Source organism: Caretta caretta, chromosome 2, assembly GCF_965140235.1.
Source record: "Caretta caretta isolate rCarCar2 chromosome 2, rCarCar1.hap1, whole genome shotgun sequence".
In the NCBI taxonomy this organism is placed as follows: Eukaryota; Metazoa; Chordata; order Testudines; family Cheloniidae; genus Caretta; species Caretta caretta.
In genome coordinates, this window is record NC_134207.1 from 28,949,129 (window position 1) to 29,237,486 (window position 288,358).

Below are 288,358 nucleotides of genomic sequence, written 5' to 3' on the forward strand. Positions count from 1 at the left end.
TGGCTCAGCATTGGCCCAGCAAACTGCTTTTCCAGATCACCCTATGCAGAAGCCTCCCTGTTGGCCCTAGTAGTAGTCTCTAGTCTGTTGTGTCCCCACCCCTGACACCAAGCATGCTGGGAAATGGTGTCAGAGGGCTCTGGTAGCCACTATTGTTGTGATCGATAGGGTAGGACCTCGTAAAGGCTCAGTCCAGAGATCCAGGAGCTGGCAATCTCCATATGGAGGCTGCATGTCTATACAAACCAGTGAGAATGAATCTCTCTTTGGAAAATAACTAAAAAGTACAAATGGAAAAAAAAATAAAACTGTGATTTTAATTAATCTACTACAGAAAAAGATGGACAAAAATGACTGAACTCTGTTTGTGGGATCTGTAGTCTAATGCATGATTGCTTCCATGCAGAATTCCTAACCACATTTCAGCAGAGCCTGATGTTAAAAATTGATATAGCTCAAAAGTTCATCCTCAAGCACTGATGAGTCTCAAAAGAAAGTGCAGAATGAGATTTACTGGAGCAGAGGGAAGAGGGGAGAAATGTATTAGGTAAAGAGAAAAAAAGGCTAGCATTTTCAGATGTTTTGACAATAAAGGCTGTAGACCCTTGGCTCCTTTAAAAATCAGGGTGAAATCCTAATTCCATTAAATTCAGCAGCCAAACTCCCACTGACTTTAGTAAGGCAGGGTTTTCACTCTGGGTGTCTCAAGTACAGCACAAAAATTTAGGTACACAAATTAAGGAACACATCTAAAAATTTTGCTGCATGTAAACAGAAAATGAAATATAACCAAGTGATGACATTTAAAAAAAATAAGAGGGAGAAGATACTAGAGCAAAAGAGAAAAACTCCAGAGGCAACAACCTCAGGAGAAGTACAATCTATAATAGCAAATTGATCAAAAGGATGAGGGAAGAGGAATTTAAGAGAAATATAACTTTAGAAAAAAATGAAGGACAATATAGAAGGACAGGGAAAGGAGAGAACCAATAAACAAGAGACAAGGTAAAATATTTTATAAATTATATAGTTAATTCAGTTACTTATTCACTTTAAATCAAGTCTGTGAAATTTGTCTTCAGTTTACATGAAGTGGAAAAGGGCATTACAATCTATTGTTTCCACCCCGTGTCCTGGGTTGGCCATTTAGGGTGTTTAGAGATATGTTCAGGCCTATAAACACTTTCATGCTGGAAAGCACGGTGTGGTATTTTGAGGCAGAGCACCTTCTCATTATATCCTCTTAGAACAGTCCACCTTTCCTCTGCTCCCAGTCAGGGACAGTGCACATAAAGGATTCTTCTGGCCAGCAATTTTTCGTCCGTCACATCTTTCAGACAGTTATTACTTTGAAGCACAAAATGGTGTTGGTTTATTTGCATTATAAAGTGAACATATTATAGCAGAGCAATTGAGAAGACTCAAGAAGCCTAGTTCTAAGCTCACACCTCTTAGGGCTTGTCTACACGGTGCCTAGTCTACACTACCTGGGATGTAAACTCTAAAGCATGCCAGTATGGCGCGCACTAACTGGCCCATGTTGATGTAGCTGGTGTGCAGTAAAAGTTCACCAGTGTGTGTTAACGTAGTTCCTTTCAAACAAACAGTACTATATTCAAAAGTGGCATTGCATGCTCTTCAGCGATGTCGCCAGAATAGACAAAAACACCCTAGCACACCATGCTGTCAAACTCCCCATCAAAGCATGAAGGGACCCTGACCCTACTTGTGGCTGCCTGTAGGGCCACCCCAGAGAATAGTAGATTCACAGGATTGAGCCAGATCTTGGAACCTCACTAAACAAGGCCTGGTGCGACGCCATCGACCATGGTCACTCTGGCTAGCAAAATGGTCCTTAGTAGACTGTGCATGTTTGATGATCATGATACATTAACCTTTCTTAGGGAACTTTTAGTGCATACCAGCAGGGTCTATGTGAGCCAGTTACTGTGCAAAACACAGCAGTGCATTAGACTTTACACCACAGGTAGTGAGGACTAAGACACAATGTAGACAGGCACTCGCTATAACTAGATGGCACAACAGAGTAGGTTATATTTTGCTTTAATGAAAGTATACTCTTTGGTAACAATTTAAGGTTCTTACATTTATGGTAACAATTTTATGTTATGACAGGTTTCAGATTAGCAGCTGTGTTAGTCTGTATTCGCAAAAAGAAAAGGAGTACTTGTGGCACCTTAGAGACTAACAAATTTATTTGAGCATAAGCATTTGTGAGCTACAGCTCACTTCATCGGATGCATTCAGTGGAAAATACAGTGAGGAGATTTATATACACAGAGAATATGAAACAATGGGTGTTCCCATACACACTGTAACTAGAGTGATCAGGTAAGGTGAGCTATTATCAGCAGGAGAACGGGGGGAAGAACCTTTTGTAGTGATAATCAAGGTGGGCCATTTCCAGCAGTTGACAAGAACGTCTGAGGAACACTTGGGGGGAGGGGGGGGGAAGGAGGAGAATAAACGTGGGGAAATAGTTTTAACTTTGCGTAATGACCCATCCACTCCAAGTGTTTATTCAAGCCTAAGTTAATTGTATCCAGTTTGCAAATTAATTCCAATTCAGCAGTCTCTCGTTGGAGTCTGTTTTTGAAGTTTTTTGTTGAAGAATTGCCACTTTTAGGTCTGTAATCGAGTGACCAAAGAGATTGAAGTGTTCTCCGACTGGTTTTTGAATGTTATAATTCTTGAAGTCTGATTTGTGTCCATTTAGTCTTTTACGTAGAGACTGTCCAGTTTGGCCAGTGTACATGGCAGAGGGGCATTGCTGGCACATGATGGCATATATCACATTGGTAGATGTGCAGATGAACAAGCCTCTGATAGTGTGGCTGACGTGATTAGGCCCTATGATGGTGTCCCCTCTCAAATTTATTGCTCTCAAATAAATTTGTTAATTTTATGTTATGACACTCTAAAATGGCTTGTATATGAGCTCTTTATCTGTGTCTTTAAAAGAATTTGTATGATTAGAATTAGAGAGTGTTTTCTGTATAATTTTAGGGTGGCAGAAACACCTTGCAGGATGCTGCAAGAGGGCAAGGGAGAAAATTATTGGGAATATTAAACAGTCCAATTTGGAAACTAGGATCTTTTCATTGACATCTACAGGTTATAAAAGACAGATTGCCTCTGATTTTAATTATTATTTTTGTTTATTTGAAGGGAATAAAACCACATTATTTTTTCCATTGGTGAGTCATTGCCTAACCATTTAAATGATGACAAATTGGTGGAGTTAGTTTTACCTCTCCAAGTAAAGTTTCAGAGCATCTAAAAATAATTTTTGCATTGACCTTTTCAGTGATTTTGAACCAGAGGCCACAAAAAAGGCTAGGATGTTCGAAACATAATAAACTTTGCATATTCCCAAGAGGAAGCAGTAACATTTAGAATATTTAATATTCTATAACATGAGCATATGTGGGATCTTTGGGGGCTCCAGCATCCAGGCAGGATGAGTCTAGAGAAATGTACTTTATCCTCCCACCACCACACTATGAAAGTTAAGATGGCTCAAGGCTGTATTAATTGGCATATGCCTCCCCTCCACACAATGATATTTTCCTTAAAGGGCACATTATAGGGGCAGATGCAGACTCTGGAATCTCTGTGTGATGCTGTGTGATTGAATATGATCATTTATATTATATTATATGGTCGTTGATATTACCACTGTTACACAATTACAACAAATCTTGTGCAAAGTATGTCATAGAATCATAGAATATCAGGGTTGGAAGGGACCTCAGGAGGTCATCTAGTCCAACCCCCTGCTCAAAGCAGGACCAATCCCCAACTAAATCATCCCAGCCAGGGATTTGTCAAGCCTGACCTTAAAAATATCTAAGGAAGGAGATTCCACCACCTCCCTAGGTAACGCATTCCAGTGTTTCACCACCCTCCTAGTGAAAAAGTTTTGCCTAATATCCAACCTAAACCTCCCCAACCGCAACGTGAGACCATTACTCCTTGTTCTGTCATCAGCTACCACCGAGAACAGTCTAGATCCATGCTCTTTGGAACCCCCTTTCAGGTAGTTGAAAGCAGCTATCAAATCCCCCCTCATTCTTCTCTTCCGCAGACTAAACAATCCAAGTTCCCTCAGCCTTTCCTCATAAGTCATGTGTTCCAGTCCCCTAACCATTTTTGTTGCGCTCCGCTGGACTCATTCCAATTTTTCCACATCCTTCTTATAGTGTGGGGTCCAAAACTGGACACAGTACTCCAGATGAGGCCTCACCAATGTTAAATAGAGGGGAACGATCACGTCCCTCAATCTTCTGGCAATGCCCCTACCTATACATCCCAAAATGTACATCCCATTCTTGGCAACAAGTTCACACTGTTGACTCATATCCAGCTTCTCGTCCACTGTAACCCCTAGGTCCTTTTCTGCCGAACTGCTGCTGAGCCATTCGGTCCCTAGTCTGTAGCGGCACATAGGATTCTTCCGTCCTAAGTGCAGGTCTCTGCACCTGTCCTTGTTGAACCTCATAAGATTTCTTTTGGCCCAATCCTCTAATTTGTCTAGGTCCCTCTATATCCTAACCCTACCCTCCAGCGTATCTACCTCTCCTCCCAGTTTAGTGTCATCTGAAAACTTGATGAGGGTGCAATCCACACCATCCTCCAGATCATTAATGAAGATATTGAACAAAACCGGCCCCAGGACCGACCCTTGGGGAACCCCACTTGATACCGGCTGCCAACTAGACATGAAGCCATTGATCACTACCTGTTGAGCCTGACAATCTAGCCAACTTTCTATCCACCTTATAGTCCATTCATCCAGCCCATACTTCTTTAACTTGCTGGCAAGAATACTGTGGGAGACGGTGTCAAAAGCTTTGCTAAAGTCAAGGAACAACACGTCCACCGCTTTCCCCTCATCCACAGAGCCAGTTATCTCGTGATAGAAGGCAATTAGATTAGTCAGGCATGACTTGCCCTTGGTGAATACATGCTGACTATTCCTGATCACTTTCCTCTCCTCTAAGTGCTTCAGAATTGATTCCTTGAGGACCTGCTCCATGATTTTTCCAGGGACTGACGTGAGGTTGACTGGCCTGTAGGTCATGGGAGGTGTCAATGGAAAAGTTATGATTTGCTATTACGATTATCCTGTTTATATGTGTAAGCAGGGTCTGAATGAATGCTTCCCTGACAGCTAGCTAGGAGCGGGGAAGAGACCCTGGGTGTGTTTATGTAAATACAGTTTGCTCCTGTTTTCCTTAGCTTTGCTGGATATTCAGCTGATGGAGCAGTGTTTTACTCATTGTAATCAACTTGGCTGGTGTTGGGTCACAAATTATGTTAGTACTAATCCAGGGGTACTGAAATATGGTCACCAATGTTTGTAATTATTGTGGGAATACAGAAAAGAAAGACTGTGCTTAATCTGTCCCAAAGGAGGGAGCCATTCTCAGCTTAAAGAACCTTGGATAAACAAGGGCTCCAATGTCAGAGCCCTGTGAAAGTAACAGGGGGAGCACAGGGCTTCTAACTAGCAGGCTGTATGCTTTAAGACTGGTTCAAACTGTTTCTCCCCACTGTTCAAAGACTAGAGCTAAATAGGCTTTATTAGGAGCCTCCTTTGTTCCTTTTAAATTGTTCAATCACAGCTAGACTCATCTGTGGCGGGCTTGTGTTTCTGCCCAAGAGCTGAAATCACTGATTGCTAAAATCACTCGTGGCAGGATGGTGTTTCTGCACAGAACTAAAATCACTAAAAGACTGCCTGGCAGGAGCAGCGAGCAGGTGTATGGTGGGGGCGGCTGGCAAGAGCAGCAAGCATAGTGGTGTTCTTCCTCATAACAAGAGGAGAATTCATGCAGATGTACCTATAAACTCTGGGTCTGACCAGACACAACTGTGAGTGGGGTGTTAAGGGGGAGGGGGCACACTACAAGAACTGGGGTGTTGGACTCAAACCTGAAGCAAAGGACACTGCCCAGCATACTCTGGGGAGGGCATCTTGTTCATGCTTTTATGTTTATGGATACTGCATGTGCTGTTTTTCTTAGATTAATGTGAGGTTATTTTTTCTACCTCAGGCTCTGTCCTTGAGAGAGGGGAAGAATTGCCTTTTAGAGGCACCCAGAGGGTAAATTGAAAATTTCCCAGTTTACTGCGTGGGGGCTAGAGCTGGTTTTGGTTATATTGTTGAAAAGAACCCCCTAGATATCGAACCCAGCCCTTCTTGTGATCCACAGCTACTGGCAGAAGGATTACATATCAATCTTTGTATCTGAACTTATGAATATTGGCTATGCACTGGTATTTTACATGTGTTGTATTCCTGGGTAACAGCTGCCAGATAAGATTTACATCAAGGTTAGACAGCTAAGTGCTGACAGCCTATTAAGGGCCACATAATAAACATCCTGCCCATAAACCTTCCTGAGTCATCAAGCCATTTAAGGACATGTGATATGCTCATGTGACCCTGGACTCCATCTTGTGCAAGTAACTTTCCACTAACTGGTCTGTGAACTTTGTTTGAGACAGTACATTTCCAGGCACATGGCAGAGGATATAAAATATCCTGAAATATCTAAATGTTGCTTGTTTCCTGCCCTGATTCTCTGAACTGTGGATTTACAACAAAAAGGAGCATTTTGAGCTATGGACTGAGGACTTTCCAATCTTTTGCAAGTTACCAGAGAGACTTTATAAGCTAGCATCTATTCCATCACTGATACAAACATAATATAAGAATTTTGCATTATTTGTATGTATATGGTCTATTAACCATTATTATCTCTCTTATTCATTCTTTTATTATTAAACTTTTAATTTTTAGTTACTAAAAGATTGGCATCAGCATGATTACTGGGTAAGATCTGAATTATATATTGATCTGGCTAAGTGGCTGATCTCGTGAAATTAGAAAGCCCCTATATTTGATTAAATTGGTTTTCAGTAGCCACTCATCATAGAGTCCAGTGTCTGAGTAGTGAGACATGGGCTGGAATGCCTACGGAGACTGCATTTTTGACTTCTTGTTAAACAATGTGGTGAGACAGAAGTTCACTTCTTTTACTGGGTTGGTATAATCACCAGTTTGGGATGCGTTTGCCTATTTCTCAACAGTTTGTTCTGAATTTGATATTCTCAGCTATGACCCGCTGAGGCACGGTGACACCCTAGCAGTGTAGCTCCAAGGGAGCTGCACTGACATTGAGCCTGAGGTGGGCAAGAGGCTGCAGAGCTGATGGTAAGGCTCAAGGACTCCATCTGGATGAGCTGGTGCCTACATAAGGCACTGCTGAGCCATACAAATTTTGAGCAGCCAATGGGGCTTATTTTTCAGCTGAGCAAACCTTGTCCCCCTGCAAGGCAAACCGGAGAGCTTTCTTCCTTTCTGAACTGTTAGGGATGCTCTAGTTCTTAGATAGCGAGTTCCTTGGAACAGTGACATTTCACTATGCAATTATGACTTTGCATAGATATTCTAATACCTGGACATGAGCCTCTACATGTCAGGGAAATCCAATCTTGAACTGCAAATGATTGTTTATGATTATTCTGATTTTCAACTATTAAAGTTCAAAGATCTGGTGCAGAATTCTTTGTGTAGTTGTTTACTTTTAATAAACCAGAGTAACTGTGCCTTACCAGAACCCTAGAGCTAAGAAAAACATGTTTCAGTACTATATATTTTGCCAAAATGATGTATTTCACACACTTATTCCCTTGATTTTTACAGCATGTTTTGCCTCATTACCTTGCCAGTTACAAATTCAGTCATGGTCTTGGTCTCACAAGGAAATGTGGCTTGACAGATATAGCCTGTGTTACACTTTTTATTTAGATTTGATTAAAGTCAGTTTACCATAAATAATTTCGAAGGGAAAGTGACAGGCACTCACTGAGGTCTCAATACTCTTACATATATTATTGGCTTTGGGTCTATTGATCCATCACATCAGAGTTGATAGACTGTATAAAACGATCATTTAAATCTTATATTTCAATGGAAGTCATATAAAAATAATGATGAATGGTCCACAGAAATGTAAATAGTTATTTTATGGGTATATGTAGCTGTGCATGCCTGGTAAATACATAAAATAATAAACAGAAACATTACTCTGTTAACATAGAAAAATGCACCACCCCTGCTATTTTGGGGGCTTACAGGCAGTAGTTTCCCAGATAGTCTGTTGCTTAGGGAACTATCTTAGGCCTTGGAAGAACAGGCTTCCTGTGTGATGCTCAGTAAGTCACTTAGATAACTGAGGCACAGAGAGACTATCTGTACAATGGATATAATAGCATTTACCTACCACAAGGGGCATTGTAAGGATGACTATATATATATATATATATATATATATATATATATATATATATATATATATATATTATGAAGCACTCAGATACTATGGTAAAGGGGGGCATATAAGTATCTTAGACATAAAATGGCAGAGAATGGGAGACTGACACTGCTTTCATAGCCTGTTCTTGAGACTCAGACCAACAGAGGGCTGGGACAGAGAAGAAGAGGAGGAGTTATAAGACCAGGAGCTTGACTGACATGTCAACAGCCCATCAAAATGAGAACAGCCAGCACAAGTGCCTAAACATGTGATCCCTACCCAACCCAACACATTGGTTTTGAGGGAACAAGAGTTTTGGCTTCAACAGACAAAGATGCAGCCTATGAGTTGCTCTCTGGAGAGAAAAAGAAAAGCTCCATTTTGCTGCTTATCTGCTCTGATTCCAAGAAGATCAGAAGCACCTAGCTTCATGAAGGTGTTCCTCCACATCCAGCTTGTCATAAAAGAGCATGACTACTGAAGGCATCGGGAATGACAGGAGTCAGTCACCCAACTCAATACCATCCAGCAGCCAGAACCAGCAGGGAGAAAGGAGAGCCGGCTTGCCCAGGACTAGGCAGAAGGAGAGGAGAGGAGAGGAGAGGAGCCACAAAAATCCCTAGGTGGAGGGAACCCTCTACCATGCTCACAATTAGGCTGCCCTTACACTGGAAGCCAAAGGAGAGCTGAGTCTGAGCATTCACTATAACAGAGCAAGTCCCTCATGTGATCTGCTTGCCTTAAAGTGGGAAATTAGTACAGTGAGCACTGTCTGCACTTCACACTTGGCTAGTTAGAAAAACAATTCAAAGATGAGTTAAGATATTGTCTGTGTACACAGCTAGGTGAAGGGTGGGCCAGCAACACCCCATGCTCTAACAAGTCTGCAACTTCTATTTAAATACTAACTTGAAATTTACCTTCCTTTGGCCATTTCTAAAACTCTCCTATGCACAGAATAGTGTATCTGTCATAGTCCAGGGTTAGCTGTACCTTTGAACCCTCTCTAGTCTCTCCATGGGCACCTCATCCAAATGAGAGGCCCAGGACCTGCATGTCTCTCAGAGTGGAATCCTGACATTCACCCCACTTTTACATTGGGTCTCCAGGTTACAGCAGGCCTGTTCACCAACTGTTTTTCCTCAGCAAAGTTGAGGCCACTGAAGAAGAACTTCCCTTTGCAAGTTATGATTAGTGGGAAAATGCAGTGATACCAGACACGTTTTTCAAAATAAAGTATCTATCCATAGGACCATAGCAATCAGAGAAAAAGTTTAAAACAACAAAATGCCTCTATGCATATTGTCTTACCTAAAGCTCAGCAGTATCTTCAAGACTTAGGCCCAATTTAGCTCTCAGACCCTTGCTTTTCTGGGGGCTGAGTTACAGTAAGTTTCTCCGCAAACTGTGCCTCAGATTCTCAGCTTCAGGGCTGAGACTGTTAACAGTTTCCCACTTCTATGTTTAAAATTTCCCTCAAGAAGGTCCCTGGTTCTGTCCTCAGCTGGGGTTGGTGGTGTCCCCCTGGGAAAGAGACAAAACAACAAAAAAATCTTGACACCTATATTGTCAGTTGAACTCTGGTAATGTGGGTTCTCTAAAACCATTGACACTGGTTTCCTGCAGATATGGGGAGGAAAAAATTCCTACCCAGGTCCAAGTTACCCATGTAGCAGTCAGTATGATAAAAGTCAAGTAGAGAACAAGATTGTAAAGGGTTTTATTCACCACAGGAGCACCTTCTCATGGCCAGGCATGGCAGCTGTATTTCACTCTGGCACCCTTCCTGACTGGGGCTCCTTCCCTGTGGTAGTCTCGCTTCCATAACTTGGTGTTCCAGCCAGGTCACAATATTAACATCTGCCCCTTTTGGGGTAACAAAGTTCAACCCATACCCTCCCTCTGCAGTGGGTTCCAGCCCAGGGACCCTATAACTAGAAGCCAAGGTTTACACAGGTCTACCCTTGCCGCTGTTTCCCTGGACTTCTTCCTACCCAGCCTCTCTTAGGCTTTCTTCTGCACAACTTCTCTGGGTTGGCCCTTCTTTCAGATGATCCCAGGGCTTATTCTCCCCCCTGAGTTTCCTCCTCACCCCTGCCCCTTTTCCCAGAGAGAATGACTATATACACAGTAGTGTAGCTTGGGGCGGGGGAGGGGAGTGAGGCAGCGGCCGTTCTCCCACCGAGCAGAAGTGGCGCCTTTTTAATTTTTTGGTGCCTTTTTAACTTTTACTCACCCAGCGGTGCTCTGGGTCTTCGGCGGCGGGTCAGGCAGTGCTCCAGGTCTTCAGCAGCACCCGCTTGTACTCACCTGGTGGTGCTCCGGGTAGACACCTTGCAGCCCTTTTCTACTACAAAGTTCCTCTCTTTATAATAACCAGCTTGTTCCTGCCCCGTTGGGCTTCATGATCAATTAAGCCTGGCTTTCCCTCTAGTTGCAGCCAGGTAACATGACTGCCTCTCAGGTCCACATTAACCCTTTCAGGGCCTGTGTGGAGTACATACCTCATCACAGGAGCACATAATAGTAATAAAAAATAGTACAGATCTCTGCGACGTTCTTCATCCCATCCACCTGAGGCCTGCAGGCAGACTGGGGTTACTCCCCATTTACCATTTAATTCTGTTGCAGGATTCTAATTATGTTTATTCATTTAAAGGAATATGATGATTTCCATTTCCCCTCCTCCCCCCATCATTACCTTTTTTACCAACTCCTATTAACCCTATGCTTTTTCTTAATAAAGTGATTGTTTCTTCTTAAAACAAATAAGTCAAGAAAAAGTAAATTGGCCCATTTGGGATATCATATTGGGCAGTAACTACCTTACTTTTTACTACCTAACTTATGGTTGGAAGCAGATATTGTGATAATGTAGGCACCCTCTGCTAGAGGGGCCTCTGAACTTTTTTGGGAGTTCTGACATCCAGCCTTGGAGACTATAACTCCCGTGGTGCCTTGTGGAAATGAGATAGAGATTTCCACTTCCAGGGGATGTAGGGAGGGTATACACTGGGTTCCATTTTGTGTGTGAGGAACTGAGATTGCTTTGTGGAGTTCTGTCCAAGCCAGGAGCTGCTGTTAAGCTAATGACAGAAATGTGGAAGCTGCTGCTGACAGTCTGGAGGTAGCCTCAGAGGCTGTTGATAGACTTCATTGGTGCCAGGGAAAAGAGACTGTTTCTGTGCCCAGAACTGACTGAGGTTGGTCAGCAGTGAAGGCAGTGTGACCACTGTTTTGTCTGGAAAAAGTGTTTGCAAGGGAAGGGGGTAGCAAAGAAACTGTAAGGGATTGCCTGAGTGTGAGAAGAGACAAGTGGTCTTATGGTCTAACCGGGATCCAGGTTACTGACCTATGGTTAAAACAGCTCCTGTTTTCAGAGGGGTTGTGCAGCTTGGAATGATCCCAAGTTAGAATTGCTCTCCCCCTTGTTGTTGGGGTTAGACCATTATCCTGGACCAAAAGAGTGCTGTCCCCAGGTTCAAGATCTGCAGGCATGCCCACACAAGTGTTTAGAACGTGGACATTCAGAGGAGTGCACTCTCAAGGGTGGGGTGGCTGGTACTGGTGTAAATGAAAGTTGCTTTCGTTTCATTTACTGCTGTAAATTGCATTTATTAATTGATTTATTGAAGTGCCCCCTGGTGATTTAATTTGGTTATGACATTTAAATTCATCTCAATCTGTTATTTTTTAAAATTTAAGTAAAGGTGTGTTAACTCTAATCTAGGTGTATGCTGGATGTACATTGTTTTTAATTGGTACTTTAGAGCCAGACTCATTGCATAGATTACCTCAGGCTTCTTCCTTGAGTGTGTATGGGGCCAAGCCAGGTGTAGGCATTGCCAAGATTAATTTCCTTTGCACATAAAAGGACTGCAGCAGAGGATGGTTAGAGGATTCACACATATTCAACATCACCGCTGGGACACTCAGAATCTCCTTTCTTTTCAACACCATCATGCGCTTGGGTACACAGGTGAATGTTGCCTGCTCCTGCGTAACCCAGAGAGGAAAGAGCAGAAGTTACAACAATATATGAAGTCACATTGATTTCAGTGAGGCGTTTTGTTTGTTTTCATAATGGCTTAGTGATACCCATAATTTCTTATACACACCAACAATATTTCAAACGTTGTCTCAGACAATGATAGCTGTAAATTTCAAACAGGAATTATATTCAAAAGCTTTGTGAAACCCACAATGAATGGCGCACACCACATTTATATTTCCAATTCTTATTGATTGGGTGAGGATAATTCCATTTATTTTGTCAGAAATATGCTTAAAGTTCCCCTCTCATGTGCTACAGCACTTTAAACTGAACTCTTGCTCATTTTAGCTCATATAAAGATGAATGGAATTTATCATACAAGCCATAAACGTCCAGGCGTTTTTGCAGCTGTATCCATCACCAAGGATTAATTCACGAAGGCAGTGGCTAAATTTGCAGAATGAAAATAGAAACCAGTACATAATTATCAAACATTTTCGGATGGAGCTTAGATGCGTTCTTAGCGCCTTCAAAAAAAACAACAACTTGATAGCATTAGATCAGGCAGACATCAGCATCTCCTGAAATGCCATTTGTAATCTTGGCCAATTACCTCTGCTACAAACAGCATGAAAAACCCAGCACACTGCACAAAATTGAAATAAAAAATGACCTAAAATGTCATCTGAAAACCAAGGAATTTGAGTTAGTAATATTGATATAATAATGATCCTCTTGACTTCACCTCAGGCTTATTAAAAATATGTGTCAGCAAGATAGCACATAAACAGATAGCATTGTTTGAGAGAGGCAATCTCCAGGTCAGATTTGGAATGGTTCATTTCATCCTGAAGAAGGCCATGGGGTAGTTTCTGAAAGACACTAAATTCTCTCCTGTTCCTCCTAAAAATCTATGCAACGTACAAGGAAATTAGGTAATGTTTTAAGAGTGCTTGGGGTGGAGAAAGTGTAGTTTCCATGCAGTATACATGAACTTCTGTGGTGCAGCCTGTAATTACCTCAGCTTTAGTACAGAAGCATGGCCCTTGGAGACTATAAATTCTAGCATGCAGTCCTTCATCTGCACCACCTTTACAGTTCCTAGAGTTAAATATCTTTGCTGGTCTGTGGAATGAATGATCACCTGAAGACAGTCTATCCTTTATTGCCTAATTCCTTCAATCCAACAGGTCAGACACATTTTGCGAATAACTTCCTACTTTACATGACATTGGGAGAGTTCAGCTCAAAGATGACATTATCTCTCTGCTCAATTAATTTAGGCTGAATCAACTGTTTCTGCATTCCAGACATGTGCTCATTAAATGTTATGAGATAATGGGAGAGTTAAGGCCAGAGAAAGAGCTTTAGCTGGGAATTTTGATACTTTTCCAGTTTTGTGTCACAACAGTAGTAATATTATGATATTGCAGGGGGATTTAAATATTAACATACCATACATGTTCTGTCACATACAGGTTTATGTATCAAATAAATCCTGTTGTGCACAAATGTTCAAACCATTACACTGGAGAAAAGCATGTAAAACCCATCAAGCAAATAATCTTGCATCTCTAATGTAATGTTTTGAAATTTCACCCTCAAGGTCTTTTAGGGAATTTAACAGTTTTGTGATTTGAGGCTTCAGAAGGAAAGCTCTACAAATAAACCCAAATCATATTTCTCAGCCAGAGAAAAAATATTTTAAAACTATTCAAGATGAAGATCTGATCTGAAGTGTTTAAGACTATAATATGTAAGATATGTTTTATTACTATTTGCAATTTAGGCAAGAAAATACATATAAGATGTACAAAAAATAAGATGCATTATAGAAATAAATTTGTAATCCCATGAAGTTTGCGTTAGTCATCAAAACTGGCCGTGGGACAAATGGATCAAATAGCTAAAAATATAGGACCAGATCTTTAGCTGGTGTAAATTAACTTAATTCTATTGACTTCAGTGGGCTAATCCTGCAAAGATTTATTACTGAGCATGTATTACTAAGAAAAAATCACATTAATTCCAGTGGGACCACTCACAGTAGTAAATTCTATACTCAGAAGAAATATATCCAGGATTTCCCTAATAGGTATTTCTTATTGACCCAAATCTTTCAATTTCACCATGAAATAATAAAGCATGAACTGAATAACAGGCACAACTTGAACACACTCCTGGGCAAAAAGTAGAAGAAAAATAGCTATTAGCATAACAATACCTACCTCTTATAGTGCCTTTCCTCAGTACATCTCAAAGCAGTGTAGAAATAGGACCCTATCAGTTATCACAACTTCACAGATGGGAAAACTGAGGCACAGAGAAGGGAAAGGACTCTCTAAACCATCATCAGTGGCAAAGCCAGGAATTGAACCAGGTTTCCTAAATCCTAGCCCTTTGTGCTATCTACTAGGCACAGACTGATGACATATGTAGAATGGCTGGTATTTGTGTTACCAGGTCTATGTGAAACAAGAACATTTCTTTTAAAAATCAAATAATTCATATTTGTATACAATATTTCTTATTAAATATATCTACAAGTTAACAGCCTTTTCAAGAATAATCTGGGAAGGCTGGATTGAAGTCTAAGTGCCCTTTTGAGTTTTCCAAGAAGGACATAGGCAATGGGTATTTTACTATTTCATTATTTTTAGCTCTCTTTTTTTCAGTTCATTATTATTTGACTTCTGTATTCCTCTCTTATGCCTTATTTCTGCCCCCTTGGTGGCCTTATAAGAATAAAGGTATGAACAATGCCTTGCAGTTGGGTCACTTCTGCACTGCTTGTGGCGCACCTTTGAGGCTTCCCAATGGTACCAGAACTTCTGCTTTGAGAGGGAACCTCAAAAGCAGTTGCTAGGGAAAGTGTCTAATACAAAGGCAAGTTCTCTTTGAATCTTTTGCTACTGAGGAAAGCACCATTGCTCTCAGTGGTCCTGTTGGCAGAGTTCATCTTTTTTTTTTTCTGCTCTTTGTCTTGATCTTTCTAATTTATTAAAGAATTCATATTGCAGTTACACTTTTGTATTAGCTGGGCAGGTGGGTCAGTGAAGAACAGGAAAGATAAGCAACCATCAGAGTTGTGTTTAAAGAGATATGTTCCACTTTTTTTTCTCAGTAATAGATTCCTTAGACATTTCTCATTAATAAAGAAAAAAACAAAAAGGAAAGGTAATGTCTTTATATGTCAGACCTGGAAAATGCTTCTTCTCTATACTTTTGTACCCCAATGAAAAATCCACTATGCTCTCAAACACTGAGTCCTTTTTTCCTTTCTCTTTACATTTAATTGCTTCATTGACTGCAACAACTCAAGAAGATATAGTGCATATTTAGTTGCAATCTGTAGCAACTAGAACTGAGAGAATAATGCACATGAAAAAAATTAAACAAGAAATTTAACCCTTTTTTGCTTCTGGAATGAGTGCAAGCACAGCCTGATTCTCTCGTGTTTTAGTTATTCAAATCTACTCAATGCCATTATTTTGATAAGATTTTTTATTTGTTCTTTTTTATTTATTTTTTACTCTGTGATTTGATCGCAAACTGTTCTCTGTAAGTATTTAAAAGATGGGATTCAAAATTTAAGCAATGTTGATACATTGTAATTGGCCACATAAGTCACATGGGGAGATGTTCATATATATTGCTAGTAAGATGGATAAGTCCTGTATTAAAATGTTGACAGTGCAGTACACAAATGTGGTAATCACATGTTAGTGTAAATGTAGCTTTTGTGTTTAGAGTAAAATGTTTGTTTTACACAGAACTGGTTGGAATGCCAGAACTATATTTTCATTCCTCTGTCTCTAATAATCAGCAGCACACAGCTACGATTGTGGTTGTGGCTAGAACTGGTCAGAACACTTTCAACTAAATAAAATTTCATCAAAGTCGAAACTTTGTGTGGATACATGTCACTTTCAATGCTTTTTTGTTGGGAAGGTTTTCAGAAAGAGATCCTCATTCACCCTATGGCTTGGTGATTAGGGAAGTGGTGTGGGATATCTGAGAGATGAGTGCAAGTCCCTGCTCTGCTTAATTCAGAGTGATCTGTGGTAAAACCTCTGCTCAGAGCAGGGACTTGAATCTTGATCTCTTCAGGTTTCAATCTGAAAAGGGACATTTTGACACAATTCTGTTTTGGCAAAAATGTTCAAAAGGTTTGTTTTCATTCCAACGTGCAACAAAAATAAATTAAAAAAACCCAAAGTTGCCCCAAAATTGAACCGTCATCCTCTAGCCTGTTCCTTGCCAGCAGTGGGCTTTGCGAGTTGTGGTATTTGATTTTTACAACTACAGCATTGCCAACTGCAAGTGTTCAAAATCAAGAATCAATGCTTTCTCAAACTCATGAGATTGTATTTAAAAATCATCATATACTACTAACAATGAAGGTATTCTTATTTATTTGCCTTCTGTTTTTTGAGCTTTTATGGTGTTGTCTGGTCATGTGTTCAAGCTTTTCTCCACAACCAGGGCTAAAAATTTATTTAAAAAAAAAAAAGGTGGAAGCTGAGATCTTGTTCTATGAATCACTTGTCTCCAGGAGCAGGGACTTTACAAACACCAAATATTGCAAGATTCATGATAAAATCATGAGAGTTGGCAACATTGCAAGATGTTCCTGTTTCAACATCATGCTCATCTGTGAGTCAGATCCAAGCAGAGCAGGAGGAAGGAGATGTACCTTATCACCCCTACCTAGACTTTTGAATCAGGCAGTATTAGGGTATGTTTACACTAGGAAATTAGGTCGAATTTATAGAAGTCGATTTTTTAGGAAGTGATTTTATACAGTCAATTGTGTGTGTCCCCAATAAGCGCATTAAGTCAGTGGAGTGCATCCACAGTACTGTGGCTAACGTCGACTTTCGGAGCATTGCACTGTGGGTAGCTATCCCACAGTTCCCACAGTCTCCGCTGCCCATTGGAATTCTGGGTTAAGCTCGCAATGCCTGATGGGACAAAAACATTGTCATGGATGGATTTAGGTACATGTTGTCAGTCGCCCCTCCCTCCGTGAAAGCAATGGCATACAATTGTTTTTCGCCTTTTTTCCATGTGGATGCCATACTGCTTTCAGCAGATGGTGCAGTAGGACTTCTAACTGTCGTCATCGAACCACCGCTTCCACTGCAACTCTGCTCTCCTGCTCTTGTCTCGATAGCAAATTTCTCCATTTTGACTGTCATGGGCTCCCGCTTCCGCTGCAATTCTGCTCTCTTGCTCTCCTGAATCTACCTTGCAGGCCACCTCGTCAACCACCGCTTCCACTTCAACTCTGCTTTCCTGATCTCCTACAGATGCCATACCATGGCAAGCATGGAGCCCGCTCAGATCACCATGGCAGTTATGAGCATTGTAAATACCTCATGCATTATCCTGCAGTATGTGCAGAACCAGAACCTACAAAAGCAGGTGAGGAGGTGATGGCAGCGGTGATGCGAGTGATGAGGACATGGACACAGACTTCTCTCAAAGTACGGGCCCCGGCAATTTGAACATCCTGTTGGCAATGGGGCAGGCTCATGCCGTGGAACGCCGATTCTGGGCCCAGGAAACAAGCACAGACTGGGGGGACCGCATAGTATTGCAGGTCTGGGATGATTCCCAGTGGCTGCGAAACTTGCGCATGCATAAGGGCACTTTCATGGAACTTTGTGACTTGCTTTTCCCTGCCCTGAAGCACGAGAATACCAAGATGAGAGCAGCCCTCACAGTTCACAACTGAGTGGCAATAGCCCTCTGGAAGCTTGCAAACACCAGACAACTACCGGTCAGTCGGGAATCAATTTTGGGTGGGCAAATCTACTGTGGGGGCTGCTGTGATCCAAGTAGCCAACTAAGCTGCTGCTATCAAGGGTAGTGACTCTGGGAAATGTGCAAGTCATAGTGGATGGCTTTGCTGCAATGGGGTTCCCTAACTGTGGTGGGGTGATAGACGGAACTATATCCCTATCTTGGGACCGGACCACCTTGGCAGCCAATACATAAACCAAAAGGGGTACTTTTCAGTGGTGCTGCAAGCACTGGTGGATCACAAGGGACGTTTCATCAACATCAACGTGGGATGGCCGGGAAATGACCGTACATGACACTCGCATCTTCAGGAACTCTGGTCTGTTTGAAGAACTGCAGGAAGGGACTTACTTTCCAGACCAGAAAATAACCGTTGGGGTTGTTGAAATGCCTATAAGCCTACACCTTAATGCCATGGCTCATGAAGCCATACACAGGCACCCTGGACAGTAGTCAGGAGCTGTTCAGCTATAGGCTGAGCAAGTGCAGAATGGTGGTAGAATGTGCATTTGGACGTTTAAATGCGTGCTGGTACAGTTTACTGACTCTGTTAGACCTCAGCGAAACCAATATTCCCATTGTTATTACTTCTTGCTGTGTGCTCCACAATATCTGTGAGAGTAAGGGGGAGACGTTTATGGCGGGGTGGGAGGTTGAGGCAAATCACCTGACTGCTGATTACGCTCAGCCAGACACCAGGGTGGTTAGAAGAGCACAGCAGGGTGTGCTGTGCATCAGAGAAGCTTTGGAAGCCAGTTTCATGACTGGCAGGCTATGGTGTGACAGTTCTGTTTGTTTCTCCTTGATGAAAACCCGCCCCCTTGGTTCACTCTACTTCCCTGTAAGCCAACCACCCTCCCCCCTTCGATCACCACTTGCAGAGACAATAAAGTCATTGTTGTTTCAAATTCATGCATTCTTTATTAATTAATCACACAAATAGGGGGATAACTGCCAAGGTAGCCCAGGGAGAGGAGGGAAGCACCAGGTGGAGTGTGGGAAGACGGGAGGAGGGAAGGACAAGGCCACACTGCACTTCAAAACTTATTGAATGCCAGCCTTCTGTTGCTTGGGCAGTCCCCTGGGGGTGGAGTGGTTGGGTGCCTGGAGGGGCCCCCCCCACATTCTTGGGCGTCTCGGTGAAGAGATTTCAGAGTAGCAGCCGTGTTAGTCTGTATCTGCAAAAAGAAAAGGAGTACTTGTGGCACCTTGTTAGTCTCTAAGGTGCCACAAGTACTCCTTTTTTCTTTTGGGGTGAAGAGGCTATGGAACTTGGGGAGGAGGGCAGGAGGTTACACAACGGCTGCAGTGGCGGTCTGTGCTTATGCTGCCTTTCCTGCAGTTCAACCATACACTGGAGCATATCAGTTTGATCCTCCAGTAGCCTCAGCATTGCCTCCTGCCTCCTCTCATCACACTGCTGCCACCTATCATCTTGCTCCCGCCACCTCTCCTCACATTCATTTTCTGCTTTCCTGGACTCTGCAATTGTCTGCCTCCATGCATTCTGCTGAACCCTTTCAGTGCGGGAGGACTGCATGAGCTCAGAGAACATTTCATCACAAGTGCGTTTTTTTTCTCCTTCTTATCTGCGCTGGCCTCTGGGACAGAGATGATAGGGGGAGTGTTGAAACATTTGCAGCTGCAGGAGGAAAAAAAGGGAGAGTAGTATTTAAAAAGACACATTTTAGAGAACAATGGGTAAACTCTTTCATAGTGAATGGTTTCAAACAGCAGCGCCCTCCTTTCCCATACCAAGCACCTGTTGGGTTAGCCATTTAAAAGGAGGGGCTGCAGTTTTCGGGTTAAAGTGCAGCACAAACCCAACTAATTTCCCCCCACCCCCATTCTCTGGGGTGATTGCTTCACCCCTCCTCCCACCGTGTGAGTACTATCAGGAAAGATCCCTGCCAGCCAAATGTGAACAGCTCAGTGTGAACTCCCTCTCCCACCCCGCCCCGCGTTGCTAAACGTGGGGATTTCTTTTTAGTCACAGGCAAACAGCCCAGCAGGAACAGCCACCTCTGAATGTCCCCTTAATAAAATTCCCCTATTTCAAGTAGGTGACCATGAATATCATCACTCTCCTGAGGATAACACCGAGAGATAAAGAATGGATGTTGCTTGAATGTCAGCAAACACCGGGACCATACACTTCCATGCTTTGTTATGCAATGATTCCAGACTACATACTACTGGCCTGGCATGGTAAAGTGTCCTACCATGGAGGACGGAATAAGGCTGCCCTCTCCAGAAACCTTTTGCAAAGGCTTTGGGAGTACATCCAGGAGAGCTTCATTGAGATATCCCTGGAGGATTTCCGTTCCATCCCTATACACGTTAACAGACTTTTCCAGTAGCTGTACTGGCCACGAATGCATCCCAAATCTTCAGGAAAATTAATCATTAAGCGTATTTTATAATAGTTAAGTTAGTTAGGAACCACATTTCTCTAGGAAAAAATGACAGTTTGAGTTATTAGGCAATTTATGTTTTATTATTAAACATACAATGATGCACGGTTTACGTTAGTTTTCCTATTTTGCTATTCTTTTAAATTTATCAAGACAGAATCAATTTTACATATTAGATTTTGAAGAGCTGTTCAACTTAAATCACTTGCTGTAACTAAATAACTGGGGTAATAATTCTTTAAAAGTTTTCTCCTTTTGCTGCCACATGGCTTTGAACTAGCAATGATGCCACTGAAAATGGCTATAGTCATAAACACCCCGAAAGAGATTTCACAGTTATAGCATGGTGTGACGGGGCATACCAGGACTTTTGAGACCCCTCCTCCTCCCCCACACCCCGGGAGGCCTCATGGTCTTGCCACACCACACCCCCAGGGAAGTGGCCAATCAGGGTGAAGCAGGCTCAGATAAAAGGCGCTTAAGAGGCTGAGCAGGTCTGTTCCTGGTAGGGACTTAGAGGAGAAAGGAAGGTGCTCCTTGGTGGAGCTCAAGGGAGAACCAGAAGATGGGTTCTGGTGACATTGGCATTCTGTGAGGAAGAACTTCAGCACTGAAGTAAGGGTGAAGATGCAGGGGCTATGTGGGAAGTGGCCCAGGGAATAGTAGCAGCAACTATTGCAGGCAGCAGCATGTGGCTGCTATTTATAGGGTCTCTGGGTCAGGACCCAGAGTACTGGGTGGGTCCGGATCCCACCACTGGGGAAGTAGCCTAAGCCCCAGGAAGGGGATAAGACTTGTTTAGAGGCCCAAGTGATGGGCAGAACTTAGAGACTCCAGGGAAAAAGCCCTGGGCGCACTGCTTATACCAGGGCAGACATGGACTTAAAGCTAGCCCAGAAGGGGCTGCGAACTGAGCCTAGAGACAGGGCTGCAGACACCAAGAAGGGCACAGGAACTGGCTGGTGGACCTTTTACCCCAGAAGGGGTTTCTTCGTTCATGAGTTAGACTAAGCGTAACTTAGTTCGTGGGCTGAACCACTGAAGACCCGCCTGATGAGGCTAACCGTTTACAGGGGGTGCTGGGAGCAGAGAGAGAAAGTACAAGTTCACACCCTGACAGGAGTTGCTCATGAGAGTTGAGCAGGCACCATCACAACAGGCCACTGAATGTCACACAAATAAGCAGCTTTCTTTGTGAGTAATTGCTCAGTTGCTTCACAGGCTGCAATTTTCATATATCCAGGGTCCTATTGATAACTTAGCTCCCCCCATCCCCCAGTCTCCTCCACATGGTTTGGCTGCAGGCTCCCTTCTGCCATACTTCAACCACTGAGTGGTGTTGCCTCACTGTCATGCTCACCATTCCTCCTGTTGTCATGAAAGCTTATTATGGGGACACCAAAGGGGCAAGGTCCATGGCTGGGAGTGTGAGAAGGGTGCATGAGACCAGCCAAGCACTTTTGGTTGTAATTCCACTACATATGTAGAGAAGGACTAAACGTGAATTAGTGCATTAACTCATGCTGTTTCATGTGTCATAAATATAAAGGGAAGGCTAACCACCTTTAAATCCCTCCTGGACAGAGGAAAAACCCTTTCACCTGTAAATGGTTAAGAAGCTAAGATAACCTCACTGGCACCTGACCAAAATGACCAATGAGGAGACAATATACTTTCAAAGCTGGGGGGGGGGGAAACAAAGGGTCTGCTCTGTCTGGGTGATGCTTTTGCCGGGACCAGAGCAGGAATGCAGGTCAGAACTCCTGTAAAGAGTTAGTAAGCAATCTAGTTAGATATGCGTTAGATTCTGTTTTGTTTAAATGGCTGATAAAGAAGTTGTGCTGAATGAAATGTATATTCCTGTTTTTGTGTCTTTTTGTAACTTAAGGTTTTGCCTAGAGGGATTCCCTATGTTTTGAATCTGATTACCCTGTAAGGTATTTACCATCCTGATTTACAGAGGTGATTATTTTACTTCTTCTTTAATTAAAATTCTCTTTTAAGAACCGGATTTTTTTTATTGTTCTTAAGATCCAAGGGTTTAGGTCTGTGTTCACCTATGCAAGTTGGTGAGGATTTTTATCAAGCCTTCCCCAGGAAAGGGGGCGTAGTGCTCGGGGGGATATTTTGGGGGGAGACATTACCAAGTGGGCACTTCCCCTGTTCTTTGTACACCACTTCGGTGGAGGCAGCGTTTAACCTAAGCTGGTAAGAATAAGCTTAGGGGGTCTTTCATGCAGTAGTACCCTCAGTATGCTAAGTGCTTTCCAAACACAGAGGAAGACTGAAGAATGTACAGTCTAAAACAAAAAGATGAATGGTGGGGGAAAGGGATACAACATACAAAGTAAGGGATAAGTGTAATGACAGGCACACAGCTTATTGAGGTTACCTGTTGGTTTGCTGTTTTAAGTATTTTTGTAATTAATGTAATTCAGCACACTGAATTCCTCTCCCCTCAATAGTCCTCAGAGAAAACTTTGGAGATGGATTGTCCCACTCTGTTTTTTGTAGACAAGGAACTTTTGGATCTGGATAAGGGAAGAGCCACCTCTCATTCTAACCTTACCCCAGAAAAGTTCTTCCGTGGGGAATTAGCTCTGCGTGGGAGGCAGGCTAAAGTGGGCAATGGGGTCAGTGGGAAAGGGAGTCAACTGGTCTCAACATTATTGTTCACTCAGCAACCTAGTGACAACCTGCTGAGTATATTAATCATGACTCTATACAGATCTTGAGGGTACACTATCATTTGGTCTAAATCCCCTACCTGGTCCACAGGGACAGTGGGATGAGCCCTGCACTCCCACCCCTCATGGAACAATGAGGAAGAATTGTGCAAGTAAATTTGTGGAGTTTCCTGCCCCAACGTGAGAATAGGCTACACTGGAGACAATTTGACCCATAATATAAATACTTTTCACTAGTCTAATGAAGACAGAAATAGAAGAAAACATTCACTTAGCTAGTGTTCTGTTGATCAAAATCATAACTTTTTAAACAGTCCTGGAGAGGACAAGCAAACCACTTGAAATACTGAGCTCCAAATAACTTCTTTAAATCTCCTGACTGTTTTGTTTTCCTTATCTTTTATTTCCATCCAGTAGACAATGCGATGTTCCTGCTATGAGAGATGAGATAATACAGGTGCAATATGTTGGCATGAGGAAGCCATTGGTATGTGAGAGCACTCCAGGGTATTCTCCCATGGAAAAAAAACTTGAAAGAAAAAAATTACATAGTGAATATTGAAGCATCTCTAAAATAATGCATATTTGGGGTTTTGTCTGAATCTACTCTTTAATAACAAACGATCTCTAAGGTGCATTGCAACCTGTGAAGATAAAATCAGAAAATATGCATTCTGCTAACCCTGTGTTTTTGTGAGATATAGTAAAACGGAGTCCCTGCCCTGTGACACTTATAATTCAATGTAAAGACAAAACACAAGAAGCTGTTTTAATGAGAACTGGTTGGGAATTTTCAAATGACTTTTTTTAAAAAAATGCAGATTTGTCTAAAAAAGTGTTTGCAGGAAAGGATCAGTTTCAACAAATTTCTGGATTCTAACTTTTTTTATTTTTTAAATTGTCAAAATGGAAACAAATAAGGGAAAAGGGGGAAGGAGGATGAGGATACAATAATGATATTATCCAGTAACAGAGGTTAGCTAGTGCACAACCTAATGATGTCAATCCAATTACTAGTTGTTGTTGTTTTTTTCCATAATCCTTAGCCTATTAAGTTATTTTGATTATTGTTTTTATAAAAACCTGTACCTATTTCCACTGTGGTGGTGTTTTTTATTTATTTTATTTTATAACTGAACTCTTACTTCGTATATTTCCTTAAACCTTTCCCAAATGTTGGGATGAATTTGTACTATATTATTGATGAAGAAATGAGGAACAGCGTATATTTAGTGATTTGCTCAGATCAAACATGGACTTTGTGGTAGATCTCCAGTCCAGCATTCTAGCCACTAAACCGTTGATCCTAACATATATCAGGTGCTGTGATCAAGTGAAACATGGGGCATAGATACCTTGAGACTCTTGGCTTAAGTTTCTGGCACTTTTCTTCACAGAATATCTTCAGAAATGGAAGCCAACTCATGGAGAGGGGGTTCAGTTGGCAGTCTGGCAAATTGTTTTGCATTAACAATAAAAAAGGAAAAGGCCACAATTCTGAGTGCATGTTGTCTGGTCACTCCCCTACAACACAGAGCTACGACTTAAAGGTACAGTCCAGTACTAAGTGTGATTTTTTATTAATTTATTTATTTTGGAAATCAACGTATGATTGAAAGAGAAAAGAAAGAGCTGCAACACATATTCCTGGGGATGACTTCTAGTGCTGTGATAGTGTAATGAACTATATCCCCCCCACACACAGAGACATCAGATCAGCAGCAGTGATCAAATTTGAAACCTTTAACACCAGAAACACAGATCACAACCACATGAGCTAAAGTAGGAGTTTTTGCTGGTCAGCCACTAGAGGGTATCATGATCACATCCCCTAGGCTAGCAGATTACATACTCCTCCTCCAACAGGAGTTTGAGAACCACAGGAGCTGAAATCCCATCTGGGGTGCCATTCTGCAATTTGGCTGTATTCATATATGCATATCCTGGATGTCCACTCCCACTGGAGTTAACTCCCTTAGTTCTGAAAAAGCTGGAAGCCGTCACTGGTGCCAGCCACAACAAGCTGCCAGAATCACACTGTAGGCTAATGTACTGCAAGAACAGTCACCTTTAATGAACAAGGGGAAATTCTCATTTAGTTAAGGTATTCAAAACTGTAAGCCCATAAATACAAATGTAGATATGTTTTTTCAAGTGCTGGTTTCCCCAGTTCCCATTGTAATTTATATGGATTTGGGAGCCTAATTTCAGGCACTCAATTTTGAAAGTTTTGGTCCTCTAGCTTTTGCTCCTTTGTGCGGACACACGTACATATAAAAAGCCCCCAGTGTTAAACAATATTAATAAGTTGCACAGACAGATCCCTCAAACCATCACAATTATAGATTTCTACAATAATCTTCCTGAGACTTCATTATGTGTGATCTGCTATACATATCCAGCATTAACTTTAGTTGTATTCAGATACAGTTAGAACAAACAACATATTTTTTGTCAGGTTGGCTCACAAAAAAAATCAAAAACATCATTTGTCTCCCACATTGCAGCAAGTGCCCTAACTTCTGGGCCATATGGAAGGCTTGGATGGGGATTTCTCAGTGTCTCCTGTGGAAGCTGTTCCACTTTATATTGATAATTAAATAGTCATTGAGACAATAAAAAGAGAGCACATAAGACAGACTAATTCTATAGCCTTTCATCAGGGTCCTGATGTAGGAGATCCAAGTGCATGTCCCTGCTTAAATAACTATGCATACACAGTAGAACAGCTTCAGCACAAGACAGATTGAGATATCCACTGGGATATGCTGCTGGAGAGCTATGGCATTCTCCAGCAGTGTCAAATACCCAAGTTCAAATCCCTGTTCCACCACAGGCAGAAAGGGAAAATTGAGCCTGGGTTTTCCACACCCCCAGGGGAGTCCCATAGCTACCAGGCCAAAGCTTGAGTAACATCTACCGCTCTGGCTTTATGAATGGCACCCCAGAACATTTTTTTAGCCAAACAAAACTATTCGGCAAATTTGTGTCAAATTTGCAGATAGTTTCTGTTTGCCCCCAAATGCATTTTTTTTTCACAAATTTTAATGTTCATTGAAAAAAACTGCCTAGCTCTAGGAGAGACGCCGACAGACTGGAGAGTGAGTCAGTCTGTAACATTCTGCACCAGAAATAGATCTGCCTAACTCCCAGGTTTAGCCAGAGGCACCAGCCTTCTGGCCCAGCCTGTGGGGCTGCCATGTGTCATGGATGTGTCATCCCTTTTGTGCATCTGACTGGTTTGCTGGAATGGGCTGCTATTGCTGCTGACAGACACCACAGGCTACAGTATCACCTGTTCTACCAGTAGCCATACATGCGCTCTGTCTCCCCTCTCACTGCTCCCCTGCTGGATCACAGCACTGAAGGAGCAGCCAATAGGAGAAAGAACAGATTGCTGTGGGGGAGGTAGAGTCTGGAGGTCTGAATAGGTTTAAGAATCCCATACCTTCCCCAGACACCATTTTACCTTGCAGCCAGTCAGACCCCTCGCATAGTGACAGGTTTCAGAGTCGCAGCCATGTTAGTCTGTATCCGCAAAAAGAAAAGGAGGACTTGTGGCAGCTTAGAGACGAACCAATTTATTTGAGCATAAACTTTTTGTGAGCTACAGCTCACTTCATCGATGCATTCAGTGGAAAATACAGTGAGGAGATTTACATACACATGGAACATGAAAAAATGGGTGTTATACACACTATAAGGAGAGTGATCACTTAAGATGAGCTATTACCAACAGGAGAACGGGGGGTGGGGTGGGGGGAGAAAACCTTTTGTAGTGATAATCAAGGTGGGCCATTTCCAGCAGTTAACAAGAACGTGTGAGGAACAGTGGGGAGTGTTGGGGGGGGAAATAAACATGGGGAAATAGTTTTACTTTGTGTAATGACCCATGCACTCCAAGTTTCTATTCAAGCCTAAGTTAATTGTATCCAGTTTGCAAATTAATTCCAATTCAGCAGTCTGTCTTTGGAGTCTGTTTTTGACATTACAATCCATTACAATCTACATACCATACAGACTATGCTGACAGTATGTGCCACACACTGTCAAAGAAACTGCGGAACCACCTGATCAACATCCTCTACAGCAAACAGGGAAGATTAAGAATGAGCTCTCAAAACTGGATACTCTCATAAAAAAACAACCTTCCACACAAACTTCCTCGTGGCTGGACTTTACAAAAACTAGACAAGCCATTTACAACACACACTTAGTTTCTCTACAAAAGAAAAAGGACACTAAACTATCTAAACTACTACATGCAACAAGAGGCCACAGCAATGGTTCCCTTAACCCACCCAGCAAATTGTTAATCTATCCAACTATACTCTTAGCCCAGCAGAAGAATCTGTTCTATCTCGGGGCCTCTCCTTCTTTCCCTCCACCCCCACGAACATGATACAGTTCTGTGGTGACCTAGAATCCTATTTTCAACGTCTCCGACTCAAGGAATATTTCCAACACACCTCTGAACAACATACTAATCCACACAGACCTTCCTACCAACACTACAAAAAGAAGGATTCTAGATGGACTCCTTCTGAAGGTTGAAACAACAGACTGGACTTCTACACAGAGTGCTTCTGCCGACATGCACTGGCTGAAATTGTGGAAAAGCAACATCACTTGCCCCATAACCTCAGTCGTGCAGAACACAATGCCATCCACAGCCTCAGAAACAACTTTGACATCATAATCAAAAAGGCTGACAAAGGAGGTGCTGTCGTCATCATGAATAGGTCAGAATATGAACAAGAGGCTGCTAGGCAGCTTTCCAACACCACTTTCAACAAGCCATTGCCCTCTGATCCCACTGAGGGTTACCAAAAGAAACTACAGCATTTGCTCAAGAAACTCCCTGAAAAAGCACAAGAACAAATCCGCACAGACACACCCCTGGAACCCCGACCTGAGATATTCTATCTGCTACCCAAGATCCATAAACCTGGAGATCCTGGACGCCCCATCATCTCAGGCATTGGCATCCTGACAGAAGGATTGTCTGGCTATGTAGACTCCCTCCTCAGGCCCTATGCTACCAGCACTCCCAGCTATCTTCGAGACACCACTGACTTCCTGAGGAAACTACAATCCATCGGTGATCTTCCTGATAACACCATCCTGGCCACTATGGATGTAGAAGCACTCTACACCAACATTCCACACAAAGATGGACTACAAGCCATCAGGAACAGTATCCCCAATAATGTCACGGCAAACCTGGTGGCTGAACTTTGTGACTTTGTCCTCACCCATAACTATTTCGCATTTGGGGACAATGTATACCTTCAAATCGGCGGCACTGCTATGGGTACCCGCATGGCCCCACAGTATGCCAACATTTTTATGGCTGACTTAGAACAACGCTTCCTCAGCTCTCGTCCCCTAACGCCCCTACTCTCCTTGCGCTATATTGATGACATCTTCATCATCTGGACCCATGGAAAAGAATCCCTTGAGGAATTCCACCATGATTTCAACAATTTCCATCCCACCATTAAACCTCAGCCTGGCCCAGTCCGCACAAGAGATCCACTTCCTGGACACTACGATGCTAATAAGCGATGGTCACATAAACACCACCCTATACCGGAAACCTACTGCCCTCTATTCCTACCTACATGCCTCCAGCTTTCACCCTGACCACACCACACGATCCATTGTCTACAGCCAAGCTCTACGATACAACCGCATTTGCTCCAACCCCTCAGACAGGGACAAACACCTACAAGATCTCTATCAAGCATTCCTACAACTACAGTACCCACCTGCTGAAGTGAAGAAACAAATTGACAGAGCCAGAAGAGTACCCAGAAGTCACCTACCCCAAGACAGGCCCAACAAAGAAAATAACAGAACGCCACTAGCCATCATCTTCAGCCCCCAACTAAAACCTCTCCAACGCATCATCAAGGATCTACAACCTATCCTGAAGGACGACCCATCAATCTCAAAAATCTTGGGAGACAGGCCAGTCCTTGCTTACAGACAGCCCCCCAACCTGAAGCAAATACTTACCAGCAACCACACACCACACAACAGAACCACTAACCCAGGAACCTATCCTTGCAACAAAGCCCGTTGCCAACTGTGTCCACATATCTATTCGGGGACACCATCGTAGGGCCTAATCACATCAGCCACACTATCAGAGGCTCATTTACCTGCGCATCTACCAATGTGATATATGCCATCATGTGCCAGCAATGCCCCTCTGCCATGTACATTGGTCAAACTGGACAGTCTCTACATAAAAGAATAAATGGACACAAATCAGATGTCAAGAATTATAACATTCATAAACCAATCGGAGAACACTTCAATCTCTCTGGTCACTCGATAACAGACCTAAAAGTCACAATATTACAACAAAAAGACTTCAAAAACAGACTCCATCGAGAGACTGCTGAATTGGAATTAATTTGCAAACTGGATACAATTAACTTAGGCTTGAATAGAGATTGGGAGTGCATGGGTCATTACACAAAGTAAAACTATTTCCCCATGTTTATTTCCCCCCCACTGTCCCTCACACATTCTTGTCAACTGCTGGAAATGGCCCACCTTGACTATCACTACAAAAGGTTTTCTCCCCCCCCGCCCCCCCGCTCTCCCGCTAGTAATAGCTCATCTTAAGTGATCACTCTCCTTACAGTGTGTATGATAACACCCATTTTTTCATGTTCTGTGTGTATATAAATCTCCTCACTGTATTTTCCACTCAATGCATCCAATGAAGTGAGCTGTAGCTCACAAAAGCTTATGCTTAAATAAATTGGTTAGTCTCTAAGATGCCCCAAGTACTCTTTTTCCTTCAGACCCCTCAGCAACACTCCTAAGTTTACCCAGACAGCATGCCTTCAGTTTAGGTTAGCCAACCCTAGACACCTCAAAGAGATGGTCCAGAGGTGCCAACTTATCCAACAGACACCCAGTCTCTTAAGAAAGTCCCATTTGAAACTCCTACATGCAGTCCTCAGTTTCCACCTGTACGTTTGCCACCCACTGAATTCAGCTTTCCCAGTCTGCCACCCTTTCCAGACACCCACCTATTCACCTACCCTAGCGGCTCCACAGACCTGTTAGAGGTATTTCCTTTCACCCTCTCCCCTGGTTCTTGTCATGTAGACAGAAAGCAGAAGACCAGAAGTCTGAAGTGCAAAAAATGTGATGTTTATTGGGGATAGTTTCCAAGCAAGCATATTCCGAAGCCCTTCACACTAGTCGGGCTTTTCTCTATATGCCATTAGAGTCTGTTCCCCAGTGTTCTGTTCCCAGCTCCGATGCCACAGAGCGTTTACCCCATGTCCCCCCTTCCCTGCTCTGACACCGCAGAGCCTTTCCTTTGTCCCTGTTCCCCATTCCCTATTCCTTGTTCCCATTCCCCTCCTCCCCTTAGCAAACTTGATTCCAATTTCCCTTCCCCCCACTTCCTGTTTGACCCCAGTTTATATAGTAATATTCTCAGCTATATCTTAACCAATCATTTTACTGAAATTTAACTAACCAATCCTAACATATTGTAACATAATTCTTTAACCAATTATATCCCACTACCCTAATTAACTTGCATCTAGCAAAATTAATTATATAGCAGATGGAAACAATTAGAGAACCAGACAAATTAGCAATAGAAAAGTGGGGGCCATAACGATAAAACAATACAGAAATGAGGGTGTCACAACCACGGATAAGTGATTTCTTGCCAGACAGGAAGCTATCAGACTAAGTTTTCTTTAACCGTCTTAAGATTGGTTTCTTTATCTGATGGTGATGGGCACTATCAGGACAGGATTGTCTTCCTAACAGCCCAATACCACCTTATTTCGATGTGACTGGTTTGGAATGTGAGGATGTGACCATACGCTTCCCAGCTTGTGACTGCCTCTGCTGCTTAGCCAAAGGCCTTAGCCTAAGAACAAGGCCTCAGATTATCCTAGTGAGAGGAGGCCTATACACAGGTAGACTCTGATTTTGATTCTTTGTTTTTATATCCCTTTAACTAGCTAAGTGATAAAAATACACCTATGTTCTTAAAGTATAGGCCTTTACACACAGGCCTGAATATCTATATTCTAACACTCCACCCCTTTCTTTTTCTTTTGGGATCCTCCTGCCCAGGTATCCCTGGAAAAGCATAGGACATATGGGAACACATTTCCTGATAGGGCCAGGCATCAAGGTGAAAGGTGTCGATGCTTCACCTGTCCCACTGCCCCTTGTGTAGTACAATTCCCTGCATCTTCTCTCATATGGGCATACTACACCCATTCCAATTAGTGTTCCAGACTTCCCATTATAGTGGGCCCGAGAAGGTTGGGTATGGGTTGTCTAGTACACTAGAGAGGAGGGCCTATTACATTACTTATGTTATAATTAGAGGCCGTTCTTTAGATAGTTGTGCCCATTTTGACTGTTTCCATATACAGCATAACACAAGTATATTTAACAATACAGTAGCCGCTCTGATAATCCACAGCAACACCAAGAGTCCTGACCACTGTAGTACAGTCCAACATCCTGGCCACCACCAAAAACACTGCTTCTCCTCCATTGACAAAGTTAAAACCCTTTTAATGCCATCCTGAAGTGTATATTTTAAATGTGTCCAGTTTTGGCAGTTGCAGTGAGCTGCCCTTGCAGGTTTCGCTTGCTTTTGTCCATAGCATGAGTCCACTGAATATTCACAGAAAAATGGGGTATTATCCAAACCAGCTTGGCCACTTGGTATGGAATTGGGTAGTAGGCACTGGTTTGATTGTGCACAGCAATGAGTTCCACGGATCCATTTGTGCATCAAAGTCCCAATGGCAGCGTGTAGATGTGTTTAACTGTGCCAGATGCTGGTGCAATTGTGTCCCCAAGTCCCACACAGGCCTGAATATCTATATTCTAACAACCCCTCTCTCACTTATCCCTGCAGCTCCACATCCTTCTCCCACGCCTGTTTGCGTTGTGGTTGGATATGTTGACTATAAGTTTATGGTCATATGAAAATTACTGACAAATATTTACGTAAGTATATTTACTCTAGCCTTATACTCTTTTCAGTATCTCTCTCAATTATCTCTATCAAACACACATGCATGTATGGAGCAGTTGCAGAAGCAGACCCAGGAATCTACTCAGAATATAGTATTATTTTGATGCCTACTGGATCACCACCATGGTCCATTTAGTCCAGTAGCCTGTCACTAACAATGGCCATACCAGATCAATAGAAGAAGGTGTAGCCTCCCTACCACAAGTAGACAATTATGGAGTACTTGCCCAAAGGGGAAGTTTCTTCCTAATCCCATTGAGAAAGTGTTTGGTTTATGCCAAGAAGCATGACACTTTGTAGTACATATATCATTTTTATACTATCTAATTTAATTGCACGTATTCTGTTTCATAAATAGCTATTAGAGTAACAGCCGTGTTAGTCTGTATTCGCAAAAAGAAAAGGAGTACTTGTGGCATCTTAGAGACTAACCAGTTTATTTGAGCATAAGCTTTCGTGAGCTACAGCTCAGTTCATCGGATGCATCTGATGAAGTGAGCTGTAGCTCACGAAAGCTTATGCTCAAATAAATAAATAGCTATATCTTTCTACATTTTCCACACTCACTCCTCTTTTGTTATCCAGCAGAGCCTTAGCTAAAATCCTGGATTCACCATTTACTGCATTTCCACTGTTTTTTAATTTATTTTTATTTACAGTAAAATACATGTAAAAAAAGAGCAAGGGGGGAATGTTAAGGATTGATTTAAACTGCCTTAATATTTCACATGTAAATAATTGTAAACTAACCACAACTCCATTAGGAAGCCAATAATGGGCAATTATTTTAAATGGAAATGTTCCCACTACTTTACAACTTTGTCATGTGGTCTGGTCCAGGCAGCATCTTAAATCACCAAGTTATTCCAAAAAGCTATTTGAAATCTGTGGCAGTCTGATTTGATTGATGCAGTGTACCAGAGAGCATAAGTATAGCAGAAATGCTATTTCAAAGTTCAAAGCAGTGGAAAAATTGCTGTTTAATAATTCAGCAGTGAAATGAAAATAATGTAAAGAAGATTAGCCAGGCTCTTTTATTGGATGGTATTCATAGCAATGTTCTCATTTTTGGACCTGGTTTTTCAAGTGATATTTTTAATCAAATACTTTGAATGGAAGCTTTGTTCTTATTTTTGTGGAGAGAGAGAAAGGGAAAAGAATGGGGACCTCTTCTGAAAAAGCAACCTATCTTTTATTTAACATTGTGGCAGAACTAAAAATTAATCTGGGCATCATTCTTCCCTTTTGTTTCTGTTACAATGACATGCAAACAGTTGGGCAGAAATCTGGATCTCTCTGAAAACTATTATGTCCATGGTAGAAAGTATTCATATATATTTGTAGGCTCTCCTCAGCTGCATCGCAGCTTCATTCAGAGCACTTGAGGAGCAGGATGTGGTGGGATGGGGACAAATATGGCTTTCATCCAGAGCTATGTTCCCCGCTCTCCAGGGATGCATGAGGCCAGTTTAACCCCTAGGCCATTATGCTGGCCAGGAATCACTAGAGTGCAATGTACTCCAGTTACACCCCTTTCTGATCCTGTCATACCTCCTATGATAGCAGTCATGGAGGACCCATTTATTCCAGATCTATGTTAGCCATGGATTCCCCAATGCCTGGGGAATCCTCAACTTACTATTTAGCACACTGCCAGAACAGGGGCCTGTTGTATTGAACTGAAGGGCCAGAAGAGTAAAAGGTCTTATGAATTCTGTCACAGAGACAGGACAGAACAGGAGTAGGGAATACAGGTTATTTTTAAAATTTATAATTTTTCATTTATTTTTCCAAATACACCAAAATACCAGATTGATCATAATACTCAAAGTAAATAAACAGGGTTAGGATAAAGGGAGATGAAAGGAAGTGACATTTCTATCTTCAGGGTCTACGTTAATCATAGACCTCTAAAATGTCCACCCACATTGCTTTGAAAATTTTGGGCATTCCCTTTCTGCAGAATGTCATTCATTAGCTGTGAGGTCTGCCAAACCACTGAGCCAGGAATCAATATCTGGTGGGGAGTGACTTTTCCATTTTTTGCAGGATGAATATTTTAGTGCCCACAACTGCACATTGGAACCATGTTCCTTATTATCAGGTAATCTCCAGGTATCACAAATATATCCAACAATGAAACTTAAGGAGAAGAGCTCCAACTTAGTATCCAATATCAAATTGGTCCTTTGACTTACTTCATACCAGAAATTCTTGATGCAGGGACACTCCCAAGCTAATGTAACATCAAAGGAGTTAAACTTCCAACAGTGGTCAGCACTTATGAGGCCCATTACTATTAGCCTACATGGGGATCAGTATATTTAAAAAAGTGTCTTCTGGTGAATAAGCCATAGTTTTAAGTCTGGGGGTGCTGCAGGTGCTGGGGGAGGTGCTGGGGGTGCTATGTGGGGGGATGTGGCCGGGGGGTGCCGGGGGTGCTTGTAGGGAGGGGTTGGCAGGGCTGGTGCAGGTTCCCTACCCGGCTCCTGGGAAGCAACGACCCCAATCCCCAGCTCCACGTGTTACCTCTGCTCTGACCCAAGCCCCATTTCTGCAGGTCCCATTGGCTGGGAACCATGGCCAATGGGAGCTGTGGGGTGGGTGCCTGCAAGTGGAGGCAGCACGTGGAGCTAGGAGCTGAGGGAGGGGAGTTCCTGTCACCCTTCCAGGGACCCTCCCAGGTAAGCACTGCCCTGCACCCCAAGCCCCAGCCCTGAGCCCCCCCACACACCCAAACTCCTGTTGCTGTGGTGCGGGGGGGGTGTGGGGGAAGAGAGGGGGCAAGACTGCCCCAGCAGCAGCCAGTGCAGCTGGCCCAGGGGCTCTCAGAGCAGTACAGGTGACTCCCATGCCAGAATCCATGACTTCCGTGACTTCCATGACAAACACGAAGCCTTACCTATATCAATAGAGCCTTTATATATTAGTCTATCAGGAATTACCCTGTAATAAAACAATGATAAGATATATACACTGACCGATCCAACAACTTAGTTAGCAGTTCAGGGGCAAATTCAGAGGGTTTACCTTTCTCTACTTTCTCAGGGACACCTACAGTGCTGATATTACCATTGTCTTGAGTGGCTTTCTAGATCAATTAGCTTAGTCTTCATCGTCTTACAGGTTATGAAGAACTGTAATCATTGCAACTTTGTCTCTCTGAAATCATCTTCCTCTTCAGAAATTCTGTGTTCTGTTCCCCGCATTGGCCTGGATAGAGCTCGTAGTGCACTCAGAATCTCAGTCATGGGGGTCTGTAGGATGGAAATAGTTGATTTAATTTCAACAGTGTCTGCGGCAGCCTGTTGCATTACTGCCATCAGCTGCAGTCCATCAGGTTCAGGCAGCATTTTTTGGTAGCAGGGAGGAGGAGGCAGATCTCCTCTGTTTTTTTGTTTTTTCAGATGGTGTTGGAGCGGCTGATGCAAAGCTAGTAGTCAGGTGCAATATTTCTTGTGGTTGGATGGTGTGGTTTAGATGTTGTGTGGAGACTCCCTGTGGGCTGCTTCTGAGCTCAAGAAACCTACATCCACTTCAGTCGCAGCACTCTCTGGTGTCAAAATATGGCTTTTGTTGATATGCTTGGAACTGTTGACTGCTGGTCAGTCATGAGTGGATGCTTTAGTTAAGCCATGGCACCTGCTGCTTGGACCCAGGATCATATTTCAGTCAGAGATATCTGGTTAGGTCTTTTATCCTTAAACCGGGCAGGGCTGAATGGGCCATTTCATCTCACTGTGGAAATGTGAGTAGTGGAGTTGAGTTTGGGATCTTGTGAAAAAGGTGAGAGATAGGACAGGAGGGAAAAAATAGTGAATCAGAAACAACACAAAAAGGAAGGGAGACAGAACAGGATCTTACGTGCCTCTGCAATGCAAACAGTTTTCCCTCTGGTGGCCTGAGGACTGGATATCATGATCATATGTTGACTTTCAGGTCTCACAGGTGAAAACAAAGTTCCTTAAACAAGAGCAAGCCCTGCTTGCCTTCCTCTTGGGAAGAAAACCATAGAATCCTTTGGTCTGGTCTGCGCCTTCTGTCTCAGGGTCAAAGGAGATGAGCTGGGGTGAGATGAGAGGAGTTGAGCTACACTCCCACCCACTTAAGCCCAGCTCCTGTTCTCCGGGGCTTGCTAGGCCACCTTCCCCCAGTCGCAACAACGCGTCCACGTTGGCGTGCTTCTTACCCGCCTGATGTTGCACAGTGAAGGCGAATGGCTGTAAGGTAGATACCAGCGCATCAGTTGGGCACTGGTATTCTTCATTTGTTGGAGCCATCTGAGGGGTGTGTGGTCTGTTACCACCATAAAGAGGCCACCTAGATGGTAGTACCAAAGGGCTTCTATTACCTATTTAATGGTCAGTGCCCTTGATCACCGAGTAGCAGACAGAACAAAGTGAATTACCAAGTAAAATAAAATACAACCCTCAAGTGTATGCCTAATATAGTAAGAAAACTGAATACAGATAAAACCTTACCCTCAGAGAAGTTCCAGTAAGCTTCCTTTTACAGACTAGTCTCCTTGTAGTCTGGGTCCAGCAATCACCCACACCCCCTGTAGTTACTGTCCTTTGTTCCAGTTTCTTTCATTTATCCTTGGAGGTGGAGAGGCTCTCTCTTGAGCCAGCTGAAGACAAAATGGAGGGGTCTCCCAGGGGTTTAAACAAACTTTCTCTTGTGGGTGGATACCCCTCCCTCCCCCTGTGTAGAATTCCAGCTACAAGGTGGAGTTTTGGAGTCACATGGGCAAGTCACATGTCCATGCATGACTCAGAACTTACAGGTAGCAGCCATGGTTCACATGCTACCTTGAACGTCCTCATGCAGGCTTCTTATGTGAATTGAAGCCTTCCAAGATCCATTGTCCATTAAGAGCTTCTTGATCGGGCACTTAATTTGCACATTCCTTGCTCAAGAAGCTGACCAAATGCTTTACTAAGGCTACTTAAAATTCAAGCAAGTACACAGCCAATATTTATAACTTCAAATACAAAAATGATACATGCATAGAAATAGGATGAATAGATTCAGATGATCATGACCTTTACAGATATATGTTACATGGGATATTTAGCATGAAAAAAATCCAGTTATGTCATATATGCATTCATAAGCATATCCCATAAAGCATTATGGGGTGCAACGTCATACCCTCCTCCTGAACTTACTGCCAGAGACTTGGACACTGTTCACGGCAGAGGCTGTACGTGTAAAATCCCTGTTTGTCTTTGGTCACACTACCTCTCAGTACCTTTAAACCATATGATATCATTCATAAGTGTTCTAGCAAGTTTTGGGGTTCCTGGTCCCCGGGTTCCTGAAAACAGGTTGGGGTGTAGTATTGATAACAGAATGCAGACAGCAATATCTGTTAAAGTGTAGGTGTCTTGGCTTTTAGCCACCAATGCCATAAGGTGGTGTGCCTCAGTTTCCCCTTCTACACACCAGAATGGGCATGTTATGCTTTTGCTGCTGTGCCAAGCTTCCAGCGTGTTTACAGGTATAAGCTGAAAAGTAACATGCTTGTGGGACTGTCTTGTCACCATCCCTAGCATGTACAACAATTTCTTCCATAAATCAGGTATGTGCCACATCTTTAAAGGGTTAACCACTAGTATTAACTCCTTTGTTTTAACCCATGAATGAATTAGCAAAAGACACAAGATTAACAGCAAATATATGGTGGACAAGCTTTGTTCACACAATTTAGCTTGTTTAACATCTACTTAACATTTCCCATTTTCCTTCTGCGCCCTGGTAGGCACTCTGATGCAGATTTTTCTGCCTCTTTGGGAAAGGCTTTTCATTCAAGCCTGTGTTTGGGGCTTTGGCAAGGAAAAGGTGTACTGCACCCATGCCTGCCCAAGGCCCCTCCCTTTGGAATTTCTCTGGGCTGGACCCCACTCCCCTGTGAAGCATCAACCATGCAGAGATTTTCCCCCTCCTGCCTTGAAGAGGCAGTTTTATCTCTGACAAGCTTAGCAAGAACAACATCTTTCAATGGGGTGCTTTGGATGGGTGGGCAGACTCTCCGGCCCCCCCTCACCTTCCATCCGGGCTTCCCTTTCTGGGCTCCCCTCTGGGTCAGGCACTCCTGTGTCCCCCAAAAAGAAAGGTAAGCCTGGTCCAGCTGTGGGCTTACAACTACCAGCTCTGACAGACCTTTCACTGTCCAGCAAAAATTGCCCCCCCTCACTCAGGTTGGGCTTGCTACCCGCTACAGAGTCCTTAGGGTCTCTTCTCACTGCAGAGGTCACCAAGACCCCAACGGACAGGTCCTGCCCCCTGCTGACCTGCAACTGCCTGGCAATCAGCAGCTGGGGTGGCCCCCCTGCTACAAGGTGGAACATTCCCCTCCCCTGGGGAGATGATTATGCGATAGGAGCTGGCTTCGTCCTGCCCCTCCCTCTGGGACTTGCCTGGAGACCAAGGGCTACAGGAACTGGTTACAACCCTCCCTGCCACCAAAGCTGCATTTTTCACTGCTTCCCCCCAGCAGTCCATGTGACTTCACCCCCCACCATCCCACCCCGGGGCTTTTAGCACAAGATACCTTCTCGCTGCTAACCAACCCTGGGACAGATTCTGCCACATCAAAGAAATCATTTTCTAGTAGAAACGGTGCAAAATTGTGTGCCACTGTTGCAACAATCAGCTCAGCCTGCAAATGACCAGTTTCCACGTGTACCTTAGCTAAAGGTGCAAGGACTTTGTAACCTCCTACCAGTTATAATTCTGCCATTTTCCCTGGCAACAAATCATTCTCCTCAATCAGGTCCCTCCTGACTTGTGTCCCTCAATCCAAGAAGCACTTTACCATTGATTTTAACAGCATGCATATGTTTAGTGCTTCGTTGTATGGAAGCAACTTTTACAAATCCTTGCATAATGACAGGTTTTAGAGTAGCAGCCCTGTTAGTCTGTGTCTGCAAAAAGAAAAGGAGTACTTGTGGCACCTTAGAGACTAATAAATTTATTTGAGCAAAGCTTTCGTGAGCTACAGCTCACTTCATCCGATGAAGTGAGCTGTAGTTCACAGAAGCTTATGCTCAAATAAATTTGTTAGTCTCTAAGGTGCCACAAATACTCCTTTTCTTTTTACAAATCCTATGTGGAAAGAGGTAGCATCCAGGCTCTGAGAAGCAGCAACTTCATGTGTTACTTGCTGCCTGTTTCCTCTCAGCAAGGGACAATTATTCCTCAGGTGCTGAGTGGCCTTATAGTGATAGCCCCTCTTTGGCTCCTCTGCATGTACAGGAGACTTGGGACGAGTAGCAGAGGAATGGGGAGGTGAACGCCCACCCTCCTTTTTCCCCAGAGGTAAAACGGTGATTTTGCTTTCCCCCAAACCTGTCCTGCTCTGCCAGTGGTTTATGCTTAACTGCAGCTTGTGCTTGCTCATAAGAGTCTGCAAACCCAGCTAATTCACCCACTGCATCCACCGTTTTGTCCCACAAATATTGTTTTACATCATCACTGCACATATTCAGGAATTGTTCCTGAGTAACCAAATCACAGATTTTTTCCGAGCTTGTAATGCTTTTCCCCCTCACCCACTTATCTACCAAATCTCTCATGTCATTTACATAAACCACATTACTCAATCCAGATCCCCTCTTAAGACTCCTGAATTTAACCCTGTAGGTTTCAGGTGTAACCTGAAACTGTTTCAAAATCAGCTTCTTAAATTTACCATAGTTTGAAGCATCATCAATAGGCATCTTATTGAATATGTCCAGAGCTCTACCAGTCAATTTTGCTATCAATGTGGTCATCTTTTGATCTTCAGGGATTGCATGGAGGGTGCACAGACTCTCAAAGGTGATGAAAAATTCAGCAATATCGCTGGATTCATCATACTGTGGACATAGTCGCTCCCATTTGTGGATTTTTGGGGAAGTAGAGCCAGCAGATGGAGGGTTTTGTCTCTTCAACTCCATAACAGCCAGTTCATGCTTCTGGGCCTCCATCTGGGCCTGTATTTCTCTGTCTCTTAATTCCAGGGCTCTTTTATGGGCAGCCTCCTCTCTGGCTGTTTCTGCATTAATTTCCATTTGTTTTAATTGCATCAGTCTTTTACGTTCATTTTCTTTCTCAGCCATTTGCAACCTCTGCAGTTCTAGCTTTTTCTGAGCCTCACTCTCACTCATGTTGCTGATTTCCCTTCCCTGAAATAAGCAAACAGAAAATAACAAACCAGTAACCACTTTGTCTGTTCTCCAGTCACCACAACCAAAACTCACTTAAAATCACTACCAGTATCACAAAGCAATCAGCTATGCACAGATCCTGCTCGACTACACTACTGTGACAGGTTGGATCACAAAACCCCCCTGGGGGGCTGCCAACTGATGTGCCAAGACTACTTCTGCCTCTGCTTTTCTTGCCTTGGCAGCTTGGGATTTCAGTGCCCTCCTGTTTTGAGCCAGACACTAAACTGGGAGGAGAGGTAGATACACTGGAGGGTAGGGGTAGGTTACAGAGGGACCTAGACAAATTGGAGGATTGGGCCAAAAGAAATCTGATGAGGTTCAACAAGGACAAGTACAGAGTCCTGCACTTAGGACAGAAGAATCCCATGCACCGCTACAGACTAGGGACCGAATGGCTAGGCAGCAGTTCTGCAGAAAAGGACCTAGGGGTTACAGTGGACGAGAAGCTGGATATGAGTCAACAGTGTGCCCTTTTTGCCAAGAAGGCCAATGGCATTTTGGGATGTATAAGTAGGGGCATTGCCAGCAGATCGAGGGACGTGATCATTCCCTTCTGTTCAACACTGGTGAGGCCTCATCTGGAGTACTGTGTCCAGTTTTGGACCCCACACTACAAGAAGGATGTGGAAAAATTGGAAAGAGTCCAGCGGAGGGCAACAAAAATGATTAGGGGACTGGAACACATGAGTTATGAGGAGAGGCTGAGGGAACTGGGGATGTTTAGTCTACGGAGGAGAAGAATGAGGGGGGATTTGATATCTGCTTTCAACTACCTGAAAGGGAGTTGCAAAGAGGATGGCTCTAGACTGTTCTCAGTGGTAGTAGATGACAGAACAAGGAGTAATGGTCTTAAGTTGCAGTGGGGGAGATTTAGGTTGGATATTATGAAAAACTTTTTCACTAGGAGGGTGGTGAAACACTGGAATGCGTTACCTAGGGAGGTGGTGGAATCTCCTTCCTTTGAAGTTTTTAAGGTCAGGCTTGACAAAGCCCTGGCTGGGATGATTTAGTTGGGGATTGGTCCTGCTTTGAGCAGGGGGTTGGACTAGATGACCTCCTGAGGTTCCTTCCAACCCTGATATTCTATGATTCTATGATTCAGACCCGCTATCCTGCTGCAAACCTAGACCCAGGTCTGAACCACGCACCCTCACATCTGTAGGCTTAAACTGAAAGCAGCTTAAGAAGTGTTCCTGTCTTTAACACTCAGATGCCCAACTCCCAATGGCGTCAAAACCCCAAATAAATCTGTTTTACCCTGTATAAAGTTTGTCTAAAGTGCTTGGGAAACCTCAGCTCAGGTTACAAAGGCTGATGTATGCCCACTTTTCTGTGAAGATGTGGCAAACTAAGTAATGAATTTACCATGGTCAGGTTTCTGCCCAGTACAAGATGTTACAGTTCTGGGGTGAGGGCCTGGAGCTGAGGGGAATTGGCAGAGTCTCTCTGTTTTTGGTTCTTGAGTGGCTAGGAGACCATTCATGTAATTCAGGTGGGTGTGCCTCTGCCTGTGGATGGCTGTGTAAGTGCAGTACCTGCCAGAGGTTTGTAGCTTGACATCAGCATCACAGAGTGAGAGGCAGCCCAGGTTGGTGGGTTCGGAGGGCTCAAAGGTCCCACAGTCCAGGTTGCAACCCGGGGACCCTGTGCTAATAAGCTGAAGTAGAGAGTAGCAGCCATCAATATGATTTGTTGTGCTGATGAGGGAACGTTATCTGTGCCTTTGATTGACCTAATTACAGAGAGCAAGGAAGAGACTCCATTGGAAAACATTGAGTGTGTGGGAGGTTTAAATCTGACCCCCAAAGCAGGAGATGTTAGCCCTGTTAAAATACCACAGGCAAATATTCTCTGACCGGCCAAGTTTAACAAGATTGTGCACTCCATTCAAACCACAGGGCCCTGCCCAGCACCTAGCAGAGCATATCAGGTCTAGGGGAAAATGCAAAAAGAGATCCTGGAGTAGGTTGAGAGCATGTTGGAAAAGGGAATAATTACTAAATCAAACAGTCTCTGGGCTTCTCCAATTGTAATGGTGCCCAAGACAGATAAAACCATGAGGTTTTGTGTGGATTACAGGAAACTAAATGCAATCATACAGCCTGATCCACACCCACAGCCTGAATAGAGAATTGCCCAATTGGTGGGTGCAGAATTCGTAAGCACACTGGATTTGACTAAAGGATACTGGAAGATTCTATTAGGTGCTGATGCCCTGGAAAAATCTGCTTTCATAGTGGATTTTGATCTGTATGAATTCAAGGTTCTACTGTTTGGATTAAAGAATTCTGGCTCTATCTTTATGAGACTCATTAATGAGGTTTTCTATGGGTTACAGATCTTTGACAGAACCTATATAGATGACTTAGCTATTTTCAGCAGTTCCGGGAAAGAAAATTTGTACCACATGGAAGTGGTGTTACACAGGCGAAAAGATACCAACCTCACTGTGCAAGGTCTCTGAGTGCATGTTAGGAGCTGCAGAGATATCATACCTGGGAGACAGGGTGTACAGTGGGTTGGTGCACCCTGATCCTTTGAAAGTAGAGGCCATAAAAGGCTGACCTACCCCTAAAAGAAAGAAGCAGGTCCAATCCTTTATTGGGACTGGCCAGTTATTACTGCAGATTTTTAAAGGGGTTTAGTGAAATTGTGGCCCCCATAACAGACCTTTACAAAGAAGGGGAAACCAGACAAAGTGAAGTGGACTGAAGCCTGTGAAGAAGGCTTCCAAAATATAAAAGAAGTGTTATCTAAACAGCCTGTATTGGTCAGCCCGGATTTTGAGAAAACATTCTTGCTGTGCACGGACACTTCTAATATTGGGTTGGGAGTTATGTTGATGCAGGATGGAGAAGAGGGAAAAAGACACCCCATTGCATATTTAAGCAAAAAACTAACACACACTGAACTACACTATGCTACTTTTGAGAAAGAATGCTATGCAATTGTCTGCGCTGTAAAGCAACTTAAACCCTATTTCTTTAACAAGAAGTTTACCATGTTCAGTGATCATGGTCCATTGGTATGGTTACACAATGCAAAGGGAACCAATGCTAGATTATGGGCCTACAGGAGGTGTACACAGGAGGTGTATCCTTGAAATATATACAAGAGCTCTGAAATACTCCCTTCCACACCAATTTCGTGTTGGAGGTGTGACACTGAGCCAGTGAGAGTTAAGCAACCAGCAGGCTAAGTGACCCAAAATTAACCATTAAAAAAACATATATGAAAAGTATTGAAATGGTAATCAGGTCCATTCCTTGTAGATAGTTATCAAACCCATGTTACATAGACGAGAGTTTGACATGGTTAGAGAATTAGAGGTAGATTCTAATTGTATGTGTCTGTGTTTGCCTATATCTGTTTAACAATGTGATCTGATTATCTTGTAGATGCTAAACTTCTGTTCCCGTCTATGATATTTCATCACTATATTCTATTGATTTAGAGATCAAAAGGGGATATTAACATTTAGATAAAACTTGTGGTGTAATAATATCATTGTCGTTATTTCTCTTGGAAGTTCGTAGTAGCCTACCTACGAGCCATTTGAATGGCTAACTGCCTTATGCTAATCAATGTATGCCTAGGAAATAGAGATTTACGTCAAAGCAACCATGTATATTATCTATTCTTCCTCAGGAGGAGTTCCTGCTGTGACAAGAGGCTTCTCAGTCTGCTTGGGAACTATAAGAAAAGGTCTCAAGCCTGGTCCTTTTTTAACAGATCTGCTTAACCTTTGACAGGGGAAGTTCAAGCCTCAAGACTGAGGTCTCCAGATATGTCCTGGGTTTTCGTTGCTATTTCTCATGGAAGAATTAACTCTGCACATGGACTGCCTATTGGACAATAACCTATGGAACCAATTCTTGAAGGACTTTTATAAATTAGAAGCTCACCATCTGGTATGAAACTGACCCAAGAAATGTATTCATATCTGTATGTATAACGATATTTTAACCATAGTAACTGTTTTTTCCTTTTAAAAATAAATCTTAGATTAGTTAATAAGAATTGGCTGTAGGCATGCATTTGGGTAAGATCTGAAATATTCATTGACCTGTTGGGTAATGTGTCTGATCTCTTGGGATTGGTAGAACTTTATCTATAGTGAATAAGATTTTAAGTAATCCTCCCTCTACAGACTTGGCTGTCTGGGTCGGAGCCAAAGGCTGGATTGCTTAAGGAGAACTGTATTTTATCTTCTTGGTAACCAGTAAAGTATTACAGAAGCTGTTTTGTTACTGGCTTGGTGAATCAAAATATTAGAATAAACCACTAGTTTTGGGGATAATCTGCCCTAATCTTTGCAGTTTGCCCTTATTGAGCATTCTCAAAATAGCCCCTCCAGTGACCCCGGTCTCATTGGCTTAGTGACTGCTTTTGTTGCCTTGCAAACTCCTTGCTAGAATGTTTGACAGGTTGACTTCCAGGCAACATATTGATGCAGAAGCAAAATTAAGAACACAGCTTGGTTGGAAATGCTTGCATGCTAGATTGGGTGCCCTTAAAAAGTTTCCTAATAAGCTTGCCCATTAGGTAAAGTATGATCGGTACCAGCATTATTTTCCACTTTAAGTACAAGGCACCCAATGTACAATTCCCAGAAGTTCATAATACTAATTTAGCCCCAAATCCTGCAAATAGCAATGCATGAGGGTAAAGGTAACCACAGGCACAGATATCTGCAAATTTGGACTCATAGGGTACACAATATTTTAATTCAACGTGGAAAGCACAGCAGATAAGAAAGGGGAACTGCACTAAGCTTATCACAGATACTGCACTCATTGTACAATTGTTAACAAACTGCTTACAAATCAGTCTATAACATTTATCCATGAAGTACAGATACTTCTCCTTTTCCAAATACAATAAATTCAGACTTCAATGGGACTTCTCGCATATATCAAGTTAGCCATGTGCTTAACTGGCTGGGCTGGAACTGCACCAGACTCTCAGCAGCACCTTGCAGAATCAAGCCAATAATACATACAGCTTAGAACATAAGAACGGCCATACTGGGCCAGAGCAAAGGTCCATCTAGCCCAGTATCCTGTCTTCCAACAGTGGACAATGTCAGATGCCCCAGAGGGAATGAACAGAACAGGTAATCACCAAGTGATCAGTCCCGTCACACATTCCCAGATTCTAGCAAACAGAGGTTAGGGACACCATCCCTGCCCATCCTTGCTAATAGCCATTGATGGACCTGTCCTCCATGAACTTATCTAGTTCCTTTTTTTAACCGTGTTATAGTCTTGACCTTCACAACATTCTCTGGCAAAGTGTTCCACAGGTTGACTGTGTGCTGTGTGCAGAAATACTTCCTTTTGTTTGTTTTAACCTGCTGCCTGTTAATTTCATTTGGTGACACCCAGTTCTTGTGTTATGAGGAGTAAATAACACTTACTTATTTACTTTCTCCACACCAGTCATGAATGTATAGACCTCTATCATATCCCCCCTTAGCTGTCTCTTTTCCAAGCTGAAAAGTCCCTGTCTTATTAATCTCTCCTCATATGGAAGTTGTTCCATACCCCCTAATCATTTGTGTTGACCTTTTCTGAATCTTTTCCAATTCCAATATATCTATTTTGAGATGGGGTGACCAAAGTATTCAAAATGTGGGTATACCATGGATTTGTATAGAGTCAATATGATATTTTCTGCGTTATTATCTATCCCTTTCTTAATGATTCCCAACATTCTGTTTGCTTTTTTGACTGCCGCTGCACATTGAGCGGATATTTTCAGAGAACTATCCACAATGACTCCAAGATCTGTTCCTTGAGTGGTAACAGCTAATTTAGGCCCCACTAGTTTATATGTGTAGTTGGGATCATATTTTCCAATGTGCATTACTCGGCATTTATCAACACTGAATTTCATCTGCCATTTTGTTGCCAAGTCACTCAGTTTTGTGAGATCCTTTTGTAGCTCTTTGCAGTCTGCTTGGTACTTAACTGCCTTGAGTAGTTTCGTATCATCTGCAAATTTTGCCACCTCACTGTTTACCCCTTTTTCCAGATCATTTATGAATATGTTGAATAGGACTGGTCCCAGTACATACTCCTGGGGGACACCACTATTTATCTCTCTCCATTCTGAAAACTGATGATTTATTCCTATCCTTTGTTTCCTATCTTTTGACCAGTTACCATGAGAAGCCTTCCCTCTTATCCCATGACAGCTTACTTTGCTTAAGAGCCTTTGGTGAGGGACCTCACAAAGGCTTTCTGAAAATCTAAGTACACTATATCCACTGGATCCCCTTGGTCCACATGCTTCTAGTGATTTCTAGAAGAATTCTAGTAGATTGGTGAGGCATGATTTCCCTTTACAAAAACCATGTTGATTCTTCCCCAACAAACTATGTTCATCTATTTGTCTGCAATTTTATTCATTACTATAGTTTCAACCAGTTTGCCCGGTATTGAAGTCAGGCTTACCAGCCTGTAATTGCTGGGATCACCTCTGGAGCCCTTTTTAAAAGTTGGCATCACAATATCTATCCTCCTGTCATTTGCTACAGAAGCTGATTTAAATGATAGGTTACAAACTACAGTTAGTAGTTCTGCAATTTACACTTGAGTTCCTTCCAAACTCTTGGGAGAATTCCATCTGGTCCTGGTGACTTATTACCATTTAGTTTATCAATTTGTTCCAAAACCTCCTCTAATGGCACCTCAATCTGGGACAGTTCCTCAGATTTGTCACCTCAAAAGAATGGCTCAGGTTTCGGAATCTCCTTCACATCCTTAGCCATGAAGACAGATGCAAAGAATTCATTTAGTTTCTCTGTAGTGGCCTTATCATTCTTGAATGCTCCTTTAGCATCTCGATCATCCAGTGGCTCCTGCGACGTTTCACCCCATAATGCTTTATAGAAATATGCTTATGAGTGTAAATATGACATAACTGGAATATGTTTTATGTTAGATATGCCATGTAACATTTCTTTGCAAAGGTTTGTTCTACTGCATGTATTCATCCTATTTGTATGCATGTATCATTTTTATATCTGAAGTTATGAGCGTTGGCTCTATGCTTGTATTTAAAATGTTTGCTGTAGAAAGCACCTATGGCAGATTTGGTCAACATAGTGTGAAGGGGTTATTCAAGTAAATGGAAGTATTTGGCTAACAATGGACCTTGATGGACGCCAATCCACATCTGAGCTTTCCTGGGAATGTTTGGGTTAACATGTGGGCAATGTCTCAGCCTGTAGAGAACTGAGTCATGCATGGACATGTGACTTGCCCTTGTGACTCCAAAACTCCATCTTGTAGCTGTGATTCTACACAGGGGGAGAGAGGGGTTTCCACCTACCAGAGAGAGACTATTTAAGCCCCTGGAAATCCCTCCATTTTGTCTTCAGCTGGCTGAAGACATAGCTTCTCCACCCCAAAGAGGTGCCTGAAAGAAACTGGAACAAAGGACAGTAACTACAGGGGTGTGAGTGATTGCTGGACCCAGACTAGGAGAAAGTCCAGTCTGTAAAAGAAGCTTATTGGATCATCTCTGAGGGTGAGATTTACCTGCATTTAGTTTCTTACTGTATTAGGCGTTGCCTTTCGTGTTTTATTTTATTTTGCTTGGTAATTCACTTTGGTCGGTCTGTTATTTCTTGGAACCACTTACATCCTACTTTTTATATTTAATAAAATCACTTTTTACTTATTAATTAACCCAGAGCAAGTATTAATTTCTGGGGGAGTAAACAGCTGTGCATATCTCTCTATCAGTGTTATAGAGGGCGAACAATTTATGAGTTTAGCCTGTATAAACTTTATACAGAGTAAAATGGATTTATTTGGGGGTTTGATCCCACTGTTATCTGGGTGTTAGAGACAGGAGAACTTCTTAAGCTGTTTTCAGTTAAGCCTGCAGCTTTTGGGGGACATGGTTCAGACCTAGGTCTGTGTTTATAGCAGGCTAGCATGTCTTGCACAACCAAGCAGGGCACTGAAGTCCCAAGCTGCCAGGGAAAACAGTCTCAGAGGTAGTCCCAGCACATCAGGTGGCAGTTCCTAAGGGGGTTTTGTGACCCAACCCATCACAGCCCCAGTGGCTGTTTAGCAGACTTCCTGCTTCTGATGTACTTAAAAAAATGTTGCTATTACTTTTTGAGTCTTTGGCTAATTATTGTTCACATTCTTTTCTGGCCTTCTTAATGATATATTTACACTTCATTTGCCTGAGTTTATGCTCCTTTCTATTTTCCTCACTGGGATTTAACTTCCACTTTTTAAAGGATGCCTTTTTGCCTCTCACTGCTTCTTTTACTTTGTTGTTTAGCCACAGTGGCACTTTTTTGGTTCTGTTGCTATGTTTTCTAATTTGGGGTATGTGACGGGGTGTACCAACCTCACACTGGCCCGGCGGGGGCGGACCAATCGTTGTGGGGCCAGGTGGCCATGCCCTCTTTCCCCGGCTGAGCATGCTTCAGGTGGAGAAGCCAGATAAAAGGAGGCAGCCCAGCTCAGTCAGGATGAGTGATGGAGAAGGAAGGACTTACACTGCCAGCTCCTGCAGAGGTGACTGTGATGCTCCTGGAGGTACAGCCTGAAGGCCTGGATGGTGCTCCAGGCAACTCACTGACTGTGGAGCCCGCCGGGGAAGCCAAGCTGCCACCCCCTGTGGAAGCTGCTGCCTGCTCTATGTCCTAGCCCAGAGGGAAGTAAGGCCTATAGACTGTTTGTTTGTTTTGCCCTGCCCAGGGGCCGCAGCCCACATGCTACTTTGCCCTGAGCAGCGAACTAATTCCCCAAGTGCCACTGCTGCCCCAGCCAGTGGGCTGCAGGGCTCTAGACTGTTTGCTTACCTTGCCCTGTCCAGGGGCTGCAGCCTGCCTGCTACTGGCCCTGCCCAAGGGGCTAATTCTCCAAGTGCCACCGCTGCCCCAGCAAGGAGGCTGCAAGACTCTAGACTCTTTGCTTTTTTTTTTTTGCCCCGCCCAGGGGCTGCAGCCTGATTGCTGCTAAGTACTATTACTTGCCACACCCAGGAGGCTGCAGGGCTCCAGATTGCTGTTTTGTTTTAAGTGACCCTGTCAGGGGGTCGGGTCCCACCTGCCTGAAATCACCCGCTTAACAGGGAATCCCGATGACTGGGTGATGGTATGAACCAACCACACACTGGGCCAACAGGGGCATCCCAGCTCAATATGCCAGCCCCCGTGACAGGGTATACATTTAAGCTGAGCCTCTATTATGGTGTCTTTAAATAGTTTCTATGCAGCTTGCAAGGATTTCACTTTTGGCACTGTATCTTTTAATTTCTGTTTAATTAACTTCCTCATTTTTATGTAGTCCCCCTTTCTGAAATTAAATGCTACAGTGTTGGACTTCTGTGGTGTTTTCCCAGCCACAAGGATGTTAAATTTAATTATATTATGGTCACTATTACCAAGTGGTCCAGCTATATGCACCTCTTGGACCAGATCCTTTGCTTCACTTAAGCAAAATCAAAAAATCAAAATAAAAAAAAACTTCACTTAAATCAAGAATTGCCTCCCCTCTTGTGGGTTCCAGGACTAGCTGCTCCAAGAAGCAGACATTTAAGGTTTCAAGACATTTAAGGTGTCTCTGCATCCCGTCCTTAATTGACACGTACCCAGTCAATATGGGGATAGTTAAAATCCCTCATTATTATTGAGTTTTCTATTTTTATAGCCTTTCTAATCTCCCTGAGTATTTCACAGTCATTATCCCTACTGCTATATTCTTATTATTATAGCATGGAATTACTATCCATAGAGATTCTATGGTACAGTTTGGTTCATTTAAGATTTTTACTTCATTTGATTTTACGCTTTCTTTCACTGAGTGTCACTCCCCCACCAGCACCACAGGTGCCAACTTCCCCTCTGCCCTGTGGGTGCTTGATTCCCCCCCCCGCCTTCTCTCCACCCCCATTCCACCCCTGCCCCAAAGTCCCTGCCCCTGCCCTGCCTCTTCTGCACCTCCTCCCCTCAGCATGCCGTGTCTCCGCTCCTCCTCCTCCTTCCCAGAGGCTCCCCCTTTCACAAAAGTTTCCCCAGTTTCTAATATATCTAAATCCCACCACCCTACACCAATGTCTCATTCAGGCATTGAGACCCTGCAGTTCTGCCTGTCTAACTGGCCCTGCACTTAGAACCGGAAGCATTTCAGAGAATGCTACCATGGAGGTTCTGGACTTCAATCTCTTACTTAGAAGCCTAAATTTGGCCTCCAGGACCTCTCTCCTGTCCTTCCCTATGTCATTGGTACCTACATGGACCACGACCACCGTCTCCTCCCCAGCACTACACATAAGTCTATCTAGATGTTGTGAGAGATCCGCAACCTTCACGCCAGGCAAGCAAGTCACCATGCGGTTCTCCCAGTCATGACAAACCCAGCTCTCTATGTTTCTAATGATTGAATCCCCCATAACTATTACCTGTCTCTTCCCAATAACTGGAGGTCCCTCCCCTGGAGAGGTAGCCTCAGTGCAAGAGGATATCACAACATCATCTGGAAGGAAGTTCCCAACAATCGGATCCTTTCCATCTGCTCCAGTTTGATGTTCTCCTTCCCTGAGATGTTCATCCTCCTCAATAGCACAGAGGCTGTCAGACCTGGGGTGGGACTGTTCAACGGTGTCCTGGAAAGTCTCATCTATGTACCTCTCAGTCTCCCTTAGCTCCTCCAGTTCAGCCATTCTGGTCTCCAAAGCAAGTACACAGACTCTGAGGGCCAGGAGCTCCTTGCACCAAATGCACATGTATGCCACCTGCCCATAGAGCAGGTAATTATACATGCTGCATTGGGTGCAATAAACTGGATAGCTCCAACTTTGTTGATGGACTTCTGCTTGGATTCTCTTTTTACTCCTGCAGTCTAGCCTTTAAGAAGTTTTGTACTGAAATACAAATAATTGCACCATGCATGAAGTACTTTTAACAATTTAATTTTTCTTAAAGTGGTACACAAATAGGTAAAGAAACATTGCCTTCCTAACAAAGAAGTATTAAAGCCAAGGTTGGGTAGTCTCATGGTTAAAGCAAGAGACTGTGAATCAGGTAGTCTGGGTTTTATTCTCAGCTCTGATACAGACATCCTGCATAATCTTGGGCCAGTCATTTAAATATGCTGTGCCTCATTTCCCCCATGTGTACAATAGGGATAATAATAGTTCCCTCTTTTAGAGGGTGTCATGGGATGTATGTACCCCATGCTGGCCCAGTAACCAAAGGGTTAATATGGGCACTGCCCTCCACTGAAGACTGGCAGCCTCAGAGCAGCTGGGATGATAAAAGGACTCTGAAGCAGAGGGGTGGGGCAGCTATCAGAGGATTTAGCAGGCCAGAGAAAGGAGCTCCTCTCAGCAAACTGCTAAAGGACCACCCAGGCACAACATCCCGGGAAGGGATGAATGGACCAGCAGACTGACCAGCCTGCAGAGGTCTGGGGGTAGATAGGAAGGAGCTCAGGGAACTGTCAGAGTTGGCAAACCATGATTCTGCATGTCTAGCTTGAGGGCCCTGATCTGGAATTCAATGGAGTGGGTGGGCCTGGATTCCCTTACCCATCCCTGATGGACCTGAGGTCAGAGAGGGTACCAGGAATAGATTTATGGCCTGAGTGAGGTGGGGCCACACCCTGTTTAGCTAGGAGGGGCACTGTTGCACTGACGCACTGACTCACAGAGGAGTTGTGATGTTAAATTAATTAATATTTGTAAAGTGCTTTGAGATCCTTGGACAGAAAGTGCTGTAGAGGGGCAAAATATTCTAGAAGTGTAAAAGTAACCTCACCTCTAAGACCTTTAGTGAGTACGATTATGTTTGTTTATCATGTCTAATAACTCCCCCTCCCATTTGCCTTCTGGAGAAATCCATTGTCAATATTTAACAGTAATTTCTAGTCTGGGTAAAAAGAAGTCCATCAATATGTGCATTACAAAACAAGCACTACCATTTTACAAAGCAAACAAGAAACAGCTGGAATACGAAAGTGTCTAACCCTTCATCTTCTGATCTGGCACACTGCAAAAACCCTTGCTTATTTCACAGGGTTTTATTGACCTCTCTCAAGATGATGCCATTTCATCCCTACCCTTCTTGTCACTAGAACTTGCAAACTGTCAAATTTTGATTCTCTCTTTTCCCTGGTGCTATTTTGTAAATTTTGCCACGAGGAGAAACTATATTTCACTAACAGAACTGGTTTGCCCTGAGAATAAATGAAAGCGTGCATCACAGCAGAGCAAGGAAGGAAAAAGAAAGTTCAAAAGGAAAATTCTATGAGCAGAGCCTTGCAGTAACATCTTTTGCTGTAACATATCACCTTATTCAGGGAACCTAAAAGATGTACAAGCTCTGGGAAACATGCATGCATCTTACACTGGGAACTGTTCCCATGTATCTAATAGCAGATTTTGGCCCAAGAGTAGCAAAGTTGATATGGGTCAGTGCTTGACTGCAAAATCTACAGTGGAATGTAGTTGGTGACCAAATAGTTCACACTGCTCTGAATCAGTACAGAATCAATGCTAGGTTGTGGGAACCGTTGCTAAGTTGTGTAGCAGAATTGCCACAGATGTGACTAGAACCTGGTGAATATTACAAAACATTTTCAGCTTATTGACTGGAACTTCAAAACAAATTCACCTCCGCTATTTCCCTGCATCTGTTATGTTTGCATTTTGCTAATGTGTACTGAATGAGCTTACTGTGAGAAATGTTAATGGGAAGAGTTAATTTTAAGTTGACTTTGAGGAATATTCACAGATTGTGAATTTGGTATTTGTAAATGTGAACATTTTGCACCAGAAGCCTGATTGTAACACTTATGATTTTCCTTCATGTGTCGCTGCACTTTCTTTCATGCAGCCCCCAACACACAAAGTGCCCTTTCTGAACTAAGCTCCTAACTTCATACATACCCCAACATAGGTGCCTCCCTGCAGCTGACAGTTAGGATGTTAACTCCATGCGATGAGTGGCACATAGGACACACTCTTCTGGTTGGCAAGTTTCATTGGTTAGATTAGGTGGGGAGCCACTTAGCATGCTGGCTTTTGCAGATCACATTCTTAGGTGTGGACAAATTGGAGAAAGTCCAGAGGAGAGCAACAAAAATGATTAAAGGTTTAGAACACATGACCTATGAGGAAACATTGAAAAAAAAAAGGTTTGTTTGGTCTTGGAAAGAAGGGGGGGGGGGCATAGGTTTTCAAGTACAGAAAAGGTTGTTACAAGGAGGAGGAAGAAAAACAGTTTTTTTCTTATCCTCTGAGGATAGGACAAGAAGCAATGGGCTTAAATTGCAGAAAGAGAGGTTAGGTTGGACATTAGGAAAAAAATTCCTAACTGTCAGAGTAGTTAAGCACTGGAATAAATTTCCTAGGGTTTGTCTTACTAAAGAAATCACCAGCAAGCAAAGATCAATCATGGCTAATTTTAGCCAAAAAGGATATTTCCCCCCCTAAAATTATGATACAGGGTATTATCATGGAAGCAGTTTTGCAACTTTCATGGTGTTATAGAATCTACTGCCAAGTGTTTCAAACAGTGCTGGGGACAATGATAGAACTAACTAACAGTTGCAGCGAGTAGAAAGCGGTCCACATGACAAATGCCACAATTAGCATTTATTAGCTCCCTTGATGGAAATCTCAACAGAATGGGCCTGGCACCTGAACTACCTTCTCATCATAGAGTTGGTCTCTACAGGTCAGGGCAGGAACACATGTGCATGTGTGGGAAGACTACCTGGATGCTGCTGCATTTTCCCCCCTTAACAATGGCTAGCCTCTGTCTGTTGTGTAACAAATGATATTGATCCTATTCAGCTGGATCCATATTGAAGACAGACTTTCACACAGGAGAAAATATTGTTTATTTCACAAACCTTACCATGGGCCTGTCATGTTCAGCATTCCTTACACTGTGATTTCCAATCATTTTGCTTGAGTAAGAACTTTCCTGTCACATACTGTCTCTCCATTTTTGCTTATTTCTGCAATATAGCCACAATCCAGTATTAGTAACATAGCAGATTATTGTCCTCTGTTTTCGGCTATTAAGAATCACATGGCATTTTTACAAGAGTAGAGGCTTTACTTCAGTCTTCCAGTGACAATATTCCGTTCCCAACACTGTTACGATGCGCTTTTAGCTCTGTCATAGGCATTAAAGCAAGTGAGTCAGCTTCCTAAAGAAAACAAGTGCTCCAGTTCACATTGGTCTTTCAAACCATCTTGGGGAAAGAGACTATAACATCTCTCACCCCGCAAAACAACAACAAAGATTACTATTATAAGTTATAGTATAATCAAGATAAATCTCCTAGGCTCAGATACTCAAAGGTATTTAGTCTCCTAACTTTCATGGAAGTTAGGAACCTAAATGTCTTTGAGGATCTGGGCCTGAACTACACTCACATGAGGATTATTAGCCACCTGTGAAACAGAAAGATCCATTTGCCTGATGCTTCTGTTTTTTATACTGACACACATGCCCTGGGTTTTCATTTGATAACCTGTTGCACTTGTGCCTGGAGCAGGGCTTGATTAATCTGGCTCTTATACTCACTAGTACTCTGACAACGCTCTAATTAGCTTTTTAATGAGGAGTAAGCTCTCTCTCTCTCTCTCTCTCTCTCTCTCTGGCCTGGTGACTATTCAAGTATTTTATACGAAGTGGAACAGCTTCAGCAGGAGTGATTGAAAAAGACCCACCTGAGAATATCCCATAGTCTGATGGACATTCAAATAGAAAAAGAAAGACCAAAGTTCAAATTCCTACTCCAGATCAGGGATTTGAACCTGTGTCTCCCACCTCCACATAGGAAAGCTATAGCCACTGGGCCAAAAGCTATAAAGTGGGCATTACTAGTGCTCTCTCCTCCTCTGTCCACTTTTTGAATCTAGTGCTTTTTGTTTTTTAAGATGGCCAAAACTCTTTGATTAATTCATTTCAAATTTGAGAATAGGGGTTGATCAAAGTGCGTTTTTTGACAAATAAATTATTCATCCAAAAAAATCCACCCAGCACAAGAGTGTTTCACTTTCCTATCTTTGCCCTCTTCTGTATGACAGAATCAGAGTAAACTGTTTAATTGCAACCACGTGCCCTCCTAGTTCACTAGGGGGGAAAAAGCCCCACAAACCAAACAAACAAGATGCCCAGGAGAAAATAAATTGTTGTTAAGTACTTAAACTTTACAAGAGATGCTGATAAAATTGGATGATATTGAAGGCAAATGTGCAAAATAACAGTAAAATGGTGGTAAATTTACAAAACTGAGTTCACGTTCTTTTTTTCTCTGAGTCATCAATGAAGGAAAGTCATATCTTTCATGCCACAGTCACATATAACAAGCAAGCAGTTCTCTCTGGAATGACTCTAACCCAAAGAAACCCTTGAGCTAGTGAGATTTTAAGGTATCAGCCAGCTCCGTGATACTGAGTTCCTATATAAAAAAATTGAAATATCACAGGGAGTCCTGCTGGAAACAGAATAAGTCTTAGGTCAGGAAGGGGGGGTAATGTAAGAAAAAAATGAGGTAACAGAGAATGAGAATCATAAGTGCCATAGCAAAAGGCTCAGCCAGACATCTCATTATATTCTGAGGAAAGGTGGATGAAATTGGCACACTGATGTAATTGAGCAGTGATTTTTAATGTCCATGAAAGGTGGAAGACCAGGAAATTCCTCCCAGCTAAATTATCTGTTTCCAGGCCAGGCAATATCTTTTCTCTTCCGCTCTATATTTCTCAGTGATTTTCATTGTCGGTTGCTATATATCACAACATCCACTCTTCTGTGAAACTCTGAGATCTTTCAGTCTCTTTTTTCTAGGAATTTCATAACTAAATCATTGACAAGAAGCAGGATCAGGGATCAGGATAGGTCATACAGTTAGCTAAAGAGAAAGATGTTATCATAGGAAACAAAGATCAGTCTGGGATGAATGGAGAGAGTAGGAAAGAAAAAAGAAAATGTGGGTAGTAGGGAGGGAGAAGATCACAAAAGGTTCATGTAATCTTTGGATTAGCATTAAAAAAATCTATGGATAGGTTACTAAAATTTATCTGAACCAAACCAATGAACCTTCTGAGGAGTCACCTTATTGTGATTAAAATTAAAACAGTTAAGACCAAGATTTTCAAAAGGGACAATTTTCGAAAAAGACACTTTAATGGGATCTGATTTTCTGAGGTTGGTTGTAAAAAACTTGCTGAAAACCAGGCCCTTTTAAGGTGTCTCAGATTGCGCACCCAAAAGCTGAGGCACGCAAAATGACTAGTCATTTTTGAAAATCTTGGTCATAGTTTCCTTTTGGCTAAGCCTCCTAATTTGCTCTGAATTAAAAGCAAAACAGTGTTGAGTACCAGTTGTTACTTTGGTTAATTTACAACAACCAAGACAGTAGCATACTTAGCCTAATGCTTATCGCAAAATTAGACAGCAAAGATTTTGGTGTAGATGTTAGGAGCTCAAATAATATTCCTATATAGCATTTTGGGACTAAATCCTGCCCTCCCATCTAAAGTTTCATGGGAGAGCTCAAGTTCAGAAGAAATTTCTGGGGATTCTAAGCCACATTGCTTTCATTTCAGAGTAACAGCCGTGTTAGTCTGTATTCGCAAAAAGAAAAGGAGTACTTGTGGCACCTTAGAGACTAACCAATTTATTTGAGCATGAAGTGAGCTGTAGCTCACGAAAGCTCATGCTCAAATAAATTGGTTAGTCTCTAAGGTGCCACAAGTACTCCTTTTCTTATTGCTTTCATTGAATCTTCGATCCAGATAACAGTATACCTCTCCATTTAGTGAGCAGGGATATGGCCCTCCAATCCCACAGATTTTTTGAGATTCACTGTAAATCTCCATAGTATTCCCCAAGCGTCCTTGCTGCTTTCTAAAACACTCACCTGTTATGACAGTACAGCTCCTGATGCACCATGTGCATTATAATATATGGGTTAATATTGTTTTACATGGTAAAATGTAGAGGGGATGATGTAGTGGAGTACTTTGTGAAGGGATAATTCTGCCCTGAGACATTCTGGGACCAGAGAGAGCAAATGAAATCCTGAAGAAGAAGCAGCCCATCAGTAGCAATTGTGTAGCTCCAAACTCTCCTCTCTGAGAGAAGTCTATGGATGATGTCAGTGTATGGGATATTGAACCATTATTGAAGTAACTATAAGGAAAAAATATTATGCTACATATAGATGGGGAAAGGACAACTGAACAGAATACTTACTAATTTGCAGGTTCAAGATATGAAGCAGATCCTGTTAGTTAAGTGTCCTTAATGTTATTTGTAGGAAAGGTCAAATTTTGCCATCTAATCTATTTTGGAGCGACAATTGGGTTTTCAATAAAACAAAATGTTTTGTGAAAAGTGTTTGCTTTCTGCAGAAAATCTCAAGTTCTTACTGAAAAACAGAACATCCAAAAATGAAAAATTTCAACCTCTAATCAAAAATATTCAATTTGAAAACATAGCTGCAGTATTTTATGGGAGTTGTTATTCATGTCTTATGCCCCATTCTTTTCTATGGGCCAGCTTCCCTAGCCAAATTACATCTGTCATGATGCACCACAGTCAGAGACTCCCATAGTGCACCACAGTGATTCAACATGAGTGGAGACTTTTGTACATCAAGGGAGATATTATCTGGTCAAGCCACCTAGTCCATAGAGGTTAAGCATGGGCATGAGGTACTTTAACTACACTTCTCATGAGGAACCGTGACAGCACTTCTGAATCAAAATTTTTGGGTTTCATCTGAACATTTTCAGACAAAAAAGTTTTGGTTTTCAATTTTTTGCCAAAAGTTTAAACTTTCCATGAAGTGGGTGGGGGGAAATCTAGTTATTTATATTCAAGTTTGTAAACAGGTTATTTTTATTTATTCTTCCTTGTAATGTGTGTTTGGGAAGGATTTCTTGTTACCCATCCAGTGCACTCACCATAATTTATAATGGACTTTAGATTGTGTATACTCTGCATAACTTCCACTAGCACTAGCTTTTCTTATCTTAGAAGATAGCAGGGTAGATGCTGCAGTGGAGAATGGAGTTAGTAGCTAGAGCTATCTGGAGTAGAGCTAGAACTGTTTGGGATTTCCCAAAAAAAGGCCTTAGAAATCTCACCAAAGCTTGAGTTTCAGCAGCTCTGCATTAGCATGTTATTGACTCAAGTAACAGCTACCACAGTGAGTGGTCTACTGTTTATATTTAAATTCTATTCCTACACTGGTTATTTTCCTTATAGAGTGATTATTGACACGCTTAGAGTGAATTCAGGAATTCCTTCTGTATATAGGAAGGGCACTGGGGTAAAATCTCTCCTAATATCAAGCAGACTGTATTCATGATCAGGGCCTCCCAACTCCTACAGATGTGGGAGTTGAGATCCTGCAGTAGCTCATCTATATAGGAACTTTAAGGCGGTATATAGCCTGAAAAATGCTTATGGCCATCATCTGTGAATGGGAGCTACTAGTTTTGACATATATGGATCCTGTTATTGGGAAGGTAGAGTTTGAAGGATATATTTTCCACACAATCTCCTGCTTTTTTTAAGAGTGGGGACATATTTGTGTTCCCATCACCTTCTCTTCCCTCCCGCATGTCTGTTTTACAGGGGAGAGCTGCTGTTCGAGAGTTGTATAAGCCTATTCGTGTCCTCTGTCGGATAACACAGGGACTTGTGCGGGTGCAAGGGAGCTCAGGAACATCTCTAGAACCCTGCAAATCCATGTATATCGGCAGACCATTTTTGCAGATTGTGGATTGGATGCGGATACAAATTTTCTACCCACACAAGGCTCTAAACATCTCTACAAGTCCTGCTATAGAGAGGGTGTGGAGCCCCCTTGCCGGCTCACCGTATGTCCTCAGAATCAGAGTGGTGCAGAGCTGGCATATACAGGAGTATAAAGTTTTACTCATACTTAACTAAGTCTGGAATTTGGCTCCAAATTTGTACCTAGTTGGCATCTGTGACCATCATGATTTCCAGCTTACTACATAGCAAACTGATCCATGCTATCTTTTAAATGATGAAATCTGTCTTTCTCTATGTAGCTTCCAACCTTTCAGTAGGAAATTCTGAAGCCAGCTGTTCCTCTAATGTGGGAAGCATGCAATAAGCTACTGTTTGCAGTGCCCTTTCAAAATGACTTGGAGGGATTACTCGTCTTAAGTAAGGATTGTATTGATCAGGGTTGTGTAAAGCAAGATGCTCCTTGATTTCCATTTCAAGCCTTTGTGCAAGAGTTTCCTATATGCAGCGAGGCATTCAGCCATCTTCTTTTATCACACTTATCCATACATGGAGTGGCTAGGAATGGAAACTGGGTGGTGGGAATCAGAAGTAATTATCTGGAGAATAGCTCCCTTTCTGGCTGACGGTGATAAGGGGAGACATGACTGAAAGGACATCTAAGTCTATTTTAGTGTACAGACAAATATACAAACTAAAACAGGTCAAAAAGTTTCCAATGAAACATTTCTCTAGCAGAAAAGTCACTCAGCTGAAATCAATACGGTCCATGGGAATATATTGATTTAGAAAAAAAATGCATTACAAAAATAGAAATGAAACATCTATATATAAGGCATTCCACCTTATTGGAATGGAAAATTTTGATTTTTCATTTTAAAATAACTTTTTGTTTTGACATTTATTTTTATATTATAGATAGATACAATTATGTAAATATAATAAAAATAAACAACTTGAAATTAAAACAAAATATTTCAACGGAGCGAAAACAAAATTTCTTTAAAAGTTGTGTTTCACAGAAAATTTCAAAATTTGATATTTTTTTCTAATTCAGAACAAAAACAAATTTCACAATCAAAGAATTTCCAATGAAATTGAAATTCCAGCTTCTGACAAACTCTGAACCCTGGTATACGTAGGACAGAATCTAGGCTAGCACATTCACCTAATGTTGTATATGCCACAGCAAAAGCAAACTTGAATTGCTAATTCATGCCAGACTGTTGATTTCTGACCAAAGATTTTCTTATGTCACTTTTATAGTATGTTATGCTGATACCACTATGTCTAGTGCATATTCAGTAGGGGTTTCTCCCCTCTTTTTTCTTTGTATTTCCTTAATCTACTAATGTTGAGGTGCCCTTCTTGTATATGTTAGTATGTTAATGATTTCAACTCATTATCATATACATCAGTTCATTGCCATGGCACTCTTGTGGTTGGATGTGCTTTATAAATCTTTCCAAAAGCTGGTGTTAGGTCATTTTACTGTGATTGGCTTATGTTATTATGGACAAAATTCCCCCTTACACTCTACCTCCAGTTCCCCCAAACTTAGGGGTTAACTAAGATTATCTATGCCAAAGTTCATCTCCAGCCTCATGCTAACTGCTGAAACTGATATAAGCCTGTATGTTCCTTGCATTATTGCTGAATATAATAAAGGCAGAATAATAAAGGCAAGGCAGTGAATATAGTAAAGGCAAGCTAGCCCTATGGGCTACCTCCTTCACATACAATCCCAGCTACTGGATGGTAATACAATTTGCCAATGTATGCAACATGATATCACATTTAATAGTGGCTTCTCTTCTGGTTGCATCATATTTCAAATATTCTTATCCCAATTTAGCTGAGGGCTAGCTTTCTCAGCTTTATGTAGATCTCAGAATGGCTCAGGGCCAAAGTGATGTAAAAAGAACAAAAGGCACAGAAGTATACTAAAAAATAACAAAGTGAAATGATGGTTACAGATAACTCAACCCATATTCAGATTTACTTCTTCCTCAAAGGGGAAGTATTCCCTTTAGTGGGCATCATGATAAAACCAGTAGCAGCAAATTCAGTATTACTACCACAGCCATTTGACCTTAGCTAATAAGCCTCATAAGCCTTCAATTCACAAGCTCCTGAAAAGGCTAAACATTTTTGAACTAGTGAATTGGAGCTCTAACAGCATAATGTCCTTGCAGGAACTGGGAAATGAAATGTGAATGCCTTCTTGTGAGTTATTACCAACTATTTTGGATATTCTCAAAGGGTAATAGAAATAAGAAAAATACACTTGCATGTTTTCCAAGATTCCAAGCTGTTGTTATTTACAAAATATGTATTACTCTTGGGGGGGGGTATTCTCAACTAAATTACGTCTCAAACAAACATTGCAAACTACCTTGATCTGTCATACATGGGATTTAGAAAAGGAAGCACAAAGAAATGAAAATAGCTATTAACTTGAAATACCCCTTGTCTGTCTTAGGTTGGACTGCCAAAGAAAGGCATGAATAATTAGAGAACAGTTTTGAAAATGTAGATCCAAACATCTTCTCAAGTGTCAAATTGCATAGCTGTGTCCCATGCTGATTTGGAAATAAAGCTCAGGGTCCTTGACTCCAGTATCTCTTCTCTAACAGTTAAGATTTGTCTACGTGGTGCGTTAGTGTGTGCCAGCAGAAATGTAAATTTCAGTGCACACTAACATGTCATGCACTAATTGGAAGTGTGGACCCTGCTGACAAGCATCAATAGTTCCCAATTCCCAGCAGAATCCACATGGCCATTTAGCGTATGACATGCTAGTATGCACTGGAACTTACACCCCAGCTGCTGTGTGCTAACACACCCTGTAGACAAAACCTTAGACCACACCGTCTCTCTTTTGACAAAGGGATTTTGTATGAGGGATATGCATTATTATTGTGATTTATTGATTTGTATTGGGGTAACACCTACAGGACTTAGGACCCAGCTGTGTGAGGTGCTGTACAGCATAAAGATGAAGAGCTTGCAATCTAACCAGTCAAGACAAAGATGGGGGAGGAAAGGATACAGAATACAAGTGGCATACAGAATGATGGCTTGCCAGCATCATGCTTATCCTTTTACAAGTGCCACAATTTTTGGTTGGTTGATATTTTGTTGCATTTTTTAAAAAAATGGGGGGTTATTTGGTTAACTGTTTATATTACATGGGGGAGGGTGAATGAGGGAAGGAACAAATTGGGTAAGGAGGAAGGAAATGATGGAGAAAAAAATGTGTGGAAGTTGAAGTGATAGTGAAGTGAAGAGTCTGTGGAGGAAGGAGCTGGAGTCAGCAGCCAATCGGCAGAGGAGAAAGAATATTCACTGCAAAATCCTTAGAAAGCAATCTGATGACATCATCTACAGGCGCCAACTTCCCCTGCTCTGCCCCCAGCTTCACTCCCACCTGACCCCTTCTCTCAAACCCCCACCCCGCTTCTTCCTACTCCCTACTCTGTCCCAGGCCCTGCCCCCACCCCACCCTTTCCCTCAAGCCCCACCCCTGCCCTGCCTCTTCCCTGCCTCTTCCTACCGCCTCCTCTGAGCGTGCCCCATCTCTGATCCTCTCCCTCCCTCCCCCTCCCAACACCTCCTGAAAGCTGCAGAACAGCTGATCGCAGCACGCACTGGGAGGGAGGGGAAGGAGTTGATCGGTGGGACTGCCAGAGGACAGGAGGTTCTGGGCGGGAGGGGATGAGCTGGCTGCCAGTGGGTGCTAAGCACATGCTAAATTTTGTCCAGGGCACTCCGATCCTGGAGCACACATGGAATCAGCACCTATGACATCATCAGTGTCCATCAGTCCCTGTTTAGGCTGTTTCTTCTGTTTCCTTCCATTGGCTTGAGTTCTCCTGTCCCTCAGACTGGCTCTGCTCTGTAGTTTTTTTCTTACCCTACTACATATGGCAAGGTTCAGCCGATTAGTGAATAGATGTTTATGGAACATTCACTGCCATTGTATCGAAGATAAGTAGACAGTAGGTCCCTGTGCTCAGGGCTGGCTCCAGCATTTTTGCCACCGCAAGCAGCAAAAAAACCCCAACTTGCCGCCGAATGGGGAGGCGGAATCCTGCCCGCCGAACACGGAGGAGGAGTGATGGTGCAGCCACTGAATTGCTGCTGGCGACCGAAGAAGAGTCATGTCCCCGCCGCAAAATTGCCGCCCCAGAGCCCAATGTCCTGCTGCCCCTTTACATTTGCCGACCCAGGCACCTGCTTGGTTCGCTGGTGCCTGGAGCCGGCCATGCCTATGCTGTAATAAGCTCTGTTGGGGTAGACCCATGCTGATCCGCTTTGAAGTCAATATAAGTTGATTCAGGTATAGGGCTCCTTCCACCAGAGATGATTTCAGGATCAGAACCTAAGTCTTTCAGAAAAAATAAAAAGAAGACAGAATTTCTGTTTGTGGTGACAACAGTTGATTCTGTACCTCTGGAGTCACAGCTGTTCGCATTGGCTCCAGTTTATTGCAGTATGCCCCTTTCTCTGCCACCCCACTTTCTTGGAATAGTTTTCCCCCAAATTGTACACCTATTTCCATTACTGTCTATTGTCAAAAAATTAGCTCATCATCCCACTGTTTTCCAACTGCCTCCTTACAGTACATACTTCTTCATATCTTAGGTTACTTCCTGAGCCCCACAGTCCCTTGTGACTTTCCAACTGTCTCAGCACCTGTTGGTTAGTTAGTTTTTAGACACATTTATTTGTTTCATTTCTTGCTGCTAGTACATTGCTAAAGTATCTCCTACAGCAGTTTTCAAAATATGCTAAGGGTTACTGCTTGGTAAAATTCCACTCTCTAGTCTTAGCTTCATTTTAACTCTAAAGCAAAATCAGAGTCTTGCTCCCAGGAAAGCCTTAAAATCTTTATTGACCTATCTTTAAGTGCTATCACCCTTAATACTCAAAAAGAAAAGGAGGACTTGTGGCACCTTAGAGACTAACAAGAGACTGACAAATTTATTTGAGCATAAGCTTTTCGTGAGCTACAGCTCACTTCATCGGATGCAAGCTTATGCTCAAATAAATTTGTTAGTCTCTAAGGTGCCACAAGTACTCCTTTTCTTTTTGCGAATACAGACTAACATGGCTGCTACTCTGAAACCTTAATACTCAGTTACCAGGTTTATTTGATAGTGTTTTTTTCTGAGCTGTCAAATTGGACAAAAAATTCTGTGCAGTTTGACCACATAGAGTAGACTAAACTAGGGCTTTTGTGGCCAAAATAACTTGTTTTACAGAAACTTGAAAAGGCCTGGTTGGGCTAGATTCCAATTGCAGGAAGAGTAAACCAGTATGGAACTTAAACCCCTGCATGTTGTTTTTGGTGTCATTTTCTGCACATCATCAGTTCTTCTATAACTAAAATTGCCCTAATATGGAGACAAAAGATAGATTTAAACTAAACATGGTCTCTTTGTAAATAATTTGTATTATAAGAATTATTATATATACCAAAGTGAATGTACCCATTTATCAGGGAAGAGATAAAATTACTCAGATATGGTATATATTTGATAAAACTAAATTGTGTAACACATTATGAGCCATCGATGTGTAGGCAGAGGGATAAACAAGAATTCTTCCCTCTTACATGACTTCCCAGACTCTCTACGATGTGAGGGAAATATATAAAATATGGATAATATTATTATTAAAATATGGATTCTATTAATATAGGGATTCATAAATTAGAGCTAATTTAGGTATGTCAAGACATAACTTTCTGCCTAGACCTGAGAAATTATACAGAATCTCTCATGTAGCTAAAACAGATTGTTTGTAGCAAGGGCTAGTTGTAGCAAGACCTACAAAGCCAAAGTGACGTCTTTTAAGCTAAGAAGTGTATTAGTGACCAGTACATGACCAGAAGATCTAATGGTCGATTGAGTGGCCATAGATATATTCATTGCTGGAAAAGCAAAAATCCAGCTCAGTGTCAGGGTCCAACGTATGGGCTATCTGACCCATTGGTTGAAGCCAGTGGTAGAGTCAGGGCCCTGGTCACGCAAAGGATCAAAGCCAAAATCAGCAACTGAGATAAGGACAAGGAAGCAGGAACAAGGCAGGGTAACAGGGGCCAGGCAAGGGAGCAGGGAGTTGATCTCAGAGGTCTGGGCATCAACAGGCCTAGCAACTAGTTGCTCAGACAAGGGATATGACAGGAAAAGGAAGCTTTATATGCAGTGATGTACAATCTGCTAAGTCATTGGTCATAGCCAGAGCTGGATTTAGGGGCAGGCAACCCAGGTGACCACATGGGGTGCTGGGCTTAGGGGGCCACTGGGCTCGGGGTGTTATTTTTGTTCTCAGTGAGAAAAGGGAAAATAGAATGTTTGAAGGAAAATGTTTCAGGTATTCTGTATGTGGATTCATTTCTCACTAACCTCCTAGAATGTTCTGGATCTTTGTAGAATCTCATGGAACCTTCCAGATTTTCTGAGAACTACATTTTCCTTGAACCTCCTAGAATGTTGTCAACCATGCCCTTGTGGGTATATAAGGGGTGGGCGTCGCCAGTAAGTCAGTGATATATAAGAACAAAGTGAAGGGAAGTGAGAGCTCAGCTGCGATGTTGTGAACCTTGTTTCTGCAAGTGTGAACGTGTGCTTGTGTTTTAAAAATGGAAGAGTGTAAGTAGCAACTAATAAAGGACATACTTAATGAGATTCCAGAGATATCTATCAAACCCCTATCTTTGCAACAATATAAAAGAAATACTGTTACTCCTTTTGCCGTGCTTAACACATAATGTTTGCTGACTTTCTAAAACTGAGGCTATGTCTACACTGCCGCAGTAAGTCGACCTACGCTATGCAACTCCAGCTACGTGAATAAAAGCTGAAGTTGACATACCTTAGGTCGAGTTACCATGGGGTCTACACTGTGGGAGGTCGATGGGAGAAAATCCCCCATCGACTTACCTTACTCTTCTCATTGGAGGTAGAGTACAGGGGTTGACTGGAGAGCGATCTGCAGTCGATTTGGCAGTCTTTACTAGACCTACTAAATCGACTGCTGGTGGATCAATCTCAGAGTGTCGATCCCCACTGTAGTGTAGACCTACCCTGCGGAACATAGACTTTTGCTCTCCCTAATACTGTCTGTTTTCCCCCGTAGAAAATAAAAGATGCCCCCGAAGAAGCCTACAGGAGCTCAGTATAGGAAGTGAAAATTTCAGTTGCAATCTAGTTTGCAGCAAGGGGCAAATTTGATGGAAAATATCTGAAACAGAACAACATAAATGGGGCTTTGGGCAGTAGTGATTGTCACATTGCAGAAGAAATTGAGGCGTGAAGAGTAAATGATGAAAGTCCTATTACTAAGGAATTAGCAGATCTACCTGAAGATAAGGAATGGAAATGTGAGGAAAGTGTTGGAGAATCGTCCAATTTTCCTGGAAGCCTAAAGTAGAGTGATGATAAAGAAGAATGTGGCTCATAGGTAAAGGAGAGTAATGACAAACTTAAATCTTTTTTACATGAAAAGGAGAGAAACGATAAAGGATAATCAGACTTGCATGATGACAGAAAGAGCAATGAAAAAAATTGCACATCAAAAATTGATATATCAGATCCTGCTTTATGGTCAGCGATCCTAAATTCTGCCAATATTGATCAAACAATTTTGAACGGACCAGGCAAAATTTAGTATATGATGTTTCCAGTAAATGAGCATAAGCGACACTTCTCAAAGTCACACTGAAAAAGAGTACTCAAGAATGGTGAAAAACTGAATTGGCAATGGCTAGTTTTCTCAAAATCAACTTACAAAGTGTTCAGTTTTTGTTGCAAAATATTTTACAAGAATGCCAAATTGTTGCTTGTGCTTTCTGTGTACAATTACTGGCATAACTTAGCTGATGCTCTGAAGCAACATAAAAAGTCACTCAGCCATTTTACATTCTACTCCAAATGAACGGAGGTTGAGTCTGGGCTCAAGCTATATAAATGCATAGATGCAGAAAAACAGTGTATTATTAATGCAGAAACCCAGCATTGGAGGAACATGCCTGGAGCATCTGATCTCAATTACCCCCTTCCTTGCCAAGAATAATTTGGCTTTCCGGGGCTCGTCAGATAAGTTGTTCATTGAACATAATGGTAATTTCCTTGGTTTGGTAGGGCTCCTTGGGAAATACGACAATGTCATGCATGAGCACCTATATCGAGTAGTTCGTAAAGAAGCTATAGACCATTACTGCAGCAAAACAATTCAAAACGAATTGACTGACCTTATGGCAAGGAAGGTGCTTGATAACTTATTGATGCATCTCAGCAAAGTGAAGTACTACGCTGTAATAATGGACTGCGCTGCTGACATTAGTCACAGTGAAAAGATGTCATTTACAATAAGATTTGTTGACAATGAGGATGGCGGTATCCAAGTAAAGGAAAACTTTTTCTGTTTCTGGTCTGTGGGTGACTCTACAGGAAAAGGCCTATCTTTTTGAAAGTATTGAATAAGAATAAAATAAAGCTTCAGGCCTGCCGCAGACAAGTCTATGACACCGGCATGAACATAAAGAGAAGAAACAGTGGCCTCCAGGCAAGGATCCTTGTGCTAAATCCAAGAACTTTCTATGTGCTTTGTGGCTCACATTCCCTCAACCTGGTTGTGTCAGTTGCAGTGTCATCTTCTTTAGATTCAGTATCTCCCTTCAAAGTACTGCAAAGGATATACATCCTTCTTTTCAGCATCAGCTATCATGGGGAAGATCCTCACAGATAATGTTCAAAATCTGTCTGTGAAGCCACTCAGTGGGAGAGCCGCACTGACAGCATAAAACTAGTGAGATACCAAATGACTGAGATTTACGATGCCCTGATGGACCTGGTGCAGTAAAGTAAAGCTGAGACCAGAATCTGACACAAGGCACAAAGTCTGGCAAACCAGATCACTGACTTTAAATTTCTGGTCTCAGGTATGGTTTGTGATAATATCCTGTTTCAAGTAAATGTTGTAAACAAGGCATTACAAAATCAGTCAATGGACATTGCGACCATTACTACTTGGATGAGAAGCTGCCTTGATTTCATTGTGGCCTACAGAGCCAATGGATTTTAAGATACCATCACATCTGTCAAAGAAATGGCAAAAAACTTAGGAGTTGAGCCTGTCTTCAAGGAAATTCGTATTTGTCAGAAGAAGAGACAGTTTGGTTACAAGGGCTGATGTGAGGTGATGGGAAGCTCAGAAGAAAAAATCAAGAGGGAGTTTTTTTTCTCATTTGTTGACACTGCTGGAGTATCCATCGAAGAAAGGTTTGAACAAATGAAGCACCACGAAAAGACCTGGGGTTTTTGTATGACCTTAGTAAGCTGCCAGTGGGCAGGAAAATATTCTTGAACAATTGTACAGACCTTCACCGGATGCTAACCCATAGGGAATGTTTTGATATCGATATAGACCTCTATGTTGAATTAGAAAACATCTGTCACATTTTGCAACACAGAAAGCACTCTCCACTTCAAGTTTTCCAACTCATTCATGACTCAAAGCTGAAGGACACTTTTCCTAATGTGTGGATACTTTGAGGATTCTGCTCAGACTGTCAGTCATGAGTGGTGAGTGCAGCTTTTTGAAGATCAGGCTCATTAATCTTTGATCGATGATGGCCAGTGAGAGACTGACATTGCTTGCTGTTTTATCTCTTGAAATGACATTGGGCAGTCATTGGATCTTTCTAATGTTGTGCTTTAGTTCACGAAGGCAAAGACGAGAAAAGCAACCTTTTGCACAAAAGGACTAGGTTAACGTTCTAAGACTGTCACCTTCTGTAACCCTATTTAATACTGATCCACCCAATGATGTCAGTTCAATTTCTTGATCTTATACTTAAAAGTAAAAAGTTTCTATAAGCTTAGAGGAAACAATTTTGTTATTTGCTTATATATAGAATGAATAAATACAGATTTACAAATCCTAGCATGCAAATTTATCGTCTTATATGACAGGGATAAACCACACATGCAAAGTGTGCATCAAAGTAGTGAAATGGGCAACAAATGCAATAAAAATAAGGTATTCAAAAGTTTAACAAATAGAGTGGGGGCACCATTTGGTCTAGGGCAGGGGTTCCCAAACTTGGTTCATGGCTTGTTCAGGGTGAGCCCCTGGCAGGCCACAAGATGCTTTGTTTACCTGAGCATCCGTAGGTACGGCTGCTCGCAGCTTCCAATGGCCGCGGTTCACCATTCCAGGCCAATGAGAGCTGTGGAAAGCAGCGTGGTCTGCGAACCAAGTTTGGGAACCCCTAGTCTAGGGTCAGCCCTGGGTGTAGCTTCAGCTGGTAGGGTATTAGCAGCAGTTCCCTTGTCAGCCCTTGGGATAAGGCTTTTGCTCAACAGGCCTGGGTTTGAAGAGTTAGCTCCCAAGAGTAGGGTTACCACCTTTGAAATGCAAAAAAAAAAAAAATGGCACTCCCTCACAAAGCAAGCCTATGGCTCCAACCCCAGGCAACTCCCCCACACACACATACACTGCCGCTTCAACAGCCAATCATAGTATCTAGAGAAATAACACATATAGATAAGATTGCTAACATCACACATCTCCTCACTCTTGCGTAACTCAAACCCTCTCTCACCACACACACACATGCTGTGCTTGCATGTTGTACTCCTGATGGAATTCTGTGCCAAAAATTTAAAATTATGCACAAAATATTATTAAATACTACAACATTTTGCCAATTTTATTTGTCAGTAAATAAATGTGGCTCCAACATGGCAGTGGGGAGCAGAGATGACTGGCTGCACTGTGCGGAGAGATTACCCTGAAGCCCTCACCTTGCCCTGTACAGAGACTCTGCAGTGAGGCTGCATCCGACCCTGACACAGTGCGAGGGCTGGGCCTGCCCCAGAAACAGCCCGGGGTAGTGCCCCTCTACACCAGGTGCACCAGGTGTGGGTGAACAGGCTCAAGCCAGCAGGATACAAGTGTAAAGGGGCTTAGTGTGGGGGGATCCATGTGTGGGGTTCTGTGTGGGGCAATCTGGGTGCGGATGGCTCAGTGGGAGATCTGGATGCACAGGGGCTTGTTGGGGGTTTCCAGGTGCAGGGGCAATGGGACTCTACAGGGTATCCACGTGAAGGTGGTTAGGGCTCACCAGGGGGATTCTGGGTGTGGGGAGATGGGGCTTAGTGGGTGGTTCTGGGTTTGGGGGGCTCAGTGAGGGTCTGGGTGGGGGAGTGGGGCTTGATGGGGTGGGGTCCAGGTGCAGCTGGGTGGGGCTCAGTGGGGTGGGGGTCTGGATGGTGGGAGGCTCATCGGGAGTGTCCAGGTATAGGGGGGTACAGCTTGTCAGGGTGAGGGTTCGATGGACCTGCTGAACAGGGGAGACCCAGCTGCTGCCGAGTGGATGCCGCATGCCCTCCCACTTCCCCCGCTATTCCCCAACCACCTTTTCTTCTCCATCCCCCTCTCCTCACTCCCACATTCCCCTCCCCCTGCCCTATTTCACTCCCCTTCCTTCCCCACTGCCTCTTCCCCCCACCCCCTCACCCTCCCTTCCCTCATTTCCACCACACCCCCTTAGCCAGCCCCACCACAGGAACTCACTGTTCCACAGAAAATAGGAAGGCTCCCAAAACACAGAAGGGGAGCTTGACTGGCACTAGGACCCAGGAGGTGGCATTCAGCTGCAGAGTCAGGGAAACCAAGACTCAGCCTCCTTCAGCTGGGCAGCTCTGCACTTGCAGAAATGAGGGGTGGCAGTGACACATAACCCTGTGTGCCCCCCATACCTTGCCTCTCTGTGGGGGGGGACAATATCCCCCAAAACTGTGCCCATGGTCATCTCCACTCCCTCCCCCCCCCCCCCCCCCACAGCTTCCCTTTGCTTCCCTGGCATTTTCTGCAGGGAAGCAAAGAAATTCTGTTCAGGGCTGGGGGTGGGGGTTCTGCATGCACACAGTCCCGCAGAATTCCCCCAGGAGTAATACTAGTGTGCAGACAGATGCTGTATTTTCAACAGTTTTGCTCTATCGCTCAGATTGGGGAAGTGGGAACACTGGACACAGAAACTTTTGACATTAGATATCCTAGTGTACTGTGATAATAATACAAATCTTTAGACTCACATAAGAAAAAACCCAGCAGATTAAATTATTTTTCTGGCCAGATTGACTAGAGGCATGTTTTGTGTTGTTCTATGTCAATTTAGCAAGCAGGAGTAATGTGACCCAGATGTTTTAAAAATGGTTCAGGAAGCAACACCGGTATTGTCCAACTACCTGGTTGATCTCTTCCAACTGGCCAGCTGTGTGAGGGTGATGCACAGTGGATGCACAGGGCTGGAAATTAGGAGGTAAAACATCTCCTTCCAGAACCTGGGTATGAACTGGGAGCCATGGTCTGTGGTAAGATGGTCAGGGAGGCCATGGAGGTGGAAGATATGCGTAACTAGAAGTCATGCAATTGGGAGATGTATGCATAGTAAAAAAGGGGCCATTTTGGTGAGTTGGTCCACAATAGTCAGTATGGTGTTGCGGCCTTCAGATTTGTGTAGTTCCACTACAAAATCAAGAGTTATGCATGACTGGGGCCACAAAAGGGTCTCAGATGGCATCAGGAGGTCAAAAGCATGTTTTTGTTCAAGCATAAATGTCACAGGACATGACATAGGACCATACATCATCTTACTTTGTGACCACCAGAATGAGTGGCTACAATGCACAAAGTCTTGGATTGCCCAAAATGACTTGCCAGGGGATATCATGATGTATGCACAGCACTTCCAGTCTTGAGGAACTGTCAGGGACATATAGGCAGCATTGTCATAGAGGAAGTTGTTGACTCAAGAATAGTGGCTAAGGTGGTACAGGGGAGACCCACCTTGGATGAAGTTCAGAGTTTAGAAAAAAAAAGGATTGTTAGGGAGAGCTACTTGAAGCATGGCAAGGAGGTCTGAGGATACAGACCCACAAATGGAATGGTGTGGTTTTAATATGCCAGGTGATATTTTTTTGGCATTAGTGGGTTCTGTATAGCGTTTCCCTTCTGTGAGAGGGCTTCAACTTTGCCATTCTTGTTGCTTGGACAATATGTGGTTGTGAAATTGAATCTCAAGAAGAATAGGGCACAATGCAACTGCTGCTAATTCAGCTCCTTGGAAGATTGTAGATATTCTAGATTCTTATGGTCAGTTAAGACTAGGATGGAATGTTTGGCCCCCTCAAGGTAGTGTCTTGAAGTTTCCAGTCCAGCCTTAATGGCGAGTAATTACTTGTCTGCTATTTCATAATTGTGTTCAACTCGGGTGAGTTTTCATGAAAAATATGAACCTTGGATGCATCTCGTGCTGTGACCCCATTTCTTGGGATAGTACAACCCCGATAGCTACATCAGAGATGCCAGTCTCAAAGACAAAGTGTTGGTCAAGATCAGGGTGAACCAGCATCAGGACAGATGTGAAAGCTATCTTCAGGCATTCGCAGGCCTGGTGGGCCTTCATCAGCCAATGAAACCTTGCAGGTTTGCAGAGGATGGCAGTTTCAGGGGCTCTGACCTTTGAGAAAACTCTATGACCATCTGAAAGTCTTGGATGCTTCAAGGTTCAGCCCAATCCCAAACTGCAGATACCCTAGGAGGATCCATCAATAGTCCATCTGCTAACAGACTGAACCCCCAAAATTCAGTGAATGATTGGTCGAATATGCACTTTTTGTTCAGGTGCTGGAAAGTGGTGGACCCCATGCCCAGGGAGCTCATTGCAGGACTGAGGGTCATAATCAATAGGGATGGGCAAAGTGCTACATATCAAATACGAAGTCACTCAAATGTCAGTAAAAATTGGAGCTCATCTCACTCTTTTATGGGTGGATGGATGAATCGATTTTTTTCCCCTTTCTTGCCCCTGATTTTAGCTTGACCCAGAAGCTGAAATTCTGGAATGAGGAATGGCAAAAAGTCTGTTCTTGCACTATTTCTGGCCTGAAATGGATATAGGTAAATCTAGAACTTCATGAGGATCCAGTTATACTGAACTTCCTAGATCTATTTCAAGGTCAAAGAAGATGAAATAAGCTTTGAATAATCATCCAAATTTCTGCAGCAAAAGTTCCATCCCTTCTTAGATAGAAGCAATCCAAGATGGTGGTCACAATCTGATGCATGTTGTTTTCCCATGACATTTACTTGAGTCAGAAAATTAATATGGAATCAGTACAATTTTTCTGTGGGTAACTGATTATCTAAGGGCTGATAGACTGACAAAGATTTTTTTCTTCTCTGGACTTACAAATAAGCTAGTTTAGGATGGGTCAATTGTGACTTTCTTTAAATTTTTATGAAGTAACTTTCCAGCAAGATGACTAGCTGTCAAAACTTCCATTGTTTTGTATGTACAACGCTATTTATTCTATTACATAAGATATAGTATAAATATGGATAAATGGAGGCCAAATTTGTTCTTGGTATCACCAGTGTAAATCAAGGGTAATTCTACAACAATCAATGTATCCTGTAGAATTTGTCCTATTGTACAAGTGCATTATGTTATGGTTTCACAGATATAGATTGTAAGGAAGGGTTAGAAAATTTGGCCTGGATATCATATGAAGAAAGAAGACTAGGTGAGTTTTCATAGAGCTGTATAGGATCTTAAAAGGAAAATGTGCTATTAATGTTTTTGAGTTAGAGACTAATTTAAACCAAGAGGTCATAGACTGAAGTCAAGAATTAAAATGACATGTAATCATTTATGTACAGGAGATTTCCAACTTGTAGTTATAGTAAAGAACTGACCAAGCAAGAGAAGCAAATATCATGAATTAGTTCACAGGTTATCTAGGCCAATATTTAAAGAAAAAGCCACCCCTAAGTTATGATGACAATTAGCTTTATACAGTTTAATAGATGAGATGTAGTTTGACTGGTATTTACTAGCTTTACATAGACAGGTTTGGATAAATTAAATCTCCCATTATATGTTTCTGAAATGAATTTCTGACCCTTCAGATTACAACCTGGAGAGGTACAATAGTAACACAATCAATATCTCTAAACTGCTCTTCCCACATCGCTTTTTGCATTCCCAAAATAGATGTGATTGTAAAGATCAGTGTACAAGGTTATTGTTCAGTCTGATCTGACAAAACTCGTAAATTCTGGTGGGATCCTACTATCTTTATTTTCCAGCCACTCAAGCTGAAAACAAATCAAAACAAACAAACAAACAAAAAACAACCTGGAACTCAGGGCTAGAAATTTCAGGTTGCAGTGAAAAACTTAGTATTATCATATTCATAACACTTTTTAGCTTCTTTTCTGTGACTAAACCAGTAATCCTGTGAGTTGATTGAACAACTGTACCATATTTTCAATGCTTCCTTATTCAGAACTGACCTGGTTCATTGATTTTTTTTGTATGTTTCCAGTTTAATAAAAAAACAGAGCGTCTTTTAGTTCATTATTTTTATGTTCATGCTTTGATGAGAACATATAAAAAGTGGGCTTTATGAATCACTCAATCCCAAATGCAATGTAAAACTAATGAGTACATTAAGAGTAAGTTGGCATTTAATCTGTCAAAAGCCTAATAGCTGGTATAAAATTGAGAAGGCTTAGAAAACACACCTGGCAAACAAGCACTCTTTAAAAAATAAAAACATCAAAAGCTAGCCAGATCACAAGCCAAAGGAGAGCTTACCAACGTTACAGGCTGTTGTTTTCAAATGGCTGGTCCAGTGTATTGAAAGGCTCCCACTCTTATTCACTGTCAGTCTTGTTTCCTTGTAGTCTTCCAGATGATATGAATGACACCCACTTACACTGCTTGCAAGAAAGTTATATTTTTGTTGAGACTTATTTCTTGGCTGTAAAATTCAAAAGATACATTTCATAATCATGATGCCAAAATGCCATATAACAAATTCTCTAGTATGCAACTATATGTAAGGGGACTATTGGTCCCTTACTAAAACTCAGTGGGGGATTTTTGGTTGACTAACTCCCAGTACCAAAAGAAAGGGGAAGGGTTGATGGGAAATCAGGACCCTGAGACTGACAGTCCCCAGGAAGCAGGTCAGTGCTGGGAGCAGAGCAACAGAAGCAGCCCAGAGAGCAGACCTGCACTGGGAGGAATGCAACCAGAGCCAGAGAGGCCAGAAAAGCAGTCCAGGAGACTGGAGGCAGAGCAACAGCAGTGCTAGGGCTGGAGCTGCGGCTGGAGTTGGAGCAGTCTGGAACAAGGTGCAGTGAGCGGCTGAGGACAGCAAGGGACCCTGGGTAGCAGGCCCACTGCAGGGAGATGCCCCCAGCCAAAGGCCTTGCAGGCCAGACTTGGAGGGGGATCATAACCTTGGCAGGGTGGGGCTTACACTGTGAAGAAGGGTCCTGCCTCCTAGAGCCTGAAGGCGTGTGGCCACTGCCATAGCAAGTGTCTGACCCGCAGCATCCCTGCAGCCAGGGCCTGAGAAGGAAGCCTGGGACATGTGATGAACAGACTATGAACCTCCCTTACATTCCAGAGACCACTGGTTGTGATGTCCCTGTGCCACAGAGCGGGGTGATGTGTTTTCCTTTAACCTTTCCCATTTTTTTCCTTATTTCTTTAAAAAAAATTGATTGCTGCTTGATAAATTGTATTCGCGTTGAACTGTATGTAATGATCTGTGGGTCAGCAAAGTGTCCAGTGCACCCTGGAGTGTGGACACTCTAGCTCCTATCCTAAGTAAGCGCAACAAGTTGGGGTCTGAGGAATCCTGGGCCCAGCCTTGTTGGTGTTATGAGGACTCTGCCACACATGAGAATGGAAGGGGAGCCATTGAGGTCAGGCAGGCCTCTGGGTAAAGGAAATGGGAATAAGACCTCAGATCCTTTCACTAGCCCATTTCACCAGGGTAGTGCATAAGCCTGGAAAGTTCCCCACAATAGCGGGAAGTTCCCCTACTTACATATGAATCCACTACTCTGTCTGAAGTGCATGGATTCTGAGGGGTTACCGAACCTTTAAGGTCTATAACATTTTCAGCTGGCATAGTTCAAAGGGACCGGTCAGCTGGAAGGAGCTGAAAATGGACACAACTCAAGAAAGACGTGTGGCTTTATGTAGCTATTGAATAAGAACCCTCTCATTGTGGTATATGGTGGGTTTTTGTAGAGATTTTTTGCTTATCACTCAGCATCAGTTAGGTGAGGAGAGTGTTTTGAGCAGACATTTGTGAGAGAACTTCGAAGAATCAAAACTGAGTGGAAAATTGAGAGCAGGAGGCTCTGTGACATTGTATTGCAAACTTTATTTTAGTATCAAGGGCTACATCACACACTGTCAAAAAGAAACCTCTGCTTGTTTATTTCTTAAACGTCAGTTAAGAATTAGCTTCAGTTTGACCAATTTTAACCAAAGACCTCAGTGAAAAATAGCAGAGAGTCCGAAACCCACAACACAAGCCTGAAAGATTTTTATGCCGAGAGCAATAGCTATAGGTTCAAAATTATAGGGGAGGGTGGGGGTTAGGAGTTGTAAGACCAGAAATCAGCCACATACCTGACTGAGGTAAATGGAGAAATAATGAAGAAGCATACTGATGAGCTGACACCAGATAAAAGTGAAGGAGGAGAAGAAATTACATGATGACCATGTAATTTCTAAGGAAGAAAAATATTTATCCTCTTCACTGGCCTGAGGGCTTATGACACTAATGACAAAGTGAATGTAGAAACTCAATCTAAAGCTTAAAATGTGACTGTAGAAATGGAATCTATAAAAGGTGAACGAGGACTGGAGGTGCAAGTGACAATTTTTCTTCTTAAAACAACCACAGCAAAATCATAAGCCTATAAAAACACTAAAAAGTTGTTACAGGTTGAGCTGCTGCCTGACATATTGATTCTATTACTGATTTATTTTCCCTAATTAAACCTCTGATATTTGGTAGGTCCTTGTCCCAAGATCAGGCCCAGTATTATCAGAATTATGGTTTAGTTGGAGGCCCCAATGTGCCCCATTGCAACACTCACACTTAGGAAACCACACAATATTTATAATACTTTATTAATACCGTTAGTAAATTCACAAACGTTTTAACTTGGCCTGTCACGTAGAGATAATACAGAATGAGCTGAGCATCCACATACTTACACCACCTTTGCAAAACAACCTGAAGTGTTAGTTCATATAATCATAGAATAACAGAGTTGGAAGGGACCTCTGGAGGCCATCTAGTCCAACCCCCTGCCCAGAGCAGGACCAATCCCAAATAAATCATCCCAGCCAGGGCTTTGTCATGCCTGACCTTAAAAACTTCTAAGGAAGGGGATTCCACCACCTCCCTAGGTAACACATTCCAGTGTTTCACAACCCTCCTAGTGAAAAAGTTTTTCATAATATCCAACCTAAATCTCCCACACTGCAACTTGAGACCATTACTCCTTGTCCTGTCATCCGCTATCACTGAGAATCATCTATATCCATCCTCTTTGGATCCACCTTTCAGGTAGTTAAAAGCAGCTATCAAATCCCCCCTCATTCTTCTCTTCCGTAAACTAAACAATCCCAGTTCCCTCAGTCTCTCCTCATAAGTCATGTGTTCCAGACCCCTAATCATTTTTGTTGCCCTTTGCTGGACTCTCTCCAATTTCTCCACATCCTTCTTGTAGTGTGGGGCCCAAAACTGGACACAGTACTCCAGATGAGGCCTCACCAGTGTCAAATAGAGGGGAACGATCACGTCCCCCGATCTGCTGGCAATGCCCCTACTTATACAGCCCAAAATACCATTGGCCTTCTTGGCAACAAGGGCACACTGTTGACTCATATCCAGCTTCTCGTCCACTGCCACCCCTAGGTCCTTCTCTGCAGAACTGCTGCCTAGCCATTCGGTCCCTAGTCTGTAGCGGTGCATTGGATTCTTCCGTCCTAAGTGCAGGACTCTGCACTTGTCCTTGTTGAACCTCATCAGATTTCTTTTGGCCCAATCCTCCAATTTGTCTAGGTCCCTCTGTATCCTATCCCTACCCTCCAGCGTATCTACCACTCCTCCCAGTTTAGTGTTATCCGCAAACTTGCTGAGGGTGCAATCCACACCATCCTCCAGATCATTAATGAAGATATTGAACAAAACCGGCCCCAGGACCAACCCTTGGGGCACTCCGCTAGATACCGGCTGCCAACTAGACATGGATCCATTGATCACTACCCATTGAGCCCGACAATCTAGCCAACTTTCTACCCACCTTGTAGTGCATCCATCCAGCCCATACTTCTTTAACTTGCTGACAAGAATACTGTGGGAGACCGTGTCAAAAGCTTTGCTAAAGTTGAGGAATAACACGTCCACTGCTTTCCCTTCAGCCACAGAACCAGTTAACTCATCATAGAAGGCAATTAGGTTAGTCAGGCATGACTTTCCCTTGGTGAATCCATGCTGACTGTTCCTGATCACTTTCCTCTCCTCTAAGTGCTTCAGAATTGATTCCTTGAGGTCATGGTCCATGATTTTTCCGGGGACTGAGGTGAGGCTGACCGGCCTGTAGTTCCCAGGATCCTCCTTCTTCCCTTTTTTAAAGATTGGCACTACATTAGCCTTTTTCATAAAATCATAGAACCATAGAATCATAGAATATCAGGGTTGGAAGGGACCCCTGAAGGTCATCTAGTACAACCCCCTGCTCGAAGCAGGACCAATTCCCAGTTAAATCATCCCAGCCAGGGTTTTGTCAAGCCTGACCTTAAAAACCTCTAAGGAAGGAGATTCTACCACCTCCCTAGGTAACGCATTCCAGTGTTTCACCACCCTCTTAGTGAAAAAGTTTTTCCTAATATCCAATCTAAACCTCCCCCACTGCAACTTGAGACCATTACTCCTCGTTCTGTCATCTGCTACCATTGAGAACAGTCTAGAGCCATCCTCTTTGGAACCCCCTTTCAGGTAGTTGAAAGCAGCTATCAAATCCCCGCTCATTCTTCTCTTCTGCAGGCTAAACAATCCCAGCTCCCTCAGCCTCTCCTCATAAGTCATGTGTTCTAGACCCCTAATCATTTTTGTTGCCCTGTTTTTCCAGTCTTCCGGGACTTCCCCCGATCACCATGAGTTTTCAAAGATAATGGCCAATGGCTCTGTAATCACATCCACCAATTCCTTTAGCACTCTCGGATGCAACGCAACCGGCCCCATGGACTTGTGCATGTCCAGTTTTTCTAAATAGTCTCGAACCACTTCTTCCTTCACAGAGGGCTGGCCACCTCCTCCCCATGCTGTGCTGCCCAGTGCAGTAGTCTGGGAGCTGACCTTGTTCGTGATGACAGAGGCAAAAAAAGCATTGAGTACATTAGCTTTTTCCACATCCTCTGTCACTAGGTTGCCTCCCTCATTCAGTAAGGGGCCCACACTTCCCTTGGCTTTCTTCTTGTTGCCAACATACCTGAAGAAACCCTTCTTGTTACTCTTAACATCCCTCGCTAGCTGCAACTCCAGGTGTGATTTAGCTTTCCTGATTTCATTCCTACATGCCCGAGCAATATTTATATACTCATCCCTGGTCATTTGTCCAATCTTCCACTTCTTGTAAGCCTCTTTTTTGTGTTGAAGATCAGCAAGGATTTCACTGTTAAGCCAATCTGGTCGCCTGCCATATTTACTATTCTTTCAACACATCGGGATGGTTTGTCCCTGTAACCTCAATAAGGATTCTTTAAAATACAGCCGGCTTTCCTGGACTCCTTTCCCCTTCATGTTATTCCCCCAGGGGATCTTGCCCATCAGTTCCCTGAGGGAGTCAAAGTCTGCTTTTCTGAAATCCAGGGTCCGTATTCTGCTGCTTTCCTTTCTTCCTGGTGTCTGGATCCGGAACTCGACCATCTCATGGTCACTGCCTCCCAGGTTCCCGTCCACTTTTGCTTCCCCAACTAATTCTTCTCGGTTTGTGAGCAGCAGGTCAAGAAGAGCTCTGCCCCTAGTTGGTTCCTCCAGGACTTGCACCAAGAAATTGTCCCCTACAGTTTCCAAAAACTTCCTGGATTGTCTGTGCACCGCTGTATTGCTCTCCCAGCAGATATCAGGATGATTGAAGTCGCCCATGAGAACTAGGGTGTGTGATCTAGTAGCTTCTGCGAGTTGCCGGAAGAAAGCCTCATCCACCTCATCCCCCTGGTCTGGTGGTCTATAGCGGACTCCCACCACAACATCACCCTTGTTGCTCATGCTTCTAAACTTAATCCAGAGACTCTCAGGTTTTTCTGCAGTTTCATACTTGAGCTCTGAGCTGTCATACTGCTCCCTTACATACAGTGCAACTCCCCCACCTTTTCTGGCCTCACTGTCCTTCCTGAACAGTTTATACTCATCCATGACAGTACTCCAGTCATGTGAGTTATCCCACCAAGTCTCTGTTATTCCAATCACATCATAATTCCCTGACTTTGCCAGGACCTCTGGTTCTCCCTGCTTGTTTCCCAGGTTTTGTGCATTTGTATATAGGCACTTGAGATAACTCTCTGATCGCCCCTCGTTCTCAGTATGAGGCAGGAGCCCTCCCCTCTCACATGCTCCTACTCATGCTTCCTCCCAGTATCCCGCTTCCCCACTTACCTCAGGGCTTTGGTCTCCTTCCCCTGGTGAACCTAGTTTAAAGCCCTCCTCACTAGGTTAGCCAGCCTGCTTACGAAGATGCTCTTCCCTCTCTTCGTTAAGTGGAGCCGTTAAGTTATCATCTTCCTTTCGTCCCCCTCACCATCATCACCAGTGATCACGATCCTGACATGTCATAGAATCATAGGGCTAGAAGGGACCACAGGGGTCATCCTATTTAACCCCCTGCCAAGATTTACACATCTCCCAAGCTCCCAAAAGCTACATCTCTCAAGGCACACAGGCTGGGGTATAACTTTTATAATGTGCTATACTGACTACACCAGGAATCAGCAACCTTTGGCACGCAGCCCATCAGGGAAACCCGCTAGCAGGCTGGGATGGTTTGTTTATCTGCACCGTCTGCAGATTTGGCCGATCGCAGCTCCCACTGGCTGTGGTTCACCATTCCAGGCCAATGGGGACTGCGGGAAGTGGTGGCCAGCACATCCCTCGACGCACACTGCTTCCTTTAGCTCCCGTTGGCCTGGAATGGCAAACAGCTGCCAGTAGGAGCTGCAATCGGCCAAACCTGTGGACACTGCAGGTAAACAAACCGGCCCGGCCCGCCAGCAGATTTCCCTGATGGGCCGCGTGCCAAAAATTGCCAGTCCCTGGACTACACTATGCCTAATGCTTATTCAGTAGGGGTTTCAGGCCCTTTTCCTTATTTGTAGTTCCTCACCCTACTAATGTTGGGGTGCCCTTCTCCCATAGGTTATTAATTCTTTTACCTTGAGCTAATTAACAAATATGTTAATTTAGTGACCATGAGAGAAGGAGGGTGATGTAATTCTTTTATTGGACCAATTTCTGTTGGTGAGAGAAACAAGTTTTTGAGGCACACAGAGCTCCTGAAGAAGAACTTTGTTTGGCTTGACAGCTGGTGTCTCTCACCAACAGAAGTTGGTCCAATGAAAGATATTACCTCATCCACCTTGTGTCTCTAATATCCTGGGACCAACAAGGCTACACTACAAAACATAATTAGTTACCATAGTATTCTTGTGGTCAGACATCTGCTGATATCCCTAACTTAAAATATCCAAGCTGATATAAACTAGCATTTCATGGTTATTTGTCAACAGTTTAGTCATTATAGCATTTAAATTTCAAAAGCATCCAATTTATGTTACATTTACATGAAAAGAAAATTCTAAAAGGTAAAAATCTTGAAATAAGCTGTTTTTTTCCTTCCCCTTCAGAGAAAGATATATTTGTTCTCTGCTGATTGTGGTCCCTCTCTTATCCATGAGCAGGGGCCACAGAGGGTGTTGCTAACCAGAAACATTAATATCCTCCAAAGTAAAAAAATGCAGGTAGAGAGAGAAAAAAATTTGGCAATGGCAAGCTCATGCCAAGCTCACACAGGGTTTATGTAGGGTTTAGACAAAGAACTCATGTACGCCTGTGACTGACTACTGTCCCTGACTGCTTACAGTGAAGGAGTGTCTTCGGGTGAAGGCTCTATTCATAGAATCATAGGACTGGAAGCAACTTGAGAAGTCATTTAATCCAGTCCTCAGCACTCAAGGCAGAACTAAGTATTATCTAGACCACCCCTGACAAGTGTTTGCCTAACCTACTCTTAAAAATCTCCAATGATGGAGATTCCACAACCTACCTAGGCAATTTATTCCAGTGTTTAACCACATTGACAAGTTTTCCTAATGTCCAACCTAAACCGTCCTTGCTGCAATTTAAGTCCATTGCTTCTTGCCCTATTCTCAGAGGTTAGGGAGGACATTTTTTCTCCGTACTCATTGTAACAATCCTTTATGTACTTGACACCTGTTATCATGTCCCCTTCTCAGTCTTCTCTTCTCCAGACTAAAGAAACCCAATTTTTTCAATCTTCCCTCATAGGTCATGTTTTCTAGACATTTTATCATTTTTCATGTTTTTCTCTGGAATTTCTCCAATCTGTCCACATCTTTCCTGAAATGTGACACCCAGAACTGGACATAATACTTCAGTTGAGACCTAATTAGTGCAGAGTAGGCCATAAGAATTACTTTCTATGTCTTGTTTACAACATTCCTGCTAATATATCCCAGAATGATGGGCTGGGGGGAGGTTTGCAACAATATTACATTGTTAACTGATATTTAACTTGCACTATGACCCCCAGACTCTTCTGCAGTACTCCTTCCTAGGCAATCATTTCCCATTTTGTATATGTGCAACTGATTGTTCCTTCATTAAGTGGAGTACTTTGCATTTCTCCTTATTGAATTTCATCTTATTTACTTCAGACCATTTCTCCAGTTTGTCCAGATCATTTTGAATTTTAATCCTATCCTCCAAAGCACTTGCAACCCCTTCCAGCTTGGTATTGGTATTGTCTGCAAACTTTATAAGTGTACTTTCTATGCCATTTTCTAAATCATCGTTGAAGATATTGAACAGAATCCCTGCGGGACCACACTCATTTTGCCCTTCCAGCATGACTGTGAACCACTGATAACTACTCTCTGGGATTATTTTTCCAATCAGTTATGTACCCACCTTCTAACTCCATCTAGGTTGTGTTTCCCTAGTTTGTTTATGAGAAGGTCATGTGAGACAGTATCAAAAGCCTTACTAAAGTCAAGATATACCACATTTACCATTTCTACTCTATGCACACAGCTTGTTACTCTGTCAAAGAAAGCTTTTAGATGGTTTGACATGATTTGTTCTTGACAAATCCACGCTGACTATTATTTATCACCTTATTATCTTCTAGGTGTTTGCAATTTGAGTTTCAGATCATTGAAGATCTTTTGGTTAAGCCAGGGTGGTCTCACGCCATTCTTCCTATCTTTCTAATGCAGTGGGATAGTTTGTTCTTGTGCCCTTAATAATGTGTCTGAAAAACTGCCAACTCTCTTGAACTGCTTTTCCCTTTAGACTTGCTTCCCACCAACTCCCTGAGTTTGCTAAAATCTGCCTTCTTGAAAACTATTATCTTTATCGCGCTGTTTGCCCTACTACCATTCCTTAGAATCATGAAATCTACCATTTCATAATCACTTTCACCTAACCTGCCTTCCACTTTAAGGAGTTCCTCCCTATTTGTCAAAATCAGCTTTAGAACAGCCTCTCACCTTGTAGCTTTCTCCACCTTCTGAAATAAAATTATTGCCCCAATATGTTTCAAAAACTTGTTGGATAATCTGTGCCCTGCTGTATTAGTTTCCCAACAGATATCTGGTAGTTGAAGTTCTCCATCATCACCAAGTCCTGTGCTTTGACATTCACTTCTTCCTGGTTAGGTGATCTGTAGTAGACCCCTACTAGGACATTACCTTGTCTTTTACTCCTTTTCTCCTTGCCAGACTTTCAACAAGTCTGTCTCCCATTTCCATCTCAGCCTCAGTTCAAGTGCGTACATTTTTAATATATAAGGTAACACCTCCTACTTTTCCCCCCACCTGTCCTTCCTGAGCAAGCTGTACCCTTCTATACCAATATTCTAGTCACGTGTATCATCCCACCAAGTCTCTGTAATGCCATCTCTGTCATACTTGGGTTTATTAAGTAGCATTTCAAGTTCTTCCTGCTTATTCCCCATACTTCTTGCATTAGGGCACAGACATCTAAGATACTGATTTGATTTCCCCCTATGTTCTCTCTTGTCTCTCCCTTATCCCTGCTATAACAGCCCATGCGCCCCACAAATTCTAACCCTTCTCTCAGGTTTCCATGTTTTTGACTTAGTGTGGGCATTTTCACCTGCACCTGTCAAACCTAGTTTAAAAGGTTAGCAAGTCTGTATCCAAATATACTCTTCCCCTTCCTTGATTGGTGGACCCCATGTCTGCTTAGAAATCCTTCTTCCTGGAACATCATCCCGTGGTCAAGGAACCTGAAGCTTTTCTGGTGACACCATCCTCATCTACAGGATGCATCTGTCTCTGCCTGTGCCCCTATCTGTGAACTGAAGGATTTCAGAGAACACTATCTGTGCCCTCAGCCCCTTCACCCTTACTCCCAGAGCCCTGTAGTCACTTCTGATCTGTTCATGGTCATACCTCACAGTATCATTAGTGCCCACATGGATGAGTAGCATGGGGTAGTAGTCAGAGGGCCAGATGATCCTTGACACTCCCTCTGTAACATCTTGGAAAGGGGCCCCTGACAGGCAGCATACTTACAGGGACGCCATGTCTGGCTGACAGATAGGTGCCTCCATCCCCCTCAGAAGAGAGTCACCAACCACCACTATCCTACATTTCCTCCTGGGAGTGGTGGCTGTGATCCTCCCAGCCTTGGGGGTTCACGGCTTCTCCTTCTCCACCTTTGGGTGTGATTCCTCATTGCTTGTTTCCAGGGCAGCATAATTGTTCCTCATCACTGTGGTGGGTGGATTGGGAGTAGGCGTGGAGCACTCCCTGCTGCCAGAATTAACCAGCAGCCAGTGTCCTCCCTGTGACAGAGCCATATCCTCCTCCCCTGGTGGCATGACAGCAGTCCTCTCTAGCTGGATAGCGTCCTCAGCCTTGGATGTTTCCACATGAATACTCTCAATAAATCCCTCATGGGCACGGATGGTCCTCAGCCTAGCCACCTCCTTCTGTAGCTATCCCACCTGCTTCCTGAGAGATTCTACTAGCAGACACCTTTCACACTGGTTGGTCCCCCCAATCTGGATTTCTAAGAATGAGAATTGCAGGCCACAGTCTCCACAAATCCAAACCAGAACACTTCTATGACCTCATTGCCTTCAATGAGTAGATGTAACTGAATGGAATTTAGTTAACCCCTATGTTGATTCACAAGATGGAATAGAACCCAGCTCATTCTATCAGGCTGTTTTGGCTCAGCAGTGCCAATGGGAAGCCATAAAAAAATTCAACTTATTTTAATCTTGTTTTAATCACTAAAATGACTCTAAATACACCAAAGGAACAGATCTGTGGAGTAAGATGGTGCCATTTTTACATAGTCATTTTTAGAGTTAGAACTACACTTCAAGATGTCTAATATTATAGGACTAATCCTGTTAGTAAGGACTACCAGTAAGTAAGAACAACACAATATCGTTCATAGATTGTTTATATTTGTAATGTCATCCTTTTAATCAATTTATGGCTTTTTCCCATTCTTTAATACAGCTTTACTTCAACATTTCATTAACTATAGTCTCTTTTTTATGGCAAGATACCTTAGACTAGAGTCATGTGTATTATCCCTCAACTAGTCCAATGAGGTCAGATTAAGTTCCCAGTTATATCTACATAAATCAATTAAACACATTGACTTCAGTGAGTTGCCACTGAAGTCAATGTAGTTGCTGTTTTTACACCAGTGTAACTGAATGCAAAATTTTGCTTTATATCATTATCACAATGATGTTTCCATAAAAGACTTTCCTATGACAACAATAACATGCATTAGCACTCATGGTATATAGATGTATTTCTCCACTACGAACTTCACACATGTTATCAAATTCAGCCTTGTAAAATAGTCATAAAAATTACTAGCGCAGATACAAAATCTCCTCACCCACGCTTTACATGAAGATAATAATGAAAAATCACTGTGTTTATTCACTCATCAGAAAAACCGCTCCCCCCTGGTTGCAAGAATAGTGAGTAGAAGTTTCCAAGGCTGAACTAATTAATCTAAGTTAATTATAGCTTGAGGAATGTTACAATAATAATATATGTGTTAGATTTCACTTGATTCTATTTGCACTTTTTAAAATGATACTTTTGGAAATAGTGTTTCTCTTTCATTTGGATCTTTCCTTTGCTGTTTTGGTCTGCACAGTAAAAATATATAGGACTAAGTCCTGATGCTCCTTTCCCACAGATGCAGAGTCTAGTCAGAGCTCCCCAGACTTTGCAGCTGCAGAACAGTAGTTGGATCCCGAGGGGAGAAGGTTCACTGAGTAGAAAGTATGTCATGCTAGTCAGTAGGGTTGCCAGACATTCAGTTTTCAACCGGAACACCCAGTCAAAAAGGGACCTTGGCAGCTCTGGTCAGCACCGCCGACCAGACCATTACAAGTCCAATCCACAACTCAGCAGGGGACCTGGGGCTAAGGCAGGCTCCATGCCTGCCCTAGCTCCACACGGCTCCTGGAAGTGGCCACCAGATCCTTGTGGCCCCTGGGTGCATGGGCAGCTAGGGAGGCTCCATGTGTTGCCCTCACCCCCACTTCCTGCCCCAGCCCAGTGACAGTGAGCATGAAGGAGAGAGAGCGATGGAGGGAGGGGGAATGGAGCGAGTGAGGGCGGGCCTCGGGGAAGGGGCAGGGCAAGGGTGTTCTTTTTTGTGCCATTGGAAAGTTGGCAACCTTCAGTCATCCAGCTCCATCCTCTTTGCAGAGACTCCACATTTTGATGCAATGGAAGCCTCATCACTTGAGACATTCAATAATAGATTGGACAACACACTTGAAACTGCAGTTACTCACAGAAATAGACTAATAGGACTTTTCCCTCTCTGAGCTCTATGATTTTTGTTTGTAATGGACTTATTAGTAGAAATCTATATATTTTGTATCTATTTAAGTACACAATAGACCACCTTTAAATCTAAAAGAGAAGAATCCTGCATAATCGTGAGTTGGTATAATTAAGAAACAATAGACAGGCAGGGGTGGTCCTAGACTAGCTGCCAGCAACTGGTCCCCTATGCGCCCCCCATGCAATCGGTGCCCCCCACCCGCAAACCCCAAGGGCAGATCTAGACTGAGGTTTTTGGTAAACTGGGAAACATTTTGCCCCTTTTTTTCCCTTTTAATGTTTTTTAAGCATTTTTTTTTTAAAACAGAGACTTAATTATTCGGTTTGTTTGTCCGTCTGTCCAACCAATGTTTCTGAGATCAGATAAAATAGAGACAAAATATTTTCAGAATAGATTTGTACACAACAGATAGATGATATTTCAGTCCGATTTCAAATAAAAATGCATTAAAATGTTAATTATAATTTTTATTATTACAAATCCAAAATCATCCATTATGCAATCTGCTTTAAATGCCATTACCACCACATCCAATATAGAAAGAAATAAGAAAACTCTTCAATGAACTTTAACCTGTATTTACAAAACACTGAATAAAAAATTATCTGTGCTCTTAAAACATGAGTTTTCTTGCTTTAAGTTTTGAAAATTCAGTCACTAGTTCTTTTAGATCCAGTTTTCCAGCTATTTCACACTCTGTTGACATTCTGGTAAGTCCAACAAGTCTCTCTTGCACCATTGTTGAACGCAGATATGTTTTTATCAATTTTAACTTTGAGAAGCTACGTTCCCCACTAGATATGAAAACTGGCAAAGTTAAGAGAATGCATAGAGCTATAAGAATATTTGGAAAACTGTCTGTGAGTTTATTTTCACAAACAAACTTCAGTACTTATTCAGGAGTGGAATGTTTCTTAAGTCGTCTTGAAAAAGCCTAAAGCTCACTACTCAAATCTGTAGCATCAATGACTTTTGAATTTTCATGCTTCAATGCCAACTCCAGTTTTATACAAAATTCTCTTATCTGTTTTGCTGTTTTATTTTGCAAGCTATGGATATCATGCAGAACGCCAAATACTGACTCTAGCTGCTGCATCTGTTGAAATCTTTTGTCAACTGAGTGAATAGCAGTATCAAGGACTGCAAAACAGACATTCACTTTGAACCTTTGTTTTGTGTTCTGAATGGGCGTCTCATCCTTCATATGAAAACTGCTGTTTCTTTTGCCAAATGCGAACTGGCTCTGGTTCAAATTCTGTCACAAAGTCTATTTCTTCAGCTAGCTCAAGGGAATCTACCAGTGTTCTTTCAAACCCTTCATCACTTCTGAATTCCTCCAGAATATTTTTAGTTTGCTCCAGTTTTTGAATAGTAGAATGTATGTTCAAGTTCTTTTCCTGAAGCTGCTTACTAGTGAGGTTAATCTTGAAAAGGATATTATACCACAAAATGAGTGAAGTCACAAATTTGAACTTGGAAAGGCCATTTGCAAGAGCTTCTGCATCTGAACATGCCGCATTGCCAGATGATCCAGTGAAGATAGTATCATCAGAAATTTCAATTAGGGCATCATAAATGTTTCCAAGTTCATAGAGAAGAGGCTTCAAAGCATCAATGCGACTCTCCCATCTTGTCTGACTAACTGGTTTCACAGTTAGAGAATTCACAGGGCGAGTCAGAATCTCCCAATGGCATGTTGATCTTGAGAAAAACACATAAACCCATTGCACCAGGTCAAAGAAACTGCTTGCCTCCAAACAGCATCTAGCAGCATCATTGACAACCAAATTCAGAAAATGCACACTGCAAGGAACAAAAAAGGCCCTAGTATTGATTTCCATCATTCTCCGTTGCACACCATTGTCTTTACCCTTCATATTACTCCCATTATCATAGCCTTGGCCACATAAGTTTTCAACAGATAATGACATCGTTTCAAGCTCTTGCAGAATAGTTTCAGTCATAAATGCTCCAGTCGTCTCCTTCAGTGGTACGAAACCCAAAAAATGTTCCTTTATGAGCACTTCAACATTATCTTCATCTGCAGACTTTTCCATATCCACAAAATGAATGATCATCGTCATTTGTTCAACATGACTCACATTTGGTGTACAGCCCAGTATTATTGAAAAGTGTTTGCAGAATGGGCAGCTTCTACAACGCTCTTTTTAATGGCATTTGCTAGGATTTGAATCAGTTCATTCCACATATTTTTTCCTATATAATGAACCTGTGTTTCATGATCAGTTATTTTATGTAGATGCTCCTTCACGAGTGGATCAAACAAAGCTAGGTATTCAACAAATTTTAAAAAGTTTCCACTACCTGGAGTGTATAATTTTTTCAATTTAGCACACCGAGAACTCTCACTAAAGCAATCAGATGCTCCAATATTTGTTGCCAATATTCTTCTTTTTCCTTGATCATACATAAATTTTCTTCATCGATAGTTGGTGATTTAAACCACATTGCAGCCACCCCAACAAGTCTTTTCACTGCTTAAAGGTTCAGTAATTAATAATATTCACTCACTTACCAATTAAAACAGTTAGTTACAGTGTTTACATGGGAAAAAATGACTTTTTTGACATTATAACCTGACACCGGTTGTTTGGAAAGTAATCCCTTCCTCATGGTTACCTGCTTGGAGTGTGACATCATCACTTTTGTAGTCTATTAAGCGTTAACGCTGTTACTTTTCTTTTATGGACCTTATTTATTACATGTAAAGCAGATATAACAAAGAAAAGTTCATAACTATACAGCCCGATAATAACACTAAGATTTAATAATGCTTAAAGATACTCACATTTTGGATTTATAATGCTGAAAAATGTTATTCTTTATTGTTTGGCATCAAGAAACACAATTTTCCACAGTATTCGCTTGATTCTTAACCATCTGCCTGCGACATTTGTTAAAATGACCATTTGACATGTATCAACTCATGATATCTCCACTCTACATGAATTTCCAGCTATGTGACCCTGATGTATATTCGAGTTAGGTGCCACTAGCATTGCAGCTCTTGCCGCTGGTGGATGTGTATAATTGTGGCTGAGTTATTGCTTATCAAAATTGTGGAGTGGGTCCTCTTGACATTATGTCACAAACTGAAAAAAAAATGGCTAAAATAGTATTTATTTTTGCAGTAAATAAAAGATTTGGCATATTAATAAATTCTCAGAAATGTAGAGAAATGAATTATAATTCATATTCCTTCCGTACGTGCACGGGAATTGAAATAATGACATCTTCATTATTTTATTTGTATATTTTTCATCTTTTTCATTTTTTTTCATTTGATTTTTTTCCTCAAATTTGGCACCCCATTAAACTTAGCACCCTAGGCAACTGCCTAGTTCGCCTATATGGATGGGCTGCCCCTGTAGACAGGGGATATACAGAAGAGGGTGATATCATTAATTTTGAAATGGGGGTTTGGTTAATGTGTGTATGGGGGGGGGAGGGTTAACCAGATTCCTATTATATTTAAAGATCAGACTATGCAGCACAAAATTGAATTCTACTTAACTGTGACAAAATGTTTGTATACTACCAACCAGAGAATGAACAAACTGATTAAATTCGTTCACTGGGGCAAGAGAAGAGTCTGGTCTTACCATAAAGATTTCTATAGTTGCCATGCTTAAAGCAAAGGGTCTTCAGCTTTAGGGGCTACAGTGCAGCCCAGGGTCTTGGACTAAGGGGGGCCCGCAGGCCGGATGCAGCCCACTGCTTCTTTTCATCCGGCCCTCGGCAAGTCTCCGCACTGCGGGCCAGACACTGGTAGCCGAGCCTCATCAACCCTTCCCCCGGGGGCTGGAGCTGCAAGCACCGGCTCGCTGATGTGCCCCAGCAGCCTATAGGCAAGGGGCATTCAGGGAACCTCTGCATGCTGCTCCCGCCCCCAGCGCTGAGTACCATGGCCAATGGGAGCTGTGGGGCAGCACCTGCGGGCATGGGCAGTGGGCACCGTGCAGAGCGGCCTGGCCCCTCTGCATAGTGGCCGGACATATGGCCACCTCGGGGAGCAGAGCAGCCTGGAGCCAGGGCAGGCCGGGATCCTGCCTTAGCCCTGCTGCGCCGCCAACCAGAAGCTGCCCCAAGCAATCGCCTCCTGGCCAGAGCCTCCACTCCACACACCCTCCTGCACCCCAACTCCGTACCCCAGTCCAGAACCCCCTCCAGCACCCAAACTCCCTCCCAGAGCCTGCACCCCGAACCTTGTGCTACACCCTAACCCCGTGGCCCACCCTTGTCCCCACCCCAGAGCCCACCCCCCCAGCTGGAGCTGCACCCCTTCCCACACCCCAATCCCCAGCACCAGCTCTGTGTCTACTCCCCCACTCTAAACCACCAGGAGCCCAACAAATCTAATAGCCCCTGGTCACAGGAGAGTTAATCCAGCCCTGGGGAGCTGGGTTCAATCTGAGCCTCTGCTAGGAAATTCCTCTGTGACTTTGGGCAAGTCACTTGAAGTCTCTGTGCCTCAATTTCTGATTTTTAAAATTGGGAAAATAATCTTTCATTTCTCCCTCCTTCTGTTTGTCTTGTGTCTATAGATGATAGGCAGGGACCATCCTATCATGTGTTTGTACCTACTTTGCATAACAGGGACTGCTAGAAATCTAATAATAATAAAATTCAATGCTCTCCAGATTTTTTAAAAGGTTTAAAATTCCTTCAGTACCATTAGAGCTGAATAGAAAAGGCTGATGACTAAGAAGAAAACAAAGCTGCTCAGTTTGCCATTTAATATACTGTTTGAGGAGAAGCATTGATTTAATTCAAATTCACTTAAATGCATTACCTATGAGTCCCTTGACATTATGTACATGCATGGCAAACCTCCCAGTACTGATAAATTGAAAAGAAATGTTTCTTTCATCTAGTTGGTAGTCTGAGGTGTCAAGATTTCTGCTTCAGTGCCATGCTGAGGATAGTTTCAATGCACTAGCAAAACAATGTAATGCTTTACAACTCAGCCAGGCATTGACACAACACTATGGAATAAGTCTTGAGACTACTGAAGGAAGGATTAAATAAACATTCTGAATATCTATAGAACTATTAGCAAAATGCCTACATATAATTTGGTTCCACATGTGCATTGTTCCTTATCTGGCTGTATTCTCTTGCTTCTTCTATAAAAGATGTAGCACATTTGTTAAAAAATGTCAAATTATAGATTTCACAGATGGCGATGAAATATTTTATGATATAGCAGAACATAAAACTCATTTAAAAGAGGGTCATTCATTAAATAAAATCTCAAAAATAAGCAAGGATGTATTTTAGATCTAAAAGCCACAAAGCAACAAATGCTATTAGGTAAATACATTTAAAAATACTGATACGAAAATGGAAACAAATTGTTCAATTATGCCACAGAAGTCCAAGAGGATAAGAAGATGCAATACATGGGGTATTTTAGCCAAGACATTAGAAGCTGTATCCTTGTAAAAAAAGGCATTGTAATGCCCGACCTTTAACTTCTAGACACCTTACTTCCACAAGGATGTATAGAGAAGTATAACTGAAGTTATGAAGCCTTTTGGTTGTGAAAATAGGTTGAAGAACTATAGTGTGGAAAAGAAAAGTGTTCAGAAGATCATTTTGGTCATATAGAGCCTGATCTGAATTCCACTGAAATAATCATAGAATCATAGAAGATTAGGGTTGGAAGAGACCTCAAGACGTCATCTGGTCCATCTCCCTGCTCAAAGCAGTACCAACACCAACTAAATCATCCCAGCCAGGACTTTGTCAAGCCAGGCCATAACATTTATGTCAAGCCCATAAACACCCAAAGACTCCAAACATTTAGGCAAGGCAATAGTTGACTTATGCAGCAAGAGAAGAACTCCTGGACACTGTTAGAAATGAAGAAAAACAACCCAAAGGGTAAATTAAATATGTGTCTTTTTTCCCTTGGAGTGCAATAAAAGTTTGGAATTCTCTGCATCTACAGGTCATAGAAAAATCCATTTAGCTAAGATTCAAGAGTAAAAACTGGCAATTGCATCAGCAGCACTTTTGGAATTATATTTCTTTGTCACAAGCGGGGCCAGCCCCACTCCATTTATTAAACTTTTGAATACCTTACAGTGCCCCCCAAACCCAGCACCCAAGGTGATCACCTAAGTCACCTGCCCCTAAATCCAGCCCTGGTCACAAGAATGGAATGATCAGGTTAACCCTTCTACACCAGTGTTTCTCAAACTAGGGCCGCTGCTTGTTCAGGGAAAGCCCCTGGCGGGCCGGGCTGGTTTGTTTATCTGCCGCATCCGCACATTTGGCCAATCGCAGCTCCCACTGGCCGCGGTTCTCCACTCCAGGCCAATGGGGGCTGCAGGAAGGGTGGCCAGCACATCCCTCGGCCCGCGCTGCTTCCCGTAGCCCCCATTGGCCTAGAGCGGCGAACCGCGGCCAGTGGGAGCCGTGATCAGCCGAACCTGCGGACGCAACAGGTAAACAAACTGGCCTGGCCCACCAGGGGCTTTCCCTGAGCAAGCAGCAGCCCTAGTTTGAGAACCACTGTTCTACAGTACACCCCCATGCCCGAGAAAAGCTAGGGGGAGCAAATTTCAGGGTTGGCCCCACCTCTTAGTTTTGGGCTATCATTCCATACAGTGGTATAGGAATGTTTGAACAATAAGTATTCCTTGTCTGCTTATGCCATAAATTGGTGCAGCCTGACATTTGGAAACCACATAGTAAGAAGATTTGTCATCTGTATTACCCAGTGCTGTAGTGTTTTATTCCAGAGAGTGCATTTTACTTCAATGATTGGTGATTGTATCCACCATTTTGAATGCAGATTTGTAGGCAAACCATTCGGCCTCACAGTAGGCCCCTGAGCCAGGTGGGGAGTGCATATTTGCTTAAAACTGAATTCAAATATCTGCATACTTGATCACCTGTGCAATAGCAGACTCCACATCCTACATAGCAAAAATAACTTGCTGAGACAAATTGGTGTCATGGTGGCATTGGCAAAACATCATTCTCTGTCTGTGGCACACAACAACGTAGTTTCCTGAGGGCTGAAATGCTTTAGACTAACTAGTGCACTGGGCTCAATGTAAGGTGAAATTTAATGGCCTGTAATATACAGGAGGTCAGGTTAGATCTAATGATCCCTCTGGTGTCATAAAGAGAGAGAGAGCAACAGCCTAGCTCAAATCATTTGTACTATTTGGCAGTTGCTCATTGTATTTGAAATGTCAGCAAAGGGCAGGGCTATTCTTTTTAGAAAACCACAATGGCAAATCCACTATCTTTAAACTAAAAGAGAAGGAGTACTTGTGGCACCTTAGAGACTAACCAATTTATTTGAGCATAAGCTTTCGTGAGCTACAGCTCACTTCATCAGATGCATAAAGTGAAAAGTACAGTGAGGAGATTTTATATATACACACAGACCATGACAAAATATACATTGTAAGGAGAGTGATCACTTAAGATGAGCTATTACCAGCAGGAGAGTGGGGTGGGGGGAGAGAAAACCTTTTGAAGTGATAATCAAGGTGGGCCATTTCCAGCACATTTCCAGGAGTTAACAAGAACGTCTGAGGAACAGTGGGGCGGGGGGGGGGAGGAATAAACAAGGGGAAATAGTTTCACTTAGTATAATGACTCAACCACTCCCAGTCTCTATTCAAGCCTAAATTAGTTGTATCCAATTTGCAAATTAATTCCAATTCAGCAGTCTCTCATTGGAGTCTGTTTTCGAAGTATTTTGTTGAAGGATAGTCACTTTGAGATCAGAAATTGAGTGACCAGAGAGATTGAAGTGTTCTCCGACTGGTTTATGAATGTTATAATTCTTGACATCTGATTTGTGTCCATTTATTCTTTTACGTAGAGACTGTCCAGTTTGGCCAATGTACATGGCAGAGGGGCATTGCTGGCACATGATGGCATATATCACATTGGTAGATGTGCAGGTGAACGAGCCTCTGATAGTGTGGCTGATGTGATTAGGCCCTATGATGGTGTCCCCTGAATAGATATGTGGGCACAGTTGGTAACGGGGTTTGTTGCAAGGATAGGTTCCTGGGTTAGTGGTTCTGTTGTGTGGTGTGTGGTTGCTGGTGAGTATTTGTATATATTTGTATATATAAAATCTCCTCACTGTACTTTCCACTTTATGCATCCGATGAAGTGCGCTGTAGCTCACGAAAGCTTATGCTTAAATAAATTGGTTAGTCTCTAAGGTGCCAGAAGTACTCCTTTTCTTTTTGCTAATACAGACTAACAAGGCTGCTACTCTGAAACCTATCTTTAAACTGCTGGTCAGGGCAAGTGCATAGTATTTAAACTATATGCTGCCCACTCTGTGGGTCATCTAATCAACAAGGGCGCTGGCTCTGACTTAAAACCAGCTCCCGTAGAGCTAAGCTCTGCAGGAGTTGAAATGTAATGTGCTCTGTAACTGCATTCCAATGTATGTTCTAGTTCCCATGTTCATTTTCATGACAGTTTATAAAATTGAAAGACAAAATGAATAATCCAGAAGATTAGCCCATAACAAATTAATCATTTTAGGTGTTCATTTTATGTTAGTAAAACATACTCATTAAAACATGAGACCATAGGCTGTTCTGGTCTATGTTACCCATCACAAAAATGTAAATTGTCATATTTTAGATATTCATGAAACATTTTATAAAAGACATGTAGACTCTGAACCGATTGATCCCTGCACCTGCTGGCATTCTGCCTACCTATACCTGCTTATTACCCTGATATAATATTGATCTGGTATGATGTGGGACACACAAATGGGAGCCATCAATTAAGGTCCAAATTAAGCCTTGGGATGCATTAATATGGCATAAAAGATGTCATGCATGTGTGAGGGCAGAATTTGTCTCTAATCATTTTTATAATAAAGAACTAGCAGCCAATCCTCTTATTGTAAAAGCGGGGCTAGATGTAACATATGAACCCAGATTTAGCTCTGGATTCCAAACTAGCTCAAAGTTTCAGTTTGTTTGGATCTAGACTTTGGTTTTGGCTCAAATTCAGGGGTTTTGGTTTCTAACCATGACACACTATGATAAGATTGTGGCATAATTATGATGCATTTTGTACAAGAAAGCTCCTGTAAGGTGTCATTGGAAAAGTTATGACTTGCTGAATATGATTATCCTATATGTATGCATGTATCACTTTTCTATCTGAAGTTATGAATATTAACTACGTATCTGTAGTTCACATATAGTCGCACCTGGGTGACACCCGCTAGACAAGATGCTTCCAGTCTGAATAGCTGGTTGTGAAGGGCCCATTCAGGGTAATGGATCATTAGGGAAAACAATAGGCCTTAAGAGAAGCTTATCCCCCACCTGGTAAGCCAGCCTGAGAATGCTCCAGACAGTCTCTGGGTAATGGCCGCTATGGCTCTGCGGGTGCACATGACTCTGGACTCCATTTTGGGTGCCTGTATTTTTCCACAAACTGGGGTGGGAACTGTTTTTTAAACAAAGGGATCCCGCTACATGCTAAAGCTATATAAGGCAGAGAGTGACATCATAGGTTATTCTTCACTCTTCCACAACTCCACACCCAAGAGAAGCTCCGAAAGAAAAAGACTTGAAACAGGGGAGGGGATCCCAAGCTGCAAAGCAGATGCAGCTTGTCCCTTAAGGATCTGCAATCCTGCTTGTATCATCAGACAGGGTGAGAATTTGCTAATTCATATCCTATCTTTCTAGTATTTTAGGCTAAGTTTGCGGTTTTGTTTATTGACTAGTTAATCTGCTTTGATCTGTCTGCTATCACTTATAATAACGTAAAATCTATCTTTTTGTAGTTAATAAACTTGTTTTATATTTTAACCTAAATCAGTGTGCCTTTAAGTGAAATGTCTGGGGAAAATTCTCAGCTTGGTTACCACAAGTGTGCATATTCCTTTCCACATTGAGGGAGGGGCAGATATATTAATGAGCTTACACTGTACAGATGCCTGTGTAGTGCAAGATGGTATAATTTTGAGCTTATACTCTGGGGGGGGTGCATGCCTGGGGAGCTGGAAAACTGGCTGGGGTCTGCTGTTTGCACTCAGGTAGCCCAGTTTGGGTGAGCAGAACCACCTGCTGTTGTGTTGGGTGATAACAGGGCCCCGGTGAGGCTCGATGTGTGCCGAAACCCAGCTGTGTGTTGGAGATTGGCTCCTCAGTTCTGAAAGCTCCCAGAATTCACCCCAGGGGTCACAACCTGTCACAAAGGGATTTATCTGAATGTGCTTTGTGTGTAACCCACATGCTTCCTCTGCAGCATTTAGTGGTGTAAATAAGAGAAGAAGTGGGGAGGATACATAGTTTCTTGTTGAGGGAACTCTTATTTGTTTAGGGGACTCTGTGCTTGCAGACTAGCTGGAGGCAGATTGGGTGATTCCGATTGATGGATCAGAATCAGACAGAAAGTAGGTGTGGTGGGCAGTAGGCATGCTAATTGGCTGCTTGAAGCCATTTGGGTGACTTACAGTGTGGGCAAGCAGCCTGGCAGCACACACCCAGAGTATTTCTGGAACAATGGGAGCTTAACCTCACTGGAGAAAAAGAAGAGGACCTGAATTGCTGAAGGTTGTGCAAATTGTAGTTTCTCCTTGCAGAGGCTCAAAGGGACTTTGAAGGAGACTGTGGGACAGATTTAAGGAACTGGTATGCCTTACACAGGGTTTAAACACCATTCCATAGAGCAGTGGTGGGCAACCTACAGCCTGCGGGCCGCACGCAGCCCATCAGCGTAATCTGCTGGCATGTCGCAAGACAGTGTTGACATTGACCGTCTGCAGGCACGGCTGCCCGCAGCTCCCAGTGGCCGTGGTTCGCCGTTCCCAGCCAATGGGAGCTGTGGAAAGCAGTGCGGGCCGCAGGGACATGCTGGCCGCTGCTTCCCACAGCTCCCACTGGCCGGGAACAGTGAACCGTGGCCCCTGGGAGCTTCAGGCAGCCGCGCCTGTGGACAGTCAATGTAAACACCGCCTTGCAGCCCGCCAGCAGATTACCCTGACGGGCCACATGAAGCTCGCGGGCTGTGAGGGGACACAGGTTGCCCACCACTGCCATAGGGACTGAGAAGGATAAATCCTCCCAGAGAACAGGAAGTGTATGTAAGTGCACACGTAATAGGATTTTTGCATTTGAACTTGTGATAGTTACAAATACTAATATTTAGGGAACCTCCTACCCCCAAAAAGTGTTCTCTATAAACAAGATTTGTTACTGAAATTATTCATAATTATTTCAAGGTTTATAAGTAAACTGTTCTATGTGCATACAGATTTACTAATTATGTTTTCCTTTAGAGATTTTGTGTCATTCTTATCACACATTTAATTCTGTATTTTATATATTGTTCTGAAAATACTAAACTCTGCTCTGTGCCACCGCGGAGAAATAAACTGAGGTACAGGAAAGGGGAAAGAAACATTATAACGTACATTAGCATAATGCTTTACCCAAACTCCTTTTATTAGTGCAGTGGTTCTCAACCTCGGGGCGCCGCTTGTTCAGGGAAAGCCCCTGGCGGGCTGGGCCGGTTTGTTTACCTGCTGCATCCGCAGATTTGGCTGATCGCAGCTCCCACTGGCTACAGTTTGATGCTCCAGGCCAATGGGGGCTGCGGGAAGGGCAGCCAGCACATCCCTCAGCCCACACCACTTTCTGCAGCCCCCATTGGTCTGGAACGGCAAACCGCGGCCAGTGGTTTGATTGGCCAAATCTGCAGATGCGGCAGGTAAACAAACCAGCCCGGCCCGCCAGGGGCTTTCTTTGAACAAGTGGCACCCCTAATTTGAGAACCATCGTATTAGTGCTTTCCCCAAAATCTGTCAGGTGTAATGTTTCTTTCCCCTTTCTTATATCTCAGCTTGTCTCTCTCTTATATATATAATGGGCCAGATTCATCAGTGAACTCTGGCTCCTATGAGTTGAATCATTGATACAAAGCAGACATAAATCCAGCTTTGCATTACTAGCGCAGTGAAAGCAGCCAAAGTGTACCATTGAATCTGGTCCTATATATATAATCTCTTAAAAGGGCAAACTATTTCAGGTATAAAGAATTTTAAAACTTTGCAACAGTAACCCACATACGTTGACAGAAAGAACGGAACTCAGGGGTGACCTTGCTCTATATCATTTAGCCATATTGCTGAATGTGACAGGTTTCAGAGTAACAGCCGTGTTAGTCTGTATTCGCAAAAAGAAAAGGAGTACTTGTGGCACCTTAGAGACTAACCAATTTATTTGAGCATGAGCTTTCGTGAGCATCCGATGAAGTGCGCTGTAGCTCACGAAAGCTCATGCTCAAATAAATTGGTTAGTCTCTAAGGTGCCACAAGTACTCTTTTTCTTATTGCTGAATGTGTGAAAGATTCACTTAGCTCTCTCCTGAGCTACTAAATAAGGAATGTGGTAAATAAGACAGGATGATGTCACGGGATAATGATTTCTTAGTGCTATATAAATGCCTAACCAGAGCAGTGGTATTTTAAAGTACAGTAAACATATTCAGTGTTAAAGTGTTGTTGCATTGACTTTCTTTCTGTTATACCAAATAATTATTGATGTAGTAACTGTCAAGAGCTGGATAGATATTGCTGAATGTAACAATTTCTTACAGTTATTGTATGCTTTGGCACCCATACATACCAGTGATGGGCGCCCTACATTGCTTTCATAGAGAGATTGCACGCTGAATTACACTGAGTTCTCATTGCCTTAGAGAAAGGAGCTTATTCTGCATTTCAGCTAAACAGAAACTAACCCAGGGTCAGACATAAATTCTCAGATACCATTTCCTGTACACATATGGCAAGCATATCCACAGGGGAGGGCTATGATCTTATATTGATAACTGATGTTTTCACAATGGTTGAATTCTTTGGACAACCCCTCACTGTGTTCCTCAGTGGTTGGGGTTTCTAGACTCTCTTTGTTCTTGTTGGCTGGGGTTGTTGTGATAGTTTGAGCCCTGTGTTTCATACAGACCCCAGGAGTCTCTCTATACTCTGCATTACAGGTGTGTGCTGATAAGTGTATGTATTAGAGTTCTAAAATATGCATTGCCTAAATCCAAAATGCTTCTAAGTACTTGGAATATGAGGTCACAGAAAATAAGTTGCATTAGTTCTTTTACTCTGTCCTAGGCCAGTCCTTGGACACTATGGACTGTGAAAGGAGTGAAAAAGCTTAAATCATGCGGATGAGTCTATGAGGCTATAGTATCAAACTGATCAGCCATATTAAACTGTATTTGAGACATTTTAATTTGAGCTCTGTTCCATACAGACCCCTGAGTCTTTCTCTGCTCTGTACTACATGTATTTGTACTATCTGGAGTCATAAAGAATTTTGTGCCTTCAATGAACATATTTATGTGCTGTTATATGTTATATGGTCTGTTATAAGGTTCAGTTGTGCCTCACGTGTCTCATACCCCTCTATTATAGAAAAGGAGACTCGACCACCATTTTGGCAGCACTTTCTCCTTCCAAAGACCCCATTCAGGGCATTCCTTTGATCCAGGAATCCGTGAGAGGGGAAGGGGACACAGAGTGATGTGGATGAAAAGTGAATAGTGAATAGATGAAAAGTGAATAGAGTTGGGGCACAACAAGGTGTGAGGACTGTTGCTATGTAAAACAAATTGACCACATATTTTATTGCCCAAAAATGCAGTTTTGGTCAACCTGAAATTATTTGCATAATTGACATGAATTTGCTGAATAATTTTGGCCCCAAAATGTTTTTTCAGGACTTAAGTGCCCTTCACAAAAGAGGGGCTAGCTGCTACCACCAGCTCCCTTATAATCTTTAGCTCAGGGCGCTCACCTGGGAGGTGGGAGAGACTGGTTTTATTCCCCCCTCTGTCTTCTGTGGAGCAGGGAATGGAACTTGGGCCTCCTACATTACTGGCGAGTGGCTTAACTACTGCACTGTCAGTATGGTTCTCTTAATCCCTGCTGCTGGTGCTGTTCCATTTTATATAAAACACTTGAATAATCATTGTTCCAGAGAGACCATGACTCTCTGTCCTCCCTCTAAGTCCCCTCCCACAAGTTATCCAAAAAGGCACATAAATAGACTTGCTGCTGATCAGGTGAAAGTTTGTTTAATTGTGCTTTGTCATTCAGTAGGAGTAAATTCAGCAAGATGTTACAGGGTGATGCTGACTCCATTTAATATAATGTTGTGATAGTTTTGAATTTGTCCCCCTCTTTGTTTCTATTAGGAAACAGATTTTAAGCACACTCATACTTTCAATGATTGCCAATAATTTATTCATTTAAGAAGAGCAGTGAAGCTACGGCTTATGTTTCAAGGTATGATGAAGGAAAAATAAGATATCAGGCCAGAAGAACAGTTGCATTCTGCCACTCTTCTATCTGCCTGCAGGAGGTTAGCATGTTCCCCCCACAACACGGCTAGAGAATTATTTTAAAGTTGATTCCAGCAATTCTATTTTTTTCTCTTGCATAGGTTGAAAACAGTCTCCAGAATTACTGAACTACACTGAGCAAGATGCTGGTGCCTAAACCTACATGTCCAGAAACAAGCTATCATCTTCTAATACCTAACACTCTGTGTTACAACACATATGTTATGCTCTTAATTTGTATAGCATGAAGTGTTACTGCCTCACATGTGAATTGACAGCATGAAGATTGTTAATATCGCCATCTGATCAGCTTCTCTTCCTTACAACACTATTTTGGAATAGTGAAAAGGTGGTGAGGAGAAGCATACAGTGCAGGAAAATGAAGATTTCTTGAAAGCCTTGATGGATTATAAAAAAAAAAATCTGCTATTCTTGTTAACAAGTTTAAAGTAAAGTGGATATATGAACCTAAATGCACTCAAAACAGGTACTTCCTATTTGTTAAACTCTGTATTAGAACATAAGAACATAAGAATGGCCATATTGGGTCAGACCAAAGTCCATCCAGCCCAGTATCCTGTCTACTGACAATGACCAATGTCAGGTGCCCCAGAGGGAGTGAACCTAGCAGGTAATGATCAAGTGATCTCTCTCCTGCCTTCCATCTCCACCCTCTGACAAACAGAGGCTAGTGACACCATTCCTTACCCATCCTGGCTAATAGCCATTAATGGATTTAACCTCCACAAATTTATCCAGTTCTCTTTTAAACCCTGTTATGATCCTAGCCTTCACAACCTCCTCAGGGAAGGAGTTCCACAGGTTGACTGTGCGCTGTGTGAAGAAGAACTTCCTTTTATTTGTTTTAAACCTTCTACCCATTAATTTTATTTGGTGGCCCCTAGTTCTTATATTATGGGAACAAGTACATAACATTTCCTTATTCACTTTCTCCACACCACTCATGATTTTATATACCTCTATCATATCTCCCCTTAGTCTCCTCTTTTCCAAGCTGAAAAGTCCTAGCCTCTTTAATCTCTCCTCATATGGGACCCGTTCCAAACCCCTAACCATTTTAGTTGCCCTTTTCTGAACCTTTTCTAATACCAATATATCTTTTCTGAGATGAGGGGACCACATCTGTACGCAGCATTCAAGATGTGGGTGTACATGGATTTATATAAGGGCAATGAGATAGTCTCTGTCTTATTCTCTATCCCTTTTTTAATGATTCCTAACATCCTGTTTGCTTTTTTGACTGCTGCTGCACACTGCGTGGATGCCTTCAGAGAATTATCCACGATGACTCAAAGATCTTTTTCCTGATTAGTTGTAGCTAAATTAGCCCCCATCATATTGTATGTATAGTTGGTTATTTTTTTCCAATGTGCATTACTTTACATTTATCACATTAAATTTCATTTGCCATTTTGTTGCTCAATCACTTAGTTTTGTGAGAGCTTTTTGAAGTTCTTCACAGTCAGCTTTGGTCTTGACTATCTTGAGCAGTTTAGTATCGTCTGCAAACGTTGCCACCTCACTGTTTACCCCTTTCTCCAGATCATTTATGAATAAGTTGAATAAGATTGGTCCTAGGACTGACCCTTGGGGAACACTAGTTACCCCTCTCCATTCTGAAAATTTGCCATTTATTCCTACCCTTTGTTCCCTGTCTTTTAGGCAGTTCTTAGTCCATGAAAGGATCTTCCCTCTTAGCCAATGACAACTTAATTTACATAAGAGCCTTTGGTGAGGGACCTTATCAAAGGCTTTATGGAAATCTAAGTACACTATGTCCACTGGATTCCCCTTGTCCACATGTTTGTTGGCTCCTTCAAAGAACTCTAATAGATTAATAAGATATGATTTCCCTTTGCAGAAACCATGTTGACTTTTGCCCAACAATTTATGTTCTTTTATGTGTCTGACAATTTTATTCTTTACTATTGATTTCAACTAATTTGCCAAGTACTGACGTTAGACTTACCAGTCTGTAATTGCCAGGATCACCTCTAAAGCCCTTTTTTCAATATTGGTGTTACATAAGCTATCTTCCAGTCACTGGGTACAGAAGCTGATTTAAAGGACAGGTTACAAACCATAGTTAATAGTTCCACAATTTCACATTTGAGTTCTTTCAGAACTCTTGGGTGAATGCCATCTGGTCCCAGTGACTTGTTACTGTTAAGTTTCTCAATTAATTCCAAAACCTCCTCTAGTGACACTTCAATCTGTGACAATTCCTCAGATTTGTCACCTACAAAAGATAGCTCACGTTTGGGAATCTCCCTAACATCCTCGGCCATGAAGACTGAAGCAAAGAATTAATTTAGTTTCTTTGCAATGACTTTATCATCTTTAAGTGCTCCTTTTTTATCTCAATCGTCAAGGGCCCCCACTGGTTGTTTAGCAGGCTTCCTGCTTCTGATATACTTAAAAACATTTTGTTATTACCTTTTGAGTTTTTGGTTAGCTGTTCTTCAAACTCCTTTTTGGCTTTTCTTATTACATTTTTACACTTAATTTGGCAGTGTTTATGCTCCTTTCTATTTACCTCATCAGGATTTGACTTCCACTTTTTAAAAGATGCCTTTTTATCTCTCACTGCTTCTTTTACATGGTTGTTAAGCCATGGTGGCTCTTTTTAAGTTCTTTTACTGTGTTTTTTTAATTTGGGGTATACATTTAAGTTGAGCCTCTATTATGGTGTCTTTGAAAAGTGTCCATGCAGCTTGCAGGGATTTCACTCTAGTCACTGCACCTTTTAATTTCTGTTTAACTAACCTCCTCATTTTTGCATAGTTCCCCTTTCTGAAATTAAATGCCACAGTGTTGTCCTGTTGAGGTGTTCTTCCCACCACAGGAATGTTAAATGTTATTATATTATGGTCACTATTTCCAAGCGGTCCTCTTGGACCAGATCCTGCACTGTCCATGTTGTCCCCTTTGTCTATGAAATTCAAAAAAATCGAAGTAAGGGAAAATAAGAGCAGTTCGGCCATATAACAACATATATAATGTGGACCCTCATATAGAAGAGAACTAGATTAAAGAGTTGGGAAAAATTCACCGTCAGATACATATCACACTTTCATGATTCCCACAAATTTTCAATGGAAGTTTTATGTTCAACTTGTATGCATACAAGGTCAAAAAAAGAAGAAGGAAGAGCAGGGCCTAGGCAAAGGTGTGCATGCACATCTTTCTAATGATATATAGGCTTCTTTGAGAGAGAATCATAAGATATTTATTTCAAACACTCCAGGACAGAAATTGCTTATTTAAATATGAAATGAAGTCTGCAGCATTTTGTGGTATGCATATTGGTGAAGTACAAGGCATGTCACACACATGCCTTCAGGCTATGGTAAAACAAGAGACATTCGTGGAAACCATTCCGGCTCAGAACAGCTTTGTTTCCCTTAATGTCTCATTATGCGTCTGTTCACTGCAGTTAGTGCAATTTGCAATTGTATGCTATGTACTCCTTTGAGTCAATAGGAAGGAAGCCCTTCATTTTCCTTGCTGAATAGCACTTGTTGAGGAACAGAATATTGGCATCACAGGTGATATCACCATTCCCTCTCCCAGTGTGGAATGGCAGCATTGTGATAGACAAATCAATCCTTGATACATGATCATGAAAATTGTAATTTCTCATTCAGCCTTATATTCATTGAGCTACAGTACAAACAAGGCCTTATTTTTCAGCCTGCCCTTAAACAGACAAGCACAATTAACTCCATTGAAATTACTACACACGGGTACATATATGTCTAAATGAATTAAGTAGCAACTTCAAAAAATTCTGGCTGCAAACCAGAATCTGCAAGTTGTGAGCCTAAAAAGGGAGACCATATATTTTAAAAAAAAATTCTATCCATAATGTCTCCAGAATTGGCTTGATTTTTGTCTGAATGAGATCTATAAATAAAAATAAAAAATAGGAACTACTGGAACTAAATAGTACCGTCAGGTGGTCAATCATGCATCATAAGTGTCTAGTGCAAAATTTCATGATTCAAATAATTAAATGTATGTCAATGGGTAAAATATTTATTATTATTATTTTATTTATTTATATTATCATAACACCTCAGAGCCCCAGTTAGGAACTAGGACCCCATTGATCTAGACACTGTACAAACTCAGAACAAAACTACAATCCCTGCTCCAAAGAGCTAACAGGTGGATACATACAGACGGAAGGGAAAGTATAAGGAAAGAATGAGACAATATTAGTGAGCATAATAGGCTAGGGTCTCAGCACACCAGCAGCCTAGCCATTAAGATTTCTGTCAACTTCATGGCAAAGGAGAGTTTTAAGAAGGCTTTTGAAGGATGATAATGAGTTAGTTTTGCAGATGTTTATAGGGAGCACCTTTCACATGTGAGGAGGGCAGCCAGGGAAGAAGCACACAAGTGTTTGCTTGAAAATTTAACAAGTTGGTGATGGAGGTTGACATCATGAGCCAATCAGGGGCAGGAGTTGACTTTTCAGTATTGAATGAAAGATGATACGTAGGGTGGAGATAGGTTGTGAAGGGTCTTGAAAGTGATGACAAGTAGTTTATGTTTGATATGATTGAGGGGAGAGAGAGAGGGAAGGTGTGGTGCTGGCAGACTAGGTGCCAGCTCTTGTCAAGGCCCCGGGCCTCACTGAACAGTAACAAATGCATAGTGGGGAAATCAGTCTTGTTTACCTGTGTGTTAGCTTTATCAAAATAGATATTAGCTGATAATTTTATAAGAATGTGTTTAGTCTGTATACTTTATAACATGCTTGTAGGATGCTGCATGTATTGATCTCACTTACAATCTCTATAGCCCATGGTATGAAGTTAGAGAGTGTTTGCATTATAAACCTCTGTAATTGTGTAATTTGCCAAACAGGAAAAGAAGCACTGATTAAGATAAAGTGCTCATCCATGACCCATTTAAGGCCAATGAAGTATTGTATTGCATCAAAGCACAAAGACTTTGTTGATCACATTCCTAACTCCCTCCAGAAAGGGGACATCTATGGATGAACTCATCCTATCAATCTGGGCTCTGGTGTGGAGGGAATAAAAATCCCTGACAAGGTGAAACTGAATCTCTTTTATGCTGTTTGGATTTTGAGGGGCAAGGACTCCTAATCATAAGCACAGGAGTCTCCAAGATGCATGGCATGGATTACCCCTGAACAGACATTCCATGCTGATAGACTACTACATCTCTGTCACCTTTTGAAACCACAGACTGAACTGTCTTGTGTGTATGGGTTGCCTGTTTTAACCTGTAAATAACTCTCTTATGTCTTTTTTTCCCAGTTAATAAATTTTAGTTAGTTAAAAAGGACTGGCTGCCAGTGTTGTCCTTAGTGTGACAACTTGATCTGGGGAAGTGATAGGTCTCTTGGGACTGGAAGCAATCTGAATACTTTGTGATTGTTGGTGTAAGTGACCATTTAGCACATAGTTCAGCTTGCCTAGGTGGCAAGATAGACTGGAGTGTCTAAGGCAGTGGTGGGCAACCTGCGGCCCATCAAGGTAATCTGATTGTGGGCCGCCAGACATTTTGCTGACATTGACCATTCGCAGGCACATTCCCCCTTTCCCCCTCCACCCCCCTGCAGTTCCTGCAGCCCGCTGCTTCCCGCAGCTCCCATTAACTGGGAATGGTGAACCGCAGCCACTGGGAGCTGAGGGGAGCCATGCCTCTGGATGGTCAATGTCAGCAAAATGTCTCATGGCCCGCAATCAGATTACCCTGATGGGCCGTATGCGGTCCACGGGAAGCAGGTTGCCCACCACTGGTCTAAGGGAATTGTGTGTGACTTCATTACAAGACTATTGTAATACTATGGGAGTTCACATTTGTTGCTGAGTTGGTAGAATCTAATTATAGAACCTACCACCATTTTGGGGTCTCTGCCCTACTTTTTGACAGTCTGCCCTGAGGTTGGCTCTCTGTTGTGAGCCACTCCAAAGAGTGTGACAGAAAGGATGCAAAAAGAAGGGTGACATGGCCAAAGTGACTGGCTAGGAGAATGATCTTTGCTGTAGTATTCTGAATGGATTCATAATTTATATTGCCCCAAAGAGTTCCTATGAGCTTTATAGGACAGGGAAGAAGACATGATCCATGAACTGAACAGCTTGCAGTCTAATTTTAAATGTGACATAATAAGAGTAACAAAACTGGGATGGGATGAGTGAAAGGTGTTCCAGGCATAGGACTAGCATAGAGCAATGCACAGAGATGAAGTAGAATAAGGAACCCAATAGGGCACTGAGGCTGAGTTAACTGGCAGAGTAGACTGGAGGGTGCGGGAGGGGGGAAGAAATTAGACAGAGATATAGGCTAGTCAGGACAGAACAATGAAATTCTCCTTGCAATACAAAAGATATGCTTATTAGTGCTGGACAGGAATAGAGAATTAATGTATTACCTGATTTCAGCACTGAAGCCAATCAGTTGACTCTCTGCATCTGAATAGTATCCATAAAAATAGAATTAGCAGGCTATTCATTGTATCACTGTGTCTTGGTTCATTTGCACATTTAATAATGAAAAATAACAGTTTTATTATACCAGAGAACACACATTGAGTCCAAGACCTCATTTCAACAAATCCATCTGAGAAAGCATAAAACTCATATTGTATTGGCTCTCACTAAGCACATATATAATACCAGGTTTTTCATATTTCATGTTAAATAGTTTTGGCTTCTTTTTCTAGCAAGTATTATTAGTGAAAAGATTGTTTTAAAAAACAGTTGGCAGACTGAGTGTGAAAAAGTAAAACAAATCATAATTCTGTGTTATGGGAAATTATTGCAATGCTGACAGAATTAAAATTGTTTCATTAATGAGGAATCATTTTAAAGGGCAAAACATACAAAAACATTGATTTAAATTAATCAAATTACTAACTAGATATGGCAACAACTTTCAGTAAATTTTTGCATTTTATAAGTATTCTATATAAAAGGATATGAAATGCTTTAAACTAATATGAAAATGACAAGATCACTGCTTCATGTCCCAACATCTCAGTTAGATCCATATAGGCATATCAATCCACTGTGCTTAGGCCATTGATTTCAGTGGGGTTGTATGCAAGCATAAATGCCTGCACAGATTACAAGCCCACTTTCTGCAATAAGATTATAATTCTGCAAAAATTTACGCACCTGCTTAACTTTATGTATTAAGAGCAGTCCCATTGACTGTGATGGAAGCAGTCTTAGTGTGTAAAGCTTTTGCAAGATCAGAGCCTAAGTCTGTAATAAATAAATAAAGCAATACAACCTAGGAAAAATACTATCATACAATGATAGAATCACATCTGTGAGAGATAGGAAAGACCTATTTGGCCACCCAGTCCATCACTCTGGCAGTGCAAAATTGTCCCTTCGTACATTTTCTGGTGCTGTCCCCAATCTGGCTTTTCTAGGCCTACATAGTAAGTTTTCCACTATTTCTTTTGGAAGGCTATTCCCCAACTAATTAAATCTCATTGTCCAAGAATTTCTCCTTGTTATTCAGCCTAAATTTCCCCCTATTTTAATGTCATCATATTATTCCATATTATATAATCTTTTGGGGGCAAATTCTTTTCACCATTGCTAAACTGAGTACACTGGCTTGTACATGGCTTTGTAACCACTGTTGCAGGCTCAGACAGAACTGTCTGCTTGTGTAGGAGGATATGTTACAATGGAAGGTCATGTGCCTGTCTTCTTGGTGGAACATGAAGTTGGGCATGCGGGTGAATGCTTGAGTATCACTTACTCTTGTCCATTTTGTCATAGTCGCTATATGGGGCCCACAACCACTGATATTCCCTTTCCCATATTTGATGAGTGAAACATAAAGGAGCGATAAGGTACTTGTGATGTAGAAGTACATTTTTAAAAGGGCTAAAAGGGCAGATCTGAGTATTTTTACCTCCACTTACCTGTTTTACACCTGCAGTCAGATAGTTAGAAGGCCATATGTTGGTATTTGCTCCTGCAATTTAGTTCCTGGACTAGATTTTGAAAGTTCACAATATAATTTGTAAGATCTCCTGTGCCCTTTTGTGATATCTTGGCTACAGTTCAAATATACAAGTACCATGAATCACAAGGTTTACTTGACTTATTGTCTTATCCTTGTAAGCTTGGTATCATTCTGTTTTTCTGAATTTTGTCTAATTTTCTTGCTTACATTCATTTCCTTTTAGTCTAGTACTTTTTAAAAACCAAAAATGTATGAGTTATTTAGCAATGTGACAATCTAATTTTATATTTATAATTATCCTATATGGGCTATTACAGTATTGAATATATCATTGTCATCAATAGATCCAGACAATCAGATGAAACGTGTAATTCTTTCCCATATTGCAAAGTTGGTAATGTCCACAGCCTAGCATAGTTTGTGTCTATACAATGCATGGATCATTGGCACCTCTTGTGAACATCCCGCGGTTATTGGGTTGGTTGGTAGCATTCAATTTTTCATTTTCTATTACCGCCTGTCAGAGACCAGGACATGGGCTGTCATGCCTAGTGGTTGGAACCATAGTTAGCAACCACTGGTTAGAACAGCAGTCAACAGCCAGGAATTGGAGCCAAGGGTCAGAGACTGAGTCAAAGGCCAGATGCCAAGACCAAAGGCAGGAATTGGAGCTGAGAGTAAGAGATGGGTTAACTGGAGTGAGCTCAGTTCAAGGCAGGAGCAGGGCTGGGTCCAAGGCTGGAACAAGGCAGAAGCAGGATTAAAACTAAATGGGAGCAAGGCTGTGAACAAGCAGGAACTATCACAGCAATGGGCTATTGCAAACTGCTGCTGCTGGGCTTAAGAGCTGGTCTGCTGACTCTTCCCACCAGTTAGTTTATGTAGTCAATCAGGCAGCCTACTACAGGCCAACTGCACTCATTAGGTTGCCTGGAGACTGGCTCATGAATTGTGAAGCCACAAGTAAGTTATGTAGGTTATTGCAAACAAGCCTCAGTAAAGCTTTACTGTGATCATCTATTCTGTATATAGTATGCTATATATTTCATAGGAAAGGTATTTTATAAATATTTTAGGGAATTTTGGAAATGTTTATTGGTACTGTTTTATATATCTCTGTCTAGCTATAAAATCAAACTTCCTTAGTACCATAAGTCCAGCTTTAGAGCCCTAGGACAGAGAGAGAAAATCTAACTAATAATCTGCTAAAGTATACCTAAAGTCAGGAGCTGTGGAGCACCATTTAAAGAAAGGAAAGCATAGATCTGCCTCCCCTCACCTGGCCCTTCTATTCCCCGCTCAGGTGCCCCCACTTACCAACAGCCTGTCCCCTGTGGCCCATAAACCCCTGTGCCTAAACCAACCCTTTCCAAATCTGATTGAATGGCACTGTGACCTGGTACGTGGGGTCACACTGCCACTCGGGTTTGGTCCAGATGAAAAGTGGTTGGGCGATGGCCTGGGTGGCCCCTCCCGTCTCTGCCCATCCACAAATTATGCCTGTCCACAATTTTGTGGCCAGACTGTGGGTGAAGTGCTTATAGAAAAGAAAGATAATTAATATTATCTCTCAGATAATTAATATTGAAAAAGTTAACACTAAAACAGTACAAGTTACTTATATACAGAAGAGAGAACATTTCTCCAATATTTTCATATAGATATACATATAATTGTCTTTAATAATGGACCGTCTATCCATTAGTCAGTCTGCAAATCAGATCTTCTTCAAAGTACTTTCCCATAATTACTGTGGAACCCACAGCAGGATTTATACATAGGTCTCCAATTCTCATTCTTTAGGGCCCATTCCTATTCTGTGAGATGCTGAACATGTTCAAATCCCATTGCTCTTGATGGGAGTGAAGGGTGTTTAGCACCCTGAAGATGGACCTCAACTCCTGTTAGGATTGGTTGTAGAGAGATGAAGTCCAAATCCAACCTTAATGTCGAGTAGAAGTTTAAAAAGGTCATCCAGCCTAGCTACAGTTGTAAAACTACCCAAAATAATCCAGAATAAAACTGGGATAGATCATGGGAATTCTTATTGTAGCTGTAGAGAAGAGCCCTACACCCCCATCATAGTGTAGTATTTAAATTATGCAGTCATGGGGATCATAAGAGCTCTTTTATATAGCTATTAAGGGATTAACATCTACAGGACAGTGAGACGTGCACATATGCATACAAGGAGCCATAGCCTGACATTATGTGGATGTATATTATGTGGCTATTGACAACAATATGTGTGCTAAAATGCTCTGAAATATCAGGGCCAGATTTCCTCCTGCACCAAGGGCTTATCTACACACAATTTTTGTACTGCTATAATGGTTTTGGTTTAGAAACTGACATCGTTTTAAAAAAAGTATAAATCCTTAGTGATGATACAATATATCAGTATAAAGGTGCTTATATCAGACTATCTTATATCTGTAATGGGAACATGTATATGTCCTCCTTTAGAATCTGATACATTCGGTTCTGGCTCCTAAATTATTTTTTACAATCACTTTATAAACCTCTGAAAGGCAATGGTTGACAATGGAAATGCTGACAATCATACTAGACCTAGAAGGTATGGGCATAATAACTTAAATATACGTCCCTCTAAATTGCTTTGTGGTTTATAAAGAGTTGTGAACAACTTTAGTTTTCTCATTATTCCATTGTATTGTGAAGAAAAACTAAAATGAACATTAAATATTACCAGCTTTTATTATAGGTTGAAAGCAATGTAACAGATGCTTCCCTTCTCTCTCACACAGACTTTAGTAATACTGTTGTTAATACCATCAATTCATTAATATTTCTTTAGATTTATGATATCATGCAAAAACCATGTATTCTAAAGAAACAGATTAAGATAAGGAAAATCATAATCTAGTCTGTTTTGCATTGCATACTGAAAGTAAGCATATGCAATAGTGAATGTAAGCTGCACATTTTCTCACTCCTAAAATATGTTCAAGGAAGAGGGGTGATGTCCAAAAAAGGGTTATGCTGGGACTTGTCATACAGTATGCTTTGTTGCCATTATCCTTCTTTTATAGGGGTTGCCAGTTTGGCTGCTTCCACAGATCATACTTGTAGTGTATCACACAGAGAGAGGCAGGCTCTCAAATAACCAAGTTCTAACCATTTAGACCTAATAGGCAAAAGCCAAGCACCCTGAATTCCATTCACAAGCCATTAGATAGTCAGCGCAGGTCATGGACACCACTGTTATATTCTGACTTAACTAACCTCATCTTCTGAATGTTTTCACTATAGCACATTACAGTAGCATAGTCTTGAGATGAAAAGGGAAAAATTAGCTATGGTTTTCTGAAAGAAAATGTGACAAACTTTTGTCAGGGACAGATTTAAAAAGCGTGTCAGCTGCTAGGAGCAAGTCCAACATGCAGATATAGTCTCGCACAATCCTTCTGGTTTCTTCCCTCTTCCTGCCAGTTCTACCTTAGTACTGGCTGAAATGAAGCTCAGCTAGATAATTCCTATCCAGGTTTAACCTCTGGATCTGAAAACATGAGCCTCTATTGCTTAAGCTACAGAATCAGGTTCCTCAGCTCAAATACTGAGGTAACTCAAATCTCTATGTACGCTAGCAGAGACAAGAGGACAAAGGGTCTCATAATGTTGGCAAAGGTTACACAAGCCCCAGCGTCATGCAGGCAGTTTGTCATATATCCCACTGCCCCAGATGTGGTATTCTAGTGGTTAATTATCTTCAGTGTTACAAATGTGCACCTTATTACCAATACACATTTTTCTAGCTTCAATTTCCAACCATTGAATTTGTTACAGTAGATGAAACAACATTCTAGTGTGGGATATCTTCTCCATGTGTAGATATTTATAGACTGAACAAGTCACTTCTTAACAGCCTCGTGAATACGTTATATTGATAGATTTCCTTCTGTCTCTCATTGTAAGTTCTGTTTTCCAGATCTCAAGTCTTGATCTCAAGATCAAGTCCAGATCATAGCGTCTAGGAGCTCCAATCATGGCCCAGGACACCATTGTGCTAGACACTGGGCATGTAGCTATTTTTTATATCCTCTCTAGTTTTCTGAAATTCTTTTTCGAGTGTAGACATCGGACCTGGAAAGATTATGCAAGTAATGGTTGTTCCTTCTGGTTCCCTGTTTATACATCCAAGAATCACATTACGTCTTTTAGTTACAATCCTGCACTGAGAACTCAGGTTCACTTGGTTATCTATCATGGCCTCTGAGGTCTTTTCAGAGTCACTCTTTTCTGGGGTACTCATGCCCCTCAGCCTATAAATAACTTGAAGAGAGAATATCCAATGAGTTTAGATGGTAGTTGAGAAACAGGTAGGTTCAAAGGTACATCTTTTAAGGAAAGATGGAAAACCATGGCATCAAGTGGAAGAAGCTAGAGGTGATGGAAAAGCTCAGGTTATGTAGGGAAGAAAGTTAACAGTCAGGGTTTATAGGAACACATTGAGTGGTGGTAAGAGGAGGATAGGATGAAAATCAAAGTCAGTGATGACACGGAGGAGGGGAATAGGTTGTGATGGAGTTAGGGAATCAAGTTCATCCTTGGTATAACTCTTTTAAAATGCAGAAAGTGACTTGAATGAGGATACCTTTCAAACTTCCATATGCAAGTCAATTTGACGTTATTTTCAAACATGATGTTATGTTACTATGGATATGCTGTTACTAAAATAACACGAAGAAAGACTACAGTTGTCTTTGCTTCCTCATTTCATTAGCTAATTTAATTCACTTTGCCTCACTCAACCTATCCTTGCAACAAAGCCCATTGCCAACTGTGCCCACATATCTATTCAGGGGACACCATCACAGGGCCTAATAACATCAGCCACACTATCAGAGGCTCGTTCACCTGCACATCTACCAATGTGATATATGCCATCATGTGCGAGCAATGCCCCTCTGCCATGTACATTGGTCAAACTGGACAGTCTCTACGTAAAAGAATAAATGGACACAAATCAGATGTCAAGAATTATAACATTCATAAACCAGTCGGAGAACACTTCAATCTCTCTGGTCACGCAATTACAGACATGAAGGTTGCTATCTTAAAACAAAAAAACTTCCAATCCAGACTCCAGCGAGAAACTGCTGAATTGGAATTCATTTGCAAATTGGATACTATTAATTTAGGCTTAAATAGAGACTGGGAGTGGCTAAGTCATTATGCAAGGTAGCCTATTTCCCCTTGTTTTTTCCTACCGCCCCCACCCCCCACAGACGTTCTGGTTAAACTTGGATTTATGCTGGAAATGGCCCACCTTGATTATCATACACATTGTAAGGAGAGCGGTCAGTTTGGATGAGCTATTACCAGCAGGAGAGTGAGTTTGTGTGTTTGGGTGGGGGGGTGAGAAAACCTGGATTTGTGCTGGAAATGGCCCACCCTGAATATCATACACATTGTAGAGAGAGTGGTCACTTTGGATGGGCTATTACCAGCAGGAGAGTGAGTTTGTGTGGGGGGGGGGGGGGCGGCGGAGGGTGAGGAAACCTGGATTTGTGCTGGAAATGTCCCAAATTGATTATCATACACATTGTAAGGAGAGTGATCACTTTAGATAAGCTATTACCAGCAGGAGAGTGGGGTGGGAGGAGGTATTTTTTCATGCTTTGTGTGTATATAAAAAGATCTTCTACACTTTCCACAGTATGCATCCGATGAAGTGAGCTGTAGCTCACGAAAGCTTATGCTCAAATAAATTGGTTAGTCTCTAAGGTGCCACAAGTACTCCTTTTCTTTAGACATGAACTGTATACCTGCTATGCAACCAAATAGACCTGTTTGAATTCTTCAGAGCATAATGATTTAACTGCTAATAGACTAATGCATCTAAATAATTCAATTTGAGTTATGAAAAGATTCCAGTCTCCAGATCTGAAGTGTCTGGTCCAAAAGATGTGTGAAATAGTCAGAAGAAAATGGGGAGGAATCAGCAAGACAGAGAGATCTAAAGGCAAAAGGCTGTAATGATCAGAATCAAGAGGTATCTTGGAGAAGATACTTCAACAACATATGGGCATTCTACTGAGTATTTCTTAGTGGTGGAAAAAAATCAAAGTTTGGGAAGGGTCTGAGGATATTCTTTCCTTCTCTCCGCATGGAAGCCTCTTTCTCCTTTTCTTCCTGCTTCTCCCGTGCCCAAACCCACCTCCATCCAATTTGTCTCTTTCTTCCAGCTGACATGTAGATTGGGATTACTTGCCTCAGAGTACAGTAGAACCTCAGAGTTACAAACACCCCAGAAAGGGAGGTTATCCGTAACTCTGAAATGTTTGTAACTCTAAACAAAAAGTTATGGGTCTTCTTTCAAAAGCTTACCACTGAACATTGACTTAATACAGCTTTGAAACTTTACTATGCAGGAGAAAAATTCTGCTTTTAACCATCTTAATTTACATGAAACAAGCACAGAAACAGTTTCCTTACCTTGTCAAATCTTTTTTTAAACTTTCCCTTTATTTTTGTAGTAGTTTATGTTTAACACAGTACTCTTGTATATTTTTTTGTTTGTTTTAATCTCTGCTGCTGCCTGATTGCTTACTTCTGTTTCCAAATGATGTATGTGGTTGACCGATCAGTTCGTAACTCTGTTGTTCATAACTCTGAGGTTCTACTGTACTATCTTTATTACATATATTTACTATTCTTAGCACAATGGGACTCTGATTCTGGATTGGGGTCCTAAACCCTTTTGTATTGCAAATGAAAAATTATAATAGTCCTTAACTAAAAAAGGGGAGAGTGACAGAGGTTTGGGGAAATACCCTTAACTCTCTGATAACACTAATTATTTTCAAATAGTAAACTTGAATCTTTTAATTTCAGCCACTTTATGATTACAATCATTGAAGATTATTCCATCTGGTGCCTAATTAATATGTCAAATATTGCTGCTTTCACCACATGCCCTTGAGAGACATTGTAGACGATGACGTTGTGTTGCATATGATAAAACTCAATAAATATTTTCACTCAAAAAAAATCACTGATTATCTTTATAAGAAGGAAAAATGTCTAGCAACCCTGGGGGAAATGATTTTGTTTACAATAGAGGGATTTGGTTATTTACCTGAAATTTTGGGTTATTTTTCTGTTAAGCCTGGATAAAATTTCTGAAATGATCTTTTTTTAATAAACAATAAAAATGAAAATGGCTACAAACCTCCTTTTTGCTATAGTGCATTTTAGTTATGTAAAGGAGATATGGAAAATGATTTTCATACAGCCTACATTTCTTGAACTGGACAAAAGTATCATAGTTGGTAAATTACACAGTTCACTTACAGGGCAGCAGGTAGCTTTTGTCTGCTGCTATTTGAATTATTTTAAGGTGGTTTGTCACATGTCTATTTTGGGGACAAAAATAAGATTTGTACTTGTAAGGTCATCTGATAGAAAGAACAGCTTAGTCCCTGATATTACATTTGTAACTGGGAAACTGGTTCAGGAAAATATATATTTCAGCCCAAACTTTGATAGTTAAAGGATATTGGTTATTTTGATATCATATTCAATATAATTTCTTTGCCAAAATGCTTGCTATTGTTGTATAATCCCACATTCAATGGTGTGTTATTTCTCTTTTTTTCTCTTTAATATGTGTTCTAAAGGCCATTGATCCATATGTAAGTTGGAGTGCAAGCTGATAAATTACTGTAGCCTGATCTATAGATAATGAATAAAAATTCCCTGTTATCTCTTTGAGGGTTGACAGGTTCCCATCCCAAGATCAGGCCCAGTATTATAAAAATTATTATATAGTTGGGAACTCCAATGTGCACAGGTGCAACACTCACACTATAGGAACTCTTTTATATTTACAAATAAATAATTTATTGATACATTTAGCAAAGTCACATACACTAACTCGGTAAGGTATATAGAGATAATACAGAAAGTACATCTGAACATCCATACTCACACCATCCCTTGCAGAACAACCTGAAATGTTAGCCATTATCTTCCTCATCTTCACCCATGGCCATCATTCTTGCCCCTCCCAAGGGCTACGTCTCTCCCCTACTGCCCTGGGATGCCACTTTTATAATATGTTATGCTGATGTTACCATGTCTAATGCATATTCAATATATTCAATAGAGGTTTCTCCCCTCTTCCTTATATGTATTTCTTTCCCTTACCAATGTTAAGTTGCCTTCTATAGGCTGGTGTATTTATGATTTCACCCCATTATCATATATGTCAATTCATTGCCATGGCACTCTTGAGATTGGATGTTCCATCCAAAACCTTCCAGAAGCTAGTGTCAGTTCATGTTCTTTGGTTGGCTGATGTCATTATGGACAAAATTCCCCCCTACACTCTACTTCCAGTTCCCCCAAACTTGAGTTACCTAAGTTTATCTATACTAAAGTTCATAGGACTCAATCCTCATGCTAACTGCTGAAGCCAGTGACTTAAAGGATACAAGCCTGTAGATTCCTTGCATTACTGCTGTATATAATAAAGCAAAAAGAAAAGGAGTACTTGTGGCACCTTAGAGACTTTAGTCTCTAAGGTGCCACAAGTACTCCTTTTCTTTTTGCGAATACAGACTAACACGGCTGTTACTCTGAAACCTATAATAAAGCAGAATATAATGACAGGTTTCAGAGGAACAGCCGTGTTAGTCTGTATTCGCAAAAAGAAAAGGAGTACTTGTGGCACCTTAGAGACTAACCAATTTATTTGAGTCTCACGAAAGCTCATGCTCAAATAAATTGGTTAGTCTCTAAGGTGTCAGAATATAATGCAAAGCAGTTAATATGATAGAGGTAAGCTGGCCCACTGGGCTACACAGCCTACATTTCTTGAAAAGTATCATAGTTGGTAAATTACACAGTTCACTTACAGGGCAGCAGGTAGCTTTTGTCTGCTGCTATTTGAATTATTTTGAAGTGGTTTGTCACTTGGATATTTTGGGGTCAAAATAAGATTTGTACTTGTAAGGTCATCTGACAGAAAGAGCAGCTTAGTTCCTGATATTACACTTGTTACTGAAAAGCCAGTTCAGGAAAATATATATTTCAATCCAAACTTTTATAGTGAAAGGATATTGATTATTTTGATATCATATTCAATATACTTTCTTTGCCAATATGCTTGCTATTGTTGTATAATCTCACATTGAATAGTGAGTTATTTCTCTCTTATTTTCTTTTTTCTTTAATCTGTGTTTTAAAGGCCATTGATCCATATGTAAGTTGCAGTGCGAGCTTATAAATAACTTTCACATTGTCAAAGTATAATATGGCTGCTGGAAAAGAGATGGAATCTATCCATCAAGGATTAACACTCAAAAACAGTTTATAAAAAATAAAAGACAGATGTTATGATCTTTTAAACTATCTAAAAGTAGAACTTGGTAAAGATAAATACATACATATGGATGTACACTCTTTAAAGGAGAAATAAAAGGGATATGTTATTATGCTTTCACTTTGTGAATTAGTTCACAAAATATATAAATTCTTGTAGATAATATAGTTTAACTATTAAAATATGGGGATTATTTTCTGTTTCCACATAAAATATATATTTTATATTGAAGTAAAAGAAGAATGTTGCCACATATAACTAAGCCCAGTTCTCAGAAAAATAAATCAACATTATTATAATAGAAGTAAACATGTGGAATAGTGAATACAGCTTTGGCCTATCTCATCTGTTATGCTCATTGGGAGACACTCAAAAAGTGCGTGGTATTGCAGCCACATGATTCCCATTAAAGTCAGTGGAAATTGTGCAGTTAAATTAGTGCTCAGTATTCTGATTATAGCACATTGCACCAGATCTTGACCCCCATTCCACCTCCTTTACATTTCTATGGCATCACAAAGTTAGCCTAACTAGTCATTTGGGAATCCCCCTATAATGAAGAATAATCCCCAAGTAGAATGAAACCAGCATAGCCATTTTATGCCACCATCCCCTTCTAACCCCAGCATGTTATAATTAATCATTACTGTTATTCATTATTAATGATGTTTATTATTGTAGTGCCGAAGGACCAACCAAGAACAGGATCCCATTGTGCTAGGCACTGAGCAAACACAGTAGTTGAAGGTCCCTGCCCTGAAGAGTTTACAATCTAAAGAACAAAACTGATAAAGGGAAAGGTATGTAAGATACAAGCAGAGTGATCAACTTGGCTCCACCAAATGTCAGATTAGTTCTATGACTTCTCTTTTGGGGAGAGTGGGATTGGATCAGCAGGAATAAGCAAAATGGGAAGCAAAAGGAAGGAGAGGGTACATTGAAGGGAAGGCCAGGAAGGGCATAGGGAAGGGAGAGAAGGAAAGAGGATTGGCAGGTGTGGAGTGAAGCTGAGGTGAAGACACTGAGAAATGGGGTTGGAAGCAGTTGGAGCAATTAGCCAATCAGCACAGGAGAGAGAATGCCTAGTCAAAACTATAGGAAGTAAGAGGTGTGTAAGTGCGGAAGAAGGTGTTACCAGCCAGCACAACTCTGCTATAAGGATGCTCTAAGTTGAGGCTGGTGCCAAAATGGCTCCTAATCACCCTTAGGGTATGTCTACACTACGGAATAAGGTCGAATTTATAGAAGTCGGTTTTTTAGAAATCGGTTTTATAAATTCGAGTGTGTGTGTCCCCACAGAAAATGCTCTAAGTGCATTAAGTGCATTAACTCGGCGGAGCGCTTCCACAGTACCGAGGCAAGCGTCGACTTCCGGAGCGTTGCACTGTGGGTAGCTATCCCACAGTTCCCGCAGTCTCCGCTGCCCATTGGAATTCTGGGTTGAGATCCCAATGCCTGATGGGGCTAAAACATTGTCGCGGGTGGTTCTGGGTACATATCGTCAGCCTCCCGTTCCCTCCCTCCCCCCGTGAAAGCAAGGGCAGACAATCATTTCGCGCCTTTTTTCCTGAGTTACCTGTGCAGACGCCATACCACAGCAAGCATGGAGCCCGCTCAGGTAACCGTCACCCTATGTCTCCTGGGTGCTGGCAGACGCGGTACGGCTTTGCTGCACAGTAGCAGTAACCCCTTGCCTTCTGGCAGCAGACGGTGCAATACGACTGGTAGTCGTCCTCATCGTGTCCGAGGTGCTCCTGGCCGCGTCGGCTGGGAGCGCCTGGGCAGACATGGGCGCAGGGACTACATTTGGAGTGACTTGACCAGGTCATTCTCTTTAGTCCTGCAGTCAGTCCTATTGAACCGTCTTATGGTGAGCAGGCAGGCGATACGGACTGCTAGCAGTCGTACTGTACCATCTTCTGCCAGGCAGGCAAGAGATGAGGATTGCTAGCAGTCGTATTGCACCATCTTCTGCCAGGCAGGCAAGAGATGGGGATGGCTAGCAGGCGTACTGTACCATCTTCTGCCGAGCAGCCATGAGATGTGGATGGCATGCAGTCCTTCTGCACCGTCTGCTGCCAGCCAAAGATGTAAAAGATAGATGGAGTGGGTCAAAACAAGAAATAGACCAGATTTGTTTTGTACTCATTTGCCTCCTCCCCTGTCTAGGGGACTCATTCCTCTAGGTCACACTGCAGTCACTCACAGAGAAGGTGCAGCGAGGTAAATCTAGCCATGTATCAATCAGAGGCCAGGCTAACCTCCTTGTTCCAATAACAACGATAACTTAGGTGCACCATTTCTTATTGGAACCCTCCGTGCAGTCCTGCCTGAAATACTCCTTGATGTACAGGCACCCCCTTTGTTGATTTTAGCTCCCTGAAGCCAACCCTGTAAGCCGTGTCGTCAGTCGCCCCTCCCTCCGTCAGAGCAACGGCAGACAATCGTTCCGCGCCTTTTTTCTGTGCGGACGCCATACCACGGCAAGCATGGAGCCCGCTCAGCTCACTTTGGCAATTAGGAGCACATTAACCACCACACGCATTATTCAGCAGTATATGCAGCACCAGAACATGGCAACGCGATACCGGGCGAGGAGGCGACGTCAGCGCGGTCCCGTGAGTGATCAGGACATGGACACAGATTTCTCTGAAAGCATGGGCCCTGACAATGCATGCATCATGGTGCTAATGGGGCAGGTTCATGCTGTGGAACGCCGATTCTGGGCTCGGGAAACAAGCACAGACTGGTGGGACCGCATAGTGTTGCAGGTCTGGGACGATTCCCAGTGGCTACGAAACTTTCGCATGCGTAAGGGCACTTTCATGGAACTTTGTGACTTGCTTTCCCCTGTCCTGAAGCGCATGAATACCAAGATGAGAGCAGCCCTCACAGTTGAGAAGCGAGTGGCGATAGCCCTGTGGAAGCTTGCAACGCCAGACAGCTACCGGTCAGTTGGGAATCAATTTGGAGTGGGCAAATCTACTGTGGGGGCTGCTGTGATGCAAGTAGCCCACGCAATCAAAGATCTGCTGATATCAAGGGTAGTGACCCTGGGAAATGTGCAGGTCATAGTGGATGGCTTTGCTGCAATGGGATTCCCTAACTGTGGTGGGGCTATAGATGGAACCCATATCCCTATCTTGGCACCGGAGCACCAAGCCGCCGAGTACATAAACCGCAAGGGGTACTTTTCGATAGTGCTGCAAGCTCTGGTGGATCACAAGGGACGTTTCACCAACATCAACGTGGGATGGCTGGGAAAGGTGCATGATGCTCGCATCTTCAGGAACTCTGGTCTGTTTCAAAAGCTGCAGGAAGGGACTTTATTCCCAGACCAGAAAATAACTGTTGGGGATGTTGAAATGCCTATATGTATCCTTGGGGACCCAGCCTACCCCTTAATGCCATGGCTCATGAAGCCGTACACAGGCAGCCTGGACAGTGGTCAGGAGCTGTTCAACTACAGGCTGAGCAAGTGCAGAATGGTGGTAGAATGTGCATTTGGACGTTTAAAGGCGCGCTGGCGCAGTTTATTGACTCGCTTAGACCTCAGCGAAACCAATATTCCCACTGTTATTACTGCTTGCTGTGTGCTCCACAATATCTGTGAGAGTAAGGGGGAGACGTTTATGGCGGGGTGGGAGGTTGAGGCAAATCGCCTGGCTGCTGGTTACGCGCAGCCAGACACCAGGGCGGTTAGAAGAGCACAGGAGGGCGCGGTACGCATCAGAGAAGCTTTGAAAAACAGTTTCATGACTGGCCAGGCTACAGTGTGAAAGTTCTGTTTGTTTCTCCTTGATGAACCCCCCCGCCCCTTGGTTCACTCTACTTCCCTGTAAGCTAACCACCCTCCCCTCCTCCCTTTAATCATTGCTTGCAGAGCCAATAAAGTCATTGCTGCTTCACAGTCATGCATTCGTTATTCATTCATCACACAAATAGGGGGATGACTACCAAGGTATCCCAGGAGGGGTGGTGGAGGAGGGAAGGAAAATGCCACACAGCACTTTAAGCACAGCACTTTAAAAGTTTACAACTTTAAAATTTATTGAATGACAGCCTTCTTTTTTTTGGGCAATCCTCTGTGGGGGAATGGCTGGTTGGCCGGAGGCCTCCCCACCGTGTTCTTGGGCGTCTGGGTGTGGAGGCTATGGAACTTGGGGAGGAGGGCGGTTGGTTACAGAGGGGCTGCAGTGGCAGTCTGTGCTCCAGCTGCCTTTGCTGCAGCTCAACCATACACTGGAGCATACTGGTTTGGTCCTGCAGCAGCCTCAGCATTGAATCCTGCCTCCTCTCATCACGCTGCCGCCACCTTTGAGCTTCAGCCCTGTCTTCAGCCCGCCACTTACTCTCTTCAGCCCGCCACTTACTCTCTTCAGCCCTCCACCTCTCCTCCCGGTCATTTTGTGCTTTCCTGCACTCTGACATTATTTGCCTCCACGCATTCGTCTGTGCTCTGTCAGTGTGGGAGGACAGCATGAGCTCGGAGAACATTTCATCGCGAGTGCGTTTTTTTTTCTTTCTAAGCTTCACTAGCCTCTGGGAAGGAGAAGATCCTGTGATCATTGAAACACATGCAGCTGGTGGAGAAAAAAAAAGGGACAGCGGTATTTAAAAAGACACATTTTATAAAACAGTGGCTACACTCTTTCAGGGTAAACCTTGAAAGTTAACATTACATACATAGCACATGTGCTTTCGTTACAAGGTCGCATTTTGCCTCCTCCCACCGCGTGAACGGATTTTGGTTGAATGCCAGCAAACATACACTGCAATGCTTTGTTCTACAGTGATTCCCCAGTACGTGTTGCTGGCCTGGAGTGGTAAAGTGTCCTACCATGAAGGACGAAATAAGGCTGCCCTCCCCAGAAACCTTTTGCAAAGGCAGAACCGCAAATGCCAGGGCAAAGTAATCCTTTCACATGCTTGCTTTTAAACCATGTATAGCATTTTAAAAGGTACACTCACCAGAGGTCCCTTCTCCGCCTGCTGAGTCCAGGAGGCAGCCTTGGGTGGGTTCGGGGGGTACTGGCTCCAGGTCTAGGGTGAGAAACAGTTCCTGGCTGTCGGGAAAACCGGTTTCTCCGCTTGCTTGCTGTGAGCTATCTACAACCTCCTCATCATCATCTTCTTCGTCCCCAAAACCTACTTCTGTATTGCCTCCATCTCCATTGAAGGAGTCAAACAACACGGCTGGGGTAGTGGTGGCTGAACCCCCTAAAATGGCATGCAGCTCATCATAGAAGCGGCATGTTTGGGGCTCTGACCCAGAGCGGCCGTTCGCCTCTCTGGTTTTCTGGTAGGCTTGCCTCAGCTCCTTCAGTTTCACGCGGCACTGCTTCGGGTCCCTGTTATGGCCTCTGTCCTTCATGCCCTGGGAGATTTTCAGAAAGGTTTTGGCATTTCGAAAACTGGAACGGAGTTCTGATAGCACGGATTCCTCTTCCCAAACAGCGATCAGATCCCGTACCTCCCGTTCAGTCCATGCTGGAGCTCTTTTGCGATTCTGGGACTCCATCATGGTCACCTCTGCTGATGAGCTCTGCATGGTCACCTGCAGCTTGCCACGCTGGCCAAACAGGAAATGAGATTCAAAAGTTCGCGGTTCTTTTCCTGTCTACCTGGCCAGTGCATCTGAGTTGAGAGCGCTGTCCAGAGCGGTCAGAATGGAGCACTCTGGGATAGCTCCCGGAGGCCAATACCATCGAATTGTGTCCACAGTACCCCAAATTCGAGCCGGCAACGTCGATTTAAGCGCTAATCCACTTGTCAGGGGTGGAGTAAGGAAATCGATTTTAAGAGCCCTTTAAGTCGAAATAAAGGGCTTCATTGTGTGGACGGGTGCAGGTTTAAATCGATTTAACGCTGCTAAATTCGATCTAAAGTCCTAGTGTAGACCAGGGCTTAGGGTCTTAGGTGAGGAAGGGTTGACAGCAGGGAAGGATGCTATGAAATGTCATGAAAAAGTGCATACTGGAGAATCTGGCCCAAAATATCAAAGGTTTATTTTTAATGCTGAAGTAGTGATACTACTCATGAAATATACTTACCTAATTGAGTTTTGGACTCTAAATGGTAAGAGGAGGAATTGTTCAGTCTCCAAAACTGAAAACTGAGAGACTATAAAGGGGTGAGCAATTTTAGTGCTGGTAAGTAACTGAAATTATTTGCTTTTGCATTAATAGGTTTGTAGTTTCAATAGAGATTCATATAAATGTATGGACTACAGGCTGTTTTACTATTTTGAAATATAACATTGATTATAAATAATAGAAAATCTCATAACAATAGTGTGTGCTGTTCAACAAAAAATGGAGTTAAAAAGGTATCGGATGCCATTGCACCTTGCTAATAAGCCATTCAGACTCCTAGTGTTACTGTAAGTATTGAACCCAAGTTCTTTGCCTGAATATTAAACACTTGTTGAACAGACATTTACGGACAAAGGAAATTCACTATGTGCTTCAGAATTATCAAGCATGATATTAATATTCAATTGGTGAGCTGCTGTATAAAAAGAGAGATCTGCTAGAGGCTTAAAATGCTAAATGTATGTATCCATTTACTGTAACTGCATACTAAAAGCATTGCTCTGTCATACATTAGAAAGAAAAGTTCAAGAGTCATTATAATTAGGAGAAGTCCAAATGGAAGGTACGCAGGTTGAGTTCCTAGAATTAGAAACTTCACAGTATTAAAAGTGGGGGGGGGAGAAACCTGTCTCTGCCTACATACATTTATACTACTTTGCTTCATAAAATTAATGCACTCTTTCTCTGTCTTTCAGACTAATCAGAGTTTGAAAGGTTTTCTGTTAGAGATGGGTGCACTAGTCTAGTTAAATTAAGAGCTGATTTAAACCTTCTGCCATCCCTCACACTGACTGAACTAATTTTATTCATGTTCAAAAATGTTCCGTTAAGGATCCCCACACTCCATCCATGAAAATAGAAGAAAATGGAAGACAATCTTGTTCTATTCCACTAGTCTAATTGTGACCAGAGTCTGTTGGTCTGTCTAATCTGTATTATCCATCTAATCTACTATGTTTGTCTGTCACTGTAACTACCATACATATCTAACTGGCATTTACACCACACTCAGCAGTGCAGTAGCAAAATTGATTCAAATGTTACAACAGAAAGGCTTAATTACTGATTCTGTACTTATTGCCTCACACGGCAGAAGAATGTTGTTGTTGTTTTCTGTTTTTGTTGAGCTACATTGTTCCTTTATATGTAGCCTTGTTTAAGGGGAGGCACGTAGCTGCACTGCCCCAGGAAGGAAATATTTGTATCAAAGATGCTTAATTTCCTCCCCATTGTTTTTGTTTTGTTTATGTTTGTTTGTGGGATTTTTTTGCTGGATTGAAAATGCTATTTGTTGAAAATAAAACATTTTGGTAGAATGTTCCAGTTTTCGCAAAACTTCCACTGGGTCCAGCATGGAATTTTTGATCAAGAAAGAGAGACTCCAAAAAGCCAATGATCGTCTGACACATAGAGCATTCACCTGCAGTGTGTGAGAATCAGGTTCAAGTCCCTGCTTTGCTGGTCTCTCACGTCACAGATGAGTGCCCTAGCCAACAGGCTGTTGGACATTCTGGGATGGGTATCTCTCAATCTCTGCTGTTGGAGCTCTTTCACGTTACATAAAAATTAAATATTCCTTGGAGCAGTGACTTGAATTTGAGGCTCTGAGGTGCCAAGTCAATCCCTTAGCCCATAGGCTATTGGCTAGTTGGGTGAGCATTCTCTCTAGTTTTCACAAAGAAACATCAAAAGGTCTCAGTTTCATCCCAGTGTGGGATGGGAACATCTTTCTGATATTCAAAATGCTTGGTGAGTCAGAAAACAGTTTCCTACACAGCTCTATAATGAAATATAATTTACACACTAGTACTTTTTAGTGTATAACACTTTTCTGTGGTTATTCAGATTATAGCAAAGGTTGATAGATCTTTCATTAACCAGTGCCCATTTTCTATCTTATGTTTTAGTATGTGTACTAATGGTTTCAGGTGTTACTTTTATTACAGGGGACGTTGGATGAAAGTAAGGAGTTGCTGCACTGATTAGTTTGCCCATTATACCTAAATGATATTAAACTTAGTGTGGGCTGCTTTGAAAAGTGACTAAAAACTGACATTGTGAGTTTCAGTATTTATTGTCTCATAATGATTTCCAGACCATGTCTGCTCAATTTAAAATAAACATAGGCCCAGATTCTGAGCTCTGCCAAGCTGTACTCAGTGTCATTGCAATGCAGAAAGGGTGGATGAAAAGGTGGTTTTAAGTCTCCTTTGCACCTCCCCAGGTCTGGATCTAGGCAGCCATTAGGCCTATCTGAGGCATAAAACCTGAAGGCTGATCTATATTTAGGATGCCTTTTGCCAGCTATGGAGAGCATGTGCACTAGTAGCCACAAGAATTGCTCTACATGGGGAATCCCTACAGGGGGGAATCCTCCACTGATCAGATCCAATGTCTTTAGGCTGCTTTGTATCAGCCAGACTACACCAGTGGATCTATCCTAGGGTGACCAGATATCTTGATTTTATAGGGACAGTCCTGATATTTGGGGCTTTATCTTATACAGGCACCTATTTACCCCACCCCCCACTCCACCCCCTGTTCTGATTTTTCACACTTGCTAGCCGGTCACCCTAATCTATTCCATGTTTTATTTTATTTTTTCTAACTGTTAGGCTTATAAATTTAATTTGAGGTTTGCAAGTCAAGATAGGTTCTGTCTGGCTCATTCACTACCAACAATAAAGATGCCCCAATCAGAACTTAACAATTCTGTTGCTGATTAATGGCCACTATGTACTGCTGCTCACTCTCCCAGGTGTATTGGCTCTGCAGTACCAACAGGAAAAATTGTATAGTGGTACCTATTTGTCACTAAGAGAAGCAGATACAGCACCAAATAACCAGTTATTTGAGTAAGACATTGCTATTTTTAATTTTGAGCGCAAACCTACATAGTTCAGTTTTTAAAGTATATTTAATATGAAGTTTGGAAACTAATACAATTATTTTAAAAGGCTCTGTTGTATTAAATAGTAAAGAAAAATGTACAGTTATTAAGTATAATATGTCATTTTGGGGCTAAAGCTTTATCAAAAAAATGTAAAATAGTTTGAGAAAGTTGTATGGGTGGAGGGGAGTGCTTTATAGCTCAAAAACATTTGAATGACTGAAAACTGACAATTTATAACTCAGATTTAGCACCATGGAATTTTATGTCTAAACCATGACACTAATCCTAAGCTAGCATTTCATGGAAACATCCAACTCTATATGGTTAATACAGTGAAGTGCACCCAGTAAGGAGCCTAATACAGTTGCTTGCCCTCATAAAGCTATTATTATTGTAACACACTCAAGAGTATAGGCTGTGACTGTACAGTGACCTTGAGTTAGAGAAGTCATCCCACTGGAAGTAAGATACATTTATTAGAGAGGGGGCTTTTATACAAACAGAATGGATGCAGTATGCAGTATGGTTGGTGGGTGGGTGGGGGGAAGATTTTCCCCTGAGCCATTCTAAATAAAGTTCTGATCACTGCAATATGACACGCAGAGCTTCTGTGGGCCAGCAGCTGTAGATGCAAATTTCAAATGAATCCAGATTATTTGTTTGCACTGCAGGTGTGAGGCATGTAAAATAATTTATCATCTTTCAACTTTGAAAATGCTACAAAATGGTGTGAAATTGGTGCAAAGACAATAATTAAGGGAAATCTGGCTATTCTTTTCTAGTCTAATTGAGGTTCTGTGGCTGCACCTGTCACTAGGGTATCTAAGCTACTCATAAAACTTAGTTTTCAAAACAGATTTAATGCTGAAAATAGACGATTGTCCACTAGGTGTTTATAAAAAACACCTTCTGCTGTGAATCAGAATGCCTCAACCTACTGCTCTCATTAGTTCTTAAGTTTCAGAGGAACAGCCGTGTTAGTCTGTATTCGCAAAAGTCTCTAAGGTGCCACAAGTACTCCTTTTCTATTAGTTCTTAAATGCACACTAAGGGTTAAAGTCTTCCCCATCCAGAAGGCCAGGACAAGGTCTGGGAACCAAGTAAATTCTTACTTAAGCACTTTAAATTATAGCTTAATTGGGAATTTCATGGTGAATAGGCATTGTGTTGGTCTTCTGTCCAATGTCTTCTGAATTCCACCCTGAGCTACCAGTGTCTAATATTATAGTAGAACACCATTTAATGATCTAATTTGGACTGGGGCCAGATCGGATAACCAAAAGTTCAGATAATCAGGAGAATGGGCAAAGAGCTTATCTTAAGATGTGAAGTTGCTTTTAAACTAGCTGATCCCCCCTGGAAAAGCATTAAAATATGCACACACACACACACTTCTTATCCTTGGCCATTTTTGCCAGTGGCTCTCCTTTTTAAAATTTTATTAATAATCTCTATTTTAGCATCGAATGACAGTACTACACGTTTTCACTTAATAGTCACGGTCATTTTCCAAGGCTGAAAAGATGTAACGGTGACATAGTGTTGCCATGGAGGTGATGTCAATTTCCCATACTCCTGTGTGTGCACTGGTTGTTTGGCTAATATGGAGAGCTGGATAATGGAGGTTCAGATAAACATGGTTCTGTCGTAATTTTTTGTTAGGCTTAGGAAAAAAACACCACCTTAGTTTATCTTAGGTACTTAGACAGCCTCTATTACTGTCATATTTGAAAGCATCCCAGTCTTTAATGCACTTATCATCACAACACCCCTATCTGGTAGGGAAGTGCTATAACCCTCATTTTACAATTGGGCAGCTGAGGCACAGAACAGCCACGGACCAGATTTTTAAAGGCATTTGGGATGCAGATAGGCACCTAGAGGGATTTTCAAATCACCTGAACAAGCTGGTACCTAATTCCAATTGATTTCAATGGGACTTAAGTGTATAACTTGTTTAGGCTTAGGAAAGACCTCTAAGTGCTTATTGGTATCTTTAGGCATCTAAATACTTCTGAAAATCTCACCCTACATGACTGGTCCAAAGTCATACAGGATGTCTGCGGCAAAGCAGGGAATTGAACCTGGGGTTTACCTGAAACAGGGTTTACCTGAACCCAGTTTACCTGAAACATTGGACCACACTTATTATGCCAGTTTAAAACATTCTTGTAATTTAATAGACTTGTCACTAATGAAAATAATGTCATTGGACAATAATATTTTGTCTAATGTATTTATTTACAGCTGCTTGGAATTCAGAGTACTGTACAAAAATATTTCCCAGGGTTTACTCCTTATTTCCTCTAATTGGTTACCTTTGCACTGATATTTACTGGAGGAAGAGACTAATAACTACAGGCTAAGTAAAACTTTACTATCAATGTCTGGAATCTTGAAAAGGGTGGATAACCATGACCATCAATAACGTGTAGTTATGCAAGCTAAGATTGTATCCTAAAGTATTTTCCAGTATCCAAGATGGTTGCCCCAGAAAGGTAGAAACTATTTCTTTGTATGCAGAATTACACAATTGGGTAAGTAAGAGGATTGCAATCCTCAAATATTGGTACAGCTGTTAAAAAGAAGTTCAATAAATATGTTTTAATCAATTTCCAGTTTTTCAGTGGGGAAAAAAAAAGGAAAGATAAATATTTTTCAGGTTTTTTTCATCAAAGAAAAGTAGAATCATCTGATATGTCCACAACACATACTTACCATTTTTTAAAACCAGCTCTAGGCATTGGCCACTGCTACAGGAAGGATAATGAGCTTATCGGATATCCTTTCACTTAGACCACTAATTTCATTGACTTGTATCACATCTGATTTACACCAATGTGAGCACAGAATCAGTTCCTTTCACTTTATGATTGCCTGTAAAACACTATGTATACCTCTGCTGCAATACAGCATTGCCCTATGAGAGGGGAAAAGAAAAAGTGTCAATGCATCTTTAAAAATTAGTAGAATCTAATCTGGGACCACAAACACTGAAGGGCCTTCAACATAATGTGATTATTGCATGGTACCCATACAGGCCAGAATTAAGGTTATTTGCGTGCCCGAACTGTGTATTTTTAGTCTTAATATGGTTGCATTTCTTTTAAATTTGACTTTAAATCTCAATTTTCTGGTTTTATAATGGTTGATTTTGGTTTATGACAGCTCTATAATGTATTTTACCTTAAATTCCTGATTTACATTCAGCCGTAACACAATCTTACCTCTTTTTCCAGTTGGAAAAAATGTTATCTGAAACATTATCTTAACAGTTTAGAAAATACCATCACTAAGGTAATTGAAATGTTTTCCTTATTTGGGACAAACTCCTCCTGTCTCTTGTTTTTCTTTATGCATATTGATATTTTTTTAAAAACATATGAGAAACCTCACTGTGAGCCAGGAAAAACAATTCTGAAATAATTTTATTTCCTGAATATCCCTTGTAGGCTTCAGATCTAATTATGTACATTTGGTGAACTAGAGGCCTTAGGCCAAATTCAGCTCTCACAAATGTAAAAACAAAGTGATTCCAGCAACTTAATGGGACCCCTACAAAGCCTACATGTACTAATGATCAGATTTTGATCATAGTTACACTAGTGTATATTCCGAATAAATACAGAAATTTATATTTGTGCAAATGAGATTAAAAACTGACTCCAAGCTTAATTAGGAACAACTATTGCCACATACCCATTACCAAAATATTGACAATTTCAGAAGAATTGTCTTCTGCATCTCCCAGAGCATTCTATGTTCTCTGTTTAAATAGCCTCCAATCCTGCAAATTCTTATGCATTTTGTACCAAAGTGTCTGCAGAATCAGGTCTTAGACTGTAGGCTGTAAGGGGCAGGTTCCTCAACCAAATTCATTGGTGCACAGGTGCCATATACCAACAAAGGGTCTGGGATGAGGGAGGGAGGTAGCTGGTGCCTCCCCAATCCTGATGATATTGGAGGCTGAACTGTCCCCCAGCACTAGTTAAGACAGCCTAAAGTGCTGTCCTACTTTAGCCCAGGAAACTGACCAAAATGTAGAAACTTACACATTTCTCCAGGGCTGGAATTAATTATACAGGTTCTGATTTTTTTCCCACCCCACCCTGTCTGGCACCTTCTGCAGTCATTCACACTGTGAGAGGGTACTCAGTCCTACTCAGTCAGAGATCTCTGTGCAGTTACCCCTTCATAATCATATTGTACAGTTGAAAGACACTACACAAAGTACAAGGTAGTGGAGAATCAGACTCACAATTTTATACGATATATCTTTGCATTTGTTCGATATGATACAATTGCAAATCCTAATAAACATTTCCAACCATAACTTCAGCATTACCAGTAACCAGATACAGGAGACTCTTTCATAGATCTTCTACAAGGAATGTGCCATCTCTTAAATCATGTTAGTTTGTGACTTAGCTTAAAGAAATGGCTATAGTTGATAGTTCAAGTAAAGTATAAACAACTCTTCCCCCTTCCCCATAGCCATTATAATTACAGAGATATGGATAGGGAAAGTGTTAGTTAGTTGACTGAACAATTTATGAGTTTTCTGGAAACTCATTAGCATGGGTCAGAGATGTCACAGAGCCTGTTAAGAAAATTACTCATGAATGCATAGTAATTAAAACAAATTCTGTACTAAGATAATTAGTAGAGCTAGTCAAAACATGGAATTTCTGTCCCGTGCAAGATTCCAAGATTTTGAAATTTCATTGCATCTGAAATAGGGATGAAAAGTCAATCTCCAAACTTTTTGCAAAATGAAATATGCTGAAAATATTTCATTTGAACCTATCAGAACATTTTGTACTTTTGTTTCAATAAGGTTAAAAAGGTTTCATTTCATTATTATTGTTTTGACTATTATATTATAACCAGGGGTGAAAGTAAAATGCAGATCTCACCAGTACATGGCCACTCTGGCACCCCTGGAAGGGCATGGCCTCGGGCGGAAGGGGCGGCGCTGGTGGTCAGCATCCCCCAGCCAGTCCATCTGCGCTCCCTGGCCTGCGCCACCAGGGGCTCCAGCGGCAATTTAAAGGCCCCGGGCCCTTTTAAATCATGGCCCCGGGGCAGCTACTTCTTTTGCACCCCCAGTGGCTGGGGGGGCGCAAAAGGGACATTTAAAGCAATATTTAACATCACTGCCCTTTTTCCACCCCCCATCGGCGGCCCTGCCGGGTCATCACTGCCCTTTTGTGCCCCCCGCCCCCCATTGCTGGTCGGGGATGCAAAAGGGGCAGCAACGTTAAAGCGCTGCTGTGGCCCCCTTTTACCGGTACACCATACCGGTCCGTACCCCCTTACTTTCACCCCTGATGATAACAATCTTTTACATCATAAGAGTCAAAGAATAGTTTAAATGAAATGTTGTTTAGACTTTATCAAATGTAACATTTTGAGAATTTCCCATGGAAAATTTCAGTTAAATCAATACATTCCAACAGAACATTTTGATTCCAGAACCAAAAAGTGTTCCATCAGAAAACTTCCAATCAGCTCTAATAGGTGTCATTTCTTGTACTTGGACAAGACCAGTGCAGCAGCACTAGTATCCACACCTATTATGTATCCCAGATCTACTAAGCAGAAAAATGATGTGACAAAGAATATGAATGTACAGTTCATTAAGTAAGGAGCAAGGTTTGGAGGTGGGGAGATCTGTCAAAATGCTATAGTAGAGTGAAAGAGAACATCACCAACAAAATGTACATCAGTATCATTATTGAAGAAAAGTGTTAGTATTTTAGGAATTAATTTTGCTAAACTACTTATTCCCCATCAGCCCTGGTAGTATTTGTGTTTGTATTAAGAGGATTGGGGGGAACTGAAGCAGCAAGGGGGTCACACCATATTTATAACATTTAGCCCTAGAATCTGAACATCAGTTCTCTCTTGGCTTATTGTTAGCATATTCCATTGCTTGAATCAAAGTCCTAAAGGTGCAACTAAGCTTTAGGTCATATCTGTGCTGTCAGGAACTGTTACCTACACCTGTTTTTTTTTTTTTTAAATGATGCAAGCATTTTTTTTAAGTTCACTTGAGTCAGGTGGCATGGATGTGGAGGAACCAAAACTAGGACTAGAATATAGATTCTATCCTCACTTTAAAACAAATTTGACTTAAACATACTTGGTCAATCAAACCAGGCATAAAAATGAAGATTGTTGAAAAAACATTCCATCTGAATTTAAAACTGGATTGGGTAACAGTACTCAGACAACTCATTATTATTCATAATACTTATATAACATCATAGATGTACATGGCACTTAACCATATAGATTCCAAGAATACAGTTGCGTCCCTGAGGAAAGCATTTGCCATGTTACGTTATCCACAATTCAAAAGAAGACCCTGCTCCTGGGCTTACACTACTGCAATCTTACGATAATCGCCAAAATGCGTTTCATTCTAATATTCTTATTCCCAGACATCTCCCATAGAGAGGTTAATAGCCCGAGATTGAGAGGTCTTGAGCATCCACAGCTTCCTTTGCCTTCAGCAGGAGCTGTGGTTGCTCAGTATATCTGAAACCCAGACCATATGTTCATAACAGGCAGTAGAGAAATTCAACAAAATTTAGACAAGTTCCTACAGGAGCAGAAGCACCGCTGCCACAACCAACATATTTTTGGAAAGTGACAGAACATATCTGCAACTTGAGGCTTCTATAAATAATCTTTACTCATGGAGACGAAGAAAATGCTTCTACAAGAGTATAGGTCATAAGGCAGCAGAGTTATTCTAATAGAAGATGAAAACCTTACTATTGTCAGCATTGGCAAAAATTGCTGATATCTTTTATAATGGTTCAATTTAGGCGTGATCTTGGGACATATGCTCAGAGCAGCTGAGGGTATTGGATCTGACTGAAGAACAATGTATCTTTCTTTATAGAAAATGCAAATGAGAAACATCCAAGTTTATACATCACCCACTTTGACTTACATCTTGGCTTAGAAAAAAGAACAAACAGGCAGTGAAGAAGATTAATTAAGAGAACTGGCTTAATACACAATACCATGTAAGTCAAGAGCTATACGGAGGAATGAGTAAGTCCTTGGAATGTATGGACAGAAAAATTCTGGGTAAACTGTTCCCAAAAGGAGTAAAAATAATCACAGTCTAAAAAATTGTTCCACTTAGGAGGAGTATTATAGAAAAATTTAAATAGGAGAGATAGAAAATGTATTGTTTTAACAGTATTAGAAAGTTGCTTGATAAAAAAACTAATAGATGATATAAATTTGTATTTTAGTAAAGAACTTCGTACAGTGTCTCACAAATTCAAATGTGATTGTATATGAATATTCTCATAGATATAAAAACATAACAAAATTAATTATCTAGCTGGGAGGGAGACAAGGTATGGGTCATAAGAACAAAATCTATGTTATCTTCAAGAATTTTCTACAAGAGAGTAAAGAAATTGTTAATGAATTCCATTGATTCTGCTGAGTTTGGAAGAGTGGCAAACACCAGTGAGGACAATTAAATAACACAGAGGTGCTTAGAGTGGTAATATTTTACTAACAGTTGTCAAACAGCTGGTATCTGAGAGACCACAGTTTTCCCTTTATGTACAATAGTAACAATCTGGCAATGTAATGGTCTATGTAGGCAAATGTTGACTTATTAATAAAAAGATATTAAAATATGGGAAGATAATATGAAATTCATTTTACAAAAATGCAAGCTAATATGATAGGGGAAAATAATCTGAAACACAGAGCAATCAATCTACACTGCAATCAGGGAGCTCAAGGAGAAATTCTGCCTTAGAAATTCCTCCTAAAACACCATGGTAGGCATGGAGCAGCATGCCTGGTACCACACCCCTCCAGCTCTCCTGGGTACTATATGTTTGGTGGGAAATTGGTTTTGCTATTTATTTGCCCTCTTGGGGCATGCTGCACCTGAGCAGTTGTTAGCAGGAAGTCCTGTGTTTTTGCCCAACTATTATGCAGTAGTGCAAGAGGGAAGGAGGCTTGCACACATTTGGAACAGCTGGGCATAAACAAGCTCAAATTTTCCACTGGAGAGAAAATCCAGGAAATGAATACTGCTGAAAGAGACTAGAAAGGATAAAACTGAACAGCAAATTCAATATGACTTTGCAAGGTAATATGGCAGCAAAAAAGTCCCATCAATTTTGGACTGGAAATGCAGAGTCAACATGTCAGAAGAGGAAGGTAATCATCCTTCTCTATTTGCCTTTGAAATACTGGGCCCGATTGCCATTCCCTGGTACTTTTTTGTATTCATTTACAATTGTATAAAGTATATGTAAACATTATGAAATCAATAGGGTAATGTTTGACTCAGATTTTGCTCAGGTACAAATAACTGCCCAAGGTGCAGTGCAGTGAGAGAAAAGGCTGTGTGTGTTTTTAAGCCACTGTTGCTTATTTCATTGACAAAATAATTGTTTAGTCCATAGAATGCATATAGTGCATTCCATATAATCAAAGTTGTCACCTAAATTACTATTGCTATTAATTTAGAGAGGATGAGTTTGCAGGGCTGATTCTTAGAAAAAGTCATGTGTTGATGAAATTTGATAGTAATGTTAATAAGAGAGCCCACAGATGCTATTTAAAGTCACTCACCTGCATATAAACAATCTTTTAGAAAGCTTCAGAAGATGCTATATTTTTTTTCTTATTTGGTTCACTAGTGTCATAATACAGTATAGTATAATGAGGGCGGTTATACAGAAGACTAAGAGCAGAAATGGACTCGGTTTCCTAAGTAACGCTGCAGTGACTCATGAACTCACCATTTGGGAAATGCACTTGCAGAAATAGTTTCTCAATGTCCAATCTGTCATTCAGGCTGAAAATAAGAAAATATTGGGGATGCTAACTCTGACAATCAGGTCCTCTGAGCTCACTTGGAAGAACTCACTGGCATCAATTCACCTGTTGGTCTTGCAATGAAAAACTAGTGTAAATCCCATGTATCATTTAATAATTCTATCAAGATATTCAGAGGGTTTTTAGTGGGGAAATGATGTCAACTAGGGGAAATGGGGTATGATCACAGAAAGCAATTGGCATAATTCTCTTGACTTTATATTGTCATTTACACTAATTCAAAGTGGCTGTAAAAATGTTGTCCATTCTGATTTGGTTCTATACCCACTTTGCAAATTACAAGTGGCTACATAAGGAGAAAGGAGGTGAAGATTCAGTCTTAGTATAATTATGTTGGCACATCTCCATTTAATTTATGCTATTCTTAGATTCTCTAGTTGAAATTGTTCCCCTGCAGCACAGCTCTTTCAGCAAGTTGGAATCTCGAAAACCTCCTCTGCTGACCCCCTCCCCACACACTACCTCTTTACCCCCTCTCACATTTCCTCATTAGATCAAGCATAATGCCAGATGAGCTGGGAGAGACAATTTCTTCCAGAGCTGCCAAAACACCCAAAGTGGTGCTATAGATTAGTAAGAACCATATTTACAATAATTCTGTTTAGGTTCTTACATCTTACTCATCACCATGGTCTTCAAGAGTTACAAGTACACTTTGCAATTAATGACAGGTTTCAGAGGAGCAGCCATGTTAGTCTGTATCTGCAAAAAGAAAAGGAGGACTTGTGGCACCTTAGAGACTAACAAATTTATTTGAGCATTAGTCTCTAAGGTGCCACAAGTCCTCCTTTTCTTTTTGCAATTAGTGTATTGCAAATTATAGTTTGCAATGAATGTATCAATCTCCTGTCCAGCTACCTTCCATATTGTGTGGCACATTATAATTAGCTGATGTGTTACATGCCACGGATTGTGACAGCAAAGTTTAAGAAATGTGTTTTGTGTTTGGACTGGAATGGACTGAGGTTCATGGTGGTTCCTGTCTGAATGAATTCCACAATCTAGGGTCAGCCCTGAGAAAGCCCTGTCTTCTGCACAAACAAGTTTTACTCTTGTAGCTGGAGGCATAAAAGTGAGATCTCTCTGGGTGGGGCAATGCTTTTGGTATCTCATCCCATTTAGCATACTGAAGGTGTAAAACCTTTAATTTCACTTGTTTTACTATAGAAAAATGTGGTGCCAGAAGTCCAGGGGCTGTAAACAGTGTAGATACCACTACATTTCCTTTTCTCTTGCCTTTAGGAGTGAGTGCCACCTTCCCCACCATTGAATCAATTTGCTTAAGATTGCTGTACCTGCTAGAGCATAGAACCATCCCTGTGATTGATGGACCATTCTCCACAGTGACTCCAGATCAGCTGTCTTCACCAGCTACATAATGTGTGATTCAGATTTGCTGTACTTGCTTACATGTGCAACTGACAGAGGCCTCCTAATGAATTGCTGAGGATGGCATTGATATTCTGAAACAGTCCCTTCCTGAGCTGGGGAGGATGAATGGGCAGCAGCAGCCTCCTGATTCTGGTCAGTATGATTCAGCCTGAAGACTGAAGTGAAGTGTTAGAGCCAGTTTTGATTATTCAGGAATGGACATGTAACCCACACACCTCCTGGGTGTGATGTTCTGTCCCCTCTAGTGGCACCAAGACCACTTAGAGATTAATGAGTCTGCTATACCCTTGGCTAAGTGCCTAGATCATGTAGCAGAAGTTCGTGCATCTAGCTGCAACGGTCCCAGGTTCGATCTTGCCCGCCAACGACCAGGTCTGTTGGTGTTATAAGTGGGGGCTTATCAAGTATATCAACTGGGAAGTCTCTGAAGCTTGGGATGTGCTTCCTCAGCTAGCGGAAGTATGTAACCTACACACCTCCTGGGTGTGGTGTTCTATCCCCTTGAGTGGTACCGAGACCACTTAGAGATTAATGAGTCTACTACTGCCTTAGCTAAAAGCCACGTGGCTTTTAGCTCATGCAGTAGAGGCTCAGGCATTTAGCTACAGAGACCCCAGGTTTGATCCCAACCAGTGTCTGTCGGTGTTACAGACACAATAAAGTGGAGCTGAAATGTGTGTGTGTGGTGAATATCACAGTGCAGATTTAGGCCCATGTTACCTTATAGTGTCCCAAGCCACATACATCACTGTTTATGCGTAGAGCAGGATTGCTATAGGCTGCACAACATTTGCCAAAAATGTTTGGTCATCTCTGTTACAGAACGACAAGGCACTTCCCTATGAGCTGAGCACCTACCTGCAAACCCCAGTTTTAGTCCTCTTGCATGCTTGACTGCATGCTGTGCTAGTGCTTGACTATCAGAGAATGGGACAAAACTTATACATTCCTACCGAGCCTTAGGCCTCCAGCCTGACACTCAGGCTTTGGGGAGTTTTCTCAGACCTTCAGATTTGTTTTCTAAAATCTCAGGATTTGTGACTGTTCCACAGCTTCAGGTGCCAAAACTATGGTCACTGTGACTGCGTCAGAGCTAATGAACAGAAAAGGAAGATGGAAAAACAAATCAGTCAGTCCACAAAAACAATATGGAACCCTACAGCCATTTGGATTTATTTAAATAAGTGTTTACTCAGGTATTAAGGAACACAGAATTCATAATTTCTTCTTAGGTAATCGTCAACTTGGACCTCTCTCTAGGTCCTCTTATCCAGCTATATCTAAATCTTGCCAATTCTTTTTGAATAACATCTCTAAGATATGGCCTTTCCTATCCATCCACACAGCTAAAACTCTCATCTAACCTCACATCATCATGTATCTTGATTATTGCAACATTTGCTCTGGCCTTTACAAATGCAATCTTGCCCCACTCATATCTGCAGGAAAGATCATTTTTGTAGTCTAACGTTTTGATCATGTCAGCACCCTCTTCAGGCCTTCCATTGGCTCCATCTTCTCTATTAGATGAAACAAACCCAAGCTGTTTGTATTGCTATTGAGCTGTTGATGCTCACCTCCGATCAGCCCTTGATGTCAGCCTCCATTGCCGCTTGTTAAATTTTCAAATAAGCCCCTTTGTGCTTTCTTCCATGCTGACCTATAAATATCCATCTTCAGATCAATCCTCAAATCTCTCCTTTACCATGTTGCCCACAAAATCTTGACAATTCTTAGGTTGCTAGTGTGCAGACACCATTGCCTATCATGCTGATAAATACTGTCTAATTGTTTTCTTATACTCCCCTATCCATTTGTAGCCACCTGTAGTCTCTTGTCTTATATGTAGATTGTTAGTTTATTGGGGTAAGAACCAACTGTTCGTTCTGTGTTTGTACAGCGCCTAGCACAGAGGGTCTTGGTCGGTAATACATATGATTATTATTTCAACAACAACAACAATAATAATAAAAATAATAATTATAATTCGTGATTAAGTAATCATTATTAATAATAGAAAAATATCCAGATGTGAGGACAGAGAAGGAGATGGCATTGCATAAAATCTCAGGTTTTACAGTGACCTCTGAATAATAGCAGATGTAGGCTAGTGCCAATGCCTTGCAGAATGCTACACAGAGATGAGCTAAACAAAGATCACGGAAAACAGTCCTCAGACTCAAAATATAACTTTCACTTTTAATAACATTCCTGTTTGCTAATTGTTTTTGAAGGTCGGAAAATGAAAGGCAAAATCCTTGAAGTTTAGAAGGTATTCAGATAATTTTTTCTCTTTTATGTAGCGATAAATGTGGTTTTTCTAAATGATGATTCGGTCCATGAAGATAAATATAATCCCTTAAAACTAGAAATAATTAGTCTCAATTAAACTTAGCTATTTTTGATTATTTGAGAGAATGAGTAATATTCTAATAACTAATATTTATTAGTTGTATGGATCACTGTTTGTGAAAATTATCAACCCCAGTTATGACTGTATTCGAGCTGCTTTGTGATGCACCATAGCCACAAAGTAGCATTAAAGTCAGCATAACTAGCCCCTGGAAGATCACCCCATTCTAGGAAGATCCCCTGATATGCATGCAATGTAACAGCTGCTATGCTGCTATCCCAGCCTGCACACAGACCTCGGGGCGTAACCACAGAAAAGATATAGGCAGCACAGTACCCCAGTGATCTTTAGCTCTGTAACAACTCTTTGGTGGCACTGTGAGCCAGAATACATTAGGGTCATTTTCAGATGGTACGGTTTATGCCAGATCATTGGCCCAATATACAGAAAGCCCAGAATCGAAAAGGATTAAAGCCATGCTTTACACCCCCGAGCTGTGCTGCATAGTCAAGGATCAGGCCCAGTAAGTATAAATCAAGCTTTAGGAAAGCCAGAAGTATACTATAGGTAAGATTTCTGTTTATAGTAATTGTTTTGTTTTCTCTGAAAGCTATAGTCCAAGCAGTCTGAGCATTAGCTAAATAATTACTATACAGCCATACAACATTAGCTAAAACTGTAAATAAGAACAAAAGATTGACTTTACAGGGTCAAATAAATGGTCCATCTAGCCCAGTATCCTGTCTTCCGACAGTTGCTGGTGCCAGATGCGTTAGAGGGAATGTACAGAACAGGGCAATTATTGGGTGACCCATCCCCTGTTCTTTATTTGAATCTGCATTCTTTCACATATAGTTCCACACCCCCTCACCCGTCACCACCACCATACCCTACTCTGTCTTTCCTATATATTTTATACACTGGTATTACCATGTGCCATTGATTATCATAATTCCACCAAGTTTGTTTGATGCCTATCTTAGACTCATAGACTTTAAGGCCAGAAAGGACCATCATGATCATATAGTTTGACATCCTGCACATCGCAGGCCACAGAACCTCACCCACCCACTTCTCTAATAGACTCATAACCTCTGACTGAATTAGTGAAGTCCTCAGATCATGGATTTAAAGCCTTTGTTACAGAGAAACCACCATTTACTCTAATTTAAACTAGTAAATGACTGGTGACCCATGCTGCAGAGGAAGGTGAGAGCCCACCAGGATCTCTGTAAGTATGACCTGGGGAAAAATTCCTTTCTGTCCCCAAATATAGTGATCAATTGAACCCTGAGCATGTTGGCAAGAGCCACCAGCCAAATATCTGGGAAAGAATTCCCTGCAGAAAATCAGAGCCCTTCCCATTTAGTGCCTCATCTCTGGCCATTGGGGATTTTTGCTACTAGCAATTGCAGATGGACCACATGCCAAACTCATCAATCTCATAGGCAATATCATCATGCCATTCCCGCCATAAACTTATCAAGCTCAGTCTTGAAACAAGTTAGGTTTTTTCCCCCCACCCCTCCTCTTGGAATGCTGTTCCAGAACTTCACTCCTTTGATGGTTAGGAATCTTCTAATTTCAAGCCTAAACTTGTTGATGGCCAGCTCATAGTCAATTGTTCTTGTGTCAACACTGGTGCTAAACTTACATAACTCCTCTTCCTCCCTGCTATTTATTTTTCTCTATGATGTATTTATACAGAGCAATCATAACTCCCCTCAGCCTTCTTTGGATTAGGTTAAACAAGCCAAGCTTCTTGATTCTTCTCTCATAAGATAGGTTCTCCATTCCAGTGATCATCCTAGTAGCCCTTCTGTGCACCTGTTTGAATTCATCTTTCTTAAACATGGGAGATCAGAATTGCACACAGTGTTCCAGACGAGGGCTCACCATTGCCTTGTATAATTGAAATAACACTGCCTTATCTCTACTGGAAATATCTCACCTGATGTGTCCTGGTGTGGGTTTGCAGAGACTGTGCTCTACAATTCCCACTCACAGAAAGCCAGATTGGGGGGACTATCCAGTGTGAAAGGTGTCTGATGGTCAAATATCTCAGGAAGCAGGTGGGAGAGCTACAGGAGCAGGTGGCTAGGCTGAGGAGCGTCCGTGCCCACAAGGAGTTCCTTGAGAGTATTAATATGGAGACATCCAAGGCTAAGGAAGCTATCCAGCTAGAAAGGACTGCTGTCGTGCCACCGGGGAAGGAGGATTTGGCTCTGTCACAGGGAGGACACTGGCTGATGGTTATTTCTGGCAGCAGGCAGTGCTCCATGCCTACTCCCAATCCACCCACTAGGGTGATGAAGAACCGTTATGCTGCCCTGGCAATGAGTGATGAGAAATAACCCCCAAAGGTGAAGGAGGAGAAGCAATAACCCCCACAGCTGGGAGGATCACAGCCACCACTCCTAGGAGAAAACGTAGGATAGTAGTGGTTGGGGTTAGTAGTAATTGGACGTCTAATATAGTGAATGCCAATGAAAATGAGATAGAAACAGAGACTAAAATAGGGAAAGAACAAGATAAAAATTACTTAAGTTAGATGTTTTCACGTCACCTTGTCCTGATGAAATACATCCAAGAATACTCAAGGAGCTGACTGAGGAGATCTCTGAACCATGAGTGATTATCTTCAAAGAGTCATGGAAGACAGGAAAGATTCAAGAGGACTGGAAAAAGACAAATTAAGTACCAATCTATCAAAAGGGAAATAAGGACTACCCGGGGAATTACAGACTAGTCAGCTTAACTTCAGTACATGGAAAGATAATGGATCAAATAATTAAGCAATGAATTTGTGAACACCTAGACGATAATAAGGTGAAAAGTAATAGTCAGCATGGATTTGTCAAGAGCAAATTGTGTCAAAATAACCTAATATCTTTCTTTGATGGGGTAACAAGCCTTCTGGAAAGGGGAGAAGCAGTAGATGTGGTATATCTTTATTTTAGTAAGCCTATTGATACTGTAACACATTACCTTCTCATAAACAAAATAGGGAAATACAACCTAGATGGAGCTACTATAAGGTTGGTTGGAAAAGCATTCCCAGAGTGTAGTTATCAGTGGTTCACATTCAAGCCGGAAGGTCATATCGAGTGTGGTCCCACAGGGTTCTGTTCTGGATCTGGTTCTGTTGAATATCTTCATCAATGATTTAGATAATGAGATGGAGAGTACACTTATAATGTTTATAGTTAAAATATAAAGCTGGGAGGGGACACAAGTGCTTTGGAGGATAGGATTAAAATTCAAAATGATCTGGACAAACTGGAGCAATGGGCTGAAGTAAATAGGATGAAATTCAATAAGGACAAATGCAAAATACTCCACTTAGGAAGGAATAATCAGTTGCACATATACAAAATGAGAAAGTACTGCCTAGGAAGGAGTACTGTGGAAAGGAAACTTGGGGTCATAGTGTATCACAAGCTAAATATGAGTTAACAGTGTAACATTGTTGCAAAAAAAGCAAACTTCATCCTGGGATGTATTACCAGGAGTGTTGTAAGCAAGACACAAAAAGTAATTCTTCTGCTCTACTCTGTGCCGATCAGGCCTCAAAGTATTCTGTCCAGTTCTGAGCACCGTATTTCAGAAAAGATGTGGGCAAACTGGAGAAAGTCCAGAGAAAAGCAACAAAAATTATTAAAGGTCTAGAAAACATGACCTGTGAGGGAAGATTGAAAAAAACTGGGTTTGTTTAGTCTGGAGAAGAGAAGACTGAAAGGGGATATAGTAACAATGTTCATGTACATAAAAGGTTGTTACAAGGAGGAGGGGAAAAATTGTTCCCCTTAACCTCTGAGGATAGGACAAGAAACAATGTGTTTAAATTGCAGCAAGGGAGGTTTAGGTTGGACATTAAGAAAAAAAACTTCCTAACTGTCAAGGTGGTTAAGCATAGGAATAAATTATCTAGGGGAGATTGTGGAATCTCCATCATTGAGATTTTTAAGAGCAGGTTAGACAAACACCTGACAGGCATGGTCTAGATAATACTTAGTCCAGTCAGGAGGGCAGGGGACTGGACTAGATTAGATCTCAAGGTCCCTTTCAGTTCTATGATTCTATCCTAAAATTGCATTAGCCTTTTTGATGGCTGCATCACATTGGCGGCTCACAGTCATCCTGTGATCAGCCAAGACACCCAGGTCTTTCTCCTCCTCTGTTGCTTCCAAATGATACATCCCAGGCTTTTAGCAAAATTCTTATTAGTCCGTAAGTGCATGGGCTTGCATTTTGCACTATGAAATTTCATCCTATTTCTAGTACTCCAGTTTTCAAGGTCCTCCAGATCTTCTTGTGTGGTATTCTGGTCCTCCGCCATATTGGAAATACCTCCCAACTTTGTGTCATCTACAAATTTTATTAACATACTCCCACTTTCTGTGCCCAAGTTGAAAATGAAAATGTTAAATAAGATTGATCTCAAGACTGATCCCTGAGGAACTCCACTAGTAACCTTCCTCCAACCTGACAGTTTACCTTTCAAAGTGACCTGTTGTAGTCTTCCCTTTAACCAATACTCTTATTTAATACCAGACACTCAGGTTCACCTATTTTAGTATTTAGACTTCTAGTATTTATATACAAGCCTATATCAAATTTGTCAATATTTAGCTGTCTGTCTTCATGTGAAGTAATTGAATGGAACTCTTCATCAACTTCTATCCTCACCTGTTTACTAGGATGTAGGGAATCCCCATTAATAGATCCTCACCAAAGGGATACTCTATCCAAACTGTGTGCTCATCCACTGTTGGCTTTCCCCCAGCCCTTTGTTTAAAAATTCCTCTAAGACCTTTTCAATTGTGCATGCCAGCAGTCTGGTTCTATTTTGTTTAGTGGAGCCCATCCTTCCTGTATCGGCTCCTCCATAGGTGCCAACTTACCCTGGAGCTGGTGGGTGCTCAAGCCCCTCCCCTCCCCGCCCCTGGCCCCGCCCCAACTCCAACCCTGCCCCACCCCCTCCTGCCTCCATTCCAACCCCTTCCCCACAGTCCCTGCCCCAACTCCACCCCCCTCTCTGCCCCTATTGGATCCCTTCCCCAAATCTCTGCCCCAGCCCTGCCTCTTCCCTGAGTGTGCTGCGTTCTCCCCCCTCCCTCCCAGCATGTGCCACCATGAAACAGCTGTTTTGTGGCAGCAAGCGCTGGTAGCTAGCGGGAGAAGTGGAGCTGCAGCGCACTCAGGGGAGGAGGCGGAGTAGAGGTGAGCTGGGGCAGGGGGGAGGGGCATGGCAGGGAGCTGCTGGGGGGTGCAGAGGACCCACCAATTTTTCCCCGTGGGTGCTCCAGCCCCAGAGCACTCATGGAGTCGGCACCTATGAGCTCCTCCCTTCCCAAAAGGTTCCCCTCTTCCTAATAAACCTAAAAATAAATCTCCACTTACACCATCATCTTATCCACACATTAAGGCCCTGCAACTGTGCCTGTCTAACTGGTCCTCTGTGTGAAACTGGAAGCATTTCAGAGAACGCTACCATGGAGGTCCTTGCATTTAATCTCTTTCTTAGCAGGCTTAATTTGGCCTTTAGGACATCTCTCCTGCCTTTCCATATGTCATTGGTACTGACATGTACCACCACCACCAGTTCCTCCCCAGCACTGCACATAAGTCTATCTAGATGTCTTGAGAGACCTGCAGCAGGCAATTTGCCATGCAGTTTTTCCAGTCATCACAAACCCAACTATCCATATTTCTAATAATTGAATCCCCATGTCTTCCTAATAAGTGGGTTTCCCTCCCTGGAGGGGTATTTCAGTGTGTGAGGATACCACAACATCATATGAAAGGAGGATCCCAACTATGATTTTCATTCTACTCGGCAGCACAGAAGCTGTTGTACTGCACCCCAGAAAGTCTCATCTGTGGGCCTCTCTGTCTCACTTAGCTCTTCCTGTTCAGCCACTCTGGTCTCCAGAGGTTATGATCAGTCTCTGAGGGCCGTGAGCTACTTACACCAACTGAACACATGCCACCTGGCCAACAGGCAGATAATCATACATGCTGCATTCAGTGCAATAAACTGGATAGCTCCCACTCTGGACTTCTTCCTGCATTATCTATTCTCTTGAAGATGGAAGGTGGGAGGATGGGGGAGAGGGGGATTGTTGTTATTGACCAGAGTTTAGAGAACGTTATGTGTGCCTGGCTCTCATGCTCTCTCTCTAAATTTCCTCACAACACTCCCCTGATTGCTGTTCTGTTCGCTAGCAACTCTAGTTGATTTTCTAAAACCCTGCGCTTCCTAAGTAGCCCATCCCCCTCATCAAGCAACCCTAAAGAGATCAAAGAATGGCAGGCTAGAGCCTCAATAGGAAGCTCTCAACTAGCAGGCCTCTAGGCTCAGCACACAGGCCCCCAAATCAGACTATAAACTTCAATCAAGCAGGCACACGGCAAGCAGCAAGTGCACAACAACAAACAAACAAACTAACCCAAAGGGTTATGCAGTCGCTTCTCCTTCACCTGGAGAACTCCCTCACAAAACTCGTGTTTGCTGCTCCTGTTCACTAGCTCCCAGTGAATTTACAGTAATTGTTTGTGAAAGATGTCAGAAGGACAGTCTTAGAGACTGACCCACTTTTTGTTCCACAGGACCCAGTACAGAAAAGACAGGAGCAGTGAACTCAATCTCCATAATGGCCCGCCAATGTACAACAGTGCTATTCCGTCGGGACTGTCTCTAAGTGTGTGAGAGTAGTTCAGTTGTCATGTTCAATGAGTCCTTGTCCTCTTTGCTGAGAATACCAACAAAGCCGTGATCCTAACTTTTGTGACATGGAAATCTGTGCACTAGGAATTGAATTTAGGCACAGTGGACCATGAAATAACCATTATAATGTAATGGCTTGTTCACTACTAACCTGATGCGCATGTAAACTGAAGGTGAAAGTGCTCAAGATCACATTTTCAAGTCTTTGAGCCAAAAATCTCTTGTCTGCCTCTGAGTTTCTCACTTTCCTGCAAAGCCAACACACAGCATTACTTTTTCTCTAATCCCGGAAGTAAATGTTATTTAAAATTAAATGTGGTTTTCAGGAAAAAATTCATATAAACTGAAGAGGAAGAGAAGACATTGCACTTCTTGTAATTCTATAACAATGTGTAACACTGACAGACCCCAGTTGTTGGTGGGCAGGATTGAACCCGGGACCTCTGGAGCTTAGTGCATGAGCCTCAACCGCATGAGCTAAAAGCCAACTGCTTGTTAGCTAAGGCTGGAGAGCAGACTCATTTAATTCTCTCTAAGGGGTCTCGGTGCCACAAGATGGGATAGAACACCACACTAGAAGGTGTGTGGGTTACATATGCACATGGAATTCTTCAGGGTCTAGTTCTTATTGAACATCACAGAGGATATGGCTAAATTGCAGTGTAAGCCCAAGATTAGTATAGCTTGAGTCAGGAGACCCTGGGCCAGAGAACTCAGAGCTTTGGTGTTTACACTGATTGCCAACCCGAAGTTAAGAATTTTCTAACCGGGGCCCAAACCTGGGGCTCCAGTGTGCATACTGCAGTACACTGACCCAAGTTCAACCAATCATATCCCAGACTTCCTAGTGCCATCCTGAAGTGCGGCCACTCTAGCCTTTTGTTGCTGGTGCAGTGTGGGAAATCTTGACAGTTCACCCTGCACATTACAGGAAGTTTGAACAGCCTGTCAACATAACCTGCCAAGCTGTCATTTTGATGTGTGCACTCTCAGCAACCCGAGACAGGAATCAGGAAGAGATGCCATTTGAAGAACTTCCCTTGCTTGCATTTTTACTCCTGCTTCAGGAAGTGGGCAGAGCTTCTGTGAGATGCTGGTGGACAATTTGGTGATGTTTCTGACCCACTGGAGGCACCTGGCAGAGCAAATGACAGAGCAGAAGGAGGAGGAGGACACAGTCATGGAAATTAAAAATGCTAATACTGCCCATGAATCTCAGTATAGCTGCTGGTGTTGCCATTGTAGACTGGTGCTTCTGGAGCAGATCCAGAAGCACAGACTGGTGGGACCACATTGTCTTGCAGACCTGGTATGACCCACTGGTCCAGAATTTTCACATGAAGAAAACTACATTTCCAGAGCTTTGTACGCAGCTTGCCCTGACCCTCCAGCATAAAGACACATGACTGAGGGTGACCATGGTGATCCAGAAGCAGGTTGCTATAACAATCTGGAAGCTGGCTACCCAGGGCTGTATAGGTCCATCACCAACCAGCATGGTACTGGAAAGTCAACTGTTTGTAAAGTGGTGGCTGAGGTTTCTAAGGCAATCAGGCATGCGGTTTATCTCAAGGTGGTGGGCATAAAAGATATTCATGAAGTAATTGCTGGCTTTGAAATAATTTGTTTTCCAAATGGTGCTGGGGCCATTGATGGGACTCATGTGTCCATAGTTTGCCCTCCTCAAAGAGCACATGAGTACATAAATCAAAGACTACTTCTCCATTATTATGCAGGCCGTCATGGACCACAAAGGCCAATTTATGAATATTGATGTAGGCTGCACAAGGAAAGGTCATGATATTACGTTTTTTTCCCTATCAAGGGTCTACATTCATGGACAGGCTGGGACAATATTCCCAACAAATGACATTGTCATAAATGGAGTTATTGTCCTCATTGTTATTCTGGGGACCACACCCCCCCATTTGTCTTATCTTATTAAACAGTACCCTGATCTCACAGGCCCTGGCACAAGAAGGTTTAATTACTCTCTCAGAAGGTGTAACATGGTCGTCGCATTTGCATTTGGCAGACTGAAATACCGCTGATGATGTCTACAGACCCACTGGGATTCCAGTGTGGATCAAATCTGTGTGCATTACTATGGCTTGCTGGGCTTTTCATGATCTTTGTCATCTTTATGAAGCCAGAGATGAACCATTTCCCCCTGACTGTAACTGTGATAGTGATAGACTGTTGCATGTCCCCTTCTCTGCCCTGTTCTCCTTTCCCTTTCTTCCACATTTGCCATGCATTTTGCACCATGGCAGAAAGGTGGAGGCATCCATGCAGGAGGGGGTCAGCATAGAGGACTGCATGGGGCACAGTGGCCCTGCCCAGCCACTAACGGGGCCCAATTACATGGGCCACTCTGGCATGCAGTTGTCCAAACTGATCCTGGACCACAGTACAGGGTAGCATAGAAAGGACTCAGGCCATGGTGTGGGTGCAGAAGGAGCCTGTACTCTTGTGGCCATTAGTGATAGCAGCCACTCAAGTATTTTTTTTCTGCAGAGCTCTGCCATGCTTCCTTAAGCCCCGTTCCTGTTCCAGGGTCTGCTGCTGCACTGCAACCCTGTCCTCAACCTGAGCCTTTACGCTTGTCTCTTGCCATGCCTTTACTTTAGCTTAAAGTCCCTCTGTCTTTGGTATTGGACCTGCTTGTTGGCCCTGTCCAGAACTTCAATCATAAGTTCATCATAGAAACACTTCCTCTTGGAATGGTCTGTGGAGGAACATTGACCCAGGCTTCTGCTGCAGTGTGAGTGAGCTATGGCAGTACCGCAGCCTGTATATGTCCAGAGGCCTGAAATAGGACAAGACACAGAAGATTATTGTTTCAAACAGCTCAGTGCAGGAGCAGAGAAAAAAATTATTGTGGAATTTCAAGGACATAAAATGTTATTTTCTAAAACTGAAATGTCAGAGGGTGCTTCAGATCACAGAAGCTCCCTGGACACAGCTGGGTTAATCACAATGAAGAAAAGGAAGACACAATGGTAAGTTAAAAATCACAGCTGCTTTTTTCCCCTATAAGTTTAAGAAGAACTTGTGGTTTTGGGGGAGGTCCGTGGCCGGCTACCTAAGGCTACTCTATCATTCCATATTTTGGAAGATGCAACAGTTCTGGTGGTGCTCAGTTGGCAAAGAAGGGTGTTATTCTAAGCTTTCTGGGGTGGGAAAATATGGTGACTGCAGAGCACATCTACAAAGTGGAGTGGGCTGGTCGGCTTCCTAGGTGATCATGGAAAATACAAACTTCCCCAAAATGTGACCACCTAACTGGAGTTCCTGCTGTGGGAAAAGTTTGCAGCTATCAGCAGCTGGGACTAGACCAGAATTAATGATGGAATCAACAGGATGCAGCATTAGCATTCACATAGCTTAGCTTGTTATGACTCCAAACATGCAAACACACAGAAATTCACTGCCATCCCCCACCCCACCGGCTCATTTCTGGACTGAGTTCAAACCCCCAGTCATTCTTGGGACAAACAATTTTGTCTACAAATGTAGGGACTATATTTAACTGAAATGGGCTAGAGTTGTAAATGGACTATATTTCCTCAATCTCCCATTCACCCCAGTTCACTGTTTTCAGACAGCTCAATACACCATTGTGCAGGTACAGACTGGTAGGTAAGCTATCTGATTGCTTCTAAAAAGTCTATATATTCAGGAAAAAGAAAAGGAGTACTTGTGGCACCTTAGAGACTAACCAATTTATTTGAGCATAAGCTTTCGTGAGCTACAGCACTTGTATGCTATGTCTTAACAGGTTGATCAGATAGCAAGTGTGAAAAATCAGGACAGGAGGTGGGGGGGTAATAGGAGCCTATATAAGAAAAAGCCCCAAATATCGGGACTGTCCCTATAAAATCGGGACATCTGGTCACTTTATGTCTTAAACACTGATCATATTTGCCAGAAGCACAGCTAGAGAAACCCTATCCCTAGTCAAAACAAACGGAGTATGGAAAATCAAAGTGCAAAATTTGATAGGTTCATTCTTTTTTAAATATTCAGAAAAATAGATGCACTAAAATATTTATATATAAATTCCTTTATTGTCCTTTATTGTCTTAGAGAATTCTTAGAGTTAGGGAAGAGCTCTTGGTAAAGATTTAATTGGTTTCCTGTATGCTATAGTAGTGCCAAAATATCTACCGAACTGTTCCCTTTCATTAGTATTTGAGGATATCCACAGAAATTGTTAGAAATCAGTGAGAATATCTGGCAGACGGAGGAATTAACAGAACCATCCTCTTGCAACACAGTTGCTTTTTTAGTCCCTTTCTCAGATTCAAATTAACTTTTTTTCTTCATTAAAATAGTTTAATTCTTGTTTATGGGCTTGTAGTAATTATCTTGCCTAACAGTATGCTAATGATTTTCCTAATTTTTGAAAAACAATACCTGACTAAAATATATTTGTGCTGAAATACTAGAGTCACTGTGAGTAATCCAAAAAATGAATGAATCCACAATACACTATTCTGCAAAATATTTACCAAGACAACAGGGAGTTCAAATATAACATCAAAAGTAAATAATGGGAAGGTTATCTATGAGAGAGTAAAATTAGAGGTGAGCTAGGGTAAAAGTTTGGAACAACTTTATATATGAATATTGTAAAATGGTGAATCTTATCAGCCACGTCCAGTTCCATTTATAGTGACTTAGGGCTGTTTATCCTCTAACAAAAACAAAAGGAAATATAGAACAATGATTGAAGTGATAGCCCTGTTCTTGGCTGAGTTTGTGGGGCCCTCTATCCTCCAGTAACTAAAAGGTCTGGACTTCCCCAGGCTACAGAGTCCACAAAGCCTGCTTGCCCTCGTGCACGTGTATATATATATATATATATATATATATATATATTTGACAGAGAGAGAGAAAGAGAGAGAGAGCATGTGGCCCTAAAGTTGTAGTTTCCAGCTCTAGGAACCTAACCTTGTGGGGGGGGGGCAGGAGGAGGGAACATTTCTCCATGTGTTTTTCTAGTCAATAAAACTTGAGTGAAACTGATTTGACTTGTATACAATTAAAAACAAACCACTACAGTAACTCATTAGTAGGGCAGGCAAGATGTAGCTTTCCTCATTTGAAGTCTTTGAGAGTATGGAAAAATGTCTTAGCCCAGATTAGGATAGAAAGTCAATAACTTGAAAATTTTCATTAACAGAAAACCTGGGGGAAAATAAGTTTGGGTTGATTAAAATATTTCAATAATATTCAAATCTTTTGTTTTAATTATAACTTTTATTTAAAAAAAATAAAAATTAACTAAAATATTGAAACAAAATGTAATTCTGTACTGAAAATCAAAATGTTACAATCTGAAGTTGTCAAAATGGGACATTTTGGCAGTATTGATTTTTTTCCCAATTTTTTTTCATAATGAATAACTCATCAAAATTAACATGTTCCCACAGGGATCTTTCAGTTTCAATAAATCATCATATTCTGCTTAAAAATGTTTTATCAGAAAAATCCCGACCTACTCTACTCATTCACAACATGTAGGCTCAGTATTTTGGGAGAATTCACATTAAATCAGAGAGTATAATAAGTGCATTATATCATCAGCAAACATGTTTAATTTCTAAATGCTTCAATTGGTAATAGATCAAATATGGCTTTGCATGTCTTCTCTTTGGAGCTGGTATTTGACATGAATAATGCTTATACATTACATTGTGCAATAATGTCAAATGTTCAGAGTATTTTTATGCTTTTGAGGCAACTGCCCATGATATATCTTTTGACACTGATGTTCTAATATAGCTCATTCCTGTCAGATTCTTTTAATCCTCTCTGTGTAGGTTGAAAAACCATTTGAGGATTGAAAAAAAATCGTCTTTATGCTGGCTCATGCTACAATTATTAAGGAGGATGAGGAATTTTAACAATGTGCTGCTGCTGAAGAATTCTGTGTTAGTCACTGTCTTTGATCAATGTTTTAAAGCTTCACTGCTGATAGAAAGGATGGAAAGCAATTATACAGCATTACTGTTGAGGCGTTATTCAAAGTCCATCATGTTTTTCATTTTTTTTATGCTGTAAAGTAGGATATGGTTTATAAAGCTCTGACACAACTGATCACATTTTACACCATGGAAATTGGTTGCCTCTTTTCTTTCAATTAAAAACTATTGACAAAAATGTCTTTGTCTCTCAGTGTACTACATTAGTTGTGTTTATAGGTTACACAAAATTGCCTTTCACTTTTATGCATGTGCCTGAAAGACAATGAACAAACCTTTGGTTATTTATATTCTGCACAGCCATTTATTTGTTTAAATGTGTGGAGATATCTTTGCTGTACTGGAGAGATCATTCACTAACTGGAGTGACCTTTTGTACTCTCGGAGGCCAGAAATCAAAACATATTTTGGTCTTTACAAAGACTCTGGCTATCAACTAGTGAGTGACAGACATTAAAAGGTTTGACTCTGCTAAGCATACAAGTTCAAATGTATGTCTGAAGCTTATCTGAATTTATCTAAACTTTTTGGGTCTAATACAAGTTAGGTTAAAAAACTAATTGCATAAAGTTACTCTTATATCAAGAGATCACTAACACTGTCTAAGAGGAAACAAAGAAAGATGAATGAATTGTTCTGTTTCTGAAAGTTCAGCTTCATATTTGCAGCTAAAATTGGACAAACTTGATTTACTAGAACATTTTCCTTCCCAAGTTTCCTCTGAAGAGCGATACCATAAGGACACATTCAGTATTTCACTACAGCCTCTTGACTAGTGACTGTTGGTCCACATGCATATCCTTTTACACATGGAAAGAAGCACGTGAGGGTATGTAAGAGAATACTACTATCTATGCATAGTGATTTTATAGCACAGTTTTATTCATTTAAGATTTTGACTTTATTTGAATCTGCATTGTTTTACATATAGTGCCACTCCCTGAATAGTAGGGCCTACTTTATCATTCCTGTATATTTTGTACTGTGGTATTATCATGTTCCATTGACATTGTAATACTGTCTTTGTTCCTTTTCACTCTCAGTGGGCAGAGTTTGCTTGAATGCATCAGACTGTCTTCTGTTTTTCTGAGTTTGGGGATTTGGCTTAATCTTTTTCTTCTTTCTTATATTAGTTACTGTAATTTTTCATGTGTTTTAGGTCTGGTTTTATGGTTTGGTTTGTTTTATTTGAAGCTCCCACTGCAGTTTTAGTCTGTTTCACACAAACCTGTCCTCAAAAGCAACAAACCTCCATTATGGCTACTGCTGACAGGGGGTTGGCTCTGTCATGATAACAGTTCAGTGATGTTCATTATGGACCAGCATACAAATTGCCTAAAATGCCTCAAAGAAGGTCACTTTAATAGGTCTTGTGCAACATGCACCACCCATACGCCTTCTACTTAAGAAGTGTTTATGTCTAAATGCCACTAAATCTCAGCTTTATTTTCTAAGGGTCTGTGCTAGAATCAGTGTCTTTTTCAGATCTGAGGTCTGGCCAAACCTTCTCAAAGTAGAGCAAGCCCCTGAATGTAAAGAGTTTCCTGCTGCTGAAGACTGCCAAGTCAATTACGAGGCATTCATGGAGTCTCTCATTTGCTCAAGAGAAAAAAAGGAACAAGCATAACTATATATATTTATTTAATCAGGTAGAGTCAGGAAACTACAAGGAGGTACAGGGACAAGACACGGAGAGGGCATTGTTGTTGGAAGACATCTACTGCTAAAGGTAATCAATTGTTCAACTGTAAGTCTGTCTTAATGCTAAGTTATGAGTTGGTTTGTTTTATGCTGGGGCTTGACTGTAAGAGCAAGGCATTTGTATGTTCTGCAAAAGACAGGAAACTAGGGAAATGATTCAAACACACATGGAAGTAACATAAAGGAAGAAAATCAGAGGATTTTTTCGATCCCTTAATGGCTATTGCATTGAAGGTAAACCATCTAAAGAAAAATAAAAAAGAGACATATAATGTAAAAACATCCCAATTAAGAGCTACATATCAAGGAGTAAAGATTAATTTATTAAACGGAGTCTGAAACAATGAGAGAATCATTGGGACAAATATCCAGGGAAAGACAATTTTATATAATAAGATCTATTGTCCACAATGATTCTGTTAAGAACAGAGATCATAAGGAAACCTAAGACAGAGGAAACAACAGGATTTGAATTCAAATAGTAGCAAAGGAAAGATATTATGGTGCATATCCATGCTTCAGTTCTGTGGATAGCATTTGTTTCCAAAGTGGAGCAGACATCATTTAAATGTCACAAAATAGCAGTAATTAGAATATATTTGTGAACTTAGCTGAAATATGCAGCTGAAGTGTGAACATAGTATATCCACTGAATGCATCTGATGAAGTGAGCTGTAGCTCATGAAAGCTTATGCTCAAATAAATTTGTTAGTCTCTAAGGTGCCATGTCATCCTTTTCATAGTACAGAGACAACATCACACTGGATGGGTGCACAGGGCCCAGACCGTAGCTGGAAATTTACCTCGTCACTTTTCTGTCTGGATGGAGGGGCAGCCAGGCCAAATTTGAGTGATGTTGCAACCCTATGCACCTGCTTGACCCCCTCACCTTTGCACCCCCAGCCCCCTGGGAGATGTGTAGCAGAGGTCACCAGAAACCCCAGTTCTCAGGAAGGTGGGAGGATTGGATATGGTATTGTGGTGCTTCTTGGGGAAGCAGAGATGCAGAAGGGGTAGAGGGATATGAGAATCCCAGAACTGCCTGACTCTTGGGAGGGATGGTGCTCTTCAGCCTGACTAAGTCTCTGGGTAAGAGTGCAGGGCTAGCTGTGTGTGCGGGGGTCATCACAGGGCAGGGTGCAAGGGGGAAGAGAGCTTGGAGCTGGATAGGGGGAAATGAGAGGGAGGGAGAAGAGTGCTAGGCTAGGTGTAAGGCAGCAGGAGGCAACCGTGTGTGAAGCTGGGTGCAGGGGGAAGAATGGGATCCACTTTAAACAAAATGGAACCAGACTTCTGCCATTTAAATGAAAAAGGTTGTAGATGATTTTTTAAACTACAGTCTGGGGAAAAGCTGACAGGTGCAGAGGAATGCATGGTTTGAGTGGAGACACCCCTTAGGGATGAACTGATTAAAATGGGAGCTCTATATGTACCCGTAAAGAGGATAGGAAAGATGTTGGTAAAGTAGAGATAGGGGCTAATGAGGAACAATAAAACATATGAGTCTTGTTTAAATTTATCATGGAGGAAAGCAACTGAATATTCACAAAATGTAGCAGTGCTCATATACAGATACTAGAAGTCTAAATATTAAGATGGCTAAACTAGAGTGCCTGGCCCTAAATGAAGATATTGATACAATAGGCATGATAGAAACATGGCAGAATGAGGATAGTCAATTGAACATGATAATAACACATTACAAAATATACAGGAATGATAGACTAGGCCATACTGTTGGGGGAGTGGCACTATATGTGAAAGAATGCAGATTCAAATTAAGTCAAAATCTTAAATGAATAAAACTGTGCTATAAAATCTCTATGAATTCATATTCTGTATTTGAGCATAAGAGTATTTCAGTAGGAATACACTATTGGCCACCTTACCAAGATGGTGCTGGTGATTGCGAAATGTCCAGGGAGATTAAAGAGGCTACAAAAGCAGAGAACATAATAATAATGGGAGATATCAATTGTCCTCATACCTGTCACCTCAAAATGAGATGCAGTGATAAAATGTCTAGACACCATAAATTACTACTTCTTGAAGCAGCTAGTCCACAGAGAGGAAATTCTTGATTTAATCATAGTGGAGCACAAAACTGAACATGGATTAAACTTTCATAATAGTGTCCATAGTGTAATTAAATTTAACATATTTAACACAAAAGAACCCCACCACCACCACATGTAACTTCAAAGAGGGGAACCACACAAAAATGAGAAAGCTACTTAAACAGAAAATAAAAGGAACGGTCATGAGAGGGAAATGGCTTCAAACTGCATGAAGACTATATAAAAAGCAGCATAACAGAACCACAAACTAAATGCATATCTCAAATAAAAAAAATAAGAGAACCAGAAAAAGATTGCCACAATAGGTAAACAGCAGAGTAAAAGAGGTAGGGAAAGGCAGAAAGGCGTCCTTTAAAAAATGGAAATCAAATCCTAGTGAGGAAATAGAAAGGAGCATAAACTCTGGAAAGTTAAGTGTAAAAATATAATAAGGTAGGCTAAGAAAGAATTGAAAGAGCGACCAGCTCATGACACAATAACTAACAGTAATTTTTTAAAGTACATCAGAAGCGGGAAGCCTGCCAAACAGTCTGTGGGGCCACTGGACAATGGTACTAAAGGAGCACTCAAGGAAGACAAGGCTGTTACAGTGAAGCTAAATTAATTTGTTGCAAAAGTCTTCACTGCAGAGGATGTGGGGGAGAAACCCACACCTGAGCCATTCTTTTTAGGTGACAAATCTGAGGAACTGTCCCAGGCTGAGGTGGCGACAGAGGAGGTTTTGGAACAAATTGATGAGTTAAACAGTAGTAAGTCCCCAGGATCAGATGGTATTCACCCAAGTGTTCTGAAGGAACTGAAGTATGAAATTGCATAACTACTAACTACTAACTGTGGAATGTAACCTATCACTGAAATCAGCTTAGTACCAGATGGCTAGAGGGTAGCTAATGTAATGCTGATTTTTTTTAAAGGCTCCAGAGGATCTTCTGAAAATTACAGATCAGTGAACCTAACTTCAGTACCAAGCAAGTTGGTTAAAATTATAGTTAAGAATAGAATGATCAGAAACACAGATAAATACAATACGTTGGGGAAGAGTCGACATGGCTTTTGTGAAGAGAAATCACCAATCTATTAGAATTCTTTGAAGGTGTCAACAAGCATATGGACAAAGGTGATTTGATTGATATAGTGTATTTACACTTTCAGAAAGCCTTTAACAACCTGACCCATGGTTCTTTAGCAAACAAAGAAATCATGGGAAAAGAGGGAAGGCCCTTTCATGGATCAGTAACTAGCTAAAAGATCGGAAATTAAGGGTAGGAATAAATGATCAGTTTTCACAATGGAAAAATGTAAATATCATGGTTCCCCAAGGATCTGTACTAGGACCTGTGCTGTGGAACAATTTCATAGATGATCTGGAAAAGGGCATGAATAGTGAGGACACAAATTGTGAAGACAATATAAAATTACAGTGGACGAAGAGCTGGATATGAGTCAACAGTGTGCCCTTGTTGCCAAGAAGGCTAGCAGCATTTTGGGCTGTATAAGTAGGGGCATTGCCAGCAGATCGAGGGATGTGATCATTCCCCTCTATTCAACATTACTGAGGCCTCATCTGGAATACTGTGTCCAGTTTTGGGCCCCACACTACAAGAAGGATGTGGAAAAATTGGAAAGCGTCCAGCGGAGGGCAACAAAAATGATTAGGGGACTGGAACACATGAGTTATGAGGAGAGGCTGAGGGAACTGGGATTGTTTAGTCTGCAGAAGAGAAGAATGAGGGGGGATTTGATAGCTGGTTTCAACTACCTGAAAGGGGGTTCCAAAGAGGATGGATCTAGACTGTTCTCAGTGGTAGCAGATGACAGAACAAGGAGTAAAGGTCTCAAGTTACAGTAGGGGATAGGTTGGATAGTAGGAACAACTTTTTCACTAGGAGGGTGGTGAAGCACTGGAATGCACTACCTAGGGAGGTGGTGGAATCTCCCTCCTTTGAGGTTTTTAAGGTCAGGTTTGACAAAGCCTTGGCTGGGACGATTTAGTTGGGGATTGGTCCTGCTTTGAGCAGGGGGTTGGACTAGGTGACCTCCTGAGGTCCCTGCCAACCCTGATATTCTATGATTCTATTCAAGATAGTTAAGTCCAAAGCTGGCTGCAAAGAGTTACAAAGGGATATCATAAAATTTAATGTTGATATGTGAAAAGTAATGCACATTGGGAAAAATGATCCCAACTATACATGAAAAAGGATGGGATCTAAATTAGTGGTTGCCACTGAAGAAAGAGATCTTGAAGTCATTGTGGATACACCTCTGAAAACATCCATTCAATGTGCAGTAGTAGTCAAAAGAACCTAACAATGTTAGGAACCATGAGAAAAAGGATAAATAATAAAACAGGATATATCATGCCACTTCATAAATTCATGATATGTGCAAACCTTGAATACTGTGTGCAGTTCTGATCATCCAATCTCAAAAAACGTTACATTGGAGTTGGAAAAGGTACAGAGAGGGGCAACTGAAATTATTAGGGGTATGAAACAGCTTCCATATGAGGAGAATTTAAAAAGAGTGAGTCTGTTTAATTTTTTTAAAAAGAGACAACTGGTGAGGGGATGTGATAGAGGTCTATAAAATTTTGGGATGTTCTGAAGGTCAAAAATGACAAAAAGAATTAGGTAAATTAATGGAGGATTGTTCCATCAGTGGGCATTAGCCAAGATGATCAGCAAAACAACTCAATGCTCCAGGTGTCCCTAAACCTCCGACAACCAGAAGCTGGGATTAGCGGACAGAGGATGGATCCCTTGAAGTTGTCCTGTTCTTTTCATTCCCCGTGAAGCATTTGGTTATGGCCATAGTCAGAAGATAGGGTACTGGGCTAGATGGACCATTGGCCTGACCCAGTATGTCTGCTCTTATGAGAGTGCAGGAGAGAGAACTTGGGGCCAGGTGCAGGGCAGTGGAAAGAGAGCTCTGGGCCTCTTCCTTACAAAAATTCTAGTTGCACTCCTGTGTAGAGAGGAGATGCTAGAAATCTGTATTGGAGGAAGTTTATCACAAAGGAAAAAAAAACAAAAGCTTGAATTAAAAATTTGGCAGAATTACACTGAAGGCAAACATAAGATAGGCAAAGCTATGGAGGGTTTAACATAAAGGCTATACACGTTAAGAAAAACCAGGAATACAAGAAAAGGTTAACTAATCATTTTTAAAAGGTTTCTAATTTAGGCAAAACATATTTATGAAAGTTATGATTATACTTTAAAAAAATCTTCCTCATGGATTCAAAGTTTTAAAAGAGTCTTTCAGAAAATTAAGTAGAACAAATAATTATTTTTTGAATAGCTTGTTTGGAATCCTATGCCATTAAAAGTGCACAGATTATTCATGGAATATGTAAGAGGTATGATCCATTCATTAATCTTTTATGCTTACATGGTTATTTCTATGTAATCGTTGATCTTTTACTGGTACAGAAATTGCACCCAAGGTTACAATCAGAAATGTAAGGAACAAGAGGAGAATAGGGAAGGATAAAGTTTAGTGATAAACTCTATGAGCTACTTAAAAGGGAAAATGAGGCAGGTAACAGTGAAATCAAAAGCAAAAGTATCTAGATTCTGTTTAACATAATGTAGAGCTCAGTGAGTACATCTATAGCTACATTCAGTAATGTATACTCTAATTTCTCAAAAAGAAAAGGAGGACTTGTGGCACCTTAAAGACTAACAAATTTATTTGAGCATAAGCTTTCCTGAGCTACAGCTCACTTCATCAGATGCATTCAGTGGAAAATACAGTGGGGAGATTTATATACACAGAGAACATGAAACAGTGGTACCACAAGGTACCACAAGTCCTCCTTTTCTTTTTGCGGATACAGACTAACACGGCTGCTACTCTGAAACCTCTACTTTCTCAGTCGTTTCTCCCTTCTCTTCCATCTCACAGTCATGTCAGATTGTAGACGCTGCAGCTCCTCATTGAATCTTAAAAGAGACCAAGTTGTCTTGAATAATCCTATATTCAAACTGGTATTATAAACCAAGGCATTTGGGTTAAAACACTGTAATCAAATAATAGCAACATTATCAAATAGTAACAGAAATCCACTTGGCAAGAGAAAGAAAGCATACGGCCAGTTTAACTGGGTCATTTGACAGCCAAATATGTGCAGTCATGGCCAGAATTTCTTATTCATGGTAAACTGTTACTCATCCATATTTCCCAGAGTGGTTAGATACCTACCAGGTACATGACAAAAAAATGTTCTTTATAAAGAAGAGAAACTATTGTAAATTACCCCCACTTATTTGCTGAAGGCCATAGTTAGCTCCTTGGGACATGTATGCTTTCGTCTATGTATGAAAAGTTCATAGAGCATACTTCATGCTAGCCTAGATAGATGAGAAGCTGTGGCAGGGTGGACTAGGTCTGGAGGCCCCCTCCTGGAGGCCTCGTGGCCCTGCATCACCCTGCCCCAGAATACAGCAGAAAGAAATCCTCCAGACTGCCTAGCGTGACTGCTGAAGAGTGGCCAATCAGAGGGGCTGATGGAGCGACCAATCCAGGGCCAGAAGGGCCCTATATAAGACAAACAGCAGAGCAGAGAAGTTCAGTTGTTGGGTGGACCTTGAAGAGCAAAGACTGGGTAACTGACTGACTGGCTGAAAAAGCAGCATTACTGCAAACAGCTCACTGCAGAGAGCTCACTGCAGACAGGACTGAAGCCCAGGGACTGCTGGAAGACTGCTGAAGACCAGGTTCCTGGCTGGCGGGAAGAGCAGCAGAAGGTCAGGTGGGTGCCTCCCTGTGAAAAGAACTGTGATTGCAGGTATATCAGCCAGAGATAAGAGGGAGCCTGCAAGAGGCAGGTGCTGACCCCATTACAGGAGCCTATTCATTCCCTCTTCCAGTGTTGGTTCTAAGGGCTGGTCTTCACTACAGGGAGATCGATTCCACTCCAACTGATGCAGCAGGGATCCATTTAGTGGGTTTAGTGAAGACCCGCTAAATTGATGGCAGAGTGCTCTCTGGTTGAACCCAGTACTCCAGCTCTCTGAGAAGAGTAAGGGAAGTTGACTGGAGAGCATCTCCCATTGATGCCATGCAGTGAAAACACTGAGATAAGTCGACCTAAGCTACGTCAGCTCTAGCTACGTTATTCATGTAGCTGGAGTAGCATAACTTAGGTGGATTTATCCCCATAGTGAAGACAAGCCCCAAGTTGGAATGAAACCCAGAAGAGACCTATATTCTGACTCTAATTTTGGTGTCGCCAAATCTCTCAGTAATAGAGATTTGGTCCCAGAATGGAGGAAATCTCAGCAAAATAGCTGATCTCATGAAATTCCCACCACTTGACAAAAATATCTTAAGATGTCAGTGTACGTTCAAATCCAGCCCTAAAAGCTGATTCGTGAACTCTAGCCGAAATCAAGTTTGGTTCCAGATCCAAATATCTCATTTATACAATATGTACATTTAAAGCTTTTTTTCAAAGATGCTGAATAAGATTTGCCTTTCACTAAATGTGAAGGAGGTTCAAAAAGGTTGCCAACACAAGTTGTAAAACTACACTAAAATATTAAATGCAATATTAAATTCATTTGAATGTGTTTGGGGAAATGATAACAGAAAATGTGGTAATGACAAAAACGCTACATGATTTTTTTGTTTAATTTTTCACCAAAAAGTTCAGTAGCGAGTGGACATCTAACATAGTGAATGCTAGTGAAAATGAGGTAAGATCATAAGCTAAAATAGGCGAAAAACAAGTTTAAAAATTATGTAGACAAGTGAATTAATTAATTTGCAAATGCCTAGAAGATAATCAGGTGATAAGTAAAAGTCAGCATGGATGTGTGTCAGAACAAATCATGTCAAATCACCCTAATAGCTTTCTTTGACAGGGTAACAAGCCTTTTCCATTGATAGAAATATCACTATTATTGAGATGTTTCATTGCCTGGGATAGATTAGCAGATGAATGAAGAACAATGCCAGATGAAGAGCAGTTGCCCCTATGGAAAAAAAAAAATTGTAGAAAGAGAAAACATTTAGGAACTTGCCAGATCTAAATTTACATACATGTGTGCACACACACAAGCCTATTACATTAACTTTATGTATGTTGCAAGGTCAAGCAATAAAAGATTAGGAAATACCCAAATGCAACCTTAATTCTCCACCTGTGTGCATCTGTCCTGTGAACTGAATGTGGGAGTGGTTCACATGGAAAAATAATATGTGATCATAAAATTAAATATTGTATTGTAATACATACATTAAAAAAAGCTGAAAGGAATTTTATGGGACAAAGGGCACTTCCTGAAATCAGATATTCCATGCCAAATATCAAAGATCTGCTGCAAATAATGGAAGTATCTCAAAGAAAAGGTCACAAGAATCCCTTACAATGAGAAGTGAAAAGCAGCTTAAATAAAGGGGCTGCTACTAGTTTCTCCTATAATATATCCACGTACACACATATACATTCACTTACTCAAACACACACACAGTAAACATGGGGATAGGAAAGAGGGAAAGTCTTTTTAATGTATTTTTCATTGATTTTCTTTTCCTGTTATTAATACTATTTATTATTTTTAAAGCATCAGAGAGTAAAAGGGAGAAAGCATAGTAGTTTGCTGAACATGGTTGTAAAGAACATTAGGTGCCTAGGGACTAGCATGGGAAAAGGCACAGTGGACCAAACGAAGGAAATGAAAAGGGTTATTTTCTCTAATTTAAGCACAAGTTTTGGTGCTTGAAGGAATTCACTGGTTTTAAATTCTAATGGCTTGTGTTTTATATATGAGTCAAATGAAATGTTCATAATGTTCCCTTCTGGCCTTAAAAATCTATAAATTTGTGACTAGATCATTGTCATCATTATTAGAGTAGAAACTGGAGGGGGGATTAAAATCAGATCAGAGTTGTAGGATAGAGCAGAATGATTTAGGACTGTAAAAGGGAGCACAAATGTTAACTTGATACATAATGCACTGGATTAGATTGTCAGATCTCTAAGACAGGGACCTTATTTCTTTATATGATTATACAGTGCTGATCACATTGGGTTCCCCAGTCCTGATTGAGGCCTTTGAGAGATACCAAGTTTAGATATTTGGCATTTTACTTAAAATTCCAGATCCTGGAAACAATTGATTATGACACAATCTTAACTTGAGTTATTTTTTTAAAAGGTAAGTGTCTAGCCCTAATGAATGCAAAGAAAAGCTTGAAATCATTACCTGTGTATAATCTAATGGCTCAAACTACAGGGCAAAGAAAAAGAACCTTTTTTAAATCTCATGATTTTGGGGAACCTGACTCATGATTTTTGAATGATTGGGGTTGGCAATACTACTTAATTCTCCCATCACTATAGTATTTTTGCACCAGTTCTGTGAGCTTCAGTACAAAATGCTTTGTTTAGAGTAAGGCCATCAATTTTTCATTCACATATTTGATGCAGCTAAGCACCGTGATTATTACAGGTTCTCAGTGCCCCAGTGCTCTTTGCACTCTCACAAAAGTTATAGATTCCTTCTGAAGGGATATGTCTAATCTGCAGTGATGGGGTATGATTGCAGCTCATGTAGACATACCTGAGCTCAGTTTAATCTAGCTAGTTCAGGTATTGTAGCAGAAAGTCATGGTTGCACAGACCAGCTACTTCAGTAATTACCCAGGGTTCAGGGTACAGCCTGTGTTGCCACATCTTCACTGCTCTGCTACCCAAGAAAGCTACATTACAACTAGCTCAGGTACGTCTACACAAACTGACCAAACCCCATGATTGCATTATAGACATACTTCAAGTACTGAGCCATTGTTGTTTCTGTAGTAGATTTTCCTTTTTCTAGCATTTTCTGCTGTCTGACTTCTAATTTGGGTCACAATTCAATGAACATGTACAGGGCACATTTATGTTCATGGACTTTTTTTATCTTCCAGTTATGTAGTGAAGACTCATTCTCTTCATTTAGACCTGTGGTTAAAAGTTTGCCTTGGGTAATTATTTTCTGTGATCTAAAGATGCCCTGGCTCATGGATTTGATGATTGTGGTGGTGTTCATTGCTGGCTGAAGTTCTCATCTTACAGTGTTATGTTCTGTCCTGAAACATTTGATGCTGTAAAGTACTGTAATGTTAAGTGTGAAGGATTGGGGGCCCCAAAGCCAGGTCTGGAGATTCCCAGGCAGTTATCAAATTACAGCCATGATCTGGCAGCTTGCCAGGAGTGTGGGCTGGTGAACCCTGGCTCACCATAGAGTGATAATAATAAGCTCCCATACAAGTCTCTGGACCTTGCTGTGTTATACTGGAGCTGTTCAAGGGTGCTCCAATCAGCATATTTGGGTTGTTACTGGGAGTTATCCGCAGCTGTTTCTTATCTCGTCCCTCTGGCTCCACTCTTTATCTTGTCCTTGGGGTGTATGCCTTTGCTTTAGGATCATCAATATGCCATCTGGATGAAAGTTGGTGCCTCTCGACTCCTCCACTCCCTTCTTGACCATCTGGCATAGCTGTACTTTCTAAGTTAACTACCATACATTCTTCACTCACACCAAACAGTAAATAAGGCAATTACAACCATAAAACTTCTGTCCTTCTAAAAACAATCATTAACACAATCAGTAAAGAATAAAATCAGAACAATTTCAACTTACTAATTCAAGGCTACAATTTCTTCTTACTAGCAAAATGGAGTATAGAGCAAAATGGAGTACAATTTTATTTGAGACAATTTCTTCCCATTAGGGTTTTGCTTACACTGCCCATGAAGTTCCCAACTGGACAACACGTCTGGCCTCTCCAATTGGCTCAGACACTATTTAAGCCAGAAAGAGGATGTGATTCCCTGTTTCATTCAGTGCTTGAGAACTCCCTCCTCTCCAATGCAAAGCATCACTTTTGTCTTAGTTTCTGCCTGGGACTATACATTTATTAACCAGTTTTCTGGGAAAGCCTTAAGTACAGGCAAAGCAAGAAACTGCTCTCACATCGTATACAATCACTCCAACTCACTGGCTGTACAATCATCTCGCTCTCGCTCTCTCTCTCTCTCTCACACACACACACACACACACACACACACACCACCTCTCAGCAGACCACACTCCAGCAAGAGGACCAGGAGGGCAACAGTGTTAGGAGTGCTAATGACAATGTAGGATTCAGGCCTGTATTTTTTCCTGAAATAGAATTTTGGGTTGTCGTAAATATAAAGGGAAGGGTAACAACCTTTTTGTATACAGTGCTATAAAATCCCTCCTAGCCAGAGGCAAAACCCTTTCACCTGTAAAGGGTTAAGAAGCTAAGGTACCCTGCTGGCACCTGACCCAAAATGACCAATGAGGGGATGAGATACTTTCAAATCTGGAGGGGGGGAAAAAGACTTTTCTCTGTCTGTAGTTACCTTTGTCTCTGGGAACAGATCAAAGATGCAAGCACTTCAACTCCTGTAAAGTTAGTAAGTAATCTAGCTAGAAAATGTGTTAGGTTTTCTTCATTTTGGCTTGTAAATTTGCTGTGCTGGAGGAAATGTGTGTTCCTGTTTTTGTGTCTTTTTGTAACTTAAGATTTTGCCTAGAGGGATTCTCTATGTTTTGAATCTGACTGCCTGTAAGATTATCTTCCATTCTGATCTTACAGAGTTGTTATCTTTTTTTGTTCTTCTAATAAAGTTCTGATTTTTAAGAATCTGACTGGGTTTTTTGGGTCTTAAAAATCCAAGGGGTTTGTGCTCATCTTGTGTATTCTCAAGCCTCCCCAGGAAAGGGGGTATAAGGGCTTGGGGGAATATTTTGGGGAAACAGGCACTCCAAGTGGTCCTTTCCCTGTTCTTTGTCTAAAACACTTGGCGGTGGCAGCATTTTACCTAATCCAAGGGCAAAGACTTTGTGCCTTGGGGAAGTTTTTATCCTAATCTGGTAGAAATAAGTTTAGGAGGTCTTTCATGCGGGTACCCCCATCTGTACCCTAGAGTTCAGAGTGGGGAAGGAACCTTGACATGGGTCTTGCTTGCCTGTTTAATTTTTTTTACGTTCTTAATATACGTGAACAAAGGAATCCTTACTAATATGTGTAAACAAAGGACAAAGACACTGTATGTTGCTTCTGCCTACCCAGATGGGATTGTAAAGATAAGAACAGTTAAAGTATTCCTGGGCATGGTGGGAGCATAATATATGAGCACACACTTTAAGACTGCCTCAACTCCTATCTCAAGGCAAGGTCAAGCAACCAATCAGGAGAGGCAGGGAGGGATTGGGGGGGAAGGTAAAACACTAAAAGGCCAGAGAAATGTCTGCCCCTGACCATAGCTCAACCTCACTCCTTACCCCTTACATGGGGTAGAAAAGAGCTGGAACAAAGACCCCAGACCCACAATCCCCCAAAATGGAACATGACTATAAATTGTAAAAGGTGGGACTGTAAGTGTGCCTTTCATATATAATTATGCCTGCTAAAGGGCAGGGGAGGGAAATGGGACCCTGGGAAACAAGGCTCTGTGGCATCAGAGTTATGGTCCACATGCTTGCTGGAATCTAACCCCAATAAACATTGCATTACCTACACTTCAGACTTCCGGTCTTCTGCTTTCTCTCTGTGTGACAAGAACTAGGGGACAGGGTGAATGGAAAGCCCTCTAACAAAGAAGTTAACTCATGGCCTTTCCTTAGCTTCAGCCTTATGGGACTCCAAAAAAAAAAAAAAAGCTTGCCCTGTCATTATGAAAGTGCTAGCTATTTTATTTGTATTTCTGTTTTGTACAAATGTTCTTTAAATAACTGAAGGACAACACCTTAATTTGAATATCAAAAGATTTTGTGTAAACAAGCCGTACCATGCTGGGAATTAATAGAAAATTTCATGCTGGTAAGAATCTTGCATGGTAAAAATTGAGACACTAGAACTGTGACATTCTCAGTTCTATATATAGTCTGGATAAGAAATCAGAAACATAGCTAGGTCTGAAGCTGGGTCATATAGTTGAGTGCTGGGCAGACACCATATCAAGAGTGGATGTTTTTCTAAAATATATGATCTACAAATTATTTTGGGGGAATTTCTACGGCCTGTGCTATACAGGAGGTCAGACAGATGATCACAATGATCTCTTCTGGTGGTGGAATCTATGAATATGGAATTTCTGGGTCAGCAGCATTAGTGGTAGTATTGACAATAGTAGAACAAATGTGTAAACGTGGTCATAGCCAAACATGTTAACTGGGTTGCATGGATATAACTGAAGGTAGAATTTAGCCTACTCAAAACACTGAGTGGGTTAGCATCAAAGAGGATATTGGTATTTGAAGGCTAAGCAAAAGATGCTGTCTTATATACTGCAGTGGCATGCACCTTTAAAATACCTTAGATTAGATGTCAATATGAGAGAATATGATCAACTGGTTTTCCGAGGAGGGAGGCTGAGGCTGTTCCTGGCATACTGGGCAGGAAGAGAAAAGACATGTAGAGAATGGAAGGAGAGACAACAGAGTGGAGGAATCAAGCTGAAAGCTGTATGCAGGGAAGTGACTGTATTACTTGCTAGCTAATGCCCATGAAATGTTAATGTGACATCTAACAGACTTATTGTCACACATGCCATGTGAAGGAAATTCAAGGCTCAGTTTTCAAACTTTTGTGCCTAAATGTAGGCTCATAAATCTACATTTGGGGATAACTTATTGTTAGGTGTCTTCCACTAATATTTTTAGTCCAAAATATGTATTTGGGATACCTAAATATGGATTGAGACAGGCATATCTAAAATTTGTACACAATAACTACAGGCACTCAACTTGTTGAACAGTATCAACTGACTATGACCTAGATTTTGCTTGGGTTATACTTAACAGAAAACAATACTGGTATTTGCATTGAAAGGAATCAGTAAAAGATTCGTTGACTTAGAGTTTCATACCCTTTATCATTCTTTCCCAAGCTTCCGTCTTACCTTTATCATTGATTCATATTCTGTCTTCTTGCCTTTTATGAATTTGTTCCCTTCTGTTTATCATTCTTTCAGCTGCCTTGTGCTCAGGCTGGATTCAGGAGGGGATGATGCACCAAGGATCAAGTAATTTGTCTGACTCAAGATATAAAAAACACATTTGAGTCAGGAAAGAAAGTTGGTGCAGTCCTTACTGACACAACTGTCAGTTTTAGCTGTCCTTTCATTCAATATACACACATATGATCTACCTGAAATGCAGGCCAAAAAGTATGCATATCCTGATGATCTGTATTGCTCACACTGGAAACTATTTCCATAGGTTTAAAGGGAATCTCAGCCAAGACATGGATATTTTGACCACTTATTTCCAGAAACAGACTAATTCTTAATGCAACCGAGATAGTGGCAACTACTTTCCATCTACACAATCATCTTGCCAATCAACCCATCTTGATCAGTGTACAACAATGGTTACTGCCATTCCAACCAACTGTTACATACATGGGAGTAAAGCTTAACCATAGCCTGAGAAAGCAGCCTCCCCGGAACACCTGAAAATCAAGATCTCTGCCTTGTTATGAAAATGATTGGATACCTCCTCAGGAGAAGACCCTTCAGTCCTTCATACATCCGTACTGGCTCTGATGTTTGCTCCAGCTGAATTGTGGTCCAGGGGCACAGCCACTACACTCAGCTTTTTGACACGGAGCTGAATTCAGCCACCATATTAGTGGCCTCCTGACTTATAACTCATAATTATAAGATGTCATTACTGTTAAATCTACCTGGAGACCTGTGACAGATGAAACCAAACTATTACATCTAAAGCTTTCTGATGCCCCATTCTCACAAAGAAAACACCACACAGCACCAACTTGAAGGTCTGCTTGTGTTCAGGGGAGAAATCCCACTCCTATAGACAGGTGTGGCACCCTGTCTGATTTCTCAATGCCCCTTTGCTACAGCAGCATACAAACTCCTGGAGAAGATCACTACTGAGCCTTTGCCATGATTAGTGCCAGTGAGCTGCAGACTATATTCTTCTAGAATGGAAACATCAGTGGAAAGGAGTCTAACACACTATGTAAATTCAGGAGTCCACCGCTGGCTGCACCTGCATCCTTGTCCACTTGATAGTAGATCCTGGACCAGGCCCAATAGGCTACTCTATGGCTTCTCCAGAGTTGTTGCAGCTGAGTACCAGATTGGCCTGGTTTTCTCTCCAAACTGTGACTGGGGCAGCATTGCACACATTAAGTCATGTGATGGAAGAGTGCCCAGAGAGATTTACAGCACTTTGCCTCCTTGCATACAGAGGCTATTATTCGGTTATGGAACCTGGACATTGAGTTCTGACATCTGCATATGAGAGTAGGATCATTCTTTCCAATTATCTTAAATTCATTAAGAAAATGAATGTGGACTGCTACTATAAATTGCAGACTCTAGTAAAGTATTTCATCAAACAGAATAATTTTAAATAAATCTTATACAGTCACAATCTCAAAGTGAAGGATTATAAAGAAGCAACCTCAGCCAGATTCAGCCATAGTGTAAGTAGGTGCAGTGACATTGATTTCAACAGCATTACACCTGCTTACACTATCTGAATACTGTCCTACATCTGTTGTATTAATATTTTTCCTGCAGTGAATACATTGTGTCAAGCAGATCAAATATAATTGTACCACAGTGTACATAATATGCCTGTACGTTCACATCCCACCTGAATTACCGCGGGATTCCATTTAGATGACAAATGAGTTATTTCCATTCAAAGGTTTAAATTCTGAGCTGCAACAAAATGTGTATATCGTGAAACAAAACTCTTGAGAGTGCACCCAGTCCTGCAATCAACAAGTCTTGGAAACAAAGGACCCTATAATCTCAGACTGACATACTAAAATGCTTTCATATAATTGAATTAAAGAAAATAAATTTGATTCTCCTATGACATTGATGTAAACCCAGAATAATTCAGTTGAAGTCAATGGAGTTATAGCAATGTAAAAACAGTGTTAATTAGAAAAAAGAAAATGAGTACTTGTGGCACCTTAGAGACTAACCAATTTATTTGAGCATGAGCTTTCGTGAGCTACAGCTCACTTCATCAGATGAAGTGAGCTGTAGCTCACAAAAGCTCATGCTCAAATAAATTGGTTAGTCTCTAAGGTGCCACAAGTACTCATTTTCTTTTTGCGAATACAGACTAACACGGCTGTTCCTCTGAAACCAGTGTTAATTAGAGAATCAAGCCCAATGTGATAAGAGCAGATTACCATGCAGCTGCTTCTTCTGGTTGAGTTAGAGCAACATCTGATCTTGCTTTAAAGACTTCAAATGATAGAAAGTCCCCTACATCCATAGATAAATTGTTGCAATGGTTAATTACCCTTCCTGTTAAAATTTTGAACCTTATTTCTAGTCTGAATAAGTCTAGCTTCAACTTCCAGCCATTGCATCTTGTTTTTGTCCGCTAAATTATAGAGCCCTCTACTATCAGAAATCTCCCCCCCCACCCCCGCCAGAGCTGATTGTAGATCATGATGACATCACCTCTGAACCTTCACTAGATAAACTAAATAGATTGAGCATCTTTAGGCTCTCACTTAAGGCAGGTTTGCCAGATCCTGAATGATTTATGTAGCTCTTTCCTGAACCCTTTTTGTCAGCCTCCTTTTTGGAGGTTGGACACCAGAACTGGTCACAGTATTCCAGTAAGTCACACTGATACGGGAGAGCAGAGGTTCACATTTTTTTTGCTGCTCTCTGCCGTCGCCTTCAGAGATTCAATTTGCATGTGTGCCCCCTGCGCACAAGGAAAGAGGGAACCTGGATGGTCCTAAATTCAGCACTTGTGGGTGAGAAAAAGGGGAAACCCCACATGACCAGCGAGTTGCAGGGCCCCTCCCCTGCAGAAGGGGCTCAGCCACTAGGGCATACCAGGAGGGCCCTGTGGGGGGTTCATGGGTTTGGGTCTGGTCAAGGGGTCCTTAGTGTGGAGGCAGCTTCAGACCCACAGGTTATTGGGAAGGCCAGGACTGCTGGGTGAGGGGAATCCAGCACCTGGCCCTTCAGTGGGCAGACAGATCCAACCCCTGGGACAGAACCTTGCCTGACCACCTCTCCCTGGCAGAGCCCCCAAGCGTGGGCCCTGTTGGCAGCAGCAGAATTTCCCTGCCTTCCTGTTGGTTCCCATCTCCCCCCACAGCAGTGCTAACATCTCCCTGCCCAGGCCCTGCTCCCCCAGGGTAGCTTCCACTGGCTGGCTATCTTCCCCCCACAGCAGAGTACCCTATCTGCACCATGCCCTGATTCACCACTTCCTTAGCAGAGCCATCCCCTCACCAGGCTCCCAACATTCACAGCTCCACAGTACAGGGCGTCCAAGCTGGGGAATGCCCAGGACATCCTTCTTTGGGATGGAGGGGTGCAGCCCATGGCCTAGCCCACAAGAAGAATCTGAGTTGAATCTTGGCCAAATAGACCCTGATTGTAATGTCCTCAGGGCAGAAATCTTGGGTAAGTTTTTGTGCTGAATCATTTACCACTTCATAACTAGGTGACTTATGCCACTTTTGTACCATTGTGATTCTGGGCTGTTCTGAGGATTAGACAGACCCCCAGTGTAATTTAGCCATGGGGGCCTTTCTAAGGCTTTGTCTACATGAGCAATTTTGATAGTAAAACTTTTGTCAGTCAGAGGTGTAACAAAACACCCCCCTTGTTGACAAGTTTCACTGACAAAAGTGCCAGTGTGGACAGCACTGTCGGCAGGAGACACTCTCCTGCTGACATAACTACCACCGCTCATTTATGGGTATTTTAATTATGCCAGCAAGAGAGCAATCTCCTGACGGCATAGAGCGGCTACACAGAAGACCTTATAACGGCACAACTGCAGCAGTTCAGCTGTGCCTCTGTCAGGTCTCCCGTGGAGACATAGCCTAATTTATAGAAGCCTCCCTGGGCTACTCTCCAGGCTGCAGCACTGTCTGGGATCTCCACAACACTATGCTGAAGCTCTGTCCAGATACGTCCCTCATGCCCTGGCCTTGCCCCTGATATGCCCCCTACACCAGGCTTTACAAGGGGTTGCTTGGAGGACAATCTTGTGACTGTCTTCCTTTATTCCTCCGTTCCTCAGGATTTTTCCTGACAGAAATTTTTTTAGAGCTTACCCAGCATAAAGGGGCCAAAGGATGAGTATCTCAGCCCTGTCTTTTATTTGTCTATAAAGCACAATGCATATTATAGAAATGCTACTATCTATTTTACAGATTAGTAATCTGAGGCACAGATTTATTGAGGATTATACAGTAAACATGTAGAATTTTGAACCTAAGAATCTGATTGCTGATTCCAAAACCCTATGTCTAACTTCATCCCTCCCCTATTGAAGATGTGTAACGTAAGAGTTTTCCTGTATTAACCCTTATAAAAATAATAACAAACAAGGGAAAAAAGATGGGTGAACAAAAGCCACAGTGGCTCAGACACTTCACTTGAACGTCTGGCAAACAGACAAGTCGTCTCACTCCATTGATTCATTTAGAATGTTAAACCTGTTTTGGGGGGGGGGTGTTTAAGCAATAATAATGAAGTGAGTAAATAAAAGCAGATTTTATCATTCGGGCTTATTGTCAAGGAACACACACTCAGTGCTTCATGTCTTGTTGCACAACCTGTTAGAGTGTTAAAAAGCCTCATATTTGTCAAATATCGAATTTTGCCTGCGGCTCTAGATATGTCAACAGCATTGTTTGGAGAATCGGCAACAAAGCTGAAACCAATTCTTCTTATGACGGTGTAAGGTAAAGAATCAAAGAAGCATCAGAAGGCATTAACCAGCACATAACTGAACTCATGAAACAAGCGGGAATGTTTTGCTGAACAACAGGATGTGTCTTCAAAGCTGTCCAGTTGGGCAATTACACTGATTTGTGCAAGATTTGTGGTTATGAAGAACAGTTCTTATTTAGCGAAGAGATACCTACTAGTGCTTTTGCTGCTGCTGCTACTCATGTGATTTAGTAACTGTCACTGATCCTCGTTAGTTCTGAGTGAGTGCCACAGCATGGTGCTACAGGGCCTTGACTTGCTGAAATTGTTATCTTTTGGATGAGTCATAAAGTGAAAACCAGTTAATAATTATAAATGTCTGAACTCTTTCTTCTCCCTTTTTGGTGCATACAGAGTGTCTCATGAAGCCTATTTTATTTAATTTTTAAAGTTGTTTTCATCTCTTCTTGCATTAGAAGTGTCTTGTCCTGACTTCCTCCTTTTTTGCTGGTAGACGCTTGCTGGAATAGCCAGGTGACATCATTATGCCCTAATCTGCAGCTTTCCCAGCCTCCAATTCAGGTTAGACCATCTGTCTCAGGTCACTTGCCATTCCCCTTGTGCTGATTACTTCATAATAAATGGTATATTTTCACTGCAGAGTTAATTCAGGTGATCAGTATCTGGCTATGAGCACCCAGTTTGGCCTAGCTCAGGTGTGAGCAGCCGCAGAGCTATACTCAAATAGCGTTCACTCAGCTGCATCCATATTGGTGCTGTACTCACTCATCAGAGACTCTAGGACTTCTGGTTTCATGTCCCCCAGTACTTAACATTGCTGTAAGCTGAGCCACATTGTGATTCTTTCCCAGTGAATTGTAGAAGCACTTGTCTATCAATCTGGACACATGGGGGAATAGGGAGAAAGCATTGGAGGTATCAGCACTAAGTGGCTTAGCCTGCATTCTCAGTGCAAAGTGGGAAGGTTACCACTTCAAATGTAAGCCTCACTTAGGCTTTAGCCTGTACCCCAGATGAGCCAGTTAACTCAAGTGTATGGGTGTGGTCTACACAGCCCATGGCAGCGAGTCTCAGAGCCCAGGTCAACAGACTTTGGCTTGTACCATGGCACTAAAAACAACTGTGTAGACATTACCGCTTAGGCTGGAGCTCAGGTTCTAAAGCCTACGCCCACCCCAGGTTTCAGAGCCTGAGTCCAAACATCTACCCTACTATTTTTAGTGCCATAGCATGAGCCCCATGAATCATAAAACATCAGAGCTGGAAGGGACCTCTGGATGTCATCTAGTCCAACCCCCTGCCCAGAGCAGGACCAATCCCAACTAAATCATCCCAGCCAAGGCTTTGTCAAGCCTGACCTTAAAAATTTCTAAGGAAGGGGATTCCACCACCTCCCTAGGTAACGCATTCCAGTGTTTCACCACCCTCCTAGTGAAAGTTTTTCCTAATATCCACCTAAATCTCCCTCACTGCAACTTGAGACCATTACTCTTTGTCCTGTCATCTGCTATCACTGAGAATAGTCTAGATCCATCCTCTTTGGATCTACCATTCAGGTAGTTAAAAGCAGCTATCAAATCCCCCCTCATTCTTCTCTTCCGTAGACTAAACAATCCCAGTTCCCTCAGTCTCTCCTCATAAGTCATGTGTTCCAGACCCCTAATCATTTTTGTTGCCCTTTGCTGGACTCTCTCCAATTTATCCACATCCTTCTTGTAGTGTGGAGCCAAAAACTGGACACAGTACTCCAGATGAGGCCTCACCAATGTTGAATAGAGGGGAACGATCACATCCCCCGATCTGCTGGCAATGCCCCTACTTATACAGCCCAAAATGCCATTGGCCTTCTTGGCAACAAAGGCACACTGTCTCATATCCAGCTTCTCGTCCACTGTCACCCCTAGGTCCTTCTCTGCAGAACTGCTGCCTAGCCATTCGATCCCGAGTCTGTAGCGGTGCATTGGATTCTTCGTCCTAAGTGCAGGACTCTGCACTTGTCTTTGTTGAACCTCATCAGATTTCTTTTGGCCCAATCCTCCAATTTGTCTAGGTCCCTCTGTATCCTATCCCTACCCTCCAGCGTATCTACCACTCTTCCCAGTTTAGTGTCATCCGCAAACTTGCTGAGGGTGCAATCCACACCATCCTCCAGATCATTAATGAAGATATTGAACAAAACTGGCCCCAGGATCAACCCTTGGGGCACTCCACTTGATACCGGCTGCCAACTAGACATGGAGCCATTGATCACTACCCATTGAGCCCGACAATCTAGCCAACTTTCTACCCACCTTGTAGTGCATCCATCCAGCCCATACTTCTTTAACTTGCTGACAAGAATACTGTGGGAGACCGTGTCAAAAGCTTTGCTAAAGTCGAGGAATAACACGTCCACTGCTTTCCCTTCATCCACTGAACCAGTTAACTAATCATAGAAGGCAATTAGGTTAGTCAGGCATGACTTTCCCTTGGTGAATCCATGCTGACTGTTCCTGATCACTTTCCTCTCCTCTAAGTGCTTCAGAATTGATTCCTTGAGGACCTGCTCCATGATTTTTCCAGGGACTGAGGTGAGGCTGACTGGCCTGTAGTTCCCAGGATCCTCCTTCTTCCCTTTTTTAAAAAGTTTAAAAGTTAGGTGCCACCTGCCATTGAAAGCCAGTAAGAGTTGGGCACTTAACTGTCACTTCTTCCTTTGAAAGCCAGCCCTTTAATAGATAACCAAATGTCTGTGTAATATATTTATGTGACTACCTGTTCTAAACCAAATAGAAAAACACAATGTATATAAACTTTATTTAATAACATTTCTTCCCTTTGGAATATAATGTGTTTTGAAAGACTTGGGTGTAGATGATAATCATTAGTATTATGCTGCATAAATTGTTAACCTAGCTTTGTCTATATTTTTACTATATCTGCCCCCAAAAGATATATTTTGAAAAAAGAATAGTAATCGCTGTTAACCACTTTTTAAACTTTAAACCATAGGTTTAGTTACACTGTAAATTAGCTCAAAGGAGAATGGAAAGAAAAACACAATTTGAACACAGGAGTGTATTTTGGGGGAAGACTGGCACCCTGATTGTAATATATGAAAATAAAAATTGTTATATATTCATTCTGCCATACATTTCCAATGTTATTACTGGAGGAGTAGTTAAGTAGTAGTAGATTTAGTAATGATGCTGTGAATGTTAAAAAGAAGAAAAAATTCTTACTAATTGGTGTAATGGTAAATTAGACCAATTAAATTTATTGTCATGGCCTGATTTTTTTTTGTTTGTTTTTTTGCTCTTATTTTTGCTCCTTGACTTTCAGCAATGTATAGAAAAGGGATTGAAGTTAGAGTTGATAAGTAAGGGAATTACCAGGTGGAGTCATATTTAAAAAAAAAAAGAAGAAATTAAGAACACTGGAAAAACTCAATTAAAAAGAAATTCCATATCCCAAAAGCACAGACATAATTAACTTTATCTAGGATGTATATATTTTGTCAAAAAAATATTTAAGAAATAAATTGGGTAGAGATCTTACCAACTTTGTAGAAATTATTTCTCTAATACAGTGTATAAAATAATTTATTTTAAAGATAAAATATAACATTATGAGATCCAGGTAAGAGGCGGAGCATCAATAAATATCTTTCATGGCCCTAAGCAATTTGAGGGCTTTGAGCAGGGGAAGTGAGTTATTTCATTTAAGAGGAAAATAAGAAGACAGCCAATGCCACACTGATAAATTAAATTGTAATTTACAGTTGCTTTAGGAATAGATTTTGTACATAAAGGGATTTTAATAGAAAAATCATTAAGATTAAGGCTTACATAAACACCAGCAATAGCAAATTTCTCCTAGAGAAAGTTCCTTTTTTTCCCCAAAGCGAACCACCTTATCCTAGATTAAACTCTGTAGTTCATAGCCCACACTGACTGCTGCAATACTCAGCTATAGTAGTTTTGTTCCCTTGGTTTTTCTTACAGCTCAAACTTCACATTTATAATCCCTACCAGAAACCATTAAGGGCCTTTAGTAAATGGCACTGATGTCATCCCAGTCCATTTAATACAATGGGACTACTCCCATGCTTAAAGTTAGGGAGATGTTAAACTATTGTGCTGAATCAGGGCAGAGGAAAACAGGTAACATTACATAAGAGTGCCTACTACATGTGTATATGAGATTGCAGGTATAAGCAGGTAGGCCTGTGAAGCATGGAAATTCTTTCCTTCCCCTGTTTCTAATTTTCTTTGTGATTACAAAGGCCCTTGCCAGTTTGAATCAATAGGGAAAAGGAGAAATTAAAATGAAAGTACGAACCAGAACAGTAAAAGGTAGATATTGTACCAAACTGGGTAATCAGCAGTTATCATTACTAGTAAGACACACACAAACCAGTTAATCCAAACCAGCAAAATGTTTTGGGACAATAGCAAGTCCTTGTGAGTCTATTTCTAGGGACAACCCCATGTTGGTAGGTGGAAAACACATCCAGAAAGCACATTCCTGAGGCTTACACATACCCTTTTGAAATTACTGCAGTGGATCATGAATGTCTTTGTTACATTTTGGGATTTGGCTTTGGTATGAAGCTTCTTGAAATTCCTGACATTTAGTGTTTGGGTCTCTATGAAACCCTACTGAATTACAGAAGAAACTGGTTCACAGCTGAATTGAGAAGTACAGGCCAATCGTGTATTGTTTTTTCAGCAATACAGCTTTACACTGACTTTGTCATTTGATTGCAACAGCATGGCTGAAGGTTGCCAGTGACACCTATAATATGCTACCATGTGAATAAGGGGTCATATATGGCCAGCAAAAATGCTAATGACAGCCAAAAAATGCTCTCAACAAGAGCCATTTGTTTCAGGCCATGTTTGTAAATTCATAAGGTCTTTGATTTGGTCTTTGATTAAGGCAAATGAAACATACATTTCCCACAGGGTTTTTTGATTGGTTTTAGAATTACTTTACAGATAAACCTATTTTGTGTGAGGAAGAATCATATTTACATGCATCTTATGCACCAGGATGCCTCAAGGTTTTATTCTTTGATCCCTTTTGTTTTCTATCTTTGACAAAAAAATTTCCAGCAGTACATAGCATATTCATCTATACACAAATGCTTTAACTGTTTAGAGATGCATGAATATTTTAAAGAAATAAAGAGAATGGGTGAGGCTTGTCTAATGGACTGAACAGAATGGTTAGGTATTTATTCTTCGGTTCTAATTCTGACCTTTTCAAGATCACTGCCTGCCCCGTTTTAACAGCTCGCCCATGCACAAAGAGCAATCCAAAGGATCCCGGAATGGACAGAGGAAAAATTGTACCCAGGGGTGTCTGATCCCTATCCCTCACCAAAGAGATGGGTGAGATCCATGTATCCAAGGTCACATCTGTGGATGGATCAGGGAGGAACAATCTGGTTCTCTGTTATCCTGTACCTCTAAAGAATCAGACGATATTAATTCTTCAGATACCTGTGAAATTTATCTAAACTTTTAACTGTAGTAATTAAACAATAGGTCTTAATGAAAACAGGTAAAGTATGGTTCCCCTCAGAAAACATTACTATGTGGAAATGAAACACTTTTCCAAGACCTGTTCCCTGTGCACATTCAGATTCCTGGCTGCTGACGTTACTGATAAAAATAAACTTTTACTGCTTCTTACTCCTGTTGGAACTGCAGAGCCAACCCAGCTATGAGTGTGTGTTGGATTTCATTCCTTCTTGCACAGCAATAAAAGTCTCCAAAAATTCATTCATAGATTCTGAGTCCAGAAGGGACCATTGTGATCACTCCTTTATAACCCAGGCCATAGAACTTCCCCAAAATAATTCATAGACTATCTCTTTTAGAAAACCACATAATCTTTATTTAAAATTTGTCCGTGATGGACAATCCACCATTACTCTTGCTAAGTGTGTTCCAAAGGTTAATTACCATTACTTTACAAATTTACGTCATCTCCAGTCTGAATTTGTCCACCTTCAGCTTAGACTCATAGACTTTGTCAGAAGAGACCAACATGATCATCTAGTCTGACCTCTTGCACATTGCAGGAACCTCACACAACCACTCCTGTAGTGGACCCATAAAACTCTGAGTTACGGAAGTCCTCAAATCATGAGTTAAAGATTTCAAATTACGGACAATCCACCATTTATATTTTAAACCTGCAAGTGATCAGTTCCCCATGCAGCAGAGGAAGGAGAAAAACCCTCAGGGTCTCTGCCATTCTGACTCAGGGGAGAATTCCTTCCTGATCCCAAATATGGCTCAATTAGATGCTGAGCATGTGGGCAAGACCCATATATCAGACATCTGGGAAAGAATTCTCCATACTAACTCCTCTCCCTCCCTGGTATTTATCCTTCTCATGTATTTATAGGGAGCAATCCTATCTCTCCTCAGCCATTGGATCATTTTATACCTTTCTCTGCTAGACTGAAGAGCTCTCTGATAGACTGTAATCAATTCACCCTTTAACCTTCTCTTTGTTAAGCTAATAGATTGAGCTCTTTTAGTCTATCACACTAAGCCTTAGAGTCTGGCATGTATTCTAATACTGAATCATTCTCATGGCTCTTTTCTGAACTCTCTCTAATTTATCAACATCATTCTTGAATTGTGGGCACCACAACTGGACATGGTATTCTAACAGCAGTCACACCAGTGCTAAATACAGAGGTAAAATAAAGTTTCTCCTCCTAGTCAACATTCCTCTCTTTATGCATCCCAGGATCACACTAGCTCTTTTAGTCACAGCATCACACCAGGAGCTCATGTTCAGCTGATTATCCACCAGGACCATCAAATCCTTTTCAGAGTCACTGCTTCTTAGGACATAGTCCTCCATCCTTAAGTATGACCTACATTCTTTGTTCCTACATGTGCACACTTACATTTAGCTGTATTAAAATGCATATTTTTTGCTTGCACCCAATTAACCAAGTGATTTGATCTCTCTGAATCTGTGACCTGTCCTCTTTGTTATTTACCACCTCTCTCAATTTTGGTCTGCAAACTTTATCAGTGATGATTTTATGTTTTCTTCCAGGTCATTGATAAAAATGTTAAATAGCTTAGGGCCAAGAACAAATTCCAGCAAGTTCCCACTGGAAACCCACCTGCTTGATCATTATGCCCTATTTAGTATTATATTTTGAGGCCTATCAGTTAGCCAGCTTTTAATCCATTTAATATGTGCCATGTTAATTTTCTATTCTAGTTTTTTAATCAAAAATGTCTTATGGTACCCAGTGAAACATGTTATGGAAGTGTAAGTATATTATGTCAACACTATTACCTTTATCTACCAAACTAGTAATCTCACCAAAAAAGGATATCAAGTTAGTTTGACAGGATCTATTTTCTATAAACCCATGTTGACATGCATTAATTACAATACCCTATTTTAATTCTTTATTTATCGAGTCCTAGAGCAGCTGCTCCATTATGTTGCCAAGGATCAATGTCAGGTCAACAGGTCTGTAATTACCTGGGTCATCCCATTTACCCTTTTAAAAAATTGGCAACGGACCAATACTATCCTCAGGATTCTTTTTATTTATTTATTCTTTTTATTCAAAATATATTTTTAAAACGACTTCTTATTTTCCTTAATTCTCCTAGTCATAGGTTTCTCCTATGTGGTGTTGTGCTTATAAATTGGTATCTACAATTAGGGTGGTGATTTTTGTGATTTAAATTGAAGGACAACAGATGCAGAAAATGTACTGCCAAGAAGCAGTTAGGAAAAAAACGAGCTACAGAATACATACAGAGTAAAGGGTCAAGATGACCTGGCCAAACCTACACAAATAATCAGTGACAATAAACCAATCAGAAAAGAGAATAACATAAAGGTTATGACAAAATTAAATTCACACTTACATATTGTATCAGTTACATAAGCTACTGATAGGTTTCAGAGTAGCAGCCGTGTTAGTCTGTATCCGCAAAAAGAAAAGGAGTACTTGTGGCACCTTCGAGACTAATTTATTTGAGCATAAGCTTTTGTGAGCTACAGCTCACTTAATTGGATTCATGATGTTTCATGGTGATTGGAAGAGAATTAATGAACATGTACTTTGGATATGTAATAAAATCTGATGGTTTGTAAGAGGTAGTCAGAGCATCATAGGAGAAATCCTCAAGGTAGTTGGCCAATTTTTTTTCCATGTCTATCATTTCTTACTTTAGTAGTACTTGTAAGTACTTGTAATTGCAAGGAATACTTTTCGTGAAAATAAATGTATTAATAAACCTGGGTGTCTCAGACCCAAGTGGGTAACTTTCTCACCCAGTACTTCCCTGATCAATTTTCTACAATTTCTAACTTCTGGTTTATATTCATTACTTTCAATGTCCCCTTTCTTCCATTTGCTATATTTTATAGCTGCCTTCATTTCCCCTCTAAACAGTTTAAAAACAAAAAACAAAACAAAACAAAAAACCAGGACAACCTTCTTCCTCGATTGTGGCTTTTTTTTTTTTTTTTTTGGCCTCTACTAAGGTTCTCTTAAATGATTCCCAATTATCATTCACAATTTTCTGAATAAATTGTTCCTCCCAGCTGATTTGCCTCATAATTGTTTTTAGCTTTGTGAAATTGGCCTACTGATCTGGACTTTATCCTGCTTGTATATTATAGATGTGATCAAGTCATGATCACTTGTATCTAAGCTACCATTAATTTTTAGTTCTGTGATCAGTTCCTCTTTATCTGTTAGGACAAGGTTTAATAAAGTATTCCCCCTGTTTTATGAAAGCTTATGCTCAAATTTGTTAGTCTCTAAGGTGCCATGAGTACTCCTTTTCTTTTTGCGGATACAGACTAACACGGCTGCTACTCTGAAACCTTTCTTTTTATTTGTAAACTAAAAAATATGGTCTGGAGTCACTGAGACACTAAATTTGGAACAATACAAAGCCATTCTTACTAGAGCTGGTTGAGAATTTTTCAACAGATTATTTTTTTGGAGGGTTGTTTTTTTTTTTTTTTTTTTTTTGGAAAATGCAAATTCATGAAACATTTGGAAGGAATGTATCAGTTTCAAGGAATCTTTTGTTGAGAAGGTTTCTTAGAGCCAGGATGAAATGTGTAAGCTGAGAGACCAATATAGCCATTAACCCAGTATCACCAACCTAAGTGTTTTTACCAGCAATCTATTTCAGGATGGGTCGCTCTAAATCCCTGTTTGAACTATTCCACTTTGCTTAAATAATTACATATTAAATGGGCTAGTTAAACAGACTGACTCTCTAGCCAGGTGGTTAGGGAACAACATTGTATTGTGGGACACCTAGGCTGAGCTTGAATTAATATGCAAACTAGATATCATTAACTTGGGTTTGAATAGAGACTGGGAGTGGCTGGGTCATTACACATATTGAATCTATTTCCCTATGTTAAGTATCCTCACACCTTCTTGTCAACTGTCTAAATGGGCCATCTTGATTATCACTACAAATTTTTTTTTCTCCTGCTGATAATAGCTCCTCTTAACTAATTAGCCTCTCACAGTTTGTATGGCAACTTCCAACTTATCTGTGTGTATGTATGTATATATGTGTCTATATCTATATATAATCTTCTTACTATATGTTCCATTATATGCATCCAATGAAGTGGGCTGTAGCCCATGAAAGCTTATGCTCTAATAAATTCGTTAGTCTCTAAGGTGCCACAAGAACTTTTACTGAGTGACTTTTGTCGAGCAAAATGCCACTTTAACACAGAGTTCCGCAGAGATGTTTCTCAGACAATGGACTGATCTTGACCTTTCACAGCAAACATTTCACCTGCATTATTTCTTTAATTTATACTTTTATAAAAAATGTTTTATGGTGGCCAAATTTTAGACGCACTTAAACATCTCAGAGTAATTTTTTAAAATTACCAGTATAGTTTCCAAAGCATTTCAAGATACTCTGAGTAACCATATTAGCATTTCAATATTTGGCTGTTAAGCAGTGTCATGGTCCCTGGGTAGCAGTTCCAAAGCTCACCGCTCTGAAGCAACTAGTCCATACCTCCATTTCTTTTTGTGTATCCTACACTAAGGAATGGGTTTTTTCCTTTGATGTAGTTAATCTACCTTTCCAAGAGATGGCAGTTAGGTCAATGGATGAATCCTTCTACACAGGGATTTAGGTCGACCTAACTATGGTGATAAGGGCACAAAAGGTTTCATAACCTTGAATGATGTAGCTAGGTCAATCTAATTTTTCAGTGTATCATAGAATCATAGAATATAAGGGTTGGAAGGGACCCCAGAAGGTCATCTAGTCCAACCCCCTGCTCGAAGCAGGACCAATTCCCAGTTAAATCATCCCAGCCAGGGCTTTGTCAAGCCTGACCTTAAAAACGTCTAAGGAAGGAGATTCTACCACCTCCCTAGGTAACGCATTCCAGTGTTTCACCACCCTCTTAGTGAAAAAGTTTTTCCTAATATCCAATCTAAACCTCCCCCACTGCAGCTTGAGACCATTACTCCTCGTTCTGTCATCTGATACCATTGAGAACAGTCTAGAGCCATCCTCTTTGGAACCCCCTTTCAGGTAGTTGAAAGCAGCTATCAAATCCCCCCTCATTCTTCTTTTCTGCAGGCTAAACAATCCCAGCTCCCTCAGCCTCTCCTCATAACTCATGTGTTCCAGACCCCTAATCATTTTTGCTGCCCTTCGCTGGACTCTCTCCAATTTATCCACATCCTTCTTGAAGTGTGGGGCCCAAAACTGGACACAGTACTCCAGATGAGGCCTCACTAATGTCGAATAGAGGGGAACGATCACGTCCCTCGATCTGCTTGCTATGCCCCTACTTATACATCCCAAAATGCCATTGGCCTTCTTGGCAACAAGGGCACACTGCTGACTCATATCCAGCTTCTCGTCCACTGTCACCCCTAGGTCCTTTTCCGCAGAACTGCTGCCTAGCCATTCGGTCCCTAGTCTGTAGCTGTGCATTGGGTTCTTCCGTCCTAAGTGCAGGACCCTGCACTTATCCTTATTGAACCTCATCAGATTTCTTTTGGCCCAATCCTCCAATTTGTCTAGGTCCTTCTGTATCCTATCCCTCCCCTCCAGCGTATCTACCACTCCTCCCAGTTTAGTATCATCCGCAAATTTGCTGAGAGTGCAATCCACACCATCCTCCAGATCATTTATGAAGATATTGAACAAAACCGGCCCCAGGACCGACCCTTGGGGCACTCCAAGGTGTAGATCAGGCCTGGCTCCATTCTGTGTCAATGTCCAGAAGCTGAGAATTTCTATAGGGTGGATTTTTTAAGGGATAAGTGTCTTTTCATCTCCAGCTTCTTAACTTTGGCAAAATAGCTATGTTACCAGGGCTGGTCTGACTAATAGCTTCTTCATGGCTATAAAACTGGCTATTGGGTTTGAGTATTTGCTAGTATGCTCTTTATCCAGGCCACTTTAAAAAAAACAAACAAAAAAAAAACCCTCTCCTGCTTGGTTTCTTTAAAAAACCCTTTTGATCTACCTCTATAGCAAGTAACCCATCATGCAAAACACCAAGTCATGCACAATATTTATACAAAATAATTCAGATATTTCTCAGTTCTCCACAAGCATCACATACAGTATTAGTTGATATCTCAAGTTTAATTTGACCTTCACTAAAATGTAATCAGGTAAAATGAATTCCACAAAACAAGGATATATTGCAAAAACATACTTTGACAAGCATATCACATTTGAATCCCTTAATTAAATAATAATTCAAAGCATATCAGCCAAGTTTTCCTGTCACTTCAGCTCATGTTTATCTTTGCAAAGAAGGTTAAATTGAAATCTATGATGTGTTTGAACAATTGACTGATCTACAGGAAGCTGATATGTCTAAATGTGTTTAACTGCAGATCCATATGTCTTCCATGATTCAGATATTGTAGCTCCAAAGCAATGAATGGTTTGGCAATAAAAGAGAAATCTTTAGTAGAACTTTGTTTATTCAGATCCAAATGTTTATAAGTGGTCCCTACTTTGTGCTGCGTCTGTTTTTGGGTGTTCAAGTTTAGATACCTAAGTGTGAAATTTAAATGATGCTGATCACTCACCCATTCATCGGAATTGATATCTCTCATTGACTTGAAGGCAGAGCTGTCACTGAACTCAGTGCGAATTGATGCAAAAATGGATGCAGAGCTCCCTCCGAAACTGGAAATAGCTCTGCATCTTGTCCGGGCACCCACTGCCAGAGCTCTCTTGACACCTAGTTGCATCAATGTCATAATGAAAAAAGAAGTCTGTCATCACCAGCAGCCAGAACTATGATAAAGTCTCACCTCTCAGAGATGGTTCTTTTGGGGTCCAGAGGCAGAGCTGTGTTAATGACTCGGTGCCTCAAGGCAGAGCTACATCAATGACTGTGAAAGAAGATCTGTTTCAAAACCATTGCACCCAGTAATGCAAATAGAAGGCAGAATTGTGCCAGTGCCTTTGGGTATGTCTACACTGCAATGAGACACTATGGTTGGCCCATGCCAGCTGACTTGGGCTTGCAGGGATCAGGCTAAGGGGCAGTAGAATTGCAGTGTAGACATTCAAGTTCAGGGTAGAGGCTGAGCTCTGGGATCTCACAAGGTCCTTAAAGCCCGGCTTCATGACTTTGAATCCCAGTATCCTCCACTATCTTCCACTACCCCATAAAGTGAAGGAGAATGTGCCTTATAACTTTCAGGAGGATGGTAGGCCCTTGATAATCTAAAGGCAGGAAAAGCCTTGCTATCGGGATGTGTCAGCCAGATATAGCTGAGGGAGTCCATCCAAGAGCTTTATGGTGGGGCATTCTGAATGAGAACTCACTCTGATGACAGAGGGTGTTTAACTAATAACCTTGATTTAAAAAAAAAAAAGGGGGGGGGGAGAAATTATGGGAGAAACTACAAATAGAACCATAAACTGAAAGAGAAGCAACCTCAGGAGGCATGAGACATCAGCTACCAGTACCACAGCACAAAGCCCCTCTCTTTCTCACACTTTCCTTTTAAGCTGATAGAGTTTATGGCTGATTAACGTGATTCCTGAAAAAAATGATTACACAGAAATTCTGCAAGGTCACCCTCAAGGAGTTTTGTGCCCCCAGTTGCCCTAGTCCCATGAGGCAATCTTGCCCATAATGTCTAAGAATCCTAATTTATTTCATGCTCACATTAATTCAGTAAGGCTGAGTTACACAAACTTAGTGCATTGCTAGAACATAACTTGTTAATAAGCATATCAAGCTGGAAGCATTATCAATAAAGAACTCTTAAGATCCTTTTTTTTTAATATCAAGGTTTGTAATTTTGCCTCAGAGCAGCGCTTCATAGGAAAATTTTCTTCTAATTTACTCTCTGCTAAAATTTAAATAGCCTGAATAATTTTCATTAAGCCTAGCAAATCCATAAAATAAAGTTTAAATTGTTGATAGACTCTCCAGATTGCAGGTAGTTAGTTTAGGATTCCCTAGATATTGACCTCTGAAATGAATGTTTTGTATGCTATAAAAAAGATTCCATTGTTCCAAAGGTGGTACATACATTGTTTCAAGGAGGATATAATTTTAATATATCTAACATTGAGGACTGAAATGATTATCAACTATGACAGCTGCACCTAACCCAGAATCAGTAAGGATAGGGTTCTTACTTAAATAAACTTTAATATATTGAGACCGTTATCTGATATAAGCCCAGAAATGAAAGGAGTTGCTCTAGGTTTACACTAGTGTCACAGCAGAATTTAATTCATTGTCCATTTTCCCTCCATGACATCCCTTTCATTTCTCCATTCACTGTCTTTTAGCCTGAAAATTCTTTGGGGTAAAGGATTGCCACTTTGGGTTTTGACATTGTTGAGATCTATGGGCACTACTGCAGTATACATTATAAATAAAGAAAGCAAGGGTCTTTTTCAGATGTGCTGGTAGAGATAGCTAATCTCTTCACCTGGTCAGAGAATCACAGAACAAGACAACTCTAGATGTGCATTAAGAAAAGGAGTACTAGTGGCACCTTAGAGACTAACCAATTTATTTGAGCATAAGCTTTCGTGAGCTACAGCTCACTTCATAGGATGCATCTTTGAAGTACTTCAAAGAGACACTGCCTATACCATGAACTTTAGAACTCAGCAAGATCCCCTTTGTGAACTGCTATGGCTGGATCAAAAGAGGTACCACAGAAGGCAGCTGAGACTCCTGGGGAGCATTGGTGCCCTGCAGCTGCTAGTTTATGCAGTGCCTCCTTTGATATTCTTTTGTGCTTTTTAATAGCTATTTTATTAATATAAAAGGAAGTGTTCACATAAAGTAACAATTCCTTGCCAAATGAAGCCTGAGCCAGGACACTGGTGAGACATTCATGCAGAATAGCACTGGCTAGATGAGTCTTCAGAAAGGAGCCTGCTTACCAGTGTTTTTGTTGTGAGTCTTCTTTCAAGCCTTGTCACCACCACAAAATTCAGCTGTTGCTAACAATAGGTATCAGCCAGTGGTGCAGGTGAAGCAATACTGAACACATAAGAACAAATTTCATTCAGAGCCTTTTCAGCAAACAAGGGGTAATATGCTTGATGTGTTGCTTTGTCAAGTTTTATACAAATGCAATGAGGTACCTATTATTATTATTGTACAGAGTTTTGAGGTCTGGTTTAATGAGTTAGCTTCCCATTGCCATGTCATCCAACTGCATCCTTTTTGTCCAGTTGAAGAACTGCTTTACAAATGTAGAGGTATAGCTTCTCCAGTTCTTCTCAGCTGCAAGGAAGATCAGAACTAGGGCTTTGAGCACAAGTGGACTAAAATACAAAGAATGACTTAAAATACAAAGAATGGGGCTGAGAGCCCCATTAATGATAGGGAGAACCCTTGGGCATAAATAAAGATTGTAATACTGGTTCTGATAAATAACTTGTTTTTTAACAAATCTAAACTGGATTTTTTTACTTGATTATAGAACATAAATACAACTTATATGTTAACATTTTGCTAACCTTATCATGGCAGAAGAATTTCCTTATTGTATAACGTAAAGGGTGTTACAGGACTGCGTGAGACATCAATTGACACAATAGGTTCTTTCACTGCTCTGGGTAGGTTTAGGGAGGCTAGTTCAAAACATGTAGAGAAGCTGCTACTGTGGGCCTGTTATTAGTAATGAATATATTTTTGTTAGCTCCATCGGCAAGATGTCTTCACATCAGCACTTTCAGCTTAATTTTGATTTTTTTAATGCCGTTTGCAAATACACGGCATGAACATTATTATTTGGAAAAGAAGTGCAAAATAATTTACTTCTAGAAGAATATTGCAGTGTTATATCATGACTAAGGCTATGTTTTAGTCACGGGTATTTTTAGTAAAAGTCATGGACAGGTCACGGGCAGTAAACAATAATTCACAGCCCATGACCTGTCCATGACTTTTACTATATACCTCTGACTAAAAATAGGGAGGGGGGAGCAGCTCAGAGGGGGCAGCCCTGGGGGTGCTGCGGGGGGTGGCCCAGGGGATGCTGCAGTACTGGGGGGGGCACCGCAGGTTGTGTGAGGCTGCTGGGAGAAGTGTGGCCCGGGGGATGCCTCGGGTGCTGGGGAGAGTCGAGGCCCGGAGGGCGCCACTGGTGCTGGTGGGTGTTGCTGCCCACCACAAGCCCTGGTTGTGCAGCTCCCATTGGCTGGGAACCGCAGCCAGTGGGAGCTGCGGGGGCCATGCCTGCGGGCGGAGGCAGTACATGGAGCTAGGAACTGAGGGAGGGGAGTTGCTGACACCCGGGGAGCCTCCCAGGTAAACACTGCCCCACACCCACCCCCCCAGAACTGAGCCCCCACCCCCCCAACACACACACCCAAACTCCTGCAGCGGGGGGGAGGGGGGCAAGACTGCCCCATGCGCCTGGCCCAGGCGTTGCCCATGCTGCTCAGGTGGCTCCCAGCCCAGCACACTGGGCTGCTGCAAGAGTTAGAGGTCACGGAAAAGCACGGAATCCGTGACCTCCGTGACAAACGCGGAGCCTTAGTCATGATGAAGACTCACAATCCAGTCTGACTTGTCCAAGGTTACACACGCAGGAAGGCCATGGATATTTTTCTTTCTTCTTGTTTACCTGGACGTACTATTTGCCTATGGCCTAAGTTCCCTCTAAGCTTCAGGGCCCTGTGGCTGCCCAGCAGTCTAAGTGTCCTGCAGTTCAGCTGCCCTTCCCCCCCACTGCTGTGCTGCTGCTGCCCTCTGCCTTGGAGCCCCTGGCCAGCAGCTCCTGGGAGCCTCCTTCTTGCTGTGCAGATGGAGGGTGTCCCCATACCCCCATTTGCCCCTGTCCCTGTACCCCATTTCTGCAGAGCGGGGGTTGGGAGCACGACAGGGCTCAAGAGTGGAAGGTAGGACAGAGCTTTCTGGCTGCTGCTGCTGTGTCTGAACAAGCAGGCTTCAGACTGGTGAGTGCCAATTTACTTAAAGGGGCAGCACGTCTCTCACACACACACACAGTGTCTCTCTCACACACATACACTGTGTCTCTGACACACACAGTTTGTCTCTCTCTCTCTCTGTCTCACTCACACACACACACTGTGTGTCTCTGAAACACACACAGTATCCGTTTCTCTCTCTCACACACACACTGTATGTGTGTCTCTCTTTCTCACACACACATGCTGTATCTGTCTGAAACACACACTGTGTGTTTCTCTCTCTCTCACACACACACACTGTGTGTGTCTTTCACACACACACACACATACTCTGTGTCTCTGATACACAGACACTCTGTCTTTCAACTCGCCTCCGAACACATACTTGTGATGTTCTTCTTCTTACTACTTGATGCTTCCTACAATACACATATATTCTCTGCAATTTTATTCTTTAAAAGTGCTATTATTTTAGTTTTTGATGGGTCTATGCATTTCATAATTTTTATTTTTCTCTTATGCTTAAATTTAATTCTTTGATTAGTGAGTTCTAAAATACCTAACCTGTCCTGGCTGGAGAAATTATCCCTATTGTAACTTTTTAAAAATATATAGGTTTTTTGTTTGTCCTGGTGGCGCACATCCATACATTACCTCTCTATTGGTGCGCATAACAAAATTCATTCCACACATGGATGGAAAGAGGGAACATTGCCTAAGGCTCCTTGCTTTTATATTCACAAGCTGTGTTTAATTAATTCATTTAAATTGCATTTTAATACATTCTGCTTTGCTGTTATGTTTTATATTTATTGTGACTGTTTTCTCCTTATTTTTATTTGACTAAGTTCCTGTGCTTATCCAAGAAGTCCATTTGAAGGATATTGAAATCCATACCAAAGATAGATTTGGTTAAGGAGATTTTTTTAGGCTGTGAGGAGTGGATATAGTGGCTAAGAAAAAAACCAAACACCCCCATAAAGTGTTTATGCATAACATTCAGGTACAAAACAAACACCACCATAAATAGAGTGAGCTTTTAAATAACCGGAATAATAAATAGAATGATTGAAAATCTATTCAGTTTGCAGATACACAAATTATACCATGGTTTTTGCCATCTGGCATACTGCAGAAAAGTGTCTTTCATAAAAGGAAGGTGTTGAAATGTTAAAGGTACAATACGTATGTAGCCATAAGTTGAAATATATATACTAGAGGGGACCTGATGGAGCAGAGAGTGAGATAAAATCTATGCCATCATACCCTTGCTCTTCATTTATCTCAGTGGCATGTGTGCAGCATCCTTTGGATCCTTCTGATATCCAGCTCGATAACACATCTTCAATCTAACCAAACATAAGGTACTGTATTTTCTGTAGCATCAGTAATGTTTGCCTATTGCCATTTAAATTAAGTTTCAGAGTGGTAGCCATGTTAGTCTGTATCAGCAGAAAGGAGTACTTTGGCACCTTAGAGACTAACAAAAAGTTATTTGAGCATAAGCTTTCGTGGGCTGAAGCCCACTTCATCAGATGCATGCAGTGAAAAATACAGTAGGAAGATGGATAGATAGATAGATAAATACAGAGCACATGAAAAAATGGGGGTTGCCATACCAACTCTTAATAAGACCAATCAATTAAGGTGGGCTATTATCGGCAGGAGGAAAAAAAAACCTTTTGTAGTGATAATCAGGATGGCCCATTTCAAACAGTTGACAAGAAGGTGTAAGTAACAGTAGGGGGAAAATTAGCATGGGGAAATAGTTTTTAGTTAGTGTAATGACTCATCAACTCCCAGTCTTTATTCAAGCCTAATTTAATGGTGTCTAGTTTGCAGATTAATTTCAGTTCTGCTGTTTCTTGTTAGTCTGTTTTTGAAGATTTTTGTTGAATAATTGTGACACTTAGGTCTCTAATTGCGTGTCCAGGGAGGTTGAAGTGTTCTCTGACTGGTGTTTGAATGTTATAATTCTTGACATCTGATTTGTGTCCATTTATTCTTTTGCGTAGAGACTGTCCAGTTTGGCCAATGTACATGGCAGGGGGGCATTGCTGGCACATGATGGCATATATCACATTGGTAGATGTGCAGGTGAACGAGCCTCTGATAGTGTGGCTGATGTGATTAGGTCCTGTGATGGTGTCCCTTGAATAAATATGTGGACAGATCTGGCAATGGGCTTTGTTGCAAGGATAGGTTCCTGGGTTAGTGTTTTTGTTGTGTGGTGTGTAGTTGCTGGTGAGTATTTGCTTCAGGTTGGGGGGCTGTCTGTGAGCGAGATGTGAGTTGTGAGCTCCTTGCAGCAGAGACAGTCACTGAAGTGTTTGGAGAGCAATGAGCACAAAGTGAACGAGGGTGTTGATGCTTTGTGCTGGTGAGATGAACGTGGTGCTGTACACGGTGCCTTTCGACAGAGACTGTACTGCAGCTCCGGTGGCAGCAGAGTGACCCTTGGTCCCTCTGCTAATAGACTGCACAGTGAGACCTGTACAACGTTCCTCTTTCCAGGCTCCATGCTATGCAGTGGTAGGTTGCTATATTGTTAGCAGACTTTAGTGCATCTGCAGGCCTATATCCTATCACTGATCTGCCTAGTTTTGTAGAATGGGTCATGTAGCCATCAGTCCTGCTATGGATTGTTGTATTGGATCCATACCTCACTATATTTGCCCTCCATTTTATCATATTGGTCTAGCTAACACCATTTGCCTACAGCATGTGAGTTTAAGTAAAGATTTACAGAATTAATTAGGGACTGTGTATTCATTATGTTGATATAACTGAGTGGTGTGTACCTCTTTTGCATGAAAGAGTGATATTTGTGTTACAGGCAAATGCATGTTCTCTTGTCCAAACCTACTTGAAAAACTGACTCAAACTCATAAGTTAGTTGGATTCACATTAGTTTTAGAGACTGAAGAGGAAAAAAGAGTAGAGAAGGGCCAGAGAACTAAAAACATGCAATGACAATATAAGGTGAATGCTACAAGACTCAATGTTCCAGAGTGCTCTCTAGTGTCAAGACCCAGTGTTGCAGCACCTCAGGGTCTCAGCAATGATCTTTGGCCTGCTTCCACCATAGAAGTGCCTGGCTGCAGTGAGTTGGCCCTTCAGCTAAGTGTGATGATGGGTGTATTCCCTTCCTACTCCCCGTTGCTGTTTCCTGGTTCCTGCTCCCTGAACTCATTGTTCTAATGCTTGTTCCTGTGTGTGTGTACTTGTGTGCAGTTACTGAGGGCTTGCAGCTATATACCTGCCATTTGGACTGTTATTATTTTTCTTTCAGACTGTTGCTGATTTAACTAATTTGTGGTTATTACTTGTTTTGACTGACCACCTATTTGTCTTGCTTCAATTTCCTTATGTTTTTGGATTGCTGTTCTGGTGTGCATCAGAATGTAACACTCAGTCGTTAACAAAAGTTCACTGCTTCTGTGGTATCCAAGTTCAAAATAAATAAATTACGAAGTCTTTGCCCCAGTTTCAACCAGAGCCCAGCCCCTTCTTCCCAAGGGATCTGTCTGCCCTCCTCTGATTCAAGCACTCTGTTACCCACTTTTGTAAAGGATCACTCACAGCAAGATAGATAAGTCTACTACTGAGAGCACTGCAGGCTGAGAACTTACTGCTTTATTTAGCTGCATCACTGAGCTGCAGGGAGGTGAATTGTCACTAACTAAAATAGAAAGTAAGGGGGTGGAGCATAGTTCAATCCCATAATACTCTAGGTAGTCTAGTTAACCATATCATGACCACTAGATTACACCCACCCTCTAGCTTTCACCCACCCCAGGTTCCTTTTCGTCTGTTCTCTCAGCCTCTCCTGGGCTCCTTTGGGTTGCTCCCTGCTCTTTCCTGAGCAGCCACAGGTGGCCTGGCCTGTGGCAGATTGCAGATAGAAACACCTGGGAGTGGTTGCTCTGGAAAGAGCAAAGAACACCTACAGACAGAGCAGCATGCAGAGCCGCCTGGCTGTGCCTCCACATAGGAGCCAGAGATTAACATGCTGCTGCTTCTGGGAGCTGCTTGAAGTAAGCGCCGCCTGGAATCTGCACCCCTGACTCCCTCCCATGTCCCAAACCCCTGCTCCAGCCCTGATCTCCCTCCCGCCCTCCTAACCCCTTGGTCCCACCATAGCATAGCATCCTCCTGCACCTCAAACCCTTCATCCCCAGCCACACCCCAGAGCCTAGACCCCCAGCCAGAGCCCTCCCCTTCCCACCCTCTGAACCCCTCAGTTCCAGCCTGGAGCAGCCTCCTACACCCCAAACCCCCATCCCCTTCCTCACCCCAGAACCCTCACCCACAGCCCTCACACACCCTCAACCCCCTGCCCAAGCCAGGAACCCTGTCCTGCACTCCAAACCCCTCATCCCCAGCCCAGAGCCCCTTCTTCCACCATAAACCCCTCATTCCTGGCCCCACCCCAGAGTCCACACCCCCAGCCAGAGCCCTCACCTCCCTCCTGCATCCTTGCCCCAGCCCAGAGGCCCCTTCTGCACCATGAACCCCTCATTCCTGGCCCCACGCTGGAGTCTCACCCCAGCCGGAGCACTCACCCCCTTCTGCACCCCAACCCCATGAGCCAGCCAGGTGAAAGTGAGTGAGTGAGGGTGGGGAGAGCAAGCGACAGAAGGGGTGATGGAGTGAGTGGGGGTGGTGCGGGGCCTTGGGGAAGGCAGGGGCAGGGGGCGAGGCAAGGGTGATCAGTTTTGTGTGAGTAGAAAGTTGGATACCCCAGGTAGGAGACACCGTCAGCAGTGGAACATTGACAGAGGTTTTTGGAAAAGCCAAGCTTAATGTCCTGAGTTTCAAGATGGAACTATAGGGTCTATGAAAGATTTGGTTTAAGTCAAATTGACCTTTGTTAAATAAAGAAAACCCCAAAGAAAAGGGCTGATATTTCTGCTACTGTTGGAAGCTGTATTTGACTTACTGACAGCTTACAACCCCTTTTTTCCTTCGTGCAGAGAAATGTTTGTTACATAAGGTCCAGATTCAGCACAGTTCTGACAATAAACAACAGAAACAAATTGTGGAACTAACAAGACTTGGATGAATGTAGTGAACGATGGCTACATAGAGAGAGAAACCACACTCTCCAGGAACCTAGCCAAACCTAGCTTCTGCAGCACCAAACACTCTGGCCTCTGCCAACTGAATTTAAAGGCAAATCTGTTCGCTTTAAGAAAATATTGGGCTGCTGTAGTCCCCAGGGCCAGCCACTAGAGAAGGACATAATCCCATGGTCTAGGTCACTGTACCACACTACATTTCACCATCTTTTCACATTTCTTCTCATTACCGTCCCATTCCTCCTCCTCCTCCTCTTCTTTTTCTTAAAGTATTTGATATGGGTTGCAAGATCTATGGGGCATGGCACTGATTTTCATTCCTAGCACACTGTTCACACAATACAAATCGATTACAAACTCTACTAAAATAATTATTAAATAATAATAATAATGCAACTGTCTGTAGCTTTGTGTTAGTACAGGGTCTCAGATAGGAGGCTCCCCAGCTGCCATTACACAGGCATATAATCCCAATTCTGACACAGAAATGATTGAAAATGTATTGCTACTGCTCATGCACCATAAGAGAGCTCATTTTTGGTGCTTGGTTGTGACAAACTCAATTACTGATATCAACACATATGGATTGTTCTTCATAGACTTTATGGAAGTTTAATGACAGCTAAACTATCATGAATAGTATGTTTAATCTTAAATTAAAGGATGCTTGATCTCAGCTTCGTGCAAATTAAATTACACTACATAAAAACATAAGAATGGCCAAACTGGGTCAGACCAAAGGTCCATCTAGTCCAGTATCCTGTCTTCCGACAGTGGCCAATCCCTGTCACCCATTCCCAGCTTCTGGCAAATAGAGGCTAGGGACACCATCCCTTCCAATGCTGGCTAATAGCCAGTAATGGACCTATCCTCCATGAATTTATCTAGTTCTTTTTTGAACCCTGTTATAGTCTTGGCCTTAACAATATCCTCTGGCTAGGAGTTCCACAGGTTGATTGTGCATTGTGTGAAAAAAATACTTCATTTTTTTTGTTTTAAACCTGCTGCCTATTAATTTCATTTGTTGACCCCTAGTTCTTGTGTTATGAGGAGTACATAATAATTCCTTATTTACTTTCTCCATACCAGTCATGATTTTATAGACCTCTATCATATCCCCCCTTAGTTGTCCCTTTTCCAAGCGGAAAAGGCCTGGTTTTATTAATCTCTCCTCAGATGGCAGCCGTTTCATACACTTAATCATTTTTATTGCCATTTTCTGAACCTTTTCCAATTCCAATATATTGTTTTTGAGATGGGGCGACCACATCTGCACGCAATATTTAAGATGTGCGCGTACCAGGGATTTATACGGGGCAATATGATATTTTCTGTCTTATCTATCCCTTTCTTAATCATTCCCAACATTCCGTTTGCTTTTTTTGACTGCTCCTGCACATTGAGTGGATGTTTTCAGAGAACTATCCACAATGACTCCAAGATCTCTTTCTTCAGTGGTAACAGACAATTTAGACCCCATCATTTTATGTGTATAGTTGGAATGATATTTTCCAATATGCCTTACTTTGCATTAATCAGCATTGAATTTTATCTGCCATTTTGTTGCCCAATCATCCAGTTTTGTGAAATCCTTTTGTAGATCTTTGCAGTCTGCTTGGGACTTAACTATCTTGAGTAGTTTTGTATTATCCGCAAATTATACCACATCACTGTTTACCCCCTTTTTCCAGATCATTTAGGAATATCTTGAATAGGACTGGTCCCAGTATAGACCCCTGGGGGACACCACTATTTACCTTTCTCCATTCTGAAAACTGACAATTTATTCCTACCCTTTGTTTCCTATCTTTTAACCAGTTACCAGTCCTTCTCACTTATCCCATGGCAGCTTACTTTGCTTAAGAGCCTTTGGTGAGGGGACTTGTCAAAGGCTTTCTGAAAATCTAAGAACCCTATATCCATTGGATCCCCCTGGTCCACATGCTTGTTGACCACCTCAAAGAATTCTAGTAGATTGCTGAAGCATGATTTCCCTTTACAAAAAACATGTTGACTCTTCCCCAAAAAATTATGTTCAGCTATGTCTCTGACAATTTTGTTCTTTACTATAGTTTCAACCAGTTTGCCTGGTACTGAAGTCAGGCGTATCAGCCTGTAATTGCCAGGATCACCTTGGGAGCCCTTTTTAAAAACTGGCATCACATTAGCTATCCTCCAGTCATTTCATACAGCTGTTGATTTAAATGATAGGTTACAAACTACAGTTAATAGCTCAGCAATTTCATATTTGAGTTCCTTCAGAACTCTTAGGTGAATGCCATCTGGACCTGGTGACTCGTTACTGTTTGGTGTACCAATTTGTTCCAAAATCTCCTCTAATGACACTTCAATCTGGGACAGTTCCTCAGATTTGTCACTTAAAAAGAATGGTTCAGGTTTGGGAATCTCCCTCACATCCTCAGCCATGAAGACCAGTTTAAACAATTTATTTAGTTTCTCCACAATGACCTTATCGTCCTTGAGTGGTTCTTTAGCATCTCGATCATCCAGTGGTCCTACTTCCTGCGGGTTTCCTGCATCTGATGTACTTAAGAAAAATTAATATCACTTTTTGAGTCTTTAGCTAGCTGTTCTTCAAATTCCCTTTTGGCCTTCCTAATTATATTTTTACATGTCATTTGCCAGAGTTTGTTCCTTTCTATTTTCCTCACTAGGATTTAACTTCCATTTTTTAAAGGATGCCTTTTTGCCTCTCACTGCTTCTTTTACTTTGTTGCTTAGCTACTGGCACTTTTTTGGTTCTCTTACTATGTTTTTTTTTTTTTTTAATTTAGGATATACATTTAATTTGAGCCTCTATTATGGTGTCTTTAAAAAGTTTCCATGCAGCTTGCTGGGATTTCACTTTTGGTGCTGTACCTTTTTAATTTCTGTTTAACTAACCTCCTCATTTTTGTGTAGTCCCTCTTTCTGAAATTAAATGCTACAGTGTTGTGCTGCTGTGGTGTTTTCCCCACCACAGGGATGTTAAATTTAATTATTTTATGGTCACTATTACCAAGTGGTCCAGCTATATTCCCCACTTGGACAAGATAATGTACTCTACTTAAGACTAAATCAAGAATTGTTTCTCCTCTTGTGGGTTCCAGGACCAGCTGCTCCAAAAAGCAGTAATTTAAGGTGTCAGGAAACTTTATCTCTACATCCCGTCCTGAGCAGACACGCACTCAGTCAATATGGGGAAATCCCCTAAATGAAATCCCCCGTTATTATTGAGTTTTTTATTTTTATAGCCTCTCTAATCTCCCTGAACATTTCACAGTTACTATCACCATCCTGCCCAGGTGATCAGGAATATATCCCTACTGCTATATTCTTATTATTAAAGCATGGAATTACTATCCATGGAGATCCTATGGTACAGTTTGGTTCATTTAAGATTTTTGCTTCGTTTGATTCTATGCTTTCTTTCACATATAGTGCCTCTCCCTCACCAGCATGACCTGTTCTGTTCTTCCAATATATTTTGTACCCTGGTATTACTGTGTCCCATTGATTATCCTCATTTCATCAAGTTTCTGTGATTCCTATTATATCAATAGCCTCATTTAATACGAGGCACTTTGGTTCACCCATCTTATTATTTAGAATTCTAGCATTTGTATATAAGCACTTAAAAACTTGTCACTTTTTAGCTGTCTCCCATTACATGATGTAATGGGACTTTTTTTCATTTGACTCTCTCTCATCAAATCCTACCTATATTTTATCATCTTCCATCCTCTCCTCCTTACTAGGACATAGAGAATCTCCATTAATAGATCCTCCCCTAAGGGATGCCTCTCTCTGAACCATGTGGTTCTCCGCACCTGTCGGTTTTCTCCCAGCTCTTAGTTTAAAAACTGCTCTACGACCTTTTTTAATTTTAAGTGACAACAATCTGGTTCCATTTTGGTTTAGGTGGAGCCCATCCTTCCTGCATAGAGTCTCCCTTTCCCAAAAGTTTCCCCAGTTCCTAATAAATCTAAATCCCTCCTCCCTACACCATTGTCTCATCCATGCATTGAGACCCTGAAGTTCTGCCTGTCTAACTGGCCCTGCACATGGAACTGGAAGCATTTTAGAGAATGCTACCATGGAGGTCCTGGACTTCAATCTCTTACCTACCAGCCTGAATTTGGCCTCCAGGACCACTCTTCTATCCTTCCCTATGTCATTGGTATGTACAGGCACCAAGACTACCAGCTCCTCCCCAGCACTACACATAAGTCTACTTTTCTTGAGAGATCCATAACCTTTGCACCAACTAGGCAAGTAGTTATGCGGTTCTCCCGGTCCTTGCAAACCCAGCTATCTATGTTTCTAATGATCAAATTCCCCATAACTATTAACGGTCTCTTCCTAGTAACTGGAGTTCCCTCCCCTGGAGAGGTATCCGCAGTGCGAGAGAATACCATGACATTATCTGGAAGGGTCCCAACTGTAGGATCGTTACCCTCTGCTCCAGTTGGATGTTGTCCTTTCCTGAGACTTTCATCCTGCTCAACAGCACAGCGACTGTCAGACCAGGGGTGGGATCATTTGACTGTTCCAGAAAGTCTAATCTATGTACCTCTCTGTCTTCCTTAGCTCCTCCAGTTCAGCCACACTGGTCTCCGAGGGCCAGGAGCTCCTGCACTGAATGCATACACTCCACCTCCCCATAGGGCAGGTAATCATAGATGCTGCATTGGGTGCAATAAACTGGATAGCCCCCTCTCTGTTGCTGGACTTCTGCCTGCATTATCTTTTTACTCCTGAAGCTCGTTCCTTTGTTATTGTTTTGTTTTTATCAGGGGGTGTTTGGCTTTAAGTTTAAAGAATGTTAAGTGTATCTAGCCTCTCAGCTCACACTCCCTCCTCTAAACTCCCTTGCAAAACTCCCCCATTAGCCACTCCTGTTCAGTAGCCCCTCTGGTCACCTAGGAGTGGGCTTTTTAAAGCCCTTGTCTTCCTGAGTAGCCCTGCCCCCTGGTTAAGGGTTGATGGGTGGCAAAGGGCTTACTGATCAAAACCTCATTAAGAAGCAATCAGCCTTGCCTAACGGCCACTAGGCTCAGCACACAAATGGTCAGCACATGGTCCCCCAAACAAACAGATCACACAGTGTACTTCAGTCAAGCAGCAAACACACCACAAACACAAACACACACACTACAGACAACAAACTTAACCCAAGTGTCACTACATTTTATTCATTTGTGTAGCTCTTTTAATACCAAAGTGCTCAGAATGACTGCTTATCTTTCAAGGTGTGCATTATCCAATGTCAAGCTACATTACTTCTTAGTAGATCACTTTAGCCTGCAGATGGCTAAGAACTTCTTGATTGGTGCTATGTTTGAACTGCTTGAACCCAGCTATGGTTCTTTTTACTTGTTCATTCAAAACTGTTGCAACAAGTCTCATTCTTGGATTATGGAGTAAATTATTTCCATGATAGATGTCATAAATATAAAGGGAAGGGTAATCACCTTTAAAATCCCTCCTGGCCAGAGGAAAAATCCTCTCACCTGTAAAGGGTTAAGAAGCTAAAGGTAACCTCGCTGGCACCTGACCAAAATGACCAATGAGGAGACAAGATACTTTCAAAAGCTGGGAGGAGGGAGAAAAACAAAGGGCTCTGTCTGTCTGTTGCTTTTGCCGGGGACAGAACAGGAATGGAGTCTTAGAACTTAGTAAGTAATCTAGCTAGGTATGTGTTAGATTATGATTTCTTTAAATGGCTGAGAAAATAGCTGTGCTGAATAGAATGAATATTCCTATCTGTGTGTCTTTTTTGTAACTTAAGGTTTCGCCTAGAGGGATTCTCTATGTTTTGAATCTAATTACCCTGTAAGGTATTTACCATCCTGATTTTACAGAGGTGATTCTTTTTTACTTCTATTAAAAGTCTTCTTGTAAGAAAACTGAATGCTTTTTCATTGTTCTAAGATCCAAGGGTTTGGGTCTGTGGTCACTTATTGAAATTGGTGAGGATTTTACCAAACCTTCCCCAGGAAGTGGGGTGAAGGGGTTGGGAGGATTTTGGGGGGGAAAGACATTTCCAAACAAAGTTTTTTCAATAAACCCAGATAAACGTTTGGTGGCAGTGGAAGTCCAAGGGCAAACGGTAAAATAGTTTGTATCTTGGGGAAGTTTTAACCTAAGCTGGTAAAAGTAAGCTTAGGAGGTTTTCATGCAGGTCCCCACATCTGTACCCTAGAGTTCAGAGTGGGGAAGGAACCTTGACAGTAGATAGTTGTATTGATGAGGAAGACCTCTGTTGGTCAGAGCTGGCTTTAGGCATGGACAGAGTAGGGAGCAGCATAGGGCATGACATTATGGAAGAGAGAGGATGAAATGGCTCCAGAATCCAATATAGTGTTGTTATTCCAGAGGTTAAAGAGATTCTTGATTCCTCTGATCTGAAAGGTCTGAGAGCTCCCTCTGACTGAAGTTTTTCTCCTTTACCTCTTACCCTTAATTGTCACTGGAAGATGCTTTCCAGAGTTTGGTGTTCAACAATATTCATTGTGTGCCAGATCGAACAAACAATTAATTTGAGATATCTGCCTATAGGAAAAAGGGTAATGAGCCAGAAATAAATTATCCAAGCTCTTTGATAGTGTGAATTACTGGAAGGGAAGAGTCACCTCTGAAGAACCACATGCATGCATCATATCTTCAAGAGATTATGGCATGGGAAATAGAGCACTGAAAAACATGAGTGCTTCTGTTTGTATATTGTATCCCTTTCTCCCACCCTTTTTCTGTCCTGTCAGTTTAGACTCTAAGCTGTTCAGGGCAGGAACTTCTTTTATTGTGTATTAGTACAGTGCTCAGCACAGTAGGGTCATTAGGCACTACTATAAAACCAGTAAATGATAATAATTAATAGGTTCCTAAGAACCCCCTCATCCTTCAGGGATCTGTCACCAGGAGTGAAGGAAGCTGGATCAAAACTGATAAAAAGACCTCTAAAATGGAAATAGTTTATTTCCCTAGTCCTAAAAAGAAATTAAATGCCACAGTTTTAAATGAGTGAAAAGAAAAGACTACAGCTCCAATCAAGCAGTTCTTAGCAATCTGCAACATCCAGTGATCCACTAATAAGATAGGTTTCAGAGGGGTAGCCATGTTAGTCTGTATCACCAAAAACAACGAGGAGTCCTTGTGGAACCTTAGAGACTAACAAATGTATTTGGGCATAAGCTTTCGTGGGCTATAACCCACATCATCAGATGCATGGAGTGAAAAATACAGTAAGCAGGTATAAATATACAGCACATGAAAAGATGGGAGTTGCCTTACCAAGTGGGGGGGTCAGTGCGAATGAGGCCAATTCAATCAGGGTAGATGTGGCCCATTCCCAACAGTTCACAAGAAGGTGTGAGTATCTACAGGGGGAAAATTACTTTTTGTAGTGACACATCCACTCCCAGTCTTTATTCAGGCCTAATTTGGTGGTGTCAAGTTCGCAAATTAATTCCACCTCTGCAGTTTCTTGTTGAACTCTGTTTTTGAAGTTTTTTTGTTAAAGAATGGCTACTTTTAAGTCTGTTATTGGGTGTCCATGGAGCTCACCCACTGGTCTTTGAATGTTACAGTTCTTGATATCTGATTTGTATGCATTTATTCTTTTGCGTAAAAAACTGTCTGGTTTGGCCAATGTACATGGCAGAGCACACTGTTGGCACATGATGGCATATATCACATTGGTAGATGTGCAGGTGAATGAGCCTCCCAATGGTGTGGCCAAACTGGACAGTCTCTACAGAAAAGAATACATGGACACAGATCAGATATCAAGAATTGTAACATTTAAAAACCAGTAGGAGAGCACTTCAATCTCCCTGGACACTCAATAACGGACTTAAAAGTGGCCATTCTTCAACCAAAAAAAAATCAAAAACAGACTTCAGTGAGAAATGGCAGAGCTGGAATTAATTTGCAAACTTGACACCATCAAATTAGGCCTGAATAAAGACTGGGAGTTGCTGGGTCACTACAAAAAGTAATTTTACCTCTGTTGATACCAACACCTTCTTGTCAACTGTTGGGAATTTTATTTTTTTAGATTATTTTATTTTAGATTGTATTTTATTATTTATTTTAGATTTTATTTTTTCTTATTTTTTGTTCCTATGATCTGGGCCAGATGCTAAGATGTTATAAATTGATGAAGTTTCATTTACTTCTAGATGGGGAAAGTATAGGACTCCATTCACTGAATCTGGCTCTGTGTATTTTAGAATGACTCTCAAGGATGTGATGTGTAGTTATTTTTGTGGTTTTTACATATTGATCACTTTTCTTTCTTTTAACTTCAAGAGAAGTATCATAAAAAGTCATTTACCTAGAGCATCAGAGTACTTTTCTTTCTGTCCCTTATGAAACACATCCAAAGTATTTTAGGAGTCAAGGTAGGGAGATCTTTTCCAACTGCTAAACAGCAAAAGATACAGAAAGTGATGGTATTAAAACAGATTAATATAATGTAATTAGGGTAATTCTTAGTTCAAGTACTGTAGGAGAAACACAAAACCTATCCTTGCTGAATCCTGAACATTTGAGGTCCGTCCAAGAAAAGAATTAAACACTTTTACCTTCAGAAATAATAGTCTTTCTCCTTGATTCATACAAAATAACTATTATGAGGCAAAGAAACAAAGCTTGTAAGATCTTGGTATTTCAACTGAAACAGAATGTTAAACTATTTCCAGGGAGAGCATGAATGGGGCAAGACTGATTTACAAAACATGAATATTAGATCTCAATTAAAATGTGTAGTATTTTTTTCTCTACTATGCTTGAAGGTGTGGAGCTCCATATATATTACTGCCATCTCTTTCCAACCAAAGCCTGACTCCCTGATAACTCTGGTGAGATCATTTGGACTACAGAAATATCAAAGGCAAACAGAACCCTAGGCTAAATTTTATAAAGTTCTTAAACAGACCTCATGTAATGTCTCATAACTTTCAAAAATCATGAAGCTTTTCTTTCCTGAACACTGATATAAAAATCATGCCAAAAATTCCTTTTTTTGTGTTGGCAAGGGTACTTTCATGATAACTGAAATCCCAATTTGGATTAAATAATACGTAGAACCTGCCTTCACCATACTTTACAGACTGACAGCACCACTGAGAGATAAGTAAAGATTTTTATCACTCCAGTTTCTCAGAGGAGAAACTGAGATAGAAGGGAAAATGAAATCAGAGTACCACAGCATGAGTATCAGAACTGGCATTATGATTCACTTGATACTTGATACATTATGATACTTGATACTTTGATATTTGATTCAGTAAAAGTGGTCTCTTAGCTTGATGGTTGCAGAGAAAAGCTTGAAGACATGAACACAGACGCTCCAAATTCTAGAAGACAAATATTTTAAACTGTGATTTCTAAACCAATTTCCTGATTTTTGGACCTTGACTGATATTCTTGTGCGCTTAGGGTTGACAATACTGCAACTCCAATCTATTTATCTAACTGATATTCCAACAAGAAGTAAGAGTGTACAAATGCCAAATGACACTACGGAAAGTGCGAAGTTCCTTCTCTCTTTTTAAAAACAAAAGAAATTAAAGAAATTACTTCCAGTCTGATTCTCACTCTGAGATGCCAGAAGAGCAAATCAAATATAAGCAAAAGGCAAAAACATCAGCACCGACAGAAAATGGCTTTGGAAATGCCATTTTTATCAACATACCTGAATGGTACTAGAAACACTGATCAGCAGTGGACGTGATTCTTCCTCCCTTCCTCATGTTAGTGAGCACAGCTTGATATGACTAGACTCATTGACTTCAAGGAGACTGCTCATATGAGTAAATTCTCACCAACCTCAGTATAAGCTGTGCAATCCAGCCCACTGTTTCTCCTTCCAATATCCTTGCTAAAGTGTTAGATTATTTTTCTAATCATTCTTGGTTAGAACCACCCCCTCCCCACACCCCAAATCCTTATATTTGCTAACCTAATTATATTTGAGTGACACGAAGTCTGTTAGACTATAATGGGTTGTGAAGGGAAGGATAAATGAGCAACTGGGGGGAAATCCTGATCCCACTGAAGTCAGTGCTAATCTCCCATTGACTTTGATGGAATCAGAATTTCCCCTAAACCTTTTTTTTTTTTTTTCAGTGTAGTCACAAAAAGAATTTTCAGGTAAGTTTCCTCCTAAAATTACACACAAATGATTCTTAATAAATGAAAACTTGATTTAATTGGTTATATCAGCATCAGTATCAGACATCTGTTCATATATTGTGCTCAGTATAATGTGTGGATTCCTACTGGGAGATAAATGTTCTTGAGTCTGTTCCAAATATTCTTTAACAAATTGTTCAGGACATCTGTTAGTAATGCAAAGTTAATAGGGCTCAAGAGACTGCTGCTGCAAAGTTCTTCTCATTTTAACCTAAAATGATCAGTAGTCACACATTCATTCTGTTTACAAGAACCTGACATATAGACTTTGCAGTGGTTGTGCCTTCTGCTGTGAGTTAAGGTTTTTCATACCATTTGATCAAACATCTGAATGATTACAATCTTTTCTCTGTCACTTTAAAGAGAAAATGTAACGTGTCAGTAGAACTGTAGCTAAGTGTTTGATGTGCTCCAAACAACACAGGCAAATAAATCTGAGCACAATGCCATTTATCTGATGGACCCACAGACTGGGTTAATTAACTTCCTCGTTAGTTTAGTGGTAAGTATTCCCACCTGTCATGCAGGAGACGGGGGTTCGATTCCCCAAGGGGAGGCATTGAATTTTTGAAACGTTCACTGTTTCGGGGGGGAGCAATAGCTCAGTGGTTTGCGCATTGGCCCGCTAAACCCAAGGTTGTGAGTTCAATCCTTGAGGATTTAGGCATTTAGGCATTTAGGGATCTGGGGCAAAAATTGGGGATTGGTCCTGCTTTGAGCAGGGGGTTGGACTAGATGACCTCCAGAGGTCCCTTCCAACCCTGATATTCTATGATTCTGGGCCTAACCACATACAGTAAAGAATGAGCATAAAAGGATTTCAGTCAGACTGCCAAATTGTCTAATAATTTAAACTTCATCATACTTAAATTATTTAAACCATCCAAGAGTCTGAAAATAGGGCTGACTGGAAAACAAAAAAAAAATCAGTTTTGTGAAAAATTTTGAGGTATAAATTTTTTATAAAATCTGCATTGGAATGAAAATGAGACCCTCTGAAATTTTTCATGGAAAAACACAAGACCTAGTGAAGGTAACACTAGCTAATAGCTTGGTGGTTAGGGCACTTCCTGAAAGGTGGGTAAGTCAGGTTCAGGACTATACTCTGCTGGATTTAGACCAGGTACTTGAACCTACACCTTATCCCACTGGATGATAGTCAGTCTCCCTCTCTTGTTGATTCCGTTCCACTTTGTAAAAATAATGAAAGATTCATTATGCCAGAGAGAGACTGACTCTATAGCACAGTGGTTAGAGCACTCACACTACACCAGAGAGTTGAACCTGGGTCTCCAGTATCCCAACTGACTGTCCTAACAACTGGGCTTTCAGCTATTCTAGGACAGGGTCTCTCTCTCCAGAAATTCAATCCTATACATGAGAAACCTTCCAGGTAAAAGTTTTGTTAAAATCCAATGTTTCCATGAACAGTTTCAGTTCTAACAAGTCCGTATTTTCTGACAAAATTGTTTTGTCAAAAAATTCCCAACCAGCTCTAACAGAGAGAACAAGAGCGAGAGAGAAATGAAGATGGGTAGAGATACAGACCACAGTGTTTCAGTCTGGTAAGTAGCCTTAAGAAAATGCCATATGAGAGACTGAGAAACAGTGATATTTAGCATAGGTTCTAATATTATAGGTCAGGGAGAACAGAAACAATGCAAAGATAAAATATTAGGGCTGTCAATCTCAGTTAACTCAAGTGTTTAGTGCAAAACAAGTTAACTAGATTAAAAAAAAGGTCAATATTAACCACAGTTTTAATTGCACTGTTAAGCAATAATATAATACTAATTTAAATGTATTATAAATATTTGGTTTTTTCTACATTTTCAAATATATTGATTTCAGTTACAACACAGACCACAAAGTTTACAGTTCTCCCTTTATATTTTTATTACAAATGTTTGCACTGTAAAAATGATTAAAATAAATAGTATTTTTCAATTCACCTCATACAAGTACTGTAGTGCAATATCTTTATCGTGAAAGTGCAATTTACAAAGATAGAATTATTAGGGTTTTTTTACACAACTGCACTCAAAAACAAAACAATGTAAAACTTTAGAGCCTACAAGTCCACTCAGTCCTACTTTTTTCTTCAGCTAATTGTTAACACAAACAAGTTTGTTTATATTTACGGGAGATAATGCTGCTCACTCTCAGATGACATCATAAGTAAGAAGCGAGAACAGGCATTCACATGGCACTGTTGTAGCTGACATTGTAAGGTATTTACTTGCCAGATATACTAAACATGTGTATGCCCCTTCATTCTTCAACCACCATTCCAGAGGATGTGCTTTCATGCTGATGATGCTCATTAAAAAAATAATGCGTTAATTCAATTTGTGACTGAACTCCTTGGGGGAGAATTGTATGTCTATTGCTCTGTGGTTTTACCCACATTCTGCCATATATTTTGTGTTATGGCAGTCTCAGATGATGAACTAGCATAAATTGTTTGATTTAAGAAAACTTTCACTGCAGATTTGACAAAACGCAAAGAAGGTACCAATGTGAGATTTCTAAAGATAGCTACACCACACGATTCAAGGCTTATGACTCTAAAGAGCCTTCCAAAATCTGAGAGCAACGACGTGTGGAAGATGCTATCAGAATTCTTAAAGGGCAACACTTCAATGAGAAAACTACAGAATCTGAACCACCAAGAAAAGAAATCAACCTTCTGTTGGTGGCATCTGACTCAGATGATGAAAATGATGATGCATCAGTTCAGTGTTCTGGATCATTATCACATAGAACCTATCTGTTCTCACCTTCAAGTGACATTGCAAATGAGAAGTGGGCAGCATTATCTCCCGCAAATGTAAACAAACTTGTTTGTCTTAGGGATTGGCTGAGCAAGAAGTAAGACTAAGTGGACAGTGTGACAAGAATGGAAGATTATTTTACCAGTTCCTCTCTGTGAGATTTTTATTTTCTTTCTTCCCATCTCTCTCTCTCTCTCCTTCATTTTGCAATAGACAGAAAAGTGGAATAGGGGAAACTTAGCCTCTAGGGCCTCTGCTTAGTGTTCTAAGACTGCAGAGCTGTTGTCAGAAGACCCTTCTGGGTTGCATACATATCTGCCTTGCCAGGACAAGTTCTTATTCCACCTGGTTGAGAAAGTCGGCAAGGCAGGTTGAGCTGTGGGAGGATGCAAAGTAGGGGGCATTTCATGATGAAGGGCTCCTCTGTGCAGCCATTTGTCATAGGCATTGAGTGAAAAAAATATTATGAGCCTTAAGTACTATATGCCCAGTTAATGGGAGATTCAGCTAACAAGCTATTTGTGCTCCTCCTCTGATTTCATCTTGAACTGCAAGGTGAACACCCAAAGACAGAGAAATAACTTAGTTTGTAAGCTGAAATTATGCTGGTTCCTCTGCCTGGTTTAGGCAAAACCTTTTCAACATCTTATTTCTCACCATCCAAGCAACAAACTGATCTCTGTTGAATGACACATATTCACAAACTTGCTGTCTCTACTCATTAATCCCCACAGTGAGCAGCAATTGGGTAAGTTCCTTGTTGAAGACCCTCCAGAAGAGTCCACCCACGAACATAACAGAACAGGAACAGAATGGCTTTCTTCAGCACTTTTCAAACTCTGTTAAAGACATAGACTCAAGCAAACATAAATATGAAAATGCAACCAGCAGCTTTGCAATTATTATTAGGTACCATCCTGCTATACTTATTTCATTATCTCAGCTGACATTTTATTCACTCAGTCACAATTACACTGTAGGAAAATTGCAACTGTGCTAACATTAGAGTGGAAAACATGGAACATCACACACTTCTACCTATTAGCAATCAAGAGTTTTGTTCACAAATGTTAAATGTGAAGTCTTCTAATTTCTAAATTGTATAATATGCTTAACCTTTGCAACCTTGAACATTTGCATATTGAAAAGAATGAAATATAAGAATAATGAACCATGCCTGGAATTAAGAAGAATTTTATTTACACATCTATTTTCTCTCTTTATTCTTTCAGGATTTGGTTTATGGGCCAAATCTTCAGCAAATATAAATTTGTATAAATACCTGGGCTTCACTGAAGAATTCCCTGGAGCTCCCTCCTCCCCCACATCACAATGAAACTCCAGCCCATCATTTACCCTCACAGGACTAACTCTTTTACACTCTCTGGTTGTGTTATATTATGATTTTGGCCTTTGAATTTAGCCTAGACCTTTTCTGGCTGCTTCAGGGCTCCAGCTCTAGGTAGGCTTCTGAATCAGTTCTGGCTTTTATTTCCTTCCTGCATGCAGTTTCTTCTGCATAACACTGACCAACTTACTTCCACAATTGTGTGTAGCATCAACCACAATGTTCCTCCTGATCTAAAGCTTTACAGCCTAGTCTTTATTTAGACTTTCAGAGACCCTATGACTACGTCAGTGTTTGTTTTCCATTGGTGTGCTTCCTTTCATGTGCAGACCATTAGGTGACCCATTCACAATGCATACAATTCATTATAATTGCTTTTAAGAACAAAGATTTTTTTTCAAATTGGATTATTACTTTTTAGCACCAAATCCCACTTTCTGACATTTAAATACATGGCTTGATATTCAGAAAAGCTGACAATAGCTCCCAATGAAGTCAAGATTAGTTACATTTTAGATTGTCTCAGTCCCTTCTCCAGTACACGTACATCACAAAGTTACAGCCTTATGATCATTAACAACATTTACAACTATACAAGCTGAGATAATGATAATAAAATCTTATGCCTCAGGGCATAAAATGATGAGTGGGAATAAGGAAAAATCTCCTCCCCCCTCGCCCCCCATTATAACATTAAACATTTGAGCAAGTGCATTATTGTGGATTCTGATTTTATTTGAAGCATCAAGTGTAGGCAACTGCTAATAGAAGCAGAATGCCAGACTAGATGGAATAATGGCCTTTATTTGATATTACATCTTTTATGTTCCCATAAAATCTCACCAATTACATCCTTTATTGTGGCACATAATATTGTTGTTCTCATGGCTACTGAGTTCATTTTTGTTTCATTGTTCCCTCACTGGAAAACATCAGTCTGCTCTTTTCAGCACATACTTTTATAAGCTAAATCTTTCAGTATTTACAAAATAAGATCTTCAGATTAATAGTGCTGATTTGTTTTAAAATGAAAGATGAAACATTGCGGGGAAGATGGATAAAAAGAAGAGTGTATTGGCAAATTGTACATAATTTCAAACCCATGAAAAAACTGTGTACTCTAAAGGTAAATTCAAAAGTTATTACATTCATGTTCTTCTTATCACAGACTGAAGAAATTAATGAGAGAAAGGACAAGGGGGGAGGGATGCAATTTAAAACAATATGAAATGGACTACAGACATTGTGACATAATGAGAAAACAATAACTATACCATACACACCCATGGCTGAGATTTCCAGTGCTACCTAGGGGGTTGGATGCCCTCTTCCCAATGAGGTTTGGGCATTAAAGCCCTTTAGGTCAGTTTGAAAAAATCTCAGCCCATATGTGGAGCTGGTTGAATAAACAACAAATACATAAATAAATAAACAGTGAGTGTTTGAATTTAGAAACAAATTTGTTTGGGCTGTGCTTGTGCTCCTTCTACCTCACTTTCCACAAATATTTGTGTAACCCTTCTGCCAGGTACTATCTGCAGCAACAGGGCAAAGTTCAATACCTAGGGGTTCCTCTTAAAATTAACCAGCACCATCAGTTTGAAACCCCAGAATTTCTGGGATTACTAAAAACCTTCCCTGGGCACCCTTAACAGGCAATGCTTTCCCATTCACTGAACTTCCCCTGTGTAGGAAACAAGGAAAATGTTATGAAGCTGAAAATGAGATATAGCGACAAAATATCTACATGAATCATAAATAAAATATTGGCAGCAGTGCATTAATTCGGCTCCCCACCCTCTGGCGCGAATGTCCCATATCAGATGTACCTTCATCAATCACTTTCCCCTTCCCCATCTTCTAAAAAACCCCACTAATAGTTGGTATCGGTAGGTAACATAGGCCTAGCTGGATTCAGACTGACCTATCTAGTCCCTTGGGTCTTGTTGCCAGTCCGTTCTTTTCACCACCCAACCCAGCTATAGTGATTTAAGATTTATTTTGTGGCTGGGAGCTGAGTTCACTCAGCCCTGCTATTCCCATAAAATACCCCTCTGAGCCACACAGGATATTCATTGAAGGGGAACCACTAGCAGGTCAGACCCTTGTGCAGATCTCTTTTCATCAGGGGTCCACTCCTTGCCACTAAGTAGGACCCCATTTCAGTTCTCTCAGTTCAGTTCCACTACTTTACCAATTTGGAGTTTTTAAAGAATGGCTCTCAAAGTGTCACAGAGGGAATTCTGGGCAGAAAGCTTATGCAAATAAAGCTATCTTTGTATCCATATTCACCCCTATTCACCCATAAATGGAGGAAGAAGACTCCTCCCATCTGGAGCATCTGTTCATTGGACTTCTGTGTAAATACTTTATGCAAATGAATCAGTTATGTGGCCATTCTTCCTTCTATTGACGAACAGATGGGAGCAGAGAGCTCTTTACCCTCTAGAGCAGGGGTGGCCAAAATGTGGCTTGCGAGCCACATGTGGCTTTTTTACCATTAAAGTGTGGCTCGTGGAGCCTCCCATGCCCCCTCCCCCCCCACTCCCATTCTCCATCTACCGGACTGGGAGGGGAGATTGGGACCTTTGCCTTGCAGCAGGGTGGTGGCATAGCAGCTTCTGTCCTGTGGGGTGCCAGGGACCTCCCATGGGGCTGAAGCCCCAGCAGGTGCACCCCAGCTCTTGAACTTCTGAAGATTGTTGTATGTGGCTCAGAGGGTCAGTAAGTTTGGCCACCCGTGTTCTAGAGCATCAAACCATTGATTGACTGAGTTTTACTCACACAAATGCTCACAGAAAGCACATTTTGAGCTTACGTACTCCAATATCCATACTAAAAGTGATTTGGGGAGTTATAGTCATCCAATCAGGAAATAACTAATGCCATATGAAATCTGCAACCACTGATAACTAATCCATAGAACTTGAGTATGGAGTATTGCATACTCATAGTGCACTGTTTGTAATCACTCCAAGGAAGGGAAAAAAAAGTTGTCAAGTACTTTCAAATCATGAAAAAAATTAAGATAATTCAGCAAACTGAAAGAGAGGCTAAATTTATGAAGTAAGTTAAATTACTGACCATAACTAGAGTCACTTTTGCCCACTTAACATTATGGATGTGGATGTTCTATTCTTACTACAAAACATAGGCTTTCCTTTAGCTAGAAAACATGTGTGTATGTGTACATAAAAGAATGAATCACCATGGGATTAACCCATGGTTTTATATTATAAATGGGTGTGAATTAGAACCCTGGATCTGAACCTACCTGTTCGGATTTGGAACCGGATCCTGATTCCAGCCTTGTGTTTTGTAATCTGAACTGGAAACATAAATATAAACAGTCCATAAATCTGGATCTGAAATTTGTTGCTCAGACACACCACAAGTCTAAAATACAGCAGAGAAAGATATCACAGACTCAACACATAAAATACAATCCATGATGTCCATGAGGTTTCCTCATTCCCAAGAGAAAGAACTTTATTAAAACAGCTCCCTTTGAAACAAGGAACCAGAAGAGTGAATCTTCTTCTTCATACGTGTAGAGCAACAACTATAATCTTACATTCAGATGGTTAAGCCAGATAATTGCATCTGGAGTATCAGAGTGGATTGCTATGATGCCTCCTTCGTATCTGTGAATTGGGCATTGAGTTGTTATATGTTCCATGGTCTGTTCTAGGTGACCACCGTTGCACACTGGAAAGTCTTTAATTTTCCATTTGTGCAGCAAATATCTACATCTGCCATGGTTTGTGCAGATGCAGTTTAAGGTTGCCCATGAGCTTCATGGGAGATCAAAGCCAGGGAACTTCTGCTTCAGGTCTTTCATGAAGTTTTTATTTGTGATTTCTTGTGAACTTCATTCAGCTTTCCCATTTCTTCAGGGATGAAATTGCATTGTTGAAGATTAAGCGCATGGGTTCAGAAGGGCTTACATGACTTCAAACAGCGGTGAAGGATGTTGTTAAGGGATGGGAAGCCATTCATTTTCCATGATCCTCTGGAATTCCTGAAAGGTTGTAGCATTGCAGTGAATGGATAGGGGAGCAATGTGTGACAACAGCAGCAGCCAAGGTGTTAGGGTCAGCTTGAGGGTTGCAGTGATGCACCACATTGCAGTGTTCAGTTGGACATCAACAAGTTGAGTATAGCTACTTCTGGTCCATACAAGTGCATAGTACTCAGCTATGGAGGACCCAAAGGCCATTGCTGATGTCCATAACACTGATGCTGTTGCTCCCCAGCTTGTACTTGCCAGTTTCTGGACCAGGTTAACCCTTGTCTTCGTCTTGGCCATTATCTTCTTCAGATGGTCATGGAAGGTTAGCACGCAATCCAGCTTCACAGTGAGATAGGTCAGAGTGGGGTTATGTCCCACAGTGTTGCCACAGAAAGTCACTGTCAGGGTGCGCTTAGGGTTCCTGTTATCAAGATGGAATGCAGTGACTGTTGTTTTGTGGCTTGAGCCTCCATTTCCAGAAATATTCCTCCATGGTGTTTAAGCCCCCATTAGGTGGACTTGATGTCACTGAAGGTGGAGCTTGCATTGCCAGGGCAAGATCATCCGCATATGCAAATTTTTGCGACTTCATTGGAGGCATGTTGCTCATGTAAACATTGAAAAGGGCAGGCATGAGTATTGATCCTTGCAGCAGTCCATTATTGAGGAACCAGGACAAACTAACTTCATTGCCCAAGTGGACACACAGCCACCTATTGCTCAGCATCATCCACAGCAGGAATAGGGTTTTGCAGCAGGGAATGATCCTTGTGAGCTTCAGCAGTAGGCCTTACTGTCGGCCGATGACAGGTCTACAAGCGCTGAGCTGGTCTTTAGATTTCCTCTGGAACTCAGCCTCAATGAGTGTTACAAGGGCCAAACTTGGTTGCAATAACTGTTTTTAGGCCAGAATCCGACTTGTTCTTTGGGGATCACTAACTCGACAAGAGACTCATTCTCTGGAGGATGATAAATTTCTGCAGTTTGTAGGTAGTGCAGAGGAATGGTATCAGTCTATAGCTTCCCTGGTCATTGGTCAGCTCACCCACTTTGAGTATGGCCATGACTGAAGTTTGAACAGAAGAAAGGAAGAGGATGCTTTCCCCTGCTGTCTAATTAGTCCTCCTTTAAGCCAGAAGATTTTCATATTCCCTTCATGTTCTGTGCTGCAATCCCCATTATGCTAATCCAGAAGGGCTACATATGCAATTCCAAATCTCAGTAATCCAGCAGTTCTTAAGGACATAAGTAAGGAAATGGTCTGTGGGTGCAGAAAATATGGGAGTGGGCAAAAACATACAGTAAACTTCTGTCTCACCACACTGGATAAGAAGACGACAGAAATGCAGTCTACTTAAGTATCTCAGCCCTTGTTCTACCACCCGGTCTTAATGCTGAGTAGTTATTTAAAACCAATTTCATCAAAAGAAGATTTTTTATAATCCCAAGAGATCAGCACATAGCCAGGTCAATATATAACTCAGATCTTACCCAATAATCATGCGGTTGCAAATCTGTTAGGATCTAATATCTAAACATTTATTTATAAGAGAAAAGAAAGAGGAGAGAGTTAAAATGTTTAAGGAAAACAAATACATACACTCATTACAAAGTTCTTGGATCAGGTTTCTAGCAGTGATGGAATAAACTGCTGGCTTGTAAAGTCTCTGGTAACTTCCAAATGATTGGAAGGTCCTCAGTCCATTGACTGGTATGCTCCTTTTAGTGTAAGTCCATAGTCCAGAGATCAGAGCAGGAAAGAGGCAAATTGGAGATGCATCCAGAGTTTTTTTATATCTTCTCCCATGTGGAGGGACTGCTCTTAGTCTTAATTTCTGGAAAATTAAAGGTACAAGAGTGTGTCCAGGATCACATGATCTAGTCGCATGCCCTTGCATGCGGAAATGAATCATAGAAGAGCCATTACCCATGCTCTGGCTGCAACGTCCACAGGAAGGCCCATCGGGTAGGGATAGGCTTTTTCCATCATCTGTTGGGTGAGCTAAGTGTCCTTTAATGGGTCATCAACTAGAACAGTTCATTCACAGTGTGTTGGCCAGACTGGATGTAAATTACCTTGTGGGTGTTACCCTAGAAGCAAACACATTTGAAATACTGGTACATAGTCAATATTCATAACTTTAGATACAAAGCTGATACAGGCATACAATAGGATAATCATATTTTATAAATTGTAACTTTTGCATTGACACCTTACATGACATACTTCATATAAGATTTGTTGCAATTATATAACAGTGGTTGCAACAATTATATGTATGGTCATATTTTAAACATACGTCACACATACGCAGCTGACAACTCCAGCACTGAAATCTGGGTTTGTCTGGTTTATTATTTCCTTTTGGTTTTCAGTTTGTTTTTTTTTTTAAGTTGAAGACTTGCAGGCGTTAGCAAAGCTAAAGTCCATTTTGAGGATATTTTCCACAACTGTTTCTTCTTCTTCTTCAACTTTATTTTTACTGTTTTTATATAAAATAGAAACACATGATAAACAAACCATGTATAAATATGTGCAAAAGATGGAAACACCATCTAAATTCAATGTTCCTTATGTGTAAAACCTGGAACAAAAACCAAAAACAAACAAAAAAAACCCTGAACCTCTAGAGGTCATGCAGTGCATCAATTATTAAAGTGACGAAATAGATAAATAAGTGGGAACATAACCTATGAGTATCAAGGAGTAATATATACTAAACTACAAAAGTATATAATAGCTTCTTGTCTGATCAGAGACATCCTCAATATTTTTCCAAGTGTTTCTATTGTATAGAGGTTTTTTTTTTTTTTTTTTCCCATTAATGCAGTAGTAGAGAGTCACTGAGCCAGTCTGTGCATGAGGAGCGAACAGCAGATTTCCTCACTCCTTATTTTTTCAAAATAACTCTTTTGATCACTAAAGTTACTGCAATCTATTTCTTAATGTTAACTGGTAATACCACTATCTAGCACCCCTAAAATGTTGGAGAAGAAAAGGTAGCCACACCTAAAATTTTTGAGAACACTGAATAGAGCAGGGGACGGCAACATTTAGCATGTGGCCCATCAGGGTAATGTGCTGGTGGCCTGTGATACGTTTTGTTTACATTGACCTTCCACAGGCACAGCCCCCAGCAGCTCCCAGTGGCTGCGGTTCACCGTTCCTGGCCAATGGGAGCTGCAGGAAGCGGTGAGCTACAGGGACATTAGTGTGAAGTAAACTGAGCTTCATATTGCCAGGTGAACTGGTTCAGGCTAAGGTTTGACTGGAGATGGCCTAATGAGTGTCAGCCTAATACTACTGCCACTGATATGGAAATATGATCAGGATGGCAAGTAATAGTCTTCTGAGGCCAAGAGACCAGACTGTTAAATGCTGTTTGGAATCTATTGCAAGGAATGTATTGGACACTACTGTCAGGTTTTTGTGCATGGGTATCCTGGATGTGTTGTACTAGAAATTATCAACTTCTTTCTTTTCTTTTGAAGAATACAGTAAGGACTCAGGTGATCATGTGGCAGCTTCCAGATAGTTCTGTAATGAAACCAGTGGTGTGAGCATCAGCTTTACTATGCAGTCCTTGTAAGTTACTGGGATGTGATACACTCAAATCAGTCATTGATTTTCCATTACAGGAGGAGAATTACTCGCCAGATGATGAAAGAAACATTTTTCTCCCGAGTTTGTATAGTGCCGAGGATAATATGGTCCAGAGCCATGATTAGAGCTCCTAGGCACGATCACCATATATATATATATATATATATATATATATACATATACATATATATACATATACATATATATATATATACATATACATATATATATATATACATATACATATATATATATATACATATACATATATATATATATACATATACATATATATATATATATATATATATACATATACATATATATATAAAATTGAATAAACTAATGGAATTCTTCCAAAAAAACCATTTTTTTTAAATTAGCCTTTATGGAATGAAAATTAATTTAAACAAAAAATTTTGGAGTTGTACTAACTATTTTTTCTTCAATGAGAAATAAAAAGTAATAGTTAATTTTTTATTATGTAAAACTTGCTGAATGAAAGCCACCAATTATCCATAACAGTATATTTTATATTCCATGGGAATGATAAATGAAGCAGTTTTTGAGTCTTTATTCCTATTTTTTCTGTAGTAGAAGCGGCTGCTGTATTCAATATGAAAATTTCCAGGTTTTTACTATGGAGATCAGTCTTGTGGAAAGCTCGCTAATGTCCAAAAGAGCATATTTTTATTTTATATTCTTGGAAATGAAAAACACTAAAAAAGCTTTTGGTGTCATGTACTGACATTTATATTACCTTTCTCTCAAAGAATCCGTAAAAAAAAAAAAATGTCCATGCCAACAGGAACCACACTGTCCATCCAGCAAGTATCAGAAGTACTTTTTTAAATAAAAACTTCCACAGAGTGCAGTACCATTGAAACATCACCTCATAATCGCTGTCTTTAACAGAGACATAGAATAACTCCCATTGACTCAGTGGACTTTGGTGCAGTCCCATACAGAGGATGTAGCAGCTTTCTTTCCAATTTGGCTCTACAGATCAAAACAAAGATTTTTTCCCCCTATATATTTTCCCCCATTATTCATACATCCACATTTTGCCTCCACATCTATTTTTATAAGTTCTGTATAAAAACTAGAAATTAAACTGTTGGAACCCCAAAATCCTGGATTTTGGATCAATGGATTCCATAGTGGTAACAAGCCTCTGGAAATCCTTCATGTTTCAAGTGTTAAGATCCTGAATGGCAGGAGCAAAAGTTGGTACAAAGGTGGATGATTACAATGGAACCACTAATGTAGTAAAGTCCAATGTAGTGGTTCAGATGTTGGATGAGGACTTGGGAGATTCAGGTTACAGCCACAGCCTTATCCCAGTAGACAGTTCCCCAGTACAGGGAGAGTTCTGCACTGGCCTCCTGCCTTTAACGTTAATGTCAAGGCAAGCAATTTCTTAGGAATAATTGGCACAAGGAGTCTCTAAGGCCAATTTGTGCTGCTTAAACATCACAAAGTGGCCTTAACAGACTATAGAATCTGTCACAACATATTTTAACTTTTATTCCCCAATCCTTCCAAGAGCTCTGTATGGCTCAATGTAGAGCTGCTTGAAAATTCATGTCCTTATTTTTTTAATCACAGATTTGTGAATATGAAAATCAAGGCTAATCATACTCACTTTTACATGTTCATGTGTAGTTGTTTAAGCAGGTTTCTACATTCATTTTAATATACTACCAAGACAATAAAAACCCTTCACTTTTTTGTTGTTGTAAGAATTCAGATCCAGGACTTCTTTGCTATTATCAGATTGGTTATTAAAATGCATGCCTAATACACCTAAGTTTCACAACAATATGTATCTTTTCTTGTGTTCATTTTTTCTTTTTTGGGGCTAAGGATAGATACAAATTTTATGGAATCACTGCAGCAAGCTGCAAATGATGTATGAAATGAAACATCCCAGTCCAGTGCACAGACAGAATATGGACAGTGCTAGGCAATCTCAATTATGCTATGCTTGTTGCTATAATATTCAATTCAAATGCAGGCAAAAAAGCCATATTAGGCATAATAAACTATTGAGCCTAGTCTACACTATGAAATTAGGTTGAATTTATAGAAGTCAGTATTTTAGAAATCGGTTTTATATATTCGAGTGTGTGTGTCCCCACCAAAAATGCTCTAAGTGCATTAAGTGCATTAACTCGGTGGAGTGCTTCCACAGTACCGAGGCTAGAATCGACTTCCGGAGCGTTGCACTGTGGGTAGCTATCCCACAGTTCCTGCAGTCTCTGCTGCCCATTGGAATTCTGAGTTGAGATCCCAGTGCCTGATGGGGCTAAAACATTGTCGCGGGTGGTTCTGGGTACATATCGTCAGGCCCCCGTTCCCTCCCTCCCTCTGTGAAAGCAAGGGCAGACAATCGTTTTGCGCCTTTTTTCCTGAGTTACTTGTGCAGACGCCATACCACGGCAAGCATGGAGCCCTCTCAGCTCACTGTCACCGTATGTCTCCTGGGTGCTGGCAGACACGGTACAGCATTGCTACACAGTAGCAGCAACCCATTGCCTTGTGGCAGCAGATGGTACAATATGACTGGTAGCCGTCATTGTCATGTCTGAGGTGCCCCTGGCCACGGCGGGCAGGAGCGCCTGGGCAGACATGGGTGCAGGAACTAAATTTGGAGTGACTTGATCAAGTCATTCTCTTTAGTCCTGCAGTCAGTCCTATTGAACCATCTTATGGTGAGCAGGCAGGCGATATGGATTGCTAGCACTCGTATTGTACCATCTTCTGCCACGCAGGCAAGAGATGAGGATGGCTAGCAGTTGTATTGTACCATCTTCTGCCGAGCAGCCCTGAGATGTGGATGGCATGCAGTCCTTCTGCACCGTCTGCTGCCAGCCAAAGATGTAAAAGATAGATGGAGTGGATCAAAACAAGAAATAGACCAGATTTGTTTTGTACTCATTTGCTCCCCCCCCTCCCCCGTCTAGGGGACTCATTCCTCTAGGTCACACTGCAGTCACTCACAGAGAAGGTGCAGCGAGGTAAATCTAGCCATGTATCAATCAGAGGCCAGACTAATCTCCTTGTTCCAATAAGAACAATAACTTAGGTGCACCATTTCTTATTGGAACCCTCCATGAAGTCCTGCCTGAACTACTCCTTGATGTAAAGCCACCCCCTTTGTTGATTTTAGCTCTCTGAAGCCAACCCTGTAAGCTGTGTCGTCAGTCGCCCCTCCATCAGAGCAACGGCAGACAATCGTTCTGCGCCTTTTTTCTGTGCGGACGCCATACCAAGGCAAGCATGGAGGCTGCTCAGCTCACTTTGGAGCACATTAAACACCACATGCATTATCCAGCAGTATATGCAGCACTAGAACCTGTCAGAGCGATACCGGGCGAGTAGGTGACGTCAGCACGGTCGCGTGAGTGATCAGGACATGGACACAGATTTCTCTAAAAGCATGGGCACTGCCAATGCATGCATCATGGTGCTAATGGGGCAGGTTCTTGCTGTGGAATGCCGATTATGGGCTCGGGAAACAAGCACAGACTGGTGGGACCACATAGCATTGCAGGTCTGGTACAATTCCCAGTGGCTGCAAAACTTTCGCATGCGTAAGGGCACTTTCATGGAACTTTGTGACTTGCTTTCCCCTGCCCTGAAGCGCATGAATACCAAGATGAGAGCAGCCCTCACAGTTGAGAAGCGAGTGGCAATAGCCCTGTGGAAGCTTGCAATGCCAGACAGCTACTGGTCAGTTGGAAATCAATTTGGAGTGGGCAAATCTACTGTGGGGGCTGCTGTGATGCAAGTAGCCCACGCAATCAAAGATCTGCTGATATCAAGGGTAGTGACCCTGGGAAATGTGCAGGTCATAGTGGATGGCTTTGCTGCAATGGGATTCTCAAACTGTGGTGGGGCCATAGACGGAACCCATATCCCTATCTTGGCACCGGAGTACCAAGCCGGCGAGTACATAAACCGCAAGGGGTACTTTTCAATAGTGCTGCAAGCTCTGATGGATCACAAGGGATGTTTCACCAACATAAACATGGGATGGCTGGGAAAGGTACATGATGCTCACATCTTCAGGAACTCTGGTCTGTTTCAAAAGCTGCAGGAAGGGACTTTATTCCCAGACCAGAAAATAACTGTTGGGGATGTTGAAATGCCTATAGTTATCCTTGGGGACCCAGCCTACCCCTTAATGCCATGGCTCATGAAGCCATACACAGGCAGCCTGGACAGTAGTCAGGAGCTGTTCAACTACAGGCTGAGCAAGTGCAGAATGGTGGTAGAATGTGCATTTGGATGTTTAAAGGCACGCTGGCGCAGTTTACTGACTCGCTTAGACCTCAGCGAAACCAATATTCCCATTGTTATTACTTCTTGCTGTGCGCTCCACAATATCTGTGAGAGTAAGGGGAAGATGTTTATGGTGGGGTGGGAGGTTGAGGCAAATCGCCTGACTGCTGGTTGCGCACAGCCAGACACCAGGGCGGTTAGAAGAGCACAGGAGGGCACGGTACGCATCAGAGAAGCTTTGAAAACCAGTTTCATGACTGGCCAAGCTACGGTGTGAAAGTTCTCTTTGTTTCTCCTTGATGAAACCCCCCGCCCCTTGGTTCACTCTACTTCCCTGTAAGCTAACTACCCTCCCCTCCTCCCTTCGATCACCGCTTGCAGAGGCAATAAAGTCATTGTTGCTTCACATTCATGCATTCTTTATTCATTCATCACACAAATAGGGGGATGACTACCAAGGTAGCCCAGGAGGGGTGGTGGAGGAGGGAAGAAAAATGCCACACAGCAATTTAAAAGTTTACAACTTTAAAATTTATTGAATACCAGCCTTCTTTTTTTTGGGCAATCCTCTGTTGTGAAGTGGCTGGTTGGCCGGAGGCCCCCCCACACTGCATTCTTGGGCGTCTGGGTGTGGAGGCTATGGAACTTGGGGAGGAGGGTGGTTGGTTACACAGGGGCTGTAGTGGCAGTCTGTGCTCCAGCTGCCTTTGCTGCAGCTCAACCATACACTAGAGCATACTGGTTTGATCCTCCAGCAGCCTCAGCATTGAATCCTGCCTCCTCTCATCACACTGCCGCCACATTTGAGCTTCAGCCCTGTCTTCAGCCCGCCACTTACTCTCTTCACCCCGCCACCTCTCCTCCCAGTCATTTTGTGCTTTCCTGCACTCTGACATTATTTTCCTTCACACATTCGTCTGTGCTCTGTCAGTGTGGGAGGACAGCATGAGCTCAGAGAACATTTCATCACGAGTGCTTTTTTTTTTTCCTTTCTAATCTTCACTAGCCTCTGGGAAGGAGAAGATCCTGTGATCATTGAAACACATGCAGCTGGTGGAGAAAAAAAAAAGGGACAGCGGTATTTAAAAAGACACATTTTATAAAACAGTGGCTACACTTTCAGGGTAAACCTTGCTGTTAACATTACATACATAGCACATGTGCTTTTGTTAAAAGGTCACATTTTGCCTCCCCCCACCGCGTGGCTACCCCCTCAACCCTCCCCGTGGCTAACAGCGGGGAACAATTCTGTTCAGCCACAGGCAAACAGCCCAGCAGGAGCAGGCTCCTCTGAGTATCCCCTGAAGAAAAACACCCTATTTTAACCAGATGACCATTAATGATATCTCACTCTCCTGAGGATAACACAGAGAGATAAAGAACGAATGTTGTTTGAATGCCAGCAAACATGCACTGCAATGCTTTGTTGTACAATGATTCCCAAATACGTGTTACTGGCCTGGAGCGGTAAAGTGTCCTACCATGAAGGACGCAATAAGGCTGCCCTCCCCAGAAACCTTTTGCAAAGTCTTTGGGAGTACATCCAGGAGAGCTGCAAATGCCAGGGCAAATTAATCCTTTCACATGCTTGCTTTTAAACCATGTATAGTATTTTAAAAGGTACACTCACCGGAGGTGCCTTCTCTGCCTACCGGGTCCAGGAGGCAGCCTTGGGTGGGTTCGGGAGGTACTGGCTCCAGGTCCAGGGTGAGAAACAGTCCCTGGCTGTCAGGAAAACCGGTTTCTCCGCTTGCTGTGAGCTATATACATCCTCCTCCTCATCGTCCCCAAAACCTGCTTCTGTGTTGCCTCCATCTCCATTGAAGGAGTCAAACAACACAGCTGGGGTAGTGGTGGCTGAACCCCCTAAAATGGCATGCAGCTCATCATAGAAGTGGCATGTTTGGGGTTCTGACCCAGAGCGGCTGTTCGCCTCTCTGGTTTTCTGGTAGGCTTGCCTCAGCTCCTTAAGTTTCATGCGGCACTGCTTCGGGTCCCTGTTATGGCCTCTGTCCTTCATGCCCTGGGAGATTTTGACAAAGGTTTTGGCATTTCGAAAACTGGAACGGAGTTCTGATAGCACGGATTCCTCTCCCCATACGGCCATCAGATCCCGTACCTTCCGTTCAGTCCATGCTGGAGCTCTTTTGTGATTCTGGGAGTCCATCATGGTCACCTCTGCTGATGAGCTCTGCATGGTCACCTGCAGCTTGCCACGCTGGCCAAACAGGAAATGAGATTCAAAAGTTTGCAGTTCTTTTCCTGTCTACCTGGCCAGTGCATCTGAGTTGAGAGTGCTGTCCAGAGCGGTCACAATGGAGCACTCTGGGATAGCTCCCGGAGGCCAATACCGTCAAATTGTGTCCACAGTACCCCAAATTCGACCCAGCAAGGCCAATTTAAGCGCTAATCCACTTCTCAGGGGTGGAGTAAGGAAATAGATTTTAAGAGCCCTTTAAGTCGAAATAAAGGACTTCATCGTGTGGATGGGTGCAGGTTTACATCGATTTAACGCTGCTAAATTCGACCTAAAGTCCTAGTGTAGACTAGGGCACAGAGAAAAAGAAAAAAAAAGAATCTGAACACTCAGGGCTGATCCAAAAGCTCATTGAAGTCAATAAAAAATGCTCCTGTTAACTTCAGTGGACTTTGGATCAGGTTCTAAATTATTTTACTGAGCTTTGTAAAAAGAACATTCACCTACTTCATTCTTCTCTTTGAATCTTTGAAGGGCGTTTCATAAAGCCCGAGCCCCACTGCTTCCAATATTCTCAGACAAAACCCTTCAAGCCCCACTTCTTTTATTTTAAATATTTACAGCATGTTTACAAAGGAGTTGTTTTGCTGGTGGCATGGGAATGGGGAACGAAGGACAGAATCTGTTTCTAAGGAATAAAAGCACAATTCAAAGTCCATGTTGTCAATATCAAGTTATTGACTTCAATGTACTTTGGATCAGCACTTAAAATGTAGTATTGAGATTGGAATTGTGATTAAAGCATGTGAGTGTGACTCAGGAAATCTTGACTCTAGCTCAGGATTTGTGAACTTGAAATGGTAACATCTCACCTCAGCTGGACTGGTCTACACTAAATTTGTAAGTCGTCCTAAGACATAACTTAGCTTGACTTACAGCAGTGTCTACATTCCACTATGTCAAAGGGAGACACTCTCCTGCCAATTTACCTTCTGCCTCTCAGGGAGATGGAGTACAGATGTCAAAGGGATGGCGCTCTCCCAGAGACTTGTCTTCACCAGACTCGTTAAATTGACAATGCTGCATCGATCACAGCAGTGCCGATTTAGCCGGCAGTATCAACAAGCTCCTAGATGAAAGGGGTGCAGTGCAGAAGCCATGTTAATCTACATTCATCAACAGCTATAAACCAGTTGCTATACAGCTAAATTGATTCCTTTTATTTTGCTGTATTAAGCTGTGGATGTAATATTGTGGTGACTTCAGGTATTATAAGAAGAAACTGTGATCACTTGTCAGAAGAAATGTTTTCTGCAGTTATAAAGGAACTTTCCTCCCTTACAGCTTCCCAGTGGTGGGTTGAGAGTGGAGTTATAGGCTATACCATATTTTCTATCTATTCTATTCGACATAGATTCTTATATCACACTCATTACCATAGTATCTGAGCACCTTCCAGTAGCACATTTAGCAAAGTTACTAACACCTGTCACATGTTGTTTGTTCTCTCATTCTCTCCCCAGGAAATGTATGTGGTGTGCTTGATGCTTGACTGAAATAGACCATGTGATCTGTTTGCTTGGGGGACTGTGTGCTGAGCCTGGTGGTCTGCTAGGCAAAGCTGAGAGCATTGGCGGTGGGTATAATAGGCCAGGGGAGATTGTTGCTGGGTTTTGGGTAGGAGGAGTTTTTGCTTTATTATTAGGCCACTTGCAGGTTCTGGGGTGGCTGAGGAGGTGGTATAGGCTATTCAGCTTCCTGGGTTCACCAGTAGTCTCTCTGGACTCCAGGGAGATTACTGATTGACCCAGGAAGCTGAATAGCAAATATGGCCTCCTCAGCGGCCCCAGAACCTACATGAGGCATATCAAAAGCTTCTTTGGATGAGAGTGAGAGGCAAGGACATGTGAGGAGGGACAGGGCTTTTCCCAGAGCTATTGCTGCAGCAAAAGCCTCTAGAAAGGAGGAGAGCAAGGGGTGTTGTTGCTCTTGGGGCCTGTGGTGTGGAGTAAGCTGTCCATAGCTGGTATCTAGGAGCTCCGTGCAGGGCAAGGCCCTGCCCCTTTCTTCGTTAGCACAGTGGTGAGTATCCCCACCTCTCATGTGGGAGACTGGGGCGCGATTCCCTGATGGGAAGTGCGATGCCTTTTGAATGGGGAGAAAGAAATGCCTTGCCTGGGCAGCACATTCCTCACCTACTCCTTTCATGGTGACTTCTGTTCACACCCCGCAGTGTTGATTTTCACCTCCAGAGAGCCAATTAGCCTGCAAGGCCACCACTGCCTGCTTGCCCTAGCAAAAGCCTCTACATTGCCTTCTGCCATTGGGCCCAGTGTCGAGACCTGCACGCAGGCGACCAGATAGCAAGTGTCACAAATCGGGACAGAAGGTGGGGGGGAAATAAGTGCGTATGTCCAAAATCAGGACTGTCCCTATAAAATCAGGACATCTGGTTACCCTACCTGCACATTGGGGCAAGTTTCAGAGTCACAAAGGGAAATACTCTGGCCAAAGGCATGAGGACAATCACCCAGCCAAACGGGATGGCAGCTGGTCAAGAGGTGAGGAAGAGCGAAAAGTGGACAGGCAGCAGGCTGGCCTCTTGTCTTTTTTCCTTTTGATATGATTTTAAATATGACAGTAATGGGGAGACTTGAGAAATACCTGTGGCTATAGGTGAGGTAGGTGGCTGCCCCAAGAGTGCAGAACTGAGCATTTTCTGCTCATCTGCTGTATCACCAAGAGGCTGGCTGTGATCGTATAGTGGTTATCACTCTGCGCTGTGGCCACAGCAACCTTAGCTCAAATCCAAGTCATGACATCGCTTTTTGGTGCGGGAATCTTCTAACATGCACCTAGTGGAGGAGGTTAGAGGGGGAGTGTGGTGTGTGTTGAGATATGAGATTCCCCCAGTATGTGTATTCTGCATGAGTTGCAGGTTTGAGCCATGTCTCTGCCAAACCAGGGATAATGGTGGATTGTTAGAATTTAGTGACCACCTATTGGAACAAAATGTGGCTTCTATCCAGAAAAAAAAAAGTTCTCTTACCTGTCTGCAAGTGGCAGGAGTTTGGATAATGGGAAGTTACCAAATACAGAGCAAAGAGTTGTGTTACCTGTCAGCTCTGTGTTCTTCGGGAACCAGGGCACAGTACCCAGCCTGTCTGACTCACAAAGGACACTTCCTTCCTCCTCCCCCTTCCCAGCCTCTGCTTGAACCAAAACCGATCAGAAGAAAAACTTACAAAGAGTAATGAAAAGGCAGTGGGAGACACGCCTAAACCCCTCCAGACAAGGATGACAGGATTGAGGCAACTCCCCTAGCCTCATTTGCATCAAAGATGGGACAGAGAGGCATCTCCATTAGCATACAGAATGGAGAACAGAGATTCCAAGGCAAGAACCGCACTGAACCTGGGACCAGAAAAGCAGGGAAGCACTGCATGATGGGGGATCTCTGCTCCAAATGTTAATGAACCCACTCCTGCACACATCCAGCTCAGTAGTTATCAGATCAATTCAAGTAATAAATCTTTTATTAGTATCCAAAATACTGAAGCTACCTAATTGCATTGTGAGCTCCCTGGAAGAAACACTGCCCATAGCCAGGAATGATCAGTTCCTATTGTCTAGTCTGAACAAAACAACTTTAGTATACTTCCTTAAGCCATCAGTTTATCCATAAACAAATCTAGTGTTCTCCCTTGAACTATTGTTGTTTCCCTACAAAAACCCCTACCCATGCTCCAATAAGTGTTCTGATGCCTGGATCCAAAATCTGTATCAGTTCAATTGGGACTTCATCTTCTCCTGACTGATCGTGTTGGGGGCTCTGCCTGTCCCCAGCACTCCAGACCCTCAGCTACCACCACCATCTGGGAACCCTGACCAGTTCAAGCTTCATGGAGTGGTGAGAACCCAACTCTTTCTCTCTCTCTGTTTTTTCTACTCTAGGTATAGCTTTCTAACCCTGACTTGTGTGATCAGGTATAGCTTTCTAATCCTGACTTGTGTATCTAAACCTGACTTTGGTAGAAGATCTGCACCCCGAGAGTGTGCTTAGGCATCCCAAGACAGAGGCAGTGACTGGACTCTGTTCAGACTCTGGAAGCTTAAAACATCTAGGGATTCAGTGGCTGAAATCCCATACAGCACTCAGGGTTGAGTTCCCGCTGCGGGCAACTCACCAATCTGTAACACCCTGGTGTAAACTACTTTGATTTCAATCAACTCTAATGATTTGCATCAAATGGTAATCCCTGAATATGGGATGACTTCCTCTTAGACTGAATTGACTATATTGTGTACATACTCAGCTTTTACCTAATAGTATGGCCAGATGAAAAAACCCTTCTATTAATATGACATCTGTCAAATTAAGTTTCAGAGTGGTAGCCGTGTTAGTCTGTATCAGCAAAAAGAACAAGGAGTACTTGTGGCACCTTAGAGACTAACAAATGTATTTAGGCATAAGCTTTTGTGGGCTAAAACCCACTTCATCAGATGCATGGATTGGAAAATACAGTAGGAAATTATATATATATATATATATATATATATATATATATATATACACACACATACACATACAGAGAACATGAAAAGATGAGGGTTGCCATACCAACTCTAACAAGACTCAATTAAGGTGGACTATTATCAGCAGGAGAAAAAAAAAAAAAACTTTTGTAGTGATAATCAGGATGGCCCATTTCAAACAGTTGACAAGAAGGTGTGAGTAACAGTAGGGAGCAAATTAGCATGGGGAAATAGTTTTTAGTTTGTGTAATGACCCATCCACTCCTAGTCTTTATTCAAGTCTAATTTGATGGTGTCCTGTTTGCAAATTAATTCTAGTTCTGCAGTTTCTCGTTGAAGTCTATTTTTGAAGGTTTTTTGTTGAAGAATGTGACTTTTAGGTCTGTAATTGAGTGTCCAGGGGGGTTGAAGTGTTCTCTGACTGGTTTTTGAATGTTATAATTCTTGACATCTGATTTGTGTCCATTTATTTTTTTACGTAGAGACTGTCCAGTTTGACCAATGTACATGGGAGAGGGACATTGCTGGCACATGATGGCATATATCACATTGGTAGATGTGCAGGTGAACAAGCCCCTGATGGTGTGGCTGATGTGATTAGATCCCATGATGGTGTCCCTTGAACAGATATGTGGACACAGTTAGCAATGGGCTTTGTTGTAAGGATACATTCCTGGGTTAGTGTTTTTGTTGTGTGGTTGCTGGTGAGTATTTGCTTCAGGTTGGGGGGCTGTCTGTAAATGAGGACTGGCCTGTCTCCCAAGATCTGTGAGAGTGAGGGATCTTCCTTCAGGGTAGGTTGTAGATCCTCGATGATGCATTGCAGAGGTTTTAGTTGGGGGCTGAAGGTGATGGCTAGTGGCGTTCTGTTACTTTCTTTGTTGGGCCGGTCCTGTTGTAGGTGACTTCTGGGTACTCTTCTGACTCTGTCAATCTGTTTTGTCACTCCAGCAGGTGGGTACTGTAGTTTTAAGAATGCTTGATAGAGATCTTGTAGGTGTTTGTCTCTGTCTGAGGGACTGGAGCAAATGTGGTTGTATCTTAGAGCTTGGCTGTAGACAACGGATCGTGTGATGTGGTCTGCATGAAAGCTGGAGGCATGTAGATAAGTATAGTGGTCTGTAGGTTTCCAGTATAGGGTGGTGTTTGTGACCATCACTTATTAGCACTATAGAGTCCAGGAAGTGGATTTCTTGTGTGGACTGGTCCAGGCTGAGGTTGATGGTGGGATGGAAATTGTTGAAATCACGGTGGAATTCCTCAAGGGCTTCTTTTCCATGGGTCCAGATGATGAAGATGTCATCAATGTAGCAAAGTAGAGTAGGGGATGAGAGCTGAGGAAGCATTGTTCTAAGTCAGCCATAAAAATTTTGGCATACTGTGGGGCCATGAGGGTACCCAAAGCAGTGCCACTGACTTGAAGGTATACATTGTCCCCAAATGTGAAATAGTTGTGGGTGAGGACAAAGTCACAAAGTTCAGCCACCAGGTTTGCCGTGACATTATCGGGGATAGTGTTCCTTATGGCCTGCAGTCATCGTTGTGTGGAATCTTGGTGTAGAGGGCTTCTACATCCATAGTGGCTAGGATGCTGTTTTCTTTAAGATCACCAATGGATTGTAGTTTCTTCAGGATGTCAGTGATGTCTCAAATGTAGCTGGGAGTGCTGGTAGCGTAGGGCCTGAGGAGAGAGTATACATAGCCAGACAATCCTGCTGTCAGGGTGCCAATGCCTGAGATGATAGGGTGTCCAGGATTTCCATGTTTATGGATCTTGGGTAGCAGACAGAATGCCCCTGATTGGAGTTCTAGGGGTGTGTGTCTGCAGATTTCTTCTCGTAACCTTCAGTGGGATCAGAGGTTAATGGCCTGTAGAATGAGGTTTTAGAGAGCTGCTGAACAGCCTATTGTTCATATTCCAGCCTATTCATGATGACGATAGTGCCTCCTTTGTCAGCTTTTTTGATTATGATGTCAGAGTTGTTCCTGAGGCTGTGGATGGCATCGTGTTCTGCACGGCTGAGGTTATGGGGCAAGTGATGCTGCTTTTCCACAATTTCAGTCCGTGGAACTGAAACTTCCGTCTCCCTGGACACTCAGTTACAGACCTAAAAGTGGCAATTCTTCAACAAAAAAAACTTCAGAAACAGACTCCAACGAGAAACTGCAGAACTGGAGTTAATTTGCAAACTGGACCCCTACTGTTACACCTTCTTGCCAACGGTTTAAAATGGGCCATCCTGATTATCACTACAAAAGTTTTTTTTCCTCCTGCTGATAATAGCTCACCTTAATTGATTTGTCTCATTAGTGTTGGTATGGCAACCCCCATCTTTTCATGTTTTCTGTACGTACATATATATAATATATATGTATATATGGTAGGAAGATATATATATATATATACACACACACTGTATTTTCCACTCAATGCATTTGATGAAGTGGGTTTTAGCCCATGAAAGCTTATGCCCAAATACATTTTTGTTAGTCTCTAAGGTGCCACAAGTACTCCTCATTCTTTTAGTCAAATTAAGCTTTGTTTAGACACCTTAATCAGTTGTATTTGCACTATATTATGTTGTGGTTTTGGTGTAGATGCGTTGAATAAACAACCATCTGAAACTAAAAGGAGCACATGAACAATTTTTGGCTATAAAGAACTGAAGAAGAGAGTCTTTTTTTACAAATTTCATTTTCAGTTTAAGAAAGGTAAGACTGCTTACTGGAAAGTTCCAGATAATGTTGAAAACTGCTGTGGCAAATTGATGTTGCCTTCAATGTATAGTATTTATACTGTTAAAATGCTCTGGTGGCTTGCTAAAGAGATTAAGTAACAAGTTTTAGGTTGTGCCCAAATCCCATTTACATAGCATCTGATCCTGGCATCTGTGCATTGGTTACTCATAAATTAAGTTTTTGCTGTTTTCCCATTAGGCACATCATAACCCATGTATTTCAGGCTTATAGTTAAGTTACACTTCTTCCAGGCTTATGCATTCCATGGATACCTTCTGTGTGAATGATTCAGTTACAAGAGGCAAATACTGGATGATGGAGTGGTTTGTTTCCATCATGCTCTACAATTCTGAAACAAACTAGCTCTTGACATTTAATAAGCTAGCACTCAAAGGAAGAACTTCTTGTTTATCACAAATCATATTGTTTGATTCCTCTAAAATAATAATTTGGCTATTTTAAAAAGTGCAATGTCACCTTAAAATCTGTTCAGCACATTATATATACAGAAGCATATGATAAAAATGTGGCTCTGCTGTAGATCACAAACCACCCATTTCATCATAACGACCATCCTTAAGTGTGGTTTAGCAACTTTTCATCTGGTAAACTGAACTCATTTGATTTGGAAGTCACAGAGACACAATCAATGCCATTTTTCAGAGTAGAACTGTGCTCTCAAGTTTAAAAATGACTCAAATTACTGAGAGGTAATTTGAAGTAAGGTGAGGTAATATCTGTTATTGGACCAACTCAGTCAGTGGAAGGTACAAACTTTCAAGCTACACAGAACTCTTCTTCAGGTCTGGAAGTGTAGCTCGAAAGTTTGTACTTTCCACCAGCAATAGTTGGTCCAGGAAGAGATTATCTCACCGGTCTTGTGTCTCTCACATCCTGGGACTAACATGGCTACAACACTACAATCAATTTACTGATACATATAACAGTTTAAAAGCTGTTGAATGTTGTGATGTACAGCTGTATTATTCACTGTGCTTCTAGTTATTATTTACTTTGTGTACTACAAGGGCCCACAGTGTGCTAGGTCCTGCCTTCACACTAAGATACAATACCTGCCCTGGAGTTTATAGTCCAAGACGACAAGTAACATGCAAAGGTTAGGGGAGAGGAATACAAACAAAAAATGTAGATATACAGTTATATACACATAGGCCAGTGTTTTCAAAAAGGTGTATCTAAAGTCAAGCTTCCAAATCCATATTTATGCCCCCTGAAGTTAATGGGAGCCGCTTGGTGTTCAGCGCTTCTGAAAAACAAGTACGTATTGAGATGCAAAATAAGGATTTAGAAACCTAATTTTAGCCACCCACTTTTCAAAAATCTTAGACAATATGTAAAAAAAAATGTAAATTGGTTAGATTCCACTTGTTTCAGGAAGCTAAAATGCACTATGCCTTCTAAAACTGTTCAAAGTATTTCACGCTTAAAACTAGTCAGCTAATCTGGATCACTGAGGAGTGTGCGTCATTTTTTCATTGTGTCTATTTTTTCTAATCTTATACGCAGTCATAATGTCATCTAGCCTATACCCCTCAAGTTCCCCTAATTGTGACCGGTTCATCCGCCTGAGGCTGCCATCAATTAATTACTCATTTTCCTTGAAATTTCAGTCTGCGAACAGAAGGCTCAATACTACAACCCTTACTCAAGTTAAGTTGTGATTGTTAATTTGAGATTCACACTCAAGTGCAGGGGTGAAAGTAAGTTAGAGGATTTACCAGTATGCCGGAGTCCTGAGCAGGGGGCGTGGCCTCAACCGGAAGAGGTGTGGCCTTAACCAGAAGAGGCAGGGCCTTGAATCCCCAGGCCCTTTAAATCTTGATTTAAAGGGCCTGGGACTCCAGCTGTGGTCATGGTGGCTGGGAGCCTGGGGCCCTTTAAATCACCCCTGAGCTACCAGCTGCAGAGGTGGAGCCCCAGGCCCTTTAGATCCCTGAGGAGCCCTGGGGTCTCCTGACTGCCACTGCTACCCTGGGGCTTGGGCAGCAGGGCTCAGGCGGGGATTTAAAGGGCTGGGGCGGTAGCAGTGGCTGGAGCTCCGGGGCCCTTTAAATGCCCACCGCAGCTCCACCTCCACTACCCCAGGGCTTTAAATTGCCGTCTGGAAAAGTCGGTCCCGGTACGACGCACCGGCTCTTACCGGTACCCCGTACCGGGGCGTACCAGCTTACTTTCACCTCTGCTTAAGTGCCATTGAAGTCCGTGGAACACTTGTGTGACTAACTGCGACCCAGCATGAGTGTGAGAGGCACAGAACCGAGTCCAGAATGAGTATTCTATTTCTTCTTCAGATGGTCAGCCAAGTGGCAGTTCTGGTTCAAAGATATCAATCACCAGCTCTGTGTAAGAGCACTCTTTTCCAGCATTATGAATAGGGCTCTACCAAATTCACGGTCCATTTTGGTCAATTTCATGGTCATCGGATTTTAAAAACCATCAATTTCATGATAGCAGCTATTTAAATCTGAAATTTCACAGAGTTATTATTGTAGGGGCCCTAACCCAAAAGGGAGTTGGGGAAGGGAGTCGCAAGGTTATCGTAGGGGGACTGTGGTTCTGCTACCGTTACTTCTGTGCTGCTGCCAGCAGCGGCGCTGCCTTCAGAGCTAGGCAGCTGGAGAGCAGCAGCTGCTGGCCAGGATGGCGCCAGCAGCAGAGCAGAAGGAAGGATGGCCTGGTATTGTATTGCCACCGTTACTTTCGCACTGCTGCCTGCAGAGCTGGGCCCTCAGTCAGCAGTCGCCGCTCTCCGGCTGCCCAGCTCTGAAGGCAGCGCAGAAGTAAGGGTGGCAATATAATGACCCCCCCCCCCGAAAAAAATAACCTTGTAACCCCTCTGCAATTCCCTTTTGGGTCAGGGCCCCCAGTTTGAGAAACGCTGGTCTTCCCTGTGAAATCCGTATAGTATAGGGTAAAAGCACACAAGAGCAGATTTCATGGGGGGAGACTAGATTTCACGAGCCATAATGTGTTTTTCATGGCCGTGAATTTGGAAGGCCCATATTATGAAACGCACTCATAAAAAACAAATAATGAAGTCTGGGGGAGAAAGAAAGACAATAAGTCAACAAATCTCCTCACATAGCAGCACTACAAATCACAAGCAGCCATGATAAAAGAAGCAAAAGGAGTACTCACCAAGGGCCATTACATGTCACCCTTACTCATTTTGAATAATACATTACACTTCAAGTGCTTTCACTGAAACAAATGGGACCACCCCAGAAGTGGGAGGTTGAGTCAGAATGGCACAATCTGGCTCCTAATAAAATCAAAGCCACAAGCAGATGTAAAGCACAGACACAGAGACTTTCCTTTTTTCTTAACATTTTGGTTAATTGCCTCCTTGATCAGGACATGCAGGTAAATGAAAGACAAACACATGGATGGGTTTAAAAGGCAAGCTGCAACTTTATTACCATAACAATGTGGAGGAGCATTATCTGCCCATCCCCACTCACATACCAGGCATTTAATTAGGTCCAGTGCAGGGTTACAGGGCTCCCACCGTTCTAACCAATAATTTAGGATAGATCCTCATAATCCTAACCCCTAGGACTCAGCTCACTTCTGAACTCTCTCATCCTCTCTCATGCCAGGCGGGTAGAGGGTACCCAGGGGAACCTCAGTCTGTAAAGACTTCAGGTCTCCCCTTCTCCTAACAGGCAAAAGTCCACCAGTCATATGCTGAGTCTCATTTACATCTGGCAGTTTTCCCTTCAGCCTTTATCCACACAGGACACCAGCCACAAATAGTGATGAACTAACATACCTATATGACCTCCTAATGATAAAATTCTTATTCTTACTTCTTTTAACCTGAATTGGTCCTCCACAATACTGTGAGGAAGGTGAAAAACCCTCCAGATCTGTGACAATGTCCCCTGATGGGGAAAAAATCCTTCCTGATCCTCACAACAGGGAATTGGTCAGACTCACTGCATCTTGTAAACACAGCTTCATATATACCACAACTACAGGAAGGGAGGGTGGGGCAGTAATCATGGTAAGATGGCTCCTAGGCACCTGGGGAGGCTTTAAATTGAGAGGAGGGGGGCCACAAGAGCCAATCAGATCCTCTAATCTCCCCTGGCTGCCCAATGGAAGACAGAGAAGCACCTCCCCCAGGCCCGCTCCCCTGTGCACTTTGAGGATAGGATCCAGTATGTGTGAGCATGACCCCTCCCTTCCTTTATTCTTCATCCTTTCAGGAGTTAGCCATCCCCATAATGATCCAACAGAGTAGTTACACACATGCATGTCCCAACCTAACAAGTAGATGTTCCTTTAAATTTATTGTGTAATAAGGACTTTGAATAAGCACGGAAGAAAAGAAACTATGAGGTGGGTACACGCAGAATGATTACTTGAATTTTCACATATGAAATGGCTGGATTCAGATATCATTATTCATGATGAGTGATGTTCTACTCCATAAGCAGACTCATTTCAATCTGTTCCTCAGTGTGTAGACAAACACGCAAAAAACAACTGTTTAACCAAAATATAAAAAGTCCAAGATCACTTCACTTTTTACCTTGATACAAATTAACAGCAAAACTAATTAAACTGCAATTAAGATAACAACTGAAGAGAAGATGTGCCATTAAAGACTGAAATCTTCAAACAGCATGGAAATCACAAGCTATTTCAGAAGATTATTGGAAAATGGAGATTCTTATGGGAGTTTCCAGTGTCTATAATGGAGGTTTTCTAGAAAGGCATTATTGCCTTTCTCATGTCAGTGCAAGCGCTATGGCTTGCAGAAATCAAAGCAAAGCAGAAATCAGATCAGGGGGGTCAGGTGGGGTTGAGCTCTCAGAGCAACCCAGTCCACCTTGAACTCCACCAACTCAGGACAACATATTGTGAGTGGGGGAGCTGTGGAGGAAGGAAGTGGCCACTCACATCTGCCAAAGAACTGAGGTTGGGACCATTGTTAAGACACCCTGATGGTGTAGCAGTCTTACGTAATGTTAATTTATTAATTGCTGGCTTTTCCAAATGCATTAGGTTGTCCGCCCCACCTGCCATCCTCCACTAAATAAAGTCCCTAGTGCTTGTGAGTGGGGAATTATTGCCTACCAAGGATGCCCAGGGTAGTATGTATAGTTTTCCAGGTTTCTGGGTGAGGACTTAAGCCAATGATGTTGAAATGTTCAGAAGAACTCCTAGAAAATTTAAACTGGCTCTCTTTGTTGCTGAGATCTGGCAGAATGGTTATGTATGTATAACAAAGCGATTTCTCTCAATTTTCAATATTTCTAACAATACCCACCCCCATCCAACAAAGAGGCACCAGTCCCTTTATTACCAGATGAGTGGCATTTCTCTGTATTATTTACATATCCCCAGTCTTCTCTATTATATTAGGGAAATTGCTTTTTAATAGTAGATGTATCTATTTGGATAAGATTAATTAATTGAACTCCTTTTAATATGCCAAGTTCATTTTTTCAGCAATGGATTATTATGTGCTTTGGAAAGATTATGAAGTCTTTATATCCCACAGTAGTGGGATTAGCTGTTAACGCTTCATTCCTCCTTTACCTTCTGAGGTCACATGACATTTTTGTAATCAAACATTTGAATTGCATGGATTTTTAGACTATGTTATTGTGATCAATGAAACTCAGAATGGTTTACCATCCATGCAATCATGTCAGAGCTCATATCCACTGGTCATCAAATCCTTTTGTCATCTGACACCTGAGGCCAAAAGTTTTGTCATCAAGGATTTAGGTGACAGATATTTGCCGTAAAACCCCATGGCAAAGTCCCTAATACACTTATATGCTGTGGCGTGGCAAACTGGAAATTCTTTAGCAGGTTTATTTAAATTTAAAGCTTATTTTTTAAAATTAAATATCAAAATTAATCAGAGGCCTCTGTTTTATTTATTTTTATATTAAAATCAATTTTATGCTGTACCCACATGTTTTAGTTTTGTGTGGAAAATGCATAATTAAGTCATAAAAAATTGTCCGGTGATAAGCAGGATGTTTTGGCTTCTGGATAGACCTGGGTGGTAGTTTGAGATGTAGGATATATATTAAGAATTTTTTTTAAAAATGAAACTTTTTTTAATGTAAAATTGGAAAATTTTGAATTTTCACAAAGAAAATATGCCTGAAAACAGAAAAACTCCATTTGGAAATGCCACCAATGTGACTCATAGGAATTGTAGTTTGTGTGATTTGGTCCCACTCTCTTCAATGCAACAGATTCCCCGAGCAGACTACATCTCCTGTGATACCTCATGGCCAGGGCTTCCACAGTGTACCATGGTGGCTGGGCAAGAAAGGAGATCATGGTACATCATTGCAGCACATAGAATTCAATGGGGGAAATGAGACACCTTCCATAACTTCACTAAGCACTGCAGCAGCATTTCCATTTTGGAATGGTCAGTATTTAGTAGAAAGTTTTCAGTTTGTTTGGGGTTTGTTTGTTTGTTTTTTTAATTCAAAATTTTCCAATGGGGAAATATATATAACCACTAATAAATACATTAGTTAAATGTTTCTGATGAAATCAATAATTGAAAAGATGCTATTTGAGTGTGCAATCCAGAAAACTGTAGTATGGGAACCTAGAAGGGTTTATTTTGCATTCTTCTTTTCTTTTCCGGTGGTGGTGATGCTGGTGTGTGTGTGGAGAGGGGTGAGGGGGATTGTGGTTGCTGCAAAGGATAAAACTTCAGCAGGAAATTTAAAGTTCCAAGGCATACTGTGGGATATTATACAGGTCAACTTTCGCAGACTCTTACATGGGGTCTGATTCATCTCCTACTGAAGCCCAGGGGAATGTTATCATTGACTTCAATGGGAATTGAAGGTATCCTGCAAAAAGGTGGAATCATGAACAAATTGCTAAGGATGAGTATGAAAGAATAGCACAAGAACGTAATGATAAACTCAGAAAGGACAGTGATGAGCTGCCAAAATCTTAACGGGTTGCCTCCTCACCCCACGAGGGGGCCGTTGCCCACCCCCCAGGGCCTTCTGCCCCATCCAACGCCCCCTCCCCCGCATTCCTTGATGCCCCCCCAGGACCCTTGCCCCATCTACCCCCCTCCCCTGACTGCCCCCAGAACCGGGCAGGAGGGTCCCTGGGCCACTGTAGTGGGTGCCCACCCCACCCTTAAGAGCCAGAGGCACCTGCCGGGGGGCGAGGTGGGGAGTCCTGGCGGTGCTTACCTGGGGCAGCTCCCAGGAAGCATCTGGCATGTCCCTCTGGCTCCTAGGGGCAGGGGAGTGTAGCTGGGCGGTGGAGCGGCCACTCCCCCACTGATCACACCAAAAGTGGCGCCTTAGGCGCCGACTCCCTGGGTGCTCCAGGGCTGGAGCACCCACAGGGAAAATTGGTGGGTGCAGAGCACCCACCGGCAGCTCCCCACCCCACGCCCGGCCCCAGCTCACCTCACCTCCGCCCCGCCTCCACCCTTGAACCCACCGCCTGGCTCTGCTTCTCTGCCCTGCCCCCCCTCACCCTCACTTCCCGCAAATCAGCTGTTCAGCGGGAAGCCAGGGAGGGCTGAGAAGCAGGCCACAGATTCCTGCTCAGGCCGAGGATGGCGGAGGTGAGCTGGGGTGGGGAGCAGTTCCCCTGCACCCCCCCGGGTTACCTGCTGCGGCACGGGTGGCCCTCCTCGTGCCCCCCCGCCTGAACTCACCTCCACTCTGCCTCCCTGGGCCTGAACGGGAAGCCGTCACTTGCTTCTCAGCCAGCCCCGACTTCCCACACGAACAGCTGATTCGCGGGAAGCAGGAGGGGGGCGGGGCAGAGAAGCAGAGCGGGGCAGTGGGTTTAGGGGCGGAGGTGGAGCGGAGGTGAGGTGAGCTGAGGCTGGGTGTGAGGTGGGGAGCTGCCGGTGGGTGCTCTGCACCCACCAAATTTTCCCCGTGGGTGCACTAGCCCCAGATCACCCAGGGAGTCGGAGCCTAAGGCGCCACTTTGGGCCGGTTAAATTTAGAAGCCCTTTTAGAACCGGTTGTCCCTCGTGGAACAACCGGTTCTAAAAGGGCTTCTAAATTTAACAACCGGTTCTAGCGAACTGATGCGAACCGGCTCCAGCTCAGCACTGAGAAAGGCTAAGGCTCAAAATGAGTTACATCTAGTGAGGGATATAAAAGGCAATAAGAACAGATTCTATAAATACACTGGGAGCAAGAGAAAGGTACAGAAAAAGTGTAGGTTTGCCACAAAAACAACGAGTCCGGTGGCACTTGTAAGGTTAAAGAATAGTTGTAAGGTTTAACTTGTAAGGTTAAAGAATAGTTAGATAAGTTAGATGTATTCAAGATGGCAGGTCCCACGAAATTCACCTTAAGGAAGGTAAGGAACTAGCTGAAGCAATTTTGAAAATGTTAGCAATTATATTTGAGAACTCATTGGAGGATGGGTGAGGTCCCAGAGGACTGGAGAAGGGAAAACCTAGTAATTATGTTTAAACAGAGGAAAGAAGAAGATCCCAGGAACTAAAGACAAATCACCATAACTTTGATACCTAGAACAATCAATTTGTAGATACCACAAGGATAATAGGGTGATAAGTAATAGCCAACATGGATTTGTTAAGAACAAATCATACCAAACCAACCTAATTTCCTACTTTGACAGGGTTACTGGCCAAGTGGATAGGGGAAAGCAGTAGATATGGTGCATCTTGATTTTTGTAAAGCTTTTGAAATAGTTCCACATAACATTCCAGATTCCAGAACAGATTACCAAGGCAATCAATACCAGATTAGATTGTTACTGCAGGTTGTAGAATCCCTGTCTTTAAAGGATTTTAACAGCAAGATAGACAAACACCTGTCAGGGATGATATAGGTATACTTGGTCCTCCTTCAGAAGGAGATGGGGGGGGGGGTTTTGGGCTAGATGACCTCATAAAGTCTCTTCCAGCCCTACATTACTATAATTCTCTGACTGGATCCAGACAATGGAGACAGAAATCAGTTGCAAAGAATAAGATGGAGTATACAGACAGGCTAGGTAACAACAGTTTCAGTAGTGTTTGCTTTATGAGCTATTATTTGTTACTTAAATTATACTAAAACTTCACTGAATCCTGAAATGCTGCACTCCCCAACAAAAGTAGTAAACTGGAAGACCCAGCTAACAAATTCTGGAACTCAGATCAGCAATCTTCCAAGATGATCCACAAGGGAATAGCATAGTTATTGGCCATGCAGCTCTGGCCCAGCTCCATGTACAGCATTGCCAAGGATTCCCCAGCTAGTCACGGCCCTGGGACCCCTGTTTAATTCCCCAGGACAAAGGGGCCTGTATTAACACTTGGAACAGAGATGTGTGGGAAGGAAGAATGGTGTCAAGTCCCCAGATTCCCCTTCCCCATCTGTAGTTCCCAAGACCCACAGGGAACCTTTCACAGGAGCCAGGAAATGGGGAGATGGTGACATGGAGACAGTTGATTTCATATTCACTGTGGTTACCCTCATACGCAGGTACAAAAGGCACAGTCTCATCCTCAGTGTTACTCCAGGCAAACTCTGAATGAAACAATGAAATATTTTGCTAGAGTAAAGAGTAGATTAAAAACAGAGAAAGGAATTCAGGTTCCAGGCCATTTATAGTTGCAGTGGGGGAGGTTTAGATTGGATATTAGGAAAAACTTTTTTCACTAAGAGGGTGGTGAAACACTGGAATGCGTTACCTAGGGAGGTGGTAGAATCTCCTTCCTTAGAGGTTTTTAAGGTCAGGCTTGACAAAGCCCTGGCTGGGATGATTTAACTGGGAATTGGTCCTGCTTCGAGCAGGGGGTTGGACTAGATGACCTTCAGGGGTCCCTTCCAACCCTGATATTCTATGATTCCATAGGGAAGTAAAAATCAACTTTTGGATGGATTACGGCAGTGGTTCTCAATGAGGAGTATGCGTACCCCTGGGGGTACGCAGAAGTCTTCCAGTGGGTACATCAGCTCATCTAGATATTTGCCTAGTTTAACAGACTACATTAAAAGCACTAGCAAAGTCACTACAAACTAAAATTTCATGCAATATTTATACTGTTTATATTGCTCTATATGCTATACACTGAAATGTAAGTACAATATTTATATTCAAATTGATTTAATTTACATTTATATGGCAAAAATAAAAAGTAAGCATTTTTTCCAGTAACAGTGTGCTGTGACATTTTTGTATTTTTTTGTCTGATTTTGTAAGCAAGTTGTTTAAGTGAGGTGAAACTTGGGGGTACACAACACAAATCAGACCTCTGAAATGGGAATTGTAGTCTGGAAAGGTTGAGAACCATTGGATTAAGGGACTGAATATGAAAACAATTAAAGATTACTGACATATATTAATGGGAAGACATCAACGGGGAGGTCATTAGACCACTAAAGAACAATAGAGGAAGTTTCATGACACAGGAACTTGACACCTGAAATTAACCAAGATCTCATCAGTAATCACAAGGGAAATCAGAGGCAAGATGCCAAAAATGGAAGCAATGTTTCTAATAAACACATTAAAAACTTTCCTTAGAAAGTGACTGAAGCAAATTGCATAGATGACTTTAGGAGAAACTTAAGTTTGCTTATGGAGAATGAGCAGTCAAGGACTGAGAGGCAGGTGATAAATTAACAAAGTGGGATTATATACATTTAAAAGGAAAACCATGGTGAGTTGAATAGCCTTTTCCTAGCTTTAAAGTATCTTCTGTTTTAATAGTATTATAACAAACTGGTATTATTAACCAGTCATACAGTTCATTCTTTTAAAGTTGAACGTTTATGAGTGTAATGGGGTCAGCACTCACCTCTTGCAAGAACCACCTATACTTGGGTGTGTCAGCAGATTTTAAACCACTCCCAGCCCTACCATTGGGTCATCCCTGCAGGCCTTCCTCCCTGGAGACAATGGTTTTGCCCACATAGTCTGTTTTGGTCTCAGTCTTCAGCTGGGCCTTCTGATAGTTCAGTCCCCTTCAGGGGGTTTACTGATGTCCAATTGTAGGCCCTTCCCAGCACAGGAACGCTTAGAATAGCATCCATGTGCCACCATGTCCCTTTAATAAAACTGTCTTCAGTTCCCTGGGGCACTTCCCTGCAGAACAAGTCTTCAGCTCTGCCTTACCCTTAGCTCATGGCTCTTCTAAGCTCAGGCCCAGTAGCCAGTCAGGAGCTTTTCCTTACTCCCCCAGTCCCTACTAGCACTGGCCTGTCTGTTGTGCTGCAGTTCCCTCAGCCAGCCACACCATCCATGATACTCCTCCAACCCCAGTGAGGAACTGCACTGCCTCTAGTGCTATAGCTCCTTTCTATAGGGCCTCCTGACCCCTGATTGGCTGCTTCCCTGCAGCCACTCTAGCATGCTTGGAGGACCTCTCCACTGCTTTACCTACGACAAGTGTGGCAGGATTGAGACAGAATCATCCAGTACTTAATTTCAATGTTGGGAACATGAGATATAGGTAGGGCCCTTTGTATTCATTTTTTATTGTATTTAATTTTTTCCCAGGAATTTATGTGTTTATTACCACAATAACAAAAACAGGTGAAAATCAGTGCAAAAAAAAGATTAATGATTTTTCTGGGTAAATAGGAAGGTTTATTTTGGTGGATAGAAAGACGGGGGAAAAGTATTCAGTAGATTAATCCTCTGAATTCCATTCATCAGTGTGGTTTGCTGCAGAACTAAAAGAGAACTCAAAACACAATGCGACTTCTGAGTTTAAGAAAACAATATATCTCTAAGCCCCAACTAAAACTTCATTTGAATAAACAGTTTTCTGTTGTAGACTTAGAACTATTAATCTTTTATTAACATTTAATAATTGGACCACACCATTTGCAGCACATACATTTAACTTCATCCTTTTCTCCTGTTTTTGTTCTTTTTAAACTTTTGAATACTTCCTCATGTTCTGAAATGTATTCTGTTACAATTGTTTATTTTCTTCTCATTTTAGTGTGTCACATCTTTAAACCATTATCTGATAACAGCTTGAAATGTGTATGTGATGGGCATGACATTCATCAGTAAGTTCAGATGCACATACACTTCAGAGCTTTGTGTGTGCCTGTTTGTTTATTGTGTATATCTTCTAGACTAATATATAGATTTACTTCAACAGGCAGCTTTGCATACGCACCCAGACTAATGGGTCCTAGTAGTCTTCTTAAGCAACTTTTACTAGCATAAGTATTCAATAAGAAACATTTCTGTTAAGAGTCAGTTAACTACCTAAAGGATAATGCTTCAAAACTGAAGGTGCCAAAGTGTCTGACTGGCATACAATTTAAGCAGCTTGCTGGACTGTGATGAGTAATATTTAATATGAATACAAAGCAGGAAAAAATTAAGCATGTAAGGCTTCTTGGAAATGTAAGACTGTTGAATTTTTAAACACTTTGTAATAGGTGCTTTAAGAGTACCTTTCTATGAACGTTGTGTATTTTTTTAAATTGTGTTTTGGGGAGAAGAGAATTGAAAACAAAAAGTTTCTTTTTAAAATATGTCTGAACAGATAAAAAAGGGTACCTTATGGTCAGGTACATACAATAAGAATTCATGAAACAGAATCATTCACTTATCTGAATGTATACAGTTTCCAACTCCAAATATATAAATCTGTCTATCTAATGTACTTATATGACTCTCTCTAATGAAAAACCTGAGCCTTTCACAATCTTTATTTTAAATCTTTTATCTTTAATCATCACAAAGTAAGGAAAGTAAGGAAGTACACTTACCCCATTTTATAATGGGGGACTAAGGCACAAAGTCATAACAAGTGTGTAGAAGTCTCTTAAGTCCTGGTCTCTAACCACTAGACCATCCTTCTTTGCTAAACAGAGGATAAAACATTCATTCTACTTTCCTATGATGATGTATTTGTATTGCAGTAGTGCTTAGGATTCACAGACATGGGCCAGGACCCTATTATGCTAGGTGCTATACAAACACAACAGATCTAGAATCTACTTTTAAATCAAAAGGAAGGATTTTATTTCTCTCTCTCTCTCTCTCCCCCGCCCCCCTTTCTAACAATAGTATTTTTTAATAGAAACACCACAACTAACAACTGAAGGGTTTTGACAGGCTGCCTGAGATATTTGTCCTTGTGAATACATAAAACACGGAATGTCTGCTTGGCGCTAGTAAATTAGAATTACAATTACAATTACAATATGAAAAATGAAAAGAAAAGTTGTTGGATGGAGTGAAGTGAAATGTCGAGAGGACAGACATCTTAAATTACAGACAAGCCTCCTATCGCATATCAGACAAAAGAAGAACATATCAACAAGGTTATAACTGAGAATGTCAATGATTTAGAAGTACTACATTTGGTGAAATTTGCCAGGTCATCATGAAAATCAATATAAGATACAAACTGAGGATCATTCAGGTTCATTTACCACTGAATAGCCATTAAAAAAAGGATGTGAAAGAACAGTGTGAAAACCAAGACAACTGCTAAATGTCAAATAATCTGTCCGGGCATCTTCATGGGGAACTATAACAGCTCTGCAGGCAAGAAGAAAAGAGACAAAGAGACTATAGGATGAACAGTTAGGAATGAGGCAGGAATAAGATTTTGATAATAATCAGAGATTGAAGAACCTGGGAGGAAAACCACATTCCAACAGAAAGAATCAAAGAAAAAAGAGGAGCACCTCAAATGCTGAAATGAGGGAAGTTTGTATTTGTCATCTGTTGTTAACAGTGTTAACTTGATGACAAGTATCAGGGGGTAGCCATGTTAGTCTGTTAGTCCACAAAAACAACAAGGAGTCCGGTGGCACCTTAAAGGCTAACAGATTTATTTGGGCATAAGCCTTCGTGGGTAAAAAACCACTTCTTCACATGCAGGGAGTGAAAATTACAGATGCAAACATAAATATACTGACACATGAAGAGAAGGGAGTTACTTCACAAGTGGAGAATCAGTGTTAACAGGGGCAATTCGATCAGGGTGGGTGTAGTTCACTCCCAATAATAGATGAGGAGGTATCAATTCCAGGAGAGGCAAAGCTGCTTTTGTAATGAGCCAGCCACTCCCAGTCCCTATTCCAGCCCAAATTAATGGTGTTAAATTTGCAAATGAATTTTAGTTCTGCTGTTTCTCTTTGAAGTCTGTTTCTGAAGTTTTTTTGTTCAAGTATAGCTAATTTCAAATCTGTTATAGAATGTCCAGGAAGACTGAGGTGTTCTCTTACTGGCTTTTGTATATTACCATTCCTGATGTCCGATTTGTGTCCATTTATTCTTTTACATAGGGACTGTTCGATTTGGCCAATGTACATGGCAGAGAGGTATTGCTGGCACATGATGGCATATATAACATTAGCAGACGTGCAGGTGAATGAGCCTCTGATGGTGTGGCTGATGTGGTTAGGTCCTCTGATGGTGTCGCTAGAGTAGATATGGGGACAGAGTAGGCAACGAGGTTTGCTACAGGGATTGGTTCCTGGGTTAGTGTTTCTGTGGTGTGGTGTGTAGTTGCTGGTGAGTATTTGCTTCAGGCTGGGGGGCTGTCCGTAAGAGAGGACTGGCCTGCTGCTCAAGGTCTGGGAGAGTGAGGGATCGTTTTCCAGGATAGGTTGTAGATTGTTGATAATGTGCTGGAGAGGTTTTAGCTGGGGGCTGTACGTGATGACCACTGGTGTTCTGTTATTTTCCTTGTTGGGCCTGTCCTGTAGTAACTTGGCTTACTCATAAATTACAACAATGGCAGTGACTAAAAATGGTCCCCTGCAAGAAAATTTGTATTCAGTTCCAGAATTAGAAATATTCTGCTTCCTAAATTTCAGAAGTATTCAGATTCAAGGTTTTAGAGTTAGTCCATTATACAGAAAGGGCTCAGCTAGAAATTTCAGATCTTGGTACAGATTCTAAGTTCCATCAAAGTTCATAGACTGAATTCATTTGCATCCAGACATATTGGTGAGGCTTTCACAGCTGCTCAACTGTTGAGTAGATAAACAAAAGACTGCTTTCCAGAACTGTCAATCTGGCACGTATCATGAAAGCTAAAATTCATTAAAGAAAATACAACCCAGATAATTAAACCCTAAACAAGCATTACTCCAACATATATTGTTTCACTAAAATAGTTCACTGGTCACGTGTGTGAAATCATTACCATTGTGCTTTAGCAAGTGGACAATCTTACAATAATATTCACGATATTTCCAGATTATGATATGTCTTACACCATATGAACCAGGTAGTAAAATATTTAATATATACTAAGTATTATTATTATTTATAATCATGTTTATTGTGGTAGTGCTTAAGCATTAATCAAAAATGGGGTCCCACTGAGTTAGACATTAGAGAAACACAGAATAGCAGATAGTCCCTGCCCCAAAGAGTTTATAATCTAAATAGACAAAATAGACACAGGGTAAAGAAAAGGGCTAGAACACACAAGTTACAGTGATACCATAAATGTGCCGGTAATATTAATTACTTGCAATGACATTTTAAAACAATAGTCACTTTGAAAAGACCACATTTTTGTTATATTTGTAACACATTAATTATGTTCTGACTTCCAACACTGCTGGCATTAACCTGGGGTACTCCAGGTGCTTAATTTATTGTTCTCACTAAAATTCTGTTTTTATTTTCACATTATTAGCTGCGGTCACTTCATATCCAAATTTGCCTTTTCGTGAGCCTTGCATTTTCTGTTTGTAATATCTATATCTATGTGAAGGTAGACTACATGCAATTTAATGTTTTGGTACTGTCACTTGATCTCTTATCAGCTGTTGTACCAGGTTCACAGGTGTTAACATTTCTCTTCCCTTGCTATGCTCCACTACACAGCCATCTCAGATACAGCTACTGGCTCCTTCACTGCTTAAAAGAAAGGAAAAAATAATTCTTTTGGACTTCTACAAACTAATTTTCTGATAATGTTTTGCAATATGACAGAAAATGACAAAACCAACTGAGAATGCCTTCAAAAAGAAGCCATTCTGCAATTGGTTACATATAGTTCAATACAAAAACCATACAGTGAATGTAACAGGGTATATTCAGCCATTGTAGCTCACAGCTGAGACCCTGTGGTTCTACTACACCCTGTCCTAAGAATCCTAGACTCATAGAATATTAGGGTTGGAAGGGACCTCAGGAGGTCATCTAGTCCAACCCCCTGCTCAAAGCAGACCAAGAAGCAGTGAGCTAAGTGGAAAAAAGCAGCAAATTGCATCCAGGCTTGCCTAGAGAGGACTCTCTGGAACAGCCATTTTGGAAACCACAGAGATCTAGTCCTCCAAAGACTAGAGGGGCTAGCAACATCCAATCAGGGCCCTACTGGTGCAGATAAAAGTAACTGCCTGGATATAGCTATTCAGATGTGGGCTAGGACCAGAGGAGTGGAGAAGTGGGCTCCTCTCTGTGTACAGGGGCCTGACAGTGACTCAGTGTTCATGACTGGCTGAACTGACATAGCCGGAAGTGCAGAAAGAAGGATCTGAGGATGCTAAGCCTGAGACAGGCTGGAGAGAAAATGGCCTGGCAGGAAGAGGCCCAGTGAAAAAGCAGTGAAGGATTGGAGTTTAGCAGTATCTGGCTGCTGTGTGCAATGTCCCTGGGCTGGAACCTGGAGTAGTGTTTGGGCTGGGTTACCCTATAGCCACAAGTAAAGTGGCATAAACCCCAAGAAGGGGACAGGGCTTATTTGCAGGCCTGAACAAAGAGTTGAATTTAAAGGGACCAGAGCCAGGCTGAAGCAAGTGCAAAGAGACTGTTTATTTACTGGACTCTTTAATACGCCAGAAGGGGTTCATTCAGACTTTGTGACTTGGTCAAAGGATCAAGCCACCTAAGACCCACCATGGTCGGCTGGCAGCCCACAGGGGTGAGAAAAAACTGCAGTATCACTCCCAGCCACTTGAAGGCACTCAAGAGGTCAGTGTCCCTTTACAGTGCAGCTTTAGTTTAGAGATAGGACTGAGCCTGAACTCCAGATCCAACACTCCCCACTGCAACCCTGAAGGTGTTTGAATCCACAATGCCACATGCCAGGATCCAACAGCTGGAAAAGACCAATATCTGCACTAGGAAGTATTATTAATAATGATAATCATATTTTTATGGTAGTGTCTAGGAACCAGCTGAGAACAGGGCCACATTGTTCTAGACTGTCTAGAAACATAGAGTGGATAGTCCTGGCCCTAAAGAATTTACAATCTAACAGACAGGAAAGATACCCCTTCCTCCAACTTGTATAACAAACAAGCAGAACACATAAAGGCTGAAAACATCATGGTAGAGTGGTTAGTTAGTAAGTGATAAGCTAAATGGAAAGACAAGAAGAAAGAGGGTTAAGTGGGATACAGCAGGTGAGAAGAGAAAAGAGAAGGGTATGATGGGAAGGTATAATGTGAGCCTAAGGTGAACAGCCAAAGAAGACCAGGGAAGAGAATACCTATAAGTAGAAATTAGACCAGTTCTCCAACTGTACTCCAGTATCCTGACCATCACCCTGTTATATAATTCTGTGAGGAAGTGGAGCATAATTCTCTCCTCCAGCAGTTCTCAAACTTTAGCAACCCCCATTTTGATTTAATTTTTTTCATGGACCCCAAGTCATCCCACTGAGATCCAGGCTCCTCCCCCACTACACCCCTTCCCCAAAGGCCCCACCCCACCTCTTCCCACCCCCGTTCCACCCTTTTCCCTCCTCTTCCCCACCTCTTTCCACCCTCTGAACAGCTGTTCCCCGGCATGCAGGAGGCGCTGGGAGGGATGGGGAGGAGTTCAAGGAGAGAGGAGGAGGAGTTGATCAGTGGGGCTCATGGACCCCCTGGAGTACCCTGGTGGACTGCCAAGGGTTAACAGACCCCAGTTTGAGAAACACTGTTCTACTCTGATCTAGATCCTTCACAAGGGTGCCAGCTGGCTGCTCCCTCATATAATCACCAGGAGAACTGCTAGATCATCTGACCCAGTTAGCATTATTTTCTATAGAAACCCCTTGTGCATGTTGAATCCTGCCTCTTTCTTCACCATCTTCCCCCACCATGTCTGCCTTTCCCCACAAGAATACCATCTGCAGCTGGAGTCCAGATTTCCCTGACCACTCAGAATCCGTAACACAAGCAGAACTAATGCTCCCCAAGAAAAAGATTTTTTTTCTAAATAATTAAACAGGTGCTTTAGCCACAAAATTCAGACCTAGAATCTAGATTTTAATTCCACAAAATGTATGTTGTTGTGTATGTGGAGGTTTCGGCTTAGCCCATTATTGGGATAAGAGCCAGCCACAATATCTGGATCCAGACTGGGGTTTGAATTCTCCAGCCTCCACAATGTTTAGGGGATTTTTGGATTCTGGGTTTTGGTTTAGCCCAATCTTTCTGTATTTCTTGCAGACAGTGAAGAAGAATTTCAAAATGGTTGAGCTCAAAAACTATGTGACAAGATGCCAAATCAATGGTTAGGCATGTAAAACACTTCAGGCTAAATCTGCAAACGTACTTAGGCATTGTAATGCTCCGTGTTGTTGGATGCCCTGCCACCTATAGGAATCCTAAGCCCTGGTATATGCATACAATGCATGGGAAGAGGTTGATGTCTAAGAAAGAGATTCACAGGGATTATGCCCATATTCCCAAAGGTAATTAAGTGCCTAACTCCCATTGATCTGGGCTTCTGTCACCAAAGTGACAGGACAGATGAAGGCACCTATCTCAGGTTGGGATTCTTGGCTTTGAACCATCTCCTGAAGTTAGGAGCCTAAGCCAGATCAGCTGGTGCCCTAGCAGATGAAACCCAAACCTCTCTGAAAAAAAACACAGAGACAGGAGAAAGAGATGACACAGAGAAAGAGCATACCCAAAAGTCTGGTGGTTAGGATGCTGAGCTGGGCTTTGGAAAACCTGTTTTCAAAACTCTGGTCTGCTTGATATGGAATTGAAGTGGGGTGTCCTACGTTCTAGGTGACTCTCCAAGCCACCAGCCTATTAGGTATTTTGAGGTCTGTCTCTCAATGTCTCCTCTTGAAGCTGTTCCACTTTGTTTAACTAATTAAATATTATTTGGAGTAGGGACTTGAACTTGGGTGTCCCATATCCCCAGCGAGTGCACAAAACACTGGGCTGTGGAGTCAGTTGCTCTTTTGTTCTCGCTGGCTCAATCAATATTTAATTCAAAGTGAAACAGCTGCACCAGCAGCAAGTGAGGGTACCTCATCTCATTATAATCAATAGCCTGGTGGTTAGAGAAGTTACGTGGGTTGTAGGACACCCAACTTCAAGTCTCTCCTTCAAATCAAGCAGAGCAGGGATTTGGAACTGGGTCTCCCACGGGCTAGGTGAGTGTCCTAATCGCTACATACACACAAGACTTACTTGCCCCTGGCTGTTTTCTGTGTGGGACCCAATACAGGATAGACTGGCGAACACCTAGCTTGAGAATCTTGCTTCAGGGCCTCTAGGGCTTTGGCTTCAGTGGGGGCTCTGAACAGCTCATTAGCTATGGGGTAGGCTTCTGGCAGGGCAGGGAGTTAGAAACCTATGGGATTAGACAACCGCTGAACAGTGCTTTTGAGGTCAGTGGCACATAGGTATCTTTGTGGATCTGTCCCCTTGTTCTTCCAAACTGGGAGGAATCAACCCATTTCACTGTACAAATTGCTGGATATGTACATCACAGCACACATCTTCAGAAGAGAGTACAAGCAGTGCCAAACTTTCTGAGATAACATCAAGGCACAGTAGAATAAAAGCTGTTGATACAGCCAGTATTGGAGGCAGAGCCTGGAAATCTATTTTGCTATGCAACTGTAGAGACATACAGTTCCCTTTTATGATAAATCACCCTGTATCTACTCATGACCTTTTTCTATATTGATTTTTAAAATTAAGCTAGAGAGCCAACCATATGCCCAAATATTTAAATTGATCAATCCTCTCAAGTGAAAGTTAATCAAGCAGAGATACCGTTAAAAGCTTACCCGGTGTTACCATTGCCAGCTGACACTCCCTGAGGTTCTGGCCTTGTATTGTAGTGTGATTTTGAGTCACTCTGCTAACTTAATATTCTTTAAAAATAAGTTGATTGTTTGGGGTACAATATACATCTTCTGTGATAAAACTTTATTTCTCAAAGTTCAAGCATGAGCTGAGGTAAAAGATCTTGCTCTGATATGCCTATCATTACAGTATTAGGACACTGTTATGTCCTAAGATATTTAAATACCCCTCCATGTAAACATAAATATCCCATTCAGCTTGCACATCCTAACCCTTAACTATTCAGTGGGGAAAATATACACTGGTGCAGAGAGCTCACGTAAAGCCCTATAAGCCACTTAATCACCATTACACCTTCTAACATAGACTTCAGTGGTGCAAGCTGGTATTCAGGACCTTGTGCTAACCCTATGCACTAGGATGAATTTCACACTGCATGCTGAACACTCACTGAAGTCAATGGGAGTTTTGTACACAATTTCAAGTACAAAAACTTGTGTATTTTGAAACAGGTAGAATGCTAACTCCCACAGAAGACTATACAAAAATACCAGCTGTCTCTAAACTAGCCCACTGCCATAATACTTTTATATAGCCAGAAGACTTTGTCCATATTGACATGTTCAAATCTGATGGTTCTTATGATCACATTTTTTATATTTTCCTTTTAAGATTTAACCCCATTTACCATCTTTTTTTTCTGTTGTCTCATGTCTAGACTGACTGCCCTACATTCTTGCAACCCTTGACTCTTAAGCTACAATGTAGCACTGATGTCAAAATAAGAGAGTGAGATTCAGTTTTAGAGAATTGGAATTACAAATATTAGTCTCCAGGGCCGTTAAAAACGCCTTGCTTAAAAGTAGAAATAACCTTGTATACAGTCCAAAGAATCCCTATAAATCTACTTTCAGGATAGTTTATTAGGAGTTAAGTGTAATTTAACTGCTGAGCACAAATGACTTTCTTATACTTTTTTTAAAAGTATGTCATAAAATCCACTAGCTTATTACTAGCACTTGTTTGCTTCAGGTTTTGATAATCATCCATATCAGTCATATATGTATATGGCCAGCTCTGTGTGTGTGTATATGTGTATACATTTATACCATGTATTGAGTTCATACAGGGATATAGACTATCATCTTTAAAATGTTAAAATCCACATATATACTCTATACATCTACCTTTTCATATACATAGAATGTGCGGGCTGCATAAAATCATCCTTTTCCCTTGAGAGCTATTTAGTGCATTACTACTTGAATTTATTTTTCTTGCATTGCACCTATGGATATAATGCCAGGCATGTCAAATTGATAGCCCACAGGATGTCGTATTTTTCTTAAAATCACCAAGAAATTACCAGGTCCTGCTGCTGGTATTGATTAGCTCACTGAATTAGCACAATATTAATGAAATTCAAAGTAACTCATCATTTTAACAACTACATATTGAAATATCTGTTGTAGTCACACACAAATTCAGAGAAGCAAAGAAATGCACTTAAGGTAAAGGATGTACCATATGTCTTTCAATGCATTAACACAATGAGGCACAGAAAAAAATCATTAAGGTGGTACCTCATTATGCCTTGATATTGAAGGGCATATTGTGCTTTTTGCTTTATCACGTCCCATGATTCTGGAAGTTTAAATCACAACCTTAATGTCACCACAATGCAGTTATGTTGTTTGCTTTTACTTGTTTGTGTTTAATTTAATTTTGTTTTTAAATAATGAACATGTGGACTAAATAATTTAAGAGGACTTGGTGATGGACAATGGAGCCTCTTACCTCCAGATCCGCAGTCATCCAGAAAAGGTCCATCGTGAACAAAAGTGAATGGGCAAACAGTATGTATTTCCCACTCACTCCTACATGTGATTTCTCTGGAATGAGGTTGCTCTAACAATGTGTTCCAGTGTATGAAGTTTTAATTGCTGTTTCCTGTTCTGTGGATAAACAGTGGACTTCAGTCTTCAGTGTTGTTAATGCAAGATTTTTGTCAATCAATGTGTTAATTTAAACATACGGGGCAAGATCCTCACCTGCTGAGGAGATAAGTGTATACGGGGATCGGGGGGGCATGGAGGGTGTCTGAACTACTTGTTTACACTCTTCCAATAATTTGGGATGCCAAAGGCTGATTCAGACACTTATATCATTTAGATCAGCTTCAGGCCTTCTCTTAATTGTCAGCTAGTAACAATGTGGGTATTAGACTGGCCAGGGATCACTATGGCACAGACATTCCAGCCATACTTCTCCCAATATGTATTTGGCACACCCTATACATCAGGGAGTCATGAGACGCTGGTGAAGGAATGGAGTAAACCATGATACCTACTCTTTCAGGGCAAGAATGTAAACACACAAATGTCAGGAAGTTCCAAAGTGAAAGGCTGTTCCAGAGCAGTTTTAACTCAGCCTGTCTGAGACACATTTGTATAAGAACAGCCATACTGGGTCAGACCAATGGTCCATCTAGCCCAGTATCCTGTTTTCGGACAGTGGCCAATGCCAGACACTTCAAAAGGAATGAATGGAACAGGCAAATTATCAAGTGATCCATCCCCTATCATCCAATTCCAGCATCTGGCAAGAAGAAGCTTAGGGACACCCAGACCATGGGGTTGCATTCCTGACCATGTTGGATAATAGCCGTTGATGGACCTATCCTCCATGAACTTTTCTAATTCTTTTTTTAACCCAGTTATATATATATACTTTAACCCAGAAGTTGGACTTCACAACATCCCCTGGCAAAGAGTTCCACAGGTTGACTGTGTGTCGTGTGAAGAAGTTCTTTTTGTTCATAGAATCATAGAATATCAGGGTTGGAAGGGACCTCAGGAGGTCATCTAGTCCAACCCCCTGCTCAAAGCAGGACCAATCCCCAATTTTTGCCACAGATCCCTAAATGGCCCCCTCAAGGATTGAACTCACAACCGTGGCTTTAGGAGGCCAATGCTCAAACCACTGAGATATCCTTCCCCCCAATTAGTTTGTTTGTTTGTTTGTTTCTTTTTAAACTTACTGCCTATTAATTTCATTGGGTGATCTCTGTTTCTTTAAAAGGAAAGACTAATTTAGAATATTATGTGCAAATTATGAAAGTTAATGTTGTTCTCTGGGAACTTTACCATTTAAATATCATCCTTGACCATTGCTTTGAGCATGTAATTAGACTAAACAATGGTTTCACATTCCAGTGGGGTGATTTGTATCACTCTTAAATCAGGATTCGAAGGGCTCATTCCATTCCACTGGTGTGGAAGTTCCACACTTTGAGCACTTGAAGGATTGAAGCCTAAAGGCAAGATCCCGCACCTCCCACTGACTTTGGTGGCTTTTGGAGAAGGCCACATTTCTATCAATCGGTATTTAGAGCTGAGTATCTCCCTCCTTGCTGGTCTATAGGACAGATCTTTTTGTCTCCTAACAAGGTTTTCATTAGCATAAAAAGAGTAGATTTTATTAGCAGCATTCATTCCCTCTGTGAAATCATAATAATTTTCGTAGCAACAATTTGTGGTTACAACAGCAAATATTAGCTCAAGTTGAGCAGATGAGCTGTGACAAACCTGTACCTTGACACTGACCTTGGCAACAATAATAATGGAAAGAAAAATAAGAAAATAGATTAAATAAAACTGAAATGTGTCAGTAGATCCAGTATTATAACAAAATTAAATACTGCAGTCCGCTGTTATTCCACAGAGTAGGCATTCAGCACTTGAAGCATCCCACACATTGACCTACCAATACATGTTTCAGTCTTGTTTTGGAGGAAGCACATCTAGGAATGAATGAGGCTATATATTGAACACCAAGTAAAGGCAATGTGCAGAGCCTGTAACCATATATGCATGCCCTCTCTTCTTTTTTTCTGATACATTCCATTGCATGCACCATTGGGCCTCTTTGGGAAAAGAGGAGATAAATTTAATTATGTACCAAACTGATATATTTTGAAAGTGTTTATTAATGTGTTTCTTTCGCTTTATTTAGAAGCTCTAAAGGGGGATAGTACTGCTGCATTATAGCACATTTTAGAAAATTCTCTGTTTAAAAATAACTGGATTGTGATTTAATTTATTTTTTAACAAAACCTTTAGTCTTTCCCTCATATACTGTTATCAAGCACATTGCATGGAAATGGGACCTTTATTTCTTTAACAGTTCAGTTTTTATTCATAATCTTCCATTTGAGGTATCATAAAAGGTTTTTACAATCTGTAGCCTTGAACTCAAGTTCAGTAAAACATATTTTCCATCAGTGAGGGTATTCTCAGTAGGATGACCATTGAATCTGGAATTTGCTCATCCTTTGGTACAAATAAACCTGAGTTTGTTGATATCTTGGTCATGTTACAAGGCTTATCCATTTTCTCTGAGTAGGAGAAAGGTCTTGTTTTGGAGATCGGAAAGAGTCTTTCATGCTAACAGTTGACATAACCCAACTTCTGTGTATTTTTAAGTAGCAATTTATATGTACCTTGAGCTTCTTACATGCAGATGCTATAAACTAAGTGCAGATGGAAGCTCTATTTCCTTGTTCATTTAGGGCCTGATTCTAGAAGGGTCTGACTTCAGTGGCAGTTATGTGCACCCAGCATCTTTCAAGACGTTCTTAAGCCCTTGTAGGATTAAGATCTAAAGGAACAAAATGGTATAGTGTCCAGAGAAAATAGGATAAACCAACTTCTGTTCACCTGTATTTTTCATAGATTTTAAGACCAGAAGAAACCATATCTTCTCTAGTCTAAGCTTTATAACAGAGGCTATAGAATTTCATTAATATTACCCTTGTATTGATCACAATACCTTGCATCTGTCTAAAGTGTAACTTCCAGAAAGGCATCCAGACTTGATGTGAAGACTTCAAGAGATGGAGAATCCACACCACTTCCCTTGATAATTCATTCTGATAGTTAATCACCCTCACTGTTAAAAATTTGGGTCTCCCCTGTTATTTGAATCTGCCTGGTTTTAACTTCCAGCTATTTGTTTTTATTATGACTTTCTACACTAGATTAAAGGGTCTCGTAATACTTGGTATTTTCCTCCCATTAAGGTATTTGTAATTTATTTTTAATTTTTAGTGTCTTCAGGGACTGATTCTGATGTGTATAACCATTACAGTGATGCTAATATGAAAAGTATATCTAGACTGAGGGAAAACCTTCTTGGAAACTTTTTTCCACATCATTCCTCAGATCTGCATTCTAGGTAAGTGTCCTCAGTTCTCTGTGTCAGTGCTAGATATCCTTGATTTCATTCAAAATATTGGTCATAAAGCATCAGCCAGCTTCAACATCAGTTTAAGATGGGTAGGCGGTGCAGCAGTCAGGACAGTTGACATTTATTTTATTTATTTATTTGTTTGTTTGTTTTAGCAATAGCTTTCAATCATTTGTAACCATCAAGTCCAATAACTAACCTATGTAACCACATGATTTCATTTTTGTATTGTCTTCCTTGCTAATTCTTTCCTCTTCTCTCCTATTGTTTGTCAAACTCACTAATTACATATTGTTTCAAATCAGATATAAACTCTTGGAGGCAGGAACTGCATCTACTTGTGCTTTCGCCTGGCATGCAGTGCAATGCATTCTGTTCAATGGGTCCTGCAGAAACTCCTGACTGAGGCTTTTGGGTTTCACAGCAATTCAAATGATTATTAATCAGTGTATTAGAGTCAAATGACTTTTACAGGTTTCTATTCAGATTCTTCTATTTAAAACACATTCTGAATTATCCACTGTAGTTCTAATTTGGTGCTAGATTCTGACACTCTTACTCATATTGAGTAGAACTTTACTCAACTATTTATCCTTTGAATAAGAGTGTCAGCATCTGGCCCTCTGATTTATATTGGTATTCTCTATGTATGCAGTGGCATGCCATTGTCTTCTGACTTGAGCAAGTCAAGGAACAACAAAGGGAGCCATGACAGCCTTATTTCATCATGAGATCCCAGTGCCTGCTGCAACATTGGGTTTCTGAAGCAGACTGCACAGTCTGCATCTGCTGAGTACACAGGCAGGCAATTTGGTTACTCTGACTGATTTTAGGTCTGCCTAAAATCAGGTAGAACAATCACTGTACCCTCTGCCATTATTGCTGTGATAGACCACGCAGCACAGTTGTTGCTGAGCCCTCAGACACTGAACCTCTACAGTTTGTTATGATGTCTGTGTCTTGTGGCATGGGGACAGTAGCAAACTAAGCAATGTGGGTATAAATATAATACTGCTAGCTATAGTCCAGTTCTAAATTAAAGATAATGTGTTATCATTGGACTAGGTTCAAGTAATGTTTGAATACTTTAAATTCAGCAAGGGATGCATCAACACCACTGTGGGGTTGACAGTTTGCTGAGTAACAATCCCAACAGCACTGAACCCTCAAAAAAGAGAAACCTCTAGTCATCTAGTTCCATATGTGTACCTTCCCTTTGCGCAGGGTCAACACTCTGAGCTGTCTGACCTTCCCTCTTTTACAAAGTCCCATATACCAAAACTTTTACATTTCTCCTTATTCCTTTTCATTACAGAAGAACCACACAATGGAATTTTGGTCTAGAAATCCTTCAACCTCCCCAGTAATTTCATTTAAACCGGCACAAAGCCTTGCAAAAAAAATTGATTTTTATGTAGGATCACTAAGTTTCTCAACAATTAATAGCTTGCAACGTCAGGCATTCTCCTCTCCCATCCCCCAAATATCAGGAAAGATTTTTGCATAGTGTAGGCTACCTCTGCTCTGATTTGTTGATGTAAATCTGGAGTAATTCCACTGAAGCAAAATGAGTCATCCCAGATTTACACCAGCAGAATTTGTCCTGGCATATTTCCAGTAATGTAGCATGTTAGCATCTTTGTAGTAGAAGATTTGTTGTTTACAATGGAGACACAGGCAGATGTTTCACTGACCTTTCCAAATAACCCTACCAAGCAGTTCAAAATAGGGACAGTGGTAGATTTCTCATATCCCATTTAAATTTCAGTAAGAGCCATGATTACACAGTCTGATCATAGCTTATTATTTAACCAAAGTACAAATACAAAATCTGCAAGATGAAAGTCATTAAATGTCATTTTATACTTCCATAGCAAAATGAAAACACATCTTTAAAACATTCAACATGTAATGTTACACCTGATGAATCTAGACATTCTAATAACCAAAGGGGATGCAAACAACCTTTCCTACTGAATGCCAGAAAAAGCTCAGCTTTCAATTCTCCATGAACTAAAACTTAGTGTTTCTGCAGTGGCAGAAAGTAGATACTCAGCACTAAAAGAGGATTTATTTCTTCCTTTAGCTGGGCTAGTGTTCAGTGTAAGAGTATGGAATTATTAATTTTTCCTATATTTTGAATGAGTTAAATAAGATTTTGTTTGTTTGTTTCACTGCACACTGGTTTAATGACCAATAAATCAAAGTGTTGGCTATGGAAGTACTGTTGTTTTATTGATATGTGACTACTACATAGTTTTTATGGCTCTTCAGCAATTGTAAATGGAGAATTTTCCCACTTTGGAGACAAGGTATATATGAATTGCATTGTATTAATTAAAGTAAACTACTTAGCACACTATCTATGGTTTTGAAAAATGGCATTTTTGAGAATAACCATCTCTTCCAGTGCCAAGAGAGTGACATAATAAGTGCCAGTGGACAAAGAGTGTCTTAAGCAGTAGTTCTGTTAATTGTAGTGCTGGTTTGGCATCAGTCTGAAAAAATGAACCAAAAATTTCAATAGCTGCTTTTCCCACACCAAATTCTGAAGTAATCTCAAGAATCCTGAGGAGAAAATAAATGTCTGTGTATATGTAAAGCAGACATATTTCACCATATATTGGTGGATTAAGTACAGAGATGATATGCACCTAAAGATACTATAGACAGATAAAAATAGAGAGTTAGACAGAAGCTATATAATGCAACAGCTTTCTCCAGAACCTTAAAAAGAAACAGAAGGTTGGAGATTGAACATGTTCCAGGACTTGATTTTTGCAGTGTGTTCTGCACCATCTGCAAGGTGCTGAGCGCTCTCAAATCCTAATTCCTGTGGTCCTAACTGATCAAAGCACTTAAGGCCATACCTAACTTTAAGCATGAGTAGTCCCATTGGCTTCAACTTAAAGTTAGGCACAAATACCTTGCTGAATTGTGGCCTATAATAAGAGCAAAGGATATTGAGTACAGCACAAGAGGTATTCAGCACCTTGCAGGATCAGCCTTTTTGTAAAACAGTAAACAACTTTAACAGAAAAAGAAAAGGAGTACTTGTGGCACCTTAGAGACTAACCAATTTATTTGAGCATAAGCTTTCGTGAGCTACAGCTCACTTCATCGGATGCATGTAGCTCACGAAAGCTTATGCTCAAACAAATTGGTTAGTCTCTAAGGTGCCACAAATACTCCTTTTCTTTTTGCGAATACAGACTAACACGGCTGCTACTCTTGAAACTTTAATAGAGCAGCACCAGCCAATATAACTGAAAGAAGACCATGACCTGAAGCTTATAAGACATTAATTATGGAAGTAAAGTAGGCACCTTTACAAACTACATGCCACAGTGACAGGATATGTAAACTGAGCAGAACCTGCCATAGACTCAATGAGAGTAACAGATGATTTTGAAATTGAAGGTAAATGGAATGTCAAAGACTATATTTCCTAATTAAAAGAAAAAGTGGATGACGCTTTGCTGGCTTGGTATATTTTAGTTTGTTAAGCATTTCTGTTATGCTCTTATATTCCAAAGTTTTTTACCAGCAGAGTGATTGATTGAATAATACAAAAAAGCAATTCACAAATTAAAACAATCTGGTTCATTGTTATTGAATATGTATACAAGCTATGCATGAGTCATTTCCCCCCATTTGAATTTATTATTCTCCTCTCTTGAAAGTTTGTCATCCAATCAGACAGTGAAAATGTTACCACATGACACAGATGATCAATCGCACAACCCACACAATGAAATAATGAAAGGTGAATAGCTAAAGTGAACACTCCACTAACAACATGTAGATTAAAATGTATTCATACAAACTATTCAGCAAGCAGATAAGAATTACAAAGCTATTCAAAGAAATTGGGTTCTTTTAGCAAACAATCCATAAGCTCTAATGAGCAAGGTTTTGCAAATCCTTCCATAATATTCAATACACGGAGAGGAATATTTATTTACAGAATATTACAGAAAGCCACTGAACTAAAGAGGTGTCAGCAATGAAGGAATAAAATAACACTTGTGTTATCAGCTAAACAGAGATGACCATCTGACAACATTTTTTAGCTTTTTTGCAAGGAAATCTTATACTTTCCCTGTATCATCTGAAAATGGGCCAGTTGCTACAACTTGCAATACAATAATTTATTTAAATGAGATGAAAACTATTCAAAAACACCTTTTCACATTAAATTTTTTTGCCTACCTATTCATATTTTCAGATGAGCGGAAGCCACCACTTTTGCAACAACAACAACATAACCTTTGAACTACAAACTGAAATCTCTCATGAAGTTCAATATTTTGCTATTTTAAAACATTTGGAATGTTAGATGTTACTTTTTAAGCAGTTTTCAAAAATGAAAATATGGGCTGTAAAATCTCAGTCCCTGGCTTGCAAGCACCTACTTATATGAAAACTTTCCCAGTTGAAATCTGTTGAACCAAAGAAAATAAGTTGGCTGGCTGACAAAAATCTTCTATAACTCTTGCATTTGGCAACAACAGGTGTTACTGGAGATGAGACAACATTGTAAAGGACAAATCCAATCTTGGCTTAAAGCTGAAAATTTGGAAATATAATGGAACACCTTCATATCATTTATTTGATCATTACTGACAATGTGCTTAACAACATATATAACCTGAATTTGGTTAGCTTCAGGCATCATGGAAGACATGCATTTTAAGGATGGACATGAATATTGAGAAGATGATATCTTAGGGCCAAATCCACAAAGGGGTTTAGGAACTTAAATCTGGTCTTTACATGCCTAAATCCCCATTTTAGGCATCACTCCGATCATTTAAAAAAACCCATTTGGTTGCCATCTAAACCTGTAGGCACCTAAGCTCACTTGGCGCCAAAATGTTGCTGTTAAAGTTCCTAGGGGCCTAAGTCTCTGTCTCTGGGAATGTGCACTGCTGGCAACGACAATTTAGCTCCAGCGTAATCCTGCAACCTAAAAAAGATAGGTGTTCCCCCACCTATCTTGCCTGGGCAAGGGGGGACGTGCTCTGAGCATGTGTATCATCTCTACAGGAATCAGGGGTGGAGAAGAAAAGGAGGAGGCAGAGGCTGCCTTTATAACTTTTAGCCCACCCTTACAGATTACTCACCCAGTTTGTGGGAGCTGCTGGTTCAATTCCCAGCTCTGCCTGCTGAGGAAATGGGATTTCAAGAGGGGTTCCCTATGTTTCAGGTGAGTGCCTTAATCCCTGGCATGTGGGATAGTCTGCTATGGGTCACGTGTTGAAGCCCTTCCACTGTAATTAAGTGTTAATTGGGCCAGAGAGTGAAGGAGCATCGGTCTGTAGTCTAGTGGTTAGGGCATTCACATGGAATGTGGGAAATACTAAGTCAAATCCCTTCTCCTTATCAAGCAGAGGGGGAACTGAACTGGGATGAATTCCCTCATCCTGGGTGAATATACTAGCCACTGGGCTAAGGGTTCGGAGGGAAACCCTCTCCCCTCAGTTTTGTGCATGGTTAGGTAGGCGTCTAAGTGATTCTCACAATTACTAAGCTCACAGCCTAAACTGCCTGACTCCTACATACAGTTCCTGACTGCAGATTGCAAATGGAGATAGGTGCTTCCCTGCAGCCTGGACATAGTCACTGAACTCTTTGAGAAGAGTGGGGCTTAGGGGACACACATCTCTTATCAGCATCTCCCATGGACTAGCTTAGGCAGCTCCCCACCTAGTATGCTGGCTTTATGGATCCCATTCCTATCATCTATCTTTTCCCATTCATTGTATAAGGAACCCAGGTGTCTAGCTCAGGCTTTGTGGATTCCAATGATTTTCAAGGCCCCTACAATTTAGGCATTGCAACACCTAAGTCCCTTTGTTGATCCAGTTCTTACTAAAAAAGCTTCCTCTCTCCTGTCCTCATCACATGGTTCTCTCTCTTTTCAATGTCCCATCTCACTTTCTACATCCCTTTTCCCCCTTTTCCTTTCATCCTATTAACTAACCCCATCCTACCTCACCACATCCTAGCTTCCCTAATATATTTTAAAAGTGGAAGTAACAAGACATTTGCCAATCATTACTCTGATCGCTTTGCTTGCAAGTTTGCTTGCTTTTGATCCAACCTTGGACACTTACGTCCATTTTAATTCTTTAAAGCAGAGATAGTATTTTCCTATGTGTTCGCATAGTGGCTAGCGCAATGGGCATCTTCATCTTGACTAGGTTGTTTGGGTGCTACTACAATACACACAATAATTAATCCTAACAGTGTGATCTTATTATTGTTATCTTTACTTATCAAAAATTGCATGTATCCCCCCCCCACCACACACACACACACATTCTGTTTACGACCTTCACTTGTAGTGTTATGTTGAATGTAAAAAGAAAAGGAGTACTTGTGGCACCTTAGAGACTAACCAATTTATTTGAGTTACGGCTGTTACTCTGGAACATTGAATGTAAAGTGTACAACCTCCGGGGCAAGGACCATCCAGGTTTTTACTTACTACTGTCAGGTGCTGGCACACTTCAGAGTACTTGAGAGAAGACAAAAGCACATAAGAAGTTGCTATGCATTTCTGAAATCAGCTGGTGTAGCTTTCAAAAACGCAGACATATCTTGTGTCTCACTGCCAAGGAACAGGGCTAGTATAACAAAAAGGAGTAGGTGCAGGTTAAACATAACTGCAACCTTCAGACTGAAGCATCAATTGAACATTAATTAATAATTGTGTGGGTCCCAAAGGAACCCATTCTCCAATGGCAAGTTGCACAAGTATCACTGTATGTAATGGGCTCCCTTTGGATTCCGCTGATCCAGTTTCATTCATTCACCACCTCTGGGGTTCTCTCTCCATCAGAGTTATAAGGGCACCTCTTAATAAGGGAAGTAGCATTGATGAGTGGATTTGGGCCCTATACTGGGACTCAAGAGACATGAGTCTTATTCCTAGCTCTGCCATGAGTTTGTTAGGTGACCTTAGGTGAGTTAATTTACCTCTGTTACAAAAGTTAACTCTTTTGTAAAGGGATTTATTAACTATGGATGTAAAGGGCTATAAAACATCTAGGTATTATTATTATCATTGGTTTCAGAGGAACAGCCGTGTTAGTCTGTATTCGCAAAAAGAAAAGGAGTACTTGTGGCACTTTAGAGACTAACCAATTTATTTGAGCATGAGCTTTCGTGAGCTACAGCTCACTTCATCAGATGTTTACCGTGGAAACTGCAGCAGACTTTATATATACACAGAGAATATGAAACAATACCTCCTCCCACCCCACTGTCCTGCTGGTAATAGCTTATCTAAAGTGATCAACAGGTGGGCCATTTCCAGCACAAATCCAGGTTTTCTCACCCTCCACCCCCCCACACAAATTCACTCTCCTGCTGGTGCTAGCCCATCCAAAGTGACAACTCTTTACATAATCAAGTCGGGCTATTTCCTGCATAGATCCAGGTTTTCTCACATCCCCCCCACCCCCATACACACACAAACTCACTCTCCTGCTGGTAATAGCTCATCTAAACTGACCACTCTCCAAGTTTAAATCCAAGTTAAACCAGAACATCTGGGGGGGGGGGGGGGATTAGGAAAAAACAAGAGGAAACAGGCTACCTTGCATAATGACTTAGCCACTCCCAGTCTCTATTTAAGCCTAAATTAATAGTATCCAATTTGCAAATGAATTCCAATTCAGCAGTTTCTCGCTGGAGTCTGGATTTGAAGTTTTTTTTGTTTTAAGATAGCGACCTTCATGTCTGTGATTGCGTGACCAGAGAGATTGAAGTGTTCTCCGACTGGTTTATGAATGTTATAATTCTTGAGTGCCACAAGTACTCCTTTTCTTTTTGCGAATACAGACTAACACGGCTGTTCCTCTGAAACCTGTCATTATGCAAGGCACTGCATTTAGCCGTATGGAGTGGAAATCTATCAACTGCATGAAAAAACTTGTACAGATACAGACAGACATCATCTTCCTTTCCAAATGCAAACAGATGGACATCGTACCAAAAGGACTGAAGGTAAAAAATCCATTACAATCTACATACCACACAGACTATGCTGACAGCTTGTGCCTCACGCTCTCAAAGAAACTGCGAAATCACCTGATCAAGATCCTTTACAGCAAACAGGGAAAGATTAAGAATGAGCTCTCAAAAATGGATACTCTCATAAAGAACCAACCTTCCACACAAACTTCCTCGTGGCTGGATTTTACTAAAACTAGACAAGCCATTTACAATGCACACTTTGCTTCTCTACAAAAGAAAAAAGACACTAAACTTTCTAAACTACTACATGCTACAAGGGGCCACAGCAATGGTTCCCTCACCCCACCTAGCAATATTGTTAACCTATCCAACTATACTCTCAGCCCAGCAGAAGCAGCTGTTCTATCTCGGTGCCTCTCCTTCTGCCCCTCCACCCCCACGAACATGATACAGTTCTGTGGTGACCTAGAATCCTATTTTCGACGTCTCCGTCTCAAGGAATATTTCCAAAATACCTCTGAACAACATACTAATCCACAGAGGTCTCCCTGCCAACACTACAGAAAGAGGGATTCTAGATGGACTCCTCCTGAAGGTCGAAACAGCAGACTGGACTTCTACATAGAGTGCTTCCGCCGACGTGCACGGGCTGAAATTGTGGAAAAGCAGCATCACTTGCCCCATAACCTCAGCCACGCGGAACGCAATGCCATCCAAGGCCTCAGAAACAACTCTGACATCATAATCAAAAAGGCTGACAAAGGAGGTGCTGTTGTCATCATGAATAGGTCGGAATATGAACAAGAGGCTGCTCGGCAGCTCTCCAACACGAGTTTCTACAAGCCATTACCCTATGATCCCACTGAGAGTTACCAAAAGCAACTACAGCATTTGCTCAAGAAACTTCCTGAAAAAGCACAAGATCAAATCCGCACAGACACACCCCTGGAACCGCGACCTGGGATATTCTATCTACTACCCAAGATCCATAAACCTGGAAATCCTGGGTGCCCCATCATCTCAGGCATTGGCACCCTGACAGCAGGATTGTCTGGCTATGTAGACTCCCTCCTCAGGCCCTACGCTACCAGCACTCCCAGCTACCTTCGAGACACCACTGACTTCCTGAGGAAACTTCAATCCATCGGTGATCTTCCTGATAACACCATCCTGGCAACTATGGATGTAGAAGCCCTCTACACCAACATTCCACACAAAGATGGACTACAAGCCGTCAAGAACACTATCCCCGATAATGTCACGGCTAACCTGGTGGCTGAACTTTGTGACTTTGTCCTTACCCATAACTATTTCACATTTGGGGACAATGTATATCTTCAGATCAGCGGCACTGCTATGGGTACCCGCATGGCCCCACAGTATGCCAACATTTTTATGGCTGATTTAGAACAACGCTTCCTCAGCTCTCGTCCCCTAAAGCCCCTACTCTACTTGCGCTATATTGATGACATCTTCATCATCTGGACCCATGGAAAAGAAGCCCTTGAGGAATTCCACCATGATTTCAACAATTTCCATCCCACCACCAACCTCAGCCTGGTCCAGTCCACACAAGAGATCCACTTCCTGGACACTACAGTGCTAATAAACAATGGCCACATAAACACCACCCTATACCGGAAACCTACTGACCGCTATTCCTACCTGCATGCCTCCAGCTTTCACCCTGACCACACCACACGATCCATCGTCTACAGCCAAGCTCTGCGATACAACCGCATTTGCTCCAACCCCTCAGACAGAGACAAACACCTACAAGATCTCTGTCAAGCTTTCTTACAACTACAATACCCACCTGCAGAAGTAAAGAAACAGATTGATAGAGCCAGAAGAGTTCCCAGAAGTTACCTACTACAGGACAGGCCTAACAAAGAAAATAACAGAACGCCACTAGCGGTCACCTTCAGCCCCCAACTAAAACCCCTCCAATGCATTATTAAGGATCTACAACCTATCCTAAAGGATGACCCAATACTCTCACAAGTCTTGGGAGACAGGCCAGTCCTTGCCTACAGACAGCCCCGCAACCTGAAGCAAATACTCACCAACAACCACATACCACACAACAGAACCACTAACCCAGGAACTTATCCTTGCAACAAAGCCCGTTGCCAATTGTGCCCACATATCTATTCAGGGGACACCATCACAGGGCCTAATAACATCAGCCACACTATCAGAGGCTCGTTCACCTGCACATCCACCAATGTGATATATGCCATCATGTGCCAGCAATGCCCCTCTGCCATGTACATTGGTCAAACTGGACAGTCTCTACGTAAAAGACTAAATGGACACAAATCAGATGTCAAAAATTATAACATTCATAAACCAGTCGGAGAACACTTCAATCTCTCTGGTCACGCAATCACAGACATGAAGGTCGCTATCTTAAAACAAAAAAACTTCAAATCCAGACTCCAGCGAGAAACTGCTGAATTGGAATTCATTTGCAAATTGGATACTATTAATTTAGGCTTAAATAGAGACTGGGAGTGGCTAAGTCATTATGCAAGGTAGCCTGTTTCCTCTTGTTTTTTCCTAATCCCCCCCCCCCCCCAGATGTTCTGGTTTAACTTGGATTTAAACTTGGAGAGTGGTCAGTTTAGATGAGCTATTACCAGCAGGAGAGTGAGTTTGTGTGTGTATGGGGGTGGGGGGGATGTGAGAAAACCTGGATCTATGCAGGAAATAGCCCGACTTGATTATGTAAAGAGTTGTCACTTTGGATGGGCTAGCACCAGCAGGAGAGTGAATTTGTGTGGGGGGGTGGAGGGTGAGAAAACCTGGATTTGTGCTGGAAATGGCCCACCTGTTGATCACTTTAGATAAGCTATTACCAGCAGGACAGTGGGGTGGGAGGAGGTATTGTTTCATATTCTCTGTGTATATATAAAGTCTGCTGCAGTTTCCACGGTATGCATCTGATGAAGTGAGCTGTAGCTCACGAAAGCTCATGCTCAAATAAATTGGTTAGTCTCTAAAGTGCCACAAGTACTCCTTTTCTTTTTATTATTATCATTATCATCATTGTAGTGTCACCAGAATCCATTCAGGTTAGTACTGAACAAAAGCTGTTATTTTCTGATGGTAGTTTGGTGACCTATATTAAAAGAGTTTTTAATTTCCATCCATTTCACAGTGGATAAATGTCCACAGCACAAAATCAGAATCACTACATCTTTCTATAAACCTCAGCTTGGCTTTTTAGCCACTTCCCATGGTAGGGCAAGCTGGGGAAATTCACCCAACAGAGGCCATTGCTCTGCCCTTCAACAGAGTGCACCCTTTATCAGCAGAGAAGCCTGCTGAACTCTGCTTTATTACATTTTCCCTTCTGGGTAACTGAAGGCAGAATTGGCTCCACTTAGTTTATGGTGCTTACTTGTGCTGATCTTTGTGACTTTGCAGAAGTCAGGTCAGAAGTGTTCAGGCTTTATGTTTCAGACACTAATTAGTCCTGTTTCTTTTTTCCATTTTCAACATTGTTGCAAATAACAGCAATACAAACATGGAAGAAAGAGAAATTATGCATGTCTGGTAAATAAACATAACTGCATCAAAGAAAACACAGTCTCCATTGTCAATTTCTACGTCCCCAGGACCTGGAACTTGACTAATTGCTCGGGTCAAAAAGGGGTAATGATACCCTTAAGATTTGTTGTCCTGACTGAATTTCTCAGTCATTGATTCTGCCAACTTGGATGGTTTTGAGGGAAAAGAATATGTCTAGTTTCAAGTTCCACAAACATTAGAGGAAGATCCTCAAGATGTTCCATATTGAGTACAGTTCAAAAAACATTGTTGAGCTAACTTTACCTTCTACATGTAAGTTACACATTTCTAAAGCATTTTGCACATTTCTGGGTGCTGTATATACAATATGGTTGTTAGCAACTGGGAAATGGGCAGTCATATCCAGTGGTTACAGCAAGAGTCATATCTGGTGGTTAGAGTAGGAGTCAGGAGCCAGGAATTGAAGCTAAATGTCAGATCCAAAGTCAGAAATCAGGGCTAAAGGTCAGGACCAGGTTATGTGGAGTGAGGCAGGAGCAAAGCTAGGAACAAGCAGACATAGAAGCTCTCCTGGCCACATGCAAATGCTTTGAGCAGCCCCAGAGCTTAAAAGCCTGACTGCTGATTCTGCCAACCAATCAAGTGACGTAGCCTATCAGACAGCCTACTACAGGCCAGCTGCACTTGTTAGGTTGCCTGGAGACTGGCTTCCTGACAACAGTAATCTCTACTGTATCACTACTGTCTCATTCTGCATCAACTGCAGCTATTGAATGGTCTGCATCAACTGCAGCTATGAAATGGTAGCTCCAGGTAGAGTGTATTTTAGTAATCTAATGTGAAGGACACAAAGAAATTGATAATATGTCACAAAATATGCATTGCAGACAGAAGGTCAGCACCTGGTCCAATGAAGATAGAGGAAAAGAGGTCACTGCTGTTTATTGCAAATTTAGGACCAGCTGCAATTTTTGAAAGCACCACTGGATTGAAAATCTTATTGACAAACCACTGGCATACGGCCTTGATAAAGAAGATGAAACCACTCTTTCTATACGCTTTAATTAGGGCTGTCTAATAATTGCACCTAACTCATGCAATTAACTCAAAAAAATTAATCGTGATTTAAAAAATTAATCACAATGAATCACAGTTTTAATCGCACTGTTAAACAATAGAATACCAATGAAAAAATCATTATATATTTTTGGATGTTTTTCTACATTTTCAAATATATTGCTTTCAATTACAACTAGGGTGACCAGATGTCCCGATTTTATAGGGACAGTCCCGATATCTGGGGCTTTGCCTGATATAGGCACCTGTCCCGATTTTTCACACTTGCTGTCTGGTCACCCTAATTACAACACAGAATACAAAGTGTACAGTGCTCACTTTATATTATTATTTTGAGAATAAATATTTACACTGTAAAAATGATAAAAAAGCAATAGCGTTTTTCAATTCACATCATACAAGCACTGTAGTACAAGCTCTGTATCAAGAAAGTTACACTTACAAATGTAGAATTATGTACAAAAAAAACCCTGCATTCAAAAATAAAACAATGTAAAGCTTTAGAGCAGGGGTTGACAACCTTCGGCACGCGGCCCATATGGGTAATTCGCTGGCGGGCTGTGAGACATTGTGTTTATGTTGATCGTCTGCAGGCATGGCCTCCCGCAGCTCCCAGTGGCCACGGTTCACCATTCCTGGCCAATGGTAGCTGCAGGAAACCGTGGGCCACAGGTGCGTGCTGGCTGCTGCTTCCCGCAGCTCCCATTGGCTGGGAACGACGAACCGTGGCCACTGGGAGCTGCGGAGGTCCATGCCTGCTGACAGTCAACATAAACAAAATGTCTCACGGCCTGCCAGTGGACTACCCTGATGGACCACATCCCAAAGGTTGCTGAACCCTGCTTTAGAGCCTACATAAATAAATGGTATTCTATTATTGTTCAACAACGCAATTAATATTTTTAATCACTCAATTAATCACAATTTTTAAAAAAAATATTTAAAAGTTCCCCCTACCTACCAACATTACTTCCATACTATCTAGACTGAGTTTGAGCATACTTATTCTCATCTAATTTCTTTTCTACTAAGAGTATTTATAGTAAAAATATCCATTATAGAGAAAAACAATATTTGTATTTGTGTTTTTCTTCTTACATTTTTCAACATATTCTCAAACCATTGTAAATCATGTTGAAATAATGTTGTCTGAGGCAAACTCTGAGGACAAATCTAGTGAGAAACAGACCCATCTTCAAATCAACAAAGAAGCAGATGAAAATACAGCACTGGTGATGGCTTTAAGAAGCGGTCTTTGTGTTGTTATGAAGGGGAAAAATGCCCAATCACCATCTCCTCTTAAGCATGACAGAAAGAAACTTAGTGATTCAGTAACACTTGCTCTTTTTTTGGCATTATGTGTCCTTGTGCTGGATAGAGATTGAACCCATTCCATGGCACAGGAGATCAAATGTTTTTTTCTGTAATGCCAAAACTGTCTATTATTCACAATACTTGTGTATCCATTTACCTGCTTCAGTATACAATAAAAATAAATTCTGCTCTGAAGTGGTGTATAAAGCAATTGATGCTAATAGAGTGTCATGATGAAGTCCAAACTAACCAATACATTGGACAAAGAAGTTTCAGTGAGGTGTTCCATCTTATCGATGTGTTAGGCTAGGCAGCTCATAGTGTTTCAAATAACTATAACCTCTTTGGCAAAATTTGTTGATGATTCATGCCTTCTCCTATTAAATCAATTGCTGCATTAAAAAGTGTAATGTGTTTACAAACATCTTGCAGACAGGAGGTTAAGGATATGAGCAGAGCAATGTACATAAATACCTCTACATTTCTCATTAGATATATAATTTAGTACTGCTCAGTCATGCTAACTGCAATATTTAGACTTGCTCTGTTAGGCTCTGAAGTTATAATACAATAGAGCATCCTTCAACACTGTTATTGAAACAAAAAGTATAAAATCAAGATGGAAAAGCCTCATTCTGTGTTTAGACTTCAAAACTGACTCACCTAGCCTATATGACATATCTGTATTGACTTACTTTCATGGTTTGATCAGCTGTAATTATGAAGTATTGAGCATTTCTTTTTAACTTCCTATAAAATATGGTGCAATTAAATTTGAGATGTCAACAAATTAGGACATGTATTAGAACCAAAGTGATCTGACTGCCTTCTTAAAAGAAGAAAAATGGAGGATAATATACAAAGCAGACTTTGACAACAATCTTTGGGAAACACAACTTTATACAGCACATAAAGGGACAGATCTTTATCTAGTACATATGGGCATAGCTTCCATGACTTCAGTGTTGTTATGCTTATTTACACTAGCTGAGGATATAACCCAGGGTATATCTTTTTTATATCTTTTAAATATTTTTAATCAAGTTACAACCAACATGGGATGCAGAGGATTCAGGCTAGAATAACAAGGAATTTAAGCACCTAACTGCCTCTTTAAGTGCCTAAGTCCAATTTCTTGGCACCACTAGCATTCATGAAACTGCTGCTCAGCTGCTGCCTAACCCTGCAGGCTCCTAAACTCACTTGGCACCTACATTTTCAGTATAAAAGTCCCATAGACACCTACATTTCTGGGCATGCCCACTGCTGCCTCACTCTACACATCTGAGTGCCTAGCCCCAGTGCGATCCACAAATCAGGAGGAAATCAGCATACTCGTACCTTTCTCACCTGAGGGGCCTGATCTGATAGATGAGCTCAGAGCTCACCTACCAGAGTGGGGCCCATTCAAAATTCAGCCAGACAACATGGTGCCACCCACCTTCCAACTTTTAGATCACTGGTCAGAGCATTCACCCAGGATGTGGGAGATGCATATTCAATTCCTCCCTCTGCTTGATGGGGAGAAAGGATTTGAACATGTTTTTTTCATCTCTCAAGCAAGCGCTTTAACCACTGAGCTATGGGATAGGCTGGCTCAGAGCCCTTCAATCTTTTCTGTTGAAGCTGTTCCATTGTGGACGAATACTTAACTAGTCATTGAGCCAGAAAGCAGACGCGAATGAATCAATGGCCTGTGGGTTACTGAGGATCCAGCCCCCTGCTCCAATGACTCTTCAATTATTTATCACACTGGAAAAGCTTCAAGATCTAAACACTGAAGCCACCTGACTCCAAGACAGGACTCTTGGCTGTGAACCCCAAGTGGAAATAAATACCTCCCTGCAGCCCAGACTTGGCGCCGAACTCCGTGAGAAGGATATACCTGTCTCCTTAGCATCTCCCATTGAGGCAGTTCCCCACACAGCATGTTGGCTTTTTGGATCCCATTCTTAGGTATCTGTCCATCCCCATTCATTGTATAAGAAGCCTTGAAGCCAAACACAGACTTTGTGGATCCCCATGATTTTTTAGAGGCCTAAGAGTTAGGCACTATAATGCTGAGTCCCTTTGTGAATTTAACCTTTTATGTTTTATATACTCAATATGGGAGTGCTGTAAGAACCACTTCCCTTGGACAAAAGATGTATCTACATTAAAAGAAATCTTTAAGGTATCTATTCTTCAGGGTAGTAAGGCCTGCCAATTAAAGAAAAATGCTATAAAAATAAGTGCAATAACACATTCTATTAGTTATTGCAAAGTAATGTAGTATTGTAGAACTCAACAGTGAAATCAGCCTCACATATAATATGTGGATCATCTTAATTAAAGAATAGCTTGCTACTTATGCAACAAATTTCATAACAAATTTCTTCTTAGCTAATAAGGAAAAGTTTGATGATAGCTCATTTTTGGCACTGAAATATTTTTAGAAACCAAGTGTTTCCATCTACCCACTCTTTCCTATTAAAGGTGAGATCAATTTGAAATCATATTTTATTCTAACAACTCCATGTAACAGAGATGAAAAAAATCAATACTGGAGCAGATTTTCCATCACTGATAATACTTTACTTTTGATTGTATTGTCTTACCTGCTACTGAGAAAATAACATATATTTCTGATTATAATCTATCTACTAACACTTTTCACAAATATAAACATAAATAATATGTGGATTTTTTATCTGAGTTTTGAGATCCCTGACAGTTTTAACTTGCCCAAAGAATGCCATATGTTCCATCTCATTTCTCAAACAATGTCTATGGTATACTTGCTATTGGGATAGGAATAACTTGTTTATATAGTTTTTATTTCCTGCACATATGCTGTAGTAAGCTACTCAGTAATACCTGAGCCTTACCAAAATCCATACCTTGGAACTGCAGCTACATGAAAATTTGACTTTCTTTCATGAATAAATGTTTTTAGTGTGCTTTTCTACTTTTAAAAGCTTCCCCAATGAGCATCATGACCACATTGGGGGAAAGGAATACTTCAAGCTTTTCAGTTTTGTTCTCAGGCAGGTAAAGAAAAAACAGACTCTTTCTTATGTCCCTTGTAAGGTGTTTTCTTTTTCTTTTTTCCTTTATTTATTTTTTTTTCTTTGTGTGTGTGTGAAAGGAGCTTTAATGCCAGTCCTGGAAAATCCAGTCTCTACTTATCCCCACAGCAGGTTTTGGCATAGGTGCTAGCAGTGCTGTGACTTTGCAAACTACCCTGCAAATATACGAGACAACTTCATTTCACAGTTGTGTAACCAATGGAAGGTTTCATGCCATTCATTTCAGAAGGTTTCTCCTTCTTTCTTGTTTATTATTTGCTGCTGTTTGAGGAATAAAATGTTCCTGGTGACAACAGACCTTGTCATTTCTGAATCCACGAACAGCCTTTTCAGATCCACTGAGCAGTTCATGCTCCCTGGTGAATGCTGCATTTCTCTACCAGCTTGGAGTTTAACAGCTATCACTCCCTTTAAATGCAGACTGGTGCAGCCTTCAGAAACATTCATGCTATTTGCAACTGCATATTCAATGGGCTCATGAAACACACTGTGTGTTTGCTTCTCCTCTGACACCAGTGTAAACCAAAACTAACACCATTGTTGTCAATGGAGATACACTGGTGTAAGTGAGAGGCAAATTATTTCCTTTCTTCCACTCTGCATTTTCTGTGTTTCAGCAGTCCATCCATGTTTCTCTGAGCTTCACAGTCAGACACCGTAAGCTCTGTAATGGATTCAGTAACGTTCAGTCAAATTCTAAACCTGAATGCAGGGGGTTGGTGTGAGAAGGGATAAGTGATGAAAGACTCATTCCTCATGCCACAGTGTCAACAGAGCAAATCCATGGCCATTACTTGCAGGGCTTCATTACTACTGGGTGCATCACATTCCAACAGAAGAGGTTGGATCCACATAGTCTCCGATCCACATAGTCTCTAATCCACTAGCTCCAACCCAACCCTGTCCTACCATTATCCTGTCTCAAACTCTTTCCTCACCAGTGTGGAAAGAGACAACTCAGAGCTGTGCTTTATGGTGCAGAAGAGACAAAACCCCTTACATGATCACAGTTTTCTGCACCCCGTTGCATAGCAGAGCTATATCACTTTGATCATAGGCTGGGCCCTCTGTAACATAAATTTCTTTATTTGATTTATTATCTGTAGATCCACATATCAGTCCAATTTATGGAGTTAATAACTATAAATCCACATATCTGCACAATTTGTGGATTCATTCCGCCAAGAAACTTCACAAACTCTTGGTGTACATTTTGGTCTTCAAATTCATCATCAGCGGAAGCCATTTATGTGACCTGAGTATGGCGCAATCAAATACAGATCCACATGAAACATGATTTTTTCTTAGACCATGAAATTAGTTGCTATTCTAGTGGTATTAACTATAGCTTAGTTTCAGTTTATGTATGCTATGTGCTGCCATGAATTATGTGAGATGTGTGACTGTGTATGATGCTCTGGCATTAAATCTAATCTTCAGAGTCTGCACTGGAAATGTGGAACAGGTGGCCAATAGCGTGTGTGCTGTTCAATGAGTATTTTGCCAATTTGTTCTCATTTTTATGTGATGGAGATACCCCTTTTACAGTAGGACAATTTAGGGAAAACAAGCAATTATCCTTGCCTTCTTGGTCTGCTGCCACAACATATTAGATTAGCAGTACATGCAAAAACCAAATTCTAAACACTTTAGGCCAAATTCAGCATTCCTCACTCTACCTTTATTCATACCTATTCCACTGCTGTAGAATGGAGTTTTAACTGAGAAAGGAAGGCAGGATTTGGCCCTTTATTGCAATTAATTATTGTTTATATTTTACTATGCATATTTATTTTGACCTGATGTTATATAAAGAATATAAGGACCTATCCTATGCTCGCATGATGCTCCCCAGGGGTCCTCAGGGCTGTGAGGTACCTCATCACCACCTGCCCTTAGAGTGAAGCAGTTTGGCCTGAAGCCTGCTGTAGCTCACCTTCCTGAAACTAACAGCCTCTGGCCACAGACAAGCGCTGATTTTCAGAACTCCAGAGGCCTTGCCCTCTGTGCAGGCTAGTGACAGACACACACCAACCCCCAAACCCCTCTGCTGGTGGCCCCTCTGTAGTTTTCAGCCTGCTCACTGGACATTTTCAGGAATAACCAGGTAAGCTGTCTCCAAAGAAACAGTATACACACAGGCTGATTTGATTCAACTGAGGATCAGCTCCAATATAACAGCACAGCACTGTAATCTACTTCTAGTTAAAACAAATATAAGTTTCTTTACACAGATAAAGATTTAAGAAATAGTGACCAAAGATCATAAGAACAGGTTACGTGTAGAACAAATGATCTAACACGCTTCTTAGAGTCTTAGAATCTAAACTTAACTTTTAACAAGCTAAATTTCTTGCCAAAGCAATTTCTCATCGAAGCAAATCTTCCCGTGTCATTAGCCCACATGGCAAGGATCCAACTTTCATGAATGCCAAATGGGCTGTGCCTTCTGCTCCTTTGGGGATAGATAAGAAAGGGGACCTTTTTCCTTCCTTTTATAGTCCAGTAAAACCTTTGAAATACCTCTTTTGAAGTGTAAGACTCTTTTCCCCCATGGCTTGTTCTCTGGTGTGCTCCCCTGTGTTAGCTTCACATCCTGCATCAATCTATTTTTCCTGTTGACTTTACATGCAAATGCGGCTTCTATTGTGTTGGCTTACAATTCTTAATTTACATCAGAGACAGGGATAGGTGAATAACCATGCCTTTGTGTGCCAAACCATCTGTTTGTGTATATATCCACAATTTCTTATATAGTATCAGTAAATACATTTTACAACAATATTAATGACCAGTATGTCATCAGCTTTCATTTGATACCTTGCAAGACACATTTTGGATAAGTGCTATGAAAGTAATGTGTTGGCTGTAGTGAGTTTGTCAAGTCTGATAGGGGTTGCTGACACTGAGTAGTGAACCCTTTGCCAGTTGGCACCAATGGGCCTCTGTGTCACAGCTCTAAAGGTAGAAGGTCCAGATTCTCCTGTCCACCAAGCTCACTTTCATCACCTGAAGTTTCTAAGTGGTCTTCCTTCTGTGGAATATATTGTAGTAATCTAATTTGTTGATCACAAAGACAAGACGGCTGGTGCAAGACATACCATGATGAACAACTTTGTAATAACCTGCTTATAGGGGAAGTTTTTTCCTCATCAGTTATTTTATGCTCGGAAGCATAAATAAATATCTGAATGTTTGGACCCTTTATAAACAGGGGTGCTGGAACAATTTGTATAGTGGGGGTGAACTAAAGCGTAATCCTGTACATAATGGAAACCACTTCAAGCCAGGGGATGCTGCAGTATCCCCTGAACCCAGGGCCGGATTAAGACCTTTAAAGGCCCTAAGCACTGAAAAGATTATGGTGCCCCCCAGGTATGTAATTCAAAATAAAAACAATACTATACCATAAAATAAAATTTTATTTTTCAAAATGACACAAAACTTATATGTATGCTGAAATTAAAATAGCTTTTTTCTAGATTTTCTGATTGCAAAATTCTGGATAAGTTCATCGAAGCTGATTCGACGAAGCATGTCCGCTTCCATACACAACAGGAAAAGTGAATCAAGTCTGTCCTGACACATTGTTGTTCTCTGAGAGTTTTTTATCCTTTTCAGCTGAGAAAAAGAAAGTTCTGCAGAGCAGTTAGTAATCATCAATGTTAGAAAAATACGTAGTGCAATCTCTACATTTGGAAATACACATTGTATTCTGTCTTTCAATATTGTGTCATGAAGATCAGTATGACTGAATTTTATGTTTCCTGTTTCATTAAACTTTGCACACATATAACAGTGCAACTGCCATACTTCACAGAGATTCATGTTCAAGTCAATAGGGTATGAGTCAACTAGCTTTTGGGAACCTGTGAATATTGTTCGTCAGATAAGTCCACATCGTTCAGAAAAGAAAATTTATTTGATACTTCTTTGTATACTTCACCCCTCCTCTTCATATAAGCCTCAAGTGTATCAATTATAGCGAAGTAAGTAGATACGTGAAAATTGTCTCTAGGATTCAATGCTGTTTCTGTTGCACTGCTATCATTTGCTTGTTTTTTCCTGATTCGCTTGCGGAACTGGGGTTCTTTGTAGTTAGTATCAGGCAAGATATCTTTTGATATGTCTTCAAATCTTTCGAAATCATTCCTCAAAGTGTGTAAGTGGTCTGCTAATGATTGACAGAGGTCTGCACATGTTTTCAAATCCAATTCTTTTTCTTGGAGAGCTTGACTTGTGTCATAAAAGTGCTGTACAATTTCATTCCACATGGTCAACATGAATACAAACTCTAGTTCTTGCATCTTGTTTGCAATGTTTTCTGCCTCTCGATGTGATTTCTCAAATGGCCCAGCGTGGTGTTGACAGTCATTTGGTCCATGATCTATACAGTAAGCTACATCATCGGTAATGAAATCAACCCACATACCAGGATCTTTTCTCTTATTATTTACAGCATGAGCAGGTTCAGTCTCTGACACATCCACACCTTCTAGAACAATATCTGTTTTACCACCGGGAGTAGGATGATCAGTTACAGTCTCTAACACATCCACATGTTCTGGAATGGTGTTTGTTTCACCAATAGAAGAAAGATCAGTCTCTGAAACACCTACAGGTTTTGGAACAATGTCTGTGCTACTGAGAGAAGATGTTGCTTCTGATGGATTCGCTTTGAAAAATGATGTCAGCTTTGGAAGATTTTGGAAAATTTCACTAGTTTTTTGTTCCTTTTCTTCTGCCAGTTTATGTTTCTGTTCTCCACTCAGTTGGTTACGTTTCATCCTGCCCCTTATCTCAATTATCTGAACTTAAAAAAAAAAAACAAATTACACAATGTACACTATTTTATGTGTGTGTGTATATATATATATATATATATATATATGAAAGAAAAAAATGAATGAAGTACGTATAACTCAGAAGAATATATCAATAATCAAACAAATTTATTGCAATACATGACAGGATCTGATTTCCTCGCATTATTCCAATCTACGTTAGTAGGACGCCCCCCTGGTTTATTTGGGGATAAGTAATAAAAAGATAACAGAAAAACGGGGGAAGAGTGTATAGTGGAGTGTAAGGAAGTCTAACAAAGTTCTGATTTTTCCCATGATGACTACTTCAATGCTTTTTTTGAAATATCAAATATCAACAATGCTTTTTTTGAAATATCAAATATCAATTTTTTTCCAAAAAAATCTCATTTTTTGGTGCCCCCTGCTTTGCTGGTGCCCTAAGCACATGCTTAGTCTGCCTATTGGGTAATCCAGCCCTGCCCGCACCCCTAGTTCCAGCACCTAGGTTTATAAATGGTATTCTATGTTACATAGCTGTGGGTTCTTTATTCTCTATATAACATTGAAAATCCACCTTTGAATCCCATAAGCTCTTAGCCTAAATAATATTATTGAATGGTAGTGAGTTCAAAAGATTAATTATTTGTTGTGTAAAAAAGTAATTCCTTTTACTGATTTATATTTTTGCCTTATGCTATCATTTTATACCCCCTGGTTCTTATGTGAGAAGAAACAGTAAACAGTAGTGACTAATTTACCTTATCTATGCCATTCATTATTTTGTATCCCTCTATCACAGTGGTGGGCAACCTGCGGCCCGTGGGCCGCACATGGCCTGTCAGGGCAAGCTGCTGGTGGGCCGCCAGACCATTTGTTTACATTTGCATGGCCTTCCACAGCTCCAAGTGGCCGCAGATTACCGTTCCTGGGCAATGAGAGCTGCGGAAAGCAGCGCAGGCCTGGTTGCTGCTTCCCGCAGCTTCCATTGGCCTGTAATGGTGAACCGCAGTTTCTGGGAGCTGTGGGCAGCTGTGCAAATGTACTCAAATGGTCTGGCGGCCTGCCAGCAGCTTGCCCTGATGGGCCACAGGTTGCCCACCACTGCTCTATCACAATGGTTCTCAACCTGGGATACACATACCCCGGGGATATGCAGATGTCTTCCTGAGGATACATCAGCTCTTCTAGATATTTGCCTAGTTTAACAACAGGCTACTTACAAGCACTAGCAAAGTCAACACAAACTAAAATTTCATATAGACAATGACTTGTTTATCCTGCTCTATATACTATACCAGGGATCGGCAACCATTGGCACGCGGCCTGTTAGGGAAATCTGCTGGCAGGCTGGGATGGTTTGTTTACCTACAGCGTCCATAGGTTCAGCCAATCGCAGCTCCCACTGGCCGTGGTTTGCCGCTCCAGGCCAACTGGGGCTGCGGGAAGCGGCACGGGCCGAGGGATGTGCTGGCCACCGCTTCCCCCAGTGGGAGCTGCGATCGGCCGAACCTGCAGACGCTGCAGGTAAATAAACTGTCCCAGCCCACCAGCGGATTTCCCTGATGGGCTGCATGCCAAAGGTTGCCGATCCCTGTACTATACACTGAAATGTCAATACAATATTTATATTCCAATTGATTTATTTTATAATTATATGGTAAAATAAGAAAGTCAGCAATTTTTTCAGTAACAGTGTGCTGTGACACTTTTGTATTTTATGTCCCATTTTGTAAGCAAGTAGTTTTTAAGTGAGGTAAAACTTGGGGAGGGGAGACAAAACAAATCAGACTCCTGAAAGGGGTACAGTAGTCTGGAAAGATTGAAAGTCACTGCTTTATCATGGCCCATCATATTCACCTATTCTATAACCGAGGAAGTTCCAACCTTTTCGGTCTCTCCTCACATAAAAGATTTTCCTTTCCTCTAATAATTCTTTTGATAGTCTTTGGACCTATTCTGTTTCTGCTACCTTGTTTTTTGAAATGATTTGAGCAAAACTAAACATAATGGGCCAGATCTTCTGCGGCATCATTCAACTGAAACCAATGGCGCAACATCAATTTACAGCAGCTGAGGATCTGGTCCAATTTTCCAAATGGTGGTATATCTGTCTACATGTATTATAATAACCCTTCAATATTATTAATCCATTATATGGTATTTCACTATTTATTGTCTATTTTAGCCTATATATATCCCAACATTTCATTGAAGATGAAATTGAGTGAGAACAATGTTTCCACTGAGCGCTTTGCAAAACGATCTATGGCATTTTACACATATATTTTGAAAATAACTGTAAAAATATTTTCGGTTAAATTGTGTTTGCTCCATGTAATAACACTTCTTCCATCTGCTAGGAATGATGACCTCTGTCTTTTACATTAATTTCATTCTTGATTCTCTCAGCATATTCAATATCTAAGTATCCTTGTTATTTCTTTTGTTTTGTAGCATTGTGTGTGCCATTTTAGTGAGAATCTTACCACTTTTCTCACTTACTATAAAATGTTTTGATGTCTCTTATTCTCAGATACTTTTGCCAGAGGCCATTAGGATTAAGAGCAGAAACTGCGTGCTCACAAATGAAATTATCTTCTTAAAAAGACAAATAAAATGAGATACAAATAGCAAAGCGTTCATCAATATAATAAGAAGACTACAGTCCATTTCTCTTAATTCTTATAATAGTGACAAAAACATGTAAGGATTGAGACCATGCTTGATAGCAGGAATACAATTGGTTATCATTTTAGAGAGGTAGCTGACACTTTCTGTAGAAAACCAGAAATCTTAAAACAATCGGCAAAACCAGAGAAACTTTATTCAGTAGGAAGATGATATATATTGTATGTATATGTCAAATATACTGGTACATTAGGGTGAAAAATCTGAGAGATAGCTATAGATGATATAGAAATATTATTTTATTTATTGCAGTTTTTCAAAACCTTTTTTTGGTGTTATTTAGTGAATTGGTCCTCCCCACGATGTCCCTTTCCACCATCTATGCCCAGCACTATCTTTCCTTTATTCTCCTCATTTTCTCTTTTCTCTGTCTGATGTTCTTTCTACTTGTTTTGTCTTTTCTGTATTCTCTCTTTTAAATTTATATTTAATCTTTTGTCTCCTTTTCCCCTACTCATTCACCAGAAGTGTTGACATCAGAGCAAAACCATATTAAATTATCATCAAACATTGATATCAATGCAGTCTCAGTTCCATTTTCAAGATGGGCATTGAAGTTTACTCAGAAGAAGTAGTCTGGGAGATCCAAATACCAGGCCCAACAAGAACTCAGTAACCCAGGAAAAAGAATTCCAGTGAACCATAAAGTGTCAGTAAAGAAATTCCCCAGATAAATTTTATCCTGGGACTCATATATTAGGTGACACATGCTATTGTAAGAGACTGTTGTCCCTTAATGAATTATGAAAGACAAGACCAAAAGCTTTTGAAGAAATAAAAAGAATGAAAGCAAATGGTATCAGCAGTGCATCTAATTCTAGCTCAAACAATCTTCCAAAGAGTTATAGAGAAGTACTGGAAATCACTGAGTGCCTTAAACCTGCGAGAAAAACACATAGTGGTAGTTCTAGTTTAGGAAATATACCACTATTTGAGATAAATTCATTCCAGGTTTAGTTACTTTTGTTTTCAGCAGCATTATGCCAGGGATGAATACAACCCCTGGAGATTATTCACCTTCAGCCCCCAACTAAAACCTCTCCAATGCATCATCAAGGATCTACGACCTATCCTGAAGGACGACCCATCACTCTCACAGATCTTGGGAGACTGGCCAGTCCTTGCTTACAGACAGCCCCGCAACCTGAAGCAAATACTCACCAGCAACCACACAACAGAACCACTAACCCAGGAACCTATCCTTGCAACAAAGCCCGTTGCCAACTGTGTCCACATATCTATTCAGGGGACACCATCATAGGGCCTAATCACATCAGCCACACTATCAGAGGTTCATTCACCTGCACATCTACCAATGTGATATATGCCATCATGTGCCAGGAATGCCCCCCTGCCATGTACATTGGCCAAACTGGACAGTCTCTGTGTAAAAGAATAAATGGACACAAATCAGACGTCAAGAATTATAACATTCAAAAACCAGTCGGAGAACACTTCAATCTCTTTGGTCACTCGATTACAGACCTAAAAGGGACAATTCTTCAACAAAAAAAACTTCAAAAACGGACTGCAACGAGAGACTGCTGAATTGGAATTAATTTGCAAACTGGATACAATTAACTTAGGCTTGAATAAAGACTGGGAGTGGATGGGTCATTATACAAAGTAAAACTATTTCCCCATGTTTATTCCACCCCCACCCCCCGCCACTGTTCCTCAGACATTCTTGTCAACTGCTGGAAATGGCCCACCTTGATGATCACTACAAAAGGTTCTTCCCCCCCGCCCCCGCTCGCCTGCTGGTAATAGCTCACTTTACCTGATCACTCTTGTTACAGTCTGTATGGTAACACCCATTGTTTCATGTTCTCTGTGTATATAAAATCTCCCCACTGTATTTTCCACTACTTGCATCCGATGAAGTGAGCTGTAGCTCATGAAAGCTTATGCTCAAATAAATTTGTTAGTCTCTAAGGTGCCACAAGTTTCTTTTTGCGGATACAGACTAACACGGCTGCTACTCTGAAACCTTTATTAATATTATTACACTTAAGTGTTAGTAAAGATAAAAAAAATTCTTTGCCCTTCCAATTCCCTGGACAATTTAACTCTGCATACTTTACCACTCAGAAACTTCCAAAACACTGAGTCAAAGGCACATGGCAAGGCAATCTGTACACTAATAAGACTCCAGTCTTAATTTTATCAATGATTCACATACACAATAGGTGCTGTATTCAGTACATTTTTAGGGTGGGAGACCTCCTTCATTTCAAGTTGACTACAAAAAGTAGAGTCTCATCACCATCTTACTGACTAGCCTTAGGTTCATGCTGTACCAAATATTCAGTTCCCAAACTAATCCAACAATGTCATCCAACTTGGTTTCACTAAAGTTGCAGGCCCCATCTCTGATGAAATCTACACTTTACTAACCACCCTCTGTGCATTATACATTATGAACCAAAGGCTAGGAAACTTGTTAAACCTGCAGCAATCTGGGAGCAAATTAATGGTGCAACCAGTGTAATCAAGCCTAATAATTTCAACTATGGTTTTGGTCTTACAGCAAAACTTTTTCTACGTCTCTTCCTGCCCACAGCTACTAGGTTCAAGGAATGCAAATGCTTGCTACCAAACACCCATCAAACCTATCTCAACCTCCATATTCCCAATATATAACATTTCTGTTCAACCCTCTAAGTCACCTCTAAGATGGCCATTAAAGGACTGAGCACCCAAATAAGGATCTCCACGGTATGTCATAATGTCCGTTTGTTCCTGTCTCACAATTTTATACTAAAGAATACTGACCCTAAAAACATGATTGATAGATAGATGATAGATTAGATTAGATTCGCCTGCTGTATAGGTAGTATGTCATTTTCTTTACTAAGAGTATGTCAGGTGGTCAGGATATAATTTATCAGAAATATTCTGTCATGCAAAAATATCAGCATATACTATGAGTGCAATTGTTCTGTGCACAAAACTCCCACTGAAGTCAGTGAGATTTTTGCATGTGGAATAATTGCAGATTAGTGATCCCATTTCCCCACTGATTCAAAGGGATTTATATATAGAATCATAGAATATCAGGGTTGGAAGGGACCCCAGAAGGTCATCTAGTCCAACCCCCTGCTCGAAGCAGGACCAATTCCCAGTTAAATCATCCCAGCCAGGGCTTTGTCAAGCCTGACCTTAAAAACCTCTAAGGAAGGAGATTCTACCACCTCCCTAGGTAACGCATTCCAGTGTTTCACCACCCTCTTAGTGAAAAAGTTTTTCCTAATATCCAATCTAAACCTCCCCCACTGCAGCTTGAGACCATTACTCCTCGTTCTGTCATCTGCTACCATTGAGAACAGTCTAGAGCCATCCTCTTTGGAACCCCCTTTCAGGTAGTTGAAAGCAGCTATCAAATCCCCCCTCATTCTTCTCTTCTGCAGGCTAAACAATCCCAGCTCCCTCAGCCTCTCCTCATAAGTCATGTGTTCCAGACCCCTAATCATTTTTGTTGCCCTTCGCTGGACTCTCTCCAATTTATCCACATCCTTCTTGAAGTGTGGGGCCCAAAACTGGACACAGTACTCCAGATGAGGCCTCACCAATGTCGAATAGAGGGGAACGATCACGTCCCTCGATCTGCTCGCTATGCCCCTACTTATACATCCCAAAATGCCATTGGCCTTCTTGGCAACAAGGGCACACTGCTGACTCATATCCAGCTTCTCGTCCACTGTCACCCCTAGGTCCTTTTCCGCAGAACTGCTGCCTAGCCATTCGGTCCCTAGTCTGTAGCTGTGCATTGGGTTCTTCCGTCCTAAGTGCAGGACCCTGCACTTATCCTTATTGAACCTCATCAGATTTCTTTTGGCCCAATCCTCCAATTTGTCTAGGTCCTTCTGTATCCTATCCCTCCCCTCCAGCGTATCTACCACTCCTCCCAGTTTAGTATCATCCGCAAATTTGCTGAGAGTGCAATCCACACCATCCTCCAGATCATTTATGAAGATATTGAACAAAACCGGCCCCAGGACCGACCCTTGGGGCACTCCACTTGATACCGGCAGCCAACTAGACATGGAGCCATTGATCACTACCCGTTGAGCCCGACAATCTAGCCAACTTTCTACCCACCTTATAGTGCATTCATCCAGCCCATACTTCCTTAACTTGCTGACAAGAATACTGTGGGAGACCGTGTCAAAAGCTTTGCTAAAGTCAAGAAACAATACATCCACTGCTTTCCCTTCATCCACAGAACCAGTAATCTCATCATAAAAGGCGATTAGATTAGTCAGGCATGACCTTCCCTTGGTGAATCCATGCTGGCTGTTCCTGATCACTTTCCTCTCATGCAAGTGCTTCAGGATTGATTCTTTGAGGACCTGCTCCATGATTTTTCCAGGGACTGAGGTGAGGCTGACTGGCCTGTAGTTCCCAGGATCCTCCTTCTTCCCTTTTTTAAAGATTGGCACTACATTAGCCTTTTTCCAGTCATCCGGGACTTCCCCCGTTCGCCACGAGTTTTCAAAGATAATGGCCAATGGCTCTGCAATCACAGCCGCCAATTCCTTCAGCACTCTCGGATGCAACTCGTCCAGCCCCATGGACTTGTGCATGTCCAGCTTTTCTAAATAGTCCCTAACCACCTCTATCTCCACAGAGGGCTGGCCATCTCTTCCCCATTTTGCGATGCCCAGCGCAGCAGTCTGGGAGCTGACCTTGTTAGTGAAAACAGAGGCAAAAAAAGCATTGAGTACATTAGCTTTTTCCACAAAAAAAATATGTAACTCTGGAAAGTGTTATTAATTATAATTATAATTATAATTAATTATAATTAATAATTAATTTTATTTTTACGGTGCCTATCTGTCCTAACATTCTAGAAGCCAAGCAAAGACATTAAAACCATAACATATTAAACAATACAGCTGATAAAACAGATAAAGTCACATAAATAATTAAAATGAAATTTCTGGGCTGTGCTGAAAACAATTTTTTCATAGAAAGTGATTTTTACACCTCTCTTCAAACAAGCTATAGTAAAAAAGAATTTTCTGAGACAATCCACATTCATCAATGAGAGAACAGATTTCAAATCTCTGCAATGAATAATAGCATCAACTATCTACATGTACCATAATCTGTGAAGTATGTCAGTCAATGGATTGTTGCTAAAAAATATGTTTATTGTATATTAATTATGCCTCAACCCAATTGGCTTGAGGCATAATTGCTTGGCTTCTAGAATGTTAGGACAGATAGGCATCATAAAAATAAAATTGATAGACAAATGGATTTTGGAAAGATGTTCTTATCTCCTTTTAAAAAAAATTGATAGATTATAATACCATCCACCTTTGATACCTCCCTAACCCATTTATGAAAAATCATTTTGTTTTTCCTGCACTCTTTTTCTCTCATCATTATGCTACTTTTCCCAGATATTTTGTTCTCTAGCTTGTTATCAATAGTTTTGAATCTCAGTAAGACAATATGTGGTACAAACCCATGCAATCTTTTTTTGCTTATTACTTCAGCTACAAAACATAACAATTTCCTGTTTTATTTTATTTATCATTTTTCTCATTGGCTAGGACTGACCCTATGCTCTGACATACACTCATCTATTATCACTATTAGGGCCATAAAATTACCAAGATAGATAAATAGAAGAAACAACAACAAAAACAACAACAAAACTATTATAAAATATGCCTATCCAGAGCTCTAAGTGCTTGTGATAATCTACTTTTAAACACACTTTAAAGAATTTAAATTGACGTAATGGGCCATATTAAAGATCTTTCCTAGCCCACCAAGATAAACTTCTGCCTTGCATCCATCCACCTGGGTCTCCTGACTGTCAACAAATTCAAGCTTGCTTGATCCACAGAGTAAAAACATTCAAGAGCTGAGTAGTCTCTGCTCAGAAAACTCTGCATCCAGAGCCCAGGCACGCGCAACAACAGACTTTAAAATTAAGGCCTTGTCTACACTGGCAAATTACTGCTCAGTAAAACAGCTTTCTGTAGTGTAACTCCCGAGGTGTACACACCGCCAAGCCACTTAGTGCGCAGAAACTCCTCATTGAAGCTGCAAAAAACCCCACCTCAATGAGAGTCATGAGCCTTACAGCGCAGAGGGTCCAGCACTGTGTTGGCAGTGTAAACACATTACAGCACAGAAAGCAATCAATTGGCCTGCGGAAGTCTCCCATAATCCCTCAAGTGGCCGCTCAGCTCATTGTTTTGAACTTGGCTGCCCTGGAGACATGCACCCCATCCCCTTCAAAGCTCCCTTTCTGACAGTCGTTGCGTGCTGAGCTGATGTGCCCTGGGACACCATGCAAACTATTAATGTGGAATGCTTGTGGTGTTGAACACAGGGGTAGGGGTGTGTGTGTGTGTGTGTGTGTGTGTGTGTGTGTGTGTGTGTGTGTGAGAGAGAGAGAGACAGAGAGACAGAGAGAGAGAGACAGAGAGATTGCTGTGCAGAGAGCTGGGGAGGGAGGTGGGGACTGATGTTGGGGTTCCCCTAGGGTGACCAGATGCCCCGTTTTTATAGGGACAGTACAGATTTTGAGGGCTTTTTCTTATATAGGCACCTATTACCCCCCACACCACTCCCTGTCCCAATTTTTTACATTTGCTATCTGGTCACCCTAGGTTTCCCCCTCCCCCTGCCTCAGGACTGGTTGCTTCCTGACACTGTCTGAACTTACAAGACAGCATTCTGACACACTCTCTATCCCCCAAAACACACTGTCTCTCCTCCCTCCCTCCATACACACACACACACACACACACTCTCTGTCACACACTCTGCCCCCCCCCCCCCGACACACACACACACTTCAGTTGAGGGAGGGATAGCTCAGTGGTTTGAGCATTGGCCTGCTAAATCCAGGGTTGTGAGTTCAATCCTTGAGGGGGCCATTTGGGATTTAGGGCAAAAATTGGGGATTGGTCCTGCTTTGAGCAGGGGGTTGGACTAGATGACCTCCTGAGGTCCCTTCCAACCTTGGTATTCTAATGATAATGAAAAGCAGTTGGCAATGTAGCAGGATGCCCATGAAACAATGGGATTGGGAAACCTGCATCATGGGACGCTCTGCCTGCCCCATGAGACACTGCAAACCCTTCTGAAAGCACCCTGCGGCCAGTTGCACAGTGGGATAGCTACCACAATGCACTGCTCTCTTTGCCATTGCAAGAGCTGCTAATGTGGATGCGCTCCATCATCACAAGGAGCACAGTGTGGACACACAACAGTGGTTTAATTCCAGCACTTTAATAAAAGTGGTATAACTTGTTGCAAAGAAACTTGACAGTGTAGACATACCCTAATAAGTGTCTCAGATGACTGCAACTGTAAGGCTATAATACAATCTCAATCTCTAAGGTATGCAGAACCTAAAGTATAATGAACTTTGCAAATCAAAACACATGCCTTGAATTGCATCTGGAAACCAGCTGGAAGCCAGTGCAGTGTCTAGACCACAGGTGCACAGGAATC

At 41.5% G+C, this 288,358-nt stretch overlaps 1 long non-coding RNA gene across 1 annotated transcript; it reads right to left on the reverse strand.

Moving 5' to 3' along the window:
* Nucleotides 1-54,456: 54,456 nt before the first annotated feature.
* Nucleotides 54,457-186,144, reverse strand: LOC142070733 (uncharacterized). Its single transcript, XR_012666685.1, has 3 exons — nucleotides 186,044-186,144; nucleotides 74,974-75,139; nucleotides 54,457-54,510 (listed from the first exon to the last, which is right to left on the reverse strand). It is a non-coding gene; the product is annotated as an uncharacterized LOC142070733 (long non-coding RNA).
* Between the last annotated feature and the right edge of the window lie 102,214 nt (nucleotides 186,145-288,358).